Here is a 255,118-nt window from a genome sequence, read left to right on the forward strand (position 1 = left end):
GCCTGCGAGGATAAGAAAGGTATCTTCCTGACTGGAGAACACCTAGGATTCAGCCTTACAGTACACAGCTTGGTGATGCTCCAGAGAAGCTTTAACGACTTTGGACTTTGGGACAGTGTCTCATTGCCCTTGATATGTCTGAAGAGGTGACTGGCACTGTGTGCTGTATCCAGGCTCAGTCTTCAGAGAAGGAAGAGTAGTTTCTCTTTTTTCATAGAGTGGCACAGGTGCATGAGTTCAATAAGGTCTCATGCACAATGATCTCTTTGTGCCCTTATTTGCAGTGGCTTGTAGGTGAAGACCGGTTGGGTCCTCCTGTGACTGGAGGAATATGGAAAGCCGGCATGTTTACTTTCACTCCCTTCTCCCACTTCTTTCCCTGGAAAGCTGTGGCCTGGCCAGAGTCCTGCGCTGTTCCAGGTTTCTTGTGGTGTGAGGCACAAGTTATCAGGAGTTGGAGGAGAATTAACCTCAAGGAAGAGGCGTTCTGATTTTGAGCTGTGGTACTTTTTAAGATCTGTGTTAATTACCATGCTTTCCACTACTAACAAATCGCTTTGCACTTTATTAAGGAAATCAAGTTCTTGCCAGTCCCAGTTCTTGTGCTGCTGAATGTTTGGTTCTGGTTGTTTCAGTAATGGGTTAAACGTTGTGGTCTGTGGCCTATGATTTCCAAGCTGAGTTGATCGGATGTTAGTCTCTTTGAGTGTTTCAGTTCTGTTTTGGTGGAGAATGGTTGCCCTGGTCTTTATAAGCATAACCTTATTTTTTGGCTACTAACCTGATACTCATCTGCTACTAACTTTCAAGGTTATGCAGAGCTTTAGCTCATACTGTTAAGGTAGATTATTTTTTTCCATGTTTGTGTTGGTTTTATTTGTCATAGAATGGTCTGCATTTAGGAAAAAAATGGATTCAACTTTTATTCCATTTCATGTGCAGTAATAAAAGATGTGCATTGAAAATTTACCACTTTTCCCAGTACATCTGAAATGCATGAGAACTGATGATTACATTAGTGCAAGCTTGCAACTTCTCTTAACTGGGGCTTTTGTTGGAGCACAAATGCTCTTGTGTTGCTTCAGGGGTTATTTACCTTTTTTCTTTTAGCTTGAGCCTTTATCCAAGGTGCTTTCCTATACCGGCGAACTGTGTAATAACATTGAATGAAATAAGACATCTGTTAATGCAAAAACAGCAGGAGATACAGCAGTCAAAGCAAAACATGGAACAAAAATGGAAGTAGGATCTATACTTGAAGTCCATAGAAATTAACAAAAGCACGACAATACATGACCCTTAATCTAATGCAGACTCTAATCAGGTGGGTCAGAATGAGGCTCTGGCCAGTAATTTCTGTGTATCTGCCACCTCCCAGTGGGGTAAAGAGGTGTTAGAACAGGCTCCAGTGCAGTTCATCCAGGTGTTTTATGGTTTATGGTGGGAGGAGACCCATACAAACTCCACACCCGCAGCTCCCCAGTAAGTGCTCTAGCCCTGCGCCCTGGGCTGCCCAGTAGAGGTGAGCTTGCCTGTAAAGCTCCTCAGAGCAGATCTGAAGGCTGTCGATTATACAGGCAGACTAGCTGTGGGACTGAGCTCAGCCATCGCTAGAAGCTCCGGGAACCAGGTTTGAGACCCTTGAGGTCGAAGGGGAGAGGGGCAGCACGAGGGTTGGGGTTCGGACTGTGCTGGTCTGCTTGCTGTGTAGGCCTGGGCCTTTTTCTCTCCTGTCCCGGTGCTGTGATCCAGTTTTGTGGTTGCCCTTTGGGGTGTGCCCTAGTCGTTTTTAACCATTGTTTTGGCTCTCTTGATTGTCCTGCCGGTAGAGAGACCGTGTGGTTGCAGCAGGAGACCTGCAGTGGCACGTCACGGGACTGAAGTTGACAGGTTGTGAAGTGCTCTGTTTTATAGTCTTGAAAGGCACAGAACCATGTATACTAATTTTATCTGAACTGTCATTTAAACTTAATTTTGAACTCTTTAGTTGCTTCAGGGGGTTACTCTGAGATAGTGGCTACAGGTTGTGATTTAATTTTGATATGATAACGCTTCCTTATACTCTATGGGACTCGATCCTGCTTGTCTGCAGTGACCGTGTTGCGTTTGAAGGGAGAAAAGTTTCACTTGTAAAATTGGTAGTTAAGCAGGTTGACAGAGATACTGGCAATCTTGACCTTCTTCCGAAAGCCACTAATGTCAGGCTGATGTTAACATAACTATCAGTCAGTGGCATGATAAAAGAAGAGCTTGTATTACACCGCTATTAGTAATTTACATTTAGGGAAATACAAAAGGTCTTCAGTGTCTGAACTAGGTGTAGCAACAAGCAACAGTGTCTCATCTAAAACTGCCCTTCTGTCTCTCCTGGTCTTTAACAAAAGGTGACGAAGTTATATCTACATTTTGCAATTGTGAGAAAAGATGACAATGCACTTGGATAACTCCCAACTTTTTCTGTGGTGTGATTTTTAACCTAGTGCATTTTGAAAAGACCTGGTCACTTTGAAGTGATTTTTTAAAACGATTAACCTTAAGTCTTTAGTACCCTTGGCAGCATTGTGCATACACAGAAATGACAAGAGGTGCGAGAGTTTTCTGCAGCAATGAAGTTGGCACTACTTTAGCCCTGGAACAAATACCTTAATACTTTAAAGGAGACTTTAAAAGGAAGGTTGGTTAGGGACGGCCACTGTCCAGCAGGATTTAAAATTGTTTAGAACTACTTGTATTGCAATCTGTTCTTTATCGGTTTAGCAAGTCAAATACTCAGCTAACTCATCCACCCCTGGTTATAGAAGGCTGTAGTGTGTCTCCATTCAAAAGGGGCTCTAGTTCAGTGTGATCATCTTCCAGAAACACTGATAAAATGTTCCACCTTTTTAAGAAATCCTGTCTGACTGGAATATTTTATCTGTGAAGTGTTATCCTTGAGGTCGGTTAAACTAAATGCAAATACTATCAGTTTATATTTAGAAAAGGTTTTCTACAGTACATCTGCATATTTTCTCTGCAAATGAAGTTATTGGAACATAAGTAAAGGACAGAGCATTTCTGAAAGTGAAACTGACAAATCACAAATAAAATTTGTAACAACAATAAGCAGAGCTCATTGTAAAGGACTATATTTGAAATCCTCTGTGCTTCTGCTGTACAGCATGATTATGAAAATTTCAAATGAAATACTGAGTCGACCTTATCTACTGATGTCAGGTTTGAAAAAGGAATTAGGGGCTTGGTGGATTGTGCTGTTAGCACTACAAAAACGCTGAGTAGCACAAGTCAGCGCAAAGCACATTTGTAAGGTTTCATGTGAGACTTAATTCTGCCTGCAGAGAGGTGATGGAGCTGCGCTTCTCCAGCACAGTGGCCGGGGGGCTTGGAGGACCCCCTCCTTCAGGCCGTCCTGGTGCGGAGCTGTCTGCCAGTCAGTCCTTCTCCTTCTGAAAGCTGGAACTTGCCGGGCTCTTGCGTCAGAGGTGTGAGAAAGGGAGTTTCCAGGATCCGTGACTGAAACCAGCTGGGAGCGAGGCAGAGAGGTACTTCAACCCCCTGAAATAAGGACCGAAGTGAAAGCACGACTGTAAGACAAATCAGCACAGATTTGCAGTCTTGGGTGGGCAGGCTGCTTGTTCAGACCAGGAACATGCAGTCCTAATGTTAGGAGTCCAGCAGGGCAGCTATCTCTGCTTCAAACACAAACCGGTTTGAGTCCTCCTCCTTAAAATCACACTTGTTGAGGTCCCAGGAGGTAGGACTTTCACTTCTACCACAATTATAACTAAATTTAATGGCTAAACTGTCCTGCTATTGTAAAATTGCCTTATATCTTACAATAACCATAGTTATTTGAGAAAAGTATAACACTTTACACCGATTGAAATAATTTTTTAGTGGAAAAAAACTTTTGGCATAATTTGTGAAGATTTATTTGGTATCTTTAATGGAAATGACTATAAACATTGAGCTCACCAGAGAAGCAGAACCTTGTGAAAATACCAGTCACTTTTTTTTTTTTACATTCTTCTGGATTCATAAGTCCTTTTGCTTAAAATCCACCTTGAGCTGCTTTGTTAGTATGAAGATAGTTTTATGAGTGCTCTTCAGCATATTCATATATCTTTTTATAGATGTAGATATTTTTTTATTGTATTATCACCAAAACTGCACAAGTACTAAACAAGATCTTACTATTACATTGTAGAATTTTAATACAACTCTATATTTTACACCTTTAACTGTATATCGTAATATTCTTTGTGCATGTGCCTGTTTTATTGCTTCCCTGCATTGCCTAGAAGACATAAATGATATAATCACCTAAGGCTTGTTCATAATTTCATTCTTTAATATCGTACAGTTCACTTTATTAACCCTCCGGGGGAAATTCAGTTGCCAACACAGAAGAACATAAAAAACTACACGGACAAATAACTCTGCGCCTTGACCAGATCACACTGTGCAGTGCACAGGAACAGTAAATGAAAATAAAATAACAGTAAAACTCCAATGCTTCCCATCTTGGATCTATAGTTTTATATTTTTCTCACTTCTACCTTTGCCTAGCTCATGTTATATGAACAGCATCTCGTTTCCATAGGTACAGCAGAAAAATATAATCCAAGACTGGAGATTTCTTAATTTTAGTGCTCCTCATATCTAGAGTACTTCCTCCTATTCTGTGCTAATATTTAACGACAGCCTTGGACACGATATTGATTTATTCCTTAGTAAAGATGAGAGAAAAATAGTTATTTAGTATACCAGCCATTTCTCTTTCTTTGTCTTAAAGTTCCCATTAGTGTCTCTGTTATCTCTCTCACATCCTCTACCTTGCGTGACTCCATCCTGAAGTGTCACGCCTGTTGATTCTGCCCTGGCAGCTGTGGGGGTGTTCTTCTGTGATCTTCTAACATTTACTGAACGTACCTGCCAGCTCAACAAGTTACACAAATGAAAAGGTGTTCAGCTGTCAGGTAATAACTATCCCTTTTTTATCGAGAACTGGAATTGCCTAGATATGTGCATGATCATGTAAAAGTAACTGAACCACATTTAAACAATATGATGCACTGTACAGCACCTGTGAGACTCTCCTGCTCAATGCACTTGTGCTGTGTGGAAAATGTCGCCCAGAGATTTCTGGCTCTGGGGGAACACTCTGCCATTTTCATCCCGGCTGTGCTCTAAATCTCCGCAGTTAATTGGATAGTTACTTAATTCATCTGCTTCCTTATTTAGATGTTTATTTAACTTGTTTCTTTGGTTTATCAAAAATACTTGACTTAAGGGAACTGTTTCCAACCGGTTCAGCCTGCAGAATCTTTTTTGTAGCCTCTTCTTAACTTCCTGGCTGTTCCTTCTCTTATTAATCTGCTCCTACTAGTTGATTCAATGATGATGTACACACACGGGTGCGACTGACACTGTGTCACTCCCACAGTGAGCGACTTGTCCTTCTGCTGAGGTCTGGGGTCTTACAATTCAGGCAACGTACAGTTCCACAACGAGGGCAGTTCTGATACTCTGCATCTGGGACAGGGTTGATACCCTATACAAATCCCATTTGACCTTTAAGCTGAAAGCAGATTTGCAGATATACACAAATCTGAAAAATGAAATAAATTAGCCGCTCCTAATTTATGCTTAAGAACTTGGTTGGAGGAAAAAAAAATAACATAAGACAGTGTTCCTTCAGGAACAGGGAAGAGAACCAAAGATGCGCCACTTATTGGCTACCTATTTTTTCTTTTAACACAATATACAGGGAGACAGTGTTGTTGGTTTCCCTGAAACCCACAGCTGACGCGGCCTTGGCATGTTAACCTGACCTATGTGCTGTTCTTGCCGTGTAACTGCCTGCTACTATACAAAGGAAATGTGAGGCTTTACAGCTTCGTACTAACAGGTAAACAATGTATGTTCTGGAGCCTTCCGCTGGACCATTATAGAAATTGTTTTATAAAGCTTTGCATATTGCTCGTTATCAATGTATAAATAAGTATTTCATAGGTAGGTGTTTCACATGCACACAATCTGTTACAGCCTTTACATTGACGTTTGTTTGTTGACGTTGGTCGTTCTGCTTTTTAACGTGTAAAATAAACACAACAGAAGGTCTTCACCAGCCAGCGCTTAATTGTGAAGCGCACACCTGTGAAGACCAAAAATAAACCCTGACTGTCAAACCTCCACGGGCTGTTAATCTCTTGTTACTTGAGCTGACGTGTTTTTGCTACGGGTTTCATAGAGTAACGTGTCCCACCCGCGGCGGTCTGTCGGCAGGCCTGTCACTAGGCCTCGGACTTTCCTTGTCGGTGTGCCGACATACGCGGCCCCCAGCTCAGGAATCCCCTCCTTCCGACTCGGGCACAGAGGGCAGAACTGCTGCGCTTCGCTAACCGATAAATGCAGTTTTATTTAAAAAAAAACACAACCTCTTTGGACAACCAACCGTTCAGTTTATTGTAGTTTTATTTTATTAGGCGTTTCCAAGTTTTTAATACATATAAGTGTGTACAGTATGTAACTTATTTTTCAAATCTGACACGTTAAAGCCTTATCTTATTTTTTTCTGTTAATACAAAGTCTATTTGAATATAATTCTGTGCTATTTAAAATATATTTACTTATTTGCCGCGGTAAAATTAATACCAGCGCCAACACCCACAACGAAATTAAAGCTTTACACGAGAAACTGAAAGAATATTAATCTGATGCGAAACCCAATTTGAGTAAAATATTTTACGATTATGTAGAAATTTATTTTTGTAAAAACATGCAAGAATCACAGTTTCTGTTCGTCGTTCACAACCACGTTTATTGCAACACGAAAGTAAACGGATTAATCTGAAAACTGGGCACTCCCTGCTCTCGGAGGCGTATGGGAGATGTAGTCCTTCTAGTCGCCCATCGGCGGAAGGGCAGTGTTGGTTAAACTACTTTTCCCAGGTATCATTTCGGACGCACGTGTAGTAGAAACGAGTATGGTTGTTTTTCCAGTAGCCAACCGCAATGTTCTGAATTTTACCTTTTACTACATATTTCAGAGAGTACTGTTTAAGAAAGATGTTTAAAAATTAAAATGCATTTGAGAAAATCAGTACTCGATTTTAAGAGTAGCAAAGCATTCTGCTTCCAGTGTTGGTGAGATCGGTTTGAAAGGCGATTTTCTGAAAGTTATTTTCTGCAGTACAAAAGCACTGACAACGTCCCAGCTCACCATTTAAATAAATATTTAAAATATTTCTTCTGGGGGAACTTTTCAAATTGTCGATGTCCTCCATTTCTAAGCTTTAAATCGGTATTACCGTGTGCTTAACCGCCAACCCTGTTTTTATGTAAAAAAAAATATCTGTAAGGAAAATGCATAGCACATGCGCAACACCTGACTTTCCTACATCGATCTAGCATGTCTGGTCTCTGAGTTACCCATAAAGTGGGCTGTGTGAAGAAAATGAGTGGTTTTCTGTAATTATTTTGCAACGCAAAACCCCGAAACGTTTCCTTCAAACGAAGTTCAAACAACCCCTTTTCTACAGTGCACTGTGACAATCTCATTACCACGCGAAAGAGACCGAATGACTGGTGAAACTGGAGCAGATATATGTATGCATTTTCAATATGTGAGAAAATAACAAGGCCCAGATTAAGGATAAGGCAAAATAAATGCGTGTTTAGGGCCCAAGCAGCTAGGAAAACGTTCTAATTGTTCTTTTTTAAATTTCAGTTAAAATGGAACTTTTTAATAAAATTGAAAATGTTTTCATTCAGGCTACATGGTTTTGCAGTGGTTAGCATTAATGCTTCACCGCGCTGGGGCCCTTGGTCCTGTTCTGGGCCTGGGCTGCTGTCTGGGTGGAGTCTGTATGTTCTCCTCCTGTTTACGTGGGTTTCCTCTGGTGCTCCAGTCTCCTCTCCCAGGGCACGAGCACACAGGTGGGTGAACTGGCTTCTGAGTAAATGGGCTGCAGAGTTTGTGTCCGTCTGCCCTGTGATGGACTGGCGTCCCATCCAGGCTGTATCCCGCCTTGTGCCTGTTGCTTGCTGGGAGAGGCTCCTGCTCCCCCCTGATCCTGTACTGGACAAAGTGATTTAGAAAATGAATGGATAGATCATTATAAGCATTTCTCATTTCTCATCTCGAAGGATTAGAAATATCAGGTTAAGGCAAGCTCTTACATTCAAATTATAGTTGCAGTGTTAAATGATGTTTCTCAGTGATTTAATAATCTTATTTCAAAAATGTTTTTTTTTGACAATTCGGATAAAGAAACTAGCAGTATCCTCTGTCCTGAACTACATGGTAGTAATATGACTTGAAGCAGTGGGAATGTACAGTAATTCAGTTTCGAGCCACCAGCCTTTCTCAAATCGCTAGTGTTTGCTCAGCCCGGCTCTAAAGGAACACGTCATGTTTCACAGGATTAAATGTTTGGCTGCAGGTGGTTTAAAGATGATATGAACCTTTTTTGAAGGGGTGTTTATGCCATCAGCAAATTCTCTGAAGCAGTTATAAAGGTAGTAGACAGTTTGGATTGTACAGGTAATTCTTCGTCTCTGCGGGGTTTTAAGGGTATTGAGAAGACGCGAATAACTGTGCAACGCCGTCTTGTGGCGTTTGGTGGTAACGCAGTCTGTATTCTCTTATGTTCGTTCACTTCTCTTATGCATCGTTCACGTCTTTGAGATAACAGCGCTGGTTTTTGAGAAGTTCTGCGTTCGTATAAGTGGCTACTCCAAAAATAGTTTTAAAACAAAAAAGCCTACTTTACCTACACTCATACCGCAAAAATCGCCATTAATTGAAGAAGCACAATAGGCCCTCTGTTCCCTATGATTACGGCTATTATGTCATATTCCATGATTATATGCCTGTACACTGCAGCCCCGGCAGTCGGGATGACTCAGACTCTCCGGCAGCGCGCTGCTCCCCCTTGTGGCGAAAACCGAATCCTGCAGAACCCTCTGCCCGTGTGTGCCAAGGTTAGGCGGGTAAGGAAAAGTGAAAAGGGACCGATACTATTTTTCGTGCAAGGCGCGGTTAACCAGCTGCCTCCCTTGTAGGGACAGGTGCAGGCTGTCTTTAACGAAACTCATATTCTCATTCGGTGAACTCAACAGTTAGTCATCTATGAACTGGCTTCATTACTCTGCTCTCCTCCCCACTGATAGCTGATGCGTGGTGAGCGTTCTGGCGCACTATGGCTGCCGTCGCATCATCCAGGTGGGGCTGCACACTGGTGGTGGTGGAGGGGAGACCCCATTACCTGTAAAGCGCTTTGAGTGGAGTGTCCAGAAAAGCGCTATATAAGTGTAAGCAATTATGATTACTATAGCACACAAGGTCCCCGGTGAGCGCTGGAGCAGGGGTTCACGTCTGTCAGCGTCCTAAAGCCAGTCGATGAGGTAAACCCACGTCTCTGAGGACAGCAGCAGCTGTCGAAGACATTTCTAGAGAAGATGGACTGCACTCTTCTTCCTAACCTAGACACTTGCATGTGCTTAAATGTCTACTGCCTTCATATGAATTTATCTCTTATGTGACACTTCATCAAAAATTCTTCTGATACTGTAAATACTCCACACTGAATGCATGCTGTGTGTATCCATTACTGTCGTTGCTTGTTCAGAGAAGTCTAACCAAGTTAAGCAGAGCCTGCAGTAATATAACCTTCCATAAGTGTAGAGATTGAGTCTGACTTCTGTTGCAATTCCATGGTTCAGTGTTGTCAGCCTTTTAATGGATGGGCTCTACAGTAGCGATGTTCCAGCCACTGGGTGCCACACCTGTCATTAGCAATTATTCTAAGAGCTGTGGAAAAAAAACTTCATTTCGTGTGACTGACAGAACACTGCTGTCCCTGGCTTGTGTACATAGCAAACAAAAGAGAGCACGTATGAAATAAGTCAGTCAAAATTCAGAACGGAACAAAGACCATACCTTCTGTCAAAGGGATTAAGCAATCTCAACCTAAGTCTCCACAGCACGTTGTCTTAGTATCTTAGTGGGTGGGGGGGGGGGCACAATGAAACCACACCAACCAACTCCGGGAGGAAATGTTGGTTCAGTTGCTTCTGAACGAAGTGTCACATACAGTTCTGCTTGTTACAGGAGCTCAGGTTAGCGTGAGGGAGAGAAGGTGGATGCAACAGAAATACCTGAGCTACAGCTGAAGCCCTGAGATAAACTGTTCACACCAGAAGAATGCAGCAATGTTTTTGCAGCAAATACCAAAATTGTAACAGCAGGTGTAAGTGTCCTCCTGGGCCAGAACTGGAAAACCCTGACAGCCTCTGAACACCACAAACGAACACCAGACCCACTACTAGTGCAGGGGACCCCAAAGGCTCTGAGGAGGGAGGCACACAACCCACTCTGAACCTTTAAAACACACATGAGAAACAACAGTTCACTTTTATCTGGGTGCCTTCTTGTCCTAAGGCGCAACATAAGTGCAAAACGCACAAACTTCAAATTACATGGGGTTAGAAGTGTGATAAGATGAAGGAGAACATGATATAACCGACTGACACACACTCAACACTGGAGGGTACCCTGAGATGGATGGTATATGAGACGTCATCTCAGACACTGAGCCCTGGTTTTAAAGTAATGAATGAAAATTACTTTCGGTCACGGACTGTAAACGTGTGAAACGACACCGACTGACGAAACACGGTTTTGGGGTGTATTTATATTTGTTGGCATTGCCTCCACGTGAATGGCCGTATCTGTTACCGCCGTTACCCAGGCAACTGATACTTCCGGGTCATGAACAATAGGCCGTGTCTATCCGGGTCGAGGTTTGCTTTTTTTTCCGCTAAAGGCATTTGTATTATTTAATCAGAAAATGTAATTTTCCCTGAAAAAAAGTAATAACAAAAACGTCGCGGAAGAGCACTAAGTAAGTTTTCAATTAGCTATGCTGTTATTGCAAAACTGAAATTATATTAACAGAATAAAATTAAATGTAGTTATACGAATAAAAAAAGACATCCAAGTTATGATTTTATTTGGTGTATTAAAAACATTTTGCTTTTATCGGCAGAACTAAGCTTGATCATAATAGACTACCAATTTAAATTTATTTTCGCAAGCAACGTAGTCAAAACACAGACATCGCGACCCTGTCTTGTGTTTGCGTCCGAAAATAAAGGGATCATTACTGTCAGCGCGGTTTGGTGACACTCAAGTGCCGCTATCCATTGCCAGGATTTGTGTACAATATTGAAAATTCTAGTTTTAAGACGCCAGTCTACGCCGTGTAGCCATTAGCTGTATTGCCCTTACAAGTTGAGGCAGTTTTACCCGTCCAAAATCGCATACATCTGTGAGCATGTTGTGCACATTCACTTTGCAGGAGAAGTAAATCGGCGCTAATGAAATAATCAATTAGAATCAAGCCCCCCTTGCTTCTGTGCGTGACAATAAATACCTTTAATTTCTTAACTTTTTCAGTTTTAAATGGCCCATTTCCAGCCTGAGCATATCGCCGACTGAACAGACTGAAGGCAGGTGCGTATCTTCCAGTTACTGCTCCTTAACCGGATCTGCTTGGTTCCGTTGTGGACACAATAAGGTGCTGAGCACCACAGTTCTGAACTGATTTCTTATTCTCAGATTGGTGTACAAAACTAAGCCAGGAGTCACACCTTTTCCATCACTATCCCTCTTGTTGGACCTGCCTTTTGGTCTAAGAGCAGCTAACAAATGTCTTGAAAACAGCTCTTGGAATATGGTGTCTTCTCAGCAAACTCATGCATCTTCAGATCTTTAAGTTACTACAGAAACTGTGCACAAAACATTCTTCACAAAATAACAGCCTTTCGACTAAACAGATACCGTGCAGCATGCGGTAATGAAGGATCTCTCAGGTCAGGTGGAAAAACAGATCACCTGACTCTGTAGGACAGGGATCAAGACGTACTGCACTCTTGAGGACAAATGGAATGAAATCCCCTTTCTGTCTTTGCAGAACAGAAGTAGTGCAAAAACAAACTGAAGTAGGCTGAAATACCATATTTTAAAATGAAGCAGGAGCCCATTGCCTTTAAAGAGGAAATTACGGATGTGACCTTTGCTCACCTGGAAAAGAAATCCGAGTCAGGCCTTTTCCAAACCAGTGAGGGTTTCTGCCCAGTTAAAAGCGAGAAGGAGTTTGCCGACAGACCCGCTGGGCCGGTGAAAGTGGAGAGAGATGAATTGGAAGGTGCTCAACTGGGGGCAGTGCTTTCTGAGCAGCGCCCCCCTGTGGCTAAAGAGGAGAAAGACGAGTGGAAGCTGGCTGCTGTGGCAGACGGGCTCAAGGTGCTCCGGCCTGCAGCAGAGGAGAAGAAACTGGCAGCTCCCCCGGCCAGCGGGGACCCCCTCGCGAGGCCAGCCCCGGCCGGGGAGCAGCAGTGCTGCTGCAGCGAGTGTGGGCGGAGCTACAAGAGCAAGAGGTACCTGAGGAGGCACCAGCTGATCCACAAGGGGCTGAAGCCGTTCACGTGCCCCGACTGCGGGGAGAGCTTCCGGCTGTACGTGCGGCTCAGCCAGCACCGCAAGCTGCACCTGGGGGAGAGGCCGCACCGCTGTGCAGCCTGCGGCAAGAGCTTCCGGCTGGCCAAGTACCTCCAGCAGCACGAGTCCATCCACACCGGCGAGCGGCCGCACCGCTGCCCCGACTGCGGGAAGGACTTCCGGCTGCCCTCCCACCTGCGCTCCCACCAGCTGATCCACACCCAGGACCGGCCCTTCCGCTGCTGGGACTGCGGCGCCAGCTTCCGCCTGCAGGGGGAGCTCCAGAGGCACCAGCAGGAGCACACGGGCGAGACGCCCTACCAGTGTGCCGAGTGCGGGGACAAGTTCCGGCAGCAGAGCTCGCTGACGCAACACCAGAAGATCCACAAGGCAGAGAAGCAGAGCTACACTGTGATCAAGCTGTGACATCAGCGGGTTTCGGGCAGCTCACCAGAGCAAACAGTTCGCCATGCTGGGCTTCCCGAGACGAGGGCTGTGGATGTGCCTCTCCTTCAGCCTTGAGATGCCAACAAAGCACATTAAGAAATGAAGAACATGACAGTGCTGATTTAGGCTGAAGTCTGATACTGTGGTTCGTCACCTTTGTCCCGCTTGCCTGTCTTGATAAGGATGTGCAAGTCACATGCTAAGTGGGCAGAACTGAGGTAAAAATAGCGATGGCAGGAGACAGTACTGTGTGTGAATTTTCAGTGCTTTCTTTTCACCAACGAACTAGACATTTGTGTCCCCTGTTATAACACACGAGTACGGTCTTTGCCGTTGTGCGATACGATATGTTAACAGATGTCTGGCAGCAGGTAAAGGTGCTGTTAAAATTAACAAGGATGCTGCCGGATCATGTATGACAAGTGCCTTTTCACACCCCCAGTCTCGTGCCCGGAGGGTTTGGTTGGGAAAGATCACTATATTTGTCTAGGCCCAAAGGGAATGTGGCTTGTGCCCATTGATGTCATTGTTGGGGATGAATGGGATACACTACACGGTATTGCTGCTTCATCCTAGACCGAGAGACTGGCCTGCACAGCTATAAGGAAAGGAAACTCCTCGATGTGGCTTCACACCTGTTTACCAATAAGCAATTTAATGAAGTGGGGGGGGGATTGAAAAGGAACTCCAGTGCTCTAGGAATAGCACTGTATTATTCTGTACATGACAGTATGGACAGCTCTTGCTTTGCTGCTGTCTTGAGATAAATATGATCATACTATAATTTCAGGTTCTGTAATTATTACTACATAATTCAGATAAGAATCTGAGACGGCAGTCACTGTTTTTATTTTGCACATGTTCTTGGTGTGGTCTCAGCTCCAATATGAAGAGAGCTGACCATACCTTGAAGCAGAGATTGTCGACTATCGGTTGGTTCACACACTCCTGTCTTTACCAGCGGGCGGACTGAGTAACTTTAAAATTAAAAGGGAACTGCTAGACTATTTTTACAGTTTGGGTTTATAAAAATCAATTGGCGGTGACGAGTGCATTTCAAATGAAACAAACTCCTAAGTACATGGTACTTGGGGATGACTCCTGGGACACTAGGCTCTCACACAGCAGGTTACAGATCTTTGCTTAGTGACATATTACTCACCTTTTATTCCCTCACACCTTCTACCACATGACAGTCCATCGGCTGTAGGGCCCACTGGGGCTCTGGGCTCCTGATGGCAGCAGGGGAGCAGTACTTTGCATCTACAAGCATGCAAGATGAAAACGACAGGTCCCAGGTCCGGTCCGCTTTGTGCACGGCCTGAGCATTATGATAAATGTATAATAAGACTTGTTTGCAACATCAGTTACATTTTTGTAATAATAATAATAATAATAATAATAATAATAATTGCTTACACTTATATAGCACTTTTCTGGACACTCCACTCAAAGTGCTTTACAGGTTATGGGGACACCCCTCCACCCCCACCAGTGTGCAGCCCCACCTGAATGATGCGACGGCAGCCGTAGTGCGCCAGTACTTTCACCACACACCAGCTCTCAGTGGGGAGGAGAGCAGAGTGATGAAGCCAGTTCATAGATGGGGATTATCAGGAGCCCATGATTGGTAAGGGCCAATGGGAAATTTGGCAAGGATGCTGGGGTTACATGATGTAATGTGATGACATGGTTATTTCTCAAACTCAACCTAGGATTACATCACTGTAGTCACAAGGCCTCGAGTCCTAGGGTCACACTTTTGTCTCTAGAACCTAACTCAGCGGTTCCCAACACTGGTCCTGAAACAACAGTCTTCTGCTTTTTGCCCTGAGTGCCTAATCACAGGCTACTTAGTTTCAGTTTTCTGTTGGGGGTCACATTTAATTTGCATTCAGCTCGTAAGAGGTCCAGGGTTTTGAAATGGGTAGCAGCAACAACAACTGCCCTCATTCTGATGTGCAGCCTTTGTACATGGAAAAATGCTCAATGTGGGAGTTGTCTGATACTATCATTCCCACCTGTGTCTAGTCAGTTCTTGAGAGCTGTTAGATATATCCACAGGCAAGATGAGGGGAGGCTGTGTATTGCTCTGTGTGTGCTGATGCTGCTGTAAATGGTACCCTTGACTTTGCGTATTGGTAACACTCAGGATTGACTACATAAACAAGTTAAAAGTTTAAATGAGCAAGCAAATCAATTAAGTAATCAATTAACACTGTTTATGTAGAGCTCAGCTACAATAATAAGCAGTAGACCATGATTCTCCAGGAGCAGGAATGCTAACCACTATTAAAATCATGGTCAAGAAGACTCTCAAACTGGCCCTGTTGAAAACATTTCCTCTAGTTCTAGTTAGATTTAAAGAGTAAACTAGAAAGATTTCATCCCTTGAGAACCAGGAAATTATTTAACACAAAAATGTCAAAAACATTTGGGAAAAAAACCAAGAATGACAAGTTTAATGTCCATTTGAGCACAAAAGGAGACCTATGGAAAAGAAATGGGTTACATCCCAAAATTAATTCTACTGCTGATCCTATGTTAGCATCTTCCACTGTAAAACATAGTATTCCTTACAAACACATGCCAGTTTAGGATGCTAGGTCTTTAGATTTCTTACTGTACATCCGTTTCGGTTTGGCTTTCCATTTTCAATCATGGTATATCACACTTTTCTATGCTTTCCAGCATTATACCACACACCACACTGTTCATATGGGTTTGACTAGGGTATGCCTGTGTATACATGCATTTCATCATCATCATCAACACCCACCGTTTCATGAGAGCCTCCCCTAACACTCTTGAATAATGGCTCATTGTCCACCTTCATGCAGCTTGCTTCTACAAAACCTACTGATTTCATCACATACATATATATTTGTAATACAAAGCATATACAATACTCAGTTTTACCCAACAATCTCTGAACAACCTTCGCAAAAATATTAAAACTAAAATGATTGTTTAAAACATTTAATAACTGAAAAAAGTGAAAGTCTGCCAATGTCTACATAGAACTTCAAGAAGCTTTTCGTTCCCATTATTAATGAATGACCACCAATCAATGAGCTGCATTGGTCCGTTCAAAACAGGCCCTATAGACAGGGCTGTAAAGACGCCTTTAGAAATGAAGAAATTTTAACCGCAGTACCTCAGTAAAACTAGTAATGTTGCTTAATTACCATGTGCAGCCAATAGGTAACTAACTGCACACAGCTCCTGCCTTCAATGATAAGAACAAATTACAAACATAATGGTTACAAATGAGAGAAGGGCAATTCAGCCCAGCTATGCCATTTAGTAGCAGATGACCCAAGAAACTCATCCAGCTCTTGAAGGAAGCCAGGGTATAGGCTTCAACATGGCTAGGTAGCTTGTTCTAGACTTCAAAACCGTCTGGATAAAGTAGTCTCCAGTTCTCAGTTTTATGCCATTAGTTTCCACTTGTGTCCTATGTTGAGGTCCACTGTTTATCCTGGATACATCCATTGTGTAGCCTTTGAGCTTTATCGATACTTGTATCAGGTTTCCTTGCAGTCCTCTTTGTTTAAAACTAAAAAGGTTCATAATCAGTCCTGCAGTGGAGGATATTCCTTACAGGTCCCAGAAAGCCTCGTTTGCTTTTCTCTGGACCAATTTCAGAACAAATACCAAAACCGTGCGTGGTTCCCTAAACAAGGCTTTCCTACTGCCTTGTGCAGCCAGTGAGTGAACAGCTCATCAGTGTGGCCTCACCTGGACACACCCACGTCAGCCAGAACGTGAAATTACTCGTTGGCAGCCAACAGATTTGAGATGTGATTCAACTGAAAATACTAAATGAATAATGAACACTAAGATGCATTTCGTGAAAAGAATTCTAATGCTGTGCAAAGTATTTAAAAAACATTTCTCAATTCACAGGCCAGCCTCTTCCTGCGACAGGGTGACTTTAAACCCCCGTCCTGTCCCAGAGCTTCCCGAAGGCTGAGGAACTAGCAGCGCCACCCCACTCCTACAGTTTTGAAAGGGCCCCTGGGAGCAGCTGGCTGGCCGCCGCGCGTCACGGCAGCATGTGCAGCTTGGACACCAGCTCCATCACCTTGGTCCTCTTCCCGCCGGAAGAGTGGCCGGGCTTCTCGATGCCGTACATGTACTCCAGGAAGCTGCAGAGCGGCGCCAGCGGCGCGGGGTAGCCCAGGTTGAAGACGCGCAGCACCTTGAAGAGCTTGTCAACGGCGCCGCCCAGGCTGCGCTCCGGGAGGGGCAGCACCACCCTCTCTGCCGGCGCCAGGACGAAGAAGCGCCTGCTGGGGCTGTCCAGCGGGCCCACGGTCAGGATGCGCGGCTTGGCCTGGCTGTGGGACCCGGCCCTGGGCATGTCAGGCTGACAGAACAGCGTGGAAATATTGGTTCCAATCTAAGAAATAAAGAACGGCAGCGTCACCCCGAGAGAACGTGACTGCTCACCCGAGTTCTTACCTCTTCGGAGAGTGAGAGCAGCAGGTGTTGTGACATTCAGTGTTCTTACCAAGAAGGGCACAGTGGTTAACATGGCTGCCTCACTGCGCCGGGGCCCTGGGTACAATTCCTGACGGGCGCGAGAGGGCGCGAGAGGGCGCGAGAGGGCGCGAGAGGGCGCGAGAGGGCGCGAGAGGGCGCGAGAGGGCGCGAGAGGGCGCGAGAGGTCCAGGTGTACCCCACCTTGTGCCCACTGCTTGTGGGACAGGCAACCCCAAGCTGAAAAAAAGTTGTAAGAAAAAGGCCGGATGCAATGTAACTGCTCTCTTGGATCTAACTCCTTCAGGTGTTTTGGTGTCCCCCACAGGCGTTTTCGTGTTCTTACTGGCCTGGAGCTTGGAGTTTTCCCTGGATGGATTGCAAGTTCATCACAATCCCAGTAATTCTGGAACATGAATAAATCTGGACTGATTGCAACAGTTGGTGCTCTCCACAAAGATACAGAAGCAGTGTCTGCTTCTGAGACTTGAAACCACAAACCTCTGTATCTGTAAATACAATGTTTTAGCTCCCATGTGACTATAAAACATCACAGGTTTTCAAGGTTTGTCATGTGACATTCAAACAGTACAAGTTTTTTTCTTAGTACACATGGATGACAGACATAACTACTATTATGTACTTAGAACAATGCAACAAGTAAGACCAAAACATATATTTTAAGATAGGCCACAGACTTTAGCACTGCTGGATGGACAGAAGTACTAAGCCATTATCAGGGCAGGTTCTTTCCCATTTTCCTTAGCAGTGAAACATCACTTATCAAAGCATTCAACCCCTCTGTTTCAAACTGGTGCCTTTCAATCTGCATCTTCCCATGAACTCGATACTTACTGGTGCCAAATCCACAAGGTAGTTGATGGGGGGCTTCGTATTGCTCTTGGCTGGTTGTGAAGCTCTGCTGTTGTTAGCTGGTGGCAACATGTGCATGAGCACCTTCAGCATAGTCAGCATATAGCAATCTGCAAGAACAATAGTTACGATTTAGTTAGTGTCTTTATGCTATAAAAGTACTATTACATTTGCAACACAAAAACCCATAGGCTCCCGCAATAATGCTTGGTAATGTGTTGTAGTACACTGAGGCAGTCTCTAACTTTAAATGGAGCCCCACTCTGTCCTTGCAACACCAAGGTCCAACATTTTCAAAATGAGGTCAATTGCAAAATATTCCTTGTCCTGTTGTCTTATAATTCTGTAGTTAACCACACACCAATGTCTTACAAACAGGATGGGTGAATCAGATGTTTATATATGTGTGTATTTGTAAGGTGAATTCTGGGGTCTGCCTGACTGTTGTTAAGATGAACCTTTATAGCTATTGTATACTGTCAATGTGCCTTCTGACACAGAAAGAAACTGTGCTTCTCTTTGGCTCATCTGTGGCTGGTTAGATTCAGGTATTAGGTATGAATAATTGGGTAAACTGCTTAAAATGCTTTTCTAGGTATTATTGTTGGTCTATTATATCCTGTTACCCTTTCAGTTTGTTTGCTGAAAACAAAAAACGACAATATATAAACAGCTAGCACTGGCCTCCTCAGGACGACCTCACCTTCCTTCTCTGAGCGGGACTGCTCCAGCAGGGTGACAATCTCAGGCAGCTTCTCCTTCTCCGCGATCTGGCGCACTTTGGGCAGAACGCACGTCTCCCACTTGGACAGAAAGTTCTCTCCTTTGCCTGGGAACATCCTTTCGAACTCCGAATCGATCTGCACACCAACAGGCAGAAATCAGTCCTTACAACCCCCTCTACTCTTCTACGCACCACTTTGAATGAGAAATTCAGAGCTGAACACATTGTCCCGTGCTCCTTCAAACCCTTTCTCTGCAAAATCCTTAAATTTCGCAGGTACCGTGTCCTACAAACATACTTTTTCATACTTTTCAGGATGTGTAGCAATACAAATGACCTAATGATCTTAATTTATCCATAAAGGAAAATTACTGTCCCTTTGATGACACGTTAGCATTAATTGTATTAATCTCTTAGGAGTAAAGCACAACAGCCGTTAGAAATCCGCTCTAACAGGCGAAGGCCAGGCTTACCGCTGAAGGCACATCCAGGAATCGTGGGTATTCTGCGATGACCACGTCCAAACTGGGCCTTTTGCTCACCATCCATTTCCTCCTCGCACTGAACGTCCTCTCCATGCAGTTCTTGATGACGGTCAGGTTTTTAGCAAGAGGCCGTGTCTTCTTCATCAGGGTGATCCACTTCTTGGCCTCCTCACTGGTTTTCTCGTTAGATCCAGGTTTGGAGTCCACGATGCCCAGCTCAGCTCTTCTCCTCTTCAGCACATACTTCTTCTTGTCGGCCTCCAGCGTTCTCCTGAAGTTGCGCAGCCTGGTTTCAATGTACCCTGTCCGTGACACCGGGTCATACAGGTGCTCCTGTGAAGATCAAACTTGTCAAGAGGCAGGCTGAGCTCCTGGGAGAAACACCCCCCAAGTTAAATACCCAGAATTCAAACACGTCTGAGCACAGGGGTGTGCATCCCCAGGCCTGGGGGGCCACAGCATTTCTTGGCTTCCTTCTACCTCTGTTCTTAATGGCCTGACTGAGCTACATGTTGAACTGCAAAGATTTATCCCATTCCAAAGCTCTTGAGGTATTGATTCAAAGACACCCAGAAAACAGGAGTCTGAGCCTCGCAGACTGGAGAAGCTCACCTGGGTCTTATTCTGATGCATCAATTTTGGAACATGTTTATATGTCTCTCTCAAACTTTCCAGAAAAAAAATTGATCTATTAGTCCTACAAGTGACATACGTTTTTCAGCTTAATGTTATCACAAGACAAAAAGATTGCTGGAGTAGTTCATAGTGTACACGATACCAAACCCAGGACTAAAGGGATAGGAGACATGAAGATAGGGAAATAGACATGAGTAAATATTCCATTCCAAGGAATTGCATTGTGGATCTTGGTTTCAACAATGTGCTCAAATGTTACAAATCAAATGAGTCACCAGCTGAGTAACCAGATACATTAAAACACGAGGCGCAGAAATTATACTCCGATTCATTTAAAATGGTGTCCTGAAATAGGACACTTGGTGCAAACTTTTCAAAAGAGCAAGCAACTTCACTCCAACAACTGTAAGACAAAGTATTTTTCATTCAAAGCAGCAACATTCTGCTACATCAAATTCACATGGTAAAGAAATGTAAATACCAGGAATCAGTGTGCCCTGCAAATAAGAAACAAATAATATTTAGGATGTAATGCTCCTTAAGTTACAAAATATTTTTTAATGACGATATGCAGCACCTTTTACTAAAGAGGAACTGCCAAAACACGATAAAGCCAGGAAATTAGTCAAGCATGCTGAGTTTCAAATAAGTGTCCTGCTCACCATCACACACACGACTGCACCATGTGGACTACCACCTTCGCTAATGCTACTTACAATTCCGTTAATTCCTGCAGAGGGAACGCACAGCCGCAGTGCTGGGAACAGCTCCACGATGTGCTCAGCCAACATGGTCTTCTGTGCGGAGGTGGGATAGCTACAAACACCAAACACAACCGACATCAAAACATCGCAGGAGACAAGTGCATCCAGGGCTCAGAGACTGGCGGACAGACACGCGTATCCAGGCGCTGTGGCAGAGAGCACGCAACTCAGACCTACAGCCTGTATTCCTTCCAGCAGGTGCCACACATACTACTAGCCTGTACCCTCCTGCTGATGAGGAATGTTAACTGGAATAATGAACTGACATAGTCAAGTGTTCAACAAAATGCCTTCTGCAAAACACTGGCAACTTCTTTATCATAAGGTTATGCCATTGTATTAACAAACTGGTGTTCATGACCTCAGGAGAAAGAAAGTAAAATTGCTGCCCACCCCCCGATGCACTAGGGTGTACAGAGAGGGTCCCCAGCACTGCATCCTCGCGCCTGTGTTGCCAGCAGCCCCCCACCCTGCCAACGCTGCAATCCAGGGGCCCTGACCGCTTCACCCCTGCGGCCAGCGCAGACCGTCTCCCCTCGAGCCAAACAGAGGAAGGACCGCTCCCTCACGGCCGCCCCGCTGCCCTCCGCCCGCAATCACGTCAAGTCCCAGAGCGAGACGCACAAGCCAAACTCCTCCACGAGGTAGGCCACGGCGATCTTGATGAGCTTGCGGCGGGTCAGCTCGCAGAAGGAGGAGTCCTTCTCGTATTCGCGGATGACCTCCGGAGCCAGGCCCTCGAGCCGGCCGCGCAGCTGCTCCGAGAAGCTCTGCTCCACGTACTCGCTGTACTCCCCGGACTGCAAGAGACAAGGACGAGGATCCCAGTCAGACCGCGGGACAAGGGTGCAGAGCAGAGCCACATGTCGGCTGTATGAATTGAAAGTTGTTCATTAATCATAGCTTTTGGCATCACAAAATACTGAATGCAGTATAGGCAACACACTATAAACTATTGTTTATATTTACAGAAGCGTACAATACACACTTGTAATGCGCATATACACAACACTACACATTACTGAATACAGTGTGGTAAAACAGTGCATTACAGCATTAAAACAGTTATACTCTTGCTCACACAGTACAACTAGCTGCATCTGGAAAGCAAAGCAGCTCTGTAAATTCGCAATGTCCGTGGAAACGTATAGCTGGGTTACTGCACTTCAGCCTGAACCTACCAGCCAACCCAGCTGTATTAATGGGAACCAGCATTCCTGGCTGAAGCTACAATGGACCAGGCTGACTCCTTACACAACATCCCTTCCAGGGCCAGTGCTGTACTGGTGGTCACTGGCCTATAGAACAGGGGTCTGTCTCTGGCTCTAGAAGCCACGTATGGCAATGAAGGACTTCAATACTAACATAACCAGCTGTATAGCTGGTTCTCCAAACACTGTAAACCAGATACAGGACAGGAGCCAGTGCAGCTGTTGACATACTGGGAGATGACTAGCTAATGAAACATGGCTTTGATTTGCTTCGTCAAGGAGAACACACTATAGAGAAACTAGGAACTCTTCAAAGAATGTTAAATGAGGATCAGAAAATAAAGGATATTTTACAAGCGCTCACACGCTGACTTGTTATAAGGACAGTGGAGCATCTGAATGAAGGAGGCCACTGCTACTGCACTACAAAACAAAATCTCATCTGTTATCAACACCTTTAGTCCTCAGCAATATGACTCTTTTGTTGCCATCATGGCTCGAAGCCCCTGAGCAGCCCTGCAGTTAACCAGACCTGAACAATCCAACAACCGCATTGGAGAGGCTGCCGAGCGGCACCATGAGCTCTCCCTACCCTCTCCTTCTCCTGCTCGGACTCCAGCTCTGCTGCACTCTCTCCCGGAAGGGCCTCCATCCCAGGCATCTCGGTCTTCATCTGCGGGGGGCTGAAGGACAGGAACTCCTCATTGAAGTCGGAGGACTCGAACTCGGACATCCCATCATCCTTGGGAACGGATATTATCCGAAGGTCGTGGCTCTGAAGTTCATCCTCAGTGTAATCTGCATCTCGGAAAAAAAAAATGGGTGATAATCTTATTATGATTTAATAACGTGAGGTCTTGCTTAATTTGCTACAGTTCTGTGAATAAGCAACAGCAGCAGCTCATACAAATAGTGCATATAAAAAAGTAGATTTTGATCTTTTTAATGAAATTCTCAAACTGCAGATAAGTGAAATGGAAATCTAATAAGTAAATTGATTCTTAAAATGTAGAGAGCTTTAGGAAAATATATAACAAGGATGTAACTGCTGTGCTACGTGCAGATTTTTAGAAGAGTGTGTCAACAAAGTACGCACTGTCTAGGTTACTTTTAGAAGACAGTGTATCAACACAGTATGTACTGTCTGGGTTATTAAATTAGCCGAAGGTAACTGATAAGCTTTGCCTTAAAATATATTGGTGCTTCTTCTTTCGTTTTTATGATGTAATCCGTTTTGTCCTAAGGAAAGGACAAGTATTAGAAGGGACAGAGTGCTGAACTTTTCCTTACATTTCAACATCTTATAAAATCCTGTACTGCTTGTAATGAGTTGAGTCTCTGACGCACTCTGCAGAGTGACAGCAGGGCTCCCATATTGCAATGTGAATAAAGACCTTACTGAGTGAATGAGAATACCTCTCCTGGCTCTTCTTTGATAAAATTCCACGACATAAGTCAATATGCATTCAATGCCATGGGCTGAATGTTTGCAACGTCTCTCGGGTTCTTAGGAGACCTCACTTCATGTTTCTGCTAATACAAACCCAAAGTCTCTCTCTGCTTCAAACCACTATTACTTCAAATGGTAAAAGAGAAAATGCAGAAAAGGAAGAATGATGTACAGCATTCCTGAAATAGCCCGACTTTGCAAAGAGTCTGCATAATTGATTAGGATCATTGAACCACAAACTCATCGTCTGGGAACCCTCAGCCCTTGGACCCACAGAGAATTATTTTGGGTGCAGGATTGTGCCCAGCCTGGGTCCCTGGGAATGGTTTTGTGGGAGATCAATCCCGGTCCTCGCTTGCTCAGAAGTATCCGAAACCCTGGGCTGGTAAAAGATCTGAACCCCTGGAGAGGCGGGTTCCAGCAGCAATCGCAGAGGAGACCGTGCACTGACACACAGCACAGACAGCCCGATGTGAAAGAGAGCAGGGCTGTTTGAATGAGAAGGACGTGTTTGAGTGAGTCTGTGCGCGACTCTGAAATGATCTGTGTGACTTTTGCACGAATGTGAGAAAGTAGCAGCCTCTGTGATTTCAGCGTCGGCTCACCGGTAAATATATAGGTAATAAAGAGTGGAATTGAGCAGGCTGTGACACCTGCCTCCACTACTTAAGAGCTGTGTGCAACTGTGTGGAAGTTGTGCCGGCTCGAAAATCTAAGCCCACTTCCAAAAGTGAGCGTGTGTATTTCTGAAGTGGCTAAAATCCCCCAAACAAACAGCCGCCAAGTCACACTGGGGTGTCAAACGCAACACAGATCTGTGAAGTGCTGTGTAGTCAGCTGTTGCCAAGGGCACTAAAGCTATAATGGAATCACGGTGTGATGACATGGTTTCATCTGTATCCGTGCCCTATTACAGATAAAGAAAAATGATGAAGTAGTTTAGCAATTTGCGTTTTTTACGCAATAGCCAGTGGGACAGATCAGACTTCAGAGATGCAACAAGTGCAAATCACCAGCTGTATAAACAAAAACAAGTCAGAAGCAGTGTAGACTTGGCTTTAAGATGGGAGTCAAGCCCCAGCCATAAGGCAATCACAACGCTACAGAAGATGGAACCAACTTCAGTCACCCTTAGCGCCTACAAACAGCTACTTCACCCTTATCAGAGTGAAACAGCATAACTGCACAGACATACTCATACTTTACCATCTGTCCATGACTAACTCAATAATTCTGTTATCAAAGACATTTACTTTTAAGCAACTGTTTAATGTTTAAACTTGAAGTAAAGTATTTTATAGAGTATGAATACAAAACATGACCCAAATCCAGGCACTTCGCTGTTAACACTCCTACTAGGGCCGAGACAGAGCTCAGGAGGAGCCACACGGTGCATTTTTATCTAACGATCGCTTTTGTAAAGTAGGGATCACGTCAGAAACCAACCGCCGGAGCCCGGCACGCCACGCTGGGCTCCGCGAGAGCAGGCCTCAGAGCCGCGGGGCGAAACTCACAGGGCGCCGCGCCGTCCTCCTCCGCGAGGGACAGGGAGTCGTGGTGCTCGGGCGCGTACAGGTCCCACTCCACCTGGACGCCCACGTCCTGGCCCTCCTCGCAGACCACGCCCGCGGGGTCCCCGGCGAACGCCCCCGGCTCGCCCTCGCGCTCGGGGGGGAAGTGCACAGGGAAGGCCCCGAAGGCCAGGTCCTCCCCCCCACCCTCCTCTTCCTCCTTGGGCGGCGCCGAGACGAGGCGGCGGCTGTGGAAGCGCCTCTTCCTGCGGCTGCCCCCCAGGAGGCTGGGCCTGACGGGCCGGACCGCCCCGTCCTCCGGCTCGTCCGGCAGCCGGCGCCTCAGGCTCTGGTTCTCCCGCTCCTTCTCGGCCACGGCGCACTGCAGGTCCGCCCACTTCCCGCCCAGCAGCCGGGCCGTCTCCAGCAGCACCGTCTCCACCGCCGTGCTCACCGCCTCCTCGATGGTGGAGCTCAGGTGCTCCTTCAGGAAGGACACAGACAGAGTGACGTCCATCTCATCCCCTCCGGCTCTCGTCGCCCAGGTCACTGCTGGCCGGTCCTGCACACAAGCAGAGGCAGGGCATGAGGTCAGGAGCGTGAGGTCAGGAGCGGGACCAGACCCCCCAGCCTGGGACACGTCTGGAGTGCGACGCAGTGCTCTCTGGGAATCGCTCCTAGAGCGGCTCTGTGTTTGGAGGCACCATCACCCCTTCACAGCTGTCTCTGCCCCAGGCCGGACCCCACGGAGACTCTAGGTCGGGGTTCAGCGCCGCCGCTCGCCTGTTGGCAGAGCTTGCAGTGCGCACAGGGGGCCAGGCCGATGAGGGGACCCCACACGCTTCCGCGAGGAGCTGCCACCCCAGGGCGCTTGCCCTCTGCCCCTCAACACGAGCCTCCCTCAGACTGACGGGAAGCGACCGTCTTTCTTGGAAAATGGGATGAGGGCATGAAATACTCTAACGCCACAAACAAAATCACACACACTCGCGAAGAAGAGGCGACGTTTTAACATACGCTTAACGCATCCTTTTTATTGACGCAAGTTCATCATCGGCAGGCTGCTTTCTGCCGCCCGCCACTCCGTGACACGACTAATCTTCGCGATGGAGGGTCGGACTGTGGTGAAGGAGACCTTGAGAGCACAACGCTTCCCCTCTCCAGCACTGACTCACCCTGCCACCCTCAACTCGGACAGCTCACCCGCTGGGCAGCGCTTATTTTCGTGCCTGTTCGCCGCCGTTGTTGTTATTTACGTAAATAAAGGCGGACGCCCAGAAATGATAATTTCGGGGTTCAAAAAAAGCGTGTACGAATTCACACGGACACGAGACTGAGGACGGCACGAGTAAAAATAAACAGAAATAAAGATGGCACTTCTCAGCAACACAAGGCAGTCCCAGTCCAAGCCTGGGAGCCCAGCGACAGCCCCCGCTCGCTGCTCAGACACAAACACGTACCCCACGGCTGCAAGCCTCCACAACAAACAGCTCTCGCCTGTGCGCACAGCCTTCCGCTGGGGACTCTCGGTACCTGCTGCCGGGATCGAGGCCAAAACCGCCTTCTGCGGATTACCGAGAGCACCAGCACGCCGAACCTGCCCAGCCCCGACGCCGAAACCGGAGAACTTTCAACTGATGCGCCCCGTTTCTGATGTGTTTTGTCCAAGAAAAGAAACGTCACACCGACACGAAACGCGACCCGGAAGTCGATGCGAGGAGCATTGTGGGAAAAGTGGCCGTGTCTTTTGTAGTCCGCCTTCTGGTTACCCGGCGGCCCCTAAGTGCAAATTTAAAAAAAATCTTCCGAATTAAATACGCCTGGGGAGACAGAAGGGGTTAAAACAGTTAAGCGCAGAGCTGTATGATCCCGAGACAGTTTGCGACAAGTTTTTAAAATGGCCTCTAATTAACATCTAAACTAAATGCTCTAAACATTACATAATTGTTGTTTTTGCACACTGCCTGTTGTCTCTGTCTTTCTTTTGCTACACAATTGTATTGTTGTTGTTTTTTTTCTCTTTGTACTACTTATGTCCGAGAGCTAGCTAAATAGCATTTCGTTATACCATATACCATGTATATGAGTGTAATGACAATAAACTTGAAACTTGAACTTAAACTTGAACTTGATTTTGCTGTTTAGTTCTCACATGTGGTGAGACAACGCAATAGCAATCTAATTTTTATTTTCCATTTTGCTTTATCATTTGCAGTTTTGCATTTTTGTGAAGGTTTTAAAGTACAACATAATTCTTATGGCATCAGTAAAAAATATCGTGTGTTCATAAATGGGAGAAACAGTGTATAGGTCAATTACGTTCACACAATGCTGAAAGACTATTATGTCGTGTCCCGTACTGTAAGAATCAAATCATCTGACTTAACTAAATATGGGTCAGTTGGTTTGTCCTGTAACGACATGTCATAATGTGACCATAAGCGAAAGTAAATGACATTTGACCGGGAAAGGTTTCTATGCAGGGAGGGTACCGCAAGCGAGTAAACTGCATATGGGATATATATTTCGCCCATCCATCAGTTTTCGAACTGCAGAAAGCAACAGATGCAATGTGGGCACACCAGTCAGGATATACAGCGTATTTTAAAAAACGGTACATTTCTAATTCGAAAAAGTAGCCCAGCATCTAAGGTTTCCTCCAACAGATCAAAGACAAACTGGTAGGTTAATTGGCTTCTGGTGCGAGTGTGTGTCCTGTGATAAACTGGCGTCCACGCCGTGGTGTAGCCTGCCTTGCGCCTGTTGCTTGCTGACCTGAGTTGGAAGAAACACTTAGAAAATGAACTGATGGAAAAAGAAGGGACTTAAAACAATGTGAAGCCTATGATTCAGACATGCTTTCCCATATCTTGTCAGTGAAGGTAACGGGTGGCGCTGAACTGCGTTTCAACGTTGCGGCCGATAAGGGCACGTGGCAGCGGAGGGGAAGGAACAAGCAGCTGGACCTCCACCCGTGACCATTCCACACCTCCCCCCACAGCCCGTCGCGGCTAACGTGCATTGCAGTATCTTAGACATCGGTTGGACACAAAAGGCAAGGACAATTTTGCAACAGGAGCCCCAGGCGCTCGGACCCCTGCACTCTTCGGAGTCTGGGAAGAGGAGTTTCACTCCGTATAGAAGAGCACGAGCAGATGAAGTATCTTCGAACCCAGTTCTTCTTGCTCAGAGATGTTAAGCCCGTACAAACCTTTATTACTCTCCTTCGGGCTCGTATGAGCTCAAGCCGACAGGAAGTCCAGGGTGGATAGTGGCGAAGTGAAAGCTGAATGCAGACTATGAATAGAAACAAGACGTGTTATAAGGATCATACTCCATATATATTATACCCTAAATAGCATTTCTACACAATAAGAAACCAGGTCGCAGTTGTCCTGTCAGCAGGCACTGTATTTACTGTAGGTATGAGCTTTCGATCACGTCATCGGCCGGCTCGCGCAAAAACAGAATTCTTCAGCGCTCGTCCCCTCGCTCAAGCTCGTGCACCAGGTGGCGCCGCGGCGCGGCCCCGGCCGTGAGCAGGCGCGTGGCCGTGCCTCACCTTGCGCTCCGCCACAGCTGGAGTTCACGCCGCAGGCGGTGCGCGCCCCCGTGGCTGCTCCCAGCTCTCGCCAGTGGGTTTTCCCGAAATCGGTGCTTGCGCCTCTGGGGACGGCACTTTGTGGTCAGGACAAAAGATACGACAAAAATGAGTCGGTAAGTGAAATATATCCCAATCCGTAAGAGCTGTAGACCTTGTACTGGGCATTCCTGCAACCTTATTAAGATGGTGTGATGTTTTGGGAACACCGCAATTAAAACAAGGAGAGGGCGCGAGGTAAGACTTTACTTAAAAACAAAAGGTTAGTAAAATTAGTTTTTCCTCGTGTAAAAAACTTTATTTTTCTTTGGCGAGCGATTCCCTAACCTGTACTGTACCCACATCTCTACAATACCGTTAGCATTAATCAGCTTTAACGCTGAAAATTCCCGTGCTGTTACAAAATAAAACTCCTTCGCTACTACCTAAATCGTGGAAGGTGAAAATTAGCGGACAGAAGACGCGTATTAAACAAAATTAAACAGCAATAAAATATGTTTTTGTTACTGTCGATTCTGTTGTTTGTTGCTGTTGGTTATTTGAATAGAACAGAAATTAAAACCTCCCTGAAAACTAAACAATTCAACTATTTACTAACGGCAGGAAAATTCCAGCAGATGTTTCATTATCCGCCCGTGTCTCACGCCGATTTTCACTGCTGCAGTCTTCAGCGGGGGAGGGCGAGGCGAGGGCTCCACAGGGTCTGCGCCTGTTCCTCTGCTAAAAACGGCGCCTTACTTTCTGCAATAGTGCACAGAAAAGAAAATAGGTGCCCCAGATCGTCCTCTGGTGTCGTCGTGAGGGCAGCCTGATCTAAAAGATTCCGTGCTTTCGATATGTCAGATATGTCTTTTTCCCCTTAGTTGATCCTGATACACCACTTATTTATTTTTCATTTCAGACACGTAATTTGTTGTTTCAGGTCCAGAGTGACTTATAATTAGCCTGGAGTTTGTCAGAAGTATTTGAACAGTTTTTAGGTATTGCTGATTGATTGCTTCAGTGTTGATAAGGACACTAAATATCTTTCAAGTAAACCATTTTGGAATATTGTTTGCCAGGCAGTATGACTCTGCGACCTGCAGCCTAAGCAGAGCCCTTTGTGTCTTTAGGGAAGTTTTGACATTTTTCATTCTGCAGTCCTCCCAAGGGCCTGCGCGCTGTGTGTGCGTGGTTCTGCTGTCCTGAGAAAGGTGCGAGGCTGGCTGTGCCTGGGCAGCGATTGGGCATTTCTCCAAGCGCAGTCATGTGACCCAGGGTCCTGTGAAATGGGATTTAGTGCTCATGGACTGGAATTGTTCTGTCGTTGTTTCAGAATGCTGTCTGTGCCAGATTGAAAGCACTGGATGGTCAATTTAAGCATTGCCTGGACTGATATTTACTTAAAGCCTTGCAGACGTCTCTCGTCTTTATTGGTCCAATTCAGGGTTGCAGTGAGCCGGAGTTTGTCCTGCAAGCAAGGCAGGGCACACCCTGGACAGGACACCAGCCCACCGCAGGGCACACACAGACACACACTCACTCACACCAGGGCCAGTGTGCCCAGAAGCCAATTAACCTACCAGCGTGTCTTTGGACTGTGGAAAGGGACCAGTGTGAACATGGGAAAACATGCAAACTCCACACAGACAGCACCCCTGGTCCGGAATTGAACCCAGGGCCCCCGCGCTGTGAGTCAGCAGTGCTGAGCAGTGTGCCACCCTGCCATTTTATTAACTAATGACCATAGCGTTCTGTTTGTTTGCACCACACTGACTAATTACCCAATGGTCTCCACAAAACCCTGATGCATCACTAACAAGAACTTGGTTCCACTGGATTTGTTGCATCTGTGCTTTTATTTCTTGATTTTCACCAGTCTTCATGTATGAAAGACATCATCTCACTCTCCTGTGAGGTGTTTATGCAACAGTCATAGTGACTCGTGACTATCATGATCAATCATGAGTGAATATTTAATCAATGAGAGATACATGTGCATAAACAGAGGACAGATTGCTGCTGGATTCCATGTTTCAGCAGGGGCTGTATGCAAGACTCTGAGGCAGGTGTGCAGACTGTTCCAGCAGGATGAACGTTCCCAGGCTGTGCGGAGGAACCGTCATGTTCATCCTGCTGTTTTCTGTGTGATCGAGGGCAATAAGGTGGTGACCTTGCTTATGGATTAACTGCAAGTCCTGCCATTGATGTTTCACCCGAAATATTGAGAGGGAGGGGAGAGTAGGCTTTTTTATTCCTGTTGTAGGCTACTGTTTAGATTTGATACTGAACTAAGTTAGTCTTCAACAGGTGGTTCTGTAGCCCAGGGGCCTTGTAATGAACAGAACTGTGGCTCTTACATGAAGCCTTGATAACAGTGTTACAGCCCAGGCACTGTGTGCTAATCCTATTAAAGACTTACAGCATTCCTCTCTGTTTGTGCTGGGTTTCTACTCTCTGTGACTGTTTCCCTGGCTGTTTGGAGTTTAGCCGTCTTCAGGTACCTGAACTTACTGGCACCATAATATATTCTTTCCAATAATAAATAATCTGGGTAGTACAGAAATCCAGTTGCTACTTAACAAGATGTTATATTTGGTCATGGAAATTTGGCCATGTGTGAAAATCTCACTGTTCATCACTACAAACAATTCAATGTTGTATTGTCAATAAACTCCAAAACAATATTTTGGAAGTCTTTTTAAAAGTTAATATGGTTTTACTGATTAAATGAGGCTATAAAGAATAAGTAGCTTTCCGTTAATTGATGGCTATTGGTTATAAATAATGTGATAGTTCTTTTAAATTATTTTATAAATTATATAATGCACTATTAAGACCTCTTTTAGAATATTATGTTCATTTTGGGCCACTGCATTACAAAAATATATTGCTTTTCTTGAATCAATTCAGAGTAGAGTGAACTAGAACATTCATGGTCTTAGAAGGATGTCTTACTCTTACAAACTAGAGGAACGTAACATTCTTAGTGCTGAACAAAAAACTGTTGAAGACCTGGTTCAAGCGATGAAAATTCTCAAAACCATTAGGAAAGATGTGGAAACTGCAGGAGCCAGAAGACTGGTTGCAGCCTGGTACAAGCTGCCCAGATGTGTTTTATTGGTGATGCCGACACCCTGGCTTCTACCATGAAACAGCTGGATGAGAGTCTTGGGTCAGTTAGGTCCTAGCAGCCAAACAAAGCTGGATTTCCTTCCTCAGAGCCGGATCACAAGATATTCATGTTAAATAAGCTTTTCAAGAATCTTTGCAGTATGAAAAATAGTTCCTAATTTATGAAGACCATTTTTCTAAATATAAATACATTTATCAGTCCTGTCAGTCTTACTTCCTCCGAGATACAGAAGCCTGACTATTATGTCTGTAGCCCCCCAGAAGTATCCGAACCCTGTATCTCATATTTTATTTAGAGTGATGTTCATTTTTAAGATGCTGCTGGATATTATTATCCCAGTGACCAGTGGGCATGAAACCCAGAGGTGTGTCATACTTCAATGCTTTGTGAGGTACAAGATTAAGTGGATGGATGTGGTTATCTTCTGTGCAACAGTAGGATTAAATCAGGATTCAAATCTAAGGAAAGGTGCACTGTGTATCTGATACATGAACACGCCTTATTGAGTCTCACCTGTTGGTTAATGTTTGACTCATTTGGTCAGAGGTCAGGTGGGTGTTGCCCTTTTCGCTTCCCTTAGAGTTTGTGAAGATCAGCACCAAGGGGGAAGTCTGTGAGGTTTCCAGCAGATGTCTGGGAAGACGGTTGGAAATCGAACTGGCGAAAGGTAGGAAGCTAGATGCAAATTTGGTCTTTGTCCTCAACTTTTGTTCTGTGTGTTCACATACAGAAGGCACCTGTCTGAGCTACAAAAACAGACTGTCTTCTGTCCAGAGTACAGCGTGGATCACAAGCTGCTGGACTGGAGGTCTCGCAGACGCTGTTGTTTACGAGGACATCACATTTCCTGTCTTCTTTAAGAAGCAACACTATAATCATTTCTGGTCAAAATCAAAACCATTATGATTTTATAGCACCTTGTTTTAGAATGACGAGTCTGAAAGGCAAAAGAAATCTGTGATTTTATTTTTCTGTGAGGTAAAAGCAGTGTTTTGCGCTAATGGGGTGGGTGTTTTCACACCCTAGAGAGAAACCCAGGAAATGTTAGTGGTGAAATATACGTCACGTATTGTGTCTCACATTTTGCGCAGGCTGTGTTTTTAAATTAGTGCAAAGACAGAAGTACTACGAGAGACTCTGAATGTGAAATGACTTGTGTACAGTTTGGAGACAGGAAGTGCTGTGAGGAACAGAAGAGTATCATATACCAAGTATGTTTTTCAAATGTACTGTGTAAAAGTGCACAATTTCTCATTAGACTGGTTAGTGTGCTTTTATTGAAAAACTATATTTAAGTAATGTATATTTATAACATAAAAATATAGCCTAAAGTGCTGGGTTGATTATTTTGGAATAATATGAATTAGAACATGAGGTTTGTGAAAAATTGCTTAATTTGTTTGGTACAGGCTTTCTAACCATCATTGTTTAAAATTAAATGTTTTCTTTGAGTGTCCTGCTGTATGTATTACTTGGTCAACATCAGGCCTGTGTGTTTTGGAGGGGTGAGTCAACATTTGCCACAATGAACTGGTTTTAATTTTTTGGACTTTGGACTTGACTTACCGAAGCCATGTGCTTTAATCCATTAAGCCTGGCATGAGGCTTATCAATGATGAAAACTAAAGCAGGTGTTAAAATCTCTCCAGAAGGAAACACGGGGGAGAAATACATGCTTTAAAAGTTTTCTTTCTTCCCACAGAATAAAAAAACCCAAGTGTTGCATCTGAAAGTGTGCTGTGGCGAGGACCTGATGCACATCAGCACTTTATAGCTCGACCAAGTCGTGTGATGATTTCTGTTTTCAGATGAAAAGCCGCTCTTAGCAAGCTGGTCCAGTCGAACTGCCTTGTTGCTGTGAATCCCTGGATGAGAGAGCAGACAGCCATGGACACCGTCGTGATTGTGGCGATCGGCGTCCTGGGCACCATTTTCCTGGCCTCCTTTGTAGCCCTGGTGGCTATTTGCAGACATCGGTACTGCCGCCCCACCAGCCTCCTGCACCAGTTTGAATCCAAGTGAGTTCGTGACCCTCACTCCTGCCTCCTGTCAGTCCTGGGCCTCACTGTCTCAGGACACTGACACTGGACAGAATCTTCATCTCAATACCTCACACTGAGATACATTCAGGTGCCATTTAAGCATGAATCTTTGCTATATTCAGATTAATAAAACTTTAATTGTCATGCTAGAATAATACTAGTTTTTTCCTTGTAAGAAAAGAATGTATAAAGGTCAGAAAGTGACATTCAACTCTCCGGATGCTGAAGTAATGGTTACTAAAAGACGTGTGATGTGTTTGACATTTTTTTGTAACGGTAGAAGCTGACATTCTCTATTTCAGGAAGTAGGTTAGTACAATGAAAGCAGCGTCAAAGGTTTTCATGAAACTATCCCATTGTGGCTTATTTACCTTGCACAGAAAAGAAAGTAACCCCAGTCATCTGTTCAATAACTGCCGATCAGTGTTGTGGGTTTATGTGTAGAGAGTCATTGAAAATCATGTTGGTCATTTCTTAAAATAACCAGGACCTTTCAAATGCAGTCAACAGCTAAACTCTCTGCAGTGCATTTTTTCACCCCCTAATAATCTGTTTTGAAATGCACAGTGCCAGTATTCCGTTTAGGTGTTCAGATTAATTGATGTTTCTGTCCAGCATGAGGGCAAATGGAACCTTTCTCAATGGAGTTTATCAGACTAGATGGTGACCTGGTGTTTTGGTTTCATTAGAGTCATAACCGTCTTCTAACAGGCAGTGAAATCAAAGATGCCAGCAGTTATACTATATTGAAATGAGCAGTGTTGGAATTCCGGGTCAGTGTGTGTCACACAACACCAAACACGAGACGTACCAGGCACAAGCCCAGCAGTGCGTTTGTTAGAGCAGGACCTTGTTCACATGCTGAGGAGGAATCAGCTTGGGAGGACAACTGCTTTATTATTGTATTGTATTGGGTTTTCTGCAATTAATTTCTCCTGCTGCCTAAGGTTTGCCTATTTGCCTAATACAGATATTGTAAAAGACCATATGTTTTTTGCAACTAATATATCAAATGAAAACATCCTTGTATCCCTGTATGATACCAATCATAACAGCTTAGATTTACTTGCAGCAGGTTCCTGGTTCTGTACGTGATTGGCTTTGATATCTGAATGTTTAACCAAGACAATGCTGTGTCAGTTGCGTATTTGCAAATGTGAAAATCTGATTTGCCCATTGAAAGCTTAAGTTAACTGCTCAATTATCAGTTGTCACAGAAGTGTAGTCTAGGTTATAGGCCAGACTTCTCCACAACAGCAGTACAGGAGTTTTGTAGCAGGGCTAACATGACGAGAGTCTCCTCTGTGCTGCTTACATGAGAAACTCAACAGCCATGATCATCTGCACTAGGTACTATATTTCTTAGAAACCTCAGAAAACCTTGTTTTGTGGTAGTTTGAGACCTGGTGATTGTTAATAGAAGTTCTTGCATTTAGACCAGGAGTGTTGGTCACTATGCTGACCAAGCTGATTGATATGCTATCCACAGACAACTCCTTATCATATTCATTACAAAGTATAAACGTGTTTTACATGGCCAGAGCAAACAGAATAAAAAAACCTGTATTGTTGTGACCAGTCCTACAAAACTGGTTTCTCCAAATGCACTTCTGAAGACTGGGGAGTGAAACACTGATACAGTGTTATAAGAGGACTGTGGTACTTAGCTCTGGGTGACAGGAACTCCACCTGGGAATCCTCTGGGGAGATCTCATCAGTCTCGCGCATGAGTGCAATCTAAAAAAAAAGGAGTGAGAATCAAGTACGTAATGGATGTACGTCGTTCTTGTCATTTAGCTTGACTTCGGAGATTGTTAGCTTAGTGATCCGAGGATCTCATCTTTGACAAAAAGTGGCCAAGCAGCTTGTTCCATACTCCCACAACCCTTTGTGTAACTATGTGCCTCCCATTCTCCACTTTCAATGCATTTCCCCTTACTTTCCCTTTTTGAATTTAATATTCAGACAACCCCTTCAGAGATCTGCTCAAGACCGTTAGTTCATGCTTTAGATCAGGTTACATGCAGTGTGACATCACCCTGTGTTTTTCCCATCTTTCCTCAGACCTACAGTGGACCTCATCGGGGCCATGGAGACGCAGAGCGAGCCCTCCGAGCTGGAGCTGGACGATGTCATCATCACCAATCCCCACATCGAGGCCATCCTGGAGAACGAGGACTGGATCGAAGACGCGTCGTACGTCAGATTTGTGGATTTTGTTTCAGCTCCTCCCGAAAGATCACGCTAAGCTGCCCTGTTTCCGTAGGCCGCACTCACTAGGACCCCTACCTGCTTCCACACAACAGGGCCTTTCAGAGCCGCGGGGAAGCCAGGATGCCACCCAGTAATTGAATTACTAATTATGCTGAGGGACTACAGCACTGGGCTGAGGGACGAACAAACAGAGTGTCCACCGCTTACATTGTGGGCGTTGTGACTAAACCAGTGCATCAGTGAACAAGTCCGTCCTGTATTTCACCAACAGGAGGTTCCCAGTCGGACGTGGACAGACTCGGTCCTCTTTTTCCCACCTGGCGATATGTGTAACGGTGGTTTGTGTTGATGTTGCCTTTATTTCAGCACATGATTTGTGTTCACAGCAGTGTTTTGTTGGTGCTAAGCACAGGTTCAGGGGTGTTGTTTTCTCCTCTGGTAAATGAGATGGGTGGTATGTTTTTGTGCTTTAAATGTTTTAGGTACCTGTTCTGAGCACAATATTGAGCCTTGATCTAGCCCTCAAAATAAACATTTTTGAGAAGGATGTACCATGTGAGGAAAAAAGATTTGCATTTGATGTGGATGAGGCTGACTTACTGCAAAATAATATTCTTTATTTCAGAGGCCTGGTCTCTCACTGTATTGCTATCTTAAAGGTAAGCGTTTGTTAAAATATAAAACAGTTTCTTTGAAGCAAAAGTATGTTTTGTCAGCTTGTTGTGCTATATTTATACCTGTTAAATTAGTTATTTTTAGATCACAAAAGTTCATAAATGACCCTTCATTAGATTCTTTCTTGTAATTATTTATAATCAATTACTACCAAGATTAAATGAAAAAAAAAGAATTAGCCTACAAACAAGATAAGTACTAGAAAAATTAATTAAAGGATATTTGTCAGACATTGATTATCTGTTGGCCGTTTCATTGTGTTAGTTCTCGGACTCTCCCTTGCAGATCTGCCACACTCTGACTGAGAAGCTCGTTGCTATGACCATGGGTTCAGGGGCAAAGGTCAAGGCCCCGGCTAGCCTCAGTGACATCATCACCGTGGCCAAGAGGATCAGCCCGCGGTACGTGAGCGTGTCTGTCAGCAGCTGTCGTGCCGCAGCGCAGCACAGCGCCCTGTGTGATGCTCACTGTGTCTGTCTCCTCTCATTCTGCAGGGTGGACGATGTTGTACGGTCAATGTACCCTCCCCTGGATCCCAAACTTCTTGACGCCAGGTAAGTGATAGCAATAAATCATTATTTTAACAAAGCTATGAAAGTGAAAGCATGGTTATCTCAGTTGTGGGGCAAATCTTGTTTACATGCAGTACACACAATCCAAACTACAGATCGTCTGATCTGAGCTTGTGCAACACCGATATACCACGAATCTTGAGGCATTCTGATTTGCAGTGTTTAAAGGCATGGAATGTGAGTTCTTCCAAAAACTGGTCAAAATATTAGGAACCCCACTTAAATGAAGAGATTTCCAGCCCCTTTCCCATATCCTGGGATGACGGCAGGGCTGAAGGGCAATAACTTCAGAGCCCTGTGCAGAACATGCCCCCCCTTTCCAGAGCGCAGCCAGCTGGTACAGTTTCCTGCCTCTGTGAAACCCTCTGACTCGTGGCGTCCATCCCCGCAGAGCCGCCGCCCTGCTGCTGTCCGTCAGCCACCTGGTCCTGGTGACCAGGAACGCCTGCCACATGTCCGGCAGCCTGGACTGGATCGAGCAATCGCTCGACACCGCCGAGGGCCACATGGCCGTGCTGCGGGAGGCCGCCCTGGCGTCCGAGCCCGACAGGAGCCTGCCCGGCGCCGAGGCCTTCCGGCAGGAGCAGTCCGCCATATAGACCCGGAGCGGCCCTCGGACAGCAGCCGGAGCCGGGAGCGCTCTGGCCCCTGTCCCCCCAGCTCGAGATATCCCGCTCCTTCACTCGGCAAGGATTTTAGGGAATGGGCAGTTTCCGACACATCGGCGGGCCTCACGCTGGTAACACGGAGGTAGCTCAGGTAGACTGTTACTCACATGACGGATCATTCACACGGTACTCACTCCGGCCAGCACAACAGGGTTCCTGAAAGGAAAAGGAGTGCAGGTCAGTGATGTAGTGAAAATTAAGGTCCTTAAAATATCACCGTTCCTTTCCTAAAGCCATTTAATAAGAGCAGTCAGACGTTGTAGGCTGAATTTCTTTAGTTTTTCTGCTGTATTTTATTCTGTTAATTGGTAAAGAATATATTTTGTCTCATATGATACAAAAAGTATTAAAGTATAAGCTCTTTTCTTAATAAAGAATCCCTTAAGGGTCTACACCCTGATCAGTGCATGGTGGAGACCCCTGCCGGCCATGGTGTGGCATAGCATGTGAGCTTGCATTGGACTCGAACCGTAAATGCAGAACTCTGGCGGATGGGTTAGGGAGGCACTGCAAGAAGTTGTTTTTGGCAAACAAGGCTCATTCATTCACTCACCCTAGATATCTGACTTCACATCAGTCGAGCACAGGCTGCCTACAATCAATAGGAACAGAAAGCACAGTGTTAACATTTGCTGTCACAAGACGGATTAGACTTTAATCCATTCAAGACAGTTGAATAAACTGTTCAGTCCAGTAGGAAGGTCTGAAATCCAGGTCAGTGAGAGGTGCTGGGTTTGTCAGCTGGCTATCGAATTAAAACATTTTCCCTGACACTTGTTCCACAATAATTATTATACATTAAATTCTGTATTGAAGTGCATCTATAGTACAGTATATATATATACCTGCTTGTATAGGACTGCTGAACCAATAAAAACCAAAACACTTGATCACAACTAATAGCATAAACTTCTAAAGAAAACTAATACATTATGTAATCTCACTGGTTCTGCAAAAAAAAAATCATGCACATTTTACAAGTAAAATGTGTGCATTTAAAATAAGATTTTGTACAATGCACATTGCTGTTAAGAAATCACTTTTGTAGTTAGTATTTTTTGTAGTAAAGGCATGCCTGCGATCCAGTTCTTGAAGAGAAATATTGTGGACATACTGAGTAAAGTATGTGCTTTTTTAAAGTAAGATGAGATGGCAATAATAGAATGAGACATTGATGGAAACGGGAGGCTTCATGTGTAAAAAATAGTGTAATCATATTTATTGTTAAAATACCACACTTTTCCCCCACTTGCTAATCATACTCGAGAAACTTTGTAAGCATTCTTTCTGTGCTGTTTTTATGCTGTCAGCTCTTACCTGTGTTACTGAAACTATGAAACACTGACACATGCTTTGTTTCCCTCTGTATAGATTTATACAGGCAAATAAAACATTTTCTAAAAAAGATCCTCCTCTTCCAGCCTGCAGTTTCCGTACAGAGAGAAATTCATTCAGAACATAGACCACAGACCACACTGCTGATCGTATGCACAGAATACCATGAACAACATTAATTTCTGGCATGAATATGGTATTTAAAAAAAAATTAACAATGTAATGGAAAAGAAAATCTAAATATGTAGGATTAACCCCAATTCGCACTGATCCTTATCACCACAATGCTCTACTGGCAATTACAGGCAAGTCTCCAGGGCTCCAGGCTGTGCTTCACAGGCACATGTTCATAACATCGGGAATGCAGCCTGGTCAAGCTCTGAGCCCTGCCTGCTCAGCTCAACATCCTCTGGAGCTTGCTGGTTGTTCCTCTGCAGACTCAGTGGTACCGGTTCCTGGACAACATTCCTCCAGGCAGCTTCAGCAAAAGTTCTGGGTGGTTCTATACTCAGGCCACTTCTGCTCTTTGAACACTGCAGCTGGTGTGAGGATCAATTGCAACCTTTTAATATTCAGTCTCAAGTCTTTAGGTTTCCAGAGAAGACCCTAGAAGACGGTGTTTCCAAAGAACTCTAAAGTAAAAGCAGACAACCCAAACTTTTTCACCTGGCAGGAATGATCCGTGTTACACAAATGTTCATGTTGCAGTAACATGGATCTGGGCAACACGAATTGTGGTCTTAAAAATGTGGTTCCCCCCCAGAGTGGACACAATGCACATGACCAAATGAAGAACGATCACAGAGGAGACATGAGATGTGTGTGTGGTTTCTGACAGTGGTGTCCCTAATAAAACATCATTAAAAACATATTCACACTGTAATGCTAAAAGCACCATTTTCTTTTCAACTGCTACATGGGCATTTATTTCCGGTGTTTTTCTCCTCGCGGCAGTGTCACGTAGCATGAAAATTACAAAAAAAAAATATATTTATACATATTTATATGTTGGGGAGTCTGTTAAAAACGCTGCACCTCGTTTTGATCGAATATATTTTGAGACGGTTCGCCCTCCGTTCCGAGCAGTGTCGTTTCTTCCACCCTCGCTGGACAGACTGCTGACCTCCTCAAGACACTCTCCAGGTACAAACAGACATGGCAGGTCGTACACTACCGACTTACATTTCGGCACTTTACAGAAGAGTTATAAAGATACAAAAAGTGCAGCACATTTCATGAGACAGTTATTTCATGTACAGAATCCAGTCGCCCACTTTCCCCCAGTTTAGAACAGTCCTTTGCTCTTTTTCAGGTTTTTTTGTTTCCAGCTAGGAAGGGTGTTGAACTCATCCCTCTTCATCTCCAAAACCCTCTGAAACAGAGAAACACAAAAATAAACACTTTTAAAGAGGTGTTTACTGATCATGTTACTGAAAGCCGGCTCCATTAGTGAAACACTCAAGCAATCGTTCAAGAGCGAAACGTGTCCTGAAGGGTGAAGCTCATCCCTGTAGGACAATTCAAGAGCTGCTTCCAGAGAGACGGGAGTGAAGTCAGAGTGGAAGTCAGTGTTCTGGTGTAATGGGTCATGATGCCAGGCGGTGCTGTGGTTGGACGGGTCAGGCGGCCGGAGCAGAGCCGTGTGTGGTACCTGGAAGTCCTCGTCGGACAGGTAGAGCTCCAGGCGGAGAGGGTCCACACCCTCGGGCAGTGGCTTGCCCTGCAGCTCCTCCAGGGAGTACTGCGTCTTGCAGAGCCGGGCCAGCGCGTCCTGCACCAGGATCACCTTGTCCCACGAGGCCTCGGCCTGCGAGCACCAGACAGGGTGAAAGAGTCAGCGCCATTCAGGGCTGTCCCAGCACCCTGCGAGCAGCACCCTGGGGCCCCGACCGGGCTTTCAGACATGCGGCCTGATCTACCGGTGACCAGCAGTGGAACAGATGCTGCACTGCATCTCGTCTTCTTGTGTTCTGTCTTGAACACTCAGGGAAACTAATAGATCGAATATTAGTACCTACAAAGTATATCTACTTTTTGATATATACCTTAAAAGTTCAATGATACTTGATATACTTGCAAGCTTGAGGTCATTGTAATTTATTTCCCCATCTCCATATTTTTGTAAAAAGCAAAGAAATCACAAAAAATTACGTCAGACACCAACAACACACCAGGATAGACTCTCTACCAGTGATTCGACTACTTTGAAAGTACAGTACAGTTCTCTGCTGGTGGTTGTCTGAATAACAAATATAAGTGTCATCACTACGCGAGATCCAGAAACATTGATCTGTCACCTGTTGGGAGATGTTTAAACAAAAGTGTATTACTCAGTCTGAGGAGAGACAGACTGAACAGACCCCAACTGCCTAAACAAAGCTTCAAGCTGCTGCCTGTAAGACGTAATTTTCCATTTCTACACACTCTGAGGCAGTATTCAAAAGGATGTTATGTTAAAAATATACAATGTGCTGGCTAGACCTCAGAATACTGCGTGTAGTTCTGGTCACTGAGATCTGCTCTGGAATCAGTCGCTCAGAAATACTCCCTACACTGAGACAGACCCTCTTAGTCTCAACAGAGAAGATCAGGAGAGGACCCGATAAACAAATCACAAGGGCACTGAGGACTTCTCCCTGTGCACTTCTCTGCCATGAGCCGGACACAAGCCAGCAGACTCGAGTGGAAAGTAAGGAAAGGTCGTTTGAAACCGAGCACATCAGGAGGCCAGGACGGAAGGATACCTGTGCCTTGATCGCAGGCAGGGCCTCCCACTTGGGGAAGATGTTGGTGAAGGTGAGGGGCTCGGCACCGGCGTGGATCAGGTAGGCCCGAGGAGGGCGTCTGGCGTTCTTTTCTGAGGAGAGGGGCAGACGTCAAAAGTTGTTCTCCTGGAAAATGCTAGTTCTGAGCAGCTTCATTAAAGTTTGTTAAAACGTTTACAAAAAGGCACTCAAACTCTGACTCATTTTTCCCCGAAATACACGGCACAGCTAAAACGCTGACTCAGCTTCTACGCTGGGACACTGTACCTTTGCAGTACTGCAGGACTGTCTCCATAGCGCACTTCCTCTCGCTGTCCCAGCGGATCTGAGCGGAGCCGGTGCACTCCACATCTGGGGGCTGCTGGCCCTGCCACAGGTACACCTCCATGCGGTTATCCAGCAGGAACAGGGCTGGGATGGGACAGGAGACAGAGGTACAACACTTCTAATAAAAACATGATCTTATCCCAGTTAAGGAATGGGGTGCTAAAGAACAACAGCATTTGTTATTTCATCACCGCACAGTCTTGGGCTCCTGCTCTTGTGAGAAATGTCAGGGAATCTTGAACGATCAGGGAATCTGATCAGTCAGAGATCAAAAGCCCAAATCCGCATTCTGCAGTAGAGTGTTTAGAAGTGGGATGCAAATGTGCAAGGTATACGTTAAGAAATATCCAAGGTTAAATTCCAGGGTATTTGTTTAGCATATGTTCTTTTGCATATCTGCTCTGTGGACCCTAATATATCTGGTTTGCAATGATGCAATGAAAGTGGTAAAAATGTTCTATTCTCTTATGATGCGTCTCTGTCAGTGGGCAAAAACTGCCAAGGATGGCTTTCTGTTTATGATGACACAGTCAAAATATTGTTAAAGTCACATCAGTATCTCCACTACAAAGGTATAACAACAGGGTGATGTCCATGTACAGTATACATCCATAGATGTTTAACCACTTCTTCCAGTTCAGGGTCGCGGGGCAGCCAGAGCCTATCCTGGCAGGCCACAGGCACAGGGCAGGGTACCCCTGGACAGGAGGCCAGTCCACTGCAGGGCACACACTCACACCAGGGCCAGTGTTCCCAGAAGCCAATCAACCTGCCAGCGTGTCTTTGGACTGCGGGAGGACACCGCAGCACCTGGGGGCAGCCCGTGTGAATAAGGGCGAACATGCAGCAATGCAACCTGTGGCACAGTGCCCCCTGTGCAGTACACAATCGCACCACCGTGCACACACTGCAGACCCGCCACACACTCTACACTAATTCCCCCAACGCCCACCCAGCGCCACCGCCGAGAGAGGGGCCGGCGGGCGCTCACCGGGCTGTGGCACGGAGTAGAGGTTCTCCTGCAGGAAGGGCATCGCCGTCACGGTGCCCGAGGTCCGGGCCGGGCCCAGCTGCTCCTCGGCCACGAACATGCCGCTGCTCGCGCTCAGCCTGAACAGACGGGGCGTGAAGTTGTATTTGCCAGGGTCTGCAAGACAGAAGAGCTTTCAGGACACAGACATGAGGGCCTCCTGCTGGGTCCTGCTCTTAACATCGCTCCTGAGAGACCCGTCAGATATCCGAGATCCCACTGTCCCAAATAATACTGCTGCTCGCTAGTAAAATCACAGGTTTTGCCAGTTAATTACATGTTCTTTATGCTCAAGTATAAAATGATATAGTTCTAAAACATTAATATAAAATTAAAATCTTCTATGCTAGATTTCACTACAAACATATTCACATAACAGGTGTTCAGCAGAGCATCAGCTGAGATGGACTGGGACTCGGCACATATTCATTCATTTGACATGTGTGGAATAATGACTGGAGCATGTTAACTTGATTGTACAGCTCTGTATCGCTCACCAGTCAGCCTCAAGGTTTGTTACAGTACAATAAGAACTGAGTTTGGGAAAACAGCAGTTACCGATCTGCTCCTCACAAAGCTGCCAGACCGAGTGCTCAGCTTCAGAGGACGGGACTGAATCCAGCTGAGCGTGATCTGAGCCAGACTGTCAGGGACCACACAAGCCGGGTCTGTCTGAACAGGTTATTGCAGCGGAGAGTCTGTCCTGCAGGGCAGACCCAGCGCTGGGCTGCTGTGTGTGTTCAGCTCAATAAAAGCTCGATCTGCACAAGACCATCTGCAGCTTTTCTGATAAAGAATTTCCCACAACTGAGCTCCTGCACGCTGCCCAGGAGAGTGTTGGATCCCTCCTGCTTATACAGCCCTGCTCCCCTCCCAGGCTGAGCCAGGCGAAGTGTGGCCACGCGGTACCTTGCAACATGCAGTCGTAGGCCTTCCTGTCCTGCTGGCCCAGCGCATTCCAGAACTCCACAGGCTCGGAGCCCTCCTCCAGCTCCTGCACCTGCAGGGCGCTGTTGCTGTGGAGACCCATCTCAGCTGGGCACCTGACAGGCCAAAGCAAACGAAGGAAATGTCACGGGACCGTGCTGGTCTTCACCCACCCACTGCTATCACCTTCCCTGGCCAGAACATTTCCCTATCCCCTAGGCTTTTAGGGGGGATCCTAATTGAGAGACGTATACAGGCACATGTGTAGGGTCCACATGTGGTGTCTGAACCTGTGGCTCCTCTCGCAATGAGCAGGGTGACTGTTGCAACAACACACCATCACTGGGGTAACACCAACCTGTCTCACATCAGTCTAACCCAGCTCACGTTCCCCATTAGCGGGTGAACAATCCAGCACCTGGTGAATTCTGCCCCACGATGAGAGGAAGAGACGTCATTGAATGATCAAAGCCCGAAATATTGTGAAGGGCGTTATAGCAAACAGAATGGCTGACTGTATGTAAAAGAGGGCTTGACTAGATCACATTGCACTGACGTTTATGGCAACCCAGTAAGCAAAGAAGCAAAGTAAGAAAATAAGCAAAGAGCTCTGATACGCATCATCTCAGCTAAGAAGCCTTGTTAAGATGTGTTTGTTCTTTATGGCTCTGCTGAGAGCTTTCAGAGAGTTGCTGTGCTGAAGAAAGGCCGATACTCACAGCTGCGTGATGCGCTCCACAGCCTTCTTGCCCACCTCCCGGACAGTGGCGTGGGCCTTGCAGCCGTGCCACAGGTACAGCGCCCCCTGCTGGGCGTGCAGCAGGACCGCGGAGACTCTGGAACGCAGGCTGCTGCAGCAGCACTCCACTTCCAGAAGGCTGCCCTCTACTGGCACCTCTCCGCGCACGCAGAAGAGCCGCCACCCACCTGCAGGGGACCAGGCGACAGTCTTCACTGCACACGAGCCCCCGGGCTGAGCAGGGGGCTGGACCAGAGGGCTGTGGCTCTAGCCCCCTCTCCGCATGTCACTCTGAGCACAATCTACTGCCCCCTCGAGCACCCTCAAGTGGCACATTCATCCACCGTCTCTGCCATTTTAAACAACATAGCTCACCTCCCTGAGCTCTGTAAAGCATTTTTGATGAAGCATCTACCACAAAAGTAATTATCAAGAATTAAACTCTCAGCACTGGGGCCAGTTTCTGATGTGCTACAGCCAGATGTTTTTGTTATTCTTTGCAATTGCAATTAGCTACTATACATTTAAAATAATATACACTTTCATTAAATTGTCCTGGGATATTGTTCTAATGGAGTAGTGCAGCACTCAGCCTCAGCTGGGACAATATCCATCCATCCATCCTCTAACTCTTTCACCCAATTCAATTCAGGGGAGCCGGAGCCCATCCCAGCAAGCAAGGCAGAGAACACCCTGGACAGGACACCAGTCCATCACAGGACACAGACACATCAGGCCAATTTTTCCTGAAGCCAATTAAGCTACCAGTATGTCTTTGGACTGTGGGAGGTAACTGGAGCACCTGTAGGAAATCCACTTGAATGCGGGGAAAACATGCAAACTCCACACAGACAACAGCTCAGTAATCAAACCCGGGGCCCCTGTGCTGCAAGGCAGCCATGCTCACCACTGCGCCACCATGTCGATGGAACAACACGATGGGAATGAAACAGGGCATGAAGGCAAAGCCAGCCGGTTCAGTGTCTGTGAAGAGACGGAAGCAGGACCAGACCTGTGTTTTTGGAGACATCGTCCCGGGAGCCCTTGTGCACGACCATGCCTCCCTGGAAGAGCTGCAGGAAGCAGGGAGGCTCCTTCCCCTGGGTCACCTGGACCTGGGGGCAGTCAAACACCGGACACGTTGCACACGGCCTGCAGAGCTGCACCACAGCGACCGAACGGGACGCTGCAGCTGCAGGGAGCTCGCAGGCTTGAGAGTCTAGCGGGTCTATCCCGCCAGCTCGGCAGGCTGTAGAACAACAGCTTGAGTGGCACCAAGGGAGTGGTAAATTGTGCCGGGAGTTTGAGCTCAAGATGAGGAGGATGTGGGTCAGGGGAGGGCGCGTGGGGGGGGGAGGGCAGAGGAAGGAGCGAGACGACGACCCTCACCTGCGCCCCCCGCTGGCTGCCTCGCTCCACGGTCATCAGCGCCGACGCGCCCTTCCCGCTGGCGCTGGAGCAGCTGCCCTGCCAGAAGAAGCAGGCGCACCTCTCCCTGCCCGGCCCGCCGCCGCCGCCGCCGCCACTGCCCACCTGGTCCGGCTTCTGCCTCTTGCCCACTGCCGGGACAGGGGCACAGGCGTCAGGACAGCGGGTCACCTCGGCCAGCACTGCCCACAGCTCCCCCGGGAAGCCTCACTCACCCACGTTCGTGATGCAGTACGTCCACTTGATGACGTAAGTGTCCTCCTCGTGGAGCTGCCCCACGCTCTCCCGGGGCAGCTCGCACTCGCCGAACTCGCGGACGGACCAGGCCTCCACCGCCAGCGTGGCCAGCTGGGCCGGCCGCCGGTCCTCCACCTCGATCAGCCCGTAGCCCCGCTGCACGTCCACGCCCTCCAGGACGGTGCGGGCGGCCGGGCTGCTGCAGGCCAGCAGGGCCTTGGCGTCGCAGGGCTTCAGCTCCAGCTCCACCGGGGACTGCGTGGGGCTCTGCGGGACAAGCGTGGCACAGGGGGTCTAGAGCACAGCAGCAGCTCGGTCACACGGCTGGAACTGCTCTCTGCTCTGAGGCTGCTGAAGACCTTTTATTACTAAAAGGTTCACGAGTAGCTCACAGCTAGAGGTTCACAAGTCAGTTTCGGCTCACTCTTGACCAGGGGCCTTTTCTTAAAAAGTCCTAATTTGTTTATTATGTAGGAGTTCAACCAACTGTCCATCCATTTTTGCTTCCTCAAATTCAGGGTATGGGTGCACACATACACTCACTCCAGGCTCAACATTCCAAGCAGCCAGTTTACCTACCAGTATGTCTCTGGGAGGAAACTGGTGTGCAGACACAGGGAGAACGTACAGACTCCACACCCACATTATTGCTTGGTGTTCCAGGTCCAGAATTGAACCCAGGGCCCAGGCACGGTGAGGCAGCAATGCTAAGCCCTGTGCAACTGTCCCACCCATGTAGGAGCCCAGTTCATTCATTTTGAGCCAAATAGGTGTTGAGGGCCAGGAGGAAGCAGCACTGCTTCCCAGTGAAAGTCATGTCCTCTCAGAGGCAGCTGTCTGGGGCCGGTGTCCATCCAGCAGCTCTCACCTTGAGCTCAGGCACTGTGGGCTCCTCCCTGGTGCTGCGAGACTCTCCCCAGTCCAGGAACTTCTCTTTGAACAGCGCTGTCTCATTGTGCTCTGACAGCCGGCCGAAAAGAGCCCAGTCTGGGCGCCCTTCGCCCTTCCTGAATGCACAGAAACAGAGTGATGCCAGCCTTCACCACCGCAACACAGCCTCACGGGTCATACACATCTCAGCACTCGCACCAGACAGGCGGCACGCTGACTCCCACACTGTCCAGCACAGCCCAGCTGCAATCCCCCACCACCAGCCACTAGATGGAGCTCTGACACAAAACATGCAATTCATTTCACCATGATAAAAAGAAACTAAAGAGAGCCGTAAACACACATTTGGAAATTCCAACCTGAGTGGGCAGATGATAAAAAAGAGAACGTCAGATGGTTACAGATGAGAGGACAAGGCCATCTGACTCACCTAGCCCATTTGATAGCTAGTCTGCTCCCACAGCCCTCTGGGTAAAGAAGTTCCCCCTGTTCTCGGTTTTAAATGCCCTTCTACTTGCTTCCCACTAATTGTCCTCCAGTTTGTGTTTCACTGTCTGTCCATGGCGTTGACTTTCCCAGTGATTTTGAGAATACTGAGTACTTACATAGGTATATATGTCCCCTGGTTATCTTCTATGCTCAAGACAATGTTCTAAAGGTCTAATGTCATATTGTCTCTACACCAGTCAGAGAGCACACCCCTACAATGTCCTTCATATAAAAGACTACTATACTGCAGGTTTCAGTACAGTTATTAACACTGAGAAGACAGGACAAGGGCAGAGTACAACACAGGGAAACAAAGAATGAGGAATCTACAGCATTCCCGTGGGATTGATCTGCTCCTGTGTGAGGATGAGCAGCACAGAAGCGACGGGCAGGCGAGTGTGTGCTCCCCCCGCTGGGCCACTGCCACTCACTGCGGTGTGCGCGCGCCGGCCCCCGTGGCGTCCAGCGGGTTCACCCTGCAGCTGCTGTAGTCGTAGGGGCCGCTCCACAGCTGCTTGCCCAGCTGCACAGCGACCTTCCGGTCTCCCAGCGGCACCTCCTTCCCGTGCCACACGTACAGCTCGCTGCCGAAGTCCAACACCAGCACCTGCAACACACAGCGCACTGGTCCTGCTGGGAACGCCGGCCAGCCTGCCCACTACAGCCCCCTCCTCCCTCCTCTCTCGACCCCGCAGCGCCGTGCACGGACTGTCCCGGTCAGGCACGCCGCCCTGCTGCAGCCTCAGTTTACAACGACACCGGGCCAAGAGACATCCCTTTCCTCACACCGAGACAGGCGAAAAGAGGCTTTTGCATGATGGGCCTCCATAAATGTTTATTTAGATTTCACATCTAAATAAATGTACTGAGTCCACAGTCCAGGATTGAACCAGCAACTTACCATTTACTTAAAAAAGGCATTTTTTAAAATACAGCGACTGAGACGAGTGATAAAGTGGTTGAGGACCTGGGTTTTACCTGCCCCAATCTGTGGACACTGACTCACACGAGGTCCCTGGGACCAGAACCAGCCCCTCATGGGCGTCTGACCTCCTGCAGCGATTTTCCTATGTATTGTCTGACCTCTTTGGAGCCCAGCATGGACACGCTGGGGATGGCTGCCCAGCTGTCGTGGGGGACCAGCCGGTCCTCCACCAGCCGGTACGCGCAGTTGGACTCCACCACCGCGCTCTCGTACACCTCGTCCTCTTCCGGTCCGCCCGCCCCTGCGCAGGGACACACAGCAGTCACGCCGGCGCCGGGCCCAGGGAGCGGGTCCGCTTCCCCCCGGCACAGACACAGAGGAGACAGCCTCAACCCGATACGGCCTGGGAAACGGTACTGGCGACGCAATCATAACGGCTTCATGATCTTTTCATGTCTGCTACACAAAGAACTTGTGTTCGTTTAATTTCTAGCGCTCGGTACAATGCGATGCTCAGACATTGCCATGGCCTCTTATGCACAGGTTATTGGCACGTGTCCCTATAAAGCATTATTCATGTGATTATTCAGAGGTTATGAAGCCATTATAACTTTCAAATAAAGCATCACTGTGATATTGGATGGGAACTTTAATCAAGTCTTTCAAGATGTTAACAAAAAAGCTGACTGGATTATTTCAAATACCAACTGGAGTAACGTGAATCTGGGCATGTCACTGTCCGGCAGGGACAGCCAGTCACACTGTGGAGGGGGATACTCTCACACAGGTCTGGATGCTGTAACCCACAACCTTTCAGTGAGGAGCCCTTACAACCATGACAACTTTCCAACCCACTTCCTTCATGAATTAATGCACTACATTGTTAATCAATCTGTCTCTCTAGTTTAAAAAATTGCCAAGTGAATTTAATTTTTGAACAAGAATCTCTGAATGTCCTGTTAATCCTCTCTGGGTTAGGAACAAGAGAGTGACTGATGATGATGCCTTAAATGCCACAAAAATGTCAGTTTTTAAGAATTTTCTTTTTGCTAAAAATCAACATTTTCGGACAAAATGTGTACTCACTATGACAGAGTCTCAGTTCTTTTTTCTCAGTTTTTTCCTATAAATGCTGGCTTCACTTCTTAGGAAACACAGCATATGCAGAATCAAAGAATCAAAGAAGGAACTAAGTATTTGCTTATCACATTAGAGAGGCTCTAACTACGTAAGGGACACAATTACATAAGAAACTTGTAAGAGTAATGAACGACCGGAGCTCTGCCCGGACACACGCTGGGCAGGTAAGTCGTGGAATCAGTCACAAGCGCCACACAGGGGCCGGCGGGATGTGAACGAGCCCCCTCTCGCGGGCCCTTACCTCGGTACTCCGCCTTCCCGCCCAGAAGGCTCCAGAACTCCTTGGCCCGGCTGCTCTCCGTGCCGACGCCCTCCTCCAGCAGGGTGACCTGGGCCGCCTTGCAGCCAAGGTCCCGCTTGGTCTGGATGAAGGCCGCCAGCTCCGAGGCCTGCGAGACACAGCCGAGGCTGTCAGCACCGTCTCCCCAGTGAGATCCGCACACTGTACGGCCACCGCCACCTCTGCGGCTACTACAAGTCACTCTAGCGTCAATGGCACAGAACAGGAGTCCACAGGGGGAACACTTACTTAAGGAGCTGCTAGTCTTGAACATAGGGATACAAAATTGGTTTTTAACTAGCTTTCATAGCAGATGCTTAAATACACAGTGAATATACAGTAACAAATGTTGTGCGAGTAGGGAGCTGCAGCGGAACATGTAAAGGTTTATTCCTGCCGAGAACAGAAGAAAACACCCGAAGAAGGCTCCGCAGCCGAAACGATGTGTTTCCCTTTTTCTCTTTTCTGCGTGGAATAAACCTTTACTTGATCCTTTGCAGTAATGAATGTCTGTTTTGTATGTTACATGAACCTGTGTCAATGGGAGAATAATCAGAAATGAATGAGCGTGCTCTCAGCACCCCACGAGCGGATTTCTGACTGCCTGTGTTTGGGCGCTGCGCTGGGTACCTTGGCTTTCTCGATGACGTTGGCGAACTCGCCGACCCACAGGAAGCAGCGGCTGGGCGTGATCAGGAGGAAGCAGTCCCCGCTGTTCAGAGAGCTCGTCACCGGCTCCACCAGCCTGACCTGCACGTGCCGACGACCTGGAGAGTTCAGAGCGTCAGTGGACAGCGCCTGTACCCCCCCAGTCAGGACAGCGTCTGTACCCCCCAGTCAGGACAGCGTCTGTACCCCACAGTCAGGACAGCGTCTGTACCCCCCAGTCAGGACAGCGCCTGTACCCCCCCAGTCAGGACAGCGTCTGTACCCCCCAGTCAGGACAGCGTCTGTACCCCACAGTCAGGACAGCGTCTGTACCCCACAGTCAGGACAGCGCCTGTACCCCCCCAGTCAGGACAGCGTCTGTACCCCCCAGTCAGGACAGCGTCTGTACCCCCCAGTCAGGACAGCGTCTGTACCCCCCAGTCAGGACAGCGCCTGTACCCCCCCAGTCAGGACAGCGTCTGTACCCCCCAATCAGGACAGCGCCTGTACCCCCCCAGTCAGGACAGCGCCTGTACCCCCCCAGTCAGGACAGCGTCTGTACCCCCCCAGTCAGGACAGCGTCTGTACCCCCCAGTCAGGACAGCGTCTGTACCCCCCTGCCAGAATAGCTAGGAAGCTACTTGCTCATATTGAGCCCAAAAGTCCCAGAACAGGGTCAAGAATGCAGTGTTTCTCCTGCAGCAAAAAAGAGGGAGCTCAGACGATGGATGGATTTATAAAGCCAGTCTGCAGCATGCAAGAGCAGAGAGCAAGGTAGAAGACCTGTATCCCTGTAGTGTCCAAAGCACAAGCGCCTGACCTTTAACCTGGATCAGCATCAGCTTCTTGAATGGCTGGGCACTGTTGTTGGTCACTTGCTCGGTGGACTTGGCATCGCGCAGCTGCACCCTCCTGAAGTTCTCCTTGCTGGCCAGCCCCGCCAGCGCCACATCGGCGTAGCTGGAATGCTTTGCCACTAGGGGAGGCAACAGCAGGGCAGAGAAAAAATTAAGATCAGGCACCTTCCTTTGAAGCCTGCAGTAATGTCTGACGTGATACTAGAAAGGCAGTTTTTGTGCTATATGTCTTAGGGAAAAAGTTAGAAGGATTTTCCTGCCACACTACATTTACTGTGGTTTTATTATAAGGGAAAATTAAACTGCTTAAACCAAAAATAAGTGCTTACAATGCTTGTACAACCTTAGAATATCGTCATCCACAAAGGGACTCCTGTTGTACAGCTGATCACAGCAGCAGCATCAAGTGCACAAAAGACACTAATACTTAGATATTATGGAGTGTTTTGTGTTCATCAATGGCAAAAAATATCAACTCAATACAATACGATTCCACACTGCAACACAATAAAATAAGAAAAAGTCCAAGGGGTTGAGTGACTTTTAATAGCCTCTGTAACAATAAAAATAAAAATAATTCACCGAGCACATGTGCACCCAAAATGACCTCCAGAGACCTACAGGGGAAAAACCAGGCCTCAAGAACAAAACCTCCTTTCCCTCAATCCCTGCACTGCCAATCTCCCTTTAATTTAAACCCAGCAGTAAAGATCTTCTGTTTACATTCGAGATTTCTACATGAACTGCGCCTGACTAGCAGAAATCCCAGGAGCACTGCACTGCCACGGTATGGCTCAGTCGATTTCTGTGACTTCACGCTGGATGTATTTTGAATTCTAGTGAAGAAGGTAATTACTGTGGCCAGCTGGCTGTGGGGCTTAAAATTCCCACCACAATCTGTTCCGCAATTCCTGACGCCAGAGGTCTCCCATCAGCCTTACTCACTCTTCTCCACCTGTATCCTCTTGGACTCCAGCGCCGCCACGTTCAGGCGCTGCTCCGTGTACTCCTGCCTGATGTCGTCCCGGTCGGCCAGGGCCCGCAGCGGATTCCGGGAGCCCTGGGTTTTCCTCGCGGGCCTGACCGCGCGCTTGTGCTCGGCTACAGCGGACGTCAGCCTGCGGAGACACGGGCCTTGAGCGGACAGCCTGTCGGCCGCGGCGCCTTCCTGACACGAGCCCAGGCCTGGCGAGCGATGAGGGGCGAGCGAGGGGACCTAGAGCTTCCTGACCAGAACTCCAGTCTTCACCAGCCACAGCACTACCAGTCTCCCCAGGGTGGCATGAAAACAAAACTTCTACATCTACTGTAAATGTCTTACCCTTCCGCAAGGACCTAAACATCACTAGTCACATTTATGTCTTGCTTTTGGACCCTGCGACACTTCTGCAAAACGCTGGCTCACGGTGTGCAATTCTGATGGACAGTGTGTAAACCAGCACCTTCCGATATCTCTCAGCAGTAAACTGGGGGACATGGGGGCACATGGGCGCTGTGGTTAGCGCTACTGCCTCGCAGTGCTGGGTGGGTTCAGTTCTGAGCTTGGACAGTTTTCTGTGTGGAGTTCGCAGGTTCTGCCTGTGTTCACATGGGTTTCCTCCAGGTGTTCTGGTCTGCTATCGGGTTAATGTGATGATAGTGTAATATGGGCAGAGCAAGATGTATGTACTTATATACTGTGTGTGTGTACTGCATAAATACTATTGTTTGTTTTTAACGTGTACTTATTTTATGTTGAGTGTAATTTGTATTTTTTTGCATGTTTTATGGCGATGCCAATCCCACATTTCCACTGTTTAAGATGGACCAAAATAATATGTAAAGTATACAGCAAAGTAAAATCCGTTCTGCATCCTTCTTGCCCTCAAGACCTCACTGACTCTGCATTATGGGATCAAACTCGTCATGTGCAGCAGGGTGGTGCAGTGGGCAGCACTGCTGCCTTGTGGTGCTGGGACCTGGGTTGCTGGGGTGCTGTCGGTGTGGAGTTCGTAAGGTTTCCCTGTGAAACTGGTGGAACATTGGCCCTGCTGTGAGTGTGTGTCTGTGTGTCCTGCAATGGACTAGCGTCCCATCCAGGGCGTATCCTGCCTCGCACCCATGGATTACCGACCGGCTCCAGCTCCCCCTTCACCCTGACTGGGATGAAGTACTTTGAAAATAGATGGATGCAACTTTAAAACAGAAGGGAACTTTGTGCACTTTTATCACACTCAGGAGGGAGGTTTATATCAGCATTGTTGGAACCGGAAGTCATTCTTATTAAGGATAAAGTGTCATAGTTCGGGCACACAAACATCATGTCAGCAAAACACCCAAAACTGACCTTAAGAATATAAAATAGAGAGAAAACTACATTACCAGAACAAACAGATACATTAGCATTGAGCTCTGAGGTTTCCATAAGGTACAGTTTGTTTGCTACACTGATTTTTCAGCCCTTGCTTACTTGGGAGTATAAGCCTCAAAGATGGCGCTGAAGTCCTCCTCTATCTCCACAGAGCTGCTGGGGCTCAGGGCCAAGGGAGACACAGTGCGGTAGAACTTGGAGAAGGTCTCCTCGTCATCTGGCCTCACCACCTCCTTCACCGTCTCCTGGGTTACTGTGATGGAGGTCTCCTGCTGCCTCATGCCTGGAAGAAGGAGAGTGTGACGGGTGAGGGGAGTGTGACAGGGGAGGGGAGGCAGCACCCTGCTCGCTGCTCGTCTGCCATCGTTCCCAGAAAACCACTGCCGACAACAGACCGCAAAGGGAAGACTTAAGAAGAAGAGATCTGGATGTGATCATGGATGTGATAGCTATTGGGCTTTAACTGTTGAAACAAAGCACTCTGCTGCTCTCGCCTGAACGGATGTAGAAACTTCGGGGTGGACTGCTAGGCTGTGTTGTCTTAAGGTTGATCAGCAGAGGAAACGGAGACTTGTTTTAGAATGCTGGGGTGTCAGGTCCAGGGTGGGCAACACACTCCCATCATTCTCTAACCAGTCTGGGTTTTCTGTAAACTCCCGCAGGTGAGTAACCCCTCCCTGTGAAGCAGCCCTGAGAACAGTCACCTTTACTGTGCAGTTTGCCCAGGAACGACTCCAGCTTGTCCAGCCTCTTGTCCCCCTCGACCTCCACATCAGAGCGACTGGCGATCTCTGCAAAACAGACAGCGACAGCCCTGTCACTCAGATGCACAAAAAACTGCACATAAAGGAGCAAAGACCAAAATCCATAGCATTAAATGGAAAATTCCCCACCTTTGTATAAACCGCTTGGTGCCACAGCTCAGCGGAAGTGTCAGAAAAGGTCTCGGGGCAAATTTGGTGTAAATGTCTATTGCCTCTGTGTAAATGTACAACGATCAAGAAAAGGCAACATGCAAAAAAATTCCTACCTTCCAGAGGCTTTACTGGAGTTCCCCCTGCAGATCTCTTCTGTATGATGGGAGAGTCCTCTTTTCCAGTCACCACGCCTGTCATACAATCAGGACAAGAGTCACCTTAGCCTAATTTTGACACTTGAAAAAGGTTATTGGTGGCTAGTTACTGGCTGGGTTAACTGGAGCCTTCGAATTGTCTCCTCGTGAAGAATAGTGTGGACTGTGATGGACTGGCGTCCCGACCTGGGCGGAATCCCACCTCACAACCTGTGCTTCCGGGATCGGCTCTGAATTGCCCCGACACTTATTGGGAAGAAGCAGGGATTATCAAGGTGAAGGTGTGCAGAACACTAGGCGCTCTTCTGAAGGTCTCTTTCATTCACTGCCTACTTTACAGCTGGAAACCAGCTTTTCGGTCGGGCCCAAGCTGAAGTAAATCAGTAGGTCGCAAGAGTCCAGCAGTTCATTTCTCAAGAAACACACACCCTTCCTGGCCATGCGGCCCGCCACCGTGAACTGCGTGGAGTCATTGGAGGCCCCCTTCCCCCTCGTCTTCCACTGCTGCTCCTTCTCCTGCAGGATCCGCATCCTCTCCGCCAGGCTCAGCTTGGTCTCCACCTCCGCGGAGGGTTTCTGTGGGAAAGCCGAGGGGAGCAGTCAGGGGTTATCCTGAACTGGCTATCCTGAGTTTGCTGGATTGTTTTTAATAACATCAGTTTCATAACATCACATCACATCACTTTATTAGCCCTATACAATTTCTTGCATTAGGAACCCCACCATGCTCTCCATGAGACACAGACACACAAACAGGGAGAGAAGCTTGGGGTCAGAGCGCAGGGTCAGCTGTTAAGTAACAGTAACAGTTGGCATTAAGGGCCTCGCTCGGGGGCCCAACGGAGTAGGATTCCTCTGCCGGCTGCGGGATTTGAACTGCGGGATTTGAACCGGCAACCTTACAGTCACAGGAGCAGATCCTTAGCCACAGAGCCACCACCCCAAAAGCAGTATTCTGAAATCCCCCCAAAATATTAGAAGTTAAATTAAAGGTTCAACTGACTAGGGGCTCTCGACTGCTCCAATCCAGTTCTTAATCAGAGGCTAATTAATTTCACCTTTCTATTACAGGTGTGTATTAACCCTGCACCAATTAGTGAGCTTCAGGACTGCCCTCATTCAGGCGAGCAAGCTAAAACCTGACCAAGCAGAGAGAAAACTATCAGTTCATTATTAACTAAACACCCTTTCAGAACTTCTTCATCTGAAACTCAGAAATTCGAAAGCAGTTTCAGAATTAGCAAGCAGCAATGCTCTGTGTGCTCACGTTGTTGTAAACAAGGACTGAGCTGGCTACAGATTTTAGTATCCAGCATTGTAACGGCATTGGGCTGTTGGGGTTTCTAGAGATACTGTAGTAGAAAGGTGGTGTCACAACAGGGTGAGAGATTTCACGACAAGCCACAAAGATGAGACCCGGGAGTCTTTCAAAGAAACAACTGGATGAGATCAAATAAAAATGAAATATCAGAAAAAAAAACTTGCCAATAGAATTATGAGAAAGATCTGGTTTAACCCAGGAACACAAAATAACACTAATGCAACACAAAATTACAAACAGCACAACATGGAGCGGGCCAGCAGATGCACGCAGAGACTTGAACAGTTTTTGGGATGGATTTTCACAAATTTAGACGCTCATTAGGGTGAACAGGTAAGCAGGGCGTTAACTATATAGGAATTAAGTGGAAAATGACCTGTTGCTGAGGATCATGGACCTGCCAGCCTTGCTATCTGTGGATTGCACAGCGCAAACATCTGCTCCACAGGAAAACAAATTCTGTTCAAAATAAGCTCTTTTTGTATCAACAGTTTCTCTGAAAAGAGAGTGAAGCTTGATTTTTTTCCTATTACTTCCTCAAAAGGAAGAGCAATTTGCGTGCAAAATGTTTTTGGAAAACCCATCCTCTGTCCTGTCCTGCGTAGTCACAGAGGTCCGCTGAAGCCAGACTGCCCAGTGGCCAGAGCCCAGGCCTGAAGGCACAGTGGTCACCTTTTGTCTCCAGGGAGGCTGAGAGTAGCCCTGTGTCTGGGAGACCTCCTGGGCCTCATAGGAAAGAGTGGTCTTGCAGAACCCGGGCGAGACAGAGAGAAGAAGGAGAAGGAACATCACAGTCAGGACAGCTGCCACTCGTTACTCTCACCTCCAGAACATTTTCAAAGCTTTATATAGAAAAGAACAAAATCCTTTTCATTTCTCATTTCCCTGCCTACACAGGTCCCTAATGCAATGGAGACCTTTTAAAAAGGTTAAAAAAAATGACAGGGAATGCAAATTCGTGCCCTTGATTTACTGCATTGCAGTTACAACTTTGTCTCTTAATGCAACAACAGTTTTTGTTTGCAGGATCAAGCCATCCAATAAAAAATAAAGGAATAATGATGGAGTCTGAACACCTTCCCTCCAGTCTGTCACACAGATCACAGGCTTTTCCTGCTTCTCCCTGAACCGGAACAGGTGACCCTAAAGACTCAGGGGTTTTCAGAGCAGGATCACCCTGGCCAAGGTGACTGGGCTGGAGAAAAGGCCAGAACCAGGCCCTGCGCTGGGGTTGGACCTGAGGGTCTTCATGCTCCTTCAGTGTCTTGGGAATCAGCTGGACACTAAGAGCCAGTCTGCAGGAACACATCAGAGGCATCTATTTCTCCACCTGCAGTGCCAGAGTGTTCGTGGATTTTTCTTGCAACTCAGCTCTCGATGAGCAAACCCAGCTGGTTACGGTCGTAGCCGTACCAGTTTAACGACTTCTCCCAGCTCTTCGGGTCCGCCTGCTGACACGCTGGGGCCCCAGGACTGGGACTGGGAGCCCTGCTATTCGTGCAATGTGGCTGTTTCCACATGTGGAGCCCACTTGGGTCTGGTGCTTCTAGGTGTCGAAGAACCTCATAACTCAACAAGATGAAAGTGCCCACCGGGACCGGAGTCTAATTACTGTAACATTCCAAGCTTTTACTGAGCAGCGGGATGAGAAAAGACCTGGAGGCTCCGCAGGAAAAGCAACTGCTCACAGTCAGAGGATCCAGCAATGTTCGGGCAGCGACGGGAGTCTTCCTGAAACTACTCCACACTATTCTGAAACTATGATGAAAATGTCAACACACCCAGTACGCTTAGTTCTTAACACCCAGCAAGATCAGACTGTGAAGGGAATCCAGTATTTAAGGGATATCTGTTGCAAGGATAATCCATTAAACATGAAACAAGCTATGGGACTGACCGCTGCAGGTTAAACAAGGGAGAGGACAGACAGTTTCAGGATTTAGAAAGTCTTAACCTAGAAAGACTATATTGCCATTCTGGATCACTACAACTACTAATAATAAGAGTCCTTCTTAAGGGATGCTTTGTACCAGATTAATCTTAAATTTCTTCTATACTGTACTGTTTTTGGTGTATTTCCAGGCTTTCTGACACATTTTATTCCTTTTCCTGCTAATAATGATGCATTCCAATACCAACATTCTAATGTTGTTAAGCCTGTTTTTCCACAGTAAAAGTTTGCTTCACTTATTTTGGTATTTAGCGAGACACAATAAACATGCAAATTTTGGTAAGTGATTTCACAGTAGGCCACAGCACTGTGAAGAAATCACACAGGCCTTTTCACTGCCTCAGGTGATCTGCACAACCCTGTTCTTCACAGAGGGAGAAATAAAAACCCTTTCTTATCGCAAGTAAAATACTAAAATTTCTGGCCTCCTGCTGGACCTCAGACAGCAGTGACTTATCCTGCATGGTGCCAGTTGGCATCCTAAGGCTGCTCAAAATAAACGGATTAGAGTTTCAAGTACAGTTCTGGAACCGATTCCGCAGTTTTACCACACCAAAGGAATGACAGCAAGTGCTAACCGATTAAGAAATCAATGTATTGCCTCATGGTGGCGCAGTGGTTAGCACTGCTGCCTTGCAGTACTGGGGACCAGTCCTGGGGATGCTGTCTGTGTGGAGTTTGCATGTTCTCCTCCTGTTTGCATGGGTCCACAGTCCAAAGACACGCTGGTAGGTTAATTGGCTTCTGGGAAAACTGGCTCTGGTGTGAGTGTGTGTGCTGTGATGGACTGGCGTCCTGTCCAGGGTGTGTGTGTGTGTGTGTCTGTCCTGTGATGGATACCTGCAGACCCTCTCTTGTCAGTGGACAAGTGGACACTGGTCTCGGTGAAAGGGGGGGTCTGGGGCTGGTGGGTACGTTGGGAGGCTCTGTCTCCGAGCTCTGAGCTCCGAGCTCCGGTTTCAGGCAGGCCCTGCTGCTCAGGGGCCTGAGAGCTGGGGGTGGAGGGCTAAGCGGCCTGTCCAGTGAACAGGCTGTAAACTCCACATACACACAAGTGTTCTCGAGCAGTCGCAGGCCGCAGGCTCTGAGATACGAGCCCTCACTGGCCTGGGGAGAGTTGCCGATCGGCAGCGGCGCCCCTGTGGTTTCTCTGCGAGCACGTCTGCGCAGGAATAGCTCACAGCCCCCGCCGGCTGGCCCTCTCACCTCTCCTCACGCAGGAAACCGACTTCATGACTAAACAGCGTCAGAGGCACACGGCTCTCTCACATTACAATGAAAAAAATACTGCAGTTGGCCCCTGGTACAAACAGTGTAAATACCAGGCTGCCTGACCTTTTGTTTCAGGATGAGTGAGACTAACGAGGTCAAACTCTATCAGACATGGGTGGTTGTGTCTCCTCCTCTTAGTGAAGGAGTGGCATTATCTGAATCCCTGAGTACTGTCACACATTCTTATTTTAAACATGGGATTTCTCTGTATTAACCCCAAAATGCCAACACTGCTAATGAAGGTACTTTGTAGCAGCTGGAAGTAAAAAAAAAATAAGAGAACACAGGATTGGTCTTTCCATAAATATTTTTCAGAGCTTATAGGTCTAATTCTACTACACAGATTTAAAAAAACTGCACTGGAAACTCATGCTAAAATGAACACTTAAGCAATAACTGTGTAATGTGTTTTTCGTGGTTGCTGTTTTCTGCTAAGCTAGATCATGGCTATACTACCAGCCACTAAGAAGCATTTAAATGTTGAAATAATTAAATTATTATTTAATAATTAATATAATCATATTATAATTAGTCAATATTTTAGAAATTTGACACCATTGTGTTCTTTATTTGAGATGACTTTTCTTAAATATCCCGCACTAAAGGGGCTAAAAATCACAGAGTGTCTCAGATGTTTTTTGCCCAAACACCTGGTGCTTTTAATACTGTAAATGAAACCCATTTACAGAAACTTCAAACTCCTGGGAACAGTTCCTAATCGGAGATGCTAACGAATATTGGCCCCTCCGTAATTAAAACACAGCTATTTCCTTATTTACTCAATGGATCTCGGTCGAACTGTAATCAGTCTTCTTGGCAGGGGCAGTGACAAGTGATCTGGGTTAGGAGTCTGTAGTCTAGGGCTAGAGTAGCTTGACAGCACAGCACACACAGAACTCCAGAGGAAATGCAGGCAGCATGCAGGCTCACCTGGTTGTAACAGACTACATACTGGGCTGGAGTGCTGACAGGGACAAAGATAGAGGAGTAGACAGGCTCCTGGGAACACACAGAACGGGTGAGCAGGAGAGACGGAGGAAGGTTCTGTCATTATTCAATTCAAGCTTTTATGATTCTAGGTTACTTCTTCTGCTACAACACAAGCAGTCAAGATCATGTTTCTTCAGTCAGACCTTGATGTACTTAGGCTGAGGCTGATTCTCGCAGCCTCTTCTGTGCTGTGCTGAGAGTGCCCCTGGACTGTACTTGTCAATATAACAGCACTGAGGCCACCTTCAGACCTACTGGACTGGTGCACTGCAAGGCCAATCCAGTTGCAGTGCAGCTGGAGATCTCCGGGCAGATAAAGAAAAATAATTTTTAGAAGGCCACAATGTTAACAAAGCTGCTTTTGTTAATGCCAGCCCTTCGGAAAAAGACTCCTTTACAGCCTGGCTATGGAGTGATAGAGGTGACAGAGAACAAGAGCTGTAAAGCAAATAAAGGTAATGATCCCCAAATGAATACAGCAGAATAATTACGGCCAATAAAATGACTACAAGCTGTATTTCTTTCGTGGGTAGTTAAAGACAGGAAGCAGGAAATGAAGCTGAGCGTCTGAAGACAACAGGCCTGACGTTCTGTGCGGGACCAGGCCCGGCTCGCTTACCCAGCAGTGGGTGCAGGCAGCACCACCAGCAGGACACTCAAGCTCTACCTACAGGGAGAGGCGAGGGGAGAGAAGGGAAGAAGAGGAGTGAGCAGAGAGAGAGAGAGCGGAAAACAGCAGGAGACAGAATGAGCAGCTGTACAGGGACTCGGAGGTCGTTGAAAACCAGAAACCTGGGTTTTCCCCCACTTTCTGGGTCTCGTGATGCCACGATCCCATAATCCAAAACAAACTGCTAATTAGGGAAAAACTCAAGACATCCATAAGAATCTGGGAGAGTGTGATGTATGACCACCCTATTGTCATCACTCGTGTGTCTCTTAATGGATACCTTTACATTTCTTCACACATTATTTGAGCACATGGACAAGCATATTTGATTGTGAGATTTAAATCATGCAGTGGGGTTCCTTTCGTCTATGAAATGATGACATTTATAACATTTGCCAAAAACTGGTTGACCTATTTAGTTCTGTAAAATAATATAACATTTGCATATTCTTATTATTTTCTTTTCTATCTTTTCTATGCTTCTATTCTGTCTATGCAATATGCGCAGGAGCCTTTCACTTGCAAAACCTGAAACGGAACAGACAGCTGTGCATGGGGATGGGGGGTGTCCTGTGCCCAGACTATTTAGGCGATATTCCTCGTGACGTATAAATACACCATTTATCACAATCCTGGCAGGTCGCGATTAATAACTGTCCGATAGTGAGTTATATGTAAGTGCAAGGTTTCTCAGACTCAGCCAGCCAAAGATGAGGTCACTATTATTAAAACCCCTCTGATGTACTGTAAAGGGTGCAATTACACCTGCAGGCTGGGCCAGAGGTAACGAATACAGATGCCAAAGCTCTAGCCAGCTCTCTCCCACCAATCTGCATTCGGGCAAGGGGTGAGCGTGGCTTAGGATTTGTTTTATTGTTTTGTGCTGTCCTCTTCTATGAAGTAGGAGTCTCCTCAGCGCCTGACCTCCCGTTCTCACTGGATCCCAGTGGAAGACCTCCCCACGCTGAGCTGAGCTGGATGGAATTCACCTGTATTGCCCCTAAGGGAATTTGTGTTGCACATCAACAGCTCATAACATATCATATATGACACAGGCAAATCTGTATACAAAGTGTTGCAGGAGAGTGGAAAAGGCTACACTGTCATGTTGTAGAAGCTGATACCCTGGTCCAGTTTCTCTCAAGCAAGTGCTGGATGAATTAACTAACGAAACCCATATTGCATTCTCTTGTGTGTAATCTTTGATATACATTAATTACTTTCTGCAATTTGGCAGTTGAATAGTGGTTTAACACCACTATTGCCCTGAAAAGGTCAGCATTCCTACCCGGCAAAGAGCTTTAACCCCAGACTGCTTTAACCAAACACGCTGGCAGTTATTCTCTTAAAGCAGGGATTCCCAGCAGACCCCCACACCTGCTGGTAGGTTTCATTGCAGTTGAGCTCTTGACATGAACGAATCCTTAGCAGAGGCCACAAGATGCTTGGTTAGAAGCTTTTCAGGTTTCCTTTCTCCTCAAAGAATCAAGATTTTAAGTCAACCTAAGAAACACAAAAGTTAAAACGCTGCTTCCTACAGTGCATGAAGGAGGTCAGATTTATTAATAGGTCTATTAAGAGGTCAATTATTTGTTTAATCATTTAGGTGATTCAACACCAGCAGGCGTGTGGGTCCCCTGGACCACCACTGTTAAAGCATCATCGTTCATAAAGCATAATGCAAGTGAAGGACTTGAGAAACCACTGCTACAAATCGCTCACTCGTGATTAATTCACATTCTCAACACTGAATATAACCTGTCTGTTGTTTCCTTACATTCTCATTTCTAGACAGCTGTGTCCGTCTGTGCAGTATGTCTTGATACAGTGAAACTAAAGAAACGCACACAAATGGACACTGACTTCCCATGAGCTAAATCATGAAGCAGTTAAGACGAAACAAAACAATATTAACTCAGCCAGAGTTACCATCTGGCTGAAGTCATATTTCCAGCTGATCCCGGCTGTGCTTTCTGTAGTCAGTCACAGTTTGGGATTTTTATGAATATGAAACTTAAATCATGCATTTAATGCTATGGGAATGCATGTTTTCCATTAATTATATAATAATATTTTGGGTGCGAGTGTCTATAAAATGGGTTTAAAAGCCTCTTGAACAGTTGGCACTATGCAGTGTTCTAGCTTATTCATGGTGTCTGGGCTAATAGCAGATAGTTTACTTGAGTCACAGTCTTTCAACACTGTGAAATGATACTGGGCAGAGCTGAACTGTGTGAAATTCGAGAGTTAATGTCTCTCCTTATCCCTGAACTGGTCAATGCATTCACAGCAGTGTTTATAATTATAAATTCAAATATTCATTGAAATTGTTTCCAGTTAAATAAAAGGCAGATAAAAGTCAGCTTTTATCAGAAGCATTAAAGTATAACCTTATAGTGTTCTTCTGGTCCTCAAGCAGAAGTAACTACTATGCTGAAAAATAAAAACTTGCCATTATCTGAAATAATATTATGAACATTATTGCCAAGGCCTGTGGCTAAGGTGATAAAAGACCTTGCTTTTACAGGTTGCACTTCTGATTCTGGCCTGAACCCGTGATGGCTAGATCATCATCTCCAGCAAACTGTGACCGAGATTTCTCGGGGGAGGATGTTTAAGACAGCTGGGAGAATTGATGGTTACTGGTACCCACAGACCGGAGAATTACAAACGTAACACAATTCATAAACGGGGACCAGACTGAACTAGGATATAACAGAGAAATATCAGTTATGTATCAGTTATAAAGCTAAAGATAGGGAAAACTTAACTGCCAAAGTATTTACAAAATAATATAAGCCAATATGGATTTAAAACAGGATCATCTTGTTTAACAGGAATTCTGTGAACAAGTAGCAAAGACAGTGGAGAAGCCTAAAGCAAATGACACGATACTGTATATTAAGATGTTCAGAAAGCTTTTCATTCAACCCCCCATTAAAGCTTAATCCTCAAACGGATGCTCAAAACAAAAATTGATATTTCCTGTTTTACACTTTCTCTTGGAATTTAGGGACAGATGGGCTCCTGCAGCAAATCAGGATATTTTGTCCCAGAATTATCCAAAAACAATGCCTCAACTGCTTGTGCTTCTTTGCCCTGGTTCCCTGCGGATTTCTGAATAAGATTCAAAATACTGTTGCTCACCATTAAAAAACTAGAACGGTTTGGCTCCTGACTTCATCAGTGAACTGTTAATCTCCTAAACACCTACAGATCGTTTTAAATCCTGAGCCTCAGGTCTGCTTTCAGTTCCTACTAAAAGGCTCCAACACTGAGAGGCACTGGGAGTCAGTGTTCCGCTGCTCCAAGATCAATCAATCTCCCAGCTCATATCAGATCCAGAAATTCGACTCATTTATATAAACAATACATCCTGAATTATACACTTGTTTTAACAAAGTTTATTTTATTGTTTTAATTTGTGCATGCCAGTCTCTTTTGTTTATTTTTAGTACACTGCTTTAAGATGATGCATCATTAAAGGTGCTACAGTATATACTGTAAAATAAAGGTTTTTATTATATGACACAAAAGTTATGACATTAAAGTTTTTGTGCCCACTATACTAGACATTTTTTTAAAATACTAATATACTAAAAGTATCGATTGCACCAACCCAGGGCACTTCAGAGGCAATGGTAAAGTAGAGTCATGGGGTCACAACTGGGAAATAAAAGGGAATTCATTTAGGATGAACAGCAGATCACACATCTTTACCAAAAGAGGTGCAAGTGTCTGTAATAGACATTCCTGCACATTGGGTGAAGCCCCTTTCGAGAAGCTGCTAAAACTTTAGAAATGAGTAAGATGAGGCAAAAAGCCTCATCTCATGTGCAGCCTTCCTCGAGGCCCTCGCTGCCAGCCTAGGTTGGCAGTCCTGAGACGGGTGGGTAGGTGCCAAGAGCAAAGCTCATCACTGCCAATAATTTGAAATGCATAATAGTCATCGTCTTAAAAAAATAAAAACAGACATAAAATCAACAACCACTTTCTTTGCAAACCCTGGAAGAAAAATTACTTTGGCGAGTTTAAAAGGAATAGAGAAAACATCTCAATTTTCCTCTCTAGCGACTTAAGATCGCATCCGCGTTAACACACATCATCGTTTATGTTCACCCGTCTTCAGGGGGAAAGCAGGGCAGGAAACCATCTGCTGGGGCTCAGTTACAGCTGACTGAGAGAGTGTTTCTCTCCTCCCGCCCCAGGCTCTGAAACCGAAGCCGCAGCTCTCCGATGTCTCCTTGTTTTCCCAGAGCAGGGCGAGCGCCGAGGGGGAGTTCGCAGGCGGGGCCAAGTCGGACAGTTTCACAAAGCGGTAAAGGCTGACTAATAAATTACACCTATTAAAATAATGGCAATGAGGGAGTTTTTCCACAGGGGACACGTGAGGGTGGAAGGGCACTCTGCTTCTCTGCTGAATCTCCCGGAGCAAAATCCACCACCACCCCCGTGTCCTGTCTGAGGCCATGTGCTCTTGCTCTCCAGTCCCTTCGCCGCACATTCGCTGTGCTTTGCCACACGGGACGATGATAATGAAACGAGGCCAAGGGCAGAGCAACTGTACCCTACCCAACACTTCCTGGATCAGGACTGTAAGGCGCAGTGAAAGTCTTGTAAAGGAGAGCCCAAAGTGCAAATACTAATCTCTATTTTATCATACACCATTACAGTCACAGAGCAGTGGTTGTGCTGGGCTCCTGGGTTAAATTCTGGATTAGGGTGCTATCCGTGCGGAGTCTGTATGTTCTCCCAGGGTTTGTGTGGGTTTCCTCCAGGGCCTCTAGTTTCCACCCACAGTCCAAAAACATGCTGGTGTCTTAATTGGCTTCTGTGAAATTGGCCCTGGTGGGACTGTGACTGTGTGTAGGTTTGTGTCTGTGTGTGCCTGTGAGAATAATCTGTAATCTTTCTATAATCTTACTACTAAACTGTAAATTGGCAACTGTGATAGCAGCATAGTGAAAGGTAATTAAATCTCTGGAAACTGCAGATGATATGTACGGTAAGGGTAAGTTCGACCTATATAACCCTGTCTAGGGCAGCTCATAGCTGCTCACTACTCAGCTGCCTTCAAACTCCTCATCACTCCATCACTCCAAACCCAGGCCCCTTTGTTCCACACGCTGCCCCCTGACTGGCCCCAGCTTTTACACCCAGCAAGTAAATCAGACAGAGATCCGCACTGACAGCGCAGGGCCTGGAGGCTGCAGCTTGCTTGAGGGCACGTTGCCTTGCTCTACAAGAGTGCAAGGGGTCCTGCAAAAGGCGGAGCCTACAGTGAACTAGGTGTTAAAAACAACTGTTTTCATGTTAAGGCATAGCAGCTAATTAACGAATGAAAATGAACATATGTGCAGCTGACTCTAGTCCACGTGCAAAGGAACAGTACCGGTTTCTGTGATAAGAAACAGGCTGCTTTAAGACGCAGAGAGCTCAGAGCTTGGTGACAGCTGGAACGGCATTTCTCAATCTTGCTCCTGGTCCCCTGTGTCAGTAATTTCCCCTCCAGCTGGTCCCTTTTTCACTCTGGCTTGTTGATCCCTTAAGGAAACTATTAGCTTTATTAGAATGTCTGTGGAAAAAAGTCTACCTTCAGTCCCCAGTTTCAGAAAGCTCTTTAAGGACTGTCCTGCCTAGATAGTTTGCAAACTGTTCAGCTCTTGGCTGCATTTAATAAACTGCCGATTCCCTGCGGCTGTCTAGACGCCTCTGAGTCCAGTCGATGATGAGCAAGTGGAATCGCTGTGCAGTGTATAAGACACTCCCAGATCCCAGAATCTACACACTGCATGAACCTTTACTCCACTGAACCAACAGAGCACAAAAAGGGCTGTTCTGCAGGCCAGCACAAAATCACCATGAAAGACATCTAGGACATAGTGAAAATGACAAACGAGAAGCCATTGAGTTCTTCTTGCTCTTTTAGTAGCAGCATACTGATGCAACTGATCCAGTGGTCCAATGATTCAGGTGTTGCTGAGTGATGCCAGAGTGAGCAACATGACTGGGTAGCCTGTTTCAGACACCTGCCACCTTTAGTGTAAAGAACTGCCTGCTGTTTTTGGTCCTAAATTCTGTTTTCCCTTAGACTGTATAGTCCCAGTTTCAAGGTTCAGGGTTAGTGTTACTGGAACAGACATCAGGATTGGCTTTGTCAATACTATTCAGGATCCAAAATTCTTGTGTCAAGTTCTTACTAAGCTGCCTCTCTTGAACAGTGAAAATATTTAATTCCTTTAACCTGTTCACGTAGGTTTTGGAGTTTCTCTCCTGTAAGACTGCTAAAATCCCGTAAACCAGGATTAGAGGAAAAAGCGAAGATCATGTGTGTGAGCACACAAAGAGTGGAATAAATGTTGAAGTAATCTGAATTTATATAGTTAAAAAAGCTCTCTGGCTACTGTCCATGCATGAACATTGCTGAGCTCTGGTGACAGAGAATCATAAATGCCCAGAAATGTGGAGCTGTGAGGTTCGAATCTCCCCTTTTGGCAGAGCAAATCTGTGAACGCTGAAGCAGCATTTGCTCAAAAATACTTTCCAATCTCACTGCAGAAAAAAAACTACCAAACAGCCTCTGAAAGCAGCAAGGTGGCTATTGGGCTCGAGTTCTGAGCTGTTTTCTTCCAGCCAGCAAAGTCAAATGCATGTTTCTAATCACAATAAAACTGTATATGCTTTGTTCAAATGGGACATAATCTGTTGTCCAATAGCTAATTATAATAATGGTTAGAGCTGTTATTACTTGTGCTAGCAATAATAATGATATATGCAGTTGGAATTGCATTTTTATGTTTTATTATTTAACAAAATAAGTATTTCGAAGCTGAATAAAATTTATTTTAAAAATAAACAATATTACATCTGGTTATGATTTAAGGCAAAAGTCTTTATCAGAACATCTGCAATCAGCAGCACAAAACTCTCTGCTAAAAATATTCATCAACATGAACAAGGTTACTGATGGAAATATGCATATGATGTATTGAATTTAAGAGCTTCAGAGTCTTCAGAAATCTTCAATCTTCTAGGATCTTTGAGTTTCAGCAACTCAAAAGCTTTAATAAAAAACAGGGAATGTTTTTAAACCAGTACAATATTCATACCTTATGTCACATGAAGGAAGAAACAGCAGGACAGGACTAACCTGATCTACATTCTAATAATGGAACTAAAGTAAAATGATCAGAGGAAATACGGCAGTTTTTCCAGAGGCAAAAATGAAAAAGATACACAAAAAAGGGCAGATTCCAGCACGATCTCTCTCTCTCTCGCACTCCACTCCTTCCTGTACAAATTCTCCCAATGAACAAAATTTGATGCATATAAATCCTGTTTTAGCCAGTGAGTTTAGACACCTCTGTGTAGACAAAACTAATCAGCGAATACAAACCACCACTGATCTGCTGAAAGTGACAAACAGCTCTGGACGCCCGTCCCTCATGCCAGATCTCGGTTAATGCCACAGTGAGAATTGAGAGGTTTCAGTGCACCGAGGACAAGCTGAGTTCCTCCTACCTTCTTCCTCCAGGCGTTCTCGGCGTCCTGCAGCTGGCTGAAGCGGTCATTGAGGGACATGTGGACGACATCGCCGGGCTTCTTCCTGGTGTCCCTCTTGTGCTCCTGCTCCCCGCTCGTGAGCTGCGCCAGTCTGCAGAGACGGGCCCGAGTCAGAGAGGCACCCTTTCCAGCACAGTACAGATGAACCCTCACGCCCTTCTCCAGTCACACACCTGACCTTCGCCTCAAGACACAGCGAACACCCACCCGCAGAAGTGGCCTTGGTATTACTGTAAACAGCACTGCCTCAGACAGGCTCACTCTGGAGGTTCCAATTCAAACAGGGAGGAAATCACAGCCTGTGATACAGGTCAGGTGAAGAAACAGCAAAACTCCAGCTGGCGATTTACTGAGATTTCAAATCCTGCTACACCTTGCTGAACCCTGAGGACAGGAGCAGATGTAACAGGAAATGGGGTCTCCTCATCAATGAAGATGTGTAGTTTAACACCAGTCATTCCAAATTTGCAAAAAAAACAATTTGGGGGTACAGCCTAGTGTCTCTTACTTTCTCCTGTGGAGAGGGAACCGAGAGCCCTCAATTTCGCTGCCCGAATTCTCTTTGCCACTACAGATGTGATCATGTTTTTAGCGAACACATCTCACTGCGAAGCGCAGCACAATTTTATTTTTTTCACCCTAGATATTATTAGATGTATCTAAATATTTATTGATACACACCTTGTGTTATACAAACATTTTTTGTTCAGTGTCAACAAAAAGTAGTGTAACGGTTTAGTCAAACAATGCTCATGTTAGCTTTAAAGGCAGGGACGGGGAACAGAGGTATTACACCCTTCAAGAGCAGAAAGGCAAAGAGCCCAGTGCTGTACCTTTCCTTAAAAGAAGAGCTCAGGTTGGAATCCAAAGAGCTGTCCAGCTCCTCGCTTTCTCCGGACAGGACTGAGCCATCAGGCTTCCCGGCGGAGCGCTGGTCCTCGGGGGACAGGTCCTTCGAGCCGGAGGAGCTCGACCTGTCCCTGTGTCTCCAGGGGGCGGACCCCGTGGGGCTGGTCTCCGAGGAAAGCGCCTCGCCGCTCTCCGGCGGGATGTTGGATGGCTCTTCTGCTTCCCTGTCCGGACCCCCAGCTGTGTGATCCGCAGAGAGACTTGCACTGGCGTCCCCGCCCTCTCCGGGGGGGTCCGGGGGACCCTCACGCGCCTGGCCCTTCACCTCTGAGCTGGTCGCCTTGCCCGCGCAGCTCTCGCACTCCGAGCTCCCCGTTCGCCTCTTCAGGATGCCCCGGATTTCACGAGACTCGGGATCGCTGTGCTGAGGACTCACCCCGGAACCGGCGCTCCTGGTCTCCTCTCCTTCCAGCCTCTCCGCTGGGACGATCTGCCCGACCTCGCCGGGCTCCAGACGGGCCGAGCGGCTGAGATGCAGAGGGGGCAGCTGAGCGGGACCCTTCTGCAGCTGCGAAGACAAAGGGAACCTGATCTCAGCAACCAGAAGCCTGTGATTCTAACACACCACGGTCAACACTACAGACACTACACAGCACCACGGTCATGTAGAGAGGCTGGTGGCCTATTAATAAGTCAGTAACGTGAACACTGGGCCAGTGGAATAATGACATTTGATAGAGTGCAAACGTGAGCTCAGCATGACCTCCATCTCTGCCCATGGTGGTCTTCCTGTGCAGAAGGAAAGAGCACAAATCTTCAGTTCCCACGGTCTCTGAATACAGGAGTGTATCCTTCACATGCATCACACATGTCATTACAGCATGGTGCACAGTTTTCACCACACACTTGTTTGAATCAACATCAACTCCTTTTATAAGCACCACCTATTCAGTATATATAAAAATAAATGACACTCTCGCAGTACTAAAACAGCAGCTTTTCAATCTAAACATTTCTCTTCAAGTTGTTTATTTATCCCAGTATCTAGCTGAGGAATATGAGAGCCTTACAGCACATCAATTGTCTTATACCTGTTAAAAGTGTATAACAGCACCAGACCTTTTTAAAACGCCTATAAATTAAAGAACACTGAGAGAAAGGCAGTTTTAAATCGTGTCCCTTTAATTCTAATGTTCATGAATACACAAGGAAAACTATCAAGTCGAGTCTCTATCCCAATGTGGTGCAGTAACAAGATGAGAGACTGAGGCTGTTTTCAGATTAAAACCATCTAAAAATTAAACAATACAGCTATCTGATTGAACATGTCTCCACTCAGCAGGCAGAAAAACAACATAATTAACGAACACCAGAGACAACTTGAACAAATCATGAGATTTTGTAAAGGAAGTAAATGTGTGGTTTGAGACAATACATAAGCTTTGGAAGGAAGCAGACTCACTGATTGGAAATGTCTGGGGCAGCTGTGTTAGAAGACAGTCATATTCTTTCTTAGCTTTTATGCTTTCATGCCCCCATAACACACTGGGCATGTTTCACTGCATTCCACACTGTGGCTCCTCAGACACACAGCAGCACAACACAACAAAAAATCAAAGGCACCTTGTTTGCATTCCTTGTTGCAGGAACGGTTCTGAGCACCATGATAAGCATGCCCCTCAGAACCTGACTGCAGTAATTACACGATTTATTAGGAAGCTGGGTGGTCTCTGGGAATCCCGACACAGGGAACGATCGTCTCCAAACGGCCTGGGGCTCATGGGAGTGCCTTGGAATTCTACACCGTCTCCCAGGATTCTGTTCGGATCCGAGGATGCGTGGAGTTTCTCCTCTCCGGTGAGGACACACAAGGTCATGGCATTTTGCATTGAGAGGCATTCGGACGTAAAGAGGAGGAGCAGGAACACAAGACGCAATCCCGTGTGCTAATTCGCTCCAGATGTTCCTCCAAGCACATCTGTGACAGACTTGCTCTCAGGCCACTTTGTCCCAAGGAGTGCTGAGACACAGGGTTTTGTTTGTTTCCTTGAGAACCTCATTATAATTGTTATTTCTGCTATTATTTATTTATTCATTAAGCAGAAGTCTTTTCTCACCATTTCAGACCTTTACAGAGGCACAGCCCAGGGGGAGACTCAGAGAACTCACTCCCCTGCGGTCTGCAACAGAACAGCAGCGCAGGGACAAATCGCCCTTGTCTGTGGTCTCTCAGCTGAAATCACTCACCAGGAAGATGAGGCTGATTCTGCCATTAAATGTGACATTTCATAACATGCAGATACCATAACACTGTGCACTGTTCTAGAGCAATAGAAAATAAAGAGGTACAGGGAAATATGTTTTAAATAGAGTGGCTATAATATATTTCTGCTGCTAAGTCATATCTTAGCAGAGAAGTCAAGGGAAACACGATTGACACTACTCTTCAAAAACATCATGGTACTGCCAGGCAGATCAGAAGACAGAAGACACTTCTTTACACAAAGTGTTGTGAGAGTATGGAAGAAGTTAGTTAACCATGTGAACTGGATTCTTTCTGGACAGATGTTATGGCTGGAGAGCCTTGTTTGTAACAGAATGCAACCAACAAAAATGCACCGACTCTGGCGTGTTTGTTTTCCTGCTGCTGAAGGAGCCTGGAGATCCATTTTAAAAAGAAACAGAGTGTCACAGGATCTCCTCATCTCTGCTGTTGATGAAAAACAAATTCCCCAAACCCACTGTAAAACTTCTGAGAGAACCAGGAATAACATCTCTGCCTGAGGATGCTCTGCGGATTCTACTACTATTTTTCCGGCGTGCATTTTGAAGCAAATCAAGTGCACCAGTACAATCACTGAGGGCACCAGTCCTTAAGACACAGCGACAGCAGCAACGACCGTGGCCCAAGGAGAGACTCCCGAGAGACGAATGGGCAGTGAAACGAACTCACCATCTCCACCTCGTTGACGGTGATGGGCTGCGTGCGGTACCGGGCCTCTTTCTGCCTCCTCTTCCGGTCCCCCGCCTCGAGCACGAGCTCCGTCTGGGCCTCCGTCTGGGCCAGCTTGTTGAACAGGGCCAGCTTCTCGCCGAGGGTCAGCTGGGAGCTGGCATCCTCCGCCACCAGCCTCGCGTCTCCCAGTGCGGCCTGTGCCGCCTGGGCCTCGCCTGACGCCCCTGCCTTCGGCAAGCTGCAGGTTGCACAGATCAAAAAATGACTCAGGGTGGGTGCTGGAAGAGAGCAAGCTACTCAGCAATGGCACTCTTTCCATCTTTCCATATTCTATATATTTATTAATATTAATCCGGTGTTTAATCACCTATTTTGAACATATTAACACCAAACAAATCCTCTGCCCATGCAATGTCAGTCAGGGTGCTGTCAGGAATACCCTGTAGGACAAAGCAGAACTTCTTCTGACAGGATAACCAGATAGTGCTCGTTCTACAGAGGGGTTCTTCGGAATGAGGAACACAATTCTGGTCACAGTGCTGTCCAGTTCTTCACAGTGTTATAATCACTGCTCATTTGCAGAATTTTCTTTTTGAAAGACTTGCTTGACATAGCAGTGAAGAACAAACTGATTCCATGGACTCTGCTCTTCCAGTCTGTATTTATTGTACCACTGCTTGCCTTTAACACTGCAGTTTGCATTCTATTTTTAAAGCAGAGTTGTTTATTTTTACCAAAGGGAGCTGAAGTAGTTTTCCATCTAAGCTCCAATAAGATGATTTTCAAAGTCAAAGGGTCTGGAAAGTCAGCTGCAAGGTGGCCTACATTTGAAACTGGCACGGTGCCTTCACTAGCACCTGAAATGACGTACCCTCTCTTGGCATCATCATTAAAAAAGCTCAGCCGATTTACAGTGTGAATTCCAGTGAACAAAAACAGCTGTTTCTTAGGACTCCAACAGATTTTTATGAGCTCTAATTAAGAAAAAGGTTCAAATAAGTTAAAAGCCAGGTAAAACAAGCAAAAAAAAAACAGACTTAAATGCATTGCCTGCCTCTACGTCCTACGTATTCTGAAGTTGGGGTTCTTGAGCATTTTTTGCTTTGCTTATTGTTTATTTACTTGTGCTGCTGATGGTTTACAGCTGAAAATGTGTTTATGACTCCAGAGACCAGAGTTTTGTTTTACTGTTTCTCAGGATTCCAGAAGCAGGGCAGTAAACACAGACCAGGAGGCCAGATCAGATCCAATTCTTCTGTCTCTTCTATCTGAGACCTTGCATAAATCTCTCATTTCTTTTCCAGATCTCCCTGAATTGTGAACCATTTTTTTTTTTGCTTTGTATCTTGGACTATCTAGGTAGTAAAAACAGTCTTCCTTCTTGAATACTTCTAACTTCATCAGATTCTGCACTGGTGCTTTGTCTTGGACTACCTAGTTCTTCAGAACATATATTTTTTTACATCCAGTACACACTGCCAGACCTGCGTGTTTGTAACTAGCTTCTAAACAGGATACTCAAAACAGGCAAAGAGCAAAATAGTTTATCTTATGGCTCTATTACTCACCAGTATTGCCTATCACTGATCAAAGCCACTCAATACCACACTTTTTGCCTTATCTTCAGAAACAGTTGAGATTGCTTTGATTTCAAACAAAGAGGTCTGGACATTTGCTATGAAATGTCCTGATAAGCTCTGATTAGGCCCCAGACATACTGACAGCCTGTATCACACAACAGGACAAGAGCAAGCAGATTCCTGCACCTCATACGCCAGCTATTCACAGCTGGACAATATTATCAGAAATGAGTGCTCTGGGCTTTCTTCAGTATCTGGAAAAGAAAGATCTACACTTTACAAACCACAGTCTTTCCTAGAATTCCTCTTATAGTAGTAGCATACTAAAATCCTACCAAAGACTGAAGGACACAAGATTCACTTCAACCTTAGATTTTGTGAAGCATTACAGATAGTGTCAAGGAAGACATTAGGTCCGATCTACAGTATAAGATTACTGCCCTTAACTAAATGATAGACAGTAACTTCACATTTTCATCAACCCAATTTTATTTATGAATTACAATGTCTCCTACCTGCACTGCAGATTTCCCAAAGAAGACCAGAATCTGTGGCAGAGAGCTTGATGCACCCCAAGTCTGTGCAACACTAAGAGGTGACTTGGCACATGGGCGTCTGTTCCACTCATTATTCGAGGCCTTAAATCACCCCCAGATTTCTCAACGTACACTCAGCCAAGCCGACGAATGATTAAGGCGCCACTTCTTTAAATCACACTGCCATCAAAAATGTTTATTACAACTTTTTTCTGCTGCCAGTTCACACGCTGCAGAAGTGGTGCTCTGAGAAAACACTGCCCTATTGCAGAAGGACATCCGAAACCAAAACTATCCTGAAACTAGAAATCCTCCCTATTCCTTTACAGGTACTGACTTCACAGCTCTTCATCTCTCTCGACTTCACACCACCTGAGTGTGGCTTCTGCCTCTTTCCTGCTCCCGCCTCCTCTCCGCTCCCAGCTTCTGTTCTCCCATGCTTATTCAGCTTCCCGTTTTCCTCTCCCCCGCCGCCGAGACGTCGTGTTTCTTTTCGTCTCGTTTCAGCGGGAATAAACCTCGGCCTGTCCCCTTGCAGCCTGCGCATGCTGACGCAGCTCCTGCTCGACCTACAGGAGAGGCCCCAAGCCCCCAATCCCCTCTCAAGCGCTCGCCATCCCCACGGTCTACCTGCTGGCCACCACCATCTCCTCGGTGGTGACGGGCTGCGTCCGCGCGCGGTCGTGCAGGCGCCGGACCCGCCGCTCCTGGGCGACGCCGCTGCCCCGCGGCTTCAGGAAGGATGTGGCCTCGGGGGAGGCAGTTTTCTCCAGCTCCTGACGGCAGAGAGAGGCAAAGCGCACTTATTCTCACCATGAAACACAAACGGTGACAGCTGCACTTGCCATGTGGATTCAAATCATAGGTTTCCAATTTGCCTTTAAACACAGCAGAGTCTCAGTTTCCGATGAGAATTGCAGAAGCATTAAAAAAACAGGGATCACAGCAGCAAAGAGTCCTGTGCTGAACCAACCTTAAATGGTGCCTTTATACCGTACCATCAGCGTTAAAAAACCATCGGGTATACAGTATATTCTTCCACTGAGTAACTGGGGAAGAGTGATAGCCACTGACACTTGACAGACTTTAAAGCTGTTGTGTTGAAGTATACTCAGAAATCCACAGCCAATCGATACAAAGAACTCCGCACTGGAGCAATGGGATCTGACAAACCACCACGTTATGCTGCAGGCTGACATTTGATCCAACCTGCTGTTAACCTGGGCAGAGTCCAACAGCAGTTTGATAAATATACCACAAAACCAATGTGCCCGACTAATAAGAATAGCATCTTCCTACATTTTCTCTCGGAAAGAGCATGCCATAAGTATTAAAAACGAAGTAAGCTGTGCACATAAACATACAAAGTAACTTTTGAATTCCCCTATTGATTATATCGCTTCTAAAATTCAATGCCAAATTTGACAACATTAAACTGACTCTTTGGATACTTTCATAAAACTCTAGAAAAAGTACTTCTCTATACTGCTACCAGCAGCCTGTGGTTTGTTTACCAGGCTGAACGAGTTGCGTGACGCATGTCAGTGAGCTGCCTGGAGTGGGCTGGTACTTGCTGCTTGAGAAAGGATTGCAGGCTCCCGTTGACAGATCGCATTGCTAGAGCAGTAGCCAGGGGTGTTACATGAGGTAACCTTTGTGGGATACAAGTTGCCAGCAGATTGCCGGTGCAACAAAGACTTTTGAATTTAATAGTGCTGATTTCAACCTATTAATTTCAACCAATTAGAAGCCAGGGGCGCACTCAGAGAAGACAAGCACTCCCATGTTAGTTTGAACTGAAAATGATGAATAGATTTGTGAGTTATCAGCACAGCAGTGAAAACCTCATTAGTACTTCCTCATGGGCTCACCTAGTTGTCACTATACATAGTAAGCAGCACCAGTCCTAAGCCAGAGATCTGGGGAACAGTGTGGGGCTCCTAACACTAAGGGCAGCAACCGTGCCATTCGCTCACTGAGGAGGGGCTAAGCACGGGCTGATCAAACAGTTTTGGTCATTCAGACTGCCACCTCAAAGTTGCTGGGAGGAGTCAGAACACTCATCTGGGCCCTAAGGAAAAGAACAATCGCACTGATCATTCTGCAGGATCGTTTTTAAAGTAATGTATGTAAAGACTCATGTAGATGTTTGTCAGAAGTGCCAGTATTGAAGCGATATTCATGAGAAGGCACGAGCAGGGCAATTGCAGAGAAAGAGTTAAAACGCTGTGCATGGAGGGCATGATCTATTGAATGTCTATTATATAAAACAGCCCTTTTAACAGCCTGTTTCGGGAGGATCGTCCCGCGAACGAGCCCCTCCCACGATGGAACAGCTCAGCGTGACCGCAGTTCTCAACAGCTCACTGCCATCTTACCTGGGGGAGTCTGATGCAGTGAGCTGGGTGGCCAAACTACATTAAGCAAGCAGCTGCCTGGGAAAATGTTAGTTGGGCCCTGAGAAAACTGGGCAGCAGCAATCCCAGCTCCCAGGTACTCTGATCTGGAAATGCAATCAAATAGCAGGAAGCTGAAACAAAAATGCTCCTTTACTATAACTAAACCCTCCAAATGTATTTGCCTTCTAAGGCTGGAAATAAAGGGCAGTAATCTCAAGGCAATTAACAGACCTATAGCAACAACAAACTGAAAGGTCCAAAAAAGACATCAAGTCCTCCTTTCCGGAGATCAAACCATACCCTGGAAAAGACTCCCAGCTAGATAACTGACTTTCATTAACATGAGGACCAAGGGAAATCCGAAACACTTTCTCCGATTATGTGCCAGACCTATACCATACCACATGCAAGCACAAAGTGACTCACTGAACAAAACTGCACCAAGGGAGAAATGATGAATCCATTTGAACCCTCTTCTTAAAGTTTAAATATTTATTAAACTAATCTTAAATATTAGCATTATCATGAGAAACCACAAAAATAACCTTTCTGAGAGCAGGACAATGTCTCTGCTAGTCTAGATGTTTAGGTTAATTAATTCTGGGCTTGCAGGGGTGAAAGTGTCACACTCTGATATATGTGCTACATATATATGAGATTAATGTGCAAATGAAAAATGGACATCTTAATCACTTCTCAGTGTTTGGGTTTGGCCTCTGCCCAGCTCATTTCCTCAGCCTTTTCATATAAAGCCCTCACTGTTTCCCAGCTGTGATCCATTTCCACAGAAGTGCTAGTTCTTAGGCTTAAAGTGCACCATCAAAATTACACACATCCACTGGATTACTTATATATACAAGGCTTTGCAAAAGTAAACAGACCTTTCTCATTTTGTGAAATGACAAGATAATGCATGCACATTTGCTTGGTGATTGCTTATGACAGTAGTCTTAATGTCTTTCCACAGTTTCTTAACAGAATTCAAGTCAGGACGTTTGACTCGGTCACTCAAGGACATTCACCTTCTTATTCTTAAGCCACTCCAGTGCAGCTTTCACCCTGTACTTTGGACCTCTGTCCTGCCAGTTTTTGTTCCAGTTTTACATCTGAAGCAGTTTTCCTCCAAGACTTGCCCTTTGCTTCATCAATATACCTATCAGCCGCTGTCGGCGAGAAGCAGGCTGAGCTGACAAAATGCTGCCACCTCCAGGCTTGACAGTAGGGGTGATGTTGACTGAACGATGCTCTGTGCTGGCTTTGTTTCAGATGTAATGCATTGCATTTAGTTGTAACCAAAAAGTTTCAGTTTTATCTTGCCTGACATGAAAACATTTCCCACAGAGTTGCAGTATGATTTAGGTGCTTTCTTGCAAACTGAGGGATATGAGATGCTTTTTTCTGTTCTATACAAGCACTCTCAGCCATTGGACTCTGTAGCTTTTTCAAAGTTGCTGCTGGCCTCCCATATGTACAGTATACTGTATAATAACAGTGTGGTCAATCATACATGATTACTAGTATGGACAATACATGTTAAGAAACTATTCCGCACTTCAGAAAGGCTTTGTGTGGGTGAAGTGTTTGGTTTTCAACATGATTATGACCATTAACACACAGCCTAATTGCATTAGCTTTAGAAGTGGCCATGTCTGCACTGATAGGCCTCTGTGTCTCTGGCACAGTGTTGTGATTTTGGAAGGAGATCCACAGCAGTGTGCGAAAGAGGAGGGCAAGGCCAACCATTTACTCCAGTGCAAGAAGACAGGGATTTCGTCCAGTAACTGATGGCGCTTATGGACTTTACCATCTTCTGTTTTGTGCAAAAGCTCAGATCAATAAAGAAATGACACTCAATAAACAGACAGGCTCAGCAGTGGTGAATCTGGTAAAAAAAAGCTCAAAAAAGGCTCTGTCTGGTCTCTACAGTACAGCAATGGCAGGAGGGGGCAGAGATCACATTGTGAAAAATGAGACTGACGCCCCCCTGCAGGCCTGCTAACAGGATGCAGCAGTCTTACACACACCTGTGTGAGGCTGGGAAAAAGAAATCATCAGTCCTGAGGCCTGTGGCACTCATGCCTTCTAAATCACTATTAAAATATCATGCGCTGCACTCAAAACACATGCTTCGAGTTCTGAAACGAGTGATGTCATCTCACAATGAATAGCACTGCAGGCGTTGACATGCGACTGGGAACAGTTACAATTCCGGTAGGAGCCGAAGCAGAAGATATCTGGAAACATGGTTTGCACAGTTTATCACATTAGAAAGAAAGCTGCAGCCCTAAAAAAATTGACATATTTCTGTGCTTCTAGAGCGATGACCTTTGAAAAGGCTCTTAGGGGAATATCTAAAAACAAAGTGGAGCTTGGAGTGGCTCTGTGGCTGATCCAAGATCAAAGGCTCTCATTTCATTCCCATATCCTGGCAGCTCTTCAGCTCAGCGCTCGGTTCCTGCCCAGGCCAGAGCACTTACTTTAAACAGAGACATCTTGGCTGCAACACTCAACTTGGCTCTGTCATCTGTTTTCACATCCACTGTAAAAACACACAGAAAAAACACAAGGCTAAGTGACAACACTTGTCCCAGCATGACAGATATACAATAAAAGGTTCATTTTAATGTTTGTGGAGTTAACTTGAGCAATATTCTTTCCCAAACTTTCACACACCCTGGTCATCCTTATGGGACTTATGCTTAAGTTTTTAAAAATATTTTTCTCCAGAAAGAAAAGAGATTCTACAATTGACAAGTGCAATAATATAAGATGACAGCTGTAATCAACTAAATCCCACCCTTATCAACTCATTTCATGCTACGATTTGAAGGTCCCAGCCCTTATATCTTCTTTCCTGGGTGTGAACAAGCTGGAACCGGTCATTGTGAAATTAGAAATAATAAAGTGCTAAAACAGATTAAAAATGTCTAGTCCTCAAAGTCAATAATGACAACATTTGTATCCCTGTTTTAACACCTACCTAAAGAACCCTATTACGAGTCCACAAGCAAGCAAAAGTACCCACTGTGTACATCAACGTTCTTCACAAGTACAAAAGGCTTTGTTACTGTACCAGGAACCGCAGTGTTTGAGTTTCACACGTTTTGTGCTTGGTGCCGTGATGTAAATCTGTGTCCAGCTCTCACAGAGCACTCAAGTGGCTAATCGTTGTGACAAGCTCAAAAAGAAAGCTCTTCAAAATCAGCCTTGTTGAAGATGTTTATCTTCATTACCGCCGAGCGCAGAGCCAAGACATTTACCAAAATGAAGCCGCCAGAAATCAAGTGCTTAAATCTTGAGGACAGCAGGTCACACATTGTCTTTTTCATTTCAGCGTGGTAGAGATGTCCAGAAATAAAGCCTCTCTTTGGCTTGCTAAGGCTCGGGGTCTCACACTTGGACTCTCTGCCATCTCAGCGTCACTAAGCTGCTTTCCTCTAGACTCAAAACCTTTTTCTTCAGCAGGGCCTTTACTTAACTGGTTCTGTTCTTTACCCCTAATGTATTCAGAACTCCCATCTACTGTCTCCTCTCATTGTGCATTCTCATTCCACATATTGTAAGTATTATGTGTATTTTACGTATTGTTTTATTTTATTGTTGTTTTCTTAACAATAAATGAAATAAAGATGTTTTATTAATATTGTTAGCTGATGAGGACTCCCCCCATGCCAGCCAGACGAGAAGCGCAGCACATGACGATGAGCGACTGGCGCCTCCCGGGTCAGTGTGCTGTACAGACAGATTTCCCGGGAATTGCGAAGAGAGGTCGGGTTCACCTCCAGAAGGGCAATGCGTCGGAGAGGCGTACTTGCAGTGTACAGGAGCAGAGCTCATCTGCTGCTCAGGGCAAGGCCGCCATCCTCTCCCCTGAGCTGCACGGCAGCCGCAGCACGTGACGGGCCGGCCTCATCTGCTTGGCGTGTTGTGGTAAGAGGGCTCTAAGGCATGTCTACCACAGGACACCATGGGTGTTCCCGTGGTCCAGTGCTGTGAAGCTCACCAGAGGGCTTTTTAAAACCGTGGGCGACCGGAGCAAAGCAAGAGTAAACCCACAATAAAGCAATTGCAAAAGCCCAGCATAGGTAAGAAACTGTTGTGATAAATGTTCCAAGGTGAACTCGGGACTCCCACCCCACCACATCTGCCTGAGCTACAGAGAAAATAACCAGTGAAGCTCCACGCCCCAGACGGTCCACACAACTATATTTACTCAAGAACTGTGTGGAAATGTAACAGATTAGAGGAGAACCAAAACATTTGTTTTAATGTTGTTATTCCTGGGTAACTCTTAATACACCAAAGGTCTGGGGTGTGTAGTATCTGACAATTTTATGGTCTTTCCTGATTTCTGAGAAAGGCCAGTCGCAAGAGACAAGACTAGGGGAATTCAGGTGCTGCACCTTCATAAGTATTAACGTGACGATATTAACCCCCTTCCAGAACACCTCGTGTCTCATAGAGACAAGCTGCTTTTCCTTGAAGCCAGGTGGAACGACTCAGTAGATTAATGTCTCTAATTAGTCTTCTAATTAGTTGGCTCTGCAAATTAAACATGAGCTGCAAACCGGGCAGCAGCACATTTACTGTACAGTCCATTTATCTGTCCCATGAGCAGGAATCCCCTACACACAAGCCACTGTTTGACCAGGTGCAGGAGCCCTGCTCGGCTGGACTAATGCCTGGCTTCTCTCTCCACACGTGTGAACAGCTCTGCGCTGCGACAGGTGCTCGAGCGAGGCCCCAGTCCCGAGACAGGCTGTGCCATACCCCACTCCTCAGACAGGGCTGGCCCCAGGGAGGCCGTCAGAATACCGAATATAGGGGTCCCAGCGGCACCCACATCCTTAGGAAACATTTAGAGGCGCCTGCATTGCGTACCACCTGTTCACACTGCATACATCTAGCCTTACTAATGAACACTGTGAAAAGGATCCTTAAGGCCTGCTATATAATGTCTCCATAGCTTCTCACATCCTGCTGTAGATCAAACACAGGCCTTGCTTTCAGCAACTGGTCACCTCTTCCGCCATCCACAATGCCACAGCTAGTCTTTCAGGAATAGATACTCAGGCCCAGGAAGTCAAGTCAGTTCCCTTTCACTTCGAGAATAAGCTCACCTTTGGTCTTTTCTTCTTCCTCGGCTTCTGCAGAGCTACAAGAAAACAAAGCGCAGATGAGTCACGCGAAGAAGGCAGCCATGTCTTGGCCTTTCTTTACTGTGTGCAGCAGGCTGGGGGATCTAGTGGCAACGGAAAGGGCCCAGATTGAACCCGAACCCCAGGCCCTCCCCCAGACTCACCACACTTCGCCCTGAGCAGGGAGCGGACCCTCCCGATTCTGTAGAAACTGCTGATGTGCACCCTCAGCGTCCTGTATGCCATTCTGCATAAGAGCGCCTGTTAGCTGACTGATTATTAACAGCAGCGACTGATCACCCAGTAAGGCAAAAACCTAAAGGTGCACTCGGAGCGCATTTATATAGGTCGAAGAAAAACAGCTGCTCAAAAGCAGCTTTATAAACAATCATCTCTGCTAAGTTCAATCCTCCGTCTCTCTGGCACTGAAAGCTATTTTAACAGTTCATAAAAATCGACTCATCGCACCAGCTGAAGACGTGGTGAATTAAGACAGTCCTGGATAATGGCAATAGTCCAGAACTGTCTCTTTAGAACAGGATGTGACATTATAATTCAGAATTGTCCTACAGTTTTTTTTACTTCAGGTAAACCACGAGTGAATATTAACTTGGGTCAACTATTTAGCAGATGAGCACAGAGCACAGTGCTGCTTCAGAAGGCATGATATACTGTAATAGAGTTACTGGAAAAGTGATATCAGTATTCAGCCTGGAACAGTGACAGATACAGTGATGGCCTTTCAAAGCATTCTTCACATTGGACTTACCACCAGCTCATTTTTGGAAAAGAATAAAACAACACATTACATAGACAATGCAAAAAACGTCTCATCAGAAGTAATCAACATCCTGAAAGATGTTGTTATGAAATGCATCAGAACTTTGTTTGATTTGATCTAAGCACGGAGGTGATTCAACATCACACAGTATTTCAACATACTGTTCTATATACAAACTATTCTCTGAAACAGAATTTTACAGGGTTCGTTTAGCTCTATGGGTGTTTCTAACTCTCCCTCCCTAGGGATTCTGTCTGTGCTATCAAAGTTTGCATCACCAGGCTCTGCTGTAGTACAGCAGGAAACAATTATTTAATTACCCAGTCCTGGTTTGATGGGAGGAACGAAGTAATGACACAAACATTAGAAAGGTTATAAATGAGAGGCCATTTAGCCTGTAACTGTAACCTTATGTACCTGATCTGAGAATCTCACCCAGTCATTTTGAAAAGAAACCAACCTCATGGCTGAACACCTTGTCCCATACTCCCACAACCCTTTGTAAGGAAGTTCCTCTTAAATAGTCTCTTAAAAAGTCTTAAATACACTTCCAGGTAGTTTACACCTGCAGCCTCTGTAATTCATTCATTCAATTATTCTTTTTCTTACATTGGCTGGTGAACCAGCCCTCCTTTATTTCCAGGGGTTGCCGATAAGTTAATTCACATTCTTGGGGATGTTCTTCAGTTTTTTAGTTCATCCTCACAATCAGGACAATTCCAGCCCAGAGATAGATGACCATGTTCCATGGCATTATAGCACTAGAGTGTTCCTACAGTATAAAATACTCAATTGATCACTAATTGCTTAATTAACCCAGGAAGACCTACAATGGTCCCAAAGTGCCTGGAGCGACTATCCCTGGTGTTCTAAAGGTGTTCTAAACCATTTCAGAAAACAATTCCTACGCTAGACAGCAGGATTGTGCAGCTCACACACCATGCTCCACGAGTGCACAGTACAAAACCTGTCAAAAATTCCTCACAGACGGCCATAAATAAGGTAAAGCTGAGCCACACTCACACAAGGGCAGTGAAGCAAAATAAATAAAATTTTCCCAAGCTCATAGATTTAATTAAATCCCATCTATGGACACGAGCCTGCAGCTGGTGAACCCTGAAACAGATCAAGGTGCCCTTATTACTGGGGCTCTTGTTGTTTGCGCTGTCACTGTGCTGTGGCTCCAGTGAACTCAGGGCACATACTGTACAGCATCTATCAGGATCTTGGAACACGAACAGATAGGAATAGGGATAATAGCTTCCAGATGTGTATACTAGCTCGGTTTGCACATACCCATTAGTCATACTGGGCCTCTGCAGTCCAGACTTGGGATGCATGGTAACGCAGACATGTGGGCAGAAAGAATAAAACAGTGCTCTATCCAGCCCATTCCTGGACACAGAGTGCACCCAAGGGAATGCCTCTGTATGATTAAGTTCATACTGTACCAGGGACAACCAATCAGGCTTGCGCTACAGAGCGGTTTGATTTACTTCAGGTGAAAGAAGCTGCCAGACACAGAGGACATCAGTCCCCTTGTTCTGAGAACTTCTGGTATGCCTCACGAGCACACTGAACCACTGTTTCATTCCACTCAGGGTTTCCAGCTGGGCCTGAGGTGTTCTACTGATCCACGACTCCGTCTCTGACCATAGGGCTGAAAACACTGAAAGTTTAGCCAGAGGGTTTGCAATAGAAGTGAGAGGCAGCACTCAAGCTGGCCGAGCCATGCAAGAGAAAGTTTTAGTTTCAGCCGTCCAGTACTGCACTGCAAGGCCGTCCAGCAGAGCACAGGCCAGGCTCTCACCAGCGCGCGGCCGCACGCGGGGCCGGCCCGCCGCTCTCCAGCACCTCGGCGGCCGTGACGGGCTGCGTCCTGAAGCGCTCGCTGGCTCTCCTGCTCGTGCCGGCGGCCACAGAGCGCCGGGGCCCGCGCGGGCCGGCCACCGCCAAGTCCAGGGACGAGCTCACGGGGCCTGCAGCCACAGGTCTTGAAGCAGGGGAGAAGAGAGAGAGATGGAGAGACGAGCAGAGCAGACAAGAGAGGAGGCAGTCTGTGGCAGCTTGGAAAGGCCTAAGAAACACCCCTTGCATTTGAGAAAGTTAGCAGGGAGATTCACAGGCCATTTCTCAGCCATTTGCAGATTGTAGTGTTCCTGCAGCTGCCCCCCCAGGACCAGTGCAATGTCCCATCGTACTCTCACATGTGCTTAATAAGGACCAGCCTCCTGCATGTGCATCAGCATCAATTCTGCCTGGAGCAGAAAGCGAAGCTGTCAGGTAGGATGAGTTTGTGTCTGCTCCTCTTTGTCCTGGGTCTCCTGGTTTTCAATGACTGTGCAGGCTGACCCCTTTCAGAAGTTTATGCACTTATGAAACTGCAGTAATGAACAGTAGGAACTGTGCTTCATTATTTCCTCTGTCACAGAAATTTTCAAAGCCCTTTTTATGACATGTGTCCCCACAGCCTGCCAGCACTGGTGCCACGGCAGCGCCAGATTCATCACGTCTCGGCTTCCACGTTGTAGCCCTTAATTACATGGAAAAGTCAGATCCGCTTTTATTTCTCATTACATGGAGTTACGCATTCCTTAGAATCAAAAGTTTCCAAGATCCCAAAACCATTAGTGTAAAAAAAAAATCAAAGCTGACTCTATAAACCTATCCATCCATCCATTTTCTGAAAATGAACGAAGATGAATTTGGCTTCATCCACTTCAAGGGTGCAGGGGTGCTGGAGTCTATCCTGTAAAGCAATAGGAACAAGGCGGGATACAGCCTTTTCCAGAAGCCAATCAGCCTACTGTGAAAGGGAACTGGAGCACCCAGAGGAAACCCATGTGAACATGGGCTTAACATGCAAACTCCATGCAGACAGCAACCCAGGAACTGAACCCAGGGCCCCAGTGCTGTGAGGCAGCAACGCTGACTGCTGCACCACCGTGCTGCCCTATACACAATCCCCAGCTCGCTCAATTACCTTTACAGCAGAGGTTTCAGAACTGAAGTGCTTAGGAATATTTTTATGCCCGTTACCATAGAATTCAGAGGACAGGTAAATGACCTCATTCCAATTGAAGACAAGGCAGCACATCTCGATTTACAGAAATTCTTGAAATGTCCTTCTAGCTAAAATGAAAACGTGGCAATCGCCTCCGATTTCCCATGGCCCTCCGACCGCGCTCAAAAAAGCGCCAGGACAGTTGTTAAATATTTCCAGGGGGATTCTCGCAACCTTTTTTCCTTGCCCTTTCTGCAAACAACTGCAAACGTTTTGAGGCACTGACTGGAGTTTAAACATTTCCAGAGGTCTGACTGTTCAAAGCTGTATTTCAAACACCAACAGGCGTAACAGACCAACAACCCTGATAGAGTGCAGAACATGGAGTATCTTGATCTGAAACAAATGTCCTGTAGAAAAGTGGCAGGCTATAGTACAGATATACTTCTGCTATAGAAATTATGTATATGATATCACATATACACATTATGCATAAAAATTGTGTGTAGAATTAGACATTGGATTCTATCATGTCTATTTAACATAAAACATAAGAAAGGTTACAAATGAGAGGGGATCATGCAGTCTGTCTAGTCCACTTTGTAGTTAGTAGCTAATTGATCAGAGGATCTAATCTGCTGATGGGATAGCTCCACAGGAGCAGCATGTGAGAGAGGAGCTTGTTTGCTAGGCAAATAACGACAAGCAAAAAAAAAACAACAAAACGCTCATGCAAAACACAAATGAACATGACGAATGAGGAAATTAGTAGACGTTAAAACGCATGCTTTTCAGGTCTGATGTCTAAAACCCAGACAGCACGAGCTGAATAATGAGAACAAGCTCCTCTCTCACTCAAACTGGGCTGACGAGGGGAAACCTGCTGGCAGCAATGTGCTTAAATTAGTAAGACATTAGGGCCCAGAATCAGGTCGACAGCGCACACCATCTGAAATCTGGGGCTGCATGTACCCAATCTGATCATGAGAACCCCACTGTGGCTTGTGGTGAAGACACTGTCGGGCCACCAACCCAACAGCTGGGGTTCAGACTAGTTAGTGACAGGGTGTGAATTAGGACATTAACCTGCAAACTCTGTTCTGCAGGTCTAGAAGAAAGGCACTTGAGCTTTGGGTTTAGCCCTCTGAAAAAAGGAAATCAGGAAATCATTCATTGAAGCTACTTGGTTATTAGATGATAAAGTTACAGGTTGCTTTACTACTCAAATACGTTCAGAGTTCTAGTATTTTTCCATTATGACATTCAAAACATATCTGTTTCCTATTCAAAACTAAATTAGACAGATTTGAATAAACTTACATACAGGTACAAGTGTTACACAGTAGGAGGCACCAGGGGCTGACTTATCAGTACAGGTGGCACCTTCCAAAATTCACCTCAGGTATTCTGAATACAGGTACTGTTCCAACTGTGGCATGGATTTCTAATCAGAGGACAGCTGCTCACAGGCAAAGGTCATTCGGGATGACATCGGGTGCACATTTTTTTGCGCTGCTTTGTGAATCATATGACTTAAAATAAGAGGTTGAAAAACTTTGGTAGCAAATCAAGAGGAATGAAGAACATTACCAGTTACAATTCTGTGTTGTGCAGTATGTCTTTTTTCTTGGTGCATCTTGTGCAGCACACCAGTAATACAGATGTGAGATACACACAGATGCAAGAGGAAACAGCCTGATAGGGTGTGATTAAACTCTACAGAAACCACACAGTCAGTCTTCACAGGTCAAAACACAGAGCAGCACAGAGAATAAGTATATATCACAGCTCTGTAAAAAACTGCAGCTTATTAAGGTTTGTTTAACATGCTTAGAGGTTTATAGAAGAGGAAATAAAAGCTTTCAACTGTTAGTCATTTAAAGAAAAGAAAAAATATAGTAGAAAGGCAAATGCTACCAATTTCTTGGTGATTATTTCTGATCACAAATAGAAAAATAAAAAAATATAGAAAATAATGCTGTATCAATTTCAGTAATAAGAAAACTAACATTCCAAATTTTGTACCCCAAAAGAATTTCAGTCATTTAAAACTGTTGGAATGTTTTCTCTAACAACCATGTTCTGTAGCAAACTGTTTACAACAACACATTATTTTGGGAAACTGGAAATAGACATGAATTCAGGCTGTTATCAAGGTCAAAATAACAGGGACTATAAGACTGTGATCTAGAAAGGGAGAGATGATCTTAGTGATCTAGAACAGAGAAACGATCACAGTGATCTAGAGCAGGGGAACTGATCTTCTCTTTTAAAATTCCTCCTGAGCCCCCAGGTTACCAAGATCGTCATGCTTTCAGTGGCACTTTTACAGCTTAGAACAAAAGTCTCACTTCATCCTGCTAAAGGAGCGGCTCTCCAGGGGGTTGCTGGAGCCCAGGGGAGGTGCAGACCTGGGACATGCAGTTAGTAAACAGCATGAGGCAGAGCTGAGCAACACTGAGCAAACCACGGCAGGACCTACGGCCTCTCCTCTGGCTTCCCGTTGGCAGTCTGCAGCAAGGTCTTCCTCAGCTGGCCCACCGACACGCGGGTGTGGATGTGGGCCGAGTCCGGCCCCTGAGGCCCCCACGGACTGCCCCCTTGGCTGCAGAGCCCTGCAGAGCCCCCGGACCAGGGCCTGGTGGGCCCCAGATCTGTCGCCCTGGCATCAGAAAACAACCAGGACGGTTACCACCCAGACACAGCCATGAAGAGCAGGGAACACAGGTGTTACACTCTCACAACATGCTGTTTGTTCCAAAATACACAAATGCCTGTATGTAAAGAATCAGAAGACCACACAGCTTGCTGTGATTCAAATGGTTCTCCCTGTCTTGTATTACAGGTGTAAGCACCAAAGAACATGGCTGGTTTGTTTCGGTTATGAAGAATAGGAAGGTTAATCAACGAGAAAAAGATCAGAGCAGCTTGATTACAGCAAATGCTTTGGTTCAACACAGAGAACAGCGCTGGCAGACTCTATTCATCGGATGGAAATTAACGAATGGGAAGAGGTCACTCAGTCTACTGTGGCTTGCTTCTTCTCATTAAGGATGAGGGCATTACTCTCCATTTCTCAGAGTCAGCTAGCAGAGCTCTTCACTCCAACAACCCTTTGAATAAGTAAGTGCTTCCTGTTCTCAGTTTTACATCTGTGTTGTTTCTACTGGTGTCCTCCAGCCTGCGATTCACTGGTGATTTGCAGAAATTCACTCAGCTGACTAGGTCAGAGTCTTTCAGGAATCTGAATACTTATACTGTGTTCCCTCGCATTTCCTTTGTGTTCACAATTGAAATGGTTCAGTTCCTTTAACCTGTAAGTGTAGCTCATTCCTTTGAGACCCACAACCTTTAGTTTTCTGCTGTCCTTGCTGTGTCTGTGCCAGGCTAGACCAAGTCAACAAGTGCTGTCTGACCAAAACCAAGAAGTGAAAGAGGTGGCTGTTCCACTCCCGACAATAACTACCACACAACAGTAAATGGAGCACTGAGTATTGTGTCAACGTTTAGGTCGGCTCCCGAAAACAAATGAATAAAACACTTTGTTGGCTGCTATTCCCATTTCTCACATCTTCTTAAACTTTGGTCACATATCTCACAAGGTAACATCGAGGATGGACTAGTGATTTATGGCACACAGTGAGCACACTGCATTGGAATATTAGACAAAGAAATATAAATCTATTCTAAAACATCTTTTCTGTTTTTGTGCATATATTATTGTGAGCATTATTTGTCCACTGTGCTCTGAGATCTTCTAGTCTTAAAAAAAGTCTGTTTGTATAAAAGTTATACAGCATATTATAGCAAATATTCTTCCGTTTCTTCTGTTTTTTTTCTAATAGTGGTGATGTACAGTGATTATTTTCCTTCTGTACTAAGGGCAGAATTTTTAATAACTGTTTTTATATGTTGGGTATAATTACAGGTGATTCTGTTGCATTAAGCATTATTTAAACGTTTATTGCCTCTAGAGGTTTCATGTAACTTAAACAAGTAAAGTCCTAAAACCCAACCACAAATTAAAGTTAAAAAAACACTTGACAATGACTGATTAGATTCACATGTTGCCTACTTTTGCAATTAAAACAAATCCATACAGACAACTGTTCTGTCCGACGCTGCTGAAACTACAGAGTTAAAAGTGGAAAATAACGCATGAAGTACATACATACCCCGGTGGGCACTCAAAAGCAGCATTCATAACTAGAAGGAATTGTTTTTCCCAAAACAATATGCAGCCATTTGTATTGTGGAAAACCTGCAGTGCAAGAAAGGCTGTTTAAGACAGACACTCCCTCTGTTTCCCTTCACCTTCCTACCAAACCACACAGGCAAACGCTCAGGGACTCTCCACAGAAGACCCCACCTTCCGTATGAGCTCATTCAAGGCATGCTTCCTACCTGGGGCTCCACCCCGTCTCTGCACTGAGGGCCGGCCCACAGCCTGGGCAGACCAAGGGACTGACAGGCTCGAGAGACATACCTTCTCTCAGGCCCAGAGCAGCCACAGGGTCTCTTAACTCTTCTGTGTCCCAGAAATAAAGGAAGCACCGGGAGCTCTTCTTTGTTTCAGGGACACAATTCCCCTTAGATATGTACCGGTGGACCCGAGAAATTACGTTTAGAAGATGAGGAGAGAAACTCTGATATCCCAGCCGTCAATAATGCATTAAGACTCCTTGTGTGTGTGAATGAGCTCCTCGCAAGAGCTTCCTATCAATGTGGAGATAAAATGTAAGAAATCGGCCCACAAGAAATCCCCCAAATAAACAAACGGCTGACAAGCAACTGCCAGTTACAGAAGAGTGGGGCATAAATGATTATAAATAAATAAATGGTTTAGATCAAATCAAAAAGTGCCCAGATGCTCTTGTTCCGGGTTTGTGTTTCACCATGTTGACTGAGGAGTACAGCACAGTAAATAGACAGAGGCCACAGTACGACAGGAATTAAGCGTGTGTAAGCAACCGTTTGTGCAATCAAATCCTTTGCAATCCTGCTGCCTTGGAACCTAATCCAGAAGCAGACTTTTTTAGTTCCTTGAGGGAGATCGAACAAGACGTTACAGGCTTTGTGCATTTCTGCTCAGTCCTGCTGAACATGAACGGGCTAATTTCCTAAAAGATTAGATTTAGGAGCAGGAAATTTCAGGATCCGTAAATGGAGTGTTGCTATGCTGTAAATATGTATTGCTCTTTAGGTTTCTTTATCAAAATTAGAAAAGTCCAAAGCTTAGAGATATTTCTGTTTTATAATCTGGTATCCTAAATGCTTAATCAACTCCTCTCACTGCTACCACCTCTGAGACAGCGTAAGGGGAAGGACGCCCTGCACATGCATTCTCCTGGCATGCCCACACCGCCCACACGGCCCACACTGCCACTCCCTGTGTTGAGTGACGGACTGTGAGCTCAAGGGCATGGTCAGGGGCCACTGGTCATTGTGCTGTCGCAAACAGACTATGCTAGCCAACTGCTAATGTAATTACAAATGTTTCGAAATCAGAAGAACGATGACCTTGGCATCTTCATGGATGAAGCTAGATCAAGGCTCGTCAGGGGTTGGATCTTTGAGACTCTGGTCCCTTCAGGTCTTCGCTGTAGCTGAGCTCACAGTTAATTCATTGCTTTCTTAATTATAATCTTCATTAGCCCGAACTTTTTAATAGTTTTCATCTCCTACAAACATGAAAGAGTTTGTGGTCTTTTAGGATCCCAGGACCTAAAGCTGTGAAATTGGATAGAAGCACTGCAATCATGTCTTCCAAACTGAATTTAATCAATGTCATAATTGGTTGTTTTTTTTCTATTAAAGCAAAAACTATCTAATTGTATTTTTCCAGGCACAAAGTGTCATCCATCAGTGTAGTACAGCTAAATTAAGTGTTTCTTCATTCTGTTATCCATGACACTATAAGCAGTGACGGGTAACAAAGCTCTTTTCACAGAATGTGGATTGATTTACACACCACAATGCACCTTCTCAGGATAAGTGACCGGGAGCTTCCAGCTTGCTCTTAATATCCAGCCACTCCACTTCAGCAGGATACAGGACGCCAGTCCAGCGCAGGGCACAGGCAGACACAAACACTCACACACTCACTCCAGGGCCAGTCTTCCCAGAAGCTAATTCATCTACCAGCATGATTTTGAAATGTGGGAGAAAACAGGGCACCCTCATGAACATGGGGAGAACATGCAGACTCCACCCAGACAGCACCCCAGGTCTGGAATCCAGCCCAGGACCCCGGTGCCACGAGGCAGCAACGCTGACCACTGAGCCCCGTGCTCTTAATAATCCCACACAAATCCCACTGCCTGCCGGTCTATTCCTGCTGCGATGCACCGCTGTCAGCGCCGCGACGAGACGGAGACGCCCTCACCTGCTCCGGGACGACTCGCCGCCAGCGCCCACGGCGGTGCCATTCGCTACGGTCAGTGCGGTGGGTTCCTGCCCTGGGGCCGGCGTCTCTCGGCTCGAGCTGGTGAGAGCCGCGCGCCCTTCACCCCGGCCGTGTCTAACGCCAGCCGCGCCCTCCTGAGCGCCCGCGGCCCCGTTGGCGTCGCTGGCGAGGGGCTGCTCTCCTCGGTGAGGACTGCCTCCGGGCTCCGCGGAGTCCTGCTTCGGCACATCTCTGTCCTGCAGATCTCTGGCTGCTTCCCTGGCTCTCTGGCCGGAGTCTGCGGATTCTCCCTGGCAGATCTCTCGGTCCCTCCTGATGCATTTGGAAGGCACCTCCTCCGCGGTGCCGTACTTCTGAGCCAGCTCTCTGCGTCTCTCGGCCTTGTACTTGGCGATGCGCTCGGATTTCGACTCCAGTGGCTCCATCATTCCCGAGTGGCTCTAGCGGTGCTCACAGGAGCGCCAGCAGAATCGCATTGAAGAGACTAAAACGTTTTGCAGATGTTTCAAAACACAAGAGACCAGACCGTGGAAGAGTCTTCAGTTTCTCTTGCTCCAGGCGTTGCCAGACCCTACTCTCTCTCCCTTCGAGGGGCAGGTCATTCCATTTATCTTCTCCCTGTGCTGAAACGAGCAAAAAAGGTTTGTGCACTTAATCTCCAGACAGACCGGCTCAAGACAAGCAAGAGCAGAATAATTCAGAAAATGATTCAAGCCATTTAAAAAAAAAACGTGGTTAAAGCATTGAACAAATTGGTTTTCCTCAAGGAACATTCTGAACGAGTCCAGTGCAGAGTATCTTATGAGGATTTAACGAAGGTAAAGTGAGCTAATGTTCACCCTGGAATTCGGGAGATCTTCAGTGTAGTCAGAGCAAGAGAGAAGCCGCAGTGGGCCCAAGCTCAGGTTGATGTAAAGGGCATGATGTTATTCTAACCCCCCTTTCCCAATGTGGAAAGACATCTCCAATGTACCTGTTACATCAAATACAGGATATTCTGTGAAATCAGTACATAGGTGTTTCAAAAGGTAGGTGTCGTAGGTGTTGAGCACGGAAAATGATGACACTAAAACACTTTGATTACTGTAAACCTCGTACTGTAACCTAAACCAGTAACCAGTATGATGAAAAAAGAAAGGACTCCTGAGCAGCTCAATAGGTAAAGGCGCCTGCCTTTATGCAGGTTGAACTCTGATCACGGGTTCGAGCCACGGTCACATCACTGATGCCCGACTGGCTGAGGGTACAAAGGCATCCTCATGATCCTGAGCTGGAAGAAGCAATTAGAAAACAGATGGATAGATAGGATTTGTCTAAATACCCTGATGATCATTTGATCTTCTCATGTATTTGCAGAACTTTTCTGACTATGTGGGATTTCACACTTCCCAGTGGGTTTCACGGACACCACAAAGTGCGCTCTGTGTCCTCAGGGTGGGTCAGGTTCCTGTGTTCACTTTTGGCCGTGTGTTTGATAGTGCGTCTCTGCTCTTCCACTACAAACCCGGGGAGAAACACGTCTCTTTCATCTGTGCAGCAGAGAAGAATCTGATTAGCTGGCGTTAGTACCACTAGGTCACTTCATCCTGCTCCGACTCCCTCCCTGGTCTTTACATCCATCCCTCCCCCCGACACATGCAGTGTTTCAGCCCCCAGGTGATATCTGTTCAGTCCCTGCTCTCTCAATCCCTCATTACGAGAAACCCTGAAGCCTTCGAGAACGACTATAATTGGGCTTAGAGGCAGCGGATACCACATCTGGCTCACGCTACCACCTGCTGAGACACAAATGAGCTACAGATTTTTCTTTCCAAAATATATGACAAGTCCTGTGCGCTAAACACTGATGGAAATCTGCGAGTGTATTCACCTAGATCCACTCAACACAAAACCTACAACATCAGCAAAATGACACAAGCAGGAATGTAGCACTGCGGCGCTTAAACAAGGGAAACAACTTCGACAAGACCAAGCACACAAACATGGGCTACTCTTGGGCAATATGGGTCAGATGCAGAAGTCTCTAAGAGAGATTTATGTCTATAAAAAGGATTACCATGCCAACTGAACCTAAGCCATTTTAAAAGACCACCTCATTTCTCAATCGACTCCTTCCTAACACATGAAAAAACACAGATCGCAGACATGAGTCATATCTCAAGAAAATTTGGATATTACCAAATCGCAATCACATGCTGAATATGTAGCATCTTGGTTTTCTGTCTACAGTTGGTACCCACGCACACTACTGTAGGTACCAACACCTGCTAATCTCTCAAATATGGACATGAAGTGATCAAGCAGATAAGGACTGCAGTAACTCTTTGCATTGCATTATGACAGTTTTACCATGATTTTACCATGATCTTCATACATAAAGACAGTAATTAAACAGTTTCAGATGCAGTATTGATTCTTGATTTTAAGTTGATTTTTTTAGCCGCAGAGGAGATTAAATTTAAAGTGCCAGAAGGGCCTTGAATTTCTGCTCAAGTGAAAGCCACCATAACACCCTGACATTTAAATCAACACCCAATATTCCCTCATAAAACACAGGCATCCAAAGTGAAATTTCATAAACAAGCTTCTACTTTTTCTGTTCACATCTAGGGTGTTGCTTCTTTCTTCTTCTTTGTCAAGCCATTACCAGGCAGCTACTGGAGGCCTTGGTGAGTTTAATCCCACAATATGTAACATCAGCTATAGGACGGGTGACATTTGGCAGTCTCTGCTCTGAAACCTGAAACCTAAATCAAAGGTTAACTTGTGACCTGAACTGGACTGTAACCCAGGACCACCAACAGCCACATTGCTCACTTACTCCAGAGGACACTGCAGGATCTCTCTTTCATACCCGTATAAACTCGTGAGCTCGGTAATTGAGACAGCATGCTTGGCCCAGTTTCGGGCAGGAGAGGAGACCGGCATGATTTTCAGCCGCAGAGCTGCCACACAGGGGAGAGACAGGAGCCCTGCTGCAGAGGAGTCCAGGAGGTGAAGAGAGAAATGCCTCCTCTAATGGTGTCGAATGGGAAATTTTGGGAGGTCAGCTCGAACAAGCAAGTGGAACATAGTCAGGATACTGTGATTAACAACGATGCCCAAGTAGGTAAGACCTCATTCTAATGTCTCACCTGAAGAACAGCACCTCCTGCAGCAGGGTCTCCTGTCACCATCCTGTGGACTGGCTTGGAAATTCTGGTATGTATGGCACAGTGCCACCTACTGGTTCAGCAACACCACTTGCAGCAGCAACCCAATTCCTTCAGAGGTCTTTCAGCCCAGTACAGAACTAACCAAGTGATGATGCATCTCTGCACAAATACAAAAAACTCTTTTTCTAGAGTATTTCAGTACACAAATAACCAGATATCACTCCACAGCCCTAGCTAGAAACATCTAAAAAATAGGTCAACATTTTAATTAATTAATTAAACAATTTTAATTAATATTTCCTAATTTGTTGTGTTGTTTAAGCTGCTCTGCTGCTGCTCTGTTCTCTTCTGAGTGGCATCCAAAGGTTAGAGCAATGAAGGAGCAGTGGTGAGGCTTGTTATCGACAATCAATGAAATACACTGTATGGGCAGTGCAAATCCTTTACTTGCCCAAGATACGCAATTAACATGTTTGCAGGCAACACATGCTCCCATAATAGCTGTGTGAGCTGCTGATCACTGAAGTGGTGAAATGAAACTACTAGTAATTAATTGTGTAAGAGATTTCAACACATTAGTATTCTAATTGCAAGAAACTAGGGCTGGATAACGAACACAGCACCTGCTGCAATTCAGGACTGTCTACACAACAGTGCGTTTCAGAAACAACTGCTGTTTCTTAAGGAAGAAGAACATTTAGAAGTTTCAGTATGAGAAAATACACTTGAAGGTTTCCAGAGAATTGACTTTCTCAGCTTCATTTACACTCAACAATGGATCTAGAGAGGTGTTTGTGGCTTCTGAATCTTCTGGACTGAGCTGCTAGAAAGAACAATAAGATCCAACGGTGAGGGTGCAAACTGACAACATATGAAACAGAGGCCCCACCTGCACTAGTTGAATTTTAACTTTAATTTAAAAAAAAAATGAAAGCTCTTGATTTGCATTTATTGGAGGCTGGCCTGAGTTTCTGTGGAACCAGACAGGGGTTTGCTTCTTTGATGGGCTCAGCTGAAAGCCATGCTCCATCAGGCTCAACTCTGGCGCAAACACAGGCTGCATTCATAGACGTTTCTGCTCAAAACGGTCAGCTCAGCAGTCCTGCTGTGCAGACAGCTCAAACACAAAGGGCCTCCGCCTCAAGTCAAATACCTCTTGTCAGACGCAGCTCAGCAAATCATCCTGAGCCCAGCAGTTTGGCAATCGGGCTTTCCCAGGGCTACTCTCCTGTCTCAACACTTGTTGCCTTGAAAAGAGGTTACTGATAACACAGCGCGATCCCCAAACATAAGGAAATCACAAATAAGATCTCTTCAATGACCAGGGGCAGGTTCATGAAATTACAATCTGATCTACCAGTCCACCTGTTCTCACGTATGGACAAAGCTCACCTGTTCCACAAGCCCCCTTTTCTCAAAACAAATGAAACACTACTGCACAACTTCAGTTACAAAAGGTTCCCCTTTTCCCCTCAGGGCCATTGTGTGTGGCTGCCAGTTCTTTTCATTGGTGCTTATTTCTGTCCCCAGGCAGGACTAAAAATAATAAACTTTATTTATATAGCAGTTTTTGTAAATTTCAAGACCTGCAGGAACAATGCCGTGACCAATTCAAGCTTCTACACTAGCAGGCACAGCTTAATCCAGGAGGGCCAGAATGTTCCTAGTTCTAATTACCCAATTGAAATAATTAATTGCTTAATTGGAGGAACTGAAGCCTTTCCTTGTTCTTAAGAAGCTGGAAATTGAATACAGCCTGTAGGATTTACAGGTAACTTTTAGTCCTCAATGAGAAAAGACTGGTCACAGTGGAAAAGCAACCAATCAGATGGGTAAATGATTACAGTGAAGTCATTAAGGAATGAGAGTCCAGGGAGAACGAAAACTAGAAGACAAGGCAGCCCTCCAGCAGCAGGAGTGAATATCGGTCATGCAAGAGATAAGGCTGAGAATTACGAGGGGATTGGAGTTTACCAAGACAGATTCCTGACAACAGATTGCTAAAGAACATATTTTGAATGTGATCTCTACATTGGTAAGAAGCCCAGCAGGAAATAAAAATACTTATAACTTGTCCTGCGAGTGACTTTTCACACCCCAGCATGAGAAGACTACAGATGGGAGGGAACTATTACTAAAGCTCCGGTAATACTAATGTTTTCTAAAAAAGCGAATTCACTCCGGTCAAATAAAGTTAAGGTTAATAGAAATGTTTTTGACGCATGCACAGCTGTGGATTATTACATAAAGCTTTTGGTAAAAGTCCAAAACACTTAAATTAAACAGGATAATGCCATAACAATGTAACAGCATTAGATTTGAAGTGTTTAAACTGGTGAATGGCTTCACAATCACTTACTAAAACCAAGGGAAGAGAGAGAGGCTAATTTCTGAGGGTCAACCTCAGGCAGATCTTGGTCAGAATTGCCCTGGCTAAAAATCTTTACTCACAAGTAAAAAACAAAATCTCTTCAGCAACAGGCAGATCGTCATCCGCGCTTTCCATTTTATTTTTCGGATCTGATCAGGTCTTATCTTTATCCCACTTCACACTCTGCTTCTGCAGACAAAACTGGCAAGCTTGAACATGTTCGTTTGGAAGGCTGTGCTTTGCAAATATACTGTATAAATTCATCTACAGTAGGTGGCTCTCTACAGCTCTTGAGTCAGCTCAGTCCAGTCTTACTCCAGGTGATCTGCTCTCCAGCAAGTCGCCCCAGTTGTTGAGGGTTTGTCACAGCCCAGTGTCTTGCGCTTCTGCAGAACTGTTCGAAAGTCTTAACAAGGACTCAAAAGCTCCTGCCCACTTTTCAAGTGTTTTGTAAAGATTTGCTACTCTTTGAACCAAAGGTCTGTCTACAGGTATGTAAACACAAGGGATCTGGCGTGTGTACCCTCCAGACAGCCTCATCCTCAGTAGTGTTCAGGCACACACCTCTCACCCAGAGAAATGGTTAATAACAGGGGCCTAGTCTCTTCCAGCCAGGCCTGACCCAGTCTTGTCACCCTGTGTTTGCGATAAGGCCAACTTCACAGGGCAGCTTAGCGTGGGAGGGATGGTAACACTTAAGAGCATAAAGGCTACCAATGAGATGAAGCTTTTTAGTGCATCTGCCCCACTTTGTTCCCAGCAGTTTATTGAAACAAGGATCTAAACTTACCAGGGAATCTGCTTCAACAGTCAGCACTTTGCGTGTCTACTGTAAATGTCTCCTGATTCCCCTCATTCTCAGTTTCCTTTTGCACCTCCTGTGCTGGAGCAGTGAGCCACACTGGCCATGAACAAAAACCCCTATAAACAAGGAACAACCAGTGATTCTATTTCTTTAGAAAATAAAGAAAATAAGATGCACCTAAAAGATTCCTCTCAAAACAAAAAAAAAAACTACAGGAGGAATACGCAGAATACAAACAGGTGTTGCCCATGTATCCACCAAGATTCAAATCAGCTCATCAGGGACTTCCATTCAGTCAGGGCTGGCCATGTGTTTTTAAGTACTGCATCAAAAAATACTCATGTTTGAAATCCAATAAATACTCAAACTGCAAAGTCAAAATGTGATATCCGTAGATAAATTTACCTAACCTAATCACAGATTCATGATTCAAACACAAGAGAAGATTCAACAAGACAGAGCCAGAATGAAATAAAATATTCTAAGGCAATGCAAATAACTGAATACTGATCCTAAAACTTACAAAGGAGAGGCCTTGTGCATGTAAGAGGGGTCATGCGGGAACACAGAGAGAAGCCTTTAATAGTGTGAGATAAACCCATTAAAGCTCTGAGTGCTACCTGCTCAAGGCAGTGTGCAACACATCTATAAGAAGACAGTGTCGCATCTGACCGCTAACCGTGCTCAACTGTGTTCTGTGTTAAACACAACTACAATGTCAGTAAAGGTAGGTTAAATTGCAAATAACACACTATACATGCACACATGTACAACTACTGACAAGGAGACATATTAAATAAATACTGCAGTATACTCTTGAAGAGATTTGCACAGAACTCTGAAACTGACATACATCAGTTCTAACTCCAACACTTAATCCTGGGAACCAGGATTTCTACACAAGGATCCGTATAGCCTGCAGTCATGTCTCACCCAACAAATGGAAGCAAACGTTTCTGCAAAGTTCATCACTGCTGCTGGCAAGAGATCGGGACAAGAGCCAATCTGAATTCCCATCCATGTCTTTCTCCGGCAGCTATCCAGGTGAAGAAGCCGAGAGAGACACAGGGAGACAGAATAGCGAAGGCATTACAGATCACGGCTCATTTGGCGCAGATGCATTCCTCTACCTTCTCCGAAGCGAGAGCACCAGGCTGAAGGAGCTGAAGGAGCACAGGGGTCAGAGCGTGCTTCGTACTTCCCCACGGCCATCAGCGTGGGCTCTGTGATTTCTGCCAGTCATGTGACCGGACAGGGGAACAGAGCTCCGTGTGGCGCGTCGCCTCATAATCCGATAATCACATCTGACAGCTACATATGTGAAGCAGCAGATTAAGCAGAAACAATTCACTATAAATATGAACTAATGCGCAGGCAACCAGTCCTGCTCGTTAAAGACAGAAATGTGGTTTTTGTCAGAGGGACATCTCCCCAGCTGATTCCTGCGAGGATCTGGATAATTACAAGCCCCACAAAAGTGTGCACATGTTGAATGGAAGCTGTGGCTGTTCGCGAAACATAGCAACTACAACACTGAAGCGTCTGATAGTACAGAGCAACTTACAGAGGCAAAAGCAACAAAATGATTAAACAAAGGTAAAACAATCACTTTTTAAGTACTTTTGACCATAGAAAACGTAACATTTTGGAGACAAAGATAATAGGGATGCAGCACAATGCCAATCACAAAGCTCAGCAGACACCAGCACTGCAGTACTTGATACAGGTCAACTATCTGCCCGACAAGGCCTGACTGGTACTGAGGCACAGGGAGAACTTCCCCACGGGGCTGGGAGGGGACATGGGAACACTGAACAACCCCACATTGGTTTGCCATAAGACTCTTTTATAAGACCAAGCAGACTTAAAACGATAGACTTCTTGTCTCGATATACTCTGTTGTTCTCTCGATTTCCTGCTTTGAGCGATCTGTACAATGCTAACAAACTATTCCAGCCAAAAGCTGTGCCTGAAAACGCTTGTGGTGTCTGACCATGTGCATCTGACGCGTGTCTGTGCTGCTGGTGTACACTCACCATGGTCGACACCGGCAGCGCTCCGGTTCTTATGTTTCCAGTCTATTATGCGTCTTTGCACGTTTCATAGAGCAAAAAAACACATAAATTAGCTACATAATTCCTGATATTGCATCCCAATGGTCCATTACCCCCCAGCAAATTAGAGGATGCTTGCAAGGCTACTTAGTACCCGACTGGTATTCATGTCCCTGAGCGATCAAAGCCTGAAGCAGCCAGTGCAGGGACATACTGTACTGGTTGTGGAAAAAAGCACTATGCTGTTGGAAGCAGTTTAGATTCCCTGTAAAGTATTTAGTAATTAAATACATCAAGAAACCACATGATCAATGCCTGACTGGGATACCCCTGCAGATCACCACCTCATGCTCAGCCCTGGAGAGCCTCTATTACAAGAATTCTTGAGAGGAAAAAATCCAGAGCTATTGAAGCAAAAAGGACAGGAAAAAATGTATGAATTCACTACTGAAGCAACAATAAAGAAAAGGAGAGAAATAAAAAATAAAATGATTTCCTGTAAGACTGTTTTGATTCTCATTTGCTTAACAGTCGCTCTAGCTAATAAACTTGCAATGAATCGTTAAGCAAGTAAGCAAGAACACACACAAGTGCTCTTATAGATCACAGCACTTCAGCCCTGCTTTGGGAAACAATGGGTGTGGTCTGCTTAACAGCACATTATCAGTGGCTCTGGAACCACATGTAAATGATTTACAGTGGGAGTCTTCGAAAACTGTGCCAAAACATTTCCCAAGAGCCTTGCTTCAAGGAAAAAAGGTTTTAGCTGTTTGTTCAATTGCTTTACTGCCTTACGATGGAAAAGAAGCATGGATACAGGCTAAGCTAGAAGAACAATGCATACCTCCAAACTACACATTTAAAATTAAAATACGTTTTTTTTAAAAAACGAACAGTTACGACAGCCCAGAGTTTTGACAGAACACATCTGGATGTGCTGCCTGATGAAAACAGATATCAACCGCATATCAAATCAACTTGTAATCAGAATAACTGACCAAGCTGAACAAAAACGTCTCTACCATTTGATACAGAACATGGATCAAGATAAATTACTCAGATTAAAAATACAGAACTGATGAAATGACACTGCAGTAACACTGAATGCACAAACAGAAAAATAAAAAATTAAACAGGTCTGTAGCTGTGGCCATAAGGCATGCCACAGCCATTTCAAATGTCTTTTAAAAAAAACAAAAGGCTACTTTTTCAAGCCTGTGACACAGACCTAACTTGTGGTTCTCTGGCACGCACCTCATTTAAATAGATTTGGTGATGGAATTACCACAGGCAAGATTTGATTAGATTTTGAAGCTTAACATCATGTCTGTGACAGATGTCCTATACTGAAAACCCAGTGCTGATCTGTATGGATTGATCTGGCTCTCTGACATCAATTTTGGCTGAACTGTGTGAAGGACAAAAATAGGAGTAAACAGCATACCGGCTACTGGGAAAATCTGGAATGGGATCACAAAGAATGTGAAACAGAATCATACAGAACAGGTGGGTTCAAAAAATGCATCATCAAAAGTCTTTGGTTATTGATCCTTAATTGCATAATTGTATTGTTAAAAAGGGCCAAGTTCAACAGCAATTGAACCAGTAGAGGGAAAAAACGAACACAGTAAAAAGGCTGTCATGCTGTCCCTGCTAGACTCGTTCTCATCCCACTGCGGCTGTGTACTGTATGTTGAAAGAGAAACTGCTGACTCACTGAAATAACCCAACAAACCATGACACAATCAACAAGTTCACTCAGCTTCAGATACCGAGACCACATTTCAGCCAAAGGAAGCCATTGAGTAACATCATTTACAAAGGTCAGTTCAAGAGTTACAATAGTCGCAACAAAAGAAACATGCAACACCCTTGACATTTGTAACGTGGGCTGCCTAATGTTAGCTTTGAAAGCACAAAAAAATAATAATCTCCCACGTACAAAGGACAATATAACCATTCTCCTTTGAGCTGCTCCCAGCTCTTTGCAAAATAAAATAATCACAATCATTTTTCTTCCCAAACCTATGAAGCAAACAAACAGAGAAATGTGCTTAAGTGCAACTAACTGGAAATTACTACTACAAACCTTTTCCTTGTTTTCTGGTAAATTATCTGGGTGAAGAATTCCCAAAAGTTTGTTTGTAAACGAACCTTTCTCCCCTTCAAACTGGCTGTAAAGTGAGATGGGAGTGGGAGAGGGAGAGGGGCTGTACAGCACCAGGAAGAGGGAGGATCTCCAGTCTCTGCTGCCCTCCTCCTGCGTCAGTTACTGTCACGGGCTGGGAAAGTAACAGCTTCCCATGGCTGCAATGTTTATTCTGAAAAACACATCATTTTTCAATTTACAAGATGCTGCTTTGGGCAGAAAATTCACTTGAGAAACGGAGTGGAGATAATAAAACACAGAGCCCAGTGGTGGGCTGTGTTCTAGTGCTGTGATTCAGGAAGTAAGGTTTCTGTGTGGCAGGACATCATGTCAGATGGACCCGAGGTGCAGTCTTGACTGCCTCCAGATTCACTTTTCCTCTTTAGCCAATGAAATCACATTTGTATCCAACTTCACTACTACGCTCCTGTAGACAAAACTAACACACTTCAGTGTCTGTGCTTTACAAATGTAGTACTTTATCCACAGAGTGGGTCTCTAAAGTGCTTAGGTCAACTTCGGTCAAGTCTTGCACAAAGAGGAGATCTGCTCTCATTCACAGATCCTGCAGGTCCTCCTTGGTGCAGAGAGTTTGTTAGAGCCCATAAGTCCCTGGCAGCCAGACCGCAAAGGACCCAGGACAGACCATTACCAAGACTTTTTTTCTCTTTGCTGAGGAGAAACCCTCAAGCTTATGTTTCAAAGTGTAAAATTCAAATCCAGAGTGGTTAACATTTTACACAACACCAATACTATGTACAGCTCTGGTCACAACAGTACAAAAAAGAAAGGCTGCTCTCGAACCAGTCCAGAGAGCCAGACACATTGACGGGCTAAAGGAACAGGACTTCTTGAGTCCTGAACAGAGAAGGACCTGATACAGGATTGTGTAATTCTTCACTACATCAACAATTTACCCTTCTTCATAATCAGCAGCGAAACAAGTGGAAATTTAAAACACTTTTTTACACACTATGGTTGAGGGAGTGTGCGACCACACTCAGTAATCCATACAATTCTGGTGAATCAAGCTGATTTCTTTATTGCAATAAAGAAAAGGTTGACAGATGAAGGTAACAGGTTAACCTCGTCTCTCACTCACGTTCCTAAGAACAGGAAGATGTGCAAATTTTTGCATACAAAAAAAACACATTTATGACTGGTCAGTAGCACTTTTGTACCATATAATGTGTAAACAAGGTCAGAACGTTGGCAGTGAGGTCACCCTCGGGCAATCAACCAAGACCCTAATCAGCCGAGACCCTGTTTCCTTTCATCACACATTGCTAAATCACACGTAGGACGCATGAGCTACAGCTCCACTCGAGGGTGCCTGAAGAAACCTCGGCCAGCCAGGAGAGCACGAAACAGGGAAGCACTTCTTGAGGACCTAACTGCTAACAGTCACAGGTTCCTTCAGGAGAATGGAACAAGCTGCCCATTCATGTTGTCGAAGCCGACAGCCGTTCAACAGAACAAAAAAATGAAATACTTATGTAAATACTGGTTTCTTTAAGCACTTCTTTTGTAACTTTGTTTTGCAAGAAAAAAGTACGAAACACCGCAGTTTGGCTTCTGAACTTTCTGAAGACTATGTCTGCAGCAGAGGGCTCAGTAAATCACATCCAAGATGTCTAGACTTCTCTGAAAAGGGGATTATTTAAACTGTGAATGATTCCTTTAGTGCTGAAACTCCAGGAAGCACCCAGGGCTGTCCCTGCTGAAGCTGAACCTACATGAGCCGGCAGAATGAGCCCTGCACAAACACTCGTTTCCTGTTTTTGGCTGAAGGTCTGGCTCATTGATCTGCCTGCACACTATCATCACGCACATCTCCAGCTGAGCCGGCTCTCTAGACTGCGACAGGACTGGACTGTCAGATCGCTGTGGAAAGCACACTTTGCAAATGTGGGACAATGCAGCTGACAGCCTGTTATTTTAAACGAACCAAAGCGCGGTCTGGTGTGTCAAACATGCACAGAACAGCTTAGCTAAACTCTGATTATACCACTTTTGGGGAAATATTTCTGAAAACTGAACAGGAGCTAACGTTTAGGGTTTCTGGGTTTTGATTGCCCAAGAACTTAAATCAACATAAGAATTATTTCTAAGATCTCTGTTTCTAAGGTGTCAGCCAAATACGTTGCAGCCAATATTTACAAACCTGCACAGTATCTTCTGCACAACATCTTCTGCTGCCCACCACAGAGTTCCCTTCTCGCCTGATCTCGGGTTTAATGGTTCGACTCACAGCTTTTCCCCGACTCTCACGTCATGACTTGCATCATACACACTTCTCATTCACTCCAGTGAAAGCCACTGTGTACACTTCCCGGCCAACAGTGCTCATACCCCTTGCCCCTCTGAGCCAGCTTGCTCAAACAAACCTACAGCACCATCACTGAAGAAAGAGCCGGCAGCAAACTACAGGGGCTGCTTCCAGGAGTAACTTCATCCAATTACATTGTACACCCACCATACCCAGTCACACTCAACAGGAAGACAGCACTCTCAGAACCCAGGGCATTTCAAGTGTCTCTTAAATAAAGGTATCACTATAATTATGTTTTCATCCCTGTTGCTGAGTTTCCCCTTCTTCGTTGTGCTCCTCAGACACTATTGGAATTTGTTTTTAATTCTACCACAAATTGTACATCTGCCAGTTTTTTCCCCTTGCGGCCACAATTCCTCATGAACACATCTAGCGTGTTAAAGCTCTGTTGTCTGTTGAGCAACCGTCCGGGACAGGTATTTCAGCTGAGCATGTCAGAACAGTCCCGCAGAGAGCACCCCTACACCAGCGACCCCAGAACCCCAGGCAGGATCCTACAGGACTGCACCCCGGCTAGCTGAACTGGGCACCAGTCTATTGTCGGGCACCACTAAGCGTAGCCAGTGTGTCTTCAGAAGCTGGGAGGAGCCTGGAGCACTCAGGAGAAAACGTGCAAATTCCACCAAGGAGGTGCTCCAAGCTGGAACTGAACCCGGCTCTGTGCATATAAACAGTATTTGGAAGACATGGGGTATTGAAATACTACCCTCTATCTATATTTTGTTAATTGAATAGCGTTAAGGGCTCTCTCAGGAAAATCACAGGCTTTACAGGAAAATCCCCAAAATGGCCTAGTCTACACTTCTGACAAGACGATTTTCAAGCAATGCAAATTACTTGAGTAATCCAAATCAAAAGAAGATAAAAGGGTTAAAGCAGTTCTTAATAATCTACCACTCCACAATGTCGACTCCAACAAAATATTTTAACGAAAGCTGACACCTAAGCTAAAGCTGAACTTCTTTCATACTGTGCGTGTTGAAACAAACACCTGAAACAATCTTGAGTCTGCACAAGATAAAGTCAAGAGGGATTTCTCAATATTCACTGTGCAGATAAAAGAGAATGCACGTCAAGCTTTAAAATGTGCCATTATCATTTCTGAGGGGTAGACGGTTTTTCAGATTTAATCCAATGAACCCAAAATAGAAGTACAAAATCAATATGCACACATCTCCAAATGTGTTTCTTCTTCAGTAGACGCTTAGCTGCAGACAGCCTCTGTGGAGAGACACACGTTTCCTAACTTTTCTAACCATTTTCCATTCTTCCATTTTCTTACCGCATTCTCCAATACAGGCTGCGGAAGAGCCAGTGTCTATCCCAGCAAGCAACGGGCACAAGGCAGGGTACACCCTGGACAGGACATCATCTCTGAAACTCAGTCCGCTGGCATCCTGGTCCCTCACAACACATGGCCTCAGCATTACTGCTGCTTAGCAACTGCCAGCAAACACACGATAATTCAAACTCCATATGCACAAAGCTAATAGCAATCTACTATCTGCTTTGAGCAGGCATTCGCTATGAAAGGCTATCACTGTCTTTCTAATGATCTGTTCAAGTTCATTTAAAATATTCATGCAAAAACAACATTTGTACAGCTGACCCCATATTTAGAGACTCAGTACAGGGTTGCGGGGGAGAGCCGAACCCAGCAAGCAACAGGCACAAGGCCGGATTCTCCCCGGACAGGACAGCAGTCCATCACAGCGCACACAGACACACTCACAACACCCTGCCAGCCTAGTCCAAACCCGTCTGTAGTTTGTATGTTCACATGCGTTTTTTCTGGGTGCTCCTGTGTCCTCCCAGAGTCCAAAGGTAATTAGGCTAATGGTTAGTTAATTGGCTCCTGGGAAAACTGGCCCTGTTGAGTGTGAGGGTGTTTGTGTCTGTGTGTGCCTTGCAATGGACTGGCGTCCCATCCAGGGTGTACCCTGCCTCAAGCCCATTGATTGCTGTGAAAAGGCTCCATCTACCCTGCAGCCCTTTACTGGATAAAGCCATCTGAAAATGTAAATGGAAATCTCCCACAGTCGTTTTTGTAGCACACTAAGGTTGAGCTCCTTGGTTTTTTTTGTTTAGTGTCAGATGTCTTCATCCTGTTGCAGTGGCTTCTTTACATGTCTTCTGGTTTCAATGGTCAGGCACACACTCAGGGTACATGCAGCTGAGCTGCAGCTACAGTACTTGTTTTTTTAAGAGCATGGCATTACACGTCTTCCCCCAGGGGAAACTCCTGGAGCACTCCTGGGCTGTGGTTCTGCGGCACAGATCAGTCTTGCTACATGATTGAAATTCCTCGGCTTGCACACGTTTATCTTCTTGATCTAACCTGCGCTCTTCTCTGCCCTACAACAAACAAGCCATGCTCTTCCTTTGCAGGTATGTTCCTGAGAAATCAGTCACCAGATACTTCAGAAGTCATCCCCTGCTGCTAGATAACCTTCCCCACTTATTATTAGGTATGACTATGGGGTTCATAATTCAGATGTGCACTTGTTTTGCTCCTCTTAGCTTGATTCTAATTCAAACAAACCTTTTCCTACTTAGAAAATATAGAATATTATCACATTTGGAATGGTGGCCTCCAATAGGCCGAGCTCCGCCGCCTTCAACGTGGAACATGGGAGTTTCTATTGTGAATTGCAGATGGTTTCAAATGACTAATAATACCTTCAACTGTCAGGAGGCAGTACAGTAAATCACCGACAAATTCTGAACTAACCTGACAATTATGTGGCTTCTGAAGTGGAAAACTAGTGAAAAGGTCACGTTGATCAAATCTGTAGTGTTTATTAAGGTTTCAGGTGATGCAGCTGCCAGGATCTCCAGGCAGGAGGGGGGAGTCCTGCCCACACTGCACACCCGGTCTGCACCTAAAGGAGTCTCGCACACCCCGAGCTCACTGCAGAGGGCACCGCAGACCAGGACCTTCCAGACAACTCACACCCCCTTGTGCCTGGCGGGGGTCTCCCATGCGTGTGACCAAATCCAGGACCAGCGCCGGCTTCCCATCGGGGCAATCCCCCGTACCGCCTGAAACCCTGAGACCCCCCCTCTGACCGCTCCGCTGACCCCGCTGTCGGGCGTCCAGGCTCTGGGACTGGAGCTGGAGACCACCGAAGCAGGAGATGTCAAGCTCAGGTGTCAGCTTGTGTGATTAAACATGAAAGGAGAGAAGAACACCTTCGGACAACCCAGGTTCATTCCGGAAACCCAGGGAGGGAGAATTCTCCGGAGAAAGCGATTGGGAAGTATTCAGTGGTTGGGTTAAACACGATTAATCTCTCCTGGACGCTGTGATTTGATCCATCTGCAAGGCTAAGTGCTGGCTGGCTTTTATTACTGCACCCTGAGACCTGGGGAATCCCTCCGATCTCTACACAGCACTTTTTCTTTCTTTCCCAGAGGCTCCACTGACTGATGCTCGCCATCCCTGGGGCGCCTGTGGGAGCCGAGAGATAAACTGACTGCATGTTCCACTTTATCTGTGCTGATTATGTGGTACGGAGCATGGCTCTAACAGACCCCTACGGAAAACATTTTGGAAGTCAGCGATTTCATTTCCACCACTTAGCTTCAGGACCAGGGCCAAATATGAAATCACAGCCTTTGCAAAGCCAGGCACTTCAGATTTGTGAAGTACGGCCGTCATTTTTTCCCTTAATTCGCGATGTCAATCATGCCGAAGAGTCAGGTTACCAATCCTGGAATGGTCTAAATTAAATCTGTGAAATAAAAGCACATCTTGCTCGAGTCCGTACTCGAATAAGACAGAAGTCCCGGTTTCTGCAGAGTTTTGTTTTCAGAGCTGAAACTCAAACCACCTGCGTTAGCCGCCCAGGAGACAGATACACCCCACCCTGGACTGCAGGATTCAGACCTGCTTCTGTGCACCGTGAGTCAAATGTCCTAGGACCTTAGGGGCATCACCTCATCACATGCGACACGATTCCTAGCTGCACATCGGAACTAACGATTACACCTTAAATCGCTTTTCAAAGGAGTGTTGCTATTGGCACAGTCACTGATCATATACGACAATATAGGTCGTTATGTGGTGTTGTACACAACGTTTAACGTCACCCCTGGATTTTCCAAGCGGAATCAATGCTTTAATAAACACACAAAAAAAGTTCATCTTGCACCAAGACAAACAATACGTGGTTCCTCTTTATACAGTACAATAGGATTACTGAAATAAGCTGTGAAGGGGAAGAGGTATTGTCTGCACCTAGATCACCTCACAACCTCAGAAGTGAACGCACACTGTATTTCAGTGCAGAGGAAGTCAAATCGTTTTACTGTACGCCTTTGTTGGAGTTCGTCCTTCTGTCCAAGAGTACAGTTTGAAACCCTCGGTCTCACTGCAATCTGTTCAAAAGGACAGTTTCTTAAAAGCGTTTCGCTTTCGCTGTTAACCAGAAACGTAGACCGAATATCGGTCAACTTCGTCCTGTGAAGTCGTCAGTTTGTACAACAAAGCTTAAGTTTACCTCCTAATTTGTCAAAATCGAATGTTTTCAAAACAAGATATATTCAACGTAGTTTACCTCTCAGGCTCGTATGTATGCGGGGAAAGCCCTGTCGAACCAAACCAAAACAGTGCAGCTCGAATTATAAAGGCGCTTAGATTTAATGTGATAGGGATCTCCTCGTAATAAAATGAGACCAAAGTTAAAACTCAGATCACCTACCTGCACCTCGGGGCGTTGAAGCACGACTGGACACTGGGCTAACGTGGGAGAAACTATTACTGCCGCTGTCGATACTTCTGACGACTCGCCGCGCCTCGCCGAAACCCAGCCGGTCAGCTGCAGACTGCCTTTCCAGTCTCGCCCAGGAGGTCGGATGCGCGCAGCTGCTGGTCAGGCTAACCGCGTGCTTCAGGAGTGCACTTATCCTCTTAGGAAGGGTTATGGGACTTAATTATCGCGACTTTTACACAGGCACAGAGCAACCCACCCAGCTGGCTCGGGAGAGGTCTGTTGCCGTGCGCCCGCCCCTCCTGAGCCCGCAGTCCAGTGCATGCCCAGACTCACTCCTGCTCAGACAGAGGAATTCGCGCACAGCACAGGCGCCTGCCAGCCCCCAGCTCGTCCCGGACCTCGGGCCACGAAGCCCGCTTCTGACAGACCTTCGTCGCCTGCACTTCGTACGGTCTTGGAGTCCTGGACGTTGTCGGGCGTCACACTCCGACAGATGTTGGGGAGGGGAGTGGGGGGGACTTAACCGTGGTTAAAAACGAACTATTTTCAGCTATGCACTATAAGGAAAACCAGAATACTGAGAATAGACAACGTGATGACATTGTTGATCACGTCTCAGGCTTGGGTGTGCTGCCACGGATCATTTCAGCTCCGCTCGCTCGCAGCAGGGCGATCCAGACTTCAAATAAAACTAAACAGACGTGCTTGGTGTGGTCCCCCAAGACACAATCATCGAATACCATCCACTGTCATTTTAAAAACTGACAATGCTGTTCTAGCAATGGTGTACAGTACGTCGACAGGCCAGGTATTACTGTATTCCTACTGTCTTGCCCAGGGAGGCGTTGCCAGTGCTGGAGAAACCAGGGTCACCTGCGCTACTCCCTGAGCTGGCTGCACCCCCAGTCTGCTCCTGCCCACCATCAGTGCCATATCTCTGCCTACACCCCTCCCCATTCCTCCACTGCCCGGATTGCCAGGGCCTCTGCCCTCTCAACGCTGCGAACAAGCAACGCACTAAAGCTCACCATTCTCAAACTGGCTGTGTCCTTTACAGATTGTGCTCATTTACTATAAACATGAATTGCTCACCAAGAGGGTGTCTACATGGCTTAATTTGTATCCAGTCCATTTATGCTTGATACTGTTTCTGGTCATTTTGGTTGTAGCAAAATGCAGAACTTACTGTTTTATCGTATTAGTGCCATTGTTAATTTCATTTCGTTGTACTTGTAAGATACCAGATCTATAGCACTCATTCTAACCTTTGTGTGCATGGTAAGTCATGCTAGATAAGGGTATCTGCTAAGAAAAGTGTATAATAAGTAAACCAGTGAGAGTTTGCACAGACTAGGTACAGTAGGCTACCGCTTTATGTCAGAACAGATCACTGGTGGGGCACAGCTGTTTCCCCTTGAGTAACTTGTGTGCAATAATTCCAGTAAATGCCCTGCAGTGCAAATGAGTCTCCATTTCATAGTTAAAAATTAAAGATGTTTTCAATTCATTTTCCTTGGTTACATACATAATTAAATTAAAAAAAGACATGCATGGTAGAAATAATATGATTTTTTTGTCTCTTTTTAGACAACCCTGACACCTCTCAAATATGGCAAAACCAACAGCTCTGCAGAAAAGCTGCACTATACTGTCACTTTTGATTCCAGCCGTCTGTAAATAACATTGTGATGTCTGAAGAAGCCTGATCAGCATGCAAACTTTATGCAACGGCCACAAGGCTGTTCAAAGGAGTTGTTTTGCCTACATCTGCATTGGTTTCTGTACAGAACCTTCCAGTATGTTTGTTAAGATGATTTCTCCTAGATGGAGAAAAAAATAGTGCAGAAGTCAGAATTGCTTCCTGTCCTGATGGAGTAAAGGCAATTTGAATCTTTCTGAAAGCAGCACATGGCTGCCCAGCTCATTGTCCTGGAAGGTGAGAAATGTCAAAGAACAAAAATACAGGAAGAACAATGGCCAGTCTGGCCAAACCAATTCTTTAAGTTTTTATATCCAGTTACTTATGAACAACTTCAAATTAGCCCTCAAAACAGCTGTTATAATACAATTTATAAACGTATGTTAATTTGCAAATACTGTAAAAATGTATTATCGCAGCACTATCAGATACATACAGTAGGAAACCCAAATCTTTTTATGTTAACTAATTTAATATACTTGTAAATCAATTCAAAACAAACATCAGACAAAACAAAACATCCGTCCGATTCATTTGCAATGCATTGGATATTGATTAAACACAAGATACAGGCAACAGAAGACTACATTGTCGTTTTTGAAGAGAAAGTTTCATGATGTAGGTTCAAGAGTTTCACGCGGTTTTAATGAGACAAAAAGGCTTCCAAGCTCTACATCATCATAAAATAACATGCATGCAGTGTTTGTCTGCTGTATCAAAGCCCAGGATCAAAGAGTCTGTGAAGGTACTTACTTGAGCTGCATCAGGGATCTCATTTGGATCTATGCAAATTGGTCCTGCTTTCAGTGCCGGGCTCTGCCATCTGTGCGCTCATCAATACCGAGGCCAGGCCATGTAGGGAGACCCAGCCAGGCCAGTGACACCAGAGAGTCCCTGATAAAAATATCTCCTGCGCCTCAGCATTCCTCCTCCAAGCCCCGTTCCAAATGCACGACACAGCGTATGAAGGCCACGCAGCTAAAAGCAGCCTCTTCGCCGCAGAACAGATGTCAATTCATGCTGGAGAAAAATAAGTATGGCTTTGCCTCCGAGCAGGGAAAAAAAAAGCACTGGCTGAAAACAGGTTTAATGATTTTTATATGGAATAGCAATCCTCAGTCTGTATATAACAATTATGGGATATAAAATATCTCACACGCACCCATGTGTTATATGTCCTTTCCCTTTGCAAACCCAATGCATTCACAGTGCTTTGCAGAAGTAAAATGTTCCCAATTATACATGCATTTATCTGTTTTTTTGTGTGTGTGCCTTCGTGTTTTATTATAATTTAGATCTGAAACATGCTTTCTGAAATCAAATTTCACTCAATTGTGGTCCGGAAGCTGCTGTCAAGAGCTTCTCACAGTGTCAGCACACAACACAACAATGCAGCATATCGTGGTACTGAAGTTTTTCTTTGGTGGGTATTTTCTAAATATGAGGGAATTTTGACTTTTCCGATAGGGAGAGCCCCTTCTCAAGCGACCTCTCTTGGTCAAAGACTGAAACGTCAACATAAAAGCGTGGTTAAAAAAGAAACAGTCACTCTGTATGTTGTTTCTGTAAGTTATGTTGTTGGACCAATAGGAGATACTCCTCCCTCACTGCCCCAGAGTGATGGCCAGGGACACTGCACTGCAGAAAACAATGGTCATAGTGGGTTTCAATTGCAGACCCTCTGACAGCAGGTCAGAAACCAAAACCAAATTATCACCTAACAATAAGCTGTTCAAAGCATTTTTGTCAGGTAAAACATAAAGCAAAGCTTCCACAAAGTGATGGCAATACAATTTTAAAAGCTTTGGTACTGCAACAGTGCCACCTACTGTTCATATGTGGTCAATGCTCACTGGCTTCAGTTGCATAATAAATCTGAATTCCTTCTGCAGTTTTACAATTAGAGAGATTAATTAGAGATATTAATAAAGCTGCTATTTATTTTATTAACTAACACCACATAAAATGTACAGCACAACAGGAACAGAAGAAAGAAAGGTTTCTACTTCGGATAAAATGACAATAGTTGAAAAGATAAACATCAGGTGTCCTGCAGTGCACAGTGAGTCCCCATAAACACAGAACCCTGTGTTTCCAGAGAATGTTTCTATTATTAAAATCTCATTAACAAATAAAACTTCACAAAGCATTTACAAAACAACAAAACAATATAACAACCAAAAGATACAAATGTCAGCACTGGCAGAAATGGAACAGGCAGTGTGCTACAGTCTTACAATATCCTGCAACATATGTATGCAGTCTAGAAAAACAGTGGGTAATTACTCTCTCCAGCATTTCTCGAATTACACAGCATCTCATCTATTCTATAAACACTCCATTATCAAAACTCTCGGGAAAACATAAAACGAATAACACACTTTTCACTTGAATCTTCAGAGCTGAATAATCTCGAGCCGCCCAAAGTCAAACTACAGCCCAGATCAATCAACGCACAAACTCACCTGCCAAGTGTTCATCCCAAATACATTTTCCCATTACGAGGCTCCTCCCATCATGGGGCACTTTGGAAATCTGGGATTGATATTAAGAATGTTTTTACAGGTCTTCGCTAAAACTCTACCAAAATCCACTTGAGAGGAGGTTCAAACAGTGAAGAGTGACACTAGCATCAGGTAAAACCGAGATGAATCGCTCTAATCCCATAGTATCACCATCCGATTTCTCACCTCTTTCTCAGGTCTATAAAAATAAAATACAAACAAAAACAAAAAATATAGGAACCCCTATTTCAGAGCTGGAATTAGGCTCACAGATTGTCATGCTGTCTGACAGTGTGTGTCAGGGTTCCACTTCTGCTGCTGAAGTTGTTTTTGACACAGATGCATTGTTATGTCCAGAAAGTACTGCATATTTCAAACCTGATAGCTGCAAAAGATTTAATGAAAATGAACACATTTAATTATAGATGAACACATAAGGCCTGTTATTTATTAAACCAAATCAATTCGACATGGAAAAAAACTTAAAACTGCTTGCTTCCCAATCCCTTGGCGTCCTGTCAGCTGCTGCTGGTCTGGCTGTGCTCTCTGCGCTGCTTAGTTTGCAGACACTCTCTCCTTCCAGCGAGGGGGAGCACGCGAGGAAAGAAAAGGGTGATGCAGGGCTTCTGCAGCCGAAATCCGTTTCGCCGGACTGAAGAGCAGGCACTTCTGCAGGTGACAGGACAAGCCGTGAGCGGTACTCCACTCCTGCTTCCAACTGTCACCTGAAAATCTGCACTTGTATTTTGAGGAGAAGCAAAACACTCAGGCACATAATACGCTTTTTTAGAAGCCAGACGGTACTCCTAAAGCAGTCTTTTTTCTCAGGAGTCATTGTGCTTGCAGATCAGATGTCATGGTGTACAGATGAGGCTGTTACAGCGAAGGACTCCCTTCTGGCCCCCAGAAATGCGCAACAGACAGTCTTACAAGTCCACGGCTCGTCTCACACATACATTTGTAGAGATTGGCTTTTCTAAAGGGCAGCATGGTGGCGCAGTGGCTAGCATTGCAGCCTGACAGCGCGGGGGCCCTCGGCTCAATTCTGGGTCCGGGGCACTGTCAGTGTGGAGTCTGCATGTTCTCCACATGGGTTTCCTCCAGCTGTCCCAGATTCCTCCCACAGTCTAAAAACGTACTAAAGGTTAACTGGCTTCTGGGCAAACTGGAGTGTGTGTTCGTGTGTGCCCTGTGATGGAGTGGCGTCCCATCCAGGCTGTGTCCTGCGGTGCAGCTGTTGCTGGCTGGGACAGACTCTGGCTCCCCCGAGACCCTGAACTGGATGAGTCAGTTAGAAAATGGACGGGGGTGTTGAAAGTCTTCCTAAATTCTGACCCCTCGCAGGCCCCCGTTCTTGCTCGAACTTACCAACAGCAGGTCGCTGCCTTGCTCGTCCATGTTCTGGACCACTGGGTCTACGATATCGGACATCTCCCAGAACGACGAGTACTGCAGGGGAGCCTGTGCGGGCCACTCCTCCTCCCGGGGCAGACCGATGACCCTGCGGAGACGGCACTCTGGTTGAGCACTGAAGCAGCACCTCGCACTTTCATTTCTCAGCCTGGGGGCTCAAGCCGGCAGCTCCTAAGCAATGCAAGATGAACTCCGGATGTAATCGGCTTCTTATGGTCTGGGCTAAACTAGTACACTGTGACTGGATTTCCATAGCCGGCCCAGTCCTGTCAGGGCAGGGTGAGCTCAGCTCGCCTCAGCTGCCTGCCAGCACCTCAGCGCCTCTCCTGTAGCAAAGCCTGAGAAATACAAGATGCTTCTCTTGTGGCTGTAGCTTAAAGTCAGGTTGATTACTACCAATTGCTGACTGAAGACGTTATTGCAAGAAAAATAATTCTAGGTGTTTTAAAAGGAAACACAAACTTAACTCGAAGATCTTGTGGAGCTGCTGTATGTCGGAATATCCAAGAAATAATGGCCTGGAAAACAAAAGTGAAACAAAATAGATTTTAATCCTGAATACTCTTTACTTCTGGAGTTTATATTTTACGTTGTCTCAAACCTACATTATGAGACCTCTACACACATACTGCGGCACACAGCAGTGCCACTCACAGATTACATTCTTCCTTGAAGTCCTTCTCTTCATGGTCCCATTAAAATTCATACCAGGAAAACCATTTAGAAACCACGGCTGGCAAAATGTTTGTGTGCCTATCACCCTTTGGCTGCTTTCCATCCAAAACGTTTTGAAAGGTCAAACCTTGACATTAACAATTTCATCTCTGTCTATTATCACTCTGAAATCCATAAAACAGACCGAATAACTGAGACTAAAAGTTTTTTTCTAAAGATGGAAATTTTGGAAAATGTCATGTCTATTCAAAAGGCCAGGTTGTGAAATACCTGCTCAAAGGGCCATCTCTGCATATGTGCCAAGACAGCAGAATTCTCATACTCGTAACTCTACCAGGAGCTGCTTTAAGGGTGATCAGTGGGTGAAGAAAGGGATGCAAAACTATGATTAATGGGCATTCTGAAGACATGCAGGGACCCATTCCTGTCCACTGGAGGATCAGAACCAAACCCCACGGAGCAAGGAAATCAGGACTTCCCAGCCGTTTCCGCTCCGGGTACACACAGGTGCTCAGGCATACCGGAGGAGATAGAGCTCCGCGAGAATGCAGCCGGTGCTCCACATGTCCACAGAGGGGAGGTAGCTGGAGTACAGCAGAACTTCTGGAGCTCTGTACCACAGGGTAGCAACCTGGATGACAAAAAGCGAAACACAACAACCTTACAAAGTCTGGTAGCTTTTTTCTTTTACCACCCTTTGAGAGTGGTAGCCCAAAGTTTATTATCATGGCAAAGCACACCAGAACAAACTTATTTGAAAGCCTAAGGCCGTAAGAAAGTCGCCCATTTCAACATCAGCTCATCTGTAATTCCTCAAACCGTATCTCACTGGAACACTTGATAACCGCAGTCCGGCGCACACTCGGCCACACCACCAGACTAGCATTTTCCTCCAAACCAAAACGCCTTTTGTCTTTAAACACCAGAAAAAAGCTTGAAAGTTAAAAAGTAGCCAGAGGCAACATGTTCAAAAAAACACTCATGGAAGATTAAAGCAGAAAGACAGATCGGAAAGCAAGACAATTTCAGAGTTGTTCTTCAAGTGTCAAACTGTATCCAACATGAACCTTACCCCTCGACAGATCTGCACAGTACTGTTAGTTTCACCCTGGACTTCCCATATGTACAGAACTTTTCCAAAGCCTCCCACAGATTGTACGGAACTTCTGCCAGGAATCCACTGGGATTTACAACCGCGCCCTGTGCTTACGGCATGAGAGACTATGGTGCGTCCTGATGGGAGACCCACCCCTGGCGTCAGGGCCATGTGGAAGCTGTAGAGCCGGGCCAGGCCGAAGTCGGCGATTTTCAGCTGCCCCCTGCTGGTGATCAGGATGTTCTCTGGCTTCAGGTCGCGATGGACCACAAAGTTGGTGTGCAGGAAGTCCAGGCCGCTCAGCAGCTGTCCCATCAGGTCCTGAAATCAGAGAGAAGTTTGCTGTGGCCCTTTCTCCAGAGATAGCCTCTGTGAAATCAGTAACACAGGGCACCCATGAAAAACACAGCGGTGTTTATATTGACATTTCCCTCCACCAGGCACTGCGGGGAATCAATAAAAAAAGGCAAATATAGAATTACAACACAGAATCTAAACCAAGTGCTGTAAAGATATGTATCACTGGTGGCACCTCATTTAGAATATTGTTTTCATCAACCCAGTACAAAAGGTTTAAGGATACTTTTCTACACTAACAAGCTAAGATGTGAATCTTTTTTAGCCTTGAACAGAAAAGACTACAAAATAACTTGATTCAAGTGTTCAAAAGTGCTCAAAGGAATTAAAAAAGCTGACCAAGTGGACTTCTTCAGAATCAACACTGAGTGTTGTACCACAAGACAAACTGGATGAGAACATGAGGCTCTTCTTTGTACACTGCTGGAGTGCAGAACTATCCAGCTCTGAGCATGGAAGTAGTCAGCAGTGATTGCAGAACTAGCCAACTGTGAGTTTGGAAATAAAATAAAAAAACAACGTAGTTAAACTGGAATCTGGGCAGCATGATCAGTTCCTGGGGTGCTATCAGTGTGGAGTTTGCATGTTCTCTTTAAGTTTATGTGGGTTTCGTTCAGGTACTACCACAGTCCAAAGACACGCTGGCAGGTTGATTAGCTTCTGGGAACACTGGCCCAGTGTTCTGCGTCTGCGTTCTGCAGATCTGCGTTCTGTCCTGCCTGAGCTGGTTGAAGCAGCTGGAACAGGGATGGATGGTGTTATGGGTATTCTCACCTTGATGGTGTCGACGAGCAGGCCAGAGGGCGGGGCCGCCTTCAGGTACACGGCCAGGTCCTGGTCAATGTACTCGAACACCAGCGTCAGGTCCAGCTCCTTCTCCAGCAGCTTCGCTGACACTCCGAACAGCCTGAGCGACAAGCGGGGTCTCACATCATTCAGCAAAGTATTGAGTAAAGCAAACGAAAATGGGTGCTTGCAGGTATTCAACCTAGTTATCTATTCAGGGCAAACACGTTTTACAATAAAAGTAAATAGCGTGATTGTGATATTAAGCTACAATCACTTGCATGTTGCAATATAATGTATTATTTACCAAAAACAAATAAAAGTCTGAATGTTGTATTAATAACTGCCACAATGATCTTAAAATAATAAAAACAAAGGGATATGCTTGCATTTGAGGCAAACCTTTTAGCTGTCATTGTGTCCTCAGAAATAATGCAATGCGAGAGCTATAGTGATTGTTTTGATTTGCGTGGCGACGGACACTACTGTTAAGCTGCTGTAGTGCACTGCTGTCACACTGTCAAAGTGAACCGGCCCTGTGGTGACTGTGTGTCTGTGCCGATGAACTGATGCCCATCCAGTGTGTGAGCCGCCGTGTGCCTGTTGCTTGCTGGGACAGGCTCTGGCTCCCCTGTGGCTCTGGACTGGATGAAGTGGTTAAAATACAGATGGATGGATGAACGTCTTTTCCCACTTTGTTACTTGCTTATACAGTGCACGGCAATTTCTAAAATACTGCCTCATTCACATGGATTTTCACATATAATTAAGTATAATAACACGGGCAAAGGGGAGTCCAGACTGCATGTGCAACAGCTACAAGAAGCAGGGCTTCAGACAGCCATACCTGACTACGTTTGGGTGGTTGAAACAATCGATCTTCTTGAGCACCGCCACCTCCCGGATCATGAATGCGGGGATGCCGTCCCGTCCGTGGCCGGCCACGCTGAGCTTCTTGAGGGCGACCAGGCGCCGCTGGCCCTGTGTCTCCCGGGCCTTGTACACCTTCCCGTAGGCGCCCTCGCCCACCTCCGCCAGCCTCTCGTACTCCTGAGCCGCGGAGTCGTCCGCGTCCATCGCTCCTCCGTGCACACCGCAGCTGCCGGCCGCAACGCCAGACCGGGAAACGTTTCGCATGGACCCCGACGGGCGACGGGAGCAAACGTTAGAGAAGAGATGTGCAGAAAAACAGTGACCTTAAGATGGCCGTTATACCTGAATGCTTCCAAAGAATACATTTCTCCTGTCTGACGTAGGTCATGTGTCCTGATTATAAAGCGTTTGGGTTCTGTCAAGATCAATGCACAGTGTGGAATCTATAGTCACATTTTGTTCGGCATTACTTGGAAACGAAGTAAAATAACCGTTGCTAAAACGTGATAATACACCAAATGTGAAGTGAGAAAATTCTACATGTGACCCCCAAGTCACAATAGTTAACGGGAAATAACTTATAGTTTCATCAGCTCTACTTTTAAAAACTAAACCTTAACAATATTAGTGGAAAATATGGCAATGCCTTGATAATAAATTAGCCACCAAAACGTAAACCCTTCTCTTAATTTAAAGCCACGGTCTAAAATATCGCTACCCCTCACATCGAACTGAAACTCAGAAATCGCCCAACTCACGAGCTGCTCCAGCACAGAGCCCGGCCAGAGGATAAGGCGAGACAGGTACCGTGGGAGCTCCGCTCTCGGGCACTTTATGGCGCTATTGTATCAATCCAGCTCCGGGACAGCTAATCAGATGTCTGGAAGTGTTGCACGAATCCGGGTGCTGGCATCGTGGTGCAGGCATGATACGGGCGTGCTTTACAGAGGTCGCATAATACAGGAGTTAACAGCAAAGCAATCTTTAAGAAAGGCTTTGGAGCGACGTGGATGGCGAGCGTTGACACTGAACTTTTCCCCCCCGCCTGCACATTTCCAGCATTTCCACCCACTGCCCGTTTAGACAATTCACCGTTACTAGCAGGTTATTAACGCTGCTGTCGTCTTCGTGGACTGCTTGCTCTCAGATTCGGGTAACTGCTGCAAATAGTGTATTTACTTCCAAACCCGAATTTCAAGAGCACAGTGCATCAGTATGGGAAGTGGGGACAGTATGCGTTACCTTCAGCCGAGAAGTTGTAACTGGAGGCCTGTAACGTTCCTGAGTTAGATTACTAGGTCATTAAAGGTCTATGGCCCGCTTATAGTTTGTTTATTAATCTCACTCTCCTAGCAAGTCCCAGCAAAGTCAGATGGGTATTGAGGGTTTTGAAATGCACGTAATCGAATTACAGTGCTCAGATGGATGGAACTCAAAGTTCACACCTAAGGCTACAGAAAACGAGCACAGCCTCTCTGTCATGACCTGTTTCAAGTCCATGGCAGTGAAACTGGACTGCCTGAGGAAAGCAACATTTTCAGCGCTCTCAGCACCTGGACCAACGTTCTGTACCTCCGTGAACAGGCTTTGTCCCTCCTGCAGCTGGTTCACAAGTGAGCACCCGGAGGCTTGCGTGCTGCTTCAACTGACAAGCTACGAGCCCGAGACGGATGAGACAGGCAAGGGAAAGCAAGGGCAAGGATCAAGATGTTCATATTAACCTATAAACGTTATATATTATTTTTTATGAATCAAAATGTAAGTAGAGCTATTATTGACATAAAAAAAAGTATAGACGGCATGCAAACCCGTAAAAAGAAGTGCCTGGGCCGACTCCTTCCCAAAGGGCTCTAGCTCCCAGTAGACCCCACTGGCAGGGAGCAGCAGTGAGACGCGCAGCCTCACAGGGAGACCCCCGATTGCGCGGATGATGGGCCCCGTTAGGGGGCCGATTTCAGCAGCAACCCCAGAGGGGCCAGGGCATTCTGGGCCTCGCAGTGACACACATGGGGCCTTTACGCGTGGCCAATAACTTTCTCAGCTGAAGTCTCCCTACGATACTTACAGTACAAACTATGACTCTCTACTAACACAGCATCTTGCAGCGGCGCTGTAATAACCTGAAGCCTCAGAATGTCCAATCCCTTGCTGGACTGCTGCTGAAACCTGTGACTAAAGGGCTTACATTTCCTCTTGCTCATTTTTCAAGTCTCTGAAGATTTTTCCAGTGAAGGTTCAAAGTCATGCAGGATAACGTACTCCAAAAAAACATCCTTTAATTACACAGGAGAGGCTTTAGAAGCATTTTTGTTGTGTACAAACTGTAAAAAATCAAACTAATATTTGCCTTAAATATAAAATTAAAGTATCTACTGTACATACGATAGTGTTTGTTCCCCCTGTTTGAGAAAACCTCGATTATTTGAGATAATAGACTTTAGCATGAACTGTCTCAAAATCAAAATGACTATAATTCAGAGAAAAATCTCTTGATAATCTATTTTAAGTAACTGCTTAGTCTGGTCCAGTGTAGGGTCGCAGTGAGTCAGAGTTTAATCCTACAGGCAGTGGATATGCGGCAGGATACACCCTCGATTGGGTGCCAGTCTGTCACTGGGTGTTCACACAGGAATGGGACCAAGGGAATTCAGAGGCACCAATGAACCCAGACAGCATGTCGTTGGATTGCGGGAGCACATGGAGAACATGCAAACCCCCCACAGAAAGATTCCTGGTCTAGAATCACAATCAAAAACCCAAGAGCTGTGAGGCAGTGGCATTAAATGCCTTGTCACCATTCTGCTTGAAATCACTCATGTTCAATTAAGTAAAAAATCACCTTACTTTTTAAGATCAGAGAAGAAAAGTATTATGAAACACAGGGAGTAGCTGTTAAAAATTCTACAGCATAACAGAAAATCTTACAGGGTACACGTTTTAGTAGTACAACCAATTTAATCTTGTTAAAAAATGCCTGCTATTGAGAAAAATATAACTCCATTCTCGTCAGATAAAAGAGCTCTTCCCAGAATTCTCTGGTGTGAAGGTGCTAGGTGGCATGTCACATGACCTGATGACTTAATATTATCGTATGAAAGAGATCTGTTAGTGTCAATAGCTCCAGTGATCACCCCACCTTCAGGAAGAGTGTTAATCTTTCTTGAGCGACCTCTTGAAATGGAGTAATCCTGATATAAAAGCCCAAGAGCACCTCCTACTGAAGAGATGTTTCCATCTGGTTCTGCCCTGCAGAGCCCAGCCATATTAAATTTGAGCAGCCTAGATGCAGCACAACCACACACACTACGTAATGTCCTGGGGCCTGTGTGTTCCGCAGGGCCTGACGTGCACACCCCCACAGACAGCTGATGTCTCCCTGTGGAGGTGGAGTTTGGGACATGTGATTTGGGGATGCTCATTCTAATGTGGCAGGGCCCCACGCCCCGAGGTTGTGTCGGGGAGATCCGGGCGCAGGTCGGCGCGCTGGGCGAGCTCCTCTCCTAACTGTCCTTCTTGTGGCGGGGGGCTCTCAGGCTCCTGGCCATGCTCAGGACGTCCAGGTGCAGGTTGCGTCGGAGGACAGCAGAGCCGCAGGTGAGTGCTCCTGCCAGGGCGCCAGCAAACCCGCACACAAACACGTCCTGACCTGCAGAACAGCCCGCCAGAACGTCAGTGGAATCCCCCGCACGAGACGCTCGCTCTCAGAGGCTCAACAGAGACCTGCCGAGGCGCTCCGCTTTAATCCGGCCCTAGTGCCGGGCGCAGTAGGCTGAGTGGCTGATTGGACATCCTGGAAGCCCAGCGCGGAGCTCCAGGACTCTGGCTCTGCGGTCACCTCACTTTGCGCTCTGAACTCGCCGGCGCTGCGTCTAGGCCAACAACACTGGCGTGTCGGTACCTGCCGCCCAGTGAGAACATAAGACTGGCTGCTCTCATTTGTGATCTTTCGACCCATTTAGCCAATTTGGCAGTTTGATCTGAGGCAGAAACCAGGCTATTAACAACATGGCTGGGCAGCTCGTTCCAGACTCCCCAGAAATACTGTTACTGCGACTTAAGAAGCCTATAAACATTCTTAATTGCTCCATTAACAAAAGCAATAATAATAATAATAATAATATAAAAGTGCATTACTACATCATCAATTTGAATGTCCTCAAATGCATTGTTTTGTATTATAAAATGTTTTTTATGTTGCGGTTATTATATACCCCATGGTGAAAAATACTGTAATGTGTTATGAATCCTGTAATAAATATTAACATCCTTACAATATCATATTGCAGATTTTATATGTAAGCCTGTAATCACTCCACAATTTCCATTACCCTGAAACATGTGTGGTAAGAGTGCCACAGACATTTATCTAACCTTTACATCCTTGTGAATACTTACAGCTTAACAGGATGGCAAATGTAGGTAGTTACACAGGGGCTTATTCATGTATTTCTTGTTTTGTTGAGTGAATCCCCTCTCCTTAACCTCACTGTTTATTTGTGAACAAGATTCCCCCAGGTGTCTGCAAGAGGGTTTGCACTGTCACAGCGGTGACGCCGAGACGTGACAGTATGAACACAAGACGTGCTACTGCACAGAGACTTACCGGTCAAGTAGAGGTTTTTAATGGGAGTCTGGGGGTGGATGGCGATGCTGGCCTCTGGGGTGAAGCGAGCCAGGCTGTGATCGCAGCCATAAATCTCTCCTCGTGGAGCAGCAATGTAGTGCTGGTTTGTTACAGGCGTCCCAGCATCTACATACTCAATCTACAAAGAGCAAGCAGAGCTGGTTCACTTCACAATGAATGTACCAGAGATACCAAAAAAAAAAATCAAGAACACTGCTATACGTTTGGAAACTAATGCATGGAATGGTGATGAAACTCAGGGATTACGGTTGAGATCAAAATTCCTTTATCAGCCATATCACAGATTTTTATTTGAACGTCTGCTGTGCATGAAACATATAACCCGCTTTGAATGGCTTATGAATGAGGAGACCAGCAATCTACACAATCTATTCATCAACTCAGTCTTTTAATCAGTCAGTGTTGTGTAATATGCCCTACTAGCAGTGGAAGAACAATGTAACTTTTAAATGTCTGTACATACAGGGCTGTACTGTGTGAGGCCTCCACAGATGTACAGTGTAGCAAGAGTGTGACAGTTCAGAGATGAATGCAGCTGACAACAATGTGTCCTACTCTGGTATTTTTGCAGCGGTCTGGCTATGAAGCTGGTTACCTTGTCTTTGGTTTTTGGGAAGATCTCCACTACTGTGTCCAAGACGGAACTGATGAAGGCCTCTTTCAGCCTCTTGTAGTCTTGTCCCCTGTTTTTGACTCTCTCATCCTTCCATTCGGCAAACCATTCATAGCAGGCATTGGTTATCACAGTCAGAGTGGATTTCCCTGGGCAGAGAACACAGAGAGCTTGAGCAATGTTCACATGTACAGGGTAACACCACACTTCTGTAAGAGAGGAACAGGAATCCCCTACTAAAAAAAATAAATAAACTTCAGGAGCATCACAGTGCTGAATGTAAAGGCCTTGTTTCCAGTTCTAGGTGTGGCCCTGAAACAGACAGAGTGATTGGACCTCCATAAGCTCTGTCCGATGGATGAGATGTAAATATATAAGCAGGAGTAACTGTTTGTCTACAGTTGGTCAATACTACTCTCTGTGAACCATGGGGATAAAGCAGTCTGCTACCTATTCCTAATGTTCATTTAGAGCTTTCAGTCCCAGAGCGTCCTTAAGTGTTTTTCATATAGAAGGGGACCAACATTATCATCACTCAACTCCTGTGTGAGAAGCCAAACTTCTGGAGTGGATGTTTGCCTGCACATGGCTATTAACATGCCTACTCTTTCACAAACTGTCACAGGATCTTTAATGGCACCTGCTACAGCACAGTATCCCCAATCCCCATACTGGGGCATTGATTAGTACTATTGATCCAGAGGGAAGACTGCCCCCTAGTGGTCCACCAACACCAGTTACAGCAGGATCCTGGATCTCATTAGTGTCACGATTGTTGGAGAGAACGCCATTCAAAATATGAAAGACATTTCCTTACAAATTTCATCTAAATACTGGAGTTGAACTTATTCCATTTCCTAAATCCACACCACTGCTTCCAAACATCCCCTGCCTGGAGAGTAAGAACAGGAGCAATGGAACAGGTCCGAATCCCATCTCTACCTGGGTTTCTTTCCGCCCATGTGGGGTCTTTGGTTGAAGGGGAAGAGATAAAAAGAAAAGGCACGCTTTTAGCAGCTTCTTCCTTCTCAGCTTTCATGTATTTCTCCATCCTAGAAAAGATAAGAGCAGACACAGCTTACCAGGTGCTTGGGGTGAACCCCAGACAGCAGCTTACCACATGGTGTGACCATATTCATACTCTTAATGCTGGCCTGGTCCATTAGCAACGTGGAGGAGCCCAGCAGGAAAACTGTATAGTGACTTGTGTAAACAGAAACAAGTAAAGAGCAATGGAAAGGAAAAAGACTGAGCAGTCTTCCCTAAGATCCCAGAAGACAAAGGAAAAAACAACTGATATTCTGTCAGTCTCAGCTGTTTGATACAGTTGTCACAATAAAAGACATTTATATTGTTCTCCATCCTTGGCCTTGGATTAAAAATAAAGGACAAAGGTAATGATAGTACTAATGTTAGTGTTTAAAAGCACACCATAAAATGATAATGTGCAGATATGTTGCAGCAGCAACTCAGTCATGCAGCAGCTTTTTGGTGGGTATGGCAAAGAAAAGAGTTGCTGAGTGAATGTCAGTAGGCGGGTCAGACAAAGAAGCCTTTAAGAGACATTTTTCCAGGACATCAGTGCTAAGTATCTAAGAAATAGAACAGTATCTCCCACTGCAGTGTTTCCATGTTGCTATAGTGAGGACAGAGTTTGTGATTGCTGGATCTAGGTAAAGGGCATCACCTCCAGGTCAACCAGTGCCACTGCTGGCAGCAACCCAATTTTCCTGCTGTCATCCGAGATCTGACCAGATCATACCTTGTAGGAGCTACATGCAGCAGACTAAGCAATGAAACAGATGGATAGAGAGGTAAGCTCACAGTTCATCCAAGTTTGCTTCTGCAAAGATCCAATAGTTGTCGGCCTTCAGTCCAAGTTCTTCCTTTGTCCCATTCAGGCCCATGAAAATGCTCAAGAAACCTTCCCCGTGCTGAACCATGCCAAGCTGAGACTGAATAGCTGCAACAGAGTGCAAAGATCAACCTTCTTATTACACAGGATATGCTGACTATAGTAATGTGGGTATTATTAAAATGGAATACTTTCTGCCCACTGGACAGTCTCTCAGGTTACAATATAAGGAAGCCTACGTATTATCGTCAGAAAGTCCACTGACAATCACATATCCTATGAAAAATAAAAGTATGTGTGACACAGCATCTTGCATAAAAATAATTCCAGACCTGTGAGCAAATAATAGACATCAAATGTGTATCAGGGCAAAGAACACAAAACAGCTGTTCACAAGCAGGTATGGTCTTCCATACCAACACGGGATATCGGACGAGATATGAAACACGGACTGCAGCAGCAGTTAGCAGGGAGTGATTTACTGAAGGAGGACAAGCAGACTGGTGGTCTTCTGGGTACTATGCTGCCCAGAATGGCCTGGTACTCATCCCTGAAGACAGCTGCAGCTTGCTAGCAGAAATGTCAGGCAAAGCTAAATGCCTGCTAAACCACTGAGGTCACAACAAGGAAAGGTTTCCAGGAATGTAAACCGCAGGACTGGAGCTGGAGCCTATTCTGGCAAGCAACAGGCGCAAGGTAGGGTACAGAGCACACACTCACACCAGGGCCAATTAACATACCCGTGTGTCTTCGGACTTTGCCTAAACACAAGCATGTAAAGGGATAGGATTTGAGCCCATCTGAAAGATGCAGAGAACATCCATCCGGCCCTTTCCAGTAACTAATTTATACAGAGTTGCAATGTTCCAGAACTTTACCCAGCAGGCAATTTAGAGATGCCAATTAACCGGGGCGTCACGCCTTCAGACTGGGTGGAAAGTGGAGCATCTGGAAAAAACCCAGACTGACAGATTCGAACCCTGGATCTTGTAGCACTGCCCACCGTGCCACCCTGATCCCGAGAACAGCCACGTCTAAATTTCGGTTCACTTCTTAAATGTCTACTGAGCTCTATATGAGATCTTAAAATATCAACACTATTCACTTCCTGTCCTTATTAGTTTTAATATATTTGCCATTTTTTCACTCTCTCATTCTGTGGAGCAATTTCTTAATTTTAAAAAACGTCAAACACCTCCTTTAAAGTTGCTGTGTAATAAACAGAGTAGACTGAGCACATTTGCCCTGTGCTCTGATGAAGCTGTGGTGACGCATCACAGCCACATACATGCTGTGTCTCTGTACCTGGGAGGGCCTGGATCTCCTTTGGCAGAAGCTTCTCGTACGTGTTGAAGATCCCTGCGTTGGAGATGACTATCGGCGCGTAGATGTTCACCTCCTCTTGGCCTTTCATCACACTTACTCCTGAAAGCAACAAGAGGACGTCTACAGAAATCCACACTCCATGCTCAAACAAATCCTCAGACCCACTGAAAAATATCTATTCTTATGCCAAGTCACCATTGACTAAACTAGGAAAAGGAAAACACTAGCACTTTTCTAATATCATATTGCTGGACTTTGTTACAGTCAATCCCAGATTCACTTATAAAATTCTGCTGAAATTGTGGCTGTGGTCCACAAACAAACCATGTGGGGTCCTCTGACTGAAAGAGACCAAAAGAAGAATGATGGAGCAATGAAGGCAAAAGTGAACAAGATACAGAATAAAGCCCATATTCATAAAATATGAAATGTGTGGTAACCACCGTATCATAAAACGACTGCAAATCTTCAGTTGGCATCTACCAAGATTTATGCGTCGTATACTTGTCATCCATACCTTCCTGCCATAGAGGCTCATGGGAAGCTGGAGCCTATCCCATAAGCACCGGGCATCAGGCAGACTTCAACCAATCACAGGCCACACACAAGAGTGTGCTCTCACACATGGACAATTTAGGGGCCAGTTAACACAGCAGATGGGTAAAAACCCTAACAAACCTAAGGAGAGCATGCAGTCTCCACACAGAAGATGCCTCAGCCCACAACTGAACCCAGGATCCAACTATGAAGCAGCATCTCCGATCGAGACTTATCCAGAAAAACAAAAAGGCTGAAATTCTCTTTAATGGAGGGTTTTCTTTACCGTAAGCTTCCATGGCCTCGTTCACCAAGATGCGTTGAACTGGCGCACGGACCAAGACGGCGCCCCCAGCTTTTTCAATGATGGGGATCATGTGGTATGCTATCTCACTGGCGCCCCCTTTAGGATACCATGCCCCACCCAAATAGTGACTGAAAATCAGGCTGTGAATGGAAAAACTGGCTTCTTTCGGAATCTTTCCTGGGAAAAAAAAGAGAAGAAAAAGAAGATTCAGGACAGCAGAATCAGGGTTTTAACATTTTGGCTGTAGTTTTGTAACTCTTGAGTGTGAAATGAGAACGAAATAGTGCAAACAGAAGAATGAACGAAGCCCTTACAGAAGCACTCAGAACTGTAAAAAGGAAACAAAACACGGGGGCACAAAGATATTCTGAGCTCCTGCAGGGAACTGGAGAAATTGGAATTGTTGATAAATGTTGGGACTAAACCCTGAAGGGAGCGGAAATGAAGAACAAGTATTGTTGGAGTGAAACTCCTCCCTCGTTTGCTTTCTCTTCCCTCAACCCTCCAGCGTCAGAAACGGCCATCTGCAGAAATCCAGTCTGCACCATCGCTCGCAGCCCTGTCCCCTCTGAGAAGCTCCTCTGTCCTGTGTGCACCTGCCTCTCACCAATTGCACACAGCCATAGGCAGGAAGGCAGGTCCCTTATTAGGCCATAAAAGCCCATGGGGAATGGGGGGAAAAGGGCCACCATTTTTCTTGACCATCCGACACTGGAGGTGGAGGTGATGTGGTCAGCATCACGCTCCGGCTGGCCTATTACCCCCGGAAGGATTAACCCCCGGTACTCATTCGGAAAGCAGGCTGAGAAGACCTGGGAGCCATCTGGAAGGAATTAGAGCTACATCGCTTGACCCTACCTGGGATTGAACCCGGGACATTCCAGTCAGGAGCTAGATGCCCTTGCTGTCTGAGCTACCACGACTCCATCACGCAGCCATACCCTGATTCTATCACTGCCTCCAGTCTCCATGCCCCGTAAGCCAGAATACTGAAGGACGAGGGGAGCCGTTGCATTAGAAACTATAGCCACCCACAAGCATGAGGAAGCTCGAGACAGAGGGAGAGACGTCACCTGGCCTGCTCCGCAACCCCTCACTCTCGTCACTCAGCCACAGTAAAAGCGATCTTCCGAAATCTAGCGTCTACCATAATCTTACATGTGCAGAGGGAGGATTAAGATTGAACTAAAGCCAATAGAAAAATTGTCAACATAAACATCAAGCGTTAAGCTGCCTTAAAAGCAGTTTCCTGGCCTCTGCGATGTGTCTTACCGTAGGTCCCAAAGATGTAACTAAAGACAGCACGGAGGTCCTTGTTGTCTGTGAGCTCATTGACCACCTCGGTTACACTTCTGGCGGCCATCGTGAAGAACGGAGAGAGCCAATTCACTAGCCTGGTGTAGACGAGGAGCTTGGCCAGCAGGACAGGGATTGTTTTCAAAACAGCCAGAATCCAAATTCCTTTTCCACATTTCTGAAATACACAAGAGAAAACTATGAAACAGCTCTCACTGAACGTGGGGCCAGCACAGTGGCTTCCCTCTGAGATGAATCACCTTTCAACATCAGGAGCTTTCACATAGTCATTACAGGAAGCTGTGCGACAACCTTTGATAAGAATCTCATTGAGAGTAACTCCTGACTGGTGAAGGAGGATATCATCCTGGAATGCAAATATAAAACGTGAGACCAAATAAGTCTTATTTTAAAATGAAGACACTTTTACAGACCTCAGTTGTCACCATTCCTGGACTTCCTAACCTCAGTTTAGCTCGGCCAGTACTGTTGCGAAGCTGGGCATGTGAGATGACCCCATGTGAGAGAAGTGTGGCTACTGACAGCAGGAGCAGGGTCTCTCACCGACCTCAGGAAAACCACAGGAATCACTGTTTCACAGAAAAGTCCGAAGGGTTCGCCAAGAAGGGAGAGCTCCTCTGATTATACACTACTGCTACGCCTGTCATGATGTTTCCATTCTTCAGCAGGCTGAACTATAGAGCCAAAAACACTGAATATTCATGTTTACTTTATCACACACTGATTTCCATTGTATCAGTGTTGCATATCTACTGTAACACAATGACGACGTGTCGTTTTGCCTCTCAGATATTTCACACATTGCAGGGCCCCTGCAGTGGCAGTGGTTAGCAAAGCTGCTTCACAGTGCTGGGGTCCTGGGCTCACTTCCTGGGGTGCTATCCGCATGGAGCTTGCATGTTCTCCCTGTGAAGACATACTGGTAACTTGATTGTTTTTTTGAGAAAATTGGCCCTGCCGTGAGTGTGTGTGAGTTTGTGTGCCCTGTGATGGACTGGCGTCCCACCCAGGGCACATCCTGCCTCGTGCCCACTGCTTGCCAGGACAGGCTCTCTTGCAACGCCTAACTGGATGAAGTAGAGAATGGATGGATTACACATTGCATTTTCTTTAGATAACTAATGCTCCTTGTTAAGGTGCTCTGGTGAACAGCTGCCTGCTTGATGATTAAATACCTTTACAAGCTCGTAAAACTTATCTATGGCTTCCTCCTCCTCCGGGAAGAACTTCTTCAGCTCTTCTGGGAAGCGCTGCCACCCGCTGTAGATGGGGTAGATCCGTCTGCTCCCGGCAGGACCCAGAACCACCAGGTCGAAGGGGTTGTCCAGACTAGCCCACTGCAGCTGGCCATCGGTCAGCTGGTCCAGCATGACGCGGAGTGGCTTGTGCTCCGACAGCTCCCCGATGTAGTGGATTCCTGTTGCCAAGAGCACACGATCAGCAGCGCTCCAGGCCTGGTACGGAAATGGGAATCTGCAACACAGCCCTCACTATCAAACACTCCGAGCAGCATCCTTCCACCACACACACTTACGACACGTTAATGAGCGTAATCCTCTTCAAAAGATAAACACATCCGCTGTCATAAAGCCTCTTAGCACCACGTTTTCCAATTTCAGCCTTTTTCTTTCTTCTTGAATAAATGTCGTTCTCATTTTGTATGATTAATGTGCATGTATCATAAATGCAGTTTTAATACAGTGGCCTTTCCTAGAGGCTGTGACGTGGTTTTGTGGGTGCCACCTGCAGCAGTGGTTACCAAACACGGTGCCCAGGATGCCCGTCTATCAGTACGCTCGATGGCAACAGCGGAGGACAGCAAGGCTCTGCCTGATTAAAGGGGAGGAACGAGTTGGGTTTTCTGCAGGTTCCCAGGCAGTGTCTCCTCCAGGACGTGTGCCACTGTGCTCCACCGACCGCCCACTGCCAGGCAGCTGAAAGCAAACTCCCAGCGGCGCAGACAGCGCACCCCGCCCGCGGGCCTCACCGATGTCGAACTCGAAGCCCTTCTCAGTGAAGGTGTGGCAGCAGCCCCCGGCCCGGTCGTGCTGCTCCAGGACCAGGACACGCTTGCCGGCCCTGGCCAACATCACCGCCACCCCCAGCCCGCCGGCGCCACTGCCGACCACCAGCGCGTCGAGGCTCTCCGGCACGCGGCTGGGCAGGAACCCTGGAGAGAGCCAACAGGCGCCCGCCGTTAGCCTCGGAAAGATCGCCGGCCACTGGCATCGGAAACACCCCCACACCCACACAGCCTACATCAACTACTCGGGGGAGTGAGTCTTGGACTCTGCCTGCATAAAAACAGCAGACACCTGCCCACACCCCCAGGACTCAGGCAAACAGCCCAGATACCTTTAGGGGCAAAAGCCCCGAGGCATTCCTGCAAGTACAGTGATCTAGAAATGTCCCAGCCGGGGTTATAAACCTCTTTAGTTATTATTGTAAGGTGGTCCTGCTTTAGTCTATCTGTAAAATTGAGCTTTTTAAGTCTGCCTTGTGCAAATCTAGCAGGAGTTCTAAAACCACATTATTACAGGCATTCGGAAGAATCGCCACTTCCGACTTTTATTTTGATTTACATACACTTCCTGATCATTCGCGTTGCTTAATGCCGCCACCTTCTCCCTAAACTCCTGCAGGAAATGTTTTCGTACGGTTGCAAAACTGAGCCTGAGCCACCTTGCGACCTTTAACCCCCCAGACATGCGATCTAAAGAAAAGACACACGAAGTAGGACAACTCGCGACAAATACACATAATATATATATATTTTAAAAAAAGAACAGTGTTCGAATCAAAACGATAGAAAATAAAAAAAACAATCCGTTTTCTGATTCAAAAGGCAAACGTGCGCGCATTAATCCCTTTTAAGCGGAAAGCCCAAGGGCTTTGAAACGTCGAACTTGTTCCTCGGTTCTGCAGAACTGTTGGGAACATGACGGGGCTTCGGGTCGGAACCGCTGTGCGCCCGGTGCTCCGAGCCCAGCGGTGTGGGCGCACAGCCCTGGCCGCCGCTCACCTTGTTTCAGGACCTTGTTTTTCTCCTGCTTGCTCCGCACCAGAGCCCTCGGCGGCTCTCGCGTGTCCCGGGCAAACGGGTTCGGTCCAGCTCTGCGGGCGACATACTTGTGCAGCACCACAATGACAACTAAAGCCACGAATATCGCGGTGTACAACATCTTCAGCGCGGTCCCGGCGAGCAGTTACCTCTCTCTCACACACACACACCTTACTCCGATAAGCCCCTCCTGCTCCTCTCCATTGGTCGGCCCTGCTGTCTGTCCGGCGTGTTGTTGATAGAGGCCGCAGCGCTTTTCCTTATTCGTTTAATCAGCTCTGATTTTGTCAAGCGTCTTTTGTTCGCTTCTCAACGGTCTCTCATTGTCTTATTTTTTTAAGATACTACTAAAATATAGTAGTGTAAGGAAGGGCGTCCCCTCTGTTCAGAAATAACAATAATAATTCTTTACGCTTTCTGGACACTCCACTCAAAGCGCTTTAAGGGTCACGGGGCTCCCCTCCACCCTCACCAGTGTGCAGCCCCACCTGGATGATGCGCCAGTGCGCTCAGCACACAGCAGCTCTCATTGGGGAGGAGAGCAGACTGATGAAGCCAACTTATAGTTGGGATTTAATAAGAGGCCAAGACTGGTAAAGGACAAATGGGAAGTTTGGCCAGGCCGTCGGGTTAACACAGCCATTCTTTCCGAGGGACACCCTGGGGTTTTTAATGACCACGGAGAGTCAGGAATTTGGAATTACGTCTCATCCGAAGGACACCGCTTGTTTACAGTGTAGCGTCCCCGTCGCTATACGGGGTCATTAAGACCCCACACAGGCTGGAGTGAGCGCCCCCTGCTGGCCCCACTAACACCTCTTTCAGCAGCGGTTCAGTTTTCCTCAGGAGTCTCCATCCAGGTGCTGGACGGGCTCACACTGCTGAACTTCTGGAGGTTGTCAGTTGTGAGTTGCAGGGTGATACGGCTGCTGACTAAGCAGTTAATTAAATAATTTTCGTACTTGGTTTCACTTAGGGTTATGCTTAATGACTTGACCTTGTTTTCTTAAAAACAGAAGAGGTGAAACGGCTATTCTGTTTATAGGAGATGGTGCGTTGTTTTGGATCGTCAATGTAATTCTGCGCAGACTCTTCCCAACTATCCAATCTACTGACCTCCTGATTCGGAATATATTTGGGTTTTTATGTCTCTTTTAATTGATAACAGCTTAAAACCACGGAAAAATCATATATATGTCTAGTTTAACCTTAACTGGATCAGTAACACATTTTTCCAAGTGCAGATCGGTTTGTAACTCAAGAATAGCGATGAAGCAATGTCTGGCTCAGCGGTTTTGCTGGATATTTGTTTTTCCGCTCCCAGTTTGCACGCCTCGGCCTCCGTTGGGGTCAGTCTAAAGAGAGTCCAAGAAAGTTTCATCGGCGGTAAAAATCTGTCATGCTCAGACAGGCCGACATGCCTGTGAACGCACTTTTTAAAAGAGTAAAACTGCGCAATTCCCCCAAACAAAAGCAAAACTGTGATTAACAGCCAGTGAGCACAAGGGGGAGCGCTTGAACTGCAGTTATTCAATAAACTGCCCGTCAGCGACTTTGTAACGCGACTCTCACTCGATTGTATGGGGATACGCGGGTTTCCAAAGAATTAAGACTCATTAAACAAAGCCTTATTAAGAAAAGACAGTAGGCACTCTGACCTGAGTGATTATTTACAGGCTACAATTCTTAAACGCAGTTATTTAATGTTATTTAAAGCTGTTTTACTAATAAACGACAAATCTAATTGGTACATTGTAATGGGTAGCACAGTGGCACTGTGGTACTGTAGGTGCAGCTTCCTCACAGTTCTCCCAGATTTCTTCCCAAAGACATGTTCCCCTGTCTAACTGATCTCTGACTCCTGTGTGTGAGAGCCCTGTGATGGACAGGCCCTGCATATCAGCCATCACTGTCTGAAGCAGGGGTGACTCTTGCTGGTCCAGGAGCTGTTGCTTCAAAGAAACCTAGAAAAGACGACCAAGGAGACACAGACCCTCCTGGACCAGGATTGCCCTCCCTTGTGTGAACTTTGCCATTTGTACAATTGATCTACTTAGTTCACGACGTCTGTGTGTGTGGGGGAGATTTAACACAACTGTCCAGGGAATGCTTCAATTGGAAAAACAGTTGAATACCTGTCAGCTAGAAGACAGAAACAGCTGGAGGAGAGACAGAGTTACTGTTAGTCCGCTGCAGTGCTTAGGGTGGCCATCTGGACCCACTGCCTTCAGGACAGGGACATATTTTAGAGCTGTCTGTAAGCTGGGATGAATGGCTGGATACTGTTGCTTACTTGTCGCACACGGCAAGCTGTGTCTTGCTGCCTCTGCCTTCAGTCACAAGAGGAGAATAGCTGACTGACTGGTGTGACTGATGTCATCTGGGAGTGTGAGTCCAGATTCTGGTGATCCGTTAACAGGAGGATCCTGAGGTTTCAGCTGTGAAGAAAGTGAAATATTAGGAATAAAAAAAAATGCTGGAAATCTATTTTATTCCATGGCGTAGAACACTGTTGTATTTTTTCACAGCTTTGGCTTAATTAAAAAGCCAGTTCCTTTTACTTTAAAGGATCCTTTAGTATTCTTGTCTTGTGTGAGAGGGCCCTGAGGACGAGAGGACCAGATGGCCACCCTGGCTTTCTGTAGTCTTGAAAGGATTACCGTTGTATTGCAGAGCTGGGCTGAATGCAGTGGGTCAGCCTGCCCTGCCCCTGCAGGGCCTTGATTCATACACAGGTACTGTAATTCAGGCTTCTGTAGATCATCATCTCTTTCAGCCGCTAGGAAGATGGTTAAATTGATCTAATTAATGTTTAATTGGAATTAATTGTGCTTTCATGGCCTCTGGTTGTAAATGGTTTATCCTCCAAACTGAGGCACCTGTTAGATTTCAGCCCCTGAGGAGCAGGACTCTGCTGTGATGTGCTGCACAGTAGCACGGTCTCTCCAGAGCTGTGTGACTGTCGAGTCCTCAGACCCCCCGGCCTCTGCACAGCTCTTCTCGCCCTGCAGCGCCATGTCTGCTCGCGGTCCTGCTGGGATGCTCCGGCTGTTTGCCCTGCAGGTCTGTGGTCAGGGGAGGAGTTTCGCATCACTGAAAGTTCACGCAGGAGCTTCTAGAGTAGTGCTCCCCTGCACAGCCCCACTAACTCCAGCAGAGCATAAGCACAAGAAAAGCTGTATTAAACCTACTGCTTCTGCTAAATTAAACTTCATTCATATAATTAATTAGATACTGTATGCTTAGTAATAAATACTAAGGTACTTGTAGTAAAGCTTGTTTTATGATGTGTTTGCTGAGCTTATATTACAACAGCAAAAGCAACAACGAGGAATCTGAGCACTTACAGACAGAGCTACACTGACAGCATTTTGACTAAGGGTTTTAAAACTGCAATTATAAAGTAGCTGACACACCAGTCTTAATATTTAAAGTGGGTTTCCTTTATATGCTTTGTATTTGTGCAAATTAATGTTAAGAGTAGTTTTCTGCAGTAATAATACGTTTTAGTGAGCTGTGCTGTGCTTTGTCGTGATTTACAGTACTCTCACTGGTTATTACTTAGCTTTGTGTTGTTCTGTTTACCTTGTAAATAACAGAGCAAAAGATTAAAGCAGAGCCGAAAAATTCAAAAGCTAAAATGGATCTCTGTCAAACACCATATGGAAATTCAAAAGCATTGAGTGTTTAAAAAAAGGAACATGAGGCCGTCTCCAGAGATCCACATTCGGGTATATAAATGAAATGTAGCAAAGCAGGCAGTCTCTCTGTGTTCCACAGAAATCTGACAGGCATAGCGGAATTTCTAATGGGAAGTTGTTGCTTTTTCTGCACAAGCAGGGAAGGGGAGGTAGGAGCAGGTGAATCAGCCTCAGACAAAAACAGGCCGTGCTGCCTGAGGACACACAGACAGGACAGAGCCATGGCACGCCGTGGGAGTGGTGGAGAGTGCGCGCTCGGTGTTTCCTGAGGGAGTTGTGAGGGATGTGGGAAGGGTAGCGTCTAGCCTCGCTCTCTCCGGAGGAGAAAGACCACAGTCCCAGACACACACCTTACAATTCTGAGGCTGTTAGTGTGATGCCTAAAAAGCAGTTCTCAGACTAGATACTTCATGCGTCTGTCTCTGCCTGCTCTTCTTGTGCATTTATCTGTGTATGAATCCCAGGGCACTCTCTCGTTCACAGCCTTTCTAATACTCTGCTTTACCTACAGCACTTTTGTTTGTTTACCTGCCTGCAGATACACTGGCAGGCACAGTTTTGTGGCCGGTTAGGAATCCTGAGAGGTACAAAATATACAAAAGGAAAACATAGTCTCTAAACAAGCTTCTCATGAGAAGAGAGTTCTCAAGGAGAGAGTTTTACTGGTGTCTTAATGCCAGTCTCCCAGATTTCCATGTCTTTGGAAGGTCGTGATTCTCCTTAACAAGCTCATGTTCCTGCTCTCTCTCATTCTCCCTCTCCCCTAGTAGAAACATTGCTTTTTTATTTCTAAGAAATTTAAGGGTGGATCTGAACTCTCCTCCTTCATTTTAATATGTAGGAGTTCAGGTCTACAAGAATCGTTATCAGCATCTTCAGCATCAATTTGCTCTTGAGTTTAATATAACAATGCACTCTTGTGGAGTGGATCTCAAGTAGAGCGAAGATGATCACATTCTTTCCTAGAATTGTATCATTCTAAAAAATGTTAGATGAAAATGTCCATATCACTTCAAGGAAATTCAAGGTTCTTTGTTTAAAATTCCTTTCTAAGTTGTGAAAAGAATCTACCATCAAAGGCAACAGTTACTGTATCTTGGGACTTTTTCCTAATTAGTGAAGGCTCCTGGGGACTTCTATGTGCTGCTGTTAGGCAATAATATATTCAAATAGCCTCCCACATGTCTAAAAGCCATGCTATTGAGCTATTATGATGCTAAGATGATGCAATTCACTTAGATATTATAATAAAAACTTTTAAACTACCCTTTTTAGGCTCTGTCTCTGCATTATCTAGTATTATCTGGTATAATCTTAATTATAACAGTGAGCCAGACTGTACCTCAGTGTTTGTGCAGTGACGCTGGTATATACATATACCATATGAGCAGATTTTTGTTTTAACTGTAAAACTTCTGCATGCGTCAGAGAAAAGCTCTTCTGTTTTTTTTTATCAGGCAGCTTATTTTTGCTTTAATGTGCAAAAAAACACTAAATAAAATCACGCCAAGAATTATTATTATTAATTATTTGTAGTTTATATAGCAAAAAGTCACCTTTTATTGTCGTGCAGAAAGGGTGGCTCAGTAATGTGGCTGCTGGTGCTACTGTCTTGGCTCCGGGATCCTCTGTGATTCAGTTCCAGGCGGGGCACATTCTGTGTGGAGTCTGCGTGTCCCTATCACGTTGGCATGGACTCTTGCTGGGAGCTCTGGTTACATCTTTCCCAGAGACATACTTTCTGTGTTATTTGGTGTCTCTTAATTGGCATTGTGTGTTTGCATGTCCTGCATTGAGCTCCACACTTTCAGGATAGGCTCTGAGATGTCATGACCTTCCCTAGGAGTCGCTGTCTGGTAAAGGACACCTGCTAATGAGTCAATCGGATCTAACAGGTACATTGAAGGATAAAATACTGCAACACATCATATTAGCTGATCGTATGTCATTAGACCAGCGAGATCATGTGATCAAGTGAACTGTTCAGTGTGAGATTAACACTGCTAAATGACAGGCTTGGTTTCTGTTCACCCATTAACTAATAACTGTCGTTACAGCAGTAGAAAATACTAGTGGAGGCTTTGAGAAAATTGTTGTGGATCATAACACACACATATTCTAACTCCTTATTCAGTCTAATACCTTTGCATAGCAGTTTCATACACAACCTTCACTCACAGAGAATTCCATTGCAATTGTAAGATTTAGGTAAACGTTCAGATTTCAGATATCTACAGAACAGGAAGGGCTTTTCCAGAGAGAGAGATTCTGTACTATAGAGTATGTTATCAGTTTTAATACGCAGCTCTTTAGGATACAGATATAGCACCATGAAACTGGTAGTTCACAGATCTGCAGATTCCATTTTGTGAATTGTGATCTCATAATAAAAACAGGAGGACGTTCAGGTGGATTGCATCCTCTTACATTAACTAAATTTAAATTATGCAGCATAAATTTACATATGGACAGCAGCAACTGTTTTTCTAACAGTTTATGACTCTAAGGGAGCAGTAAAACAAATAATTAATTTAAATATTTTCTGCTTTCAAAACTCAAATTTCATTTTTAATATCCATTTGCTGAAGAGTTCGCTAATGCCATTACCTTCATTCACTCCCCAGTCTGGGGAATGCGATGATTACATTTACTCCACTCTGGATGAATTTATTACTCTACATGCAGTTAACACAATTGGTTCAAAAGTAACAATTTCATTCAAGCAATACCACATACTCTATTTAATGAGCTGATAAAAGCATCTCTCCAACTGTTTAAAAAATATTTTTAGTATAACAAATTACCACCTGATTTTGATGCATTAATTTCCCCTTGAACTCATCTTTAAGGTGTCAGTGAGTTCTATGTGCCGGCCTAAGAGTTGAATAAGACAATCAGAGTGGCTCTGAAAGTGAGAATCAGCATTCAGCATTGTAAGACCCTCAGGGGTAGAGTCAATTCTTTGTGAAATAATTCATGATGAATTTATTAAGAGAGGTCCACACTTGCTCTGTGCGACTAATTACAATGAGGAAATTCACATCATTTTTGAACAAAAAAGATGCTGCTGCTGGCTGTTGAACCCATACAAAATACAAAGTACTGTAGCTGTGTCTGCAGTATCGTCCAAGCATAGGGATCATAAGAGATTGCATTAGCATAAACACTATTGTATATAGAGAGTCCAGAGAGGCTGAATCAGAGAACATTTCTTACACAGGCTAAGCAGGCTATTGGCTGTGGCTGAGCAGCTTTGGTTTGACCGGTAGCATCTCCCCAAGGCAAATGTCTTAAACAGATGGTATCCTGGATGGGAGGAGCCCTTGACAATCTTTTCTGCTCACTTCTTTAGACTGAGTTTATGCAGGTCATCAGTAAATGGCAAATGGCAGCCAGTGACTCTCTCTGCACAGTGGACGATGTGTTGCAATCGTCTCTAGAATGGACAGACATGTTGCCAAACCAAACGGTTCAAGAAGCTGAGAGAATGCTCTCAATAATGCCTCTAAAAACTGAAAGGGAATGGGCCGGGAAACACTGAGATTTTTCCATTGATGCAGGAAATACAATCTCTGGTGGTGCGTTTTCTTTGTGATGCCGATAACATTTGCATCTGTTTTGAGGGATGTGTAGATTTCCACCCAGATGCATACTAAAAGATCCCTAAAAAAAGTAACTAAGGCAAATTCTCATTGCAATTAAACATGTGGCCACTGATGTGATGGACACTTCTTCATTGAACTTTAATGCTTGTGGTTTTGAATAGAGGGAAACTAAATGACAGACAAAAACACAACAGATGCAAATAAGAAAAGGATTTTAGAGGATGTTAGAACTCCTCAGGGCTGTCAACACAGACTTATACTGTATACTGCATGTGAATAACAAAGGAAGACAATATGTGTTCAAGAAGAAAAGTAGGCATCCTTTAAAGAAACTTTGAAACCAGACCAAAATATAAGGTGGCTTTTTTTAAAGAAGGATTATGGATCAAAAACAAAACAAGGGTTCAGGGTGCTGTTTTGTTATCTGAGTATGAACAAATCAGCATTGCCAATGTGAACTAAAACAGTAGGCACAGTTTGTTTTTACAGACTGGGTGGTGACCATATGTCGAGAGAGAGCAGAACTGGTGAGTGCATGACACATATAAACATGCCACTGTAATAAGCAGCTCAGGAGGGAGAAGCTGCAGCCATGGCAACAGGACGAGGCCCACTAACAAACAGAAAGATACAGGAGACCTGCCGCTACTGAACGGGCACCTGATGGGGAGATGCCCATGTTCTCTTTGGGGGTTGGGGCGCAGCTATCATCGAGTCACAAAAAACTCTGGGGCCCAGCGCAACGACAACACAGTGGAAGGAGAATGCATTTCAGGACATTGCCAAGCCTGTCAGTGAGGCTCTGTGGGATCCTCTTGAGGTGTGAAAGGATGAAGTACCTTTGCTTGCCCCCTTCAGCACGGCTGCGTCTCTGATCCTTCTCAAAGATCATGAAGCAGGCAGAGTTTCACTCCTGTTCCGCCTTTAATAAACGTGTAGAGCTCAAAAATGATGATTACAAGGTTGGTACTCTATCATTATCATGTGAAACAGGTGGTCAAAGGTCCAAAGTCTACCAGAAAACTACCAGGCCTGGGGCAGGACGTCCGCAGGACATTACAACTGATAGGCTGCTTAACAACTTTGAAGTCATCCAGCGGGTTTATGGGAGGTGTAGTCCGCATAGGCAATGTTGCACCTCTGAGCTACACTAGACAGTTTTCTGTACTGGCTCCCCACAATTTGTGTTGACCTGTGCACCCAGAAGCAGCTGCCTGCTATAGAGAAGCAATAGCAGAGGGAAACATGAACATACCCCTGCAGCTGAAGCACTGAAGAACAATGGCACCTGGCGAGGTGTTCTTGGGTAATTCTTGTCAAACCAGCTATTGACATGACATACACTCAAAATGGTAATCTCTGAGCTCTGCCTACACTCCCAATGAGGGCTTTTACTGTTTGATTCGGTCAAGTTACTGTGCAGTTTGTGTCCAGGTCTTCTTTGTGAGTGTTGTGGGTTGAAATGAAAATTTGCTGCTGCTCAGCTTGTCATTGGAGAACCGCAAGTCTGCCAAAAAATATCAGCTTTGTGACGGTGCACTGGAGAAAAGTCCTATGAGTGTCAAGCTTACAATGTGAATAACTTACCAACTCATGTTACAACAAATTGAAAGTCCCAGGAGGGTTTTTTTTAACTGTGAATGTGTCACACTGAATTCCTTTTTTGTCTTTATTTCTTCTGGTAGTAACTTAAAATAAGCTTTAATTTTTTTATACTTCTAGGAAACAAAGACCATTAAATGTCTCTGTGGCATTAAAAGGAAAATGCATTCAGTGACAGGTTTCCCTGTGAGCTATTTCCATTGATTTAAGTGGATTGACCGTAAGATTTGAGAACCAAGCATATGAAGCTGTGTCCTTGTGACAGAAATAATTCATAAAGCTCTAGCAAGTAAACACTGTGTTCCAGGAAAGAAGGTGCCTGGTAATTCATTACTTAGCAACAGTGTAATATACCAAACAAGTGTGCTTTGACCTTCAGTCTGCCCTGATATCTTCCAACAGTGCCTGTCTCAGTGAGCATTTGTTAGTGAACTTCCTGAATAAACTTCTACAAAACGTGATATATGTATACAGTACTTTGAAACTATATTTATATATATGGGTCCTGTATGTGTATACATGGGTACAAATACAGTTCATGCATAATTGGAAAAGTCCTGAGGATAATATACAGTAGAGGAAATTCCATCAATACCAATGAAACAGTCCTATTTTTAAAGCACAATTTACACACTCTTACAGACTGATTATAACCTGGCGGACACATCCCTGATGTTGACATGCTGCTACTACTCTTCCGCGATACGTAGATTCAAAGAATCTCTGGGTATAAGTGAAAATCTGGCATGTTAAATTCTGGACAAGGTAAAGAACTGGGATTTCAGATTTGGCTTCACCTTTACTGAAACATTTAAAGAATGCAAGCATTTTACCTGCTTTTTACGCTACAAAATGCAGATCTCTCAGGACTTACCATGAGCTTATAATAAAAGGTCTAAAATGTCTTAAGAAGATCTTAATGGAATGGTGTTTCTGCATAAAGAAAGAAAAATATTGACTGAAAAGAGAAGACCAATGCAAAGCACATATCGTACCTACAGTATATACAGTATACATCAGGGAGGTGATATTCAATAACATCTGAACCCACGTGAGTAACATGATTCCTCAGACTTCAATGAGACATTAACAACAAATAGAAATGGTGCAGTCAGGCTCCTTCAAGCTGTGCTCTTGCCCTGGAAAAAAGCTGGCCCAGAAAAGGCTTCTGCTGAATTTTAACCCCCTGGTTAGAGCAGCACAAACTGCACATTAGTAGCCAGTAGTTACTGCAGCGCAGTGGTAACAACAGGAAAGAGGGGAAGGAGAGAAGCAGAGAGATTGAGGGTTCCATCTACAGTAATTTCACCAGCATGCAGCAGTCAGTAACTGCAGATATATCACAGTGCAATACATCACTCAGGCTTTTGTACACTGCAGAAAGGGCAAGAGATACATGACAGCTATTTGATTTCCATTAGACACACACACAAAGTGAGGTGGCCTTGTGTGTCACAACGATACAGGTGTTCTTTCAGCTCTGAAGCACAGCCTGCTGGCCTCATACACTGCAAGGATCGTACTTTGGGGGGCTCTTAGAGGGTTTTCTTTAAAGGAGTGGGGGTACAGTACATCACATGACAAGAAATCGCTCTCACTATAAAACAAAAAAACAACAACATTGTACTAGAACATATAACTTCTATAAGCAACGGCACTATTAATGATAAAGTATTGAAAGCAGAAAAACATGCTGACAGATCTGCATTTTTTATATGGCATTATTTCATGCTCAGTTTGCTTTAAAGGAACTAAATGTGTTCAGTCACGACTGATGGATAGGAAGAGGGGAGCACTGACAAAGTGAGACCAGCATTTACTTTATGCAGATGTAAAAGTTGTCATACAGTTGTTACAGTGACCCAGCTTAGCAGAGGGCCTTGCATAGCCCCAGGCCTTTTGGTGCAAAGCAGGGATGAACAGTTCTAATCTTGGAGGCCTTGTCTTTGTCTGCAAGACTTCAATCCTGCAAGATTTCAGCTCCGAACAGCCTAAAACATCTCATCACTGGCTTCATGGGACTCATTTGTCAAGTTCTTCCAGGTCTCGAGGAGCTGCTGACTGGAAGAGCCACACGAAATCTGCAGGGGCAGCAGGTCCAGCATTGCTTATAAAGCCAAGAACAGGAGAACTTTCAGTACACAAAGTAGTGGTGGTTTAAGACAAACTGCTTAGCCATTTTGCTGAAGCAGATTCCCTGGGAATTTTCAAGAAACAGCCAGACCAGCTACCAGATGAGCTCAGTCGGGTTGAATGACCCCCTCCTTGTTAATCATTCTTATGAGCAATGTCTCACGATCTGGAGAAGGAGTAACAGAAGGAGTAACAGGAGGGGTATAATGTATCTAGAAATTATACATACCTAATAGGAAATATGCTTTAAAACTGAAATAATTATATTTTAAAAAATCATCTTAATTTGGAAACCAAATGAAAGGACAAATGTGTTGAAAACGGGGTCATATAAAATCAAAATGCCAACCCATCTGGATCAAAAACCCCAAACCTGATAACGGCTGTCTGTCTACCAGAGTCTTCTGGTGTTTCTCTATGATCCAATGCTGGGCTCTCATTTGCAGAAACAGTAGGTTAAAGTTTTGATTTAGTTCAGATCCTGTTCTTTCTAGTCTTTAGAAAAGCAAACAGCAGAGACAATTCAGTCAGAACTGAAGCAAAAGCAGGGATTAGGTTTTTTAAAAATCTTTGACAGGGGCTTATTCTCATTTGCTCTGACATTTAGCCAGGGCACAGTGAAAATGTGTGAGGATGGATGAATTGAGTGATGGATTGATTTGAAACTCATGCTGAGAGAAAAGTTTTGATTAAAAAGCTCTGTGTGCCAAATTCTGAAAAAAAGGCGCAGTGAGTGGGACTAATTAGTTATCTCTAGCTTCTCCCTGTTGTTTCTGATTAGCCACACACCCCCAAATCGCTTTCCACTTATCAGAGAGTATAAAAGCGTACAAGTGTCTTATTTTGCCTTTTCTTTTAGCGTTTTGTAGTGGGAGAACACAACAAGCGTGATGAATTTGCTGTTCTAAAAACGTGGGATCTCAGCGACAGGATTGCGGAGCTCGAAAGCGACCTTTCGCCCTTGAATGCTTTTAGTTTTTAAAGCACTTTGGGAGCCATATGTAGCTGAGGCAGCCAATACAGCCTGGAATAGAGCTGTTGACGCCTCTGACTGGGAAACCAGTTTACACACACAGCATCTGTAATGACACCTCCCCGTGCATCATGAGAAATAAGTAGGGGGGGAGGTTACTTTTTGTCTCCCTTATCAGCTCCAGAGCCTGCTTCCTCACTGCAGTCACAGCTTAATAACATCCCACACAGCAGCGGCAGAGACAGGGGTTATGGAACAGCAACGGGCAAAAGTTCATTAAACAGCCTCTTTGAGTTTTCAGTCTAGGCCTGAACTGACACCATTTCAGTGAGAAACCTTCTGGACCTCGATTAAGCCTAATTGAAGCTCATTAGGCAGATTTCTGTTTTCCAGTTCGAGTGCTGTGAAGATCTCACTGCAATTTCTTTTTTCCCCTTATGTCTCTGTTGTTACAGGGGAGCTTTGGAATGAGAGAGAAGGAAATCCAGGGTTTATATTGTTTCCAGAGCACTTTACAAATTACTTGTTGCAAATTACACGTGAGCTGAATACATTAACAAATGCTCAACATTTTAAGTGCTTTATTACTCTTTCTTATTATGCTGAGTATTCCTCATCCATCTTACACAAAGCTTTTAGTGTGAATTGCATTTGTTTCTGAAATCAGAGTATTTCTTGTAGCAAGATGATACCAGATAAAGATGACTGTAACATGCTTAATGACCTACATGAATGTTGCGGTGTGAAAAATGTGCGTAGCCTGGTTACTTAAAAAAACGGACTGGATGAGATCCTGGGATCACCAGTTCAGTTATTAACTACAAAATGGGCCAGATGGGCTGCAAGCCTTCCTCTCCTTTGTGACCTGTCTACTGATTGTAGTACCACTCCCCTGCTTGTGCAAGTGGTAGGGTCTTGACATTTGTGAGGGTTTGGTGCAGAGAGCAGCTGCGAATAGCCAAATTCACATATAACCAAATCTGTACTGTCGCATGATGTACTGTAGTATAAAGACATTGTGTAGGTAACCGTCCCTTACATGATACTTAAAATACTGATGCATTGGCTTTAAGTGAATTAAAATATATTTGATCAACAAACAACAGTAATCACTTAAAGGAATTACTTAAAGGAGTCTGCTACAATAAAAATGTGTGTCTGGCGGATATCTGCACTGTCTCTCTGCCTCCTCCATTAGCTCTCCCTGCTGTAACGAAAAGGGCAATAAAACCAGGAGCCGTTCCCAGTATATAACATTTGAATCTTTTCTACTGAAATATTCATTAGTGATTTGCTCTTTTTAGAAAGCCAAAGAAAGTTTGTGTGACTGAAACTTTTCAAGATTTAGTTTAAAACCTAGTAAGACCAGTATGGAAATGCCGATCCCCTTGGATGAAACAAACTCAAAAATCAGACGATGTGATGGATTTGGGTTGTTCAGAGCTCCAGCTGTGCGATGACAAGTGTTCTCTTGTTAGAAGACAGTGAATTTTCGTAGCCCATCTGCTCACTATGCACTTGGGAATTTCCCTGCTGCTGCCATCTACTGGCAATTTCAGGAAACACTCGTACCGGAGCATGTGGAACCACAGCACTGACATCTTGCGTGAAGCTGGCTAGTTTCTGATATGTGATAATGCATCTTTGACATGAGTGTAGTAGAGTCTCCACATTTGCGAGAGTCTAAACACATACTGTTGTTCTCGCTGTAAATTACATTAATATAACCAGACTCTATAGATCTGGACATATTTTAATATACTCTTTTATTCCAGCCCAGTTGCTTCAAGATGTGTCGCAGGAGACCCTACTGAAAAAAAATCACTGTATGTTGAAATAATTATTAATTTCTTCCCCCATAAGCTGTTCTAGCCAACTAAGTACATTTTTATGGGTTCTTTCATAACTTGAGCACATAGGAAAAAATATAAATAATAAAAATACAAATTTCAAGTGCAATTAACAGAAGAGGGATTTGGGGGAACTATGACTGATCTCTGTGACTCAGTCATACCTGTCTGCACAAGCCTTTCATGTTGTTGATTGGAGCCTTTTAATCATCTGCGAGGAAAATAAAGGCAGGAGCTCTTCTCCTCTCCTGTCATCTTTGATCTTTTTCAGTGGAAATGTTTCTGTCCAACACATTAAAGCACCTGCCATTCCGTTTCAGACTTCTCTAATTTTTATTTTCTCCTAGGAGCTTTCTCCGAAGTAAGATCAAAGATGCCACCAAAACTCTCCCACTACAAACCAGTGTTCGGGGAAAGAGAAAGTAAACTGTGCTGGTTTGGGCCAGCAAAATGTCTAATTTTAATAACTCTGAAGCAAGAGAGATCTAACAAGCTGCTGGACAGATTTTATTATTAAGAATGGGCTTATGATCCCCTACAATCCTGCAAAGTCAAAGAGGATTTGTTCAGCAGCTGACGAGTAGTGGAAAATGAGTGGAGGATAGCATCTGTGAAGAAATAACATGCCGATCAATAAGACAAAGGCCTGGTCACACGCTCAGGTTACCAAATTCAAAGATTAAAAAGCCACCTTTTTCTCCAGTGCACTTCAGTTTGAGTAAGTCCTCGTGAAATCAGGGAATCAGTCAGCTGAATCATGCTCTGACTATTTCTGAACCATTTTGTCTTGCAGGCAGTTTTGATAGCACATACAGAAAATGTAAAGGATATACAGTACCATCCATCCACACATCCATTTTCTAACCACTTCTTCCAGTTCAGGGTCATGGTGGAGTCACAGCCTGGGCCAGCATTGGGGTGTTCATTGCAGGGCAGAAACACACACTCACACCAGGAACAATTTTCCCAGAAGCCAATCAACCCACCAGTGTGTCTTTGGACTGTGGAGGAGACCAATACTCTTGTCCAGAGTGAGGAGCACCACCTATAGGTCCACCAAACACTTTCTAGCTCCTACCCAACTGACCAGTGCTTTCTGGCCTTTTGCTCCGGCTGAATCCTTAATGATTTCACTAAGCCCTTAATTGGTCCAATAATTTGCATATTCCACCATTTTTCAATTGTTCTCATATTTAGCCAACTTAGCAATAAAAAAAACAGGAGTCATGAGGATCAGGCTACATAGTCTTTAACACCAGGGAGGAAATCTGTTGGCGGCCCATTTCTGTGCTGGTTCCCCCCCAGTCTGTCGCCTGCCTGCTGCACCATACAATCCCTATCGGCAGGTTTGGTTCCCATTAGAAACAATTAAGATGTGCCTGTGTGCTGTGTGCTTTAACCCTCTCTGCTGGCGCAAGGCACGACTGCACTTCCTGTCTGGGACGTGTGACTGCTGAAGCTACAGAAGCCTTTCTGTCTACAGATCGCACATCTCTGTTAGTGCCTGCTGCTGGGAGGACTTCACAGAAAGACATGCAGCTGTCAAAAAGCACTGGACTGCATTTCAACATTCATGCCTGCAACTAAAGAAAAACATTATGTCCAACAACTAGGAAAAACAGGTTGCTGATTTTTCAATCTTATCATATTTTCAGTCTTCCATTAGCACCTGATTTCTGGCATTTGCTAGCAAAAAAAAAGATAATTACACAGCATTTTAATGAAGAGAGTGCTTGGAAATTTTGATATTTTATTGCTTTTCTGAAAAACAAATCAGGTCTTTCAGCAAATCGCCCAGTGCTCGTTATGTAGAATTATGTAAGGACAAAAATAATATTAAATTTCCAAAAGAGAACAAATCAGCAACCCACAGTCCCTGTACTTCTGCCTTGTGATTATTGGAAAATTGAGTTCTCAGTGAAACCACAAAGTTCCATCATATAATTGCAATAATACACATATGAAAACTCATTTTGTGTATATGAAACAGGATCACAAGGTTTTACAGTTTTCGTTTTTTAATTTTGTTTGTAAAATGAAAGCCAATTTTGTCACAGAGCTTCTCACCCGTGGGGGAGATTGAGGACATGCAATTGTGCTCCAGTGATCTACCCACCTGTCAGCGTCTCTTGGCACACTGAGATCCCCTCTGTGACTGGCTGGAGAGTTGGCACCGACTGGCACGTCTCTCACTGATGCCACTATCGGCGTGCAGGTTTCCAGCACAGGACTCTGGCATGCAAATGCCCAGCCCCCCTCCACCAGTGTTCTCCCAGTCACACCAGTCACAGTGGCCCAGTGACGTCCCGCTCCGATCAGAGACTCCTGGGCCCACGATTTCAAACTGCACTCAGACGGACACCTTTCCTGGTGAGGCCACCTGGGGTCCCCCCACTAACCCCCGGTGTTAGGTATTGCTTTAACCAGAAAATGGGAAAAGGAACCTGGGAAATGGGAAAATGGGAAATGGGAACTTATGAACCTGCCCAAAATCCGGCAGGTAAGAAAGAGGGGTGACTCTGGAATGAGAAAATCAAGGGCAGATCCAGCTCATTTGGAGCAGGGCTCCCCAACTCAGAGCCAGGAGAGTAACTAGTCCTGCACGCACATGACTAATTTACTGTATCTTCTAAAAGCTGGAGGATTGGGCCCAGTCTGGGGGTCAGCTGCCTTGACAGCAGCTTGCTGAGCAGTAACACTACTCATCGACTGAGCAGATCTAATGTATATCTGGGTAAAAACATCACTGCTCCTGCACTCAATCAGGCCCCCGTCACGGTGGAGATGGGCGCTTGCTGTAAGTGTGGGCTGCAGAGCACTCTCCAGTTCCTTCCAGCACTGACTCCCTGAGCTCATTACAGTGAACCTCCCTGTCGCTCTGCTTCTCGACTGCACCAGGTTTCTCATTCTTACCCTGAGGGGGTGGGGGATGTGGGCGATCTCTAACAAAGCGATATCTCTGTACTTCAGTGCTATGGGCTCATCGCACTCTTTTATTGTGTTTTATTTCATTATTGTTCTTGGGCCAGCGGTACTGCAGCTGATGCTACGATATGCAGAGAAACTGTTTTTTATGTTCTGAGCTAGAATCTGCAGTGTGCAACATGGTCAGAGCTGGGCAGTCACATTTGTGGTCCTGAAATAGAGACCGCTCCCCCCATGAAGGAAGCAATTAATAACCTATTACAACTATATATAAGAAGAAATCTCGATTTTTTATGACATTCATGACTGGATGTTGCAAGTTAAACAGAGATGGCCCCCTGTCATATCAAAATGAACACCTCTTAGAAAAATAAAAACATTTTTTTTTTGTTTTTTTGTAAAATGTTTTTGTATTAAATATTTAACCTACCTTCAAACTGTAGGTACTGGAGAATAGAAATACCAAAGTGTTTCCAAAATTTAGCTCAATCCAGCAATGTGCCTGTGTGACAAATCTTCCCCTTCTTCGTGAAGTCTGCATCAGTCCCTGTACAGTGAACAAGGACCAAGTACAGGTATCTGTGTTTGTGTCTGCTCCTTTTTGTGGTCAGTGTTTGGTCACAGAGACATTTTCTGCATGTGAATGTCAACCACTGTTATGGCTGGTTTATGTGAACTCTGGAGGTTTCTTGTACTGTACTGCCCACTGCCCTAAAGGAAATTCACCAAGACTTGGACTTTGCAGGTGCAGCTACCACTATCAGTACCAAACTGTCAGAAATGAAATGCCTTAACATTACTTTGCATAAGAGCCCTTAAATTACATTCCTAGCACATTTCTTTAACTGGATTTACTACTACTTTATCTAAAGCAAAAGAAATTATGCTAATGAATGACTAAAATACCCAAAGGACTGGGCCTACTTAAACTGTTCTAACCTGTGCAGAAATCCAGTCACGTCTCATGGCAGGTGAACTGCTTTCCCTTCTGTACTCTCTAGCTTGTGTTAGGCTGAATCTAAATGTATCTTCATGTAGAAAATATTGAGGACTGTCTCACTCAGGGTTAGGAGGCCATAGGCTTCTTTAGCTTTTATTAGACTCCAACCCTCTCGTACATAATTACTCTAATTTAATGAATTGGGGAAAACAGCACTAGTTTTTAGTTTAGAGTGCGAGTTATGAAAGATTGTGAATATGCGGTATAGACTGTAAAAGCACGACAAATGACAGACAGACCTTCACACTCCTAGTATCTCATCCACCCGTTTCATGACTCCGACATCCTTGCTGGGCAACTTGTTCCTTCCTCCCACAACCCTTTCTAAGAAAATATTTCAGATGACCGAGGGTTTAAGAGCACTGATGAAACTGAGGGCAATGCAGCCTTCCTGTAACTGATGTGCCTGTTGTGGACACATTTCCTGCTGTCCATCCTGAAGGCAAGTCCACTGAAGAGGACTGCTCACGCCTGCTGATCAAAGAGGAAAGGAGCTGTGAGATGGATCCTTCTCTCCCTGTCATCTACAGTGGTCTCTAGCCCATTTTAAAGCGTTGCTGACGTTCTCATTTGAACTCTCTTCTTTCTTGTTGAAGAGGATCTTATTTGATATCTGGGGCTCTTTATTTTCACTTGGCTCGTCCCGCCACTGGGACGACACCGTGAGCTGCCCTGGGTTTTTAAGATGCGTTATTACAGTTGTCGGCTCCTTGTTGGTCAGCAGGACCTCATACCCTGGCAGCACGTTACTCTCCCCTGCTCTGGGCTCTCTTATTATGTTGCTTGAGCTAAAATTACACCGACAGCAATGCGAAAGGGCTTCATATTCTTAGTCTAATGGTTCATTAAAACAAGAGAAGTCTTTACAATTGACAGAAGAACTGGAAGAAAAAAATAGTTTCCCTTCTAATTAATGCATTCAGACGTGAAATTATTTCCATGTCTCTGGCTTCTTCTGCACTGGCAGCTGATTGACATAAAAGTCTAAAAACTTTCTTACTGTTCCCATCAGAAATACAAACTATTACAGAATAATTCTCAGTAGAATGATACATTATGCTTTTGATGTACTCTACAGGGTGAGTACAAGGGTCACAGATAGATTCTAAGATTTTAATAAGCAGGCTTTTAAATATTTACATGTTTTTTCTGCATGTGAACAGTCTGTGTTTTGTTAATAACATCAGCAGCAGTCAGGTATTAGGGATCCATGTATCCAGCCATCTTCTAACTGCCTCATCCAACTCAGGGAAGCAGGGGAGCTGGAGAATATGCCAGCAAGCAAGGGGTGCAAAGCAGGATACACCCTGAAAGGGACACCAGTGACCCACAGGACACAAACAGACTCACACACACACAGCAGGGACACTATGGAAGGAAACCAGAGCACCAGGAGGAAACCCACTGAACAGGGGGAGAACATGCTCACCCAGGGCTCCAGCACCCCCAGGCAGCACCTTGCTGTACTAGGGATTTCATGGCAAAACACTGCACAAAAATACCTTACCTGACTTTTGTAAAGATATACCTCAGATGCAATACCCCTCCCCCTCAAACGCAACATTACGCATTTTGCTGTTTGATCAGAAGGGCTTTTTTTCCCGTAGGAAGCATCACTTCTTACATCTCATCTATGTCTGCCACTGAGCTTCCCCCTCTCTCTGATTTTAACATTCTGGCCAGAAGGTTCGCTCAGATGAATCTTTGATGTGACAGAGAGGCAGGTACTCTCCCACTTCGCACGCTTGCAGTCCTGGCCCGTGTGTGTACAAATTGAAATTCTCCTCCTGTGCCGAGACTGATGCTGCATATTTATTTGCGGTGACAGCGCTCTATCTGATCACTCCGGCGCACGCAGGAAAGAAGAAAAAGGTGTAAAAGCCAGGAAACGGGCTGAGCGATAAGAATGTGTGTCTTGGGGTGCTACTGCTCTAGCGTGACATGGTGACAGAACTGCATGGTTAACTTTTTGCAAAAAAGTGTCATCACAAAGGTGGAGAAGTAACGAAAGATTTAGCCCAGGATATTCCTGGTAAGGGTCACACGGCCAGCACATTTTGGGTTGTAAGAGGGAACAAGAGCACTCTGAGGAAACCCACTAGGCATAGAGAAGTAAACATGCAGACTCCACACAGAAGGCTCCCCAGCCCAGAATCGAAGCCAGGGCCCACGAGTTACATCCTCCTATACAGCCCTTCTGTTATTACAGAATCAATATGTGAATATTAATTGTACTCAGTCCCACTGAGCTCCTTTGGGCTCGCATTGAGCTCTTTTATTGCTGACGTGTCTTATTCAGCTCCGAATGCTGAAGTGAGACTGGCCTCCAGGGTTTCGTGTTTGATTGTTTAGTGTCTGCTAAAACTAAAGGCTGTGTCTGGAACAGGCGGCGGGATACAAGCTCAGAGAAAGAACCGGCTTTTTTGTGTTGAGTCAGCCCTCTCTGGTTCACAATCCGTGCCTTTGATTTATTATTCAGCCGACGGCTTCAGCTCTAGCAGAAGACTGTTTTCTGAGAGCGCTCTTGTGCAGTTGTGTACGAGGGGACAGCTGCTTTGTTCGGAAGCAGTGACATGTAAAAAACAAAGTCATCCTTTAAACTATTGGCTCTTGCCTTCTGAATAAATAGACCTGACTCCTAGTCCTACCTGTTGACTTTATTGATGTCAGCACATTTATAAGACCAAAACCCTATGCTTCATAATGAACATCGAAAATGCTTTAGAAAAATGGCCATAATAAGATGCTAACAGAGGAACGCTCTGATCTTTTGTTAGAGGGCTCCTGTTGTGCAGGTGAAGTGTTAGCTCCATCCCTAAACTGCAGCTGGAAATACTAAGTTATGCTATGTTAAGCTCTAGGTGACTGTGCTTATGAGAAGACACATTTCAGCCATAATGTTAAACTGAGGTTAAACCCGTATACATGTGCTTTGTATTGCTTCGTAGTATGAGCAGTAGACAGTGTAGAAAAACACAGTGAGATCATAGAGATACAGCACAGTCAATCACGTTACAATGATGTGAACAGTGAGCACCTAGAAAAGCGAAAGCAATGCAAAGCCAGCTCGTCACATTACCATCAGGGATTTCACTCACTGGAATGTAAAGCTTCCAAAATCCACCCAATGACTTCACAAACTCAGCCACAGGGGAAACACTGGCGCCTGGGAACTGTTAGCTAAGCAATGGGGACAGGAACAGCTCCGCTGAGACCTCCCCAGGTGCCCCAGCGTCCCCTGGACCAAGTGAAATATGGCTGAAGGTAAAACATGCACGCAGAAAAAGCCTCCAATGTCAAATCAAAGCCCCACCCCATCCTAATTGCGCTTGTAACGAACATGACAACAGCAGCAAATAACTTCATTAACTGAAAAGATTTCCTGTGAAGATGCTTTGACTGCACTGGGGCCTCAGGGTATCAGACAGCTCCTTGTGCTGAGACAAGTGGGTCCTCTTTAGGGAGCAACTGTGAAAGTCAAGCAGTCTAATTATAGAGGGATGACAGAGGCATGAGCTCCAATTAAGGGCTCATCAGTAGAGTCTAACAGCAGACTAGCCCTGCCCTAAGGAAACTGGAAAAGCATTTGTTACAGCACATTAGTTAAGCACATTAATTATTATGAACTTTTCTGTAAACCTCCTTCCCTGGTGATGGCAGACTACACAGGGCTACACAGGGCTTTGAGGTACAGTTCCTGATGACTCTCTCAAGCCTCTGCAGCTTCCAGGAAATGGGCCTAGCTCCTTGGTGTTATCATTCAGCTCTGGTAACTTGGAACCTGTTGCTTCAAGGGCTTTTTAGTGAGTAAGGTGTTGGGGAAGAAATAGTTACAGATGAGCAAAATTACTTTGGCATAAATAGATGTAGTTTTATAGACTCTGCGAAATGGCAGCCGTGCACCATAGATACATTAAAAATGAAAATACTGTTTCTGCTATTTTTATATAGATTATAGACAAAAGACAATATGAAACAAATTAACAGAAATCAGTGTAAAATTATCCAGCCTCTGAAATTACAGTCACTAGCCAAGATGTCAGGAGCTCCCAGTTAAACAAACAGGTCCTCTATTAAGGTTCCTAGTTTTCTGGTTGGTGAGGGCAGGTAGTGGCCTTCATTCAGGTCTGTCAACCAGAGCCTTGTTTTGTGAAAAGAAAACATAACAAACAGCATTTGAAATGCAGAGGCGCACTAATGTAACTGAGTATTACAGTAGATCCATCATCTCTGCTGTTTTCTGTTCTTGCTAAAAAAAATCTTTAGAGGGAGAGATGCAATTCAGATACATGCATGACTCATTACTGCCCTGAAAGAAAATTCACATAACTGTAAATACAAGGATATATTATTGGTCACTGCCTTAATAAATCAGACCCTGCTGATAGAAACCTAGCAGCTGTAACACCTTAAAAGCTGATCTTATCTCAATGTTGAGCAACATTGGGTCTGTAAATGCTGTGTTGGGAAAATGAGGTTGCTGTGGGAACAGTGTTTCAGTGTTTATGGACCAGTAGGTGGAACTATTGCCACTGCACCAGAAATTCTAACCAGCTTTATGCCAATAGGGAGCGCTGTCCTGTAAGACGAGATAAGCTTCAGCTGCTAAAGTGTGCTTTGGGCATCTGAAGTGAGACACATATATCAGACCATACTCAAGGTTATAGTATACTTGACACCTGAAGAAGGCTCCACGGCCGAAACGTTGTTTCCTTTCTTTTCTTTTCAGCATGGAGTAAACCTAATACCTGTTCCTTTGTACTTAATCAATCTTTGCTGTGAGATAACTTTTGGAATGTGTTAACTTAGCTATACATCTCTGTGTTGATGTATAGCTAAGTTAACACATTCCAAAAGTATAACAATAAGAACTGATTTGGTACCAGACAGCAGTAATTGCCTTTCTCCTTAACAAGGCTGTCGAGAGAAAGAGGGATCAGCTTCAAACAACTGGACACAAACCAGAAGCAGAAACACCTCAGACTGTCAGCAGAAACTGTAGCAGCGTGTCTGTTCTGCAGGTCATCCCCACATGGCACTCAACAAAGCCCGAATCTGCACAAGACTTTCCCACAACAGCGTCCCTACAGTACTTTCTCCCAGCACAGGTGTGTGGACCACTACCTTGAGAGGCCTGCTGAAACCTGTGGAAAAGGACCCTCTGAGTCAAGCCAGAGAGTAGCTTTCCGCTAGATAATGATGAATCGGCGAGAGCAAACAAAACAAGTAATATGGTGTTTGTTTTCAGTTTTGCATTACATAGCATCATATATTTGCATTATATATGTTACTGCTGTGCTAAGCAGCATAGTCAATTAAGGAAAACACTGGTGTTCAGTGCACATTTTAATTATTTGAGGTTCATAGCAACTTAAAAAAAAATTGTCTTGTCTCAAGGAGTCTGCTTAATCTGGACCTACAGTAGCAGCATAGTCAATTAAGGAAAACACTGGTGTTCAGTGCACATTTTAATTATTTGAGGTTCATAGCAACTTTAAAAAAAATTGTCTTGTCTCAAGGAGTCTGCTTAATCTGGACCTAGCTAGGCACCCAAACCATAACACCTGCTCAAAATGAGGTTTTTGTACATTTTCCCAGCTCTCCTGAACTTAATTATTTATACCGAAATTCAAAACAGCTCATATTGCAATTCAAAGGTGTGATTTCATGTCCCTTTCCATGCAAACAGCAAGAAAGGTTGCTGAAATCCTCTCTTTCTGTTCCACAATTCTGCGCCAGTTTTGATTAATTAATGCTTGCAATCTGTTTCTGTATTTTGTCTTTTCATTGCAGATGAGAAATGGCGAGCAAATATTTAAAAATTCTTGACTTATTCAGGGTGGGGAGAGGAACGGTATATACAGTATCTGGATAACAGCCTGCTATACCCTGAGGTAGATGACAAGATCCAAATTACTGGCTCCTGCTGTTACTGTTGTGTTCCAGACCCGTCTGCTGTCTCCACCCCGCATGTCTCTTCCGGCATGCGGGGTATCGATCCAGCACGCACTCGGAGTGATTTTGTCTTTAAACATTCATTAGCAGAAACCGAGGAGTCCACGCTGGCCTGTTGGAGACCTGCTGGGCGCATTCATCTACATTTTACAAACCGAGGATTAGCGACTCGAAGCGAGAAAAATCCCCGCTATACAGGAAAGGAGGAACGATCCATCACTCGCCGGCTCTTGCCCGTGACATAAGCAGGCTACTGCTCCAGCCCTTTTAACATAATTTACGTTTGGAATTGAGAGCGAGGTAAATTATTTAGAACTTGAAAAGCTGATCTATCTTCGAATGCAGCAACAGCCTCCCTCCCCTCGCCTTCCAATGTTTCCTGAGCTCTTAAATAAATCCGAGGCAGGAATGATAAAGACACTGAAGAAAGAACCAATACAGAGCACACGAATGGAGGACTTTTTTTTTCCTAATCATTTTATGGAACCAGTTTCATTCTTACCCCAGGTCTGACACAGGCAGTGACTGAATGAGGTTCTGTAAGAGCTGCCGGACTGTGGCCTTCGAGGAGCAGGTGGAAGTCAACTGGTGAGAGGCATCATGTGATGTGCTTTGTGTGTCTACATTATACATCCATTGCCCTCTCTGCTGCTGCACAGCGCATCAGGCTGTGGGGGGTGGAGGTCTGCTGTTGAGACTTCAATGCATTGGAATGCTGCACCCTGCTTGTTTGACACAGAAGGTCAGCGCTCATTTGTCTTGTGGGAGAAAGCTCTTGCTGCAGCTGTCAGGGTCTGTGCCAATCAGAAGTGCTGCATGCTTCTGCGTAACTTTCAGGCAGGAGAAGAGCTGCAGACTTTCTGCTCTGCTATTTCTCGTTTTTGGGGGCACCTCCACATCTGCAGTGACACTGAGCCGAGCTGCAGGACGCTGTGTTGTGGGAGCTGTGCCGGCTTGTTTTTGGCAGCGGGATTTAAACTTGTCAGATATATGTAAAAACCAAAAAGAAAATAATTAACTATGAAAGTCTCTCATTTCACTGTGTTAAGAACTGTGCTGTGTTGTTTACAGCTCCTGGGAGCTTCTGACTTTCGGTGCACCAAGTATGTTTTATACTTCTGCTTTTAAGTTCCAAGTAATGTGTTTCCAGAGTCTGGAACTGGCACATGCAGTTCTTATTTGATGAAGCCAAATAAAATTGTGCCCATGTGACTGAACAGGAGCTGGCAGTGAAAAGAGACCGACGAGACTAGATTGAGCGCAAAAGGTGTCGAATTGAAATCGGGGGAAAGAAGGAGACGGGCAGGAAGAGCAGGGAGAAAGGACATGCTCAGAGCTGGCAGCCTTAGCTGTAGTGGAGGAGGCTATTTAATTGAGTTTTACCAGTGGCTACATGTCCAGATGGTCTTAATGAAAGCAAGCCAGCTTAATTACACATGCTTGTAACCACTCCAAGCAGAGTGTATCAGCCTGCAAAAGGGAACAAGAATTTTTTAGCAGGATTTTAAATGATTTGATATAAAGCTAATAAGCTTTATATGTTTACAACTGCCCATAGATTATCCTCTCCGTGTTTTGCATTGGTCTCTAAAACCACTTTTGGCAGCAAACTCAACAAGAATGTTTTTTTTTCAACCCTTGCCCCCGAGTTACATCATAAGTTCTGGTTTTCATTCCATCGTGACTTTAGATGGGCTGAACCTTTGATTTGACTGTTTTCAGTTCCACCCATCCATCCATTTACTAAACTGCTTTATCCAGGACAGGATTGCAGGGGAGTCGGAGCCTATCCCAGCAAGCAACAGGAACAAAGCAGGATACTCCCTGGAGGAGACTCCAGTCCACCACCAGGTACACAAAGACACAAACACACACACTTAAACCAGGGCTGATTTTCCCAGAACCCTAGCAAATAAGTACAGGTTGTGCAGCAGACATTTCACCCTAGATATGTTCCAACGTGGCAATCTAGATCATGGCAATTTGGCTATCTAAATAAAGTATTTTAAAACATGTCACCTTGTACGTGACAGAAATACAATAGATTGGTTTTCAAATATTGTCAATTTGGGATATGGGATGTAGGATACTGACATTTACGTGATTATGAAGCCCGACAGTTCGTAATATGATATATACTTTCATTTCAGCCTGCATGTCTACAATGTAATTGGGCTGGTTTTGCGTCACTGGAGGTTTTGTTGCCTTGTTCTGAATTGCAGACAATGACAGCAATATGGCGCTGCGCACACATCCACATCGAAACGGCGTCTCTTTTGTATTGTAAATCAGAGGTTGTACATGTTACCATGAACATTGTACTATCATTGTGTTTTGAAATGCACTCATCATTGTGGATTCTTTATAACCCCAAACTGTAAAAATAGTGTTGCAGTTCCCCTTTAACAGGTACCAGTGAACATATCTGTATCACAAACTCTTTACTTATTTTATATGAGTAAAAACAGAAAAGAAATGTCTGAGCCAGGCGTTTCCAGTCTCTGCCTTTGAGAGCTACAGTCCTGGAGATGTGCTGTGTCTCACAGTCATTACAGCATGAAGTTTGAAGAAAAGGGGAAAAGGCTGAAGCCGAGACTTAAGTTGGCTCTTGTCCTTAGTTCTGATGATTTAGAGATGTCTAGAAAATCTGCAGGTTTGTGGAACATAAAGAGCACCGACCCCAGTCTCATCACATTCATATTTTAATGGCAGAGTTCTGTTCAAAAGGATGAACCTGTGTTCCAGGAGACAAACAGAGAGAGTCAGGGACCAGAGTTTAAATTTGCCTGGTGTTTGCTATCCCAGGTACAAATCAAATCAACTTTTTTTCAAATCAAATTTCAACTATTCTTTTATAAACAAAAAGTGGTACAGAACATTATGACACACCTCCAGGTGTGTCTCACCCCGTCCGTTGTGAATTTATACTACTACCATCTGGGAGACACATCTGGGCCCCCAGTCTAATAGTAATAGACTCAGGAAATCTTTTATCTTTGCTGCAATATCTCTCCCAAACAATCTTATCTCCTTAACAGTACTGGACCATCTTGTCTGTTGGTAATGTTTGTATTGGGCTGTTCTGTAAAACAAACTCCCTCCAGAGGATAATAAAGCCTGAACTGAACTGAGCTGTACGGAGGGGTTTGTGTGTGCTCTGTTTCATGCTTGTTGTTGTGACATGTTTTGAGAAAGCCATGCTCTGACTTTCGTACAGAAAATTTCCTACTGATCTCAATGAAGAGAAAAAAAGATTTTGGTGGACTTTACCACAGTAGGCTTGGTATTATTTTATTTTATTTGCAGACTCTCACTCTAAGACCATCCCTCTGTCTCTCTCCATTTCATACTCTGTCTCTCTTCATCTTTCTCTCTTTTCTTGGGTAATGAGGACCCAGAGCACTCATTTAAGGGTGTTGCCTGCTTATTACTTACCATTTTCACATTCCTCTTACCCCTAGCCTCCCTAAACCGAATAACTCTTCAAAGATACATTCTGCTGTATATTGATCACAGGCCCAGAGCTAACAAACAAAAGATCAGTGACAACTGCATTATCTGAGTCAACTCTGCAAATCCACAGCACAGTGAAATCCGCTGAAGGCCACTCGAGATTCAACTTGCCTCTCCATTAATGTGCTGCCCTGGTTTTACAGTTTGAAGGATGACTGAGTCTCATAGAGGGGCAGTGGTTATATTCTTCTCTGGCACACATCTGCATGTTGTGGTGATTCAAGTAATTTTTTCAGATAAAACCTTACAAAGCTATTTGCTACAGTGGAACATTTAAAGGCCAATAAGTGTCAGACTTTTAAAAAAACATACAGTATACAACTGCAGACCTAAACATTGGCCCACTATACCTGTATGTACCATAATAGTTTAATTATGACATAGAGTAGGTAATTTATTAAGTACAACACGCAGATTGTAGGTATTTGTTAATGGCTGAACTTAACTTTCTGAAAGTTTACTGAACTATCAGAAAAGTCTCTATTAATTTAAGATATACTGTAGAATTGACTAGGGTTCTAAAATGTAATGCCTGCAATTGTCAGTTACTGTGCAAAGGTCTTAGACATATTGTAACTAAAAGCATGCGTCTAAAATGCATACTCAATGCCTCTGTCGTGCTTCTATTACAACAACATTGACTCACTGTTATGAACACCATTTAGTTTGAGTGAGAGGAAACCAAGATTGTCACTTCTTCTTGAATTTAAATTGATCAGAATCTTCAAAAACGTACTCCCAGCCCCTCCAGGCAAACTACTACATGAGCATCCAATATGACGTGCTGGAGTAGCTTATCCATCACCTGTATCTAATTGACTCATTTGTCATGTGGTCTTTGTCATCAGTTGTTTCTCTTTATAAATTCTTAAAGCTAAAAGGCCATGTTCTGCACTACAAATTACAGATCAGCTGTCTTAAAACAAAATCGCTAAGACATCAACAGAAGGCTGCTGTAGGACCCTACATGTGTGTCTACATGACGGGGGAATGACACTGAATGAACAGAGTACCATCCACTCATTTTCTATTGGCCGTGAGGGAGCAAATAAAGGCAAGTAATGGGTGCAAGGCAGGATACACCCTGGACGGGACGCCAGTCCATTGCAGGGCACACGAAAACAGGCCCAACAGTGTAAAATCCACAGCAGTGTGTGATGCCCCTCTGCCCTGTACCTGCCCTTGTATTGACTCTTGTGAGGTCTTGCTGTAAGTGGTGACAAATAAAGCTCACTGGCGACTCTGAACCCCTTCTCTCCACATCCACCCTGAGGTGTTCAGACTGCTGTCGTCTTCCAGCTGGGGTGCCCTGGTGGAGTGGTGCTGGGGCTCTGGGTTCACTTCTGGACCTGGGCTGCTGTCTGTGTGGAATCTGTGTTCTTTCTCCCTGTGTTCATGTGGGTTTCCTCCCACAGTTCAGACATATCCGTTATGGGATGAGGCTGTTAGAAAATGGATGGATGGGTTTCCTGGTCAAAGGTTAAATTATTTCGATTGTGATTTTTTGTGCCCTTTGGATTGTCCACTGCATTTTTTTATCAAATGTTTATTTTGATTTTAACAAAGAACAAAGAACAAAGAACATTGTTATTTATTAAATACCCATACTTTCAGTAATACTTACTATGTTATCTACAAAAAGTATAAGAGTATAAGAACTTTTTTTCTTAGAAAGTCTCTTCCTTCTGCCCCCAGTGAAATTAGGACTAATTTCTATTTAATTTCCGATGAACTGAAGTAGACCGCAGTGCAGTTCCCTTAAGCTTGTGTAAGGAATTAACAGACTTCACATGAGATTGGATGTTTCTGGCATAATTAGCCCTGACCCATGCATTATTTATTTTTTAAAATTAGAGAATATATCTTTATGTTAACTTTTTGCTGCTTGCTGGTCTTCTGAGTGTGTTTTATTTCAGTGTAAGAGTTATAACCTCAGTGTCATCTGAAAGATCTCTCTACAACATTAAGTGCAACTCCTGTGTTCTCATTATTTCTCAGAATTCTTGGAAAGGCTCTTATTTTAGAAGCCTGAGCTCAGTCATACTTGTGTGCTAGTGACGGCACATTACAAATTCAAAGGAGACACTTAAACCCCAGTTCATCCTTTCCAGTCCTAAAGACAGTGCCTCCCAGGGGTGGGTTTCCTAAACACGGACTCTAGTTATTAAGATCTCATTAGAAACAGGTCTGGAATCACCTGTTAACCCTCACTATCATTTGTATAGCAGCTGCAATCTGGGAACAGTACCTTGCCCAGGAAACACAGGAGAGTTCGGAGCTGGTAACCAATACAGGACACTGCTGTCTAGATCCATCGAAAACCATTTGCTGACCATGACTAGCATCTGGCCAAAACCCCACCATGTGGTGCTGGCTAGGGGTCAGTCAATGTATTTCTTGGCTGTTGAGCAATATTGCCCCCTTGTGGCTTCATGTGAACTGTGTGTTTCAAGCGCCATTTTCTCTCCTGTTTCACAGCTCCTGGCTATGGAAGTTGTGTTGTGCACCTGCAGTGCCTGTTTTGCATAAAATCATACTACAGTTGTACTTAACTGGGAACTGGGTTAAGAATTAGATAAACAAAGAAAGCACCTGAAGATCCCAAGTATTGAAACACAAAGGCTGCACTAGACCTGCAAAAGTCATTGCATTCAGACAACCCCATGCTCACATGCTCATGTTAACTCCCCATTCCCATTTTCAGAACTCAGTAACACTTCCTGGAATATTTTAATTACAGTTGGGCACAAGGCCTAAACTGACACAACTACACCTCGTCAGTGACAGTAACAGAGCAGACAGGGAATAAAGGCTCCTTCTTCCATCAGAGCAGAAGGCAGACAGCACAGGAATGCAATCTTGTTTTGGAGCAGCACCAAAAGCTCCTTAAAGAGCTCCAGCACCGCAACTCTCTTGACCATCAATGGCAAATCCAGCTGGTTTAATCTAATCTGCCCTTCCGTGGCTACTGTCTCAAAGGACAGAGATAAGAAGGGGAGGGATCCCTGTGGAATGCAGTTTGGCATCTTGTTTTTGAAAATGGTAACATGCACAGTGAGCTAATAAGCTCAGACAGTCCAAAGACATGCTGGCAGGTTAATGGGCTTCTGGAAAAATTGGCCCAGGTGTGCGTGTGTGTGTCCCATCCAGGGTGTGTCCTGCTTTGTGCCTGTTGCTGGCTAGGATGGGCTAGAAAATGATTGGTTAAATGGAACTGAGGCATTAAGCATTTAACCATCAAAATAACCATCATTTTACAAGAGACTCATGTAAAATGAAGAACTTGTGTTTCAGGTGATTTTGAGATGTTCACTGTTAAGAACAGCAAACATCCATAAGAGAGCTACACTTCACAAGTTCAGGAGTGAGACGGACCTGCCTCTTCCCGGTCTTAATCATTAGCTAAGGGGAAAAAGTACCTTTGAAATCTGCAGGAATGTGGCCTTTGAGTGATAGAGTTGCTCATCCCTGATTTAAAGTACTGGATATTTGGAACTACTCCTGAAAAACTTGAAAACAAGGTAGCGCAGTGTTAAGCATTCACAGAGTTTGTATGTTCTCCCTGTGTTTGTAGGAGATGCTGTAATAGCCCACTGTTACAACTTGTTACATTTACTGTAGGAGTTTTGTACCTGTGTGCATGGAGTTCCCATAATTTTGCTGTGGTTTGCAGCTATATTTAAAGACATTACATGGTCTTTGCTATGATTTACTGTGCTGGCCACCAGTATATGTTACTAATTTTTACCATAGTAAAACATGGTATTTCCAAAGACCACTGTACCTCATCCTGATGCCCTGGGAAATCTCAGTAAAACCAATGAAAATTGTCCAGGAAAAAGGAAAACAATCTGTGGCAAATCTCCCAAAGATAAGTTCCATTCCAGGAGGTAAGGTATTTCATTGCTGCAGCTTTATAACAGCACATGTGAGTGCAGGAACGTTTGTGCACTTTCTTCTTCAGCCCAGGCTGCCACAGTGATGTCAGAAAGATGAGAGGCAGATCTCATCTTGCATCACAGAAAACCTGTGATCCCTGAGTGTCTCCAGCCACCTGCTATATCTACATCACCAGATGTATAAGATGCTCAATCTCCAGCTGCAGAACAGGCACTGTCTGCTAATGAAGTAATACTGAACTGTGTCAATCACTCTTAACAGAGGACTTTACTGTTTGAGCTACCAAGAGGATGAGATGTGCCCCTTGAATTTGATCATGTATTATTCGCAAAGGCAGGAGCCAGGATTGAAGAGCTCAGAATTTCCTAAGAAATCATCTTTCGTAGTTTTTAGACCTGGTCTTCCACAGGACTTCCAAGACCAAGACTGAATGCATGCTGTGGAATTCTCTGGGTGTGTTCTTCAAAAATTATATTTGCTATCCAAAGTATTGGCAACGCTCAGTGCACCTAATCGACTTAGCGTCACACCACGTCAAATGCTCAAACATCGATCAAGAGTCATCAGTTTGAGCAGCAAGAGAGATTTCCAGCAACAAACCTGGTCAGAACCATCCCCAGATCTAAAACAAGGAGCTGGACAATGCGTACACCTAACTGGATTGGGGATCTCCAGAAGTAGTCAGGCTGAATGAGTTAAGAGGGGCAGCCTGTCTCTTACATCACTGTGGTGCGCTGTAACAGGTCAGATGAGGCGAGGTGTTCCTTACACACTTCTGTAAATAAATCCAAAGCTGATTCCCTGGACTGTGTCTGCGGTTTAGCTCTACATCATTATCTTATTCTCCTCTCTTCTCAACATGCTGCCTCAGGGATGATGAAAAAAGATTTAAACCGCGGAATAATTCATCTCCCTGTCTGTCATCCGAGTGGGTCTTAACACAGGATCCAAGAAAAGCTGCTCACAGCTTCAGAGCAGGACTAATCTAACAGACAGAGAGATGGGGCAGCGACTACAGTGCAGAATCAGCGCGGATCCAGGTGATCTCAGCTCGACCTCCTCCCCCCTCTGATCCTGTCATGTCCCTGTGCTTCACATCGAGAATTCAGGAGCTGAAGCAAAGTGAATGGACAGATGTTTCCTATCTCAACAATTAAAATCTGTATTCATAATTATAATGTTTTTTGGCAGCTCCAGAATCCATTAGCTCTGATTAGGAAGCGTTCCAGTTTTGCTGCCTAGAATTTGAAAATTCTTTTACCTCAAAACTACTGGAAAACCCTTTTAATCTTCTTTATATCACTATTATAGGCAATTATTAAAATAATAATTTCAATAAAAACTGCCAAGTCTTCAGCTGTCTTTTGTGCCTGGATCACTTTTTCCCAGTTTTTCTCCAATGGCCTGGAGGGATACAAACCAACTGGAGTGACACGTTTTTGAAATGCACTGAAGTCACGCCACTATGATAAAGATTCAGAGACCTTCACCCTGCCTGTTTAAGCCTTGGGAAAATGACTAAACTGGTTCATTTAAGTGAAAATTTAGTTCAATGAACTAATTACAATCTTAGGATTAATTAGGGTGTCTAAATTGCTTTCAGCTACTTAAAAAGTTGCACATTTCAATTATGATACAGATTTGTACTGGTGATTCCAAACCTCCAACAGTGTCAGAGTTGAAAAACTGTTTAAAAAGTCCAATTAAGCCAAAGAACAATTTAAATCAAGGGGTCAATTAAGAAAGTAAGAGATCTTCTGGAACGAACGACAAAGACAGCAACACCACAAACAGAATACCCTATATATCTTCTAACCTCTTTATTCCTAAGCCTATCCCAGCAAGCACCAGGTGCAAGGCAGGGTACACCCTGGACGGGACACTAAGCCATTGCAGGGCACACACACAGAAACAAACACATACACCCAGGAACCAATTAACGGACCAGTATGTCTTTGAACTGTCGGAGAAAACCCACATGAACCTGGGGAGAACATACAAACTCCACACAGACAGCACCCCAAGTATTGAACCAGGGTGCAGTGAGTTAGCAATGGAAACCACTGGGCCTTCATGCTGCCCATTTCGATATTTAATATACAGTGTTCTTAATAAGCCAGTAGTAGTATTACCCCTTTAAAATTATTCCATTCTGAAACGAGTGTTGAGCCTATAGGAATACTCTAATATGTATACAATCTGCGAAGATGGCTGATAATGGCCAGCCTGGAACAGATGGGCTAGGATGCACTCTGAACATGTTTCTCAGTGCTCTGTGTTGAGCTGCTGTGACACTGTGTTGTCAGCTTTTCCAGCTCATGTTGCCATCACCTTTGTCTATTCTTGCAGGCGTATTCAAAAAGAATTCTCCAGAGTAAATTGTTCCCTCTATTTTCTAATTATGAAGATTAATCATACATTTTCAAAACATGCAAATCTATTAAGAGAAAATAGAAATGTGAAAAATTCATCCATTTTCTAATTGCTTCTACCAATTCAGGGTTGAGGGGGAGCCTGAGCCTATCCTGGCAAGAAAAAAAGGCTCTAGGCAGGATACACCCTGGAGAGGACACCAGTTCATCACAGGACACACACAGACACACACTTCACACCAGGGCCAGATTCCCCACAAGCCAGTTCGGACTGTTGGAGGAAACCAGACACCTGCAGGACTAACTACAGCACCAACATGCCACCCAGATGGGAACAATTTAAAATAATTTTAAATGTATTAGAATTAGGGTACTTTAATCAGGTATTATTTGGAGATAAAACATCATCATATTTTATTTAATGTCTAAAGAATAGCAAATTGTGTCAGCATCCAAGCCTGCACATGGAGTAGGTATCAGCAATCACAGTAGAAGAAGAGACCCTATGTCATATCTGTGTAACCAGACAACTTGTTCTCAGTTTTCTTTTTTCAGAGTTGTAATAAAATGTGACAAAGTCATTAATTTTCTGCAAAATCATAACATCAATGCTTTCTCAAGGCAGTGACTCAGTGCAGAGCTGTGATCACAATACTAATGTCTGGAATCCCTGCAGCTTCACTGTGCATGTGAAATGTCAGTCTACCTTTGGTGTACAATGCAAATATGTGCCAGCAACATTGGTAATGCATCTGCATTATTAACTGAAATTCACTGCTGAAGAAAACACACAATCTGTTCTGCAGAAATATTCATGTTTTGCAAGCATATACAGGTCTTTTATATATTGCTGCATCACAATAGACGCAAATAGCCTCAGTAGAGGTATAATGACTATGACACCTGACACAAAATAGAGGGGACACAAACCCATCTTCATCTGGCATTTTAACATCATGCTACTATAGGACCTCACACATGTGGTCAGGCAAAATGCTGGTATTTTGTAGCATAGACACACAATTACTACAGAAAACCAGAAAGTTTGACTATTTTCAGTGTCTGTTTCAGTGTGATTGTGTCCCAAAATGTTGGTGTGCGGAGCAACCACTGAATAATGTAGGTACTGTAAATGTTTTCAATCTATTTGTTTTCTGACTCAAAATCCCAAGTTATTATAAGGAAAAGAGCACCCACTATGATTTGTGAACATGACCACCATCCAAAAAATCAAAATGTTTGTTTCCTTGGTGCTTGGAAATACAGTATTCAACACGAGACTCAGACTCTGATGAATCGAAACCCAATTTCATATGATTTTGTCAGGTGAATGTACAGTGAAGGTGCTGTTCTGAGAAAATGCTTAAATAAACTATTAACCTATGCTGCAGCCTGTACTGCTGTTCTTCCAGTTTCTGGCTCACACTCTCTGAACAGATCATAAAAGTGCTCCTCTCCTGCTTATCTTTTGTCAGACTGACCCTGAAATCCATAAAAAAATCAATACTTTCTTTACTCACTAAATTTTTTATGCACTAAAAATCTTAACACCACCTTCCCTACTACTTTGTCATTAGCATGCAGCACAAATTACATTCGAAACCTTAGCCCTTCTCCTTTATCTGTTTCCTGTGCTGAGATTAGACTACCTGCACTTCATTACGCGTTTCACCTCGTCCATCGGCCCCCCACCTCCTGCGAAAGGTGTGACCCACTCTGAATAAACATGACAACGCTTGGAGGAAGCACCTTATCCAAGCACGTCTTACAAAAACGCACGAGCGTGCTGTCCAGTATCCACATCCAATAAGCTTTTGCGTTTTCTGTAGTCCAAACAGCTGTGTTCATCTATACTTCTTTTAATACTAACGTGTGACTGCTCAACTGATTCCTGTAAAAACGCGGTTTTCTACAGACTTTTCAAGAAAATTACACACAGTGTAAGCCGAAAAATTAAAAGTAAGGGAAAAAAAACAAAGCAACCTTTACGATGACAACCACTTTGATCAACGGGTTTTCACTGTGTCCCTCTGGTTTTCTCCAATGTGAGATCTTAATTCCTAATTGATTACAAATGATCATCATTTTGAAGTCTTTCTCACATCTCCTTATAAAACTTGGACTTTCTAAGACGGGGGTTAAAGGCCACTAATTCAGATAAATAAGTAGTAGGCAAAGTCAGGATATGGGAGCACATTAAGACATGTAGATCATACCGTGCATTTTGAGCTGTGAACGTCTTAAGTAAATATGGGACCAACACAAACAATCTGTGTCCTTTGTATGCCCAGCAGTAAGAGCTCTGGACTCTTTGTATAAAGGTTACAAATGAGAGAAGGTCATTCAGCCCAATTACCCCCTGTGGCAATTCGTAGCCAAGGATCACACCCAGCTGTTTGCTGAAAGACGCCAGGATACTGGCTTTCACAACAGGGAGGGAAGTTTGTTCCACATACCCACATCCCTCTTTGGAAAGAAGAGCCTCCCGTTCTGAGTTTTAAATGCACTTCCACGTAGTTTTCCCTTTGTGCTCTCTGTTTCGCGTCTCGCTGTTCATTGTGAAGAACAGGGCCTCACACTGGAACCTTGCCTTGAAACCCACAGGCATCAACAATCTGGACAGTGACCCTGAGCAAAGGCTTCATTGTTTATTGAGATTGTCTTTCACCATTGAGAAGCTGTTGTTCCCCATAAAACCTACCGGCTTCTGATTTTAGGACCCGAGATGAAGACCACTCATGCTGATTTATGAACAGGTAAAGATTTATTGACCACAGATTTAAATCTGCAATGTTTTCTTAAAGGACTAACAGAAACAATGTATACCCTTTAGTTGTGCAGTAGATAAGGTTTGGACTTTCCAGGATCAGAAGGTGGAGCCCCCTGATGTGGACCCTGCTGTTGTGTCGTAAAGCAGGGCACATTATTTGGACTTCCTCCACTGAGCGTCCGTGGGAGATTAACATAAAACGATGGGCTGATATCTCACCCAGTAGGAGTCTATGCTACACTCAGTTAGCTAAGAGCTAAAGAAGCCCTGTAAAAAACTTCATATTTCTACTTGTGATTTACTTTACTGTGGTGTGCTGACACATTAGAAAACCCCCCGTTGTTTCTGTGGCTTCGATTAGCTGTGCTGGTAAAATCAATGCCGTTCCAATTTGCAAGACGAAGGTGTCCAGGGCAGCTCTCCACATGTGGTCTGTTAGGCTTCCCTCCGGAGACGGGAATTAATTGGAGGTCTAGAGTAAAGTCGCAAAAGACATAATTATAATTCCACACACATAATTATGTCTCTTAACAAAAAAAACTCTTAGGATTTGTTCAGACAAGGCCTGAGAAAAAATACAAGTTTGATCACATCTCCTCTATTTTGAGTACTGAAGCTTTTTTAGCTGTGTGTGCTTGTTGGTGTCCTGCATCTTTTACAAGTCACTTCAAGGCCCAGACCTCACAGAGAACACACACAGGACTCAAAACTGCTTATTAGCCACAGGCAGTAATGCCAGGAAACTTCCTGAAGTACTAGAAAACATTAAACAGAGGTGAATACACTATCACAAAATGAAAAAAATGCCAGGCTTTTCAATATGCAATAAGAGGGGATATGCAATATCATCATAAAAGCACCTTTATACACACTGTTTTTTTGAAGTTTTAAAATTGGTAACCATTTTACTAAGCATTTTTTGGTCAAATCTCACTAAATGACATTGAGCTATTTTAAATATTGGTCCACTTTGAGGTTTCTGCGCGACCCCCACCCCCTAACAAAACCTGTATCAACCCTGTGACTCAACAACTGAGGCAAAATGCAGGTCCGTTTTCAGACCACGGCAGGTCGCTTCACAAATCATTGCCGAAACAGCGTCAGCAGCATGCGCTGATGTGCGTTAATAAGATTAGAGCAATTCCTCCTTTAACTGTGCACCACCACTTGGGCAGGTGGCTAATGACATGCTTCAGGCTCGAACCCGCGGTCATAGAGCTCAGCCCGCATGCAGGTGAGCTCCTTCACTGGCTGAGTAACTCAGGTGGCCCTAGAAACAGATTTTATACATAAAAATATATACATCCTTTTAAAGTCTGCCTGCAAACAGCACAGATGCAACCCTCACAGACGTGAGTGACAGTATGTTTGACTTGATGCTGGTCAATTACCACAGAAGTGTGTGGAGCTGCTGGAGACCCAGTCTGAAACACAGGGGCAAAGAGGCAACATAGGAGAGAGGAAAAAAAGAAAAAAACACAGCACCTGGCATTCTGCCTACTGACTCCCTCCACAGGTGCTGTAGCCCCCTGTACTTTATGTCTGCTCTGTCCCTGCTCAGCCCAATTCATGTCCATAGTTCTGGCCAGAACAGGTGTATAAAAACCCTAATATTCAGCACAAAGCAAACAAGTTAATGCTAAATATTAAATATATAACATCTGGCAGAATGAGCTGCTGATCTACCTGAAAAGAATGCCCCCAAGATTTCTGCAAAATGAGACTGACAAGACTAACGTCAGGTTACACTGAGCCCAAGTGTACAGTATGATGATTAGTCTGATGCTGGTCTGATGGCATTAATTCAGAATAAGGAGCAGGTTCTGATCAGTCGATTGCAGAAGTGGGATCACAGTGGCACTAGTGCACAAGCCTAAGCAAGAGAAATTGCTGTAAATGGCAGGTTCAGACACAGATCTTTGGAAAATAATCAGAGTTGATAATGATGGACCACCAGGCCATTAGATGCGCTAATCACTCCGGAGCAGCAGTGGAAGCAGCCTTGATTGCTCAGAAGAAAAGGTCTGTGTGAGTGTTTTTATGTTCAATGAATCCGGCAGAGCAGTACTGATTTTTCAAAGTCTTGCAACAAAGGGCAAACTGCTTTTTCATACAAAGTGCATCTGGCATTAGCAGAAACTCGTAGAAGCAGACCTGGCACGATGAAGCAGATTGAGTTTGAAGGTACTATCGGGCTCAATTTCTGAGTAAGCCATGCATAAATAACTGAGTCAGGTAGATGTTTCATATTAATTCATGATTCTCTGCTGGATGTTGTGCACAGTTTGCCAGCCTCCAGTACACTGAGGGCACTAGCTGGAAAACAGGACTGTGTGTTATTTGCATCCATTTCCAGTTCAACCTCTGCCCGGCATTCAGTAAAAGTGCAAAAGGAAAAATTACTTTTCCTGTATAGCACTGCAAAAATAACTAATGATATGTGAGGAAGATATAAGTAATAATGAAAAGTGAAAGCTGATGACCAGGTCTCAACCTGTCAAGGCGCTTGATCGTAGACCAGGTGATCCAGATGATGGGGAACTGTCCTTACACAAGCTGTGGAATTTGGCCAGTTAGCTACAGGACTGACGCTACAAAACAGGGAGGGGACACATGTTACATGAATTGATGATTCTATATTAATAAAATATGATAATAAATTACCTATCCATCCATTTTTAACCACTTCATGTAATTTAGGGTTGCAGAGGAGATAGGTGCCAGGTGGGACACACCCTGGATGGGATGCCTGGCCATCACAGGACAGACAGACACAAACACACACACACCAGGGACAGCTTCCCAAAAGCCAATAAAACCAGCGGTTCATTACTTATTGCTCCTGGCAGCTCACAGACAGGTATAAAGTTAGTCGGCTTTCATACTGTTTTGCTCAGCATCCGCTAAAGATATTGCCAATATTTTTGTGTGCAATCCTCTCCAAGCCCCTTGGTACTGAAGACAGCGGATCTGTAACAGAGCCTGTTTTGATAGGTGATTATACAGCAGAAATTAATAAGCACTTAGGAAATCCCAGTCTGAATTCTTTTTGTGTTAGGCCTAGAAGCTCTGTACCCTGATCAGTCCTGACACACAGACCTGACTCACAGAATTCTGAAAGGCAAAATACAATTTTCTCCACTGCTCTCCTGCACGACGAGCTCTCATGGAATTACTGGCTGTTTCATGTTTCTCACCACGCTACACTGCTGACTTACTCAAGGGGCCAGATTTAACTGCAATGCCTTGACCTGGCGTTTACTTGCTTTTTTTCTGTTTCCACATGCTCATACAAACACTCTGCAGGGGACCTGCCAGACAGGCTGTGGATCCTGCCCAGGTATTCTCTGTTTCCTTCAGCTGCACGGAAGATAGTCCTTCTGGACTGCATGGGATAACCATAAACGAAACCCAGTTTAATCATTAAAATATTGCTGCACACTGACCACGGAGCCTGTTTGTCTGAATTATAAAACTGCATTCTGCTGTATGTTACCACGGTCCATATTGTTACAATGACATGGGTTCAACAGGAAAATGACAGAAATCAGGCAGCAGACAGAAGAATGTGAACAACAGTCAGGAACAGCACAGGTACCAAAGGGGGAAGAGCACCTCTATTCAAATTCAAATAAATAACAAAACACACATTTCAGTCTCGTCCAGCTGAGGCCCTGACGTCCTGCAGGTTTAACAGATTTCAAGTACCTACTGATTAAAACACAGGTGAATGGAATTTGCACCCAAATAACGAGCTCAATTAAGAATTGAAGTGGAGTGAAAATCAAGGGACCCCAGCAGCCCTGGAGGACTGAAGTGGAGTGAAAATCAAGGGACCCCAGCAGCCCTGGAGGACTGGAGAGTTGATCGTCTCGTCTGTTGATCTTGTACTTAAAATGTACAAGATCACAGCATTATCACTGTACCTGGATATCTGGGGCATCATTTGTGAGATATCAGGGGGTTCCTGGGGTCTCAGGGGCACCTCTCTTCAGTTTGAACCTCACCACATCCCTGAGGTCAGGCAATATCTCTCTGTCTCACACACACACACACACACACACACACACACACACACACACACACACACACACACACACACTGTGCCATACTGCTGGAGCAGCAAGAGGAGGATAGGCGTGTGTTAGACCACACAATGGCAACATCACAAGGTAAGCTTGAAAAGGGGAAAATCTTGGCCTACATCTGTCTCATTCTGCCCAAAGCTATACGTTTTTAAAATCAAAAGTCCAGCTCTTCCGCAGCGCTGAAGTAGAAGTACAAAGATAATATGTTTTATGGATACTGAAGCCCTCCTCTATTAAAATAAAAGATCTTAACGGGCAGATGTGCTTTTGGCCCTAAGCTCTGTCACATTGTTCTTTTCGGCGCCCGTGTTTGAAGTAAATATAGGATCGTAATAACAGTTTTCGATAAATGAATAAAAAAAGCTACAAAAGCGCCCAGAGTTTGAAGCAAATCAAATGGTGCTCTCACTGTGAGATAAGGGAACTCTGGCAGCCAAGTTAATTTTCTTTATGATTCGCTCTGAGGTAAAACAGTTAGGAAGACAGCAGATGACAGTGAGAAAAGCAGTATGTGTGTTGGGGGAGGGCAGGGGCAAGATAAATCTGCAGTTATAAATCAAATCTACCTCAGGCAGATGACATACCTTTGGAAGAATACTTTTTTACAAAACTGCTTCTCACAGAAAAATGGTACAAGGGTCTCAAACAGCCAGCACGTTCTCCTGCATTGCTGGTTGCAACCTGTGGTTCGGTCATCATGAGCTCAAGCCTGGACCTTGTCTTCACCTCGGTATCTAATGACCAGACCTGACTAGAATTCCCCCAGTCCTATCTGAACGGGTCACATATAGCCACGAAGCTACTGCATTAATTAATTAAATTAATTAATTAATTTCTGCTGTTCCTAAGTGCTTATTAATTTCTGCTGACTTCCCACATTCATGGGAAGTCACTTAGTTGAAACTTCTACCCTGTAGCAACCAGAAAAAACTAAAATGTACATCTTCAGCAGGAAACCAGAGGACTAGGAGAAAGCTCATGTAAATTCAGGAAGAACATGCAGACACCACACAGACAGACACCAAAGTCCAGATTAGAATCCATGGCCCTGGAGCTATGATGCTGCAGCGCTGACTGTCACCTCACCATGGTGCCCTTACCCTACGCGGTAAGCTTACAGGTGATTTGGCAATGCCATGCTGGACTTGAGTATTGCACAGCACCTGTAAGGCTGCGCTCCTGCCTCGAGCACCTCTGCTGACCCTCCTGCCAAAAGGTGCAGATAACCTCCTGGAATTCTTCAGTGAATGCAGATAGCAAGAATTGACGACTTAACATTTATAGAAAATGCATGAAGAAGCCATGTTTGGCTGCAGAACAATTATCTTAATATTAGGAAGAATTTCAAATTCAATGAAAAAAGAAATCAAATAGGTTTTCATTCAGAGATATTTACTATAACCTCTCCTTTGTGATAACCATTTATAATTTATTCTACATGAATGCTCTTGAGTTATTTTCATCTGCTTTTATTTTGGTTCAGAAAACTATTATAGGACATAGGCCAAAAGTCAATTACTCATATTAGATTCTGTGGCCTAAAACATGCATTTACTTGAATTACTCATTGGCTCTGTCTCTCTAATTAGCGGCCTCACAATTGCAACCCACTAAGATCATTAAAAAATCATTTATAAAAAAAGCTTTCTCTCTGAGAAAGAGGAGCAGAGTCAGAGATCTGCAAAGTTAAGAATACATGAGTGAACAGAAATAGAAGACTTCAGAAAATGCAATTATGTGTAGCTGAAAAAGGGTCATGAAGTGATGGAAGGGAGGAGAGACAGGAACCAAACTATGACGCACTGCTGTATCTTAATGCAGCATCGCCTGAGCCTGTGCATACTGGATTCTTAGAGGTTCTGTGACTGGAGCGAAGGACAACACATCTGAGACTGAAATCTCAGAGTTTTTGATTGAAAAAGCTAGTCATTGATGCTGAAATGTGATTGTGTGCTCTTTTCCACGGAGGGCAAAAAAAACCCCATAAACTAGGGTTCTTGAATCCCCAGTTCATGGCACTGATTCTGGACTTTTTTAGGTGTAGCTCAGCCAGCCTTGGGTCAGGCCTTGGGTCAGGCCAGAGCCCTGCGCTCAACATCTTGACAAACTTCTCATGGAGGGATGGGGCCCTGGGCTCAGTTCTGCACCTGAGGAGCTGTCTGTGTGAAATTTGTGTGTTCTGCCCCTGTTTGTGTGGGCTTTCTCCTACATTATGTCCAAAGACATAATGGTAGGTTAATTACCTTCTGGGAAAACTGGCCCTGGTGTGAGTGTGTACGTGTCTGTGTCTGTGTGCCCTGTGATGGACTGGCGTTCTGCCCGAGGTGTACCCTGCCTTGAGCCTGTTGCTTGCTGGCACAGCGTCTAGCTCCGCCGAGTCCTGTATTGGATAAAGTGGCTAGAAAATGGATAGATGGAATGGGAGAAAGGCTCAAGGGTCCAACCTGCAAGGGCTTTAAAAAGCAGCTGTACTACACTTCTGTGAGCTGCTGCTTTAACTGTTGCGCTTGGTATGGGATGCAAACAACGAGATGAGTCAGGCAGCACCACTAGAATCTATTTCACTTGAATCACTCGAACCAGGAGCTACAAGACAGAATGTGGCATCATGATGTCTAACAGGTGTGACAGTATGACTCCATATTGACTGCACCTCTATGAGAGATTTTATAATTACCCTGAAAAATAATTATTTCAATGTTTAAAATACACATTGCACCTCTGCTATATACACTACTGTTGCTTAATCACCCCATAGAAAATTAATGACAAAAATATTCCTAAACTGTTATTTTGTATTTCAAAGCTGTTTGGCTTTGAGAATGTAAAGGTTGGAAACAAGAGGAGGCCACTGGGCAAATTTACTGCAGCTCATGTGGTTTCTAGGGGCTAATTCGCCTGCGGATCCTATGTAGTTGTTTCTTGAAAAAAGCCAGTGTATCAGTTTCGACAACACGACTGAGTAGATTGTTCCAGACCCCCACAACCCTTGATGTATAGAGTTCATTTCTTTTCTGAAGAGGCATGCTCAATTGTTCCTGTACTGGCCTGAGGCTTAATGAATTTGGATCTTTGTTAGCCATGTATCACAATTACAGCAGTCTGTACAACAGTCTCGTAATGTGCCATTATCCATACCACACTTCTGTTCCTGAGAGGGGTGTGAAATGGATTAGCTGTTTTATTATTTTTTAAAATAAAAACATGATGCCATCAAAGGCACAAGAGATTCATTCTGTCTGGCTGGGTGTGTTCTCTCCTCTTCTGCAACAGATCGGTAAATTAATTCGAGGATGTGGGCATGGGGACAGTGAACACGGCAGAACGAGACCTCTTTCCTCCATAATTCAAAGCAACAGCCACAAGAAAGGAACATTGCTCCAGGAAACAGGCACATGGTGATTAGCATATTACAGTACTGAAAACAAATCTAACTCTGTGATCCTTATAGTAAGAAAAAGAAGCTTATCCATAGGTAGCTTTCTCAGACTGCAATGACAGAACATCCTTGTGTGATCTTGTTTTTGGGAGGAATTAACCTGAACTGTGAGGGGTAAGTGCTATAAATCTGTTTAAGCCACAAAGATCCTTGTACTTGCTTCCACAGAGCGACAGCTTGTGTAACAACTGCATGAGTATTCTGTCTCACCAAGCAAACAGAACAATCTCACGGGTATTTCACGCTGCCTGTGCCAGAGCTACCTAGCTTTGTTTCACAGGGTACAGTTAGCACTGAAAACATGGCTGATGGATGCGTTTGAGGCCAGTCCTAAATTTTGTCCGCTGCACTTTTGCAGTTTGTTGTTTCTCTCATTTTCTCCCTGCTACAAAGAGAAAGAGAAGAAATACGGGTTTTGTTTTCTTCCACCGTGTAAAAAATATTAGGTATTAGACCTTCTGTAGAAGAAGAGGAATTCTGTGAGTCCAGGCTATACATTCACTTCCTGATTAGTTGTGTTTGCCAAAGGGAAACTCTACAGTGAGGTAAAGCCACAGTCTACTGGCTTTTATGTTACATAATTCTATTTTTTTTTCTTGTGGCAAGCAGAGTAACAGTCAGTGTGTGGATGAATCAGCCTGAATTCCAAACAGCAGGTGCCTCGCGGATGAAACTCCACACTCCAGTGAGCTGTCATTCCAGTTCCCTGTGATTCCTCGTCGTTGGCTATGATTTCACACCACTGACAGCAGGAGAGGAACCCTCGCTGTTTTTCAATCACATTCATTGGCGGGCTGAAGGAAAAGATGGGCACTTGCACTGAATCTTCCTTGAAGGAGTAAGGAATGCTCACTGAAAGAGGATGACGCAGATTATGATGATGATGAAGATGGTATACCATTGCCAGGGTTTGCTCGAGTGGCGCTCGGTATTAGAATACAGTGGGGTTAGAGGGTGGCATGGTGCTTAGCATGGCTGCCTCCAGTACTGAGGCCCCGCATTCAATCCCTCAGGTGCTACAGCTGCACGGAGTTCGTATCCCCGAGTTTGTGTGGGTTTTCTCTGGGTGCTCTGGTTTCCTCCCACAGTCCAAAGGCATGCTGGCTTCTGGGAAAACTGGCCCTGGTGTGTGCGTGTGTGTCTGTGTGTCCGGGGGGCGTCCTGTCCGGCGTGTACCCTGCTTTGAACCCATTGTTTGCTGGGATGGACTTCCACTCCCTTGCAGCCCTGAATTGTGTAAAGCAGTTAGAAAATGGATGGATGGAGGTATGGGGTTGCTCAACAGCGAACAGAACTTTTTGTTCAACACTTTAAAGATAAGATTCTTTGGTCTGTTCTGTACAAGTTAAAAGAGCCATCCTCTGCTGAAATATTCATCGCTTAGGGATGGAGACCGATGCTGGTGTTGATAATCAATGAGCTTTTGGGCAGCCACTATGGAGCAGATTCTCTTAGTTGAGAAGATGCTAAATGTTTCTTTCATTATTAGATAATAGTGGTGCAGGTGATCACTAATTAGTTGATTTGGTCATTTTCTGTCTAAGAAATACAAATTCCTGTACCTTCCCATACTAGGGCCAAATAAGAGGTCTGGACAGCAGAGCATGATTCCCCCTTTCAATAATTACACTGTCTGAAGGGAGCATGTCTCTTCCTGCCGCTCAAGCGGCTTCGCTGTGGCGGTAAAATAGCTGAAACTGTGTCCTCACAAGTCCCCCGTTCCCACGGCTCGCACCTTAATGCATCAACGCCAGGAGTGACAGATTGTTCCCTTTCTTTCCCCCTTAGCTGACTGAGCCTCAGAGCATTGACGTCCCCAAAAGCAATCATGCAAGATGCTCAGCCAACAGAGCTGCTATGGCACAGGTGCACAGACCCTAAAGCAAGATGGAGTGTGTGTGTGTGTGTGCATGTGTGTGTGCGAGTGTCTGTGTGCGCGTGTGTTTCTGTGTGGTGTGGGACCTCTAAACTTAAGGCATGAATAACTGTTACTGCATTGTTACAGCTACTGCATTTACTGGATCAAGATGAATTGAGTGAGGCACATACTTAATACTTTATTTACAAGGATTTTAAAAGGACATTTTGAAAGAAGGGGTTCATGGTGGCACAGTGGTTAACATTACTGTGGTGCAGGGCTGGGCCCTGGGCTCAATATAGAACCCGGGCTGCTGTCTGTGTGGGCTTGTGGGAAAATTGTCCCAGGAGTTAGTCCCTGTGTGCCATGTGAGGAACTGGCATCCCATCCAGGGTGTATCCGGCCTTGTGCCTGTTGTTTGCTGGGATAGACTCCGGCTCCCCTAACACACAGTATTTGGTAAAGTGGCTAGAAAATAGATGGATGTATTTTGAGAAAATGAATGAGCCTCTTTGTATTTTAAGCAGGGACAAGAAGAATAAATGATAACATGCTGTATTGTTACTGCAGCTGTACAGTACATGTGCCTTATCGGAAGCATATACCAGGTTTGGTCTCTTTTTTAAAGAACACTAGTAGTCCAGATTAGCACATCAGCAAACATCCACTTATTGAAATAATGGAAACATTATGAAACAGTCTGAAATATATCAATCAAAAAGTTATATAGCACCTTTCAAGGAATACTAAAAGCAGCACTATCGCAAAGTGCTGTAGAATAGAAACAGTTCAAATACCAGAGAGAGAATTCCAAAATGCCTAAACAAAAACCTAAAAGATAAGTAATAAAGAAAGCAGTTGACAGAAAAAAAACAGTCACAAAATAATACATGAATATGTGAACATTTTTCTGCAAACAAAAGAGTGTTCCTATTTTCCCTACCTTTGTCTCCTACTGGATTTCCACCTGTACATGTTGGCCAGTTGATTGTAGAAAAAAGGAAAAGTAGCTCTTGGTTGGAGTAAGCTTTCACAATCTCTCTGTGAATTTCTGCAGCCAAGCGAGTCTGAAACTCCGAGGGGTTCGGCTGGCGGGCAGCTGGGGGTAATTTTTGAAAAATATCCCCAGAGGAATTGTGGCATCCGAACTCACACCTGAGAAGGATTCAGACTGCAAGTTGCCTGCAGCCAACTGTGAGTGTTGGAGCAACGCAATGATTCTGATTGGTGAACAATAATTCTCATTCACTTGCTTGCACAGCATAGCCAACCATCTGGAACCCATTTATAAATAATTATCATTAATAATTCAATTAATAATTTAAATAAATAGAGGTTAGTATTAATGCTGTCTCATATTTGTTAATTTGAGATTATTAATGTAAGAGCTAGGAAAAGTATTAGCCAACAATGCCATTGTCAGAGACAGAGCTATTTCTGGAATAACATATTCTCAAAGTCCCACTGATGAACACTATAAGATGAGCCCAAACTTATCATAAACAGTTGCTAAAAACTGCATTTTCTGCCAGGTGCTAATTATTTTGTGTCCCCCTTTCTGGAAGGATGAAAAAGACAAAGAAAGCTGTTAATGAAGATCAACGTTTCAATTCTCACTAAGCAAGTTCCAGCTTGCTGTGTCCATAGATTTATTTATTTCATTGAATTTTTTTCCCTTTCCTTGGCTGTCTGCAAAGGGCTTCAGAAGCCAGACTCTGTTCTCTAGTATTTGATGTAAAACCTAGGAAACTTTAAAGGTTTTACTGAGTCCATTAAGCAAGTTACATGCCATAAATATCTGTGAACATACATGTGATAAAGAAACAGGTAAAGGTTTGTTCCAGCTGAAAGGAAAAGAAAAGAGACACAACGTTTTGGCTGTGGAGCTTAGCTACATGTTCCTGTTCCTTTGTTCCCTACTGGAACTACATGTTATAAATGTTACTCTGAAATTACTATGGAATATAAATGTTACTCTCTCTTGATAAGTACATATTGACTTTACAGTATTTGTAATAAAGCACAACAGCAAATTTATTATTTTTTTTGCAGGTGATGAGTTTTTGGTGCTGCAGGGCGGTCACAGATTTGCAAACAGTCACACCAGGGGCCATTTTTACAAAATGCAATTAAGGTACCAGCATGTCTTTGGTCTGTGGGGGAACATACAGTACAAACACCTCACAGATAGCACTCCAGGCCCAGAACTGAACTCAGGCCCAAGCATTGAAAGGCAATGATGCTAAACACTGTGCCACCATACTAGCCTATTTCAGCAATAATTTATTAGTAATAATATTTTAAATGAATCAAACTTATTCTGATCTCCAGATATGTTAAAATTTTCATTTTAATGTTTGGAAGCAACTGAGTTATTACTTTTTATGAACTGTGAACTGGATTTTATGTAATAATCTTGTCTGTCCTCAGGGCTACATGCTTTTAGCATAAAAATCTTCTTTGCAAATCACGAACCTCACTGAGAGCTGAAGCAATGACAGTCATGAAACATTACCAACGTCCTCTCCAGAATCGCATGTCTACAATGAGCGTCATGGTAAAATAATTACTCTGCCGTTAGCAAGCTTTCTAGTTTTAGGTCTAAGTTACATAAATCCTCAAGCACATAAAAGCATTTCTGAAAAGCACACAGAATTTTAAAAGATAAAGCTCAAGGGAAAAGCGTATCATTTGGAAAAAAACACGAATAAGCATCCGTATTTTCCAGAATTCTACTGGACCTAATGAGAACCAATCTGAACGTGTGTCTGCTGCCCCAGGAGGAATAATCTGAACCACGGTGTTAATAAAGACCTCAGCGGGGGCTGTCAGACGCTGGGAATGCAGTCTGATTTGTGAATGTCAGGATTCTGCCTGCAGCAATAAGCCCTCTGTGGTGTGGTCTCATCTACCCCGAGACGCCTGGAGGCCTGTGAATGTCGCTGACATGCTGCCACAGTCCCCATGTGAAGAAGTAACAAATCAAATCTGATGCACAACTGTGCTGCTCGACACCTGCTCTAGCTTTCTGTCTGGGTACAGCAGAACCCAGAATTCCTGCAGCTACTGCCTGTTTCACCTGCTGGTTGCACCAAAATACCCAACCATTCACTCTCTTCTCTTACACATCTTTTAGGCAGGAACAGTTCCTTGATTTCTTGTTTACTCTGTTCACAATCACCAAAATTCCAATATATACTGACAGTTTGCGTACTGTCACATTGTAATCCACTGCAGTTAAGGTGTTTGACCCGCTGTTCTTAGGAGCTACTATTTATGACTTTTGGGAATTTGCATGATCCCTTGGGATCTTAGCATGCACTTGGATTTTCTCCAGGTGTTCAAGTTTCCTCCTACTTCCCAGAAACACACACATTATGTCTGACTGACTCTGATAAACCACTGGGGTTTTTCCTCCATGCCTTACCCCTAAAGTTGTGCGGAGTGGGTTCTCCTAATGCTCTGTGCCGAGCATGTACTGTAGAAGGAATGAGACCTGACTGACATGATCATAATCATACAGTAAACCACACAATCCCACCAGGTCCAGTGAGTCAGGTTGTGTCGACAGAGACTGCAGTACAATCATCTGAAGTGTTCGACCAGGGAATGAGAGCATTCAACCAGAAACTCCTATATTTGAGACTTTTCAAATTGGCCCAGATCTGGACAGTTTGGCTGAAGACTTTGTTCAAGGTAACTTAATTTATAACCCTTAATAATAAAAATGTAATATTCTGTTTATAATGAAACATCACAGATATCTCAGGCAATGAAGAGTGTGTCCATACTGTATGTTTAATGGTCTTACAAAATATTGAATTCATCTAGTGAGTTAAATAACGGATGAATGCAGGTCAGGGCAAACACAGGGAAACACATCAAACCGTAGTCTTGTATAGTGACTGTATAGCAAAGGGGGACGTGTAGGAGAGCAGTCCAGGTGACTGTGTTTTCGGTTTTTGGGATCTATAGGTGTGATATCAATAATGAGGAAAAATGTCCTCCCTATTGAAGAACATTAAGCAAACATTCTGCTGAAATTCCCTGACTAACTTTTTAAGTAATTCAAAACACTGATTCCCCCCAGCATGTTTCATCACAGGAGCTGCAGAGATGAAAGGATTTCGATTTTCAAAGCGTTTTTAAAAAAATAAATAAAAGAGACCACCTACAAATCTCAAGAAGAGCATCATGAGACAACATGAAAGAGATAAAAGTGAGCAGTGCAGACAATTTGACTGCAGCTGCTCCTGCTCTGTAAGCCTTGTGCACAGACATGCCTGTCTAAAGAGCTCGGGAACAAAACAGCTTCACACCTCTGTCCAGCTGCAGAGCCGCCTCTTCACAGAGTGGGATGTCGTCCTGGAGCAGCACAGAGGGAGCCTGTTCATCCTCGAGGAGACTGGCGATGGAGATCGTGGTCCATCCAATCTGTCACATTCCGGTTGCAATGGCCAAGGCTTATCCTTCGGAGGAACGGGATGAGATGGGTTAGACCAGGGTGAGAATCCTGGTCCTGCAGGGTGCTGTGTCTGCTGGTTTGAAACTCTGAAACTCTGGTTTATTAGCTGGTTATTAGCTTCATGTAGACGTTGGAATTGATTGGCAAATCAGTTGTGTTTCATTCATGCCTTAATCAACAGGGCAAAAACCATGTTTTTGGATTATTCGTACCTGCAGTTGTTCGGATTTATATTAATCTATCACAACCTTATCAAGATAGGTCAGCAAGCTCCTCCTTGTGACCTCCAGCCTGTTATTAGCACACTGAACTTGTGTGGATTTAGGAAAATGTAACATTCACTCCCACTCACTCTAACCAGGATTTAGCAATTCATTGTTCTACTTTCAGGTTTAAAAAAACTTTCACTTAAGATCCACATAAAGTGGAATCTACAACTTTGTCCAGAAATGTGTTTACACCTCCTGGTGTAAGGAAATGTCTCTTGGCCTCTATTCTAGTTTTCACTTTCCTACGATGCCTGCTGCTTCTGGATTCTGCTCAAACCCTGGAGAAACATTGACACTGAAGAACACCAATCTCCCTGAGTAGTGCATTAGTCTGGTGTGGCCAGCTTTGAAAACCACAGTATCTGAAGAAGATACCTACAGGGCTTCTTCCCTACCACAAGACATCTACAATTTGAGTGCAAATGTGTAAATCACTTGACAATACTGTATCAGCTAATTCCTCTGGGTGTACTGACTATCTACAAACAATCTCAAAAATACTAGAACACTAAACATGCACCTGTTGACCATTACTGGACCAAACCAAACTGGACTAGTCTATTTCTTACCGGTGTTACCCTGTGAAGACCTTTTTGTCTCACCTGAAGGGTGATGATTGTAATTGTTACCATAAATTTAGCAACAAACAGTTAATTCACAAATGTTTTTGCTTAAGGGTTTTAACTGATCGTAAGCGCACCTGTTTTTTACAAAACAACATTCAACAACATCGCTCAATCAGAACTCTTCCAGCACCAATTACAAATGACAAAACAGACGGTTAGTCTGTATAGAGTCTAAAAACAATAAGAATAATAAGATTCCTATTTGCAATCGTTTTTCATTGTTCAACAATTGAATACTTTAAGGAATAAAGGAAGTAAATGCTCTTCTAGTCTTTAGTCTTTATGGATCAGGTATCTCCTCCCAGAAAAAATATTCTAACCTCCTAAATTCCTCACATGCTTCTCAACCAAATCCAGGTGACTTTCTGGCTGTGCTCAGAGAGCTGGATGAATACAAACAGCAATCTATACTGTCCTTTGTCAGAATAATCAGGAGCATGACAGCACTGAGACATCATTATTTTAGGCAGTAATCTATTTTGATCTAAACCCTTCTTCTCCGCGAGGAATAAGTGTCATCCTTTCACCCTAGGGATTTCAAAAATCATGTAATTTAAAATGACAGAGAGCAGACACTGTAAATTATGACAATCCTTTTTTCCTACAGTGCTTTGTTAAAAAAAAACAATCATCCTTTAAAGCGGTACGATGCTCACAACCAAACCTGTTACACAGATGTATCCTGCGGTCTATGAAGGAGTATTTTGAAATAAACACTAGGACATTGCAGCTTCCTATGCTAATCACTGTTGCTGTCAGATTCGGTGTGGTGCTGCTCAGTTTGAGCAGTATTTTTTTCTGTAGCCTCACCATTGATCAAGAGAACAGTGTGTTCGTAGAGAAAATACAAGACTTGCACAATGAGCCAACTGGGCTACAGTGACAGATGAGCCTCATTAAGTGAGTTTCAGGCAAGAAACAATTTGACTGGTGTAACCAGGCGGTCAAATTAAAAATATTACTCTATCAAGGTAACCTTGGCATATGCAGGAATAAACAAATTTGTGGTGAATGTGCAGATTCATAGCACATATCCTGTAGGATACATGCTGGTGGGGAGAGGCTCTGGCTCCCCTGCGACGCTGAAGTGGATGAAGCAGTTAGAAAGGATGGACAGCTGCAGCACAGCTCTGCTAGTTTCACAGTAGCACTCCTCAATTGTTCAGATTTTCAAATAGTTGAAAAAAATATGCAGGCTGCAATATGTAAAGGCTTGCTAACTTTACCGTTAGATTTCAGATCACCGTCCGATATGCATACAGTATAAACCAAGATTGCTAAGGGGTAGCGTTTGTCCATTTTAATTTTTGGAAATGCTTTTGGAGCTTTAGTTCTGCTGAACTACTGTAAATGAAAATTCAAGCTATCTGTATGTCCTATTCTTTCTCTTTGACTTTCCCAGTGTTCTGCCCACCCAGACAAAGACTCTGTTTCTTTAAGTGCTGAAAAAGTATTCCAAAGGGTGACATTCATCCAACAAACGAGCTGAGCTGTCTGTTGCATGTACCTCTACCATAGACCTTAGGGATTTTTTAAAATAAGACCTGTGGAGAGAGATTCATATTTTGGTTAAATGTAGGTTAACAAGTGGAAGTTAAGTGCAAAAAAAGGCTGTTAGTAGCTCTGTTTTAAACCACCGTGGAGACAGCATACCCTTCACCAAGCTAATCAATGCTGGCCTGTGGCATTGCATTCCTGAAGCACTAGCTGCACAGATAAGTAAATTGCAATTGATTTCCTTGCATTTCAGTCTTACTGTTGGTCAAATAATAGTGAATTTAAACAACTGGAGAATTGCACAAGGCACTTCAAACTGCAGCCTTCCTTACAAATACTGTCATTACACAACCATGAGTGGACTCCCATGGTTTGGAAGCAGAGATCGGAGTAAACGCAGGGAGCAACGCTCAGGCACTCCTCAGCAAGATGAGGAAACTGCCGCCATTCAACTTAGATGCATATATGGTGTAGACTATCAAAGAACTGAACACGAGGATTGTAGGGGTGATCCATATTGATCAGCAATAAGAAGATCTAAGTTTTGGGGTATCACAAATACTCAGCAGTCTAAATAATAAAGATTTGCTTATAAATATTATTTATAATATTTGTGCCAGCAGCTATATCGCTCTGCAGCTCGCAAATGACAGCCCACTGAAGCTCAGCAGGTGTGAGGCTGGCCAGTACCTGGATGGGAGACTCCTGGAAAAAATGGAAAAAGGCTGCTGCTGGAAGAGGTGTCAGTGGGACCAGTAGGGGGCGCTCTCCCTGCAGACTGTGTAGGTCCTAATGCCCCAATATAGTGATGGGGACACTATACTGTAAAAAGGCCCTGTCTTATGGATGAGACATGAAACTGAAGTCTCTTTGGGGTCATTAAAAATCCCAGGGCGAAAAGAGCAGGGTTGTTAACCCGGTGTCCTGGCTAGATTTCACCCTGGCCTTTACCAGTCATGGCCTCCTAATAACCCCCGGTTCTGAACTGGCTTCATCACTCTGCTCTCCTCCCCACTGAGAGCTGGTGTGTGGGGAGAGGACTGGCACACCATCCAGGTGGGGCTGCACACTGGTGGATGTGGAGGAGATTCCCTATGACCCGTAAAGCGCTTTGAGTTATTATAATTATTATTCAATAAAAGATTTAAAAATTAACTATTAAAACATCTGGAAATTTAACAGCATTTTATCCTGGAATCGGAAAAGTAGGCCTTGTCTTCTATTACAGTTACATGGCCATGACACTTGACAGTAAACATCATGCAGCCTCCACAGGGAATGAGACCAGGACTCTGCTACAATCTTATCTTAGTATTATACAAAAAATTATTCCATGCCAAACAGAGAAGAAAGGAAACACAATGTTTCAGCTGTGGAGCCTTCTTCAGGAGTGAGGGAAGTCTGAGTGTTACCCTGGGTGGTGTTAGAGTCAAAGGAAAGAGTGTTTAATTTCACGCGAAATCCTTTAAGAGTGATATTATAACGATGACATCTGTAAAGGAATAGGAGGTGATTAGAAAGTCTGGTTTTGGAACAGATTGCTGTGAAGAGCTGGGGGCCCAGGGAGGAGGAGAAGGGACGATGAAGAGATCTGGATAAAGATTTAGAGGAAGACATAGTGGATCGCAGCAGAAGTAGCCTCCACAGCCGAAACGTTGTGTTTCCTTTCTTCTCTTTTCAGCACGGAATAAACCTTTTACTTGTTCCTTTGCAGCCTACGCATGCTGACACAACTACCTACTTGAATTATATTTAAAAAAAAATAGTTCAAACTGTATTTTAGTCATAAAGAAGACATCTAACATGGTAACTCCTTACACTGGTAAGCCAGCATTCTAAACCTAATATAAAGGTCACTGTCGTGACCAGTTCAATCGGCTGTGATCCACCAAGAACGAATTATGAAGTAAAACATTAAAACTGACCAGGGAAACATGATGTCAACTGCAAAAAATCAACTGAAGAAATATCTACAAATGTACTCCTCAAAGCAGCAACAGACCTTGCTTCTCCACCGTATTGCTCAGTGTCATTTGTCAGATTGGTGACTCACTTGTCACGTCTGGAGCTTGAATTAATTACAGCAACCAAGAATAATCCAAGAATGCCCATGGGATGAAAATTCAATGATTTTATGGGTGAGAAGAATGCAAACTGCACCACTGAAATAATGCCTTCTCGTATTGTATTTCTTTATCCCTAATGTAGGCCAGTAGAACAATTTAAGCAATTTAAATATCTTAAAACCACTGGGTCTGTTAGTGCAACAGAGCACAAACTAGCTTGCATTGAGGATTTCTCCACAGACTCAATAATTTCCATCATATAAGAAGGATTACATTTATTTCTGAGGAATTGTCACTAATACAGGAATAGCAAAGTTTGCCAAATATTTTGGCCTGGAACAATACGAGTCACGAGTTAGAAGAGGGAAGAAACTCTTTTCTGATTGGTTTAGAAACACCTGACTTGGAATCACTAGGTCTCCTAGCCTCCGCACACGGGAGAGAAAGAGGAAGTGTGGGCAGGCTCCTCTGACCCGCCCACCTCAGAGACCCTCACCCATTAGAGGAGAGGTGTGCCCCTCACTGTTGGCCCTGCATGCTTGCAAGCGCCTGGGATGCCACAGGGGGCACTGTGCCAAAGCAGCACATGAAATTCAAGAAGATTTCAATAAAATTCAAAGAGCAGATGATTTTTAATGTAGAGAAGTTCAGGGTTTTGCATCCAGATAATAAAAACAAACTACAACTACAAAATGGTAAACACTGACTTAGCAGAGACCACTTATAAAAGAGCCGACAGATGCTTTCCAGACCTTAAGGGAATGTCCTGAACTGATAGATGGAAGGAACTGAACCTTTTTAATCTTGAATAGAAAAGATTACAGGGAATTCAAAATACTCAAAGGCACTGACAAAGAATCCTGTGAAACAGTGAAGCATGAACCAGAGAACAAGTGGAAACAAAACAAAAGTGCATTTAAAACACAAGAACAGGAGGCAATTCTTTACACAAAGGGCGTGGGAGTGTGGAACAAGCAATCAAGCCATGCTGTGGAAGCTGATACTCTGGCTTCTTTCAACAAACAGCTGAATAAGATACATGGATCAATTAGATAACTACTAGGTTGGCCTAATGACCTCCTTTTGAGATCTATAAAGGCTACTGTTGTTGCTGTCTTGGAAAAAGGACGACTCTCATTATTCCATGAAAAACCTTGAAGGCATTGAGCACAAGCTTGACTACTGTATAACTGGCTTGGTACATGCCATGCAATATGAAGTGGCTGTAGAAGGTCGCTTGCTCGTGTTATTTTTGTAGTTATTTTGGGCTTGTCTAGAACAGGGCGTAATCATGGACAAACAATAAGACCTGTTTGTCAGCGCAGTCTCTAAGGTTGCACAAGATATTATTAAGCTCTTAAATAACATGTTGGCCATAGGTAATTTACACCTTCACTTCTGCAGATTCTCTGTTTGGAAACAGTATGCATGGCTCTGTGTGGGTGTAATAGCGAGGAGCGTCATTCTTAATAGGAGGAAATTAGCAATCTGTTTGTCGCTTGGTGGGCAGATTATTATTATTCCCCCTGGCAAGAATGGAAAAGGCAAGAGAGATTCTGCAATGAGCAAAATAATCAAGGTTTACCGAAGGGGTTCAGACCACCTCTTGTTTCAGCCGTGTAAAACAAATTTTGCCAGAAAGCAAAGACACTCCTGTAATCCAATCTTGTAGACTGGGCTTCATGTGAAGAGAACATACAAACTCCACAGGCCTGGAATTGAACCCAGGGCCCCAGCGCCGTGAGGCACACAGAGAGGAACAGGGGCCATGAAGTGCAGGCCTGCAGCTGGACACCTCCCAGGCACAGCACCCTGCAAGGTATTAACACAATGGCCCTAATGAATGACTCTGTGCCTGGCAATGAATCAAGGATTTAAGACTGTAAGAGGACATTAAGAGGGAGTTCATCTAGGATTGATAACGGCAAGTACTGTGCTCAAGGGATGGAGTGTTCAGGAACAAGCTGTCCAGCTGTTCCAGGGGGGAATCGAATACAATCCGCAGATCAATGAATTACAAGTTACCTACAAGCAGGGGTCCTCTGGCTTCCTCCTGTCAGCAGCACCTTCTGTTTTGCTCTTCTAATCACCTCCAGGAAACTCCTTTTCAGAATGTGTGCACAGCCGAGGCTAGGTGTTATTAGGCTGATTTTTAATTAAGATGAAAATGAGCCCCTGAGGGGAATGTAATGGTAATTTTTCATTATAAATAAGTAATGTTTCATTATAAGAGGCTGCCAACAAGGTAGAACAGTACTGGTCACTACAGTACAGTACGGTACAGTCACATAGACCTCCTTGCAAGAGCCTTCCACGTCCCTCAGAGAAACAAGGCCGGCTTGGTGCTCATGGGTGACAGATGCTCAGCTGGCAAGAGGCTGATCCTTTGGGAAGCCCAGGTTGTGCCCTACAGTCCAGACACTGCTTGTTTGTCATTAGCTGATTTTCAGTAGGATTGAGAGAATCATGAAGCTGGTTGTGAGAGAACCAGAACTATAACTATTCCAGTTTTCCCCCCAAAACTCACCCATCTTTAATTTATTTTATTGTAAGTCACTGGCTTACATGTTAATATTTTGCATGGTACTGGAATGACAGGAGAGAGTGAAGAACTGTTTAAGTAATACTGCTCAGCGGCCTCAGTTTGACTCTGGTAGCCTCAATCAGACAGGCAGCACGTTAACTGAACTCAGTCTGTTGTCAATTCCCACTTCGGAATTACAGTGAAGTGAGTCGGCAGAGAGCTTCGCTTTGAATTGACCTCGTGACAGGTCACTGATCCACAGAGGGAAGTGTTGTAATCGTTCTGTTCCTGGTGTGTAGTGAAGTGCCAAAAACAGCAGCACTTCTGCTGGTAGACTGGGAATAAAAGAAAAAAAAGCTATTATGTCTATAGAACTGGAAGACAGATGGGCTTCACAATAAATCAAGATTCTCAATTTTGGAAACACAGAAGAATTGTTCTCTAAAAGCAGAATACTATTCTATTTAATTGGAAATATAAAAGGACACAGTTTAGACTCTAACATAAGTCTTTAAAAAAGGTTACAAACAAGAAGAGACCATAACTTCTAGCTTGTTTGGTTGCTATTAGGATAGTTTTGTGTCTGAATGATAATCTTGAACAAGTCTGCTTTTTTAAAGCTCGGAATATGACTGGTAGCTCTTCTCTGGACTAAGACCAGAGGGGCAATATTTTTTTTGTAATGTGGTGACCCAAACTGAAAAAGAAATATTCTAAAATTAACTCTTTCCAATGCACTGTACAATTGTAACATAATATTCAGTATTTAAATTCTATGCTTTTAACTATACTGTAGGTCCTATGTTACGTCCCTGTGTGTGTCCATGCTTTTGTTTCTTCCGCTTCCTGTATTCAGGTACCTCCTCCCCCATTGGTCCATCACTACACCATCATTGCAGTTGTGACATCATCATCAATCAACTCCCGACCAATCAGCAATGAGATCTACAGTTTAAATACTGAAGAAGTTCCGTCTTTGGTCAGCTTTTCGGCTCGTGTTTCCTGGTTATTAGCTATGTCTTCGTGTGTTTGTTGGTTTTGATTACCTGTGTTTTGTTATTACCTTGCCCGCACCTGTTATTTTCCTTTTACCTTGCTTGTGTATTTTCTGCGGTATTACCCCTTTTCCCATAATCATGCAATTGGTTCACTCGTGTGATGTTATTGTGAACTGTGAACTTGTTGTACACCAGGTCATCGGGTCACATTGTGTCCTCGTAGGTTTTTCTGTCTAGACACAATAGGTTAGGGGCGTGTGCCACTCGTGTTTCGGTTCTGGTTAGTCAGTGTAGGGAAGTTAGGGTGCATGAAGACACCGAAGACCCTTTGGTATTTGTTTGTTTGGGTTCGTTAGGATAGACCTCACTGTACTAGCCAGATCCGTTTGCTTTTGTTATTTTTCTTCCTTTGGCACAGCTCAAGTTCCTTTTCCCTGTGTGTTATTGTGTTCTGTATACGTACTAGTAATTTATTCACTTTTTTAAAATCACTTTTGCACCAAACTGTTGTTGTCATGCTTCTTAAGTCCCTCACCAGAAACCCACCTGCATCCAAACCCATCCTAAATGTTACACCCCTTTACGCCTAGACACCTGGGGCCGTAACATCCTGACATTCAGTTTGCCTCTGCATTTCTTTCTTACCTCCAACTAATAATGACCTCATTCACAGGACTAAAATAGCTGAGAAAAACAAAATAATTAGACTTGTTCTAGAAATACTTCTGTGTTAAAAAGGGACATGACTTGGGCACACAGAAATATCGTTCTTCTGAGACAAATAAATGAAATGACATTTTGAGATCCATCTAAGCATTAGGGTGAGCTGCTGAGATCAATGTACCTTTGAGCAAATAGTGTGAATAAGGACTGAATAACCTCCTCTATTCTAATATTCTAGTCTAATGGTATAAAATGACTAATAACCTAGTTATTTGTTGAAATCTCTGATCGTAACTTTTTAGTAACATGCAACAAAAATGCATTTTATTTCATTGACAGGGACAGCTGCTACAGATTTAAAATGCTCAGTATGGTACAACCTTAAGTGAGGTTTCAACACAATTACCACAATGTTCTGTGTTCAGATGTTCATCCCAGAGGAAACCCAGTTTTACAGAAGGTTGACTTGCAGTTGTTTTTGAGTGATCAAAGTTTTGATTTAATCGACGATCATTCTCAGCACTTCTGCACATCAATCTCGCCGGAGCATTTTTTTTAAATACCCACTTCCTGTCCAAACAGCCACATTAACAACAGACAGGAACATTAGACTTGCTTTCACACATTATCTATCCTCTGGGAGAAACCTACACAAACCAAATATCAGAATTTCCTCTTCACATGCATTCAAAATGGCACTTAGCAGAAAGGAAAAAGTAATAAACCAAAAAATAACCTTTTTGAGAACCAAAACCATAAAGCTCTTTTCCTGCCAAGCTTTCCTGCACTTTGTAACAAAAGAGAATAATCTAATTTCTAATGTTACAAAATAAAATAAGCATCTATACTGGTTGTATAACCCTGAGCGTTTTGATAGGCATCAGTGATATTTTATAACATCAGTGCATTATTTTCTTATACGGAGAAAGGGAACAAGCCTTCATGTACACTAATACAGTCTGAAGAACAGGTAATTCATACCCTCTCACAATGGAGAAATATGGCTGGGTGAGAGATGGAGAGAAAAGACAAAAGTAAACAAATAGTTTCTAAACAACCATTACATTAAAGCCACTGAGGCCATTAGAATGTCCTCTAAGGCTGTCTATTGCTGTACCGAACACAACTCATGTTATGACTCAAGGTGACACAGATGTTCTCTGTCACAGCAACTATGTAGCACCATTAAAAACTTCTAGAAGAGGGATGATTAAGATTTTACTGACTCAACCAATAGTGTTTACATTGTTCAAGGTGCTGGAACTTTAAGAAAAGTGAGGACACATAGCCCATATTGCACATGGGGTTGCTAACATCATTTTCATCTGAATATTCTGTTTTTGGGGATAATCATTATATTTTAATATTATTAAAAGATAGTGTACTTTATTCCGGACACTTGGCTAGTGTAAAGAGGTTGCCCCTGTTGTTGCTATTTAAGCAGTATAGATCTTGTGGCTTGATGCTGCCAATAACCTTTTAGAATCTAAAATCCTGGATCAAGTTGTCTCAGTGCTTAAAGACTAATGGGTTTGTTTTGCTTGTACTTGTCTCGATAAGACATTCTTTTAAGGCCAGTAATTAACCTTGCTACTCTTCTTCAAACTAGTCCCAGACCATGATGCCTGACCCAGCTTATCCAGTACAGTGTCATGGTGGAAGATGGAGCCTAAATGGTAAGACATGGCCACAAGTCCAACCTGGGCCACTGGCCTTGTTCCACTAGTGGTAAAAGAAAGGGGTTTTGTTGTGTGTTTAACTGCAAATTTATTGCAATTTTTGCAATTCCATTTGATTCACTCCACAGACTAATAATTGGAGGTTTGTTTTTGTGTTTTCATGAAAAGCATTTTTCTTTTGAATATAGAATACTATCATGATTGGGCTATTGTAACCTAGAGCCAAGGTATTTCACCCAGATTGCTTTGGCAAATTTACCCAGTTGTTAGTACAAATGTTAAATAACATCAGTCAAATTTTATAATAATCTCACATTTGATAATGTATGGATTTTTGGACAGATAGAACCACGTTTCAGTTGGCAAAGGAAATACGTGTTAAAACCTGTAATTCTATACTATGCAATCTATTTTTCTGTTGGTCCTTGGTTTTTACACTTTTCATAGAAAGAGAGAAATCGAGTCAGTATGGTTGAATGTTAAAAAATATCAGCTTGAGCCCCCATGAAAGTTGTTATTGTAGAGGACTGACCAGAAACCTTGAGTGTTGGCGTGTGTGGATTGAGATTTAATTATTCTTTTGCTTTTTGAATACATTTGTATCAACTGTCACATGAAGCTAAAATAGTTTGGATGATGCATGTCTGCTTCATCAGTGCAGTTCATGAACCTTGAAATTAACTGCAGGTTTATTTTCACAACTGGAATTAACAAGAGAGGAGTTCCAGACAGAGAAGATGTTAGAGCAGTAACTCTGAACACACTAGAGCTGAGCACTGCATGAGAGCGGGAGGAAATTGCTGCATGTTGAAATTGGCACAGATTGCCTTAATGAATACAGTCCGAAGAACAGTGGAACACAGCAAGGGATGTTATTGAACACCACTCTCGTTCAAGGCCGGAGCCAGCTGCAGTAAAGCACAGACAGGACAGTATTGCAATAGGAAACCTTATTGCAAACAAGGCCGCTGTATCATCCATTAATTAGCCCGCTTGCCAAAGGTCTTTAAAAATCTAGGTCTTCCTCCGCCTCCCTTTCGATTTCTATTATTTCCAGAAAGAGAGACAAAAACAGTGAGTCACCAGGGCTAGCAGATTGAATCATCAAACCACTTGTGTGCATTTTTCCCCCAAAGGTCGCAGGGGAAAAAACAAATTGCTATGCACTGATCCTGAGTGTGGATTGATATTTAATGTGGCAATTCAGCCTCAAATGCCTAAAAGCATGCACTCACGATTTCAACAGATGAAAAAGAAAATGGAGCTCTTAGTCCTGGCGATAGGTAGCAAAAAATATTTATCCAATTTAAGCACAAAAAGCAAAAGCTAAATTATAATAAAATAAAGTGCTTTTAAACTTTTAAATTGAGTTAGAAGTTGCAATAATAATAATTGGATCCCAAAGTGCCTCACATATAGCTTCATCTGCAACTGAAGTGCAGAGCAGCCCTACTGTATAGTAAATCAGGTGGGCTCAATTCAGAAATTACAGTATTTAAACATTTGAATTAAGGAGGGGTTTTGTGGAGGTAAAATTGTAAAAGCTGAAATGCTGCAAGGATAGCTTGGTTAACACATCTACCTAATCAAGCATAACATCCATCCATGTTCTAACCTCTTCTTCCGATTCAGAGCTACAGGGAAGCTGGAGTCCATCCCGGTAAGCAACAGGCGCAGGGCAGGGTACACCCTGGAAGGGACACCATTCCAGTGCATGGTACACACACTCACACCAGGGCCGATTTTCCCAGAAGCCAATTAACCTACAGTACCAGTACTGTGTGAGGAAACTGGAGCACCCAGAGGAAACCCTTGCAAACATGGGGAGAACATACAAACTCCACACAGACAGCCCCCCAGGTCTGGAATTGAACCTAGGTCCCCAGCGCTGGGAGGCAGCAAGGCCCTTTTATGGAATGTTTAACTAGGGAGTCAGGACCTCAATTTAAGGCCTCCTTTCAGAGCACATTGCTTCTGGTCCTCCCTGCGGCACTTATCGAGAAATTCGGGTCCAGAGGAAAGAACAGCACCTACTGGTCCACTTAGTGCAGCAACCTGGTTTTCCTTAGAATTCTCCTATCCCAGTGTGGACTAAGGCCAGCCTTGCTTGGCTTCTGATAGCTGATGAAATCATGCTATAGAGGGGTCATACTGTTTGTAATCTATAAAACTCCAAGTCTAATAATCTGAATTTAGGCATGACACACCTGAAGAAGGCTCCACGGCCGAAACGTTGTGTTCTCTTTCTTCTTTTTTTCAGCATGGAATAAACCTATTACTTGTTCCTTTGCAGCCTACGCATGCTGACGCAGCTACCCACCTGAATTTAGGCATGGTATCACAAAGATAGCAAGGGCTTTCATTCCTTAATTAGGACAGATTCTAACTAAACAACAACAAATTACATAAATACTTAAGATTTTGTATTGATTACATGCACTTGTTATTCATACAAGAGATGAATAATATGCAGAATGAACAATGAAACCACTGACAGACCTGACGATGTGTTTGCAATAAAGGGGTACTGCTCAATTAAAACAGACAGTGAAAACAAACTTGTCACTAAAATAGTCACAGGCACTTGTAGAAATTAATAGATTGTTCTCACTCTCATTTCTGCTTGTTTCGTACTGATTCAATGGCAGTGTTCAATAACAGGGCTGTCTCTGTTTGGAGCCGGTTTGAAAAAGCAATTCCGTCTGGAATGATCTTAATAGATCAGTAAATACTAGTTGTAAGGATGTATAGAGAGGAAAAAATGATGGAATTCTGACAGGAGTGAATGGAATAAAAATGAATCCGGCTATATTTTTATTCTTCCCTTGGGTCATGCACTGAATAGGAAATGAACTGCCAGTTGAGAACTGGCTGATTCTGTGGAATAAAATGATTCTGCCTTGGCTGGGTAGTTACAAACAGAACAACACTAATTTTCTCCACTTTTACTATTTCCCTATTTAAAGCAGCAGTCCATATCCTTCAGAAAAGATAGATAATTTTTCTAAAATTTAGTGATAGTCAATCCTGAGGCTGCATGCATTAGTCAAGACTTCAAGGGCTCCAAGATAGCAAAATGGTTTTCAAGGTCTCTTTATATCAACAACTAAAGATCTAAGCAAGCTTATACGACAATCAAGCTTTAACTGAATCAATTTAATTATTTTCCTTAAACTGTTAAGAATTGAAAAACAAAATCTCACAAGATTGTGAACTTTAACAGTGCCAATCAGTATATATTTTTAGGTGAGAGCTGTTTCAATCCTTATTCTGCTGCAGAACACAATTTCTAAATGTAACAATTGACTTTAATAATATTCGTAATACCATCACAGCGACATGGTGGGGCACTTGCAGTGCTGGGCCCTGGGGTGCTGTCTGTGTGGAGCTTGTATGTTACCACAACATTCAAATGTCAGTTATCTCTTGACATTAAACTCAGCAATACTCATTCCTGGTCCTGGAGGGAATTAACCCAACATGTTTTATAAACATTAAATAAATAGAGATCTGGAAAGTTGTGACAGACCCTGATAAAGTGAACAAGTGATTCCAATCAAGTCATTAAGAGCCCAGGAAGGAATGAAAACTGGGAGAGGGCTGCCCTCCTGCACCAGGAGTGGATAACAGTGATTAAAGTGGCAATTACGATTACTACTATTACTAAACACCATTCTGTTGTGGTTTTCAGTGTAGAAATAATTAAGGTTGTACAGCAGTGGAAGAGCAAGGTCTGTTCAAGCACTGAACAAACTTGGTTGGAATCTGAAACCTTTGTTTACTTTAGGTTTTGTAAATTAGTTTCGTGTTTATTAGGGATTACCACTCACCACAGGCTCTTTGTGGCCTTTCCTGTAGAATAAAAGCTTTAATTCAGGTTTTTTTTTAATTAGTAGAATTTGCAAACAAAGTCCAATGTAAAGCGTATATACAAGGATCTCCCTCATTCTTTGAAGCCTCTCACAAAACGTTTACAACACACTCATCCATGTCTGGAGGGCCAGATGGATATACACACTAGCCAACAAACCTTTTAAATGTTGTCGCAAAGGTTTTTGGTCTCCTTCTGTAGTTAACACTCTTATCCCAAGACACAAGTTTCTGTGTCCCTGCTGCTGTCCCGACTATACCCTTGCCTACACTGGTGCACACACTAAGCAGGGAATGCATGTAGCTCATTAACTTAATTGGCCTTTTTTTTTTCCGTTGGCCTCCTGGGAACTGTAGTTCCTGAAAGTATAATCCATCAGGAAAAGGGTTTCATAGAGCATGGCTTACTCCACAACCTCAACCCTGTCCTTTCTTTATTCTTGGTCCTGTCACATTTTGTTAAGACCACTTTATTTTTTAATCAAACTGTTGTTTGATTGCAACTGTTTTTGTAAAAAAAATACACGAAACAGCTTATCTTCAATGTAACAAACTCTTATATGATATATATATAGTCATGATTATACTGTATTTTGAATATCGTTTTTCTGTTTTAAATTAGTCAGACTCCATTGCTGTTCACTGTGATCTTTTGAAATGACAGTTTTGAACATCATCATTATTAATGTTCCTAAAGTAATTGATTTGCCACATACCGCGACTCTCATGTTGTTCAACTTTGTTTTGTGGTGACTCAGCCTTTAGTGTGCTTCAGAAGGCTGGTTGAGAGGCCCATTTAATGTAACTGCAGCATTAGAGTTCACTTAATTTAGATACCCCTGTGCTTAATTCCCCCGCTAACAGCCAGCACCGCCCAAACAGCTCCACAACAGCTTATCTCGTTCCTTCAAAACCAAAAACTTTTTTATGAACAAGTCCATTAAATGAGATCCCCCCCACCAGACAAGCAAGAGGATCATTTTAATTTGCTCTCTGGTAAATGCTATCTTGCTTTCATGGCTGGTCTGTGCATTACTGAACCGTTACTGTTCATTATCGAACCAGCATGTCGTGTGTGTTGTGGTTACAGTCTCTGGGCCAGGTATCACTGAGTCTTTAGAAATGAGAAAGGACAGATTGGTTTTACAGAGGTGGTGGAGCAAAGCCATTCTGACATCTAAATAAAGTTAGTGTGGCATAAATCCTTTCTCTCTATAGTGAAGAAGTGATGAGCAAAAAGCAGGTCATCATCAGGTTATCATCAGACAGTGTGTACAAAGTGGGCTGGTATGCTCTTTTCCACCAACTGGCCCTGAGAGCCTTCTCTTTCTCTTATTACCAGCGAGTTTACTTTACATAAATCTACCTATGCATTAAGATACATCCATTGCATACATATTTCACATAACCATCCCTGAGATGCTGAAGTTAGATTTCTTCAAAAAGAAAGCAGGATCAGGTTAACCTGAAATGAGTGCTGCTTGATTATGACATAGCACAAGTGTACTAAGCTGTTATGAATCCCCTCTGAATTACATTATACTTGTGTTTTTCCAAATCCCCGTTTCTGGCATGCCTGTTGTTGTGCCCAGGAAACGTTTTGTTCTAAACTAGATACAGATCCATCCGTCCGTTTTCTAACCCCTTCATCAAACACAGGGTCCTGGCACAGCAAGCAAGCAACAGGCACAAGGCAGGGCAGACCCTGGATGGGATGCCAGTCCATCACAGGACACACACAGACACACACACACACTCACCCCAGGTCCAGTTTCTACAGAAGCCAATTAACCTATCAGTAAGTCTTTGGGCTCTGGAAGGAAACTGGAGTGCCTGGAGGAAACCCATGAAAACACAGACAGCACCCCAGCGCTGTGAGGCAGCAATGCTGAACACTGCGGCACCATGCTGCTGCTCTACTGGAGGTTATTGCACCTTTGTCACCTCTCTGTATACGAGACAAACCAAGTGCCCTTTGCTACTGACCTTACAATTGTAAATGTTTGAATCTTTCCAGGGATTATACATATCTGGGAAAGAGAAAAACTTAGCACTGCAGAGCTCCCCTAAGATACCACATTATATGATTTTTGGAGAGAAAAGGATAATTAATGAAACAACTCCATAAGGAGCAGATAAAATATTCTTCGGTTTGCCTCACTGCATCACCGACTCTCTTCTGGCTAGTGGAGCTTCCTGCAATAATTGCATTTATGTATATTTTTTAAAACCAAAGGATTCCAAGGAGCACAAAGCAAGAGAGAGATTTCAGCTCCAGCACTTTTGTGGCAGTAATGCTAACAACTACACCACTCTGTTTGGATTTATACATTTAATAAACTGATCAAACATCCAGTTAAATAAAAAGTGCCAGTAGCAAATACAACCAAATTCAATAACATCAAACAAGATGTTTACATCTGTAACCATTTAAGTCAATTAGAACTCAAATGAAGAAAGACTGCAATTCAGAGGAGGCTGTTCATCCCGACTTATGTGTTTGTTAGAAGATAATGATTTTAGGATCTCATTTTGCTGTTTATGCTCTAGACACCCACAACCCTTTGTGTAAATCAATTACTGGGTCTCTTTGACAAGGGGCTGCATACCACGGTTAATGTATGAGTGCCTAATGCCCTCATACAAAGTACTTTAAAACAGTGACCCTGTTCTATATTCTCTCAAACACTGTATTTTCTCTCATAATACAGTATATATACAGTAATACACTTCCAGATGGGCATCTGCATCAGACCCTGCATAATGTACAAGCCCAGCTACGAGCTACCACATATTCATCATTGTTTTTGTTTTACTTTGAGCCACATGTAGATGTTAATGAAAGACATATCTGCATTAAAAATGGCTACTACAGGAGTAAAGTTCTGTAAAAACATGTCAAACCTCCTTTTGTTTAAAATAACTTTGATAATTTTCTAAATCACAATATGTGACCTTCATACTAAGTTTGTGCTGTTATATTTGTTTAATCATTCCAGGGAAGCATGTTTTAGTAAACGACAGAAAAAAAAGCTTTCTCCAACAGATAGAAAGCTAGTTATTGATCTGTACAGAAAGCCTTCACATGAAGAACACTTTTTTTAAAGAATGGAAACACAAAAAATTAACTTGATTGCTGTTTTCACATAGAAAAGGCTCCTTTTATTGCCAAATCCTCTACTTTCTCTCCCAATAGTTAAGATATTCATCCTGTTGTTGTGGACAGACAGCAGTAATAAGGTAACTATGAATATTTTTGCCTTCATGAGTGTCTTATTTTGCAAACATGTATTTAAGCATATTTAGATGCCAACATTGCAGCCTGTGTCCCCTGAGCAAAACTGAGCAGGCTCCTGGCATGAATTACAACAAGAATTAGTGCTGTAAAGATGGAGCTCCTTGCATTGCTAATTGGTAAGATCAAAGTGAGGCATCATGAGCTGGGGAGAAAGAATTATTGTAGTAAGATTCCAGTAGAATAGATTGAAGTCTGAAAAGCTGCTGAAATTAAAATCAAGCTCTTGTCATTACCTACTAGTAGAGACAGGGCATCGTTTTGCTAAGGACGAAATTACTCCTCACTCAGCACGGTAACAACCCTCTGAACCTGCAGTTCACTGCATCAGGTGCAGAGTATTATGGGGCATCAAGCTGTTCTGCTCCTTTGATTTATTTTCACTAGCCAGCTCAGTCTTTTAAAACAAAGCAAAGACCACATTGCCTCTTGTAACCAGTACAACAGCTTCGGGAAAAAAACAGCAAATTAAATCAAACTAGCTTCTCTGCAAACAGCTCTCATCTGATTTTAATCCAAATTATGTCAGACATTTTCTTTAAAGAAAATGTTGATCTGAAGAGCTTATCTAGAGAAACAACGCAGAAATAAAGCACTGCAGTGCACATTGCACATAAGAACATAAGAAAGGTAACCACTAAGAGAAGGTCATTCATCTCGTCTTGCTGGGTTTCATCAGCTTGATGTACAATGTTTATTGTAGATCCCCGTCTTTCTGCATAATAAATCTTCACTAAGATCTATACAACAACTTTTACAGCAGAACTAACAATAGGATCCTACTTGATCCACAGCATGGGCTGATAACAAATCATTTAATGAAAATCCCTGAGAATCAGCCTCCACAATAATATTTTGGGAATTCCAATTCTGCAATCAAAAAGTCTGTTTACATAGACCAAGTCTCCCCACCTCATCTTGCTCCACTGTGGTTTTGAATCCTGAGTGTATTGTATGAAAACATCATTGTTCACTGTATTTCTGATTCATAACAGTATGGTACTACGATACTATAGTCTGGTCTTGCAGAGTAAGATACATCTAACCATAGTGAATAACAGTACCCTACAGTGATCTTTCTTGGACTTTTTATATACTTTTCTTGTATAAAAACTAAGTTAAATCTCACATCTAGAGTCTGGGTACTCGCTACTCTTAGCTCTACCACCACTGAAATGCCCCAATAGGGTCATGAAGGCAGTTGACAGAGGAACTAAAATAGAGTCGCATATTAGCAACAACCATCTGTTAACTCAGCGGTGATTAAAACACATGCTGAGTTGTGAGAGAAGTCTCTGAATCTTATGGAATTCTTTTTTTTTTTAGCATTTTGATGCATCTTTGAGTCTGAAGTTCAGAAATTGTATCAGATGTTTTGAAATTCCCCACATCAAGCCCACTTATTACTCCCCGTTGCTGGGTAACCACTGCTGAGAAATCGTGGGCACTGTGCCGCCCTGGTTAATTTTCTGTAACCTCTGGCTTGACGGTAACAGCCGTTAATATCAAAAGACAAATAAAGAAAAGATACTGATGAAGGACGAGAGAAGGTACCACTGCACGGTGATGAGGGAAGAGGGGAGCACTGGTCAAGGGCAGATTCTTCAAGGAGGGGCTTATGCAGGCATGTTTACAAAGAGATTTGCCCAACGGGAGAGAAAGAGAGAGGGAATATAGGGTAGGAGATCAGGGGCAACAGTCTAGAAGAATTAAGTGAGCAGGGGAGAATGAATGCAAGTTGTACATTTATAGCCCTGGAGCACGGAGGCGATGTTCCAGTCATCACTGAGAGAGAGAAGGGGGAGAACCACTGGGAGAATCGGGAAAAGGTGAGGAATAATAGGCTGAGGTCTTCTCGGCCATCTGGGGAGACTGCCTTAGGAACAGGGAGGAGACGAGGACTTAAATCAACAAAACTTTCCCTACTCAACAATTGTATGCAGCCTGCATGGTGCTGCGATTCAGAGCTGTCCTGGAAAAAATACAAATACAGTAAAAAAAAATATACGGGGATTAGTTATCAGAAATAACCCTCCTGACCGATCTCTTTAATTTTCTGCTGTGGTGTTTCCAGACTTTTGTCCTCCAAAACAATCAGAGTGTATTTAATAGAAGCACATCCACGCTACTGAGGTGACATCTTCAGCTATAATCACAGCCTCTCCTCACTGACTGACTTTGTGCCACCCTATTCACTAGCCTGAAGTGGCTGGAGCAGACTGGAGCTCATCAGACTCAAAGACTTGCTAAGGGCTCATATCAATGCCATCCTCCCCAAATGACACAGCTAGTAAGGATGCCAAGAATTTTTATTCAGCTTATCAGCTTTGCCAGTCTTCTCTACGAGAGCCTGCGCTCATTGATATTACCAGTCTTCAATGGCAAGAAAGTCCCTGGTGCCTTTAATAACCTGAAAGGCCTTGCAACCTGAAACAAAATGAATTTCCAGATACCCTTATGGGACTCTATTTCACACATGGAAGTGATTTTGTTTATCTGCTCGCTTCATGTCAGAATGGACTGTAGGATCTCATTGATTTATGGCTACTATTCATCTTGTTGTATGTGAAAACAATGTAATGCCTTTCCATCTCGGCTTCTGAGCAGATGCTCCCTTGAGGTGGATGGCACGATTCTCACTTTCACTTCAGCAAACGAAAAAAAAAAGTTTCACAATGTATAAAGCAGTTTCAGCGTTGTATGTGAAACACTGTGTCAGCTGCCAAATCGAGTGCATTCAGATGCAAATAAAGAAAACTCGACTAGAGCATGAGTAAGTTAGGATATCAGGGTTAACGCACTTATTCACATGCAGCAGCATGGGATCTTTAATGGCCAACTAATCAGGACCTTGTTTAAATTGTGGTCCAGGGGAAGGGGTTAGCGTTAGGGTTAGGGTTAGGGTACATCATCACATTGAATGTCTCTTATCTGCACTGTGCTAAGACCAGATGGATAAGAGAGGTCAGGCAGTCTATATTCCTCTGCACTAAAAACAACACATGGCACAAGGCCCAGTGCCATGGAGCACAGCTCTCATGGGGTATGAGCCGGTCGACTCTCCCAGAATCCATGGATTCTCAGCGTTTGTTTGGGAACCCCCCCCCCCATGATAAATGTGCTCTGTACCATTACATCATGCCAGATTGCTGACATGCATTTTCTTTGTCATGGTACATTTTATGTTTGACTTTTGCTGCCGGTGGTCTCCCTTGCTGATACCAGTGAATACTGTGACACATTGCCTAGTTACATTAACAAGAGCACACCGCTGCTGCTCAGGAATGATGTCCAGGCCGCCCTGTCTGCAGGGACCCACCTCCACGCTGTGTGACAGGTCAATGCAATAATTGTATCTTCCTTTCATGGCGGATGTCTCTGCCTCCACACACCAGTGGCTGGAGGGAGGACGAAATGTTAATTGTGTCAGAAAAATGCGAGAATGCAGTGGGAAAACAAAACTGACAACTCCAGCCGAATGGCTGTCACCGCCCTGAAACCGGCGCGGGAGGCTGCTGGGGCTGTCCCTTCTCATCGCCCTCCAAGGCCTGAGAACCATCCGTGAAGTTAAGGGTTTTGCAAAGTCGGCAGATTTCAATCAAGGATGTAAGCATGGAGGTCAGCATTGCAGCGTCACAGCACTGGGGTCCTGGGTTTAATTCCGGACTTGGGGCGCTATCTGTGTGGAGTCTGTGTTCTCCCTTCTTCTCACTGGTTTCCTCCAGTGGTCCAAAGACACGGCGGTAGATTAATTGGCTTCTTAGCCAGCATTTTTAGGGTTTATTTCTCCTTACATTGTAAATAAAATAAATTTTCTTTCGCCTTACAACTATGTTTGTGTGCCGGTTTCCCTGAGACTCACCTATTTAAACAAAGACCATGCGTCTCATCTCGTTTATTTTCGGCTCTTAGTCTTCTGATCAGAACGTCTCCTCTAGTTAATTCTTGAAGGGCCCCAGAGAACCTGTGCCAACAACATGGTTGGATAGTTTTTTCTAGAATCCCATCACCTTCTTCGTGTTCAGTACTGTATGTTCGAGGCCTAAAGAGAACATCTTGCTACAGTGTCTGTATACACTGCCCGAAGCCAAAGAAAAAAGCCCCAACTACCTCCACCTAATACACCAGCACACACCATGAAAATAGGTCAAACTGTATTCCTAGGCACATTTTTCATAAACTGATTTTGTTTAGGAAAAGAAGAGGAAGGAAGAACCAGAGCAAATCAAGGAAAATATTTCTGGGAACCCTAATCCAAGCAGCCAGTGTCTCTCCCAATACCTAAACAAAAGAAACAAAAACAAATGCAGACGAAGTGACGAGACAAAATACACAAAATATCAATTCAATTTCTATTCAAATGAAAGTTTATTACTATCCCCAAGGGAAAATGGAGGTTCTTAATTGAACTTCTGCAGCTATTCTAAATAATAATCATTCCTGATATCATTACTTGAAGCTATAGACTGTATATCATATGCAAATCCCTCTTTTTCACACGTCTCCTCAACATCCCTCCTTTAATCCAGCTCCACCACACAAGTTAGTGGAAACATCATGCTTTAAACATTTGGGACTGCATCTATTCACTGTTGGACAGTCCACAACTGAAAATGTTCAAGATGACAAAGACTCTCCTGAGGACTGGTCATCCAGCCAGGATCTCCTCTAGATAAAGAAAATCATCCAGGAAGTCACCATGAAGTAACATCTAAGGATCTGAAGACCTCTCTAGCTTTGGCAAATCAGCCATCAAAAAAAGACTGAAAGGGACTGGTTTTCCTTTGAGGACAACCAGGAAGAAAACACTGCTGCCTGTCTCAAGTTCACCATAGAATACCTGGACGATCCAAAAGACTACAAAAGATGTTCTCTGGACAGATGATTTAAATAAGTTAAATCTTCTGGCCACAGCGAGAAACATTTTGTGTACTTAAAACCAAATGCTGCCTTCAAGCAGAAGAACCTCATCCTGCCCTTCAAGCAAGGTGCTGGGAGCATCATAGTCAGGGGCTGCTTTGCTGCTCAGCTTGGCATCATTGTTGGAACAGTGAAATCAGAAGTGTATGCGCAAATTCTGGAGAAGGTTGTCAATTCAGTTCAATCCAAATATATGTTATACCTTTGTGTTATGTTTAATTAGGTTGTCTTCATCTTTTATTAGTTCTTTCATTAAGGTCCAATTAAATTCTAGGTCCAAACTCTATGAGAATACAGACCAACATAGGGAGTGCAGGCTTTCTGCATACTGGAACAACATCACCAATATTCTAGGAGCATACTAAAAACTACAAAAAGGATTTTACATTATTCAAAAATTGAAACTACAAAGGGGATTTGCTAGATCTATTTCCCTTACACCTTGGGGATTGATACAACTCCCAGTGGAGGAGATGTGCCATAATGCAGTTAGCCTTCTTTATAAGCCTTTGAGTGTATTGACTGTACTGAGGATGATCTGGTTACCTCAAGGTCTCTGCCCAGTCTCCACTATTTGCATTTCATTTATTGATTTTACATTATTTGCAGCTGATATATATCTTTATCTGGACATATGACTTCAAAAGTAATATCTTGGATTAGGGTGATACAATTTTCTGTCCTAGGAAAGCCTGATGTTTACAGTGCATTGTGAATCAATAGAAATTAGTTTCTATAGTACACATTATAACACTCCTCAGACTGCTTTGCCTTAGGATGGCAATGTTAGAAGTTACTCTTCCAGATGATGGACAGTCTGTTTTCAAGATTCTTAATTTATCAAACATGAAGGAGCTTCTGAATAGTTTTATTTGATGTGTTTTATTGTTGGTTTTATCTCATCAGCTGCAATCCTAATGAAATTATGTCAGCACTGCAGTAGAGTAACAAATATCTGACAGTCGATTGATCATTCAAGGAAGAATGTTCCCTTTTTATTTTGCTTTTACTGCAATGTGGTTTTAATTAATTTGGGTGCCTGACGAATGACAAGGCCAATTTCATTAAAAAACTGGATATTACAAGAGCACTAAGCCTGTCAGTAACACTTCAACAGTTGCAACAAATTAACCATCTCATTATTTATTCCCTGTCCTGCTAGATGTTAAATTCTGTGCTGGTCTAAACCGTACTGTCTGTGCGATTCACCAGCAGTGGTTGCTGTTAATTAAATAAGGCATGTCACACTATCCTCACTCTCCACTGCTGCTCAGTCCTGCCCTGACTCTCCCATTCCCCCTGCTTGTACTTCTGCAGCAGGACCAGCTACTCAAAAACATCACCCTGCATCATCGTCCAGTGCCTCCTCAAAGCCCACCTCTTAAACCTGCTGAGCATCTGGCACTGCGGACAACAGAAGAGCAGATCACAAACAGCCTCTGCTAAGCTCTTCTATATGCTCACTCTTCACACCCACTCTTATTCAATTGTAATCCTGCATGTTATTTGCATTTACCTTTGCAATATATTATATTTGCAACCAGATTTACATTTTATCCTGATACGGGTACCTGTATGTTTATAATATTACATCAAGCAGACAAAAACATTATGTAGTATAAATTAAATGCATTTAATATAGTAAGTGCAAGTTGCCTTGAATAAAGGCATTGGTCAACTGATAGTAATAGAGTAGATAGTAATACAGGAGAAGCTAGTTACTCTGAGCTGATACAAGTTAAAGGACTGACCATATTGGAGATATATGTGGTGAAGGCATTCCACATTCCACATAGCAAGCAGTGCAGAGCACATACTGTACAGCTAGTCAAATGTATGGGACTACTGTGTGTTCGGTTTACAAAAACTGCATTAAGGATATATTACCATGCACTGGAAATGTTCAGCATTTGCAATCACAGATCACATCAGACGTCTATCATTCCATCAGAAAAAATTCAGCAGTTGTGAGCAACTAATAATTAGCAGCACATTTACCTTTGTGCTAATTATTCTGTTGGCCAGCTAGAATTAACAATTATAATGACAATTTCTCTTTGCTGGAAAAAATAGTCATGACTGCAGAGATGCGTAGTTCAAAATTCAATTTCATTTGCAATTATGCTACAGTAATTCTAAGTTATGATTTCTGTTGTAACAAAAAGTATGTAGTACATAAAGACCTATAAACTATTTAATACTAGTTTTATTTCAGCTCCATTGTTGAATACTGATAACTACCGTGACACTCTGATATGCCAGTCACCGGTCACCTCATCCTGTTTGGCCTTGTCCACGACGTGAAGAGGAGTTTTATTTTAAGACAACAAGGTGCTTTTACTTACACAGTCCACAATGACAAAAAATAAGCACCTAAAATACTCATTTTGGAGCCCTGTCTAAACCGCCACACTCAGGCAATTACTCTACTTCCAACTGTTCAAATCAAATAGTAAATTAATCCCTTGGAACCTAAACAAAAAAGCTCCAAGGTCTGGATATGCTGCTTATTTCAGCACCATTCCTCCTCATCTAGGTGTGAACTGAGCTGTATTTCATAGCAAATGTTCTTTTTTATTACAGCGGAGCCAGGAAGAAATATGGAACAAAAAAGATGGAACATTTTACACCATTTTATTGACAAATGTTCTGGTATTTGTTTTTCATTTTCGTGTGCAGCCCACAGCAAAGAGCTGTGCTCCTCTGCCCAGGGAGAGGAGGAAGGGAAGGACAGAGCCACTCCTCCAGCCAGCCCTGAGAAGAAGCTCTGTGTCTCGACACTGTAGGCTTCAGCACAGCTCGCGGGGCAGCTGGGGCTCATGTCACTACAAGCCTGCAGGCAGCTGAGAAGCCTCAAGACTCGCGATTCCAGTCCTACCACTGGTGGAGATGCTGGGGATCTCCGGAGGTGGCAATCCCAGCTCTCTGTAGAGGAGAGTCTCAGGTTGTCCAAAATAAACTGCCGCTCACTCCTGAGCCACTTAACTCAAGTCGTCATTCATTTCCCTACATCTCACAAATACAAGGATAATGCATCTTTACAGTACCAAGAGGCACTCAAGCAAAGGCAGCCCACCAAAGAACACAGGTACAAACAAGTACACTCTCCCCCCAGGACCACTGTTTCTAGAAGCCAATTAACCTACCAGTATGTATTTGAACTTTGGAAGGAAACTGAAGCACCTGGAGGAAACCCACGTGACCATGGGGGGAAACATGCAAACTCCACACAGTCAGCACCCCAGGAACTGGGCCCCAGCGGTGTGAGCTACCGAATATTATAAAATACAATTCAAAAATAACAATCCGCACCCAACACAAACTCCCCTGACTCATTCCCCTTTATACCTTGTGTTTTGAACACTCTCTATAACAGAATAAAAATGTTTGTATCTATCTTAGTTAGCTTTAAACCTTTCCTTTGTACTATAATCGACATCATCGTATTGCAATTTAGTGTGTCTTTACTCATGCCCAATTCAGGATAATCATTTTTAAAAGTTTAGAACCATTCAATGAGCTACAGTACATGTCAAATACTCGATTGCTTTTTAGTTTAGTTTCAATGAAGTGATTCAAATGAAGATTTGGCTGGAAAATAAGTTCATTTAAAGTAGGTGCAAATCAGGTCTTCACCATTTTCTATATAACTTCTTCCAACTGTAAAAGGATTAAGATTCTCACAGATTTGTAACTTTTTTCAAAGCGCTTGAATTTCAATTAACTGCTCTGGCAGAACAATAAAGAACTGTGCACGCCTAAATTACTTTTAGATGTGAAACAATTGTTTTAGGACTGGGTAAATTAATCATTTCAGGATGTTCTTAAACAAAAAAAAAATCAAACCAGCTGCATAATCAACAATTATAATGTCTTCAGATTTTTCTAGTGGCGATGGTTAATGTTAGCAAACTCTCTTTTATGCAACTTTCTATAGAATTAGCTTTTTTACTGACATTTCCATAGAAATATAACAACAACTTTGTTTTTTAAAATCTAAAAACTCACTCAACTGCAGATCCAATGTCAGGTGTTTGGTTTATAGCAAATGTAAAAAAATCATATTGTACTCATCCTTGTTTTCATTTACCATGTTAAATGCTGGGTATTTGTATTTCAATATTTCATTTAATTTATGCATTTAATAAAATGGAGTGCAGCAGGGGAAGAGTTATGTAATTTGGCTCGAGAGACTCGAGAGTATTGTTATTCATGAATCTGGGGTCAGGGCCATTTCCCAATATTGGACCTTTGGCACAAGGCAAACATATTTAATTCTCTGGAGCGGATAATAAACATGCTTGAGATTTGATTAACTCTGACAGGCCTAATTTTATTTTAGGCAGCATGCTGGCTGTCTAGAAGCCTAGATATTGACTTGGAAGATGTGAAGTATACAACATTTATTATCAAATCATTTTCTGTCAATCTTGTATTTTATGGATTGTGTGCCTTAAACTAATTTTTCAAAGTGTTTTTCTTCCTTTATTGTTGCACTAAAACAAATATTAATAATTTTTGCATTCTATATGGCTTTGTTCATGGTGAGTCATCTCAAGGTGTTGTACAACTGTACAATATAAAAGTGGGTTTGAGACTGGTATTGAAAAGGCAGTGTAGATGTCAACATTAAGATCTCCTAAAATTGAAATCAGGCACCAGGGATGACAGATAATTCCTCCACCCTTTAGAAAAAATTTGCTTTGGTGGCCTATATAGAAGCACACATGCCAGAAACAAGCTTCACTACTGTGCATTCAAAAGATTTAAAGACTGCTATAGGTAATGGTCTTGGGCTGGAAATTGTACACTGACTTGACATTGCTCTGGATCCAGGTAGAAATGAGGACAACCCCGCTGTCAGAAAAACTTTCAGTTCAAAACAAACTGTTCTGAACATTTGTTATTCTTTTTGAAAATCCAAATTAACCTTAAAATCAAAACAGCATCACTTGAGAAAAAAACACAAAACTCACACAGCAGAAAAAAATTAAGGAAAAATGGGGCAACTGAAAATATCTGCAGGTGAAAAAAAACAGAATGGTGTCCATTTCTGCACGAGTGAAACTCACTGTAGCTGTATGTCTTCCATAAGAGCCATTTCCATGAAAGAATACATCTAAGATTTAAAGGTAGATTTGTAGGTAGATAGGTACTGTACATACATGTTGGCAGCAGTTAAACTGCAAACTAACGATAACAGTACAGGGGGAGTCCAAGCCTATCCCAGCAAGCAACAGACAGAAGGCAGGGTGCACCCTGGACGGAACGCCAGTGCCTCACAGGGCACACACAGACACACTCACACCAAGGCCAGTTTTCCCAGAAGCCAATTAACCTACAAGTATGCTTTTAGACAGTGGGAGCAAATTGGAGCACCTGGAGGAAACCTACACAAATGCAGAAAGGACATACAGACTTCACATAGAGAGCACCACAGGTCTAGAATTGAACCCAGGGCCCCAGCGCTGTGAGGCAACAATGCTGGCCACTGGGCTGCTCCACTTTGAGAAACAGTGCAATCTTAATTTGCTGCGGAGCTTTTCTATTAAGAATTTTGCAAAAGCACCTTTGAAAACCTCCTTTTATTTCAAAGGAGATATGCGTTTTTGAATCCCATTAGTTTCTCTCTCTTTTATTGATTCATAATTTAATAAAGAACACCAAGACATCTAACATTTATTAAAGAAGGAGGCCACACAGTGCAGCATATTATATATGTCCTAGCAAATGTAATAGTGTGAAGGCCAATGAGGTCCCTGTCCTAAGGGCCAGGCAATTACTGAGGAACAGCACTTATTATGGTGAGATTCTATTTCTCTCTTCCTTAGGGGGCGAATCGGGTGGTGACTGATGGACCGCACTTGAAAAACGATTTAAAGAAAAAAAAACCCACAATGAAATCTGACACTGTAGCTAAAAACAAGAACGTCAATACCGCCCTGGGTTCCTTCCTCATGGATAATAACATGGCAGGTTGATTTACAGTTAACCCGCCCCGGCCACAACATTTGCAGGAGAAATGAGCTCAAGGAAAACGCTGCGCGTTTGTGCTGTTTGTCCCCCAAGCTCATTCTAAGTGTGATAGGGTCTCCTCCTGCTGCACCCCAAAGCTCTTGAATTTATCCCCAAGGGTGTCAGAGAGTCACCCAGCCCGAGTGCTTTGAAATCCAGACTCAAAACGTTCTTCTTCAGAAAGCCTTTTTATTTAACTGGTGTCTTCATCTGCCCCTTGCATCTTCTAAAGCATTCTAAACTATTTTTAATCTTCCTCATATTTTTAATCTAACTTTTTCTTACTGTAAAGAGCTTTGAGAAGCTACTTTTAAAGGTTCTATATAAAATAAAGTTTATTGCTGTTATAATCTTAACATTTTTTGTCACACACCTGTAGCAGTATGTTTGTGATTTACCAGGGATAAAAAAATACATAAAATGTCTTTCACTGAGGCATAGCAGGCAAACTGCATGGCAGGAGAATCCTGAAAGCAATACCTGTGTCACGTAATTCGACCAATGCATTAAAGAGAAACATCTCTCTGAAAAGGATGGAACTATTACTTGGCATCAGAGACTATTGCAGCTTCGGTAATAAAACCATTTTCAGCTCACTCAGTGTAGCTCTCAAACTATACAGGCTGGTATTTGTAGCCCTTGTTCATAGAAAGGTCAGGCTTGTCTGTAATATCCCTCTGAGCCCATTAATTCATTTTCTACCCAGGCTGCGGTCCTTAAAAATACTGGAGACATTACCTGTCAGTGACCGGGCTGTTTCCCTTAGGCACTCTGTTGCCAATAGGACCACAAGAGGCCCACATGCATTAAGTAAGGATTGCTGTGACAGTAATTGATCTCTAGAGAAATAGACAAGATAATCACTGTACACAAGTTTACTTTGGTAAACTTCCCTAAAGTTTTTGCAATTTTACCATGTTTCTACCATAGCCCTCCTGTGTTTTACTATGGCATTAACAGGCCTGTAATGAGCTACAGTACACTACACATAACGTGGGAAAACTGATACACTATGATAAATGTTTCCAAGAAAGGGTTGCTATTGTACATGACAGTCCATTGTATTACAGGAGTGTGAAACGGCAGTTAAACAATGATAAAGAGTGAAGCATAGTCTATTATAATTCATACTTTCATAAGGGCTGTTGAGGTAATATTCTGGATGAAACATCATGTTATTCTGTGGCACTTTAGTAACATGAGAACAAAGTGTAGAAAAGCAGAAGAAAATTGGTGTTAAATTAGAATGCACTGTACAGGATAATAGAAACCACAAAGCACATAAACATGTTAGGAGCATGAGCAACAAGACTAGAAAAATCATCTCATTCTCGACCTTTCCAAGTGGCATTTTCAGGGCTCCTAAGAGGACATTTTGTTATCTGGCAGACGAACTTGTTAAAATCTATTTTTGAGCTCTGCTGTATCTCTTCCTTTAGAAGAATCCTTTAGAAGAAGGTTGCAGATGTTTCATATAATAGTCTTCAGTCCTGATAAACTTGACAACCCTTAAGTCCTTCCCTTAGAACATAAACTGTTATCTTGAAAGTTGACTCCAGCTCTGCGATTCTCCTGCCCTTGCAGTAGTATCTCTTCATCTTCTTTTGACAGATCTACATTAGGGGATAATTACACTACAAGGGTCATTAACGTGGGCAACAATTCAGCGCAAGTTGAATAATAAAAGGAAATAAAGCTTTGGTTAGTATTCACATTTTTAGAAACCTCTATCTCTCAGTCACATGTTATCACATCATTTTCAAGAACTTCTTATCCAGTTCAGAGTACTGGTGGTCTGGAGCCTGTCCTGGCAAACAAAGGATGTGAGCTGGGAAACTAGAAATCCCACCCTGGACTATAGAAGTGGAGATATTTTATGCTACCAAAAGTAGTATATCTGGGGATGTATGATCAACCTCTTCATCAGCTTCTGCTGTTCACCAACAATAAAGAAAAACCTGTCCTGTATATTCGTGCACAATATACACCACACAGAGTACAGACAGGGATGTTACAATTTTGCACCTGCCTCATAAGTCATGTGAATCAAACAACTGCAGGTAAATCCTGAACATGGACTGACTGGACAGGATCTGGTAGCTCAGCCTGTGTACTAAGGAGGACCTGCTGCAGATAAATGCAGAGAGCCAGACATCTATACTGCTGGGAGGAGCTGCTGAGCACAAACTGGAGCACCAGTCTGAGTGTGAGGATGGTTATACCTCAGTCCCATAACACTTACAGAACATGTGGAATTTAAGGATGCAGATTCTGCTTTTACAAGAGTGAAAGGTTCTTTCCAGGAGGCCCCACACTCCTCTGCGCACTCCTGTCTTTATCTGTGTTGTGCAGCTCCACAACCCGCTTGCTGCTGTTTGCTCTTAGTGCCCGAAACAAAGTGGACACTTGAGGAGCCTCTCTCAGCCAACACCAGCCCTGAACGCCCCGACAGAAAGACAGAAGTGGACACTTGCGCTGCTATTCTGACAAGTGTCTGCTTAAAATATTTCACCGCCACACACAGTTCCCTCAAAATAAAGAAGGGGAGGAAGAGAGAAGTGGGGAAAAAATACAAAATTGAAAATCCTTATGTGACTTGTCTGTTGAGCCATTCAGTGTTCATTGAAGGAAACAACAGAATGCAGCATACAACTCGAAATGTCCCTTTCAATAATAGAGGATATCTTGGTAGACCACTGGGGCAGAAAACACTTTCCCTTGAATCTCCAAGAGCAACAAATCAAACGGTTTTTAAAACACTGCAGTCATTGTAGAAATTTTGAGTCATTGTACAGTATTTCTATCATTTATATCATATCTCTCTACTTCTATAGGCTGTGATTTCTAACAAAGGAGGACTTAAACAACAGGAGGCTAAGCAGTGTTTCTTGACATGTTCATGTTTTAACCTTTAACTTCACAGAAAGAAATAATAAGACTGTTTTTGTTTTTTACGAACACCAGAGAATAAGAAGCAGCGTTAATATCTCACCTCTCATCATTAGAACAAGGTTTGGAGAGATTTTCTGGCAAAATATGGTAAAATGTTGTTCCTCATATTGTATAACATGAATGACACTGTAAATCTAATGGGAACAATTCCAAGGATGTGTTGAAGGAGGAATCACTTTCTCACCAGCACGGTGTCTGCTCTATTCAGCATATTATATGCCGTGAAATATAACTTCATCAGTTTTCTTTTAACCGAGAAGAATTTTCTATGCGTGATAACCGTGCAAATCGGTTTATAGTTCTGGTTAAAGCAGGAATTAAATCTGTGGAAGCTTCTGGAAGAGTGCTAGATGAAATCTGTCCTGCATTTCTTTGGACTTGAGACCTTCAGATGACCTCACGTGCTCTGCAAATGAGCTTGTTCCTAAACGACGAAAACTCAAAGAGCATATTAAGGCAATGGCAGATGACATCTCTACTGTGTAACTGGAATCAAATATGGCCACGACCATCTGTACTTGCATTTCCATTAAGTACAGTATCTATTTATAACCGATAGCTCATTTTAATGAAACTGCCTTGAAACTCAGAATAACCCTATGTTTGAGGCATCCTACACAGTACAAGCTTAGTATGGTATATCAGGAAACCACCAGAAAGATTTTTCCATCAGGCTGTGGGAGATATCTATCTGTATCCGATCTCGGTAAATTGTACTCAATTTCACTATTCTCTCTGTCACACAGACCACTGAGTATTTTACTGTGCTTATTATTCCACCTTAGTTTCTCTGATGAATGATGACCTTACCTACATCTGAATACTGTAAACAGTTTTGTTTATGTATTCATCATGCCTTGAATATAAATACAATGTACTAGAAAACCAGAAGAAATTGTCTTTTGATCTTGAACATGATGAATTTCCTTCCCCACTCATAATTCATGAGTCCATTAAGCAAATTATATCCTATAAATATCTCTGAAAACAAATTGATGCTAATCTACCTTGGAAGGCACATGTTGACTCTCTGTAATAAAGTATAACAAGGAATTTACTCACTTGCAGCCTACAGGTTTTTAGTGTCAGTACTCAGATGCTGTCCATGTTTTTCAGTTCTGAGGTACAGACTGTCATGCAGTGTGGAATAGCCTTCTGGTATAGCGGTCTTTCTGTGCAACACAAAGCTAAGATGGAGGTGTTAGCCGGTTGTGGGGCAGCTATTTGTGGAGAGTTTTCAAACAACTTTATTGAGATTGTCTGTTAGTATTGCCTCTGATCCCTCATTGTTCCATAGGATGAATATCAGCTCATGCCTTCAAACAGACGTTTAAGGGTCCCTCAGTGTACACTTAAGAAAACAAGGGATTCTGGTATCCCATATTCAGTCCAGGAGTCCCAAATGAGGGAGCAGTGCTTTATGGGTAAGTGTAATCGGTGGGTTATGTGCATAAGTGAGGGGTGATGTATATGGATTAGTGTGACTGAGGGGTGTCCATTTACAGGGTGCTGGTACAGTGTGGATTCCTGGAAGAGTGATGTGAAATCGATATGCATGGGTGGATGTCTGTAATGTCATGTTAGATTTAGAATAGAATGTTTACTTGTAGCGGCAATGGTGGCGCAGTGGTCAGCGTTGCTGCCATGAAGCTCCGGGGTCCTGGGCTGAATTCCAGACCTGGGCTGCTGTCTGGGTGGAGTCTGCATGTTCTCCCCATGTCCACATGGGTTTCCTCCCGCAGTCCAAAGACAGATACTTGGACGTTAACTGGCTTATGGGAAAAAGGGTGGCGTTGAAAAGTGTGTATTGAAAGTCCTTCTTCTGCTGTTTATAAAGAAAGTCCATTAGATGAAGCTGTACAGGGCATTTCTGAGTTTATTTAATATTGGAAGCCTTATGTAGTACAGATAAACTAACCTTTTTTCATTGAGTACTTATCTAATTACTTCAACTAAACACGACTCAAGACCCTGAGGACCCTGAGGAACAGATGCTCTTACCTGAACGAGGGAGAAAGAGGCAGAAGAAGCCAAAATTGATCAACCTCTGCCTGTGGCCGTGACACTGGGGTTTGCTGTATTAAGGGAAATAATCCTGTAGTAACATGGGGATCAGATGGGAGAACTGAACCAATTTCACACCTCTTGAGTTCTTCCTCGCCATGTAAGACTTACTACATCATTACTAGTTCTCCGTTCAGGTTTAGGTTTAAGCTGACTCAGTGGTTCTGAGCCCTTTTTGTAGGAAAAAAACACCTCTAATGCACATTTCTAACATCTTGCACCAAGCCAAGCAGACCTTGGCCACACGGCTCCCTGTCAACAAAGACAGGGAACCTCCCCTCATACCAATATCTGCTGTTACTGATGGTAGAGCTGCCATCTGCCCCGAAGAGTGTTCACTGACAGATGCCAAGTCTGCTATTACTCCCAACATTTCCAACCATGAATGTGAAGGCGTGTGCTGTTCTAAACTTTAAGAGGCCACAGTTAATTAAAAATGCTAATCTTTAGTCTTTTGCACGGTGTTACTGACCTCTTCTGCCTTGTTGGCTCTGTCCAATGCTGGGGAAAGGAGTTTAGCACCACCACTAGGCAAAGGATTGCCACTGCAACCTGCGCACTGGAGGGTTTCTTAGATGCCTTAGATGGGATGCCTCAGACTGCAGGGCCAATATCCAAAACGTAATGTTCCAAAACGTAATAGCAAAGATTTCCAGGCATACAGAAAACAGCCGAACACAGCTTTGTGTTAAGGGATATGAAGATGTACTGTAAGTATGTGTGGAAGCTTAGGGGGCGAAGTCATGCCTATATGGAAGAGTCACCAGGCACCTACAGTAGAACAAGCCCTGTGGGAGCAGTGGGTGCTGGGAAATAGACACCAATGCCCTATATATCCTATCCCCGGCAGTGGGTGATTGGCAGGAGTTAGGGGTATCCTGAACTTTCAGTAAGAGCTCAACTTTTTTTTTTCTAGTACAGAGACACATATAGGAAATCAGACAGACAGTGTCTTTGTTGTAAGAGTGTTTCCTGACCCCTGCACAGAGATGAGTTTCTTGCTGATACAGAGCCAAGCTGTATCTGTTCAGAGGAGGAACAGTATTAGCAGAGTCTTACTGGAAAAGCTGCACAGCTAATCTGTGTCTGCCAGTGCTCTGATAATGGGCAGAAACAAAGCTGTAATTTAGGCCTTTCTTCTCCACAGAGACCTCGAGCTCTTGAGTAGCCCTGCAGGGAGGGATTCTCAGAACTGCCGTACAAAAGTAAAGTGTGTGGAGCAAGAACTGAGAATTTTTTCACTGTTAACAACAGGTTGTCTCTGAAGTCCTGGACAAGCCGTGAGAAATCCCAGTCACACCACATCTATCTGAGGTTTTGTTTTGTTTCCAGATCCCTTTCTGAAATCCTTGCTCGACCTTTAGCAAAAAAGCAACTGAGTAAAACTGCCTTATAAATCTTTTCAACACATCAGTAAAAACAGAGACTGAAGACTGCTATTTAATATTCCGAGGAGTAAAGTACAAAAACTATGGAAGTCATGCTGGAAATATTTTGGTTTGGTTTCCTATGGAAATTAAAATATAGACCAAAGACCAAAGGAATTCAATACTAGTACAGTTTCTTACAGGAATAAGACAATATTCTACAATTCATCAAGACTAGCTAGAATTACACAATATACAATGGTCTATATGCTAGTACTTTCAACTGTTACTTTCAATTGTCTTCTATATATTAATATTCCTGTAGGACGTGTATCTACATTGTATGGAATTTTCAAATGTACTTTTTCATGGCTCAAACCCATGAACTGTTTGGCTCTGAAATACTGCCTGACGTGGGCTGTCTACTCACGTCACTAACCAGCTCATTTTAATTGTCAGCTTTTTTTGAACAAGGTGCGTTAATAATAACACATTAGCATGTGCAATGGGTGTACTAATATATACGTCTTGAGTTACGAATGTTGCTGCCTTTTTTAAGGAAGTCTGAAGTCCCCTTATTCCGCACATCACAGGTTGCACTCTGTGCTGTCTCTAGCAGCCAGCTGTGACTAACCAGGGGGAGGGCATCCCTGACTCAGGCAGGCTGTCTTTGACGCGCCGAGTGGTGTGCCCTGCTGTGCCAGCACGCCTGCTGCGGAAGCTGCCAGGGCCCATTGACTCTTGCGATCCTCGGACCGCGGCGCTTGCCCGCTGGGGGCAGAGAAGAGTTCACTGGCATGGGGGCGCAGTGGTGAACCGCCAGGCAGTACCCAGCAGCCCATTCGTCCGCACGCTGGCAAGCAGGATATTCCCATTTTTACAGATGGATTTAACAATAAGAACAGCCACAAGGAACCCGCTTTCTAGTGCTAGAAGTTAAAATACCGTGTTACAGTGTCTCAAAAGGAGGAACAAGACTTAGAAACTACACAAAGTTCAATATTGCTGGTTCACACAGTCTCACATTGCACTGTTTAATACTCAACAGTGAATTAATAAAATCGTTTTCAGGATTTCCTGCTTGCTTGTAAGGATTTTTGGTTATAAGGTCCAGTTACTGTACCATTTAATTTCACATTTACATGCAGATCATGATTATATTAGACTTGTTTGGGGGTGAGGGGAGGTGAGGGTTAGGCACAATGAGATTAGTTATGCTCAGTGCTCTGCTGCATGCTGTTTGGTGATTCTTGAGCTTTTGGTTTTATCAGTGAAAATCCAGAAAAGTTAAAAATCAGCCCTGGATCAAAAACCCCAATCTCTTAACAGAGATTACTGCCAGGTTTAAGGAAATCACAACCTGGAAAATTAAAATGTGGAATATGAAAGTGCACATATAAATAAACCTGAATAAGGTAGGAAAGACAGGCATGCCTTTAATACAACGTATCTAAAACCAATCCACATTTTCAGTTACACTTTGTGATTCTAGTCATTGCTGTGTGACGACTAAAAAGCCAACATTCCACTGAAATGCCCTAGGAGTGATAATTGTTAATTGCTCTTCTCGTGTCAGAGGAAAGCTAGAGAGGAGAACAGAAAAGAAAAGAATCCCCCAGAAAATGAAAACTGACACAGTTTGTCTATCAAACTGTCGTTCTGTAAATGTTTCAGGACAGGACAATGAAATTACAGTGATACCGCACACGCAGAGCATCACAGACATATAATGGATGCATATTTTTAAAAAAGTTAATTTTGGATATTGGTTATCTGCTCGTTAATTGATTATTCAGAAATGACTATGATAATCATGAGCAACTTGCATAAGAATTTAATCACCTCCTAAGTGAAAGAGGATTTGGACACAGGTACTGAGGTAACTGTTACAAGCTACACCTGGCAAAAATCAGCAGAGTTACTTTTATATTTTTCAAACATTCTTTGCTTATCAACAAAACAATACCTTTCTGCTATTGGTATGATAGAGGCTCTAACTTAATCAGAGCACTGTCTGGTTCACTGCTGGCAATTACTAACCTGGCAAAACATTACAGCCAAAAAGTCCATCAATTATAGGCCAAAATCAGAGAGCCCGCGATTTGGAACACCTCCAGGATGAAAAAATCATTCAAAGTGTCTAGTTTGATTAATGTGATTGATGGCAACATGATTGCAGGTCTCAAGAAACCTCACCTGCTGCCTTTCCTGTTGGCTCATCCTACCATGACAACAGTCCAGCAGGACAAGTCTTTGAGAGGATGGGTGTGGCGAATTTTAAATGGTACAAAACATAGAAGGCTATAGTCTAAACCAGGGGTCTCCACACCTGGAACTGAACAGACTCAGACCAGCAGGTTTCATAGGCAGTCTTTAAAACAATTTCAAAAAGTCTGGAAGAATTATTTATGATCAACTAAACTAGAGATATGTTCAAGTAAGCGATTTAGAGATCATTTGGAACAAATCAGAGTATATTTCATTCCTCAAGGACTAGTGCTCATTTCATTGAAACATTAAATGCTTAAACAAGTGTTCCTAATCTTTAAATAAGAGGTGATTTAGGGTGACCTAATTCAGAGACCCCTGGACTAGAACATTCATTTAATAGCATGAAATACTGAGTACCAACCTCTTAATGTAAGAAAATGTGTAGCATCCGTAGCTGAATGGCATGGAAATTAAATCTATTAATTCATCATGCAATATTCATTATTTTAAAATACTAGAGACTTAAATTATTGAACTAGAATGGCTCAGAATTGGCTGTGTATCTCTAATTAAGATCATTTCACTCTCGGAATTCTATCAAATGACAATCAAAGGAAAATCAGTTTATGCGTGGATTAACAAGATCTGTTGCGAAACCTCATTGCCTCCAAATGTTTGATGGACTCAGTAAGCATAAAACAGTAAATGCTCTAAAAATATTGCACATAAACCCTTGCTTCAGTGAAAAAAAAAGCTTGTGTATTTTCCCCCCACATTCTATCAATGTTCCCTTCGGAGTATAGCAGATGCACTTGTCTTAATTGTTATTTTATACATATTTTTAAGAGTTCCGAAGTTATTGGTTTTGCAAGTTGACCTATCTGATGAATATCCCAGTTCGTTCTCCGACCTTGTCCGTCGGAGTACAGTACGTCTGGATAGCTGTGATTCGTGTGTGCTCGCATCTCAATTAGGTCTGTGAAGAAATTCTGTGAACTATAATTGCTCTTACAGGAAGACTGGGAAAATTCATTCAAACTGCAGGAATGTCCCCCCCTTCTCCCTCCGTTGGAGTCGTCTCCTGCCGCTGCTCAGAGCTCTAACATTGATACAGCGATTACGTGCATATTTTATGGAGTGAGGAAGTTGGGACGTCCTTTGTTGTTTTAAAGACTGTCCTACAGCTGCATCTCAAGCAGAATCAACAAGCTTTTTCCATGCATCGCATTTAAACCGAAATGACGGCACAAACCTTCAATGCGAAGCGACCTTCCTCTTGTTTTCTTAAGAATGTGTAACGTGAAAGTATCAGCAGGGCGCCGACACAGAGCTCAGCGGAAATCTCGGAAGTGACAAAAGCGCCTCCTACCGGCCAGGGTAAGGGAGCGCAGCAGCTCCTGGCGCTTGAAACGGCCTGCCTTCCAGTTTGTTTGCGCACTTCAGATGAGAGAATAATGTACAATATCAAACACAAACACACTTACCTCTGGGCAGATAAAAGACAACGGCCTTTTCATCTCAGATACACGGGCTGTTAGGCATTTCCAATTAACCAGCGGACGTCACAGAAGTAATTTTATATTACAAATATAAGCGGGAGAAACATTAAGGGACATTGTTTTCCCCCTCCAAATCTAATATATGCATCTAATTAGAAAAAAAAACCACTACGTTAATAGTTATGGACTGGAAACATTTAGCAGAAAACAGGAGAAGGAAAGTAATCCGTGCTGAACGCGCCCAAGGGGATCTTTCGTTTTCCCTGGGATATTATTCCCATATGTTCTGTATGTCAACACAGATTTCGTTTTTGCATGACTTCAGATTTGTTTGGTTTGTACTGGGTCTTCTAGGGTTCACTGAGCAATGAATTCAAAGAATGGCAGAATATGTGTCTGAATGAGGAAAATCGCATTTTAGCGTCCTGGAGGCATCGGTGATCCTCATTACGTTCATTGTTATGTTACAGAAAACTAAAGTAATATTTTCCATGTCAACCTAATTTTTGTTTAGGTCAGAAAGCCAATATATTTTTGGCCTGTCATTTTGCAATTTCTTCCGTTCGACACTCAAAAGCTTGGATAATTTCCACAATATTTTAATAGTTTGTTAAAAGATTTTAATTGGCTATTATGCAAAACCTTAATACTTCTGATCCGCTGAAAATATATGTACTGTACCAACTCTGGATGGTTTGATCTGTGCTAAAATGCATCTCTCCCGCAGTAGATGGACTACTGGACTGAACCCAGGGTCCCAGAACTGCAGGGCAGGAATACTCACCACTGTGCCGACCCACTGGAATCACTTTGTACACATTAACTGAGTCATAATAATCCCGTGTATTGATGGCTCAATGTGCTCTGGAATACTGTATTTCCCACATCAGTACCATGGTTTTGCGGCTTTCTGGGGGAACTGAAGGACCTCTGCAAAGACTGCTTGAAACCTCTCATCCCTTCATGTCCCCAGATAAGGAAAGGGACAAGAATATGAGCATTTTAAAAACACAAGGCCAGTGACAAGCAAGGACATTTTCATTTATTACACCCACTGTCCTGCAGTGGGTTCTCTCCATCACTAATTGGCCTTCGGTTATTCAGTCATCCCTCTCCCTGTAGGATCCAGAAGCGCCTCTGAATCATCAACCTGGCAGTGCTGCCCACACGCCGGTCCCCTTCCCTCTCAGACCACTGTGCTCGCTCTGATTCTTCGGTGGCCGTTACTCCGGGGGGTCGGAGCTGGCCGGCTCCCGGGGCTCAGCTCAGACAGCCCCCGCTCACCATGGCCTGCCTGTGGGCCCAGGCCTCCTCCTGCCACTGGCTCGGCTCTCCCCGTCCTCACGGCCTCCTCACACCCCTGAGCCCAGCCGCCTCTGGCCAGCCCTCTCCTGGAGCTCGTCTTGGACGGCCTCTGCCAGACCTCTATTCAGCTTCTCTCCCACCGTTCGCTCTCATTTCTGCCTCCTGCCTCTGGAGGCATTTCCCGGCAGAGCCCATCCAGGTCCTGTTTTGCAGCTCGGCGCTTTGCCTGGGCTGTCCAGAGGCTGCGGGACGCTGAGAGCTGACCTACAGGTCTCGTCTTCGGGCCCCACCTGGGCAGCTGGGTCTCTCGGCTCCTGGAGCCCTCCAGAAGGACCACCCCAATGAGCAGTATCCTGTCCGGTTAACATCGGTGCCGCACAAATCAGAAGTTAATAAACTCCCTGTAAGATTAGTCTGATCCACCAGTGTGCTCTCTGTGCCCTGTACAGAACAGCCTTCTCTAGGTATCTGTTTTTAGAGCAGAGTAGTTACTGTACTAACTGGTTGGATTTGGTTTAAAACCAACAAATTCTCAAAACATCTTGTTCAGCTGGTGCTGTGACAGTGAGCCAGGGCCAAATGAGAGGGTTGTGTCAGGAAGAAGATAAAGCAAATATGGCAAAAAAAAATAATCGAACATCCCTACCTTGGAACGAAAAAAGTCTTCTCAAACAGAAGGCACACAGCGTTACCTGAAATGCCAAAATGCTAATGCCAACATTTACCAGTCATTGTGATGCACCACTGTTCAAACAAACATCGGGGAATAATCTCAAAGAGCCACTGCTCAGTTTCAAAAAACGTATTTTTCTGTTCAAATAGAGATTTAAAAGAGCTCAGTTAATCATAAATGGTTGTTTGAGGATAAAGTACCCTGATATATGGATGATTGCCTTTTAAAATAAGAATTTTGGTTATTGCATTTCCCATAATGCACAATGTACCAGATAACGTATGCACATCCTCTACAAAACAAGGAGTGAGTGGCCGGATCTTGAGTCTATCAACTGTAACGTAACCAGCCTGCGAGCTCCTGTTCAGGACATTACAGGAGCAGGACACTCCTGTTAGATCAATGCCATCATACTTATAACATCATCAGGCAGGCGATGCAGCAATGCGCAGGAATGGGTGTGGAAATGAAGGGATTTGATCCCGAAGCCTCCGCAGAGTACTTCTGTTGCACCTTTGACCAAGGCACCTTGCGGAAACGCACTCTATAAATGGGTATAAATGCAAGTTGCTTTAGACACAGTCAGATCAGTCATGTGGACTTTCCTTGATACCTTCCTGATGCAAACCTGCCAGAGACCCATAACTGGTCTTCAAGGTGAATTTGTTGACGTGCAGCTCTGGGGCACAGGGGACATGAACTGATCTCCAGCTCCCACTGAATCTTCTTTCCAGGGCATATCAAATGAGCAAAGCTGTTTAAACGTCTTGACATTCTTAATCCAGAATAAATAGGTATAACGAAAAAAAATGTAAGGAACTCAGATGAGCACAAGTATAAACAGTCTTGCTCCTTTCAGTAAAAAGTACCCTGAGAAAGCTTAATTCTTTTCAGGTAGTACTCCATCACTGCTGAAAAAGCTTCTCAAATTGCTGGGCTGCCATAATAGTGTTTTGTGTTCCTTCTGTTATGTTTTCTCTTTCCTCCCAGTGTAGGTGTCTTCAGAGAGGAGAGCCTGATGCTGGAGTGTCACAGCCACTCCATTTGCGGTATAATGAGTTTGAAAGGTGGCAGCACAGAACCCAATCTATCTACTTCTTCCCGGATTGCTGCAGGAAAAAGTGAAAATGCATATTCAGGAAAGCCTCAGGCTTCCCCTTCGATTAAAGAGCCCATTTTCTCTCCCTTTAGCTGCACAAAGCATCTTCGGCCCTGCTTGTGTCAAACACAGACCCAGTAATGCATGGCCTTCAGCTGCTTCTGCTCTCTTTTCACAGGTCACCAGTTCCTGAAGGAGCCCTGCTGACCCCCATCATCCAAAAGGCAGCCTTGCCCAAGACGTAATGCATCGAGTTATAGCTGCTGAGACAAGTCTTGTTCAAAAAACGCCTTTGCCATTCAAATCATTCATGGATCTTTTCCTTAGTTGAGGCAGATGAAAAACACCAGTGACACATAAGATGTCTAGTCTGACACACCTCTGTCAGACTAGACTACTGCTCAGACCCAGATCTTGTAATTCAAGTGAAGAGTCATTTGTGAACACTGGACATTTGGAGTTCCTGTGAAGAGATAGATAATGTAAAAGCCAAAGGCTTAGGGAAAAGCAAAGAACATAGACTAGACAGCCGTAGCAGTCAGACTGGAGCACTGCTGGTGTGGTGCCCATGTAAAAGAACAGTGCCAATTCTGCAAGCATTCAAGACCAGGAAGTCTGACTTCTATTCCAGCCAAGGTTATGGAAAGTATTAGAAAAATGTGCATGAATTATATGCATTTACTGAACTTTGAACGTACTTGATATATACATATCAATACAAGTATTCCTCGGAACAATCTGTCACACTTGAAGTGCATAAAAAATGAAAGGAATGTATTAGGTTTAATTCAGATCTTTGAAATAGCTCAATTCCAGCTCAGTGAACACATTGTACAAATGCAAATTACTTCTGAAATTCTCTGTGTGTTTTGTCCGTGCTTGAACTCACAGTGTCAAAGATGCATGCTGTTCGTTTAAATGGTCCTTCCTTCCCAGCCGAGTTGCCTTGAACAGCAAGAAGCCACTCAATGAGGATGTCACTCTAGAACAGCTTAATTATTCAAGACTGGTAATTTGCTTTAGCTGACAGACTGCGATGGAGACAGCAACATTTACTGAAAGTTAAATTTCATCCTCGCCAGCAACAGATGAAGCCGTTGAAGCTGCTATTTCAGAATTTCTGGTGTCAAGGAGCACCCAGACTAGATAATGTGCCCTTCAGCATTCCTCCCTTCAGCCTTTAGAGTCAAAACGCATTTCTCTTTTGTACACACAGAGCTCAAACAACACCAAGCACAAAAAGGGGAAGGCACAAACATAGCAGTACTGCCTGTCTTGAAGACATGCCACCTGGTGAGGGCTAATTATCTACATTGTGGGCTTGGGGAAAGTCAACAAATCGCACTGCATTCTGGGATCAATTGGTGAAGTGTTTCAGTACTTTGCCCAGTTAGACTGCACTAGGGAAGAGAATTTTTGGGGGCACATTACTTACTTTAAGTAATGCAGAGATAAATTTCTAGAATGCGTTGGCAGATATGCCTCCATAAATCCAAACCCTGATTAACAGCTGTGAAATGTCAGAAATTGAAACTTTGTAAAGACGGGTGACCTATCTAAAGCACAGATTTCATCGACTTCAGAAAACATGAATCTGCTGCATCATTTAATTTTTTGAAAGTATAAAACCTTTGTTAAATCTTAGTAATGTGGGCGATAAATCTTTTTTTTTTCAAAATGACCTCAAATTCACCTGCTGTGTACAAGTTCGTAGCGTAACTGTAAAAATGGAATTAAGAAAAATTTTAATTTGTAATGTGGACATGCCTACTTTTCCTAAGCTTTCAACAATCAGTGTGAACCTGTTTATCACATTTACCATTAAAATCAAGATGAAGAAAAAAAACTTCCAGGATGCTGTGAAGAACTGGTGTCTCTAGACAGCTGGAACTGCTATTTGATATTCCCTGAACGTGGCTGTAAATGTCAAACCGGGAAATAATGGATTTCATGCAGAGGCCTCTCAGCTGACACTGTCCACAGAGCCTGTGTGATAGTCTTTTCATTACAGGGAAACTCACAGAGGCTTCTCAAACACATCCATGTATGGAGGCGTGAGGAGACACGAACACCTTGGCTTCAATATAAAGATGTTTAAGAGTGGAAGTACAGTTACAAAAGTTAGGAAATGGCATTAAGACTCTTCCAAAAGTCATTAAGGATAAAATCTTTTAGGTATAATAAATATTGGCACTATTGACTATTATACCTATTGACTGGAAAATTGCTAAAACAAATGTAGCATGTGTCCCTAATAAATATGCTTATGTAGGGGGTCTCAACATATAAGATGGTTCATTCATTAGTGAATCCTCCAGCATTCTTCCTGTCAACCTCAGAATAAAAGTGTCAGTGTATTTTCCTCAAACACACAGAGCTAAAAAAATACAATTTCTGTGTCCTGTTCCAGATCTGGGGTGATATGGTGCTATAGTGCCATGTGTGTGGACTCTGCATGTTCTCCTTGTGTTTGCATTGGTCTCCTCTGGGTGCTCCGGTTTCCTCTCACAGTCCGAAGACTAGAAAATGAGTGGATTGTCTTTATGGAAGGAGGATAAAGTACTGGAGGATGTCATGGATTTGGAATAGGCTGGTGGAATAGGCTTCATTTGATACAGGTTTATGAACAAACAAGTAATTGACATATAATGTGCAAAATGGTATATTTAGAATACCCTTCCTCAACTGCTAATGAATTTGAATCCCAGGCAGAGAAGATTACAAGACATGATTCAAGCTGCTTTTTGCAAGGCTTTGACAATCAACCCAGGGGACGTGAGGATGGGTGAGTCCAAGGTCACAAGAGGAGACAATATGGAAGCACGTTTAAAACTGAGAACAAGGGGCACTTTTGCCCAAAGGATTGTGGGAGTTTGGAATACTGATATTGTTTCCACATGATAGAATCCAGCACCATGGCTTCTTTCAGCATGTAAATGTTTGTACAAAATCCTCTGATCCGTTTGCTGCTAGAGATTAAATGACAAATGACAAAAGCTGCATACAAGAGAATGCTCCTAAAACTGCTATTTGTCATCCTACTCAATCCTAGCATCTCTACCCCCCTGCATGCCCCAGAATCCCTTTTTCATGCATTTGTCTTCTCCCGGGGCTTAAGGAGATGGGTTATGAGGAGCGATTCAAGGACCCTGATCTGTTCAGTCTCACTAAAAGACATCTGAGAGGAGAGCTGATGGAGGCCTTCAAACTCTTGAGCAGTATCTGCAGTCTCAGTCACTTCAGAAGCCTGCATGTTCCCAGGGAAAAAAACACACAAATACACAGAGGCGCAGAACTGACCTAAAGAGATTGTGGTGCTTATTAAATGCTGCAATGTTGTAAATCAAGTTCCTGCACCGTCTGCAGATTATCCAATCTGCTTACAAGTGTTGCAGGTACTACATTATTTGCTGTTAGACTGACCTTGGCCCCTTCAGAAATTGAAGAACAGTCCCTGGGAGCGCCAAAAGCACGGTCAGACGCTTACAGCAATCGTCGTCTTTTGTTCCACTGCATCTGGAAGTTCGCCAGGCTCCAGGTTCGGCCTTTCAAGATGCAATTGATTTCTAAGTGAGAACACATTGTTTTTCAGCCTGCTTCTCCACTGGTTCACAGGGTTCTTCAAGGACACCAGAGCACACTGGTTTTTAAACAGGAGTTTTGAAAACACTCAGAGGGAGGGTTGGAATGATCCTAACGGCATCTCATTGCACAATTGAAGTTGTTCTTTTTACAAAGCTCGCTGAAAAAAACAATCAACGACATCCAGATTTTCGAGGTACATTAGATACCACATTTCAAGCCTGTACAGCCTGTGTTTTTATCTGAACTTCGGAGTGCTCTCTTAAGAGTATGAGAATCTGAGAAACTGAGTGTGTCCCATTTCTGATGAAGCTAGTTGTATTTTAAAGGTCTTAATAAATGTATTCTGTATTACCATAGAAAAATCTGCCATCCTTAAAAAATTCAAGGGTGTTAATCTTGCAGTCCTGCTGTGCTTTTGTAGTTGTTCTTCAATGGAACTGAAATTCGAAGCAATGTTGTCCTGCAGAGGTTTTGCTCATCGTATTCGTACTACAGTGTGGGATGTTGGCTCTTTTCAAAGGGTTTTTGCTCCATTGTTAATTTTTCCACATACTTGCGCTCCACAAGTCTCAGTTACCAGCTTGGAGAAGCTGTTTATGCCATAACCCTCAAACGTGCGTTTTTCTGAGGGGTTTCCCCTGCAGGTCACACAGCACCCACGGCAGACTGCACCCCAGGTACAGTAGAAGGGAGATGCAACTTTTCCTGCCCAGTCACAGGGTTGCGGTTATTAACCCCCGCCGCCACAGTTGAGCACACTTTCATCATTTCTTAACAGGTTTAACCATTTCCAGTTAAAACAATATTTCAAGATGTTTAGTCTTTAATTCTTCAAGTGGAAATTTGAAATCTTTACTTCCTAGCAGCCTTGAAACCTGCCCTAATATCAGCCTGATTCACCAGTAGTTCTGTGCCTTCTGAGCGCCACAGATGTACTGTACAGCTCTGCACAAATTAGAACAGCTTGCTGCTCTTAAACTCTGTGGAGCTGAAAGGCATTCACCAAGGGGGTTATTAATACTGCAATAAAGGCACTGCTGGATTTTAATAGTCAGTTTTACAGCATTTAGGAGGAATCCCATTAGGTTTCATCAAGCATGTACAGTATTTAGGAGCCTCTTAGGAATGCTCCTGACATAAAGAGCATCACTTTGAGTGGCCAATACCAAATGCCAGAAAGCAGTGTGTGGCCTGTAGTCTGTGTTCATGTCTGAGGGAATACCCAGCATAGGTACCCCTTCTGATCATTCTAAAACTCAGCCAGTCACACTTCAAGCCATTCTGCTTAGAGAAAGCAGGCAACAATCATTGCACAACTTCGCCTTCCTCTTGGCTCAGCTAGATATTGAAAGTCAGCTTGGATTTGTACACTTCTCACATGGTTTTACAGCATATATTCATTCATGACATCCACACAAAACAAAACTTGCTTTAGATTACAAATACGACCCACTTCTTTGCCATCAGACCTTGAGCTTTGAAAGTACTCCACCGCAGGGACCAGTCACTTCTGATTGGTTTTAGACCAACATAATAAAGCCCCAGTACTGTCGACTCAGGTATGAAGGGAGTGTTGCAGTTGTACCTGGAGCCCCAGCACGCTTGTTCTCTTTGGTCTGTGGGATGTGAACCCATCTCAGAACTATAGCAGGGGTGCTTGGTGCCTGTCCCCCTCCCCATGTCAGTCTACTAGGAATTCTAAGGAAAAAAATAAATGCCTATGAATATTTTCCACTATGAAATCTTCCGAGATTCCTTTGAGATTAATTTCACTGGGGAAAATGGCCTCCTGAAGGAGTTTACTGTTAAACACGGCGAAAAGAGTTATAATTCTGAAAATCCTGCATTATTTTTCAGGATATTTAAAAAAGATCTTCAACCTGAAAAAACTATTAGACTCCATCTAATCGTTCGCTCTTAAATTTAATTTTAAGGGACATTTTAGATGTTGTGACAGTTTCTTAGCTCCATCCATGGTCCATATGGTGGGTTCAGCAAGTGCTCTGTAGTTCTGGGCTGTGTGTTAATTTACACACAGCTGATTTTTTAAACTGATCTTTTGCTGATTTCTTTGCAGATTTTAAGATGCATCACCGATGCAAACAGAGTCCGCTCCCTCTGTTTGAGAGAAGCCAGGTCCCCTTGAGCCTTGCTGATCCTAACAGAAAGAGACATGTGTCAAGTCTTGTCACTGCCTGGGCACTGCCTTCCTGATCAAAGCTGATTGATTGGCACTCTGACTAATGCACCAGCTCCTCAAAATCCCAGAGGTGCCTGCTTTCAGTAAGAGAGCAGTTTCATTCAACTGATCCTACAAAGATCTAACTGTATATGCGTTAGGATGTAACTCCTTACAGTTAAAAAATGAGCTTACATTTTAGATAGAAACAGGTTGTTGTAGATGGAAAAGCTTCACTTCTATCAACAAGACTCATTACAGACTCATGCCATTACAGAGCAATCTAGCTAAACCCACACAATACCCAACCACAGTGCTGCTCTCCAAGCTACAGAAGCTATGGTTATAGTCAGGTCCTGCATTTTAAGTATCAACAAATGCAGCCGCAGTCTCCCTGTGATCACTTTAGTTCTAGTTTGTATGGACTGCATTACAATAGAATAATGAAGGAAGCATCTCTGGCTGGTTTCTACTTTCCCAGCGTATAGTGAAGGAGAGATGGTCTAAATTGCTGTCAGTGTTTTCTGCCAAGCTGCCGAGAAGTTCAGTGGAAGCCCACATCCGGAAATCTACATCAAAGCGCAGTGTGGATATCGGCTACGCACACAGTCCAATCCCTGAGGTATTCCCAGGACACTCAACGCAAACAGATCATTCCGATGCCGATATTCGCCTGAAGGGATTCTCTGCAGACCACTGCCAAATGATTCCTTTGAACACATGAGAACTCTCCTGCTCTAAAGCCCCCTTCCCTACCACTGCCCAGAGGGCACAACATGCTCCAAGGTAACCCCTAGACCCCCACGGCTCCATGATCTCACTGAGCTGTACTAAACATCTTTCCATTTATATTCACAGTCAGTAGCTACCCTAGTAAACGATTGTGTTAATCCATTGTTAGCCCTGCCCCCCCACACATAATACATACTAATTAACTAAGCATGAGCAGTAGTAGATGTAGATTAAAGTATCCAATATAGGAATGACATCTGACCTTCTTAACAGTGTTATTTCATGTTTTTTTAAGCTGTCTTATAGAACCCCTGTCTTCAATCATTACTGCTTTTAACTGTCAATCAAGAATCAGTCCAGTGCCATATGACGTCAAGAATGAATCAATTTTAACTCATCATAGGGGCCTCCTTCAGCAGTTGCTAATTTCTTCCTTCAGTATTTCCCATCCATTATCAACATGCAGCTTATATCTGGTTAAGGCCCCAGAAACACAGAGCCTATCCCCTGTACCTAGGTTGCAAGGTGAGTCACCCTGGATAGAACAGTATTCATGATTGTTTCATATCTACCGCCTTAATGCTCTTTTTCGTTTGAAAAGAGCAGCTGCATGCACTTTACAAGGCAGGTCGAAAAGCAAGCATTATCTATTGGATTCAGCTTCTGTACCTCCTCCATCACAATAGCCCAATTTGTACATACAATTAACTACTCAATGGCCTACACCTACTATTAAGTAAGACGCATTCTACAGACAGAATTAAAATGTATGTGTGCAATGAAATTATATCCTATTAATGGGTATACATGACTCAATGTGAACTACATGCTGTAAATGTTTTGAAAAACATCCCATAAATGAATTAGTCCAGTCAACTAATGAGTTCAGCAGAGGCAGATGGAGAGCTCCCCTTGTTGTGCTACTGACCCATCCACTAATTCTGAAGCTTTGGCTTCCTGGTGCTTGACAGTTACACAATTGGTCACCATTAACCCTTGCATTTTTTTAAGCATGAATCGATCCAAGCTCTGTGCATTACGCTGCTGCTCCAGCCAGTCCAGGCTCTGTGATAGTCCCCCTGCTCTCCCCCTTTGCCTCATCCACAACTTCCTCATCAACTAAAAGCTGAAAGGCAGTACCTACTTCATCTCCCTGGGCGGTACTCTGCTGAATTTTGTCCCGTGTGAAGCTGTCAATCTTCAATCAATTGAGCCCTCAACTTTAAATGCAGTTTCAGCAGATTTACGTTCCAGTACATTTGGTACAGAATCATTGTATGTTTCATCAGTCCCCAGATTCACTTCCTTCCAAGAATTCTGTCGTGTGTAGTGCTCCCTGCCCTTCAAGTAGATACTGTCCATCATTGTCGACTTCCATGTTTACCACAACAGATCACTATTAAGTAAAAAAAAACAGCATGTTTTTGATAGTACCTACATTTTCAGGCTTCAGCTAGACCATAAGCTGAAATAATGCACTAATGTTTCTCAGCAAAAACAAGCTACATATTTCTTCATTTGCCAGAGGCATTATCTACCAGCAGAAATGACTTCTGTGATAGGCCTGGCTCTTGTAGCTTTCTAACATAAAAATCAGCCAGAGATGTCTGCAAACAGCACGTGACAGGACCACAGAAGAGAGCGCAGACAGATGGATGTAATAGCTGCACACAAGCTAAGCTCGGGGGATGCAGCCGTTCCTCTCTCGCTGTGTTGTGGCTGCCGCACTAATCAACAGCTGATGTGAGCAGTGTGAGAGCATCACTGAGGGGCTCCCAGTCCCAGCAGAGCAGAACAAGACTATCATTAGGCTCCGAGTACAGTAAGTGGAGAGCTGCCATGGGGATTAATCTATGTCATGTATGTAATGCTGTGACAGACACACTGCTTGGATTATACAGGCAGCCTATAAGTGCCAGAATCCCTGTAGACCTGATCTCCAAAGTCACAAGTAGGCATATGGTCCTTCTCTTTTTTAGTTCTGAGACCTGTAACAGGATATAGGAGGCACAGTGCTGCTGAACCCCATTGTGCTGGACCTCTGGATCCAATTCCTGGAGTACTATCTGTTTGGAGTCGATATGTTCTCCCCTGATCCTCATGGCTTTCCTCCAGGTGCTTCTATAGATCAAGGACATGCTGGTAGGTTGATTGGCTTCCGTAAAGTGGCCCTGGTGTGTGTGTTTCTCACGCTCATTGCCTGTCGGATAGGGTCTGGCTCCCCCATAACCCTGAATTAGATCAAGCTCTTCAGAAATAGATGGAGGGAACAGGAGACTTCTCACTTCTCACTTCCTTTAGAAATCAGAGCCTCCTATTGAGTTTTTTCAACTCCTCATCATGCACTTTCCTTGATTTTGAGTTGAAAAGGACCACGTCTTTCAGGAAACTAGGAAATGGGCCAATGAGGTGTGTCCAGTTAGTGGGTGAGGACTGACAAGTGAGAGTGGCCATAGATTTATCTGCAGGGATACATATTTATCTAAAAAAAGGCTCATGCTTACAGCCCAGTATGACCAGAAACTAGATGTCACAGCCCAGAGAGATCTGCAACACAAGCCATTGGTATGTTCACCAACTGACAAAGAGTATTTCCTGGTGTCTCTTACTGAATCTTGTGTCCATATTGTTACATGTAAAAAATGACAGCTTTATTTATTCCAGGCTACTTATGAGGCCTAAGAATAGTATGATGATGTAATCGGACTGTTCTAGTGTCACTCTCATCATTCAGGCTTAATAGGAAAGGTCTGAATAATGAAAGAGAAGCCCCTCCAGTTATTTTGGAGATAGAATTACTTTGCTGAGTGCCTGAGCTTTGCAGTTTCAATTCAATTCACTTACGAAGAGGTGTCAGAATAGAACAGAATTCTCTGTGTAGCAGGCTGGGTGTGGTGTGTGTTTAATTCCTCATCTTCATCATGTAAAATGGAAACTCAATTAATTCAATGGGCCCAACAGTGTCCTTGCAAAAGAAAACATTTTTTTTTCTTCGTGTGTAATCATGTCTTGACAATCCAATTATTACTAATAAATATTTTGCAAAACAACAAAGGCAATCATTTTAATTTGTAATAAGAAAAATGACGTCCAATTACCTTGTAGGTTTTGAAACAGGGTTTAATTAATGTAAGAGCAACATTTATTTCTGGCACAGCTAAATGGAAGCAAATGGCGTTTCATGCACGTGATTTTCATAAAGGGCAGATGTCACACATTTCAATTAGTGAACACGAGTGAGTAACAAAGCTTTGTGCCAATGAATTCACAGAATAATGTCGGCAAAAATAATGAGAGGTAGTATTATTCAGGACCCAACCACCACCTTAAAAAATGGTCCATTGTGAGTCACATTATTGCAATTTACTTTTTAACAGTAGGGTGGAACAGTGGTGTAGTGGTTAGCACTGTCTTGCAGCTCTTGGGCCATCGGTTTAATTCCTGGGTGCTGTCTGTGTGGAGTTTATAAGTTCTTCCTGTGTTCATGCGGGTTTCCTCTGGGTGCTCTGGTTTCCTCCCACAGTCCAAGAACATGCTGGAAGGTTAATTGTCTTCTCTCTGTGGGTAGTGCCACAGTGTCAGTGGCATCAGTGAGCTCCTGCTGGGGACTGGGGTAGACGTATGATTCTCCAGACAGGCGAATCAACACTCTCCTGACAGAGGTCACACATTGGCTGACCAGTAAATAAGTCAAGATCCCATAGATACCATTAAGAGCTAAAGTCAACAGTGCCTCATTTGGAAAGACATGTTGGAACATGTTGTTCTGGGAGAAGATATGTTCTTGGCATCATCCTTCTGTCTTGTGTATGGGAGCCCCTGTATCTTTAAGGGGTAGATCTCCCAGTTCAGCATTTTGGACAGTTTTAGGAGTTGAATGGCTAATGTCTGGAATGCTCTTAGTATCTCATGACTGATTGTTATTGTTAAACATCTATTTTGAAGGCATAAAGAGAGGACATTCAGAGACGGTTGACTGAGATTTTATGGATTCATGTTGTCAGCTGCCAAAATGAAACAGAACTATTGACAAGGCACATTATGCAGTTGAAGTTTTAAAGCCAGTAAATGATGAAGAGCCAGGCCACGCCAGCTGTACCGGTGAAGTGACTGATTTATCTGACTTCATGTTCTCTCGTGACTCTCCTTCACACTCTCAGCACAGACTGGAATTGGAATTGTTCTTCTCTCCAATTCTGACTTTAATCCCTGTACTGTACTGCCCTCAATACTGTCTTAGTACAACATGAAAAACATAAGGATTTTCAGAATATTACAAAAATATATTCAGCTGTACCTGACTATGACTTTAACCCCTTTGATTTCTTGTTCATTTTGGTGTTGTAGACTTTGTTGGAATGGTAGGAAACATCTGTATTTTTATGTTGATTTTATTTACACACTAGAAATGGTGGTATCATGGTAACTAAAATTCCTGATTCATAGTTCAAAGGTCCTATTCTCTAAAGACAACACTTCCAATAATTGAGAGAGATGATTATATACGGTATAAAACCTGCTTGGAAACATAGGCGTGCAGAGCACTACAGGAAAATGCACTTTTGTGAGTTCCTGTTTCTTCTCTGGAAATGACAAATTAAAACTCATTTTACCTCCACAGTGCCTTCTTGCATCTCTACCATATATAGCCTCCAAGCTTCAGAAGTAACAAGGGGATCTCTTGATTCTGTTTTGTGATGTCAGTGTTCACACAATACTCTGTGCATTGACATAGATCTGTGCATTGATGTAGTTTCACCGACTGCAGAGATCCTGTTTACTTGGCGACACTCAAATTCTTCCCAGAATTCCAGCCGGTGGATGCTAAAATAAATCCCTCATTGCCCAATTAGAATATATCGAGGCCAGAATATGAAACCGTCCGAGAGTTAAGCAAACATGTATTAACTCAATTTCACCACTTCCATTCAGTTCACTAGCACACCTGAAGTCTGAAAGCACTACATTCACAAGAGAGCAAATGTCTGACCGCAACAGCAGCTGGCAGTCTTGGACAGTGTGTCCTTGGCTCAGTCCCTCACAGGAAACTTGTTTGCGTTGTCCAAATCAGCCAAATGAAGGGGGCTTGAAAAAGGTGTTGCTATGGTACATTTGAAGTGGGTGCTAAGCACAATCTATTTTTACTCCCTTCTAAATGAAGACAAAGAAAGCCCTGTCACATACACATAATCCAGGCAATCATCCTTGATTAGCTCTGCTTTATATAGATTCCATTGTGCCAAGAGTTTGGATGGCTTTATTGCGATTAGTTTGTCTCACCAGAAGCGTCCATACCTCTGAAATGTTTCCACAGATACAAAGCGAGGACAATGAATGGCAGTTCTGATCATAACCTGACGCTGCTATACAAAAGAAGCTGGGAGTGACATCAGACAAAACAGCAGGCAAGGGAAGACCTGAAGTATTAAGAGTACAGTAAATGCACTGGATTTAAGACTTGAAGATGTCTAAAACTCATAAAGGACTGAACAGCAAGCAGAAAAACTACAGGAGCATGATTTAAACCTTTGCAGTAAGACACAGTTTAAGTACATCACAAGCTTGTCTATCTCCCAGGCATTGAGCTAACCCCAGATATAATAGCATTCTTCACAGATGGCATGCAAGTCAGCTGTATATTTGTTTCCCAGCAACGCTAGTACCTGTTTTTACAGTTGGGCCAGCTGGTGCCATGAGTATGAAGGACGTTGCCCAAGGAGAGTCAGCACTGGGCACTTGAACCCATTTTAGTTTTTAAGACAAAACTAATTGTCAGGGCAGTTGAAATTACATTCACGTAAAATGATCTTACAGGAACAGTTCATGCAGTATAATTGCTTTTTCTCAGTGTGTCTCTACATGGAAGAACTTAGGGTTTCCAGAGAAACCTGAACTTGCATGACTACTAAAACTTTTCATTAATCACTTGGCCTTCCTGTATTAGATGGGTATTAGATGGGTGAAACACTTTCAGGATGCTACTGAGTATGAATATGTTCAGCTGTGTCTTTAAACTTTGGAAAGATTAATTCCTAAAACATGGTGAAAGTGAAGTAAAAACGCAGACGCACTGCAGTCAACTATTACAGCGCTGACAGGCGTGCCCAGCTACTGCTGTCCTGGTAGTAGAAGTACCATTTGTGAAAACAAGAGGTTTGTGCTGCCCCATTTTCCTTCCCTTGCTCATGAGAATTAAAGACCCAAGTGGCTCTTAAAACCTAGAGTTGGCTAGTGTGATAGTGCAGTCTATCAGCTTTAATGTCTGATGCCAGCTACAACTTCTTGGAGTCGGAGCTTTCTTTACTTAGACCACGTTGCTATAAGCATGCTTGCTTCTTAAAGTGTAACTCATTCATGCGTCTGTTCCCCACTATATAAATTAATCTGAATGAAAGTGCAAAACTCACCCGAGAAGATAAACTACAGTCCATGTCAAGTTATCCTGATCTTGATTGACCCAGCTGGGCTGACAGGAGCCACAAAAGGTAACTTACTGAAGCGTACAACATGAACGTCTTATGACACTTCAGAAGAAACATGTTGATATATGTGATCAGCATAGTAGGGTGTTTAAACCTATTTAACAGCAAGAGTCCTTTCTTCCAGGATAAAGTGACTTTTAATCCATGGAAAATGACAGGACTTTAAATTTAGCCTCTAGTACAACAAGTGCAAAAATAAATTAAACAATTACAAAATGTACATACAATTGTTTTTACAAGGCCAATATTCATCCCAGCAAAGGTGTAGTTGTAATGTTACACATTTATTACTGTCATATTCGGGGCAAATAGAAACTGTCCTGTCTCAAGTTTCCTCAGGGACTATGCGGTCCCACAGTTAATCAAACTCAGGGTGACTTTTTTTAGCTCTTTCTCATGCTGCTGCCTCACGTGGAGATAGATTTATACAAAAGTTGGGAGTAATTCTGAGTGTCTCAGCCCATAAGGGTGCACATTCCTACTACAGCTTGAACTCCATGATTAGGGTCTTACCTCATTCACGGTTACTTTTACAGATTTCACAGTCGGAACATTTTAAACTGACTGAATTTCACAGATTATGACACTTCAATTTCAGGTTTTGCAGTGTTGTAAAAACATGAACATATACAGTACCTTGCAGAAATATCTAGACCCTTCCTATGGTCATAATTGGTGAAAATATTGGTAAAATGATGCATACAGTTTTTTGTAACTTAATATTTTAATCAAAACCTGAATACTCAAACTGAAAACACTTTATGGTAAGATAAGTAACAGTAAATGTCAGTGACAACTAAAGAGAAAAAAATAAATATGCTGATTGCAAAAGTATCCAAACCTGTGAACTACTCATGAAGCACTTTTGGCAGGATGTAATGCTTTACATTTTGTGGGGTAAATCTCTGCTAACTTTGCACACCACCTTGGTTCAGTTTGTGCTCATTCTTCTCAGCAGACGTGCTGAAGCTCTCATAAGGAACTGTGTTTTTGACAAGTGTCCTAGTACCAGCTGATGAGAGGCAGAACTATAACATAGTGCTGCCAGCACCATGCGTGACAGTAGGGATGGTGTTGACTGAGTGATGCGGTGTTCTGGGTTCATATCAGATGTTACACCTTGCATTTAGACCAAAAGATTCCATTTTGGTTTTGTCTGACCACAAAACCTTTTGCCACATGTTTGCAGTATCACTTACAGTAGATCTTTGTTACAAACCCCATGTGGTCTTTTTTGGGTCTGTACAAGCCCTTTTGTGGAATGATTGGGAAATTGAAATGTTTGTGAAAATGTCCCATCCCAGCCACTGAACTCCATGTCTCTCTCAAAGTCACCACTGACCTCACAGTGGAGTCCCTAACCAGTCTGCTCCTTGTCTGGCTGCTCAGTTTGGAGGAACAGCCTGGTATAAGCAGTTCCTGGGTACATTCCACCTCCTAATGATTGACCTCACCATGCTCAAAGGGATATTTTAAATTGCCCCCCTTAACTTATTATTTTTAATTAAAAGAATGATTTGCATTATAAATGCTCTTTACTTTGGGGAAGGGAGTAGGACTGACAAGCAGTGTGTCTAAGGTACAGAATAATAGAAGCTGAAAAATGCAGCAGATAGACCATTAGCTGCTAGCTTCAAAGTGTTGGTATCGATTAAGCGTCTTCCAGGCTGTGAGATGAAATTTCTGCTGTCACGTCAAAGCCACATAATGTGCATTGTTTCCTGTAGTTATCTATAGGACCCCCTACTAGGTTTCTGTTCTTCAGGAACAGGGAATTCAAAGCAGCATCTTAGCATATTTATTATGCTGTCAGTCAATATCCATGACAACTGTAGCCAATATGAACATTTCAGAGCTAACTAGGACATTGCAGAACGCAAACTCTCTTTCTGTTTCAGTCTTCTACTGCCAAAAGAATAGGATATTATTAAAGGAGACACTTCACTGTACCCAAGTCTTTCAACTATGCAAAGTTTAAAAGATCTGGTCCTGATTTATTCAGCCTTCTTCGGTCTTGGTTCTTTTATTGAAAGCCTGTCTCATCCCAGACTCCATGACCTGGCTAGCTTTTACCGTGTGCAGTGGACTGCTCGGGATCACCAGGTCAAGACTGCACTCTTCAAGTGATTCGCCTCCTTGTTGCAAGAGAACAAGACTGTACGATCCTAAACTATTGGAGACCTTTCTTCCTATTAAGTACTTTTTCTCTTTGGGTCATTCTAATTACATTGAGTTTAAAGTGGATTTTTAATTATTTTCATATTCTTGTTGAGAAGTTCTTCCAGGTTAACTTAAGAAAGGTCCCGGGTTCAAACTCCAGGGGTGTTATTGCTGTTGTACTCTTCAGTCAGTCCTCCAGTAGACACGCTGCTGTTTCACTGGATATTTCCCCAAAGAATTTATTCTCACTTATGCAGCAGAATAAATAATAAATGTACTGTATGTCCAGTTTCCAAGTACTACCCTCTTACTAAAGAGTTGCATTATAATAGACAAGAACTAGAAGAAAAAGAATAGTTGATTTACTTACAACACATTTAGTGGCATCATAAATTCGGATTCATTTCTTCAGGAAAGCCATACAGAGAGTGAAAAAAGGCTAGGGGAAAAGATAAAAATAATGAATAAGTAATGAAGAAAGACATTTTAATAGCTACCATGTGACCAATACAAAATATTTTTGTGTGTTGGAATCTGCTGTATTAAAACAGTTTAATTTCTTTATTTAATATTCCATACCTGCTGCGAGAGAAACAGCTTCTGCACAGCAATCAATAACATACTGCCTGAAGGCAAGTAAAAATTCCTATGGCTCTTTCCTGCACACTAACCAACCCATACGACACCAAAAAAATCTTTGTTTTCCTGCAAACAATTGTTTAATTTTCTTGTTAATGAAACGACAACAAGAACAAAAAATCTTACCCGTGCACTCTGTTAACATCTCATTTTTTAATAAACATTTTTAAATCCTTTTTATTATTAAAGCTAACGCAACAATACAGCGCAAGTTTCATTTAATCTTTTAAAAATTCAAACTGAACAATAGTTGTGCATTTAGGAAACAGATGTTCAAACAAAAGCAAAACAAAATTCTCCCTTTATGGAGGCTGAAGTGTTTGGAACCTATTTAAACAAATACTGTGTGGCCGAGATTAAAGCCATTTTGTGTACACACTGTTCAGAGGGGCAGGTCTGTGGAGAACATTTTACATATCAAAGCAGGGCAGAAGGCCACAGTGCACTGCAGGCTTGCTGCAGCAAGACTGTTGGGAAATGAGTTTTGCAGGAAGAGACAAAAAAACAAAACATCAAGTTACATATCTATTGTCATTGATATGGAGCTCTTGGAAAGGAGCGAGGTATTAAAACGGGCATTTAGCAAAGTCCACGATCCCTGCATTAAATTACACTATCCATCTCTTCTGTGAGCTAAAGGAGTGGTCTGAGCTGACTCTGCATTGGTCTTTTACATCATTACTTTCCCCCTTACCTGTCAGCATCAAACTGATGAACATGCAGGATATCGCTTTATGAAAGAAGACACTGTGTATAAATCTTGGGCTCACATTAAGTGAAATTCTCTAGATAATATGCAGTCACAGAGAGACGGGAAATCGATTGAGGTTCACAACAAATTTGGCAAAGGTTCAGCACAGCAAATTGTCAAAGAGCATCACCTTAAATTTTTCAGGTAGAATATTAAATGCTGCCTAATTAATATGCATCATCTGAAGATAATAATCCTAAAGATTTTGTTCTAGTCAATAATTGTATGTGATTTGTAACACATTCACTATTCTATATTGTATATAAACAGGCATATAAGAGATATATAAAAGCATAAATATATAAATTAAAATTAACAACAGGAAAGTTTCAATGCAAACACATTAGCTGGAACACAGAACTAGGATTCTTTTGTTTTTGCCTATGTAAAAAACAGCCTTAGCTAAGCAACCTTTTCAGACAATACTATGCTATCTCATTTTGCACTGAATAAATACGAGGATATTTCTTCTATTGACAAACAAAAAAATATTAAATGAGTTGCAGCCTATTTTAAGATCAGTACCTGACAAGTATTTCTCAAATTAATCTATGCTGGACATACAATATCCTTGAGCTGCTTTTCTCCATTCTAGAAGGAGACTGAATGTTATATAAGGGATCGACTGAAGCAACCAGACAGTAAAGGTTCTACAACATCTGTGCTGTAGAATACCCAACCATTTCAATTTCAACTTGATTTTCTTGCAATTACTTTCCACACCTAGCTCAGATACTATTGTTTGTTCAGCTAGGCTTCAACCATTATTCTTCAGCATGAAGTGATTTCAAAAGCATTTCACAAAGCTGGTGGTAGGGGTGTGTACTGGAAAAAGGAATTTGCACAGTGATCTGAAGCCCATTCACAGCTGGAAACTGCGTAACACTGTAAAACCTCCTTCACCTCATTTCTCTCCATCCAGCCACAGACAATCTCACCAGGAGATTTGTTTTGTCACACTGAAAGTTTAGTTTGTTTAGCACAGGGTCAGCCAATTATACAGCACCCCTGGAGAAGTTGGGGTTAAGGGCCTTGCTCAGGGGCCCAACAGAGTAGGATTCCTCTGCCGGCCGCAGGATAAAAACTGGCAACCTCACAGCCACAGGCGCAGATCTTTAGCCACACAGCCACCACACCGTGCTGCCTCCTACCACCATATTACTATATAGTGGTATGAGTCCTAGATTATATGTAACTGCAGAACTACATTTCAAATCAAGAACAGCTGGCTTGGCTACTCAGCCATGTTGTAGGAGGAGCCACCCTGGCTTCTTTTAAGAAACAGCTGGATGAGATCCGTGAATCTATAAGCTACCAAATGGATTCTCTCTTGTAAATGTTCTAATGAAAGTTGTCCCCAGGAGCCACTGCTGGAAACATACAAGAGGCAGTCAGCTGTGGTCCAGTTATGAGTGTCTTGTGATCTCTGAGCTATCAATTAAACAATTGACTTGAAAAGGTTGTGAGGTATATCTATGATTCTAAGGTCCTTAACACTTGATGATTCAAACATTCCTTTCGTTACTGGAAAACACCTCAGAGGAGGTTTGAAGTCTTGAAATTATATAGATATAAATATCTAAATTAGTCCAGTTATGTAACTGAGCTCATGTCAAACAAAAACATTTTTATATTTTCCTTCAGTGATGTTTGTGCCATATGAAGAATCTTCTATTTAGTGTTATTCATTATATATTTATGTTTTGTCAACCTTTAATTATGCATCTTGTTGTGGAGGTTAAACATGTTCGACATCTTTGATGGATTTCATGATGTACTGCATGAATTGAAAAGGGCTGACATTAAGAATGCTCCCTAGGTTTCGAGAATTGGGGTGCAGCTCTGCCAGGTGTTCTATCTTCTAAACTCTTTGTTGACCTTAGAAACCAACAAACAAAAGACAAAAATAAATATATCTTAATAGGAGAACTTCAGTTAAAATTCAATTAGACATGGTCAAACCAGGAGATGACTGACAATGAAAGGAGAACCCAGTTCCATAAGTGGAAACTATGTGGTAGGAAATATATTCCTGACTGAAAACTGAAAGATCCTCTTTACAAGAAGAGTTGTGGGTGTATGGAACGCATTCCTCAAGCATGCTGCAGATGCAGAAATACTAGGAATCAAATAAGCTAGTTTCTTCACCCTGTTCAACCTTTCTTGTCTACAGAGTACCACTGCTTATTTGCTTTGGACATTTCAGTAATTATAGCTTCTAATGCTCACATCTGTCTTTAGTTCGAGTGAATGAACAAGTTCAGCTGTCTTGCGGGTCTTATAAACATGCCCTCGTCCATTCTCCAAATTGCACACACAGCTGATTTGAAAAGCCAGGTAGTGTGGGTTTTCATATAACAGTGTATTCTGAAGCAGCAATTACAGAGCAAAGACAGGTCATTCATTTCCCAGGATATATTACCCATTCAGCAGTGCTGACTAATTTGGTATTCAGAAAAGGCAAAGGCTATATTTCTCATTCTGAATTTCCTACAAAGAGAACCCTATTAAGCTGACAAAAGTAACACATTTTTTTCTCCCTTTAATTGAGTCCTAGCCCTTTCTGGGATCGACACCTTAATTCTTCATACGTGCTTTATGGGCACATTCAATCACTTCACTGGCTACAGGCGTTTACAGAGATTTCATTCCTTTTTTAATTGTCACAATACCAGCTTTTGTGTTGTTATATGAAGTTTGTTTTTTTAATTGGGATGCCCAAGTGCTTAGTATTTCTGCCTCGCAGCACTGGGGCCCTGGGTGCAGTCTGCATGGAGCTTGCATGCTCCCCTGTGTTCTAATGGTTTCTTCTGGGTACTCCAGTTTCCACAGTCCGAAAACATACTGGTAGGTTAATTGGCTCTGGTGTGAGTTTGCGAGTGTGTGTCCCACTGCTTGCTGGGATGGGCTCCCGTTCCCTGCGTCCCTCAGTTGGATGAAGTGGTTAGAAGATGGAAGTTTTTTAATTTAGCACCACAGGCCTACAGCAGAGACTGTGGGTTCAGCCTCCCACTTGTTACAGAGCAGCATGGTGCCCTGATCAGCAGCAGGGCAGCTGTCCTTGGAGGGACTGGAACCCCAACTGTCCCATTGTCTTTACACATCCAGCTGTTTTCTCCAGAAATAGCCAAAGAGAGACAGGAGATGAAATTGACCGATTATATTTTTTGAAGCACAGCTCCTAAAACATTCTTTTATCACCAACATGAACAGTGAGCTAATGCACTTTAAAATTCACGTCTTACTCTCCTGTTTTCTGAGTCTGTGGTATCATTGTGCATCATCCCCTATCTGCAGCAGGAAGTCTACATGGGAAATGCAATATTTTATTTCAATGCCACCCACATGCTGTATTCATGTTATTTTACAGAAGACCATAATTAAATGATGTTTGTGCAGTACTGTTCGGGGAGAGATAGTTTATGAAACCAATAATAGATGCAAAGCAGCCAAAAATAAATAAAATGTAACGCAGTAAGTAATTATTCTTGTTTTTGTGTGTTTGGACATTAGCCTGCTCTCTTAAATTGATTTTTTTTTTTTACATCGGGAAAGGCTCATTAATAAAATTGAAGCCAGGCTGAACATTTTACATACAAAGCTCATGAACTGCTAGGAATGTGCAATTCCATTAATTAGAATTTATTCTGAGAGGTATTGATCCTGGCCAGCGGTCCTTAGATGACAAAACATACTTCCCAGACAATTACTGATGAAAGCCAGCACTCGACAGCAACGGCTCGCCTCCATCACCACAGCCCATTTCAGTAAATAATCAGGGTGCTTTCATAGCTCAGACACAGTTATGTTTAGCTGTAGCCTCGCTGGTTCAGTGACAGGTGTTTAATAAAGACTCTGTGTTTTGTCTATAAGCTCTTCTTCATGCACATGAAACGCCCACTAAAATTTGTTCGCTTTTCTTTTCTGGTTCTCATGGAAAATAATAAGATAGAAAAAATACATATGTATGTGATGTGTACTTTCGCTGTTTCACAGAATCTAATCAGAATCTGATTTGTGTTTTACATCCCTTCATCCATTTTCCAACCACTTTATCCAGTACAGAATCAGAGACGAGCTGAAGCCTGTCCCAGCAAGCAGCTGGCATAAGGTAGGGTACAGCCTGGGCAGGACGCCAGTCCATCACAGGGCTGATGGACACAGACACTGACATGTACACACTCACACCAAAATATACTTTGTTTATTCTATTTTTTCTTGCAGCTCGTTTTTTTTTACTAGTAAAATTGGTATTACAGATCTGCATCGTGTAGCTGTAAGGCATATGATTATTAACACTAACAATTAAATGTTATGAAAGATTTCTACCAGTCTTTCTGTTTTCTTGACCAGACAACCACAGCAGTTTAGATCTTTCCAGAAATGCAGTTGAAAGGGGATTCTGTCATAGGCAGCATGTACTGAGCTTGTAACACAGATCAGGACATGGAAAAGAGAATGTCCAACAACAGCATCTCCCACATCTCTTACCGAGGGAAACCATGTTGACTCATATCACTCTGTGGGACAGTGTTGCTCTGGGCCTACCTTGTCTATTTGAATATGGGTATGGCGAGTACTGGTACAAACTGATAATTAGGTTCATTATGGATTTGTTGGATCTGATTTTCCTTCAAGTTTGTAAAGCACCCAAGACCGGCGAGTGCCTGGAGTTGCTAATGGGTGTGAATTCACAGGGGAGACCTCTGTAAAGCTGTTTTGGGGTGACTGAAACTGCTAGCACAGAACCCTTGCAGAAAAAACAAGATGGGCAAAGAATTTCATTGCCCCATTCTCCTGAGCTTGGAAAAATGTGGATATATATATATACAGTATATAAACATCTTCACAAAGGTGTATGGAAAACAACACACACAGGACATAATGAAAGCCTCAGCTCTTCAACTTAAAAGGACCCACGATGGGGTCTAATGTGTATGAAACCATGGCGACCGGAAGAGGCACAGATGAAGTGCTCGCACTAAACGCAAGAGGGATGCCTGCACAATACCGCTGACTGGCACTGGAGTGCCCATCGACTCAGGCACAGTAGTGCAATTGCAATTCTATTAATTTAATGCCAATGCAACAGAAACAGATTTTGAAGTTTATAACCTGTTCTCCATCAGTTTCATATTTATGATTTTCGGAAAGGGAAGAGATATGAGCCATAAGCAAATTCAGAGTTTAAGTCTTTAACTTTAGGAAGCTCACATATTCTGTTAGTATAGAACCAGTATTTTTGTGGCCCAACATTTTAGCTTGTTATCTCCAATTATGTACATCAAGACTCTCAAAACCAAATAGTCACTGTTGAATGGTAAATGTTTAATGGTTTTGCATAATAAATATGAAAGTATCTTTTGTCACATATTTTCCCAAAGCTTAAGCAAAAATATCACCCTGAGCTGTTTTGTTTTTTCTAGGATGATTCAAATCTTGTGTCGTACTCTTGTTTAGTACTGCTTGCGTCTTCGCTCTTAACAATGTAGTGTGATGCTTTCAAAGGAAATTAAGGAATACTGGGAAGCAATTATACCTCCTTCATCCCCATCCAGTAATTATTCAATTAGTATTCTATTGATCAGGCATCTCATCAAGTCATCTTCCGTCCAGATGAAAGGGAGTAGGAATTTATTCTTGGTGTGCATGGATGAAAATTTCTCCGCTTGCATTTAGCCTTGAAAACAGAAAAACATTAAAATTGCCGCAGAGGTTCAAACACTTGAACCTGCTGGAACATTTTTTGTGTTACAGTGCTTTATAAATGCCAACTCATGTTGGATCTCATGTCACTCACTTTATGTCGCATAGCCCACGACAGAACAGCCTCATCTCTAGAGCGCCTCAGCAGCAGCATCAATTGCTTCGACAGAGATGTTTTCAAAGAATCAATTAATATTGAGCAGGGCGGCTGAACTTTCACATGCAGAGGCCTGACGCTTCACCCACAGTGCCTGGGTAAATGCCCTGATCTATAACTGGGTCTGCAGGATACAAAACCCAAGTATTTTGCCTACTAAAACTGCAAAAAAACTTACATATTCCACACTCCGTTATAACGGTAAAAAAGTGAGACGTTTCTATGTCCCATCTCTGCTGAATGCTTTCCCACATAATTTTCTAGAATCTTTTAATTCGTTTTAAAAGGCTTTCAGAACCCGCAGGTAGTGTTTAGGGTGTTTTATTTTTTTAATTGGTTACTACAATGCTGCGGTCACTTGAGATTTTCTTGTGCTGCCGAGGACAGTGGGAAATATATATCCATATGGGCAAAAGCTGTTGTCAACTTGTTTAGCGTGTTTGAGGGGGAGGCTGGGGTTTTGGCTGACAAAGAGAAGGTATACCGACTTTCAAAACGACACAAAAAAATAAATAAAATTGCACTGACTTCCAAGGTCAAAACCAAACTAACAAACATCTGTACTGTTGCTTACATTTTCTTTGATGTAGTCCGTGTGGATGTAGTGCACCTGGTACACTAGTGATGTTTGTTTCTCTGGAGAAGTAAGGGAAGAATATGTGTAATTGCTGAAGTGAAACATTGTCTCATTAGAGCTGTGGGTATTTTCCATTAACAGGGGATTTCAGCATTAGCTACATTAAAGCCATCATTGTGTCAGCTGTAGGGCACACACACAGGGACAGCCAAGATACTCCAATTACACTAACCAGCATGTGAATGCAAAGTGGGAAGGAATCAGAGCTCCACCAACACAAGTGCATGTTCACTGAAGAACGTGCAGCTCCGTACAGAAGGTGTCCTCTTCTAGAATTGAGATGTAACATTTATCTCCTGTAGCGTAAGAGTGTTTTGAAATCAATGTCACATGAAGCGTAAAGCTTTTGGGTATAAGTGTGATTTGATTACTCCAGCATGAAGATTTTGTTGGCTTAGTCTGGAAGAAAATAAAACATTTGAGTCTATAACAGATATATGGGAGAAGAAAATTATTTCTCCTCTTTGAGAAGACATTATGGTGCCTCTGACACTGTTCTTCAAATCCGGTCTTTGAACCCCTTTGAGATTTTATGTCTTTTTTGGGGCTAAAGTACCAACATGAGCAGTGCTTTGTTGTAACCCGTACTCAAAACCATCATTGATTTTTGTTCCCTCTAGATACAATCGATAGGTTGAGCTGTACTTAAAGCATTGGCTTCCAACTCATTAGAAGGCCCCGAGGTTAATGGCATTTACCACTGGTTAGTGAGGTTTACCACTCAGACGTTTAACAGGGTTGCTAAACCCTACTGGCAGTGTTAAAAATGACTCAAAGCTTGTTTGTTTCTTCGAGTAACTCAAATAGTAGTTAAAAGCAGTTTATTCAGCTGAAAAGACCGTCAAGATCCAACGCCTCTAATTCCTGCTGCCTGACCTGTGAAAAGCTGTCCCCAGTTGAAGTTCTCCTTCTCCACTGACCAATCAGGCAGCTCCTTTGAACCTCTGTCCCCCACGCACTGCCAAAGGCACCTTTACATACCCTAATCACCTTTTTGAATAGGATTTCTCATCAATTACTTCAGTTTTTCTTGACCCTTTTAAGTATTCGAGACTGGAAGCTGAAGTTTTGCAGAAAAACATGGTGGATTTATGCAAGATCCTATGTCAGTCATTGTTAAAGCTCCACAGCAGTTGCCTCCAGCAGGTGCCCCATCATAAGCTTGCTCCATACTCCTACAACTCTTTGTATAAAGACATGCCTTTGTCAGCAATATTAAAGTGCAGCTCTGGGTGTTGCAGTCTTCACTTGTCTGTCTGTGGGTTATCCCTGTACATTGCATTTAAGTGTCACCTGAACAATACTTGCATGTATTCCCTGCATTCTCTCGATTTGAATACAGCAATGAAGATGTAACTAATGGCTACTGTGTAAGGCTTTGCATTAGCTTGATCTTCCCAATTTAAAATTTAAGAAGTCTCAGTTGTCATTTGCTCTTTGAAGTTAAATCTCCACATTAAGTGATTAATCTCTCAGACAGGAGAGGGGAATAGGTGCTGCAGCCAGCACTGTTGCCTTTTCCACATGTGTTCATCTGAGTTTTAAAAGCAGGGTGTCTGCAATAATAAATTTTGCTCGAATGAAAAACTTGAACTTAAGTGAGAAATGCACATCACATTTTAATATACAAAATACATTTAAACAAAATCCATATATAGGGATATATGCTTCCAAGAACTACCAGCTCAACTGCTGAATGTGATGTTGCACTTCAAGTTAATGAAGGAACTGAAAAATGAAGCATCTGAATTCCTGAAACGAAGGAGAAGTGAAGCACATCTGGATGTCTGAACAGTGAGAGGAAACCCCACATCTTGATACCATGACAACACAGCTTACTGCCTCAGTGTTGTCGAGTTTAAAGTGAATGGTCTGAAACATGACTGGAACAAGGAAAACAATACTCCTTGAGCTGGGATAATAAAGTGAGCTTGAAGGTGTGGCACAGAGCCATGTTTCTCCAGGTTAAACTCTTCTTCCAATCAAACACTGTACTCCCTGTGTGCGAAACAAACCTCCAATAACAATAATTCCCCTTTGAGTGCCACACACTGACACTGTGCTATAAAGCCCATTCTTGCAATCTGCTCTTCACTGCTGTTTCCATTTAAAACACACCGGTGTTAATACAGGCAACAGCATAATCACATCAGGCATATACTGTAGATATTCTTAGAGGGAGCATAACTAACTTGCATGCACAGGGATTAGAAATGCTATTTCTTTTTAATTCAGTTCAGTTGGAAGGGTGGTCAAATTGCCCAGCAGATGGGATAAAGCATATGTCTTTAACTGTATAATATGCAAGTGCTTACTTCAGGCTCAATACAGAAAAACAAATTCCCCAAGAATCAAAGAAATAATCCTGGTCCTCCATTCTCAAACTCATTATTCTTATTTAATCATGCAAATTTACCCAAGAAAAAATAATATTCTTGTTTTTTTAAATGAGCAGTCTACAAATTGAGAATTGTACAGACTGTGACCTATTTTTCTGCATTTCCCGTTGCTTTGAATGATTTTGATGCTACCTGAATCTGAGCAGTCTTTTAACAGTGCTGCTGCTGCTGTGGTTGGGTTAGACTGGAAAATACTGAACATGAAAGTTTCCATCCAGCCATTTTCTAAACCCGTTGAACCCAGTTCAGGTTCAGAGGGGATTGGGAGCCCATCCCAGCAGGCAGCAGGCACACAGCAGGGTACACCTTGGACAGGACACCAGTCTATATGGGACTATTGACAGGAGTAAATGGAGCGCCCTCTAGGGGAGGGATGTCAACCATAACACTGGACTATCTCAGAAAACAAGACAACCTGAACTTTTCATAAGCATGTTTCATAACTAGATACATCTGCATAAAGCACATGAATCATAGGAATTCATCTCATGGTTCAGTTTAGAGAAGCACCAAACTCCATCAGTAATTTATTGATTCTCCAGTAAAATGCAATTGCAAAAGGGAACATCTCCAAAATAGATAAAAACCAAAGTCCCCTACCTTGAGGTGAATTCCCCAGAGTAAAATACCACACGTTCATATAAACAAACATGTGTTGTACAATATAGAGAAATATTGATCTAGAAGCCCCAACACCTGAAGACTTTAAAAATGCCTTTGAATTGGCCAGCAATGGGTTATTTTAAATTTGTAAGAGTGACAAAGAATGGAGACCCCTTGAAAAAGTGTCTTATTTTACAGTGTTGCAGTTAGCCCAGGAACCTCGTGTAGGGTTAAAACATTAATCAGTCTCTAGGGGGTGGGGCCTGCTCCTGCGGATCAATTTCACTGATTGGTTCCACAATACGCAGGTGGCTGCTCGCCTGTTGGCATTGCAGATCGAAACATGCATGTCACCCCATCAGGGTGGTAGTGTTAGTATCTGACAGACATCAGGATCAAGTGAATTGCCGAGGGTTGACACAGTTGGTAACAATGCTGCTGACAGACAGACGGGCGCTATTTTTATGTAACCGTTATTTGCCGACAGTGACATTTAGGAAAGTGGTAGGCTACTTGTTTTTGTAGTTTAAAAATAGCACGGGAATAAAAAAAACAACACATTTATGCTAACAATAAACTGGAAATTGTAGATAAAAAAATGCAGTGATCAATCGCTATCAATTATCAATGGCAATTCGATAATATTATGAAGATATCCAGGTGTCTCCTAGGCAGGCAGTCTGCTGTCGATCGGGGTGTGCGCACCTTTCATGCACAATTAACAATGCAGGGGAAAGGAGCTGCCCGAGTATCATTACTGCTCTGATCAGCTCCAGACCGCCGCAGACGAGGGGGGGATCAGTCATCATTGTCACTTCTAAATTACTAGTCAGTTCCTATCACACGCTGGAGGAAATGATGCGTTCACAGAGCCAGACACTGGCTGTGCGCACGACATGAGAGGGGAGGAGAACAGGTCCCCCCACACGAGCCGAAGAGCACGGATCTTAGCGTACGAGTTCTCACACGTTTAGAAATTCACACTTCTCTGTTCGTTCTTTCTAAATTAATGACGAATGTGACATCGGTGGAGCGCCTCTTTAACAGGATAAAAATGAAGGCGGTTGTAGGTCTCGGGGAGCCCAGGGGTGAACATGAATGCCTTTTCTTGCGGGGGTGGTGCCAGGATGAGGTGATTTTACCAGAGGTGGAGGATACCGTGTTTTGTACAGAGCCGGCGCATTGGGTGCTGTGGCTTGGTGTAGGTGCAAGACACAGCGCTCTCTTTCGGAAGCGTTATCTTCGACAGTGCGTTTCACTACGGTTTGTTCTGTTTTACGCAAACCTTTTAATAGTAGTTTTTATGTTCTGTTGGTTAAAATAATTTCACACTGTACATTTTATTGGACAGTTTGTTAGTGCTCTTCGAAATGCCATTACCCCCTAAGCTAATTTTAACGTCTCATTTGGCTTCACTTATATCTTTTCTTAAAACATATGTTTGCGATACTGGTTTTGAAATCTGTGCAGGGTGAAATATTCTAATGCTTTATTAACAAGCAATACGACCATGGACAACAAATACTGTGCTCAAGAACAAATGAATTATGGAACATGAAGTAACAGCTATTATCAAAACGGATATTAACAAAAATGTCCCAACTCACTCCACATATTTTATATCCATACCGGACAGGTAAAATAACTTATTCCGACAGAGTGGCGTAGTTGAGAGAAGAGCAACACTAAAATATCACCCCCCGCATGATCTGCAGGAAAGGAAGGGGGAGGGGTGCAATTTGCACGCGGGCTCCCAAATTACCTGCCGGTAGTCAAGGCAACGTATTATTCAGAACTGGAAAATCTGATATTTATAATTTGAGTGGAAACCTTGAGAAGCCACTGCGCTTTGAAGTTTTCATTAAGTACTTATGACTATTATAATAGTGCACCCCCCACACACAAGAGACGTATGCCTTAATTAGATAGCTGTATTATGTTCTTTAAAAGAGTTTCGCCAGCAATCGTGCCTTTAAAAGCTCAAACTGCAAGTAGTTGTCTCTGAGATAGCCATAGGTAACGACATACTGTATAGGTTCTCCTGTGATTTGTGAGACTTTATTTTACGTTTAACAGATAAGAAGCCTTACCTGAATGAATTTCGCTTTATCTGTTAAATTGATATCAGAGGGTCTGCTTGTCTGAGTGACGTATGGTCTATCAGTGTTGATCTCTAAATCTCCCACATCGAACTACTTGGGCAAGTTTGGTATTTATTCCGACACGATTAATCATTAATATCTCACAGTAGTCAGTACAGGTCCTGCTTGTGTCAAACCAAATGAAAAGCAACAGTCTGGGCGATCTCTGCAGGTTAGGCTTGTGTTTTTAGTCCTATTAATCTTTTAATAACCGTCACGTTTTACTAAACAAACCCCAGTTAAATTTGATTAATGGTTAATAAAATGAAAATGATTAGAGTGTCAAATTTTCTTTTTATATTTAAGCATTAAAACTTTTTTATTTAATGGTACAAGTATACACTTGGAAATTCCAGTCCTGGTCCTTTGAACTGTTAATGTCTGGTTTTATTCCAGCTGAGACCTGAATTACTCAATTAAAACCCTTAATTATGCTAGTAATTGTCTGATTAGAATTTTGTTTTCATCTCCTTGAAGTCTCTCTATTTCAAGTATCTCATTCATTTTATGGATAACTTGAAGTATCCAGAGCCTTGAGGCTAAAAAGGGTCTAATTAGGAGCTGCTGAGCTGAGGTAATGGTTCGATGAAATCGCCTGAAGCTGAAAGCACTGGGGTCAGGAGACCTTCATGTCCTGTTGGACCAGAGTCCAGGTCCATCTTGAAGAGTCTGTGTGTGTGTGCAAGTGTGCTGATCTCTTTAGAATATTAACACAGGAAGAGCTGGAAGACTTTAAATGGATTCTGTCAAGTCAATGAAGAGCTGATTTAGGTTGTTAAATGCTGTGGTAGAATAAACACCCAGACACTAGAACTGACCACCCCTGTCCTGTTATCACATGGTTTAGGAATCTGTCATCTGCATCATTTCCTGTCAGCCGGGCCTAACAAGAAGTAATGTCTTTGCTGTTTCGAGAAGCACAGGACCCTGTCATTTTAAAATGATATAAAATGCATGAGGTCACACATGAGAACATTAAGCACACAGCGGAGATGACACAAACACGACAGGACCTGGAAGGGAAGCCTCATGTAGGCACTAATGCATAAGAATGATAATTATGCTATGGGCACATAGGCAGGGTTATTAAATTGGACAATTCCATTGCGTTAGTGTGCATCTGTTTTGACAGGCTGGTCCTGTGGAGCGTGCTAGCATGAGGTTTGCAAAGGCTGGTGCAATTACAATCTGCTCAGATTGAACAGATAATTTATCTCAGGATTAAAAATTAATTTTAGTTCAAAAGAATTTTCTTCAAAATCATGGTTTATCTTCTTTTTTCCACTGTTTAAGTTTTTTTTTCTTTTTAGCCCTATGTGTGTGTTTGTGTCTGTGTGTGCCCTGTGATGGACTGGTGTCCTGTCCGGGTTGTATCTTGCCTTGAGCCTGTTTGCTTGCAAGGATAGACTCTGGCTCCTCCAAGACCCTGTGTTGGATAATGTGGTTAGAATATGGATTGATGGAAATGTTTCATAATCTTTTATTTTATCAGGTGGGTTAAAAAGAAATTCTCAGTTACACTAACTTCCTGGAACCTCTACTGGATGAAAATGAGAGAAGTAACTTACTCAAGATATAACAACAGTTTCTCATTTGGGGTTTGTACCCAAGACCCTCCTGGCCTGTATTTTTCTAAGCAGAACCACATGTGGCTCTGCTACCTTGTTGTTTAATCTGTGATAGGAAAAGAAGGTGTTTCTGCTCCAATTGTTTGCTCATTCATTCTG

At 43.8% G+C, this 255,118-nt stretch overlaps 6 protein-coding genes across 23 annotated transcripts; 2 read left to right on the forward strand and 4 right to left on the reverse strand.

Annotated features, from left to right (window-relative positions):
* Window positions 1-10,758: 10,758 nt before the first annotated feature.
* On the forward strand, window positions 10,759-16,951 carry LOC102682394 (gastrula zinc finger protein XlCGF7.1-like). Its single transcript, XM_006638147.3, has 3 exons — window positions 10,759-10,907; window positions 11,462-13,170; window positions 16,862-16,951. Exon 2 carries the CDS (start codon window positions 12,032-12,034, stop codon window positions 12,929-12,931), a length of 900 nt encoding a protein of 299 aa, XP_006638210.1. The 5' UTR covers window positions 10,759-10,907; window positions 11,462-12,031; the 3' UTR covers window positions 12,932-13,170; window positions 16,862-16,951.
* On the reverse strand, window positions 15,386-26,798 carry LOC107079259 (uncharacterized). The gene is made up of 9 exons (XM_015362051.2): window positions 26,625-26,798; window positions 25,095-25,653; window positions 22,723-22,928; window positions 21,544-21,719; window positions 20,872-20,971; window positions 19,508-19,852; window positions 19,014-19,170; window positions 18,293-18,420; window positions 15,386-17,357 (listed from the first exon to the last, which is right to left on the reverse strand). Exons 2-9 carry the CDS (start codon window positions 25,606-25,608, stop codon window positions 17,001-17,003), a joined length of 1,983 nt encoding a protein of 660 aa, XP_015217537.2. The 5' UTR covers window positions 25,609-25,653; window positions 26,625-26,798; the 3' UTR covers window positions 15,386-17,000.
* Window positions 26,799-28,615: 1,817 nt separating this feature from the next.
* Window positions 28,616-39,385, forward strand: tmem98 (transmembrane protein 98). Of its 5 annotated transcripts, XM_015361922.2 has the most exons (9): window positions 28,616-28,808; window positions 32,388-32,474; window positions 32,899-33,018; window positions 33,616-33,825; window positions 35,914-36,045; window positions 36,689-36,722; window positions 37,024-37,139; window positions 37,233-37,292; window positions 37,702-39,385. In XM_015361922.2, exons 4-9 carry the CDS (start codon window positions 33,677-33,679, stop codon window positions 37,907-37,909), a joined length of 699 nt encoding a protein of 232 aa, XP_015217408.1. In that variant the 5' UTR covers window positions 28,616-28,808; window positions 32,388-32,474; window positions 32,899-33,018; window positions 33,616-33,676; the 3' UTR covers window positions 37,910-39,385. The 5 variants fall into 5 exon arrangements, with proteins under 5 accessions (XP_015217408.1, XP_015217411.1, XP_006638156.2 ...); XM_015361925.2 differs by lacking the exon at window positions 32,899-33,018; XM_015361923.2 differs by lacking the exons at window positions 28,616-28,808; window positions 32,899-33,018 and adding an exon at window positions 28,817-28,929.
* On the reverse strand, window positions 39,174-113,018 carry svild (supervillin d). Of its 11 annotated transcripts, none has more exons than XM_069185770.1 (35): window positions 112,868-113,018; window positions 103,374-103,540; window positions 92,814-93,457; window positions 88,911-89,090; window positions 85,235-85,417; window positions 82,626-82,660; window positions 79,983-80,044; window positions 75,737-75,882; window positions 72,988-73,228; window positions 70,019-70,602; window positions 69,144-69,276; window positions 61,572-61,619; window positions 60,893-60,961; window positions 57,412-57,483; window positions 55,847-55,994; window positions 55,377-55,454; window positions 55,051-55,137; window positions 54,446-54,629; window positions 52,942-53,114; window positions 51,960-52,115; window positions 51,122-51,258; window positions 50,453-50,600; window positions 49,230-49,372; window positions 48,578-48,753; window positions 47,635-47,773; window positions 46,745-47,033; window positions 46,491-46,660; window positions 46,114-46,216; window positions 45,082-45,289; window positions 44,345-44,478; window positions 43,397-43,552; window positions 42,346-42,489; window positions 42,058-42,170; window positions 40,965-41,120; window positions 39,174-40,685 (listed from the first exon to the last, which is right to left on the reverse strand). In XM_069185770.1, exons 3-35 carry the CDS (start codon window positions 93,260-93,262, stop codon window positions 40,599-40,601), a joined length of 5,331 nt encoding a protein of 1,776 aa, XP_069041871.1. In that variant the 5' UTR covers window positions 93,263-93,457; window positions 103,374-103,540; window positions 112,868-113,018; the 3' UTR covers window positions 39,174-40,598. The 11 variants fall into 11 exon arrangements, with proteins under 11 accessions (XP_069041871.1, XP_069041870.1, XP_069041869.1 ...); XM_069185769.1 differs by lacking the exon at window positions 112,868-113,018 and adding an exon at window positions 110,404-110,903; XM_069185768.1 differs by lacking the exon at window positions 103,374-103,540.
* Window positions 113,019-114,040: 1,022 nt separating this feature from the next.
* On the reverse strand, window positions 114,041-121,981 carry cdk21 (cyclin-dependent kinase 21). Of its 3 annotated transcripts, XM_069185835.1 has the most exons (8): window positions 120,577-121,981; window positions 119,793-120,044; window positions 118,934-119,066; window positions 117,917-118,123; window positions 117,228-117,337; window positions 116,499-116,549; window positions 115,987-116,119; window positions 114,041-115,287 (listed from the first exon to the last, which is right to left on the reverse strand). In XM_069185835.1, the coding sequence occupies exons 2-8, from the start codon at window positions 120,020-120,022 to the stop codon at window positions 115,174-115,176; spliced, it is 978 nt and encodes a 325-aa protein (XP_069041936.1). In that variant the 5' UTR covers window positions 120,023-120,044; window positions 120,577-121,981; the 3' UTR covers window positions 114,041-115,173. The 3 variants fall into 3 exon arrangements, with proteins under 3 accessions (XP_069041936.1, XP_006643511.3, XP_069041935.1); XM_006643448.3 differs by lacking the exon at window positions 120,577-121,981 and having other exon boundaries at window positions 117,956-118,123; window positions 119,793-120,560; XM_069185834.1 differs by lacking the exon at window positions 120,577-121,981 and having other exon boundaries at window positions 119,793-120,560.
* Window positions 121,982-122,077: 96 nt separating this feature from the next.
* On the reverse strand, window positions 122,078-221,976 carry LOC102682797 (all-trans-retinol 13,14-reductase-like). Of its 2 annotated transcripts, XM_069185833.1 has the most exons (14): window positions 221,897-221,976; window positions 183,483-183,632; window positions 135,773-135,917; window positions 133,441-134,834; window positions 132,406-132,588; window positions 131,594-131,835; window positions 130,374-130,575; window positions 129,081-129,278; window positions 128,237-128,356; window positions 126,901-127,039; window positions 126,019-126,128; window positions 125,059-125,225; window positions 124,422-124,581; window positions 122,078-123,464 (listed from the first exon to the last, which is right to left on the reverse strand). In XM_069185833.1, the coding sequence occupies exons 4-14, from the start codon at window positions 133,598-133,600 to the stop codon at window positions 123,319-123,321; spliced, it is 1,827 nt and encodes a 608-aa protein (XP_069041934.1). In that variant the 5' UTR covers window positions 133,601-134,834; window positions 135,773-135,917; window positions 183,483-183,632; window positions 221,897-221,976; the 3' UTR covers window positions 122,078-123,318. The 2 variants fall into 2 exon arrangements, with proteins under 2 accessions (XP_069041934.1, XP_069041933.1); XM_069185832.1 differs by having other exon boundaries at window positions 133,441-135,917.
* Between the last annotated feature and the right edge of the window lie 33,142 nt (window positions 221,977-255,118).

This window comes from Lepisosteus oculatus, chromosome 28 (genome assembly GCF_040954835.1).
Source record: "Lepisosteus oculatus isolate fLepOcu1 chromosome 28, fLepOcu1.hap2, whole genome shotgun sequence".
Lineage (NCBI taxonomy): Eukaryota > Metazoa > Chordata > Actinopteri > Semionotiformes > Lepisosteidae > Lepisosteus > Lepisosteus oculatus.

Bases quoted from the DNA above. Each gene is read 5' to 3' on its own strand.
- LOC102682394 (XM_006638147.3), top strand. From the start codon at position 12,032: ATGAAGCAGGAGCCCATTGCCTTTAAAGAGGAAATTACGGATGTGACC.
- LOC107079259 (XM_015362051.2), bottom strand. From the start codon at position 25,608: ATGGACGTCACTCTGTCTGTGTCCTTCCTGAAGGAGCACCTGAGCTCC. The intron at 22,929-25,094 runs GTGAGTTTCGCC...TCCGAGATGCAG, and splicing joins GGAGGACGGCGCGGCGCCCT to ATTACACTGAGGATGAACTT. The intron at 18,421-19,013 runs GTGAGGTCGTCC...TTGTTCTTGCAG, and splicing joins GTCCCGCTCAGAGAAGGAAG to ATTGCTATATGCTGACTATG.
- tmem98 (XM_015361922.2), top strand. From the start codon at position 33,677: ATGAGAGAGCAGACAGCCATGGACACCGTCGTGATTGTGGCGATCGGC. The intron at 33,826-35,913 runs GTGAGTTCGTGA...ATCTTTCCTCAG, and splicing joins CTGCACCAGTTTGAATCCAA to ACCTACAGTGGACCTCATCG. The intron at 36,723-37,023 runs GTAAGCGTTTGT...TCTCCCTTGCAG, and splicing joins ACTGTATTGCTATCTTAAAG to ATCTGCCACACTCTGACTGA.
- svild (XM_069185768.1), bottom strand. From the start codon at position 93,262: ATGATGGAGCCACTGGAGTCGAAATCCGAGCGCATCGCCAAGTACAAG. The intron at 75,883-79,982 runs GTAAGTGCTCTG...CTCTGCCGTCAG, and splicing joins CCAAGATGTCTCTGTTTAAA to GAGCTGGAGAAAACTGCCTC. The intron at 61,620-69,143 runs GTAGGAGGAACT...CTCTCCCTGTAG, and splicing joins AGAACGCCTGGAGGAAGAAG to GTAGAGCTTGAGTGTCCTGC.
- cdk21 (XM_069185834.1), bottom strand. From the start codon at position 120,082: ATGCGAAACGTTTCCCGGTCTGGCGTTGCGGCCGGCAGCTGCGGTGTG. The intron at 117,338-117,916 runs GTAAGCACAGGG...TTTGTCATCCAG, and splicing joins GCACCATAGTCTCTCATGCC to GTTGCTACCCTGTGGTACAG. The intron at 116,120-116,498 runs GTTAAGTTTGTG...CCGTCTCCGCAG, and splicing joins CAGCTCCACAAGATCTTCGA to GGTCATCGGTCTGCCCCGGG.
- LOC102682797 (XM_069185833.1), bottom strand. From the start codon at position 133,600: ATGTTGTACACCGCGATATTCGTGGCTTTAGTTGTCATTGTGGTGCTG. The intron at 128,357-129,080 runs GTAAAGAAAACC...TGTTGCTTTCAG, and splicing joins CGAGGCCATGGAAGCTTACG to GAGTAAGTGTGATGAAAGGC. The intron at 124,582-125,058 runs GTAACCAGCTTC...TGCTCTTTGTAG, and splicing joins TCCCAAAAACCAAAGACAAG to ATTGAGTATGTAGATGCTGG.